Raw genomic sequence first — 284,844 nt, forward strand, 5'->3', positions numbered from 1 at the left:
AATCGACCCATCGGGTTCCATTAAATTTCGAAACATAAACCGTCGAAGAGCACTTAGGAAGGCAGACTTGTAATTACCAAGTTTTCTGATTTGTACTTTGCTAGAATCTTGAAGTGGTTTTGTGAACTCAGTCGGTAGAGAAGAGAGAACGTTGTCTGCTTGCAGCTCTTCGATTAGCAGATAAACGTTAATAACGTGCTTTACGCAAACCTGTTTCTTGGTTTGCTCATTGACAAGCAATGCCTGAGGAGTATGATCTTTCAACCAAAACTGAAAGTAATATTGAAGAGTATCATTTTTATCAACGCTTTCAGCTCTTTTTACATGACAGAACAAAAGTTCAAGCGAAGCGAGAATTTTTCCGTATGTTGAGGGATCGACAGTTAGTTTTATTGTTTCTGTAAGTTCCTGTGAAAGCTCGATTTGTTCACTAGACTTTTCTTCGACTTCCGCAAGTATTCGAGAAAAATTTCGACACAATTCTCCTGCGTAAGGAAATGGTTCTATGCTGTCGCCATCAAAGCACAAATACGATTTTCCGGTAAGTTGCAAACTTGTGACCAGATTCTTTTCAATGGAAAAGAAGTCGTAATCTACTTCGTCGCCTTTGCCATACTCGCAGCAGATGGTAGACCTATAAAGAAGGTGTTCGGGCCATTCAAATTCGAGTATGTCGGGTGCTGATAAAGGATTGCATTTCTGAAGCGCGACACGCGGAAACACATGTCCAATAGAGGTGTGGTGACAACGAAGATATGTCAACGATGTGCACTCGGGGGTTGTCTCGAGTAATGTCTCTACCTCAGATAGAAAACGATTTTGAATATCAACTAAGAATGACAAAATTGTAAACAAATAGCAGCCATTGCCGGAAGTTCCCAGACAGCTGTAGCCTATTTCTCTTCCAGGATTGATCTCTGATAGATTTTGATCTAGCGGAAAACCCTCGACAGGAATTAGTTCTAGCTTTGCTACTGCTCTCCATGCCGAGCAGAAGTCTTCGAACTTTGTGCGAATGTTTGCTTGATCTGACTCATGTTCATAAAACACTTTAATAAAATTTTGTGGAAGTTTCATAGCGTTTCGTCGAGACAACTGAAACGAACTCACTTTGTAAACCTCATTAACCCAAGCTAGCAATGGTCTCATCAGTTTAATGAGTTTTAGGTAAGGAGCCGAACAGATTACCAGCCAAAGAAAAGCATGTTTTTTCTTCAACCGGTCGTTTGCGGTTAACGTGGCGTACATGTCATCAATGGAAGGAGAAGCGCAGTGTCTGAAAAAATTTTTTCCACACCGCAGATTACCGCATTTCCGTAAGAGTGGAACAGAAGACTCTTCGACAGCTTCTTGTGCAGGAGTGTGAAACTTTTGGGCAGAGATGTTAAGAGATCGACGGTGCTCTTTTACCGTTCTCTTTACATTTTTCAGTAACGGCTGAATAAGCTGTGCAAAATGTTTTTCCCAACGGGCTCTGGCCTTTGGCGAAGTCAATCGCGAGACGCGGAGCTCAGTCATTTTGCACATTTCAAGTTTCTGTAAAATCGAATGAAATAGAAGAGCGAGATTTTCGTCTGTAATTGCTAAAGCTGTTCTCAAAGTTTGCCAATCCGTTTCAACTGTACTATCTAGGAATCGCAATATTTCTTCAAGCGGAACATTACCATTTTTAAATAGAAAGATTGAAGCAGCTTCCCTGTCATAAAATTTGGCCGACAGCCCCACCATGACGGTCATGTGAAGTAGACACCGCAATACAAAGAACGATACCGGACTCGTAAATTGTAAGCTGTCCTGATCCCAACTAATTACACTAGAATAGCCAGCTTCGTAATTAACAATTTTTTGCTGCACAGTAGGGCAATCACCGCATACATTGTTCGGTAGTTTCTTGCCACATGACGGCAATGGACATTTGCTACACCTTGCAGCAAATCCGCTACTGTAAGACATCGTTCTATATTGACAAACGCAAAATGCTGTAACAGCGTCAGAAATGCCTCCTGAACCTTGCCTACTGGTAAGTGATATTTGCGCTTCTCGATAACAAGTGATCACAAATTGCTTTTGGGCAGCAACCAAATCTGTCAAATAGGTATAGAAAGGCAACTGTCTGTCGGGCTTAGGCAACAGTAAAACTAGTAATCGTACCATGACAGACGTCCTGTAAACAACATTTTGTTGCCCATCTATATGTTCGCTATAAAACGGCGAAAACGGATAAGGAGACAAAAGAGAGCGAACAACAGTTGAGAGTAACATGTTGCTGCCAGCGTCAGGCTGCGTTAGCCAATCGATAAAACTATTCTCTTCGCTACTCAAACGTGACTTGCTACCTTGAAGTGTCAAATAGCTAGCGATATTTGCAGTAACAGAACGAAATAATTCAGCGGACTTCGTGGATTCAACCAAAAGTTTTCTAAACTCCTCTCGGGCTCCTCGTCTGATAGCCGCTTTCATTACTCCGTCGACATGCCAGTAACTGTGCAAATAGCTGAATGGATTGAATCCGCAAGGCTCATCAAACGGAACATCTCTCAAGTCGACTTGTCGCGTCCATGAGTACGATTCCGAGTATTTACTTTCAACAGACAATTTTTCAGCTATGTTATTGAGGGCAACGCATCTTCTGGCCGGTCTTAGCATTAGATACCGCATTTCTTCGTGAAGGCCCAGTTCATCAGATTGCTCAAGAAGTTTGTTTGTAGTCTCTATCAAATGTTTGTGAGATAGACCCGGATTTTGCATTTCATCAGCAAGGAGATGACCACAGCGACTCAAGATTGCGCGGATGACAGCAATCGCGTTGACAAAGGTAACGGTAGGAGCTGGATTGGCGATTATTCCTCCGGCATGTCGCAGCAGGCTACTCATTTTATCTGTATTAATGCTTTCTACCAAAGACCTATAAAATTTGTTCTCAAATATGCTGCAGCACAATACTGAAAACCAGCCATCCAAGAGATAAACGGTTTTGGCTTCATTAACAGTACCCGTTGTCAGTGGTTGCTGTGCAGCAATTTCTGTACTAGAAACATCATTCTTTACTGCTGTAGACTTGATGCAATCGTCTAGAGCTTGAAAAAAAGAATTCTGCTTTACAATATTAATAGCGTCGTTAGTTAGAAGACTGGTTAAATCTAGTTTTTTCTCAGCAACGTACACCTCCATACACTGACTTAAAAGTAAAGCAGCTCCAGGAGAAGTGTAGGAGTTTGCCAATGCCAACAATATAACTCTGTAATTATTGTCATCGAGAAGACGAAACAACGCATTATTGAGAAATCCTGCAACAGCCGTCTTGGCATCGGATTCAGATGCTCTTCCATATACTTCACTGTCTAGTAGAACTATTTGAAGCTGCTGAATAAAATTCGTAGAATGTAATTCATCGGGCAGAGCTAATTGTACAGTATTTGCCAGCATAAAGACCGTATCATTCGCAACGTGAAACGGAATCGCAACAGATGACACAAATTCTGACAATATAATCAGAGCCAAGACTTCAGAGGAAACAGCAATGTCGTCCATTTCGTAAATTACAGACAAGACATATCTTGCTAAGTTGTCCCAATTTACTAAGCAACCACATTTGACAACAGATTTGTCCATACACACAAGGTTTTTGCAAACTATTTCTACCATTTTTTCAACTCCTGTTGAGCATTCACTGAACTCATTTATGTTCAGCACCAGACTTGCTTTGTATAGCGCAGTCAATCCTCGAATAGTAGTTTCTTGATTCTCAAGAAGCCAGTGAAGATCTGCTGGTTGTATCAGACGCTCCAAGTCGGCTACTTTGCTCTTTGTACCAATAGTTGGTAAATGTAACAACTTGCCATAAACCCACCGCAAAGAGTCGGGTGACAATCCAAGTTCATAACTGCATATTGTATAAAAGTCATCTTCGTAGTGTTGCCATGCAGGTCTTACGTATGCAGCAACTACTTCTGAGAAAACTGTCTTTTGGACTTCCTTTGCAGCAAATGTTGGATCTTGTGTATCATCAGAATCATTATCATCAATGACACTAAAAATATTGTCTCTCATCTTCTTGTAGAGAATGAAACTAAATGGAAACTTAAGACACAATGGCATCATAGATAAACTATAACACTCGATTCCAGAAGGATTGGGAAGCTTTCTCATTTGCGAAGAGATCATCTTTTCTAGTAGCCTTTCAAAAACCTTGTGTGACTCTGCATTGTCGTGAGTTGCTTCATCAAACCAATTTAGGAGAGTATCTAAAAGACATTCTTTTAAAACAACGTACAGAAACTTTGCCATTGCATTGCGAAACTGTTCCACGACGTATGTTTCGGCTGCTCTTTGAAGACTTCCGTAAAGCGCCAGTTGCTGCTTGTTAAATGCCAGCTTGACCAACCACTGTGTGTCATTAGAAATAATTTCAGTTGTCAGATAATTACAAACAAAGATGCGAATCTTGTTCATCATGATTTCGGAAGACAAAATTTTGTTCTGAACTTGTTGCACATCCTTGAAAGAACAGTTTTTAGGCCATCTCATGCACCATAAGCACCAGCCAAGATTTTCTTTTGCTATCTTGCGTGAATCTACCAAATTTTCAGCATACAGTTCCGGAATACTCTTAGATAACGCAGCTTTAGCACAAAAGTTCGGTTGTTCTAATTGATCAATAAATATCAAATCCCAACCACAAAGAAAGTTGAACTGCCACTTATCAGGGCGCCGAGAGAATGAGTCCACGTAGTTGGTACTATTAGGATCAAGATTTTCCATAATGTTTCTATCAACGTGCATAATAATGCAGATGTGCTTTGCGCTGATGTTTGGTACGTTAGACATGCGAAGTCTTTCTTTTCTCATTTGATCAAGGACAAACTTCGCATACAACACATGATTGCTGTCTGCGCCAGGAATACACTGGACAGCCAATACGTGGGCCGTGGAATTCCAAAATGGTCTAATCAATTCTAAAAACTGCTCTTCTGACTTTACGGAACTTAGACGAACAACTAGTGGCTTTAGTGGATCAATGATGGCTTCAATGTTTGTGTGGACGTTTGAGTATGTCATAATAATTGCACTCAGCGGTTGATCACAACAGCGATTGTTAATGCAAGCTTTTAGTCCACTAAGTTGAGGCATTTCAAAATATTCATGTTGAAGATCGTCTAACCATTCTCCGTGTTCTTCGCCTAGTTTTGACATGCTCAGTCTCAAAGCGAAATCCATTGTAGAAATTCGAAGAAGTGATTTTAGACAATACACAATGATTTTATCAGTTGCGAAAGAGAATCCAATTTCCATTTGAGATTTTTTTCCGGTTAGCTTATAAACCAAGGACGGAAGTAGATCACAATGCATGCCAGCAATAGCGTCTTGAATAGTAAACTCTGTTGAATTCGTCTTACTAGATTTAGATTCAGAACTGTATTTGTAGTTTACCGACATGATAAGATATTCTTGCATTCGCTTGACGAGAATAACTTGATGGTCGTTTAGGACATCGTCAAACCTCAAAAGCTGCTTTTCAAACCGATTAAGAAATGGTGGATCCGCCTTTGCGACGTCAGCTATATCTTGTAACACGATGCAACGAAAATGATCGTGAACAGGACAAAGAGGACTAGAATATGGTCCGTGAGCAATGCGACAATTCTTTTTCCCCATGACTTCTGTGTAGCTTTGATTAAGCAGATCATATAAACTACCGTAAATGCTTTCTAGATCTTTCAACACCAGAGTTTTTCCTGTTTCCATGTATAATATAATTCTGCTCAATATTCTGTAATTGTACTGTTCCGATTGCTCGTCGGTGTCATAGTCAAACTTGCTTCCGTAAATAACAACCGGTTCAAAGCCTGTCCCTTCTAGGGTATATTGTAAGAGATCAATAGCAGAGTCTCCGTTTGAAATGAGTAGAAGATGTCTAGCAGACAAGTCTTCCAAGTTCTCTTTGATCAAATCAAGTGCAGCTGGTATTTCAGGAAAGTCGACCTGACAAGTTTTCCCAATGATTTGACAAGGATCAACATTCGATGTCGTTTCCAAGCCACCAAAATTTCTAAAAATTGCTTTTAGCTTTCGAAGCCTTCTATCACTCGTGGTCGATTGACTTGCATAAGCCCCGCTGGTCTGTTTTACTAAACAGTAGTAATCGCGAAGACCGTGGAAGTTGACGAACTGTTGACTTTTCATGTAATCGGCGTATCCTGTGGCAAGTTGACTAATGTATTGCCTAGGAACTGCAGCAGTTTTTCCAGTCAATTCTTTACTAATTTCTAAACCAGTTTTAGTGAGATCGTCTAAGTCAGGTTCAGGACGAGACAACTGAATAGCACGGTTCATCTTCGAAGCATCTAGTTCCCAGTTGGAAATACCGACTACTCCTACATTCAGTTTCTGCTCGTTTATTCCATCTATGCGACCGTCTTTCGTGTGTGCTTCGAGTCTGCTGTGCAAAACTTTCAAAGGCTTGGACTTGGATAACTCAGCTAAACCAACTTCATCTAGTAGAACAACTGGAATCGAGTTGGTGTGAACAAGAGATTCTGCTTTCTTAAATATCATGTTTATTCCTTCTGACGTAGAGGATTCCGATCCTTGATAAGAAACTACAATAACCTGTGGTAGTTTCTTGAAGTAAACGATGGGACTGTCTCCTCCCCGCAAGTTACTGCGAATAATCTGCATTGAAAGAGACTTGCTACACCCCGGCTTGCCAACGAGAAAGACAGGCATTCGATTCAATATGCAAACCGTCAAGACAAATACGTTTTCCAAAAGAGCGCCATTGGCAGCAATTCCTTTCGGAAGCCGCATTTTGTTTAGATATGCCTGTTCTTCGCTAGTTAAAATGTCAAGAAAGTCACTTTTCTTCATTTTGTAATTTCTAAAATATTGCAATACATTGTCAAGATAACCATCACGAAGAGCAGTAGAAGCAAGACGACACAAATAGCAGACTGAAAGTCCCAAAACAGTGCAGTAGATTTTACGCGGCATGTCGGTTCGCTTCCTGCTTACACTAAAGTCAAAGTGAAGACAGTTTTCTATAAACCAATGAATGAGATCTCTGCAACGTTTCACATCTCTGAGACTGCATGCACTTCTACCAAACTTTTGACGAACAAACTCTTGCGATGTTTGAATAAGGGTAGCAGTAAGATCATTGTCGCCATCCAGGTTACCAAGTATCTTTCTAATGTAATGCAGTTCTTCGTCCGCCGTCAGAGCACCGTAATCCCATACGTAGTCTACCATACATTCTGGAAGTGGATTGACTAGATAGACTAATTTGTATGTTCCAGTGGTGACACCTGCTCTCAGAGCAAGACTTAGTCCTGACGTGGCTTCTAATTTCTGCTGAAATCGGTATGGATTGCAGGCAGCTAAAAATACAATGTTTGTTGGAAGTAGCTGTCCTTGGCATGTTCTGTGGACAATGATATCAGATAGAAGACCAAGATGATTGCAAGTGTTGATTTCATCGAGGAGAACCCAAACCTGAAGGGTTACGTCTTCATTAGCCTGAATGATAACATTTTTAATAAATTTCCAGATTTCGATCTTTTCAACCCCTGCATGAAAGTTCTTAGCAAAAAGCTTTGCTTCTACAACAGTTGAAAGAAAATGAACTAAACTTGTTTTCCCGCAACCTGTTTCTCCCATAATAATGACCGGAACGTGAGCTTGAATTCGTAACATAATCATGACAGCTTTTAGCATATTGTCTCGAGTAAGAGAGTAGTTCGGATACTTTCCTGACGCTAATGATTTTCGAAAAACTCTTTCTAGCTTTATCACCAAATCACTGTGCCCTCTATTTGACAAGTCTTCTGGAGTCCAATTCTTTCCTCCTTGTGTTCTTAGAACGTTTTCCACTTCTGGCAGCAAATCTTCCTTGTGCAAGTAGAGTGCGCTAACGTTTTCTTTATCCCGTTCATGAAATGTTACAACCAGATGATTGCTTTGTTCCCACTGTCTCATTCCACTAAATCTTTCTACTGCTTGTTTATCAATATTTCCAGCTCGAACTTCAAAAGCCGCCATTTGACCTTTTCTCGAAATTGCAACAGATCTTCTAGCAAATTCTTTTGATACCTCTAAAAACGACCCAAATAATTGCGATCGCACTGCAGTAGTTCCAACAGTTGTTTGTAATGTTTCTGTCGAAAAGAAACTACTGGCTGAAAATCGAACAAGCTGCTGCGCCAATACGTTAAGAAACGTACGAACAATGTAATAAGTAACATCGCCTTCAGGAAACACGTTTTTGAGAAGACTGCGGCATTTTGATGCTGGTAGAGACTCACAATTCGATTGAGGATGGAACGAAATATCGACTGAGTCAAGTGTGCCTTTAGAATAGTAATCTAGGTAGTTGCAAACAATCTGAGTCGAACTGTTGACATCTGCGCTGACATTTAACTCATTCATGTCCCACATGAGTTTGCAACTAGGCAATAACTGACAGAAATGTAATCGATTTGCCAACCCATTGGCCAGAAAGTTTGCTATTTCTACGTATACAATGTTATGAGGCAACTGACAAAATAGATTTTTTGAAGAAACACCTCCGACAACCAAAAGTTCAAATATCCAGTTGTCTAATAACTCTGGGCTATCAACGTTGGCAATGTCAATGTGCAGAGCATGAAAGTCATCTAGCTGTAATTCATACAAAGATTTTGTTAATTCGTCATGACTGATAGAACCTTCTACAGCAAGAACGCGAACAAGCTTATTGCAACTAAAAGCATTTTGCTTAATAGACTCGGTCTTTCCTTGTCCCGCCAATAAAGACGTCACCACCAACGTAGAATCGCACGAACTAGCTAATAACTTTTTTGAATCGTCTATGGAAAAGCCCGTTAGATTTCTTCTGTACTTTTGAAGATTTTCTAAAATGTGTTGAGGCTCTGGCAAAGAACAAATAATAGCCAACATAAAATTTCGGTTGCAAAATCTAGTTATTCCTGCTAGTTTGTTATGACTTTCTAGAGCTCGCAAAAGAAAGTCAATTAACTTGTGTTGCACATCTGATAACAAGTGGTCTGCGTTCACTACGCAAAATAGTTGCTTCTGAAGGTAGCTATTTGTAGAGCTAAAACATCTCCACAGTATATTTTCTACTTGAGCCCATGACGTGCTGCTGTGGCAAAATAGTAGCTGATGTGGCTGAGGATATTGATTTTGACTTTGAAGAAAGAGAGAAAGAACTCCTCTGCACATTTTTTCTTCTGTCACATGAGCAACTACAAGTTCTCCACTACTTACACAATCGCTGGCAATTTGCGGAAAATAGATATCTTCACTCACAGTTCTCTGCACCGGATTTAAATGTCGGCATATCTCGTCAAGCACCTCTCCCATTCTATTTAGATCGGATTGTATTGATTCTCCTAAAAGAATCGTTTCTTCTGCAACGAATGGTAAACTTATCGATGAATTAACAAACTTCAACAAGTTTTGGGCTCTGCCGATCAACTCGTTCGTACGCTTGCCAAACAAATATTTGTGCAATATTCGGATTTGGTCAGAATGGAAGTAATTCAAAAAATAATGCGATTGCCTTGCAGTAGGCAATAGAGCATGCCAATCTTGAAGCTGTGTTTGAAATAATTTTAAGTTGTGGCATAGTATCTGTAATCCATCAAAATTGAATACCTTTTCTCCGTAGTTAAAGTGTCCGCTGGCAAAGAGTTCTGTTAGAAGAGTAGCTATTCTTTCAACAAGATCTACCTCTTCAATAAAAATTTTGCAAAGCTGAGAATCTCTAACGCCTTCGTCGACATCGTCTTTGTTTAGTTCAGAATTCACTATCAAGTGTGCTCGACATTGCAAGTCTCTCATGTCTTCCAATGATTTCTTTAATCCACCAGCAGTTTCATGTCCACAGTCTGACTTGAAGGAATACTGCAAATGAACCATACAATTGCCAGACTCGGTTAGCGTAAATGTAAACCGTCCGTCCTTTGCTGCATTTCTAATAATTTGCTTTGTCATCTCTCTTCTGTCTTTCAAGCTATGGTAGATTTGTCGAATAGCTACCGCATAACCCTTGCAAGTGTCAATGCTTTTGACAACATCAACACTTAATTCTACATTAGAAAAGACTTCTCTCAATCTTTGAAAGAAATCGTCGACAGTGAGACTTGATGATGTAAAACGACAGAGAACCTTTTGCGTTTGCAATAGACATTTTATGGTAGACGTATTAACAAGGCTACCGTCAGAATGCTCTTCCACCGCATCTACAAGTTTCCTCAAGTCATTTTCTTGATTCTCTTGCAGCTCAAGAAAGAAGTTAACCAATTCAACGGCATCCGCCAATGATTCAAGCATTTTGATGCAATCTGCCGAAAGCGTCGGTTTATGCTTTTTGTAAGACAGATAATGTTCATTAAACTCATGTATTGTCATCTGACTCCGAGTTTCAAAACTCTTCAAAAACTTGCGAAAAGCATCAACAACAAAATGATTCATATCGATACGAAACGTACTTAGACTATGGAGCAGAAGTTGAGCAACTTTCACTTCTTGGCAACTCTCCAAATACGTAGAAAACAATTCCCGCACTTTCATAGGAATTTTGTTTTTCAAAACACTTTCAAATGAGACAAATTCTTTATTAAAGTCGCAATTTGGATCGGAAAGCACACTCAAAATGTCTTCGCTATCTGCAAACTTTTGTCTAACGAATTTCTCTTCAGAAAAGAATGGAGAAATGGAATCACGAAATATTTCCATAGAAGACGGTATTATTTGCTCAACAAGTACTTCTGCCGTAATATGAGTGTTCAATTCATCTGGCTCTTTCCATTCTTTGCATGTTCTTGATAGAATAAAGCGAAAGTACTGACGCGACAAAACAATTCCTAAGATGCTGCAGCCACGGTCTAGCACTTCCACTTTACGCCAATAACAAGAATTTTGAAACTCTCTAAATGGTTTACTCCTATAATACTCCTCAAGAACCTCGAGGTCTGCTCTCAATTCATCGACATTTTCTGCTTCAAATGCTGCCACAATGTCATCTAAAAAGTCGTGCATGGCGTTCAGCAGTTCTCCAGTTCTTACTACTTCTTGATTGGTACTTTCCAGAATTTGTTGAACTTTTCGTTTGCTAATACCTTTGCAAGAAGCAATTGCTAAAGTAAAAATACTTCGTGCTCGCTCTTCTCTAAATAGCTGATTAATTTGTCTTGCAGAAACTTCGCCAGATATAATGTTTCCGTAGCATTTCTCGACAATTTTGGTAGCTTTCTGTAGCCACGGCATAACTCGTACGCGAGAACATGTATTCGCGTTAAGAACAGCGACAAGCAATTGAAGACGTTCTGTGTCTAAGATGTTGTCCAACGTAAATTCTTCCTTTAGTTTACTCACTGCCAAATTTAACAGCTCTCCTGAAACTCTATACAACATAAAAATTGATAATTAACGACAGCAGCAATAACTTCTAAGTATGTTGCATGTACCTGGTAGTCAAGTTGTACGAGAAAAATTCAACTGTGGCTGATGTTACATCTAGAAGCGGTCTGCTTATCTCTTGCAATTGCTGTACGCTCAAGCTGTCTGGGATAGAAATTTTAGCAGCTTCGATAAGCATCTCTTCCACTTTCCCATTCAGCAGTGTGCCATTAGCTGCAGATTTGAAAAACGACAAAGGCTTGAATTGGACTGCTTTCTCTAGAGTGACAGACTTTACAGATTTCTTAAATTCGGTTGCATTAGCTGGTTTTTCAAGAATCAAGTTGCTGGCATTTAGCAATGAACTGAGTTTGTCTTTATCAGATGACCAATTTGACGACAGCTCTATCCATTCCTGAGAAAGTACACAAACTGACGTGTCCACTTTATCATCTTGCGCAGCAGAACAGCAACGTGACATAACCTCAACAAAAACGGTTCTTTGTATTAGCTTGTCGTTACAACTTAATATTTTCCTTAGTACAGAATTTTGACCTGTGGATAAGTCAGACACTGAAAACAGCTTAGGCAGACTGAGCAAAAATATCAATGCTTGGCACTCATTACTGTCCGTCGATCCCTTTTGCAACAAAGTAAAAATTCGACCGTGAATGAGCGGAACAATCCAAGAGTTCGCTTCTGCAAATTTTGAGCTATTTTTCCAAAATAATTGAATGGAAGAGAAACAATCCAAGACTTTTTCAAAAAGTTGCTTGAACACATCCTTAAGTCCACCGTGCTGGTCATCGTTCCAAAAGTGGTGACCTCCGAGAACAGAACTTGCCAGACTCAAACTTTCAATCAGGCAAGATAACGACGACGTGCATTTCCAAACAAGTGTGCATAGCTTGCGGTATTGTGAAGAGGACACTATTGGAACAAGTTGTGTTGCGATGACCGTACATATCTTTTTAAGTAATTTTTGATCTATGAGTTTGCAACTGACTACTTCTTCTAACTCAAGTTCAGGATCAAGAACAAGAAACGACGGCAACAACCTAATCCAATCCGAACGATAACGCATTTCTCTGATGAAGTTTACTGTAAGATTCTTTAGAATTGGAACAGCCTCAGACAAAATGTCTTTGCTCGTATAACTTTCTAAGTCACAAAAATTCTCAAGTTTTAGTCTTGGTCCTTTCTTTTTGTCTGGTAAGAGCATTTGTCGCGTAGTGGTAGCCAGTCCAATCGAATAGAGAAGAAGTAAACGTTGAGATCCTGTCACGTGTGGCGAGTTAATATAATTTACTGAAATCTTTGCCAATGACGTAAAGTCAGCATCGAAAAACTTTTCGTTCATGATGTAACTAAGTTCGCTCATTCCCATCTTCAACGCCGTTCTTTCAGTACGCCATAACAAATAGTCTAGATAACAATGTACGGTGCAAGTGTATAAAACGGGGATTTCCACGTCGCCAAATACAACAGTATCCCACTGATGTTGTCGATCTTGCAACTTTTGACATGGAAGTTCCAATACGTTGCGTGATTGCTTTGATAAACCAATATAGTTTAGCACATTACGAAGGCCCATCTGAAATGTTAGGCGATATCGGTACAATACTTCTATCTTGTTGCTTACTGGCAAATCAATCATTGAAGACCTCCAGTGTTTAGAAGAGCTCACTTGTTGCAACGAAAAAGAAATAAATGCCTGATCTCTCCAAATGTCAACCGCGACATCAGTTACGTCCGTACGATTTACAAACACATGAAACTATGCAATAAAATGCAACACAATTTACTGATACGATCATGTTTCAATATGCATTTCTATTTTACAATTTTGATATATATAAATAAAGTTGAAATTGTAGAACAGTAGAGATGTAGCGATAACATAAAGTGTAATAACACTAACCCTAACAAAGAAAAACTATGTGGCTCTATATGTAGAGAGAAACAGAAAACCACCCCCGCAACAATGTCCGACCACACTACCACACAAGAGGTTGCCAACTAATAAAAACTATGTGGACCTATATACAGCGAGAAACAAAACACTTTCGCAACCATGTCCAACGACGCACCCCAGAATGTGTCCAAGAATCCGATCCCATCCATATTCGCCGATATAGGTTTTCGTGCCAAGAAGGGTCTTGCCGAGCATCGTCTCGTGGAGAGCGCCTACGAGAAAATTCTTCTCTCCGACATATCAAAGGTCGAATACCTTAATGGAAACCAAGGCGTACGCATCTTTGCCCCCTCGTAGAGTTACCTGTGTTTGTGGACGATATGTACGTATTCGGGTACCTAAGTTAGTAGGACACGGTCCGAGTCCGAGGATGCACGACTGGCGAGAGTGGATGCGCACAGAACGTCGTGGGAAAGATACGCACAGCACTTCGAGACACCAGGGTACCAAATGAAACAAATGAGTGCATATCCTACACACGGTACACCTCGACAAGGAGGCAGGCTCTACCATACAAAGCACTCTCTCCAAGATCAAAAAGTATACGAACGCGGTCGCTCGCAGAACATAGAAAAAATTGTATGGTGGCATCAAAACCTACGGGTGGTCGTGGCAAAGATCGATGTCTCCGATATATCGATGTGAGAACTCCAAGAGGCATTGCTCCAGATAGAACAGAGTTTGTTTGCCTCTGGTTACGAGCTCTACAGTATCGACTACACCCAGGAATTCTTTGGGTCCTCGATCGCAAGGACCCGGTGCAATACCTATGCAAAGTCCGCGAGTTCCGCGAGCAAGACGAAGTCTACAGCGCTTTAGAGGACGACACACAGACCATCCTGGCCAACACCCGTACAGTCGGGGAACACGTATGCATGTGGCTACAAGTAGTGTTGTAAGAGTTTCTTGGCAAAAATAAGCCCTCTTGGCCGTAGATATTCCTAAAACACCATTCTTGGTATTGCGATACGAACGGAAGTAGTCGGCCTCCTCCTTTCTCCCGCCTCGGGTCTGCACCTCCCTAGGCCCCGAGACGGTGGAAGATACTAGAGAGAAACATTGCGCCCTATTAGACAAATAACTCCTACAGTATATAGCCACAGAATTGTGTGGCGTGCTCTATAAAGGAAAATTACGCCCTATTAGACAAATAGCTCCTACACTATATAGCCACAGAATTGTGTGTCTCGGCTGTAGAAAAAAATTGAGCTCTGTTAGAGAAATATAATCTATAGTATATGAATCAACGATTCAATGCGAACGGGGGTCCAACCCCCAAACCCGTTGTCTTAACAACGAAAGTCCTGCAAGAGCAGGCCAAGAATATCTGACTCAAGGGATACTCTCGCCTGCGAAAAGCAGAACTCTTAGCGCGTATCTCTGAAGGCCAAAACCCAGTAGGTCTAACCCAATTGTTTTAACAACGAACGAAGTCCTGCGGCAGCCGGCCAAGAACATCGGACTCAAGGGATACTCTCGCTTACGAAAAGTAGAGCTTTCAGAGTTCATTTCTGAAACCCGAGACCACAGATGGTGCAACAGATACAACGTGCCACTCAAACTAGACGCTACTCAGCTCTGTGTGGTGTCGTGGAAAACCCAGAGCAATATCGCGCCTAACTACAAAAAAATCGACGCTTCCCTGCGATCCAAGAAGGTTGTAAAAGAGCTCCAAAATCCTCAGTATCGTCTAGCCACTCTCGAGAGATTTGAAGGAAGATTTATCGTGAACCCCTGGCTACACGCATCGTGAAGGAAAGTGCCGCCATATTTGAGCAGCAGAACAGCGAACTGGAAGGAACGATCAAAAGACGAAGTATGCTGATATTCACATTCCGTCGTAAGGTAGGAGATGCCCTCACTGACAGGATGATGGAAAGTTGGCAGACCGCGTGCAAACGTCATCCTACCTTAGGTATCTCTACACCTACAAGCTTAGAAATATCGAGACCGGGTAAATAAAGGATTTCCGCACATATCTACCAGGTAACCCAACAATGGTTGGTATGTCAAAAGATCGTGCCTGGACAACCAAGCAAGAAGAAATCCTCCTCTCCCGGGACAACCTAGACCGCCCCAGCACCAAGTGAGAATTCGTACGGTTTATCGAGGTCCAGTTGACTGCCATCCTGAGCAGAGATAATCTATTAGGCACTGGACCCCTACCCGACGGGCTACGCCGTAAGAGGAGACTCATTGCTCTGGACACTTTCAACGACACCCTATGTCTATTCCGTTGTCTTGCCATTCACCGAGGCACACGAGCAGATCGTAACACCACCAAAGATAGACAGCGTTCTACGATATCCACGTTCAGGACATACCCAAGACCAATCTGGATAAGATCGCTGAAATCGAGAAACGATTTAAACTGGGTATCCGTTTATAAAAGCCAGCCAAATATGACAAGGGATTTGATACCAGAAATAGAGCTGTCTGGAGTTTGATTCGACAACCTACCCAGTATCCCAATATCATAACCATTGATATGTTCGAAAAGCACGCCTTCTATATCAAAGATATCAAGGCCTCCAACCTCTGCTTCTGTGGGCATTGTTCCTAATCCGTCAGCAAAGCATGTAACCTTCAACGTCATGCCACTCTGTGCACCCAAGGCGTCACCCAAGTTATGTGTTCGGGTGACTCAGTAGAAGCACCACAATCGGCTTACGAGAAGGCATTCTACCCACGCTGCAAAACGAGCAACGTCGCTATTCCCTGGATGGAATACGAAATCCAGCAGCGTGGCGTTCACATCCAACACGCTAAATGCGGACACGGTGGTGAGCATTGGATCAAGGGAGCGCCCGTCGACAGTATGGCCGATCGAACTGTATTTCAGTTTACGTCACTGGCACTGGTATCCAAAGCATAAACTGGTATCCAACTGCTGTCACTGGCACTGGTATCCAAAGCATAAACCCAACACAAACAACCTATACAAAGCAACCCTCGAGCGAAATCAGACTATCCGAGACGCTGGATTCGATCTCGTGGTCATGTGGAAGTGCGACTCATATAGGCAAGCCCCGCCCAGAACTCAAAACCGAAGCCGATCCACACACCATTGTGTACGACTTCAAAGCCTATCTCGACAAGGGAAAGGCCCTCTCCCCCACAACCTTCCTCACCTTCGAGATTGAGCACACCCAATCTCGGTCTCCCTTGGTGACACACTAAAACCCTCCACACACCTATGCAACGGCGATCCCAAGCAACTCGTTGCAGACTTTGTCGTCGAGCTGCGCAGACGAGGAAATCTAACGTGAAAATTCGTTCATCAACGATATCTTACAGATGATCCGGAGTTTCACCCCACCAAGCTAAAGAATCGGATCCATGAGTGGTGTGACCAAGTACCAGTGCTGGGATTCAATTCGAGTAAGTACGACTTGAACCTTATCAATACACACTTTGTGGACAAGATCACAGACAGCGCAAAGAAAATCAAAGTAGCAAAGAAGGCCAACCAGACCATGTTCCTACTACCACCTCATTTCTGATTCCTGGATGTCACGAACTCTCTGGGACCAGGCAACAGCTACGATAAATGGGTCAAAGCATGTATGGATGCAAATTGCAGAAGAGCTGGTTCCCCTACGAGTGGTTCGACAATCACGAAAAACTACAACACCCTAGTCTACCTGACTACCCGGCTTGGTATTCCAAACCTGAAAGGTCAAACACCACTCTCCTCAAAGAGTGGCAATCATGAAAACGTACATTCCGAGAGCTACGCATGACCACCTTTTCCGATTGGCTGCGGTACTACAATGACCTCGATGTCGATTCATTCCTAGAAGCACTTACCAAGACGAGAAACTTCTATCATTGGTATAGAGTCGACATTCTAAAAAACGCAGTCTCACTCCCTGGTGTATCGCTCCTGTTCCTACTTCGAGGCACCCACCAACAAAACAAAGAACCCAACCTCGTGGCTTCAAACGGGAGACATACGACATACTGAAGGGTGCAGTCGTAGGAGGGCCAAGTCTCGTCTTCACAAAGTATCACGAAGCTGGAGTTACACGCATTTGATCACACCAATACGACAATGCCCACCTCTGTCAAAAGATTCTGGGCTACGACGCCAACGGTCTATACCTTTCCACAATGGCCAAGCACATGCCCTGCAGACCAGGACTTGTTCGAGACTACAACAGCCCACAAGCCACCGCTCAAGCCCTTGCCTAAACCCTCGTCCAAAACCTTTGTCAAACCAATGATCAAACCACCAACAAGTGGTTCGGGTATGCAGAGGTCGACATCCGAGTCACTCCCATTCTCCGAGATAAGTTCGTGGAGATGTGCCCACTATTCAACAATCGAGAGGTGGACGAGGTCGACGTCCCCAAGAGATGATGGACTACCTACAACACACTGACAGGAAACGTGTCAGCACTAGGCAGCTGCTTGGCACCCTGTCTGCCAACAAGATCCTCCTATATGCTCCGCTACTCCAATGGTATATCGACAACGGTTTGGAGGTCACAGCCGTATACCGCACGATTGACTATGAATCCAAAAAGTCTTCGAGTTGTTCGTCGAGCAAGTTACAGCCGCAAGACGCAAAGAAAATGAGGAAAATTCCCAGGCCCTATTGGCGGATGTATTCAAACTGCTGGCACAGCGCAACTCATCGAAGCGCTGGAGCGTCAAACCAACGCCACCTACACCAAAGACAAAAATATCGTCGACCAAGCCACGAGAAGTGCGTGGTTTGATGCCAATAGATATGATGAGATTGGTGATGCCTACGAAATACACTTAAGAAAGCCACAGATCACCATCAGGAGAGCCTTCTAATTGGCCAACAGTCTATCAATTGGCCCAACTACGCTTGAGTTCTACTATAACTGCCTCGACAAGTACGCGTGGACCGTCGACTTCGACCTGATTCAGACAGAGACCTACAGAATGTAGAGTTGATCGAGATGAACACCGACAGTATGTACATGGCTCTATCTACAAAGACCCTAGACGAAGCGGTACATCCAGAGAGCTTCCAGAACCATTATCACGAATGGTTGTCCTGCAACAACTGGAGCAACCGCACACCCTGTCTCTTCAAACTAGACTTCGAAAGATCGCGAGCCATCGCCCTATGCAGCAAATGCTACTATGTAGACGATGAAGCGGGGCAGAGAAGTAAAGCTTTCGCTAAAGAATGAGCAAGAAGCACAGCGAAATCACCTTATGACTCTTCAAGGTCGAACCGAACATCTAAAAACAGAGGCTTCCGAATTGTGGACGGTTGCATGAATATTCAACTGCAAGACAAACTAAGTCTCAGAGCATACTATGTTAAACGCCGAGTCATGCCCAATGATATTCACACAGAACCCATATACAAAAATATCAAGCCAAAGATATTTGATATCCCCGACGAGCCATCCTCCACGCCCCATTTCATAAGATGGTGTTGGAGCCAGAGGGAAGGCATTATGTAATACTTTCTCTATATCAGAAACGGTCATAACGACCATCTTTCTGTGAGATAGCGACAGATGGATCAGCATATCATCGACCGCTTGGAGCAGTAGTTTGATGGAGAGTCAAACGATATCGACCCAACTCCAACAACTCTTTGGCGAGTTTATCGTTTATCTTTGAATACACAGACTCTAGAAACATCTCTAATCATTACTACCATCTGGAACATTCATCTGCCACGATCGAAGATAGCCCTCCCACACCCACGCGGCAGGTCTCCAAACCAACGGGTGCACATTCTCATATATGGGAACCAGTATTTTAGCCATGACTGGTATACTATGTATACTGTTATACTGAGGTCTCATGCACGACTCCAGCGACAGTGTCATATGACGGCGGGATAGCTTGCCTCATATCCGAGCAAGGTCCTGAAAAGGTAATCTTGAATCTTATATAATAATTTTCTACTTAGTTTATATCGAATGGTAGGACACATATCGGTGACAAGGTTATCCAATCAGTTGAATTCGAAGAGCAGAATATCGTCGTAAAACTCTTTTCCTCAAAGACATCCCCTCAATGTGTTCAACTTTTTCTGATAGCTGGTGTAAACAAATGGACACGTCTTCACCTCCATGAGATAACTCTTATTCATGGTCATTGCGTGTAGAATCACACCAATGGGATTCACACAAACACCCACCACGGTACCCACAGCCCACAGCACAGCCGCGGTCATATGGAGCGCCAAGTCTTTGTGTTTGAAGGATGTAAACAATTCCTATAACACCAACATCGGTGGTGGTAGGTGAGGTACAGCTGGGTGAGCATACGGATGTCACTCTCCGACAGATCACCGTCGATGTGATTGAAGTTGATTGCTGGAATCTTTTACATATATATATATATATATATATATATATATATATATATGAGGTTACATCTTCCTTATTAAAACTTCACGATTTCCTCAACCCTGCCACCATCTCTACAGCAGTCACACGTCCCTCAAGAGTCTTCACCTTACTACCAGGTGATTTATACTCTCCCATCATGAAGTTTACATCACTACCAAGCTTACGCACGGTGTCATTAAACACCCCAAAGCTCGCCAAAATTCGGCGAGCGAGCTTTGGTTGCTCGCTCAAGCCAGAGTATTCTGACTGACTGCTTTCAGAAATTTATCGATATTCTGATGGTTATCTTCCATTGTAGACAATCTCGTTGTAACTGAGTCCAATTCCTCCAAAAATTTATCAATATTCTGATGGTCACCCGTTATCAACTGTTTATTTTCTCTTGCAAACTCGGCCCCCTCTAAATCAGACGCAGCGTTTAACAACTTGACGTCTCCAATGATTCGCAGCAAGTCGTGGAGCTCCCTGTTCGTTCCAAACTTGTTTACTGACATTATATAGTCACTATATATATATATAGATTATATAAAATAGATCTCAGCAATTTCGATGACGAACATCGAGGTACACCGAGAGACAATTGGCCTTTCCTACTCCCCGATTTTCATTATATCATGGTTGGACCGGCGGAATGAGGAAAGACAACATTGCTGTGTAATATGTTGACGAGGACGACGATTTGATCATCTATACTATCAATCCCGATCCAGAAAAATATCAATTGTTACAGTACTACGATTTCTTGGAGACCGAGGGGGCGGGGTGGGTAGAACATTCCAAATACTCACACCGGAAGAGGTGACACCCATCGAGGAACTAGACGGTGATACGGGCAAGCTGGTAGTCTTTGACAAACTCAAAACAGACAGCAGGCATATGAAACTCATCAAGGAGTACCTTTTACTGTCTAGAAACCGCAATTGTAATTGTATCTACCTCACTCACAGCTACTACGACGTTCCTAAATACATCCGTCGAAATACCAAAGCCTTCTGTCTCTTCCATGGTCCGGAAAACAAGGATATTCGACAGACAGCAGACGATCACAGCAACGGCATAAACAATAAAGAGTTTGCCGATATCTATAGGAAGGCATCCTGCGAACCCTACTCATTCATGCTTCTCGACAAGACGAGCAATCATATACCCGAGATGTATCGTTGTGGATTCGATAAATTCTATCTCTAATTTCATAAATGTTCGGTGATCTAAATTTTCGGTAAAATTAGATTGCCGCTTTATGGCATATATTAATTTTCGGCGTAAGGTGGTTTGCAGGAACCTTCCCATACTAAATAAAGTACTAGACGCATATCATATCATTCGGCGCATGCTAAACTACTATACGTAAGTAGCCTCGCGTAGTCAGCCCCTCCCCATTTTTGATTAGCGCGACATGCGGTGTGTAAGTTCGAATTCTTGGTTTTAGGTGTCAAAGTCCCATGATACTTATATTGCGCTCTGAAGCCAGCTCAGTTCAAAGCGTTTGTACTACTAGTACATCAAGGTACGTGGTGAATAAGCACAGATATCTTATACAGTATGTCGGCATTACTCACTTGGTTCGGCAAAACAATCCTTCCCTGCAAGGTCACTTTTAAGAACCAAAAGTTCTGGGCTTGCCCAATCCAAATCAGGACAAAACTCACGACGATGGTGCTGTCTGTGCTGCTGTGAACAGCGAGATTGAGAAAGATTTGATATGAAATCAGTCTGAAAAGAGGAAGCGTAGATCTTACCATCGGTATTCACCTGACTACGAGCGAAGATTGCCCGTTATGCCAATGAGCACGGATTGAAGGCAGCGACCAAGCACTTCGCAGTTGAATTGGGTCATGAGATTAGACATTCGACGTTTCAACGAATGCAGAATCAATTCAATCAAGAACTGACGAAGGTTGTCGATCCGGCGAAAATCTTTGCTCTACCGCATTGCTGCGTGGCCGCACGCTAATGCTTGGCAAAGGACTTGACGGCATGATACGTTGACACCTCTTAGTCATCCGCTCGTCAAAAGGCATTGCCAATCGCAGAATTACGTTGGCAACGACGTTGGGCATAGTTCACGCACGGAAGCCCTCTCTTTTGGTCGAAAACTGAGGTGTTGTTCATCTCAACAAGTTTTGGGCAAACTCCATTCTGAGAAGAATGCATTTCTGCAAGAGAAGGGGAACCAAGGCCGCCAAAAAGTTACCAGACGATTTTCAGACGTTGAAAGCCAAGTACTTCAAGCGAACCGCTGCTAAGGTGAAACAATTTAACATTCATCCGCAGCTCATTATCAACAATGATGAAACTGGTGTCCCTATTGTGCCAGTGTCGCAGTGGACTCTTGAAGAAACAGGCTCAACATCTGTTCCCATTACTGGCCTAGATGACAAAAAAATCACTGTTCTTCTGCTCTGTACTGTATGTGAAGATTTGCTTAACCCTCAACTCTTATATCAAGGCACAACAGAACGCTGCCATCCTCCACGATATGTGAACTTTCCGGAAGGCTGGGACATCTGGCATTCTTCGTCACATTGGTCTTCCCACGACTGTTAGAAGATACGTCTTGAAGGTTTTTGAAACCATGGGTCACAGCAGTGAAAGAAAAGCCCAAACTCCCTCAAGTTCAACGTAGTTTAGTGATGCTAGATGTTTACAAGGCACACCGTACAGCAAATGTTCAGGATGAGTTTAGAGAAACTAGTTTTGAGTTGGAGTATGTACCAGGTAACTGCACCAGTGAGCTCCAGCCCCTCGACCTCGGTGTCAACGGGCTAAGGATCAGTTGAAGGACGTGTTTACCAACTGATATGAAAACCTTGTTGCATCTGGTATTCAAGAGTTTCGTGATACTAACACAAGTCAAGCAGAGGCTGCAGTTCAACCAGATCTCCGTTTATGAAATCTGAAACCAATCCATGCAAGAGGGATGATTGACGTGATTGCTACGTTGAAAACATCATTAGCACACGTTTGTCAAGGATGGGAGGCCGCCGGCATACTTGCAGCCCTGCAAAGATGTTAAAGGATCCTACACAACCTAATAACCATGAGCATTACAGCATACAGAAACGGCTACTAAACTTGCACCTGCTGCGTCAAGTAAAATCCAACAAGTTTCAAAACAAAATACCTGTCCATGAACATTATCTGTCAAGGGAGCTTTTCCAACAACAAATTGATGGTCGACAAGGCAGTAATGCACGTACGGTAATATCATGCCTGGTAGCTAAGGAAGTGCTCTCTGCTAATGTGGACTTGCCTAGGTATGATCACGAGCTAGCATCCCAACCTGTGGCTAACCAATATTTTGACATAATTCGCCCGGGGATGTATTTATATGATCTTCATGCAGCGCCTCTTGGCAATCCCTTCCTCAGAACATTTGATGCGTTGAAGTTGTGCCCTTGTCTGCAACTAACTTGTACTACCAGCAGTGAGAGCTGCCTCACAAAGGCGTCTCAATTGTTGACAAGTAGGCGACAGAAGTACTTGAATACCACTGCTTCTGTTTTCGTTGCAAAAGGGAGATCAGTGGCACTGGTTGTCACCGAGAACGCAACAGTTGTGATCTTTGACAATCACTCGCACGGCCAGAAAGGTGCTCTCATTGCAGTTTCACTGGAATTGCACCTGCAATTCGCTTTCTGTGCAATCGTCTCGACGGAGGCATAGACAATAGGAGAGAAGCTGATGTTTCCTTTCTAGAGAAAGTGCAAGAAGTCGTAATGTAGTAGCAATTTCACAATATTATTTGTTTGGTCAAAGTGCTGACAGTTACCCAGTTTTTGGCAAACATATGAATGTACTTACAGTACATATGCTAATAGAACTAGTAACGTCTGCTTTGAATGTTTCAGAAGAAACTGATTCAACAGTTGAATAGGCATTAAACTTGGGTGGACATTTAATTTGGGCATGGCAGACCCTTCGCCGAAATTGACGAAACTAAATGTATGCCGAACATTTACGAAATTGGAGTACCACAATAACTAGTTGCTGTTACGGTAACTCTGTTACCATACAATTTTAATGTAACCTATAGTATACTATGGCATTTGCGCAATTGAAGAGCAAAAAGATCCTAGAGCGTTGATCGATAAATTTCTCAACAATAGGGAGATTCTCAAAAAGTGCATCATCGATGAGAAAAATCGGCAAGCAGTGTTTCCAGGAAGATGTGGCTCAACCCTTGCACCAACCCATCAAACCAGAGTTGGATAAACAGCAAGATAATCTGATAGAGAGATTACAAGCGCGTCAAGATGCTTTGACACTCACACAGGCCGACATCGTCAAGGCCATCAGGACCATTTCGGGTGCTCCAACATTACCAGCACCGGCAGTGCTACCAGCCATGGCAGAGGCAACCGCATTTCCAGCCATAGCCAAGGCAGCCACGTCACCTAAAGCCACTCCGAAGAATTTAGAGACATCAACATCACCAATGCAATTTCTGAAAACCATGGAGGCATCCATGCCACCCACACCAACAACACCCGAGGCAGGGCCAATAGTAGAGACGCCCGTGGATATGAGAATAGCAAAAAAATTGACCTACCTTCACCTGATAAATTAAAGAAATTGCCTAATAGTGCTGTCGCTGCATATAAAAATCAGATTACTACTTAGTTGCAAAGGCGAGGTGGTAGAAAGACATCAAGGGCTTGCAAGGTTATTTGCATCATGTAGAGACAATCCATCAATGGACAGCACCCAAGGGTAAGAAAGGCAAAAGACACCCCAAAACAACCCTACAAACTCACAACCGACTCCACCTTTGGTGACCTGTACATCGATCCTATGCAAATGAAAAACATAAGACTCGAAGACTACAAGGGTGATGAGAAGGTCATATCAAGAAAGATAGACGCAGACCTGTTGGAGTTGTTGACTAAACGATTCAAAGCAAACAAGGCGAACAATGGTGGAGCCCTCAAGGCCTGCAACAAACTGGTCGAAATGTCTGGCCTTCCTGTCAACAAATGATCCAAGAAGTACCGGACGCAAGTCCCCGAAATCAAAAATATTACAAGTCCTCAGATGAGCTCCGTCGTCGCTTGGAAGTGCTCATAACTAGCAAAAAAGCCGGTAGCAAGAGTTTCGCTCTCTACAAAGAGATCGTTGAGATCCTAGATAGGTTATTGGTGGATGTTATTATCTCCAGAAAAGAATACAAAAAGATTCACGATGATTTTATCTAATTCTCTATATAGTGACATGGGTGAGACGGTTCTAGTATTAGACAGCGTGGCGGCCACTGAAGTTTGAGGTTCTGATTTTACCATAGAACTACACCCACCTCTTCTCCTCGGCAAGAGTGTCAATTATAAATTGGCATTGATCTCCAGTGATATATGGTACTCGTAGTACAATATCAAGGCTAAAAACAATCTGTTCAGGCACCACCACAACGGTACAGATTGGGGAAGTCATCATAACATGAAGTGCGTATAACATCACCCATTTGGACTTAGAAATCAAACGACTGATGAAATTGAAAGGTAATGATGGTAATAAGATTACCATACATCCCAATTACAATACCCCGAAATCGCGAGTTATCATTGGCAGTCGTCAAAAGTCGGTTTCACACTCGAGCGCGGATTGCACGATCTACTTGGATTCGACAGCACAACCCTCGATGAAAGAACACACGACAGCAACAGACAAGTCAACGTCACCAATATCCACTCGATATTGATACGATGCTCTCTTGCATCCTCTATCTACATCAACGGTAGTCCCAGCGATGTCATCTACAGCTTCTCTCCCGACATACCACAGGGATCTCTCCTTTTCATCACACCGAGCAATTTTATCTACAGCCAAATGGGTAAAACAGAGACATTCTCCCACATTAACATACGTGTGACCGACCAGGATGGTAGACTCATCAATTTCAATGGCAAGAGAACAACGTTCTTACTACACATCAAAACTATGTAACCTATAGGTACAGTGACAACCATGTTGTACAGTCACAATCAGTTGCATGGTAAGAAAATGATTGGGAGATTTTTCCTGGGAAACCTGTGGGATGTTGCCAAAGGTGTTGTGAAATCGGGATCCAAGATGTTTCTGAACAAAGGCAAGGATTTACTCAAATTAGGGACCCAAGAGACTCTTACCGCAGAAAACACTTTAGCCATTAAAGGTAAAGATTTGGCTATATCCAAGGCGACAGATCTCGTGACTAAGGGTAAAGACTTGGCTGTCAAGAAGGCTCAGGACCTGACACAAAAGGGGCTCGCCAACTTTCAGAAGCTCTGAAAGCCCAGCACAATCGTAGTGATACCACCGCCAACAGTGTTCACAACCCACCCAATCTTCTTGCCTCTCATTGCTGTCGTTGTCGAACAATCCTCCGCATCCCTGGCACTTGTTTTCATCTCTTTCTTCTGTTACTGCAGTTTTTCGTTTGCCTTGGCGTGCAGGTTGCTTTCCTTTTTTTGCTTTTGCCAGTCTTTGCTGTTTTCTTTCATCTTGTGCTTTTATTCTAGAGTACGCCTCATGACTTGTTATGACTTCTCCATAGTATGCCAAGTCTACACGAGCAGATGGCTTTGGCCGTGGTGGTGGAATAGGCGTTCTTGTTTTCTGGAACAACTTGGAGAAGTGGTGTCTAAGCTGAAGTTTGATTGCAGGAGTGGTAGCTGCTGTCGGAGAACGAGGGCTCTTGCATGGTGTTCGTGTAGTAACAGCATCTGCTGGACTAATTTTTGCTTGAGGAATGGCTGCAGCTGATGGCTTTGGATATAAACCAGCTCCTCGAAATGCACCTTGAAATTGGTGTGGTTTCATGGATGTGTCTGTCAGCTGTTTTAGTAATTTGGGAAAAATTGTTTTACGGACACCTTGTCCCCTTGTTCTTCGTTTATAGTCGGTCAGAATTTTCTGCCAATTTTTCTTCATGGGAGCAAACACGCCTACATCCAGAGGTTGTAATGCGTGCGTGGTATTTGGAGGCAGGGTTACGAGAATGATGTTGTATTTTCTTGCCACATTGATGACATCCAAGTTGATGTGTGAATAGTGTCCATCGAAAAACAAGATCACGCTGGGGCTAGTATCATCTGTGAAGTCTGAGTCATCACTACGGTCACTGACAAGACTTGGTTCTGTTGTCGTCAGTGTAGTAGATGGCTCTTCATTTTCTGCAATCAGTTTCATCTTCTTGAGCACTGGTATGAAGCCTTTTACAAACCAGCTGTAAAAGTTTTGTTTTTCCATCCACCCGCTGGCTGATACTCCATACATTGCTTCAGTAGGGCCACTAAGGGTCCAGGTATGATGCAAGTGCTGAGCTTTATATAGAATATAGGGAGGGATTTTGTCTCCATTGGCATTTCCACCCCAATGGACAGTAATGTATTCACGTCCACTCCCTGCCATGGTCTCATATACAGACTTAGTTCCTCTCCTAGCTAGGACCATTCTAGATGAGGAGGCTGTAGCAAAAGCGGTTTCATCGCAGTTCCAAATTCTTTTGGACAGCTCTCTCTTACTCAGTTTAAACAACCCAGCCTTCCTGTAGATCTTCTCGACAAATTCCATCCAACCCTCAATTCTCTCTTTGGTCAATGCCTTAGCACGTTTCTTTGACAGATGTTGTGGTTTCCTTTGACTCAGTGCACTCTTCCATCGCTTAAAGAAGCCAACAAACCAGTCAGGACCAGGTAAATCATCAGGAAAAGGATTTTCTCTAGCATTTGCTCTAAGGTAATCTGAGATGACGTTGCTGAGACTTGATCTATCAAGGGGAAACCCCATCTCTTGCAGCACAATGCAACATTGCACTATTTCTCTCTCTTCCTGGTAAGTCAAGACTGTTGGCCGTCCACCGTATCGCGTTTTACTGACTCCCTTGTGATGATCGCGAAGGGTTGAGTAGGGAATGCCGTACACAGCTGCCGTCTTCCTTATGCTGTCCTGGTTTTCAGCAAGATCTTGCAGTGCCTTTCTCAGGGCTTCGTCAGAGAACTTGTTCTTAATTCCTTTAGGTTGATAATGTCGTACCATTATTGCAAAGTAAACGAATAAAGCAGATCAGAACGCAAGCGAAGTAAGTCTACGACTGTGACAATGTGATCGAATTTTGGACTCTAAAGGAAGGGCAACGGTGCGTTTTGTCTGCATCAACGTATTTAGTGGTAGAGTGGGTTGCACAAAATAGCATTTAGTCTTTTGGATTGTCTCTAACAAGAAAGTTTTTGGACCGCAAGTTCCGCTACCTAGGTCGTTCTCACAACAAACAAGCCGTTTGAGACACAACGGCAAGGACTTAGTGGTTATGTCACTGCCTGCTAAAACCACGAAGGGTCGTCTACTTACGTGCTGTAATGGGAAAGGCGTACGGTTTTCTCATCAACAACGCTGAGCGGTTTACTGTCACGTGATCGGAGTTACCCCGTGATCGGAGTTACCCCGTATTACCTTAGCTCTAGGCAAATTCAACATCGAGAATTTGTCAGTGTGGATGCCTAAGGTTCGACCATCGCTCTCCGTGCAAACGCAATTGGAGGCGTTGATGTTGACCGGCGTGCGGCGTAGTCTCTACTTTGAGCAAAAGAGTGTATAGAGCTCAGTTTGGAGCTACCAAATTGAGTCCCACTTGAATGGTCACCAGCGTTGTTAACGAGCAATTAAATTATCTCGACACGCCTTGGTCGCGTTTACGTCCATCGAGCGGGATGAGGGATGAGACTCAGAAACAGAAAATGAACAACCAGATCTTCGACAATGCTCTGCTGACACGATTGAGCGTGCGCGTCAACAGCAGACAGTACCTAGACAGGAAGATCGAAACAAACTTTGCCGAACGCTCTGAAAATTACTCGAGGACGTACACATTATTGCAGGAAGCGGTCAAGAAGTATTCAGACACGGATTCTGGTAGCCAAATGTCTGTCAAAGACTTCGCAGCACTCTACCCGATCATACATGTCGACGTGTCCAAGCACAGAGAAAGGGTGAAGATGGGCACAACCGACCTCGAATACGATAGCAGTTGGCAAAAAATTTCAACAAATTAGCAGACCCAACTGCCGATGGTCCTTATCACGTCTACTGTGTGGCATTGAGTGATCGATACATAGCGTTGGAGGCGGTGAGCGGTAAGATGAACGTAATCGTTTAGTGTAATACAGATACGAGTTACGTCAGTTTGGGTTCACTCTGACGGATAGTCAGAAAAAAGCGTTACGAAGTGCCCTTCAGTAGCACACGGGCTACACCCTACGATTATCTCACTGCCATTATCAGAAACAAGATCACAAAGACAAAGGCCCAGAAACGGAACATTGATTTGAAACTCTCCACGTCACATATCGCTAAAATGGTGGATCGATCGGCTCGATATTGGCTAAATATATACCTAAAATTCTCAAATTTGCCCCGCAGTGCTCGGTACACTAGGATTGTTACTCTTGTGGTAAAAGAAAGCCCAATTAGACAAATGGCTAGTCTAAGTATGTAAACGTGTAGGCTAGCATACACGTCTGTATATTTGTACACCGGCTATTTGTCTAATAGGGTGCAATTCGGTAAAAACTAGTAAGCTTGTATGGCTTACAGGGTTTAAAGAAAGGAAATACTCACAAAAGTTTCCAAATATATTTTGAGCCCTTTCTCGGCGATCCGCTAGTGTGTCTATAGCGTCACACATTTCCATCTGATCTGGCGACGCATTTTAATTAACAGATTTGCATACATGAAGAGGATGAATGCGAATCTTTATAACGAGTAAAATGTAGCGGTGGGTCAGATAGTAAAAACTTTGACGCCGGGTTCCCTACTTTTGCAGAATGTTGAATCATTGGCGACGACCACGACCGCCGCTGCGACGATGGCAAAGACGAAAACGCGGGCAACAAAGACAAAGTCGAATCGAAAACGGAGACCAAGATGGAAACAGAAAACAATACCCGATAATGGCAAGTTAGCAAGGTTTTTCTTGTTACAACATTTGTGATAAGCTTATTTAAATAGAAACATTGCGGGGTAGCTAAACGCGTAAACTATGACAGTGACGAAGAAAGTTGTTTACGAGGGGAGGGAGACTGTGCCGTGGATGTCATCATGAGTAAGCAAAACTACATCGCTTGCCAGACTGTAAACAGATTATCAAAAGTCACTGGCACAGAAAAATTCAATTCCTACACTGAGCGAGGGGGATTTAGCCCCATATTCCCCCCCCCCCCCCCCGCTTCCTGAGCCGATGTATTTCGTTGACTATTCTTACATAAAGAGTTTTCCGTACTCTGTGACATCAGATAATAATCCGTTTTCGTCCAAGCAGATTCGAATCCGTGTATAAGTAAAATAATCAACATTCCGTTAATTTGCCTCTCTATCCGTCCAGTCTAAAGCACTACAGATTGCGACACTTAGATTTTGTATTTATGCCAAAATACAACAATAAAGGGCGTAACTGCAAGGGTCAGGCATTCAACTGTCTAAAAGTACCTTGACGTCGGTACTGTGGCAATGCATCGTTGCTTTAGTGTTAGAACTGACCACTGGCGACGTAAAATTTGATCTGGAAATGAAAACTGTATTGTTAAAACGGAAATATTACTTAAATTAGGTTAAAGTTCGATGACCACCTTGAGTTTCGTTCAATTTCCTCGGTACTAGAACCATTGTCTTTCAATAACGCATCTTCTCCTTTTCTTCTTGAATCATTCAAAGTTGACTAAAAATTTAATGTACATTTCTTATTATTATCAAATTTTACCTCGTGTCGCTTATATGGTGTTCGCTGAAAGTTTGATCGCCCAATGTTCTTTCAACCACTAACCTGTTTTCGGTTACGTTGGATGCGAACGACGTGTTACTTGAGCGATTCTCATTAGTCTGCAACAAGCAATTATATAAGCATTAATTGATTAATTAATGTGATAAAAAACTACGTTTTGATTAAAGTACAAATGCTGCCAACAATACAAAGTATATTTTACTTGTTTGAAATATCTAATTTAAGACAAGAGTTAATAGGAGCCCTCTTGCCTGTTCTATTTTAAAACGTTAATAGCAATGTTAGAATTTCACGGCTATACCAAATCAATCTCACGTCATAAAAGCCACTTTCTCAAGTAAGGAAAGAGGAAAGGAGAAGATGGTAAGAAGAAAATCTGGAGAGCAAGGGAAGAGAGAAGACACAAAAGAAAAAACCAAAAAGGAAATGGGAAAATGGGAGAGCGAGGAAACCGGAGCAGAAAAAAGGAACGACAGAGATGCTAAGAGGAAAGCAAAAGCAAGAACAAAAAACTGAAAGCAGAAAATACAAAAGGGGAGAAATCAAAACTAAAATAAATAGAATGGAGTAAATATGGAAAAAAAAGAAAATGAGAGAGAGAAAAGAGGAAAAGAGGGGGAATGGTGGGAGAAAAAGTAGAAAGAGAAAAAGGAGAGAGAAAGAAAAGACCAAAAGAAGAAAAAGAGAAAGTGAGAAAGTACAAAGAAAAGTACGAAGATCACAGAAAGAGAAAGAGACGGATTGAGAAACAGTGAAGAGAGAAAGATCAGTGAGAAAGAGGAAATAGAGTGTCGGGAGAGAGAAAGAGAGAAAGAGAGAAAGAAAGACAGAAAGAAAGAGAGAAAGAAAGAGAGAAAGAGAGAAAGAAAGGAAGAGAGAAAGAGAGGAAGAGATATGGAGTTTGGGCCTTACGTTTCGACTGGGGATGCTGCAGTTATCAATAACTCCCCGTCCTGCATCTTTAATTAAGTTAAGGAGAGTGTTTGTTCGGTTTTGATCGTCCTCATCATCAAAGCATTGCTCATCACAATTTGTAACAGATAGCACTAGTAGTATATAGACTGCCGGTTCTGGACCACTTGGATATCTACAATACAAATGCCTATTTTTGTGGTCTATTATTCCACTTAGATCTCTCCAACACCAATACCCATTCTTGCAGTCTAGTATTTCACCAGTACAGTATCTCTCCAATACAAATAACCATTTCTATGATCCTACGTATATGCCCATCTATTTGACTCCTCCACCCCCTGTTTCCCATCCGTGAGTCTAAGGTATGGTTTCCATTTGTTTATCTAGTATCTTCCCTCGTCTCGAACGCGCATCCCCACTCAGCGTCAGAGACGTGGAAGCTCCTCTTATTAGACGCATGTGATATATAGTATATAGCACACTGGTACAGTCTATACTTAGTCATTTGTCTAATAGCGCGCACATCTGCTATAATAGTCTATATCTGTGAAAGTCATTTGTCTAATAGGGCGCACATATGATGTAACAAGATATACTCCGAAGTACACAAGGAAAACACCAAAAGTACACCGAAAATTACACTGAGAATATAATAAACAGAAAATACACCGGAAGTGATAGTTCTGTTACCGGGAGGAAACAGGAAGTTTACCGAAAATATACCGAAAGTATGTTAAAAGCTTAAGACGTCATAGTAAATCGGTCAAAACCAGCCAGATCCGGTCAAAACCGGTCATGGGAAACTCTGGGAAAATCTGGGGGAACCGGGAAATTTGGGAAATCCAACGTGCTCATCACGTGTACGGGTCAACTATAAAAGCAGTGCACCGCGTAGATAGCGTCATTCTGTCCTTGGTGATGCAAGTTTGCGCTCTGAGCACGTTTGTGTGATATTCTCTGTCAAAACCGCTAACAAATTGTACTCTATTAAACAAACAATATAACCTATTTATAAGCACGTTTGTGTAGCAGTCTCTTGAAGTGGCAAGAAATTGCGCCCTATTAGACAAATAACTATTCTATAATATAGCAGAGCGATTAATCGTGTTATTTCAAAACTGGCAAGTTTGTTTCACCAAGGACATATATCCTTGGAAACGTATATGAATGCTATCCCCTCCACAGAGGAAACAGCTCTACCAGTGGTTGTAACCACTCTACGTGTGAAGCCTACTCCAGCTCCACGTGTAAAACCTATCCCCGCTCCAGGTATGAAGCCCAGTCCAGCTCCAGGTATGAAGCCCAGTCCAACTCCACGTGTGATATCCATCTCCTCTCCACGTGTAAAGCCCAATACAGCTCCACGTGTGAAACCCACCCTTACTTTACGTGTGAAGCCAATCCAGCTCTATGTGTAAAACCCACCCCCACTCCAAGTGTGAAGCCCACTATGGCTCCGCGTGTGAACCTCACCCCACCCGCATTGCAGTGAAAGAAGATGCCTCACGCTGTAAGTAGTTTCTCCAAGGTTGGCAGATGAATGTCCCAGAGGATCAACACGATCCGCAAACCTTTCTGGTCAATGCGCGCTTAAAAATTCGTCACAAGGTCGTCGAAGAAATCCTATCACTAAACGGTGTAAAATTCTAACTGCTTCTGGAAGTTCGTCTTTACAAACAGACAACCGAAGGACTCGAAAAATAGAATGAACCCACAGTTAGAAGTAGAATTGAACCTCTTCTTACAGCTGTCAAGATCTCACAATCGTTAGACAGAGGATTGCAACACATGCTGGAAACACTGAAACAGTTCACGAACGAAGGAAGCGGATGGGCAATGGATGGCATCACACGATTTCAACTCCACATTGCACGATACAAACCGATCCGCGGTGGCTCTTATCTCCCACTCCCAAAAGAAGAGCAAAACAAAAAGGCTGTCATCAACGTCAAAAACAAAGACAACAGCTGTCTAAGATGGGCTCTGCGATCAGCACTCTTCCCAGCACGCGACCACACCGATCGACCTAGCAAATACCCGACAAGCGATGAAATGTGTTGAAATGTTATTCAAGAACCAACTTTCATCAAACAGATTGATCTCGTGGAGAAGCAAAACCCTACACTCGTTGTGAACGTCTTCGGATGGGGCAAAGGTATCATCTATCCACTCAGATTATCAAAGTCAGAGTCATCCCAACCCCTATTCATCGGCAAAGGACTCAAGCAACATTACACTTGTATCAAAAACCTCAACCGCCTAGTCAACGATCAAAGCAAACACGATCATCGAATATTCCTTCTCGAACAATATAAACCCAACGGTGGAGGTGTCGGACATCACGCCGTTTGAGTAGAGATGCCTGAAAAAGGTAAGAACAAACTCACCTTCCAGAATTACCAAAGCCAACTCAAAGTCCCTTACGTCGTCTAAGCAGACTTTGAGTCTCTCATCAACAAGATCGAAGCACCCACACGTGATCTCAAAAATGTAACACTCAGAAGACGGTTCATCACGAAGTTGTGGTTTTTCTTATATCGTCGTACGGTGCGACAGACAAACTCAACAACCCATCGTCTACCGAGGACCCAATGCTACTAATCAAAGATACCATCAAAGATATCAAACCTATCGAGATGACGCCACAAGATTGGCTAGACCACAAGAATGAAAAAATGTCACATCTGCGACAAACCCCTAGTCGTACCCCTCTTGCGAGATGCCATCGACGAGTATGATCCAAACACAGGTGAGTACGTAGGCGCCTCACACAAAAGGTGTCACATCCAAACCTTTAAACAAATTCACCGACAAGTTTGAACAGAGCATTTGTAAGTTTGAAGAATTCAAATCCAGCATCATAGAGGAAAGCAAGAGGAAAGAAGAAAGGAAAAAGAAAGAAGAGAGAAGTTATGTCGTTCCTCAAGAGAAACTATCGCGATTGTGTCAAAGACCACTGCAACATCACAGGGCAATATCGAGGTGCAGCCCACAACCAATGCATTCCCAAACTTAGACTGTCTACAACCATTCCCGTGGTCTTCCAAATGTTCGTGGATACGACAGTCATCTATTGATGCAAGCCATGTCTAAGGTACAAGGCAACGTCAGCTGCATTCCCAAAAACACGGAGAAATATATCTCATTCTCCCTCGGACAGCTACGCTTCATCGACAGCGTTCAGTTCCTGTTGGCCTCACTCGACAGATAGTCAAAGCACAAGATCTCGCTACTACGCAGATAACCAAAGAATACGAGCCCGACGACCGAAGTACATCCTACTGTTGAGAAAAGGTGTCTATCAGTACGAGTGCATGGCCGATTGAGCAGGACTCCACAAACCCAAAATACAACCTCGAGATGCCTTCTACAGCACATTGAGCGATAAAGGGATCACCGATGGAGATTACGATCACGCGCAGAAGATTTAGTCGACATCAGATGTAAGACCATGAGCGACTATCACGATTTGTATTTGCGTTCGGATGTACTGCTCTTGGCCGACGTATTCGAGAACTTTAGAAAGACCTCTATAGAGAAAGACCTACTTACTTGATCCAGCTTACTCAATTGCAGGGCTTTCGTGGGATGCGTTTTTAAAGCACTCGGGAGTAGAGCTCATACTTTGACCGACTGCGACGTCCACCTATTCTTTGAAAAAGGTATGCGATGTGGTATATCGATGGTCTCTCGACGATACGCCAAAGACAACAATCCTCACGTCAAAGGCCACAATCCCGACAAGCCCACCATCTACATCCAGTATCTAGACGTGAACAATCTATACGGATGGGCGATTTCACAACCCCTACCCACGGGAGGATTTGAGTGGGTGGATCCACCGAGCATACAAACGATACTAGATCATCCAGACAAACAAGCAAGGGATATATCCTAGAAGTCGACTTAGAGTATCCATCGAATTTACATTACGAACACAACGCCTACACACTAGCGCCCAAACGTCTGGAGGTTCCCAAAGAATGGCTGTCGGAATACCAACGAAACCTACTTAAGGGTATTTATGGGAGTGAATCGAAAAAAGGAGAGAAGTTGGTACACATTCTTTGAAAAAAGACCAAGTACGTTCTCCACTATAGAAACCTATAACTGTACTTGTCTCTAGTTATGGAGCTGACTAAGATCCAGCGTATGCTTCAAATCGATCAATCTCCTTGGACGGCCTGCTACATCCACAAGAACACCGAGCTTCGTAAACGAGCCATCTTCGACTTTGAAAAAAGATCTGTTCAAAATCCTCAGCAACTCGGTCTTTAGCAAGACAATGGAAAATATAAGAAAACGTCAAGACGTCAAACTCGTACGATCGTGAGAAGAGAACAGATATCGCAAGCTGATCGCCGACCCCTCCTTTGAACGCAGCGTTATCTTCGACCACGGGCTCGGCGCACTCTACATAAATAAGAAAAGGATCTTGTCGCGTTGTGCGTTGCGTATCGGTGGAGAAGTCGACAGGGCAGACAAGGGATTGACGTTACCAGGTTCGGTAGGTGGTGGAAAAATGAGAAGGCGTGGGAACCTCTAACCAATTAACAGATCGACGAGATACTCGAGAATCGTGGGGTAGCCAACTATGGAGAAGCCTCAAGTAAAGACACGCTACTCCACACGCCCAAAGCCATTGAGTTTCTAGTCATCAACCTTGAAGATTACTTTCTTGATGATGGACCCATTGGGTGGCCATCTACAATGATGGAGGACGAGATGTGGAATATTTTTGATAGCTTCGGGATGCGCCCTCTGGAGAACGTCTACCGGTATATGCAAAAGATAAGAAATGGCATCCTGTTCAATTCGAGTATACTGCAAGATATTAATAGCGTGCTGTGTGGCTACTATTGCCTATACGTTATCGCGAATCGGTGGAAAGGGCATTCCATGCAAGATATTCTTCTTGATTTCACGCAAGTCCCGTTGTTTGGAAATGAACGCCGTGTAGTAGAGAATTTTTAATGTAGGCGTATATATAGCACCTTTGTGTCGTACTGTGTGAGCTGTGAAAGAAAGACTCCGGTATCAAATCCGACTCCTATGCGAACATCAAACGGTAGGATAGTGCTGAGATCGACGTGCCCGGTGTGTGCAACCAATAAATCCGGATTTATGTCGAGGAAAAAACCGAAGGTCGCGGATTGGATAGAATTATATCTCAAATACCTCTCATTGGGTCGTTACTCAAAGGAATATTTGGTAGTGGAGCCGGAAAAGGATTGCGTCTAGCGGGCACGATGGGTGGAGGTATGAATGGTAGGGTGGAGGTATGAATGGTAGTGTGGATGGACCAACACGCCGAAGAACTGAATAAACCCGCAAAACAACATTTTACGACGAGACGTGTCAGGGTGGAAGGTAGACGACACATGGTCCGCGGATCTCGTCGACATGCAGTCTTTCTCGAAATACAACGACTGAGTCAAGTATCTTCTCAAAATCATCGACGTGTTCAGCAAGTACGCGTGGTCGGTTCTTCTACGCGACAAAACGGGTAAAGCTATCGTAGGAGCTTTAGATTCGATCATACCTTCCAAACCCAGGAACTAATCGTGGTGGTTAGTTTTACAATAGGACTATTTATCGTTTAGAAGAAAATAATATTCACAGGTATGCAACCTACAATGAAGGTAAAGCGGTGGTGGCAGAAAGATTTAATCGGACTCTGAAAACGAGGATGTGGAAGTATTTCTCGGCCAACAATACCTATAGGTATATCCACGTTTTGGATTCCCTGCTGAAACAATATAATACCTCCTATCACAGATCTATACGAATGACAAAAGCCAGAAAAACGAACTTCTTGTTAGAAATCATCTGTACAGTAATAAAGTATCTGTAAAAGATCAAAGTTCAAAGTCGGTGATCGTGTTCGAATCGCTAAAAGAAAGGCGACTTTCAAAAAGGATACACACTCATTTCGACAAAAGAAGTCTTTGAGATCGTGGAAATACAGAACACCAACCCAGTCACCTAGAAACTCAAAGACTGGAACGGAGAGAGTATAGAAGACTCCGTCTACGAAACAGAATTACAAAGAACGTCCCAAGACGTATTTGGGATCGAGGTGATACGAAAAAAGGGTCAAAATAGTAAGGATACCCCAATACGTTCAACAGTTGGGTGCCCATAAACGCCCTCAAAACCTTTGGATGAGATCTTCGATAGTGTTCTATGGTTGCTCGTATTTGATTAGAGACTTCTCGAGTGTGGGGCACAGCGTTGGGCTTGCTCTGGAAGACCCGTTCGCGTGAATATCTTAGATAGAATAAAACCCAATTTGATAATTTTTCTTTGGTGGAAAATAGACCATATTTTCTATCTGTCGAATTCTCATCGCGACCGTCTTCTTCTCATCCTCGTTGAATCATTATTATTCTCATTCGCACCCTTTTTAAGTTCGCAACACGCACACATTTTATTAAGTATAGGATCAATCCATTTCAATTTTGGAGGAGGATGGACGGCGCAGTACCAACACTCGTCATTATAGGGATAATGGTCCTACAATGAAGACATTGGATAACCCCTCGATGTTGGCGGCATGTCCCGATACCGTATCAATCGTCTGCTTTGCAAGTATTCAACATCTTATACTTATAGGTTATATGTTTCTCTAATAGGGGCAAAATTTTATATAGCCGTTTGTACAGCTATTGAGCAACTCGAGTATCTCTTGCATTTGTACGACGAAAGTCATATCATTGCGGTAGCGTTCGATAGCGCATTGCGCGTTTTGAATCCGTCCACTATAGAGCTCACATACCTTTTACAACTATACAACCAGGAGTACATCAGTGGCACGGCACTTGAAAGTGCATTGCACGTTCCATCTATGAAAGAGTTCAAATGTCTTAGAACTACACAAGCGTGATAAAATCGGTGATGAGGCGTTCAACTCGGCATTGCGTGTTGAAACCTCCCTCTAAAGATATGAACGTGGAAGAAACGCGTATAAAACCAAGCGCGAAGAGGAGTCGTATAGCGAACCCTGGTCTATGCGGGGTTAGAGACCATCTCCCGAAGCGACATCCGACAAACCAAGACACCTTTAAAATATCCTTTCTATAGTATTGATGGTGATGATGTGAGTAAGTCTACTCAATCTGAGTTGATAACGGCCCAGTTGTAACACAATTGCACGATTTATTCGTGATCCCCTCTTCGGCATATGTAATGGCTCATTCGAGGTCGGTGGCGCCCCCTCTATGACATAGAAGCACGATCCTAATGTGACCGTACTTGGCGGCGTGATCCATGGAGCGTTGAACTCATCAGCACCCAAATCGTGACACAAGAGTTTCGTAAGCGTTGCTTGCAGCACACACCATGGCCGCCAGGTCGATGTCTGTAGCTTCTAAATCACGATATTGTCGCACGGTAGATTCAAGGCCTTCTTCTGCGGCATACGTCATGGCCATTCGATCTCGTGGGCGCCCAATCGCGGCACAGGTGAAGAAGAGATGACTGACTCTTACATGCAGGACACACGATAGCCTTGTCGACGTCGGTGGCTCCCCATTAGTGACATAGTTGCACTATATTTTCATGGCCACTGTCTGCTGCCCAGGCCATGGATTGATCAAAATTGGTGACACCCCAATCACGACACAGACGCATAATGTTCTCTTGACCGCAACTTGCAGCCCATAGCATAGCCGAGTCGAGATGGGTCGCTCCCAATTCTCGACATAAACGGACGACTTCTTCGTGACCACCTGCAGCCCATCCCATATCTTCGTCGAGGCTGACCTTGTCATAGTTGTGACACAATCGCACGACGTGCGCATGACCTCCGTATGCAACCATATTCATAGCCTCTTGGACGTGAATGGCGCCCGAGTCTTCAAGCCAAGTGCACTATAACGGTATGGCCGCAAGTGACAGCTAGGGTCATAACTTTATTGGAAGAAAGGATATACTGGTCTGTAATAAAGTCTTTCCCTATGGGATACACTCGACCACTCTACCAGTAGACTCCTAGAACTTTCTGTCTATGTATAGGAAATTCGGTAAGAGTCGATCCGTGATAACGCACCGCTTGAGCAGCGGCAAGAATTTGTAAAGATAGTATCGCCGTTGTATACACTATAGATTACATGTGTCTAATAGGACTTTCAACACGAGCTTCCACGTCTCGGGCGCCGAGTGGGAGTGCTCGCTCAAGACGAGAGAAGATACCAGATAGAGAAATTTAAACCACACTTGATGAGAGACAGGGGGTGGAGAGGTAAAATAGATGGAGTAGGATCATAAGAATAGTTATTTGTATTGAAAGGTACTAGTAAATTACTATAAACCACAAAGAATAGGCTTTTGTATTTGAGAGATCTAAGTGAAATACTAGACCACAAGTAATAGGCATTTGTATTGGAGAGATCTAAGTGAAATACTTGTCTGTCTGGTATCTTCTCTTGTCGAGGGCGCGCATCCCCACTCGGCGCACGAGACACGGACGCTAGTGTTGAACGTCCCATCACAGGGTACGGTATAAACATAACGACATACGGACAGACATACGGAAAGTCAATTCAGCCCGTTTAGAGAAAGCTTCTCGCGAAGCAGTCCACCACTCACTGTGATATCCTTCTTTTACACTCGTAGCTAACTACGCGAGGATGATAGAATCGGTGATGAGGCGGTCGACTCGGTATTGCGTGTTCTGATATCTCCAGACGAGGAGGAAATGTCACCCAAGCAAGAGGAGATCAAGGAGGAGCCGTACGACAAACCTGGGTGTATCCCGAGTTGGATATCTCCTGAACCGACATCTGATGAACCAAAACATTAAAAAGATATCCTTTCTATAGGATTGATGGTGATGATGTGAGCAAGCCTGCTCAACTGAATCGATAGCAGCCCAGATGTAACACAATTGCACGATTTCTTCGTGATTCCCTTTTTGGCACATGTCATGGCCCATTTGAGGTCTATGGCATAAAAGCACGATCCCAATGCGACCGTACCTGGCGGCGTGACAACCTTTCTTTTACCACCTCTCCAACACAAAACACTTTTTTCCAAACCTGGCGCACTCCCAATCTCTCCAATACAAAGAACAATTCTTCAAAAGCTAGCGCAAAAGGAGGTATTAGGATTGCCCTAGAGATGGTAAGGTAAAGTGTAGCGTTCTGGCGAACTTACGGGATGCGCTAAGAGTGTAGCGAGTAGCACAGACCGGAAGTGCGCCAGAACCGGTACTCTACTCTACTAATGTCACACTGTAATTTCTCATGATATAGCTTTCTATACCTGATATTCGATGTCGCTAACAAGACGCATTATAAGTGAATCAATTTTTATGTCTTAGAGTCGGATTCGGCTCCTCACTTCGTTGTGCGGTTCTACATTTTCTGATTTTTGGTTAGATTTATCGGATTACTTGAGTTTTAATGGTCATCGGATGCAAAGAGGGTTGCTCTCCATGGAACTTTTCTCTCTTTCAGAACATGTAATGTGGAGTCTAGATCCCCTCTACTGATCTGATAATATTTGTGAAAGTCAATATAATGTTAAGGACTGTATTCTCTTTAGAATTCCAAATACGTAATGCAGAATCAGAAGCTGTCCAACTGATTTGACCGTGTTTATGTAAGTGTGAGAGATATTGCGGTATTCTTCATTTTTACATTAAAATTCAGCATAAAAATTCTGTTGGCATCACCACTCACAAAAACATACGATGTAGTAGTAACCACTCAATTTGGCGGCATTCGCAGTTCCAAATATATTCTACGCTTCCTACAGAAATCATATGCGTTTGAAGTCAAATGGCTTCTGTGGGCTGCCCGATCATGGCCTCATTGATCTTACACCCCATTCACACAAGTACAGCTCCAAACTAAGTAGAGCCAAGTCAGCCTGGGTTAATGAAGCGAGCCAAACGTTGTTCACAAGGCATTCGACAAAGCAAACCAGGCGAGTTTTATTAAGCGCGTCTGTTGGTGCGCGCGCTAGCTACAAGACATCGTCATAGAGCAAGCTGCCAGCGCTTACTTCTCGTAGGCGCTAGAACAGTCTAATGCGGACATATCTGGGAGAAGTAAGTGAGTAGAAGTCCTAAGTATCCAGCCTCCTTAATTTGTTCCGCTAAGCTTGCATACACTTTTACATTTTTTGCGCAATCTTATAATTTGAAACTGCTTGCTTTCTTCACCTCACGAAGAAATAATACACAAGGTTTCGTGTTCGGACCACGTCATCTTGGTAGCTAGTAAGCATGCGCGGCCTTCAGCCTGACTTGGCTCACATTCACAAGACCATTTGAAGCTGAGCTGACCCTGGCCAGCACTTGCCTCGGCCTCCCAGACACAAGTAACGCCAATTAAAATCGGCCGTGAAATAGGTCAGGCCAAACGGGTTGGCACGGCAAGTTGTGGTAGGCCAGGCCAGCAACGCTCAGCCTGGATCAACCCGGCTCGGCCCGCGCTCACACGATAATTCATTCAGCATTGATTCGTACCAGCTCGAGCTGGCCCAGTTACAAGTGTCCATGTGAATGGGGTATTAGTGGCGCCCTGAGCATGGCATGCTTGTAAAATTGCTGTTAAAATGTGCAGTATTGATCACAGAGCTGTCGATTTCGGTATCACCCCATTCGTACATAGCCATACGATCTGCTCGTGGTCTCCACGGCGGCCGCAGTCATGGCTTCATCGAGACTGGTAGTACCCCGCTCATGGAGCAACCGATGCGTTCATAACTTGGGTCCAGTCGAGGCATAGCCACACCATATATATATGCTCGTTTGACAGCGACCACCCGCTTTGTTATGTAGTCAGCATCAGCACCCATCGTTGACGCGACCGCATGCATCCCGTAGATCTCGGTCCGTTGGCTTCCAGCTCGTATGCCAAACGCACCAGGGTTTCACAACTGTGCTACGCAGCCTGCCATATAGCCGAGTCAAATTCAGTGGAACCTAAAGGACACCCTGCGATGGCCAGGGCCATGGCTCAGTTGAGGTCGACGTTGGCCCAATGGCGGCACAAGTAAAGAATTGATTCTTAACGTTTCGTGCGGCGCTCGCCATGGCCCAGTTAATATGAGTGACTCCTAGTTAATGCAAAGGCGCAGGACGGGTTCTGGACCGTCACACGAAGCCATGACCATGCATGCATGGCGTCGTCAGATCCAATGGTCTCCTATGTACTCAATTTAATACTTAACAAGTACATCCTAGCATCTTTGGGTTTTCATATATCGGAAACGTTTAGGTAGTTTATCCGTAGTAGTAAATTGCTTCTACAGCGGCAAGCGCTTGTAAAGATGATAAGGCTGTCATCTTCTGTCATATCATAAAAATGATTTGCACTCAAAATACTTTGTCTATCTATAGAACCTCTTTCTTTAATTGGGAGTAAGTTACTACCGCGCCAACGTTGCTGTCTTAACATTTATAATTTAAATATATCAATTCGAGATATAGCTGATTCCTTTAAATTGTCGGTAAGAACTCATTTTTTGAATGGGCGTCTCCCATATGATGATAGGCATCTGCCTACGACATTGTCTTATAATACTCATAGCAAACGATAAAGTTGTTGCTAGGTATTTCATAAATGTATCCTTACCATCTTCCATTTCCGCCAAGAATAGATATACGGTAAACCTATATTCAATTTTCTCAAGCTGGAAGACCTCGTTATCGAAAATTTGTTGATCGCCTTCATGCATGGTTGCGCGATTACAAAAATCAAAGATTTAGGATCATTCTTTATTTGGCACTTTCATTCTCGATATCAGCAGTACTCTCTTGCTGGAATTATTTATTATCATGAAGTTCCACCCCCTAGACAGAATTTGGCAGTTATAGATAGCCAGCGTCGTCGGTCATAAGCTGTCTTTACTGCATTTGCGATTCTTGGTCTTGCCCAATCCGCGTGTGACGCTGCTGTCCTCTGCTGCTCTTGTCATTGATCTTAAATTCTCAAAACCTAAATCTCAGTCGATTGCTAAAAGGAGATGTCAATGGTATCTTACGTGCTGGCATGCACGGTCAGCCTCTTATGGGGAAGAGCAGCATGCCAAAGCGTAGTCCACGATGCGTCAAACCCAACTGCCCTTCTTATAAAAAAAAGCTCAGGCTAACCTATAGTTCGATCTAGACCAAGTAAATTTCTAGAAAATCTGTAATTGTAAACCATCTCTAGAGTTCTAGACGACCTGTAATGCTGAAACACTAATTGAGGACAGTCTGTAATTTTAGACCACTCTAGACATGGTGGAGAGTTCTGGATAGTGAGCGCCGAATTAATTGCTTAGAGCAATAAACAGTGCGCCCTGCCCTTCTACACAAACTTTAAACAAGTTAAAATTCTACATTAACAGGGTTGTAACAACACTTAATAAAGAACAAGAATGTCTTCTACAATTGCAAAAACTAAATGTATTACAGTAGTTTGGTGCGAAATAGATCACTACTCTCTACAGAGGTTACCTTGCTGGATGTGTTTTGACCAACGTGAACAAGCGATGATTCAACAGGGCGAAGAGCCGCACCTTGCTTGGAAATCCTAATCACAAAATTCACAATTTATCGTGAATACGTGCTTTTAGAAGGATTAGCATTGTGCAACTAAATATTATAACTAGCGAGCACAAATTTTAGGTGAAATGGTAACATGCCATCAAAAATACGTTTGCGTCAACTATTAAAGGTTACAGCCAGAGTAAATGGCAGTTGCAGCACATTGTTTTAACAACGATTTTCGTAAAATTATAACTGACTCATCATTGAGTGCCATATCGCTTTGCTGTTTGCTGTCCCGTTTTTCTTGATTACGTTGATGAGATGCCTCTTGAGCTTCCTCAGTCTTGGTGAGTTCATGTTTTCTGTCTATATGGTCAGTGTTACTTGCTAATGTTGGAAATAGACGGTTTTCAGACTTCAGAGCTCCACGTTCGTTATCTTAAAATTAATAGATGTTAGGAAAATCATAAACATAAATTTCACGAAAGCACCTTTCACATCCTTAGAAAAATCGTCGTCACCCATTGAGACACTTGAAGCATTACATGTTCTAGAGCTTGCACTTAGTAGATGTTGGGAGTGCATCGACGGTGTTGTTGTTGTTGTTGCTTCATTGGCTTGTTCTTTCGAAGAACTTGCAGAGTAAACGCTTTCCTATAAACAAAATCAAACAACGCCAATTCAGAAGTTAATAGATTAAACCCCAACACTTTTCTTACTATTAGGACACTATTGTCTTGCTGCTGCAACTGCTGCTGCTGCTGGTGCTGCTGGTGCTGGTGCTGCTGCTGCTGCTGCTGCTGCTGCTGCTGCTGGTGCTGGTGCTGCTGCTGCTGGTGCTGGTGCTGCTGCTGCTGCTGGTGCTGGTGCTGCTGCTGCTGCTGCTGCTGCTGCTGCTGCTGCTGCTGCTGTAGCTGCTGCTGTAGCTGCTGTTGCTGTGCCATTTGCTGCATCACCGGGGAACTGATTGGCTGATTCATTTGCGAAGTCGTTTGAGAAAGACTCTGTAGCTGTTGCTGCTGTGGAGGCTGTTGATGAGTCATTTGCTGCATTACCGGCGAATATATTGGTTGATTCATTTGTGAAGTCATTTGAGAATTCTGTCGCTTTTGTTGCTGTGGCTGCTGTTGCTGAGCCGTTTGCTGCATCACCGGAGAAATCATTGACTGCTGTGTTTGCTGTTGCTGAGCCACTTGCTCCATCATTTGCATCATTTGTTGCATCAGTTGCGGAGCCACTTGCTGCATCATTTGTTGCATCAGTTGCGGAGCCACTTGCTGCATCATTTGCTGCATCATTTGCTGCATCATTTGCTCCATCATTATTGGCGGTTGGTTCATTTGCGAAGCCGTTTGAGACAACGTTCGATGCCCCATTTGTGAATTCAGCTGTGGGTCCGTTTGCGAAACTACTTGCTCATTCATTTTCGAATCAATTTGCTAGACAATTAAAACAGCCACTTAAACATGCTTCATTATCATGGGCAAGAATTCCGTTTATGTTAATTAATACATGCAACACCAAAACAATAATATAAAGTCAAAAAATCATCCTAGTTTATGTTTAGTTTCTAATTCACATTAAGATTGATGTGCAAACTATGTAGGTGGAAATGTATGTCTATATTTCGAGATAATACAATATGCGAAACTAGTATGTTATATGTTACAGTAATGAGTCCTAAGGTGGGATAATAACACCTAACTTGCCCCACATTTTTGTTTCGTGGATTTCCCTATCTCCCCTCGTCGAAGGTGCGCACCTGCCACTTAATGCCCAAGACGCGAAGATATGGATAGAGTGTAATATTTTGCACCCATTTTGGCTACCACATTTCCCCAAACCCTATCGGTCACCCTGGTCTACCACCAACTACTAAATTGCGTTCAATTAGATAAATGCCTAGTATAGATATAAACCCGTGAATGCTGATCTGAGAAGTACCAAATTGCGCTCTATTAAAAATGTAATATATAACATATAACCGCACAATTGTGTGCCTCAGTCGTAAGCAAAGAAATTTGAGCTCTCTTAAACAAATATAATCTACAGTATACAGCAGCAGAATTGTCTTTGCGATATGTCTGAGCTATTCAATATGAACAGAGAGCTAACTTCCAAACCCGTCGGTTTATCGATAAAAGGACTGCGACAACAGCCCAAGAACATCGGGCTCGAGATATTCTCTCGCCTGCAAAAGGCAGAGCTTGCACAACTCATCTCGAAGCCAAAGACCGAAATATGGCACAATAAATTTAAGGCACCAGTCAAACTTGGGATATACGGCTCTGCGCCGTGTCGTATAGATAGACAACCCAAGTAGCGCCGCGTCGAATTTTTTAAATAATCCCCAAAGAAGCCAATCTATCATTGCGAGCCAAAAAGATGATAGAAAAAGGATCTTCAAAATCCTCACTATCGCCTAACCATGCACTTTCAAAGGGTTAAAAAATGCTTCGTCCACCATTAGCTTCACGCATTGCACTCGAAGGGACCGGTATATTAAATGAGTTGTACAACAAACAAGAACGAGTGACCCAAGGACGCAGAATGTTAACATTCCAATTCCTTCGTATACGGTAGAGGTGCATGTCCGCACCGAAAGGATAAGGGAAAGTTGATAGTCCGAGTCCAGACGTCAGTCGATCTCGTGTACTTCTATATAAACAAGCACCTATAGACTTGGGCATATCGAAAGCGGCCAAGTAAAGCTTTTTCACAAGACCCCACCTAGCAGTCAAAAATATTTCGGTTAGAACAAGTGCGCGCCTGGCTTACAATATAGACCGTCCCGACATCAAGTGAAAGTTCGTCTGATTCATCGAAGTCCAGCTGGCCGTCGCCCTAGATCGAGATGCCCTGTTAATTAAGCATAGGGTCTCTACCTGATAGTGACTGGCTACGCTACAAGAAAAGACACGTTGCTTTGGCCACATAAAATGACAACTTGTATATTTCTTTGTCTTGCCGTACACCAAGGCATGGTAGCACATCGCAAAACCACCAAAGCCAGGGAGCTCACCAAAGCCAGGAAACTCACCAAAGCCAGGGAGCTCGCCACATCCTTCTACAATGTGCAAATACCCTTGCAAGATGTTGCAAGACAAACTTAGACAAGCTCAAAAAATCGAAAAACTGTTTGGAGTAGGGTATTCGAATGTACGAGCCCATCAAACAAGTCTGGCGTCTAACACGACAACCCGCCCACTACCCAAATAGCATGACAATCGGTATGTTTGAGCAACATTCCCTCTATATAAAGATTTCAAGGTCTCCAACCTCTACCTCTGCGGACATTGCCAACAAGCTTTCACCAATTAAGTCCTCGAAATCTCCAACGGCACGCCTACCAGTGCACCCAAGGTGTCACACAACTCATTTGTCTAGGTGTTACGGCAGACGCACCGCAGTCGGCTTACGAGAAAGCGTTTTACCCAACCTCCAATGTCATAAACATCGCCACTTGTTGGCTAAAATAAGGAGGCCAGCAACGGGACGTTTATATCTACCACGCCACATGCGAACACAGCGGTGACCGGTGGATCGAGGGCGGTCCTGTCGACGGAATGGCCGGCCAAACATTATTTCAATTTTACGGCTGTCGCTGGCACGGTGTCTAAAACACTTTGAGAACCCAAAGTAAATATCCTGTATAAAAGAACTCTCCCGCGAGATCAAACTACTTGAAATGCCGGATTTGATCTCGTGGTCATGTGACAGTGCGAACTAACCCATCAGCAATCCCCAATCCAAGAACAGACAAACGAAGCCTATCCATGCACATGCCATGGTGTGACGACTTTAATGCCTATCTCGACAAGGGACAGCCAGCTCACTCACAACAAACCAAATCCGCGAGACTGAACACATACCCATTTCCGTGTCCTTATATACACAACACACTAAACCCACACACGCATCTTTGCAACGCCGATCCCAAGCAACTTGTCGTAGGCTTTGTTGACGAGCTTCAGAGACAAGGAGATCAGATACGAGAAGTCGTTCGTCAGCAATATCTTTCAGATAATCTCCAGTTTGTCCCCGCCAAGCAAAAGAACGGATACAAAAGTAGAGCGACCAAGTGCCAGTGCTAGGATTCAGTTCTGAATAGTACGACTTAAACATCATCAAAGAACACTGTGAGAAAAACCACCAACTCTGTCAAAAGACCAAAAAGCAAAAAGGGCCAACCAAACCGTGTTTCTACTGACAAGTCACTTCTGATGTCTAAATTTCATAAACTATCTAGGACCAAGCACCACCTGCGACAAATGGGTCAAGCTCACAACTGTCAACTGCAAAAATATATTTCAAGCTAAGAAACTGTCAATACCCGCTCACCTTCAAAGAATGGAAATCGTATAAACACGCATTCCGAAAGCGAGAGATGTCAACCTTTTCCGACTGGCTGCGATATTACAACGACGTCGACTTTAGTTCTTTTCTAGAGAGCTCACCAAAGATAAAAAATTTACCACGAGTACAGAATCGACATCCTGATAAACGAAGTATCGTTTCGGGGTGTATCACTACAGTTCTCACTCCGAGACACACACCACCAACAAAAAAGCACCAGACATCGTTGCCCTAAGAGGCCAGCCTACAAAATGCTGAAAAGGCGCAGTCATCGGAGGCCGTAGTCTCGTCTTCACACGGTATCACGAAGCCGGAGTCACACGTATCCGAGCCCATCAATATACGACAACGCTTGTCTCTCTCAACCATTGCGGGATTCGATACCAATGACCTATACCTCTCGACATTGGCCAAGAACATGCTCTGCGGTCCAGGAAAATTTCGGCACTACTAGAATCCCTAAGACACTGAGAAAAAGACTCATCCCAAACCTTCTCGTAAGTAAGTGCTTTAGTTACACCGAGGTCAACATTCGAGTCCCGTTCCACATCCACGATACATTTGCAGATATGTATCCTGTTCGTCAATCGAAAATGTGGTCGACGCCAACGTTCTCCAAGAGATGCTAGACTGCATACACAAATACCGGCAATACGAATGCCTCCACGCTCCAATGGTACGTCAAACAAGATCTAGAGCTAGAGGTCACTGCCCTGTATCGCAAGATCGACGAAAAACCACAAAAATGTTTGAGCGGTTTGTCGATCAAGGTACAGGTGAATGACGCACAGAAGACGAGGACAAATTCAAGGCTCTATTGGCAGATGCATTTCAACTTTTCGGCAACAATGCCTATGGTAAACTTATGGAAGAGTTAGAGCAACAAACCAACTCCATCTACGCCAAAGACAAAGACGTCGTCAACCGATCCATGCGAGGCGATAGATTCGAGACTAAATATATGAAAATCAAAGATGTCTACGAGCTGCATTCGAGGAAACGTCAGATCGCGATCAGACGTGTCTTTCGAGTAGGTATCGCGCCAAACTAGAAATGCTCGAGTTGTACTACGACTTCTTCGACAAGCACGTGATCGGCGCAACTTTACGGTGATCCAGATGAGCACAGACAGCCTGTACATGGCTTTATCCACCAAGACCTTAGACGAAGCGCTGCGGCCAGAGCTGCTGCAAAACTTTCAAACTCATTGTCCACAATTGTTGGCTTGGAACCGATGGAGAAACCGCTCTCCATGTCTCTTCAAACTAGAGTTTGAAGAGTTGCAAGCCATCGCCGGTCAAAGAAACAAAGCCTCTGCTAAAGGAATGAGCAAAATGAACCACGATATTACATAGTGGCGATACGTCTCGACCCTCCAAAGTCGAAATGATCATGCACAAAATCGAGGTTTACAAACGGTGGGAGGATATATAGAAACGTACCTGCAAGATAAACTCGGTCACAGTGCATATAACGAAAAATGCCGAGTCTTACCCGATGGTATTCACACAGAAACTACGCATCTATTAATTACCTAACCCATATGATTAGCCAACCAATATCCAGCCAAACATATTTGCTATACTTGCCCATTTTAGAAACAGTGTTGGAGTTGAGGTAAAATATTATGTAGAGCTTTATGAATATCAGAAATAGTAACGGCAATCGTCCGTCTGTGAAATAGCGACAAATAGATTAGAATATCGTCGACCGTTCTGAGCTGTAGTTTGACGGTGAGTCGGAACGACAACGCTGTACCTATAGTCTGCATAGATTCTTGGCGAGTTTATCGTGTATCTTTAAATACACCCCCTCTAGAAACATCTCTATATCATTACTATCTGAAATATCCATCTGCCACAACCAAAGAAAGTTTTCATTACTAAGCGGCAGAACCAACGGTTGCACATCCTGATAGGGAGAAGATGGTTCCGATATCTCCAACATGAATATTGAGGTCTTACCCGCGACTCCAGTGACGGGTTGATAGGACGGTGGTGTAGCAACATACCCATTCGAACAAGACAGTGGAAAGTCAGCCTTAAAAACTTTTTACAGTATTTTCTACTTAGGTTATCTGGAATGAGAGGACACATATCGGTGACGAGGTCATCCAATCGGTTGAGTTCAAAGAGCAGAATATCCTCGTGAAACTCTTTTTCTCAAAGACATTCTCTCAATGTGTTCAACTCTTTCTGGTAACTGGTGAAAGCAATTGGACAGGCCTCTACCTTCTTGTAATTCGTCTTCAAGTCAGTGACTGTAGAACCACATCCAACGGAGTCACAGCAAACGCGATGGAATTCACATAGGCACTCACCGTGGCACCTCAACCTCCAACCCGACCGAGGTCACGTAGCGCCAAGTCTTTGCGTTTGAAAGATCTAAACTGTTTTTACTCCTTAGAACATCGACATCGTTGGTATAGGTGAGGTAAAACTGGATAAGCATCTGGATGTCACTATCTGATAGATAGTCATCGATGTGATTGAAGTTTATAGCAAGAATCATATCATTTACATATGAGTTTAGACAATTTACACCTTTTCCAGCTCATTCAAGAATATTTCAACTTTGGCTAGTGCTGCAGACATACCTTCAATGCTTTGACCGTTGCGTTAAATGTCTGTAAGTAGTCGCTCGTTCTGTCTAGTGTTTCTGAGACACCTTGTACAACATTACCTACCCTGGTTCCGACCCCGTTCACAACGGTTTGAATATCACTAATCTTGGTTTGAAGCGTATCCACCTTCGTTTCAAATCCATCCACTTTGGTTTGAATACCATCTACGGTAGTTTTGAGTGCAATTTGCTGGCCAAAGATAACGTTTACATAGATTTTCAGCCCACTCACAGTCTTATTCAAGGACAGAAATCAAAAGAAGGAAGACGGTTGGCATTTCCTTCTTCACAATTGACGTTACCTGATGGTAGATCGGGTGGAGTTAGGAGAAACAAAGTGTTGTGTAACATGCTGATGAAGAGGATGAATCCGGATAAGTCGATCTCTACACCGTCAATCCTGACCAACCAAAATATCGACTGCTAAAAACTTTTACGGTTTCTTGGAGACCAAGTGGGTGGATACAAAATATAAATACTTGAACCGAATTGGTGATAACTGTAGAGAAACTGGATATCAAAATTAAATAGACATCAAACACATGCATAGAACCCATCAAGAAATACTTTTTACTGTCCAGAAACCGTAACTGCAATTATATCTATCTCAGGAAGAGCTATAACGTGGAGAAAACGTCGTATTAACCCAAGAAGAAAAAGAAGATCAATGAAGAGTCAAACGACGAACTCTGGTGTATGCCAGGTTTTCATGAAATGACATTTCCCATCAAAGAACCGACGCCTAATGAACCTTTGCCCAACAAGCCCAAACATATTAATAAATATCCTTTCTACAATAGGTTTCGATATAAAGCGTTGATGATAATGACAGTGAAGGTCTATAGCAAAAAGTATTTTTTAGAAATAAGTTTGTTATTAAGCTCTTGTAAAGATCATTTGAGGACGCCCAAATGGAGCCCAACTGCACATTTCTCCTGGATCACCTTTCATAGGACACACTATGGCCAATTCGAGGTCAGTGACACCGTACCTGTGGCATAAAACTGCGATGTACTTGTGAACATTCTTGACAGCGTGCGCCGTGACCGCGTCAAAGTCGGTGGCGCCCCAGCCGCACGATGGATTTGTGACGGCTGCTTGCGGACCATATCATAACCTCGTCGACTTCAGTGGCTCCCCATCCGTGACATAAACGCACGATGTTTTGGCGACTACCATCTGAGGCCTACACCATGGCCTCGTCGAATTCGATGACTCCCCCATTATGACACAGACGCGCTATGGATTGTGGTCGCCACTTGCGGCCCATATCATAGAATTGTCGATGCGAGCGGCACTTCATTCGTTACACAGGCGCAAGATGTTATCGTAACCACCATCCGTGCCCAGGCCATGGATAGATCAAAATCGGTAACACCTCTATCGCGACACAGGCGCGCGATGTTTGCGTTTCCGATACTTGCAGCTCAAAACAAAGCCCGGTCGATTTTCGGTGGCTCTCAAATCGCGGCATACATGTAGACGCACGATTTTCTCGTGACCACTGTTTGCGGCCCATTTCACAACTTCGCCGGGATCGACCTTGTCATAGGCTAGTTAGCTCCATATACAGCCACGTTCCTAGCCTCTTGGACGTAGATGCCACCGAGTTCTCGAGCTAGATGCACTATAAAGCTATGACCGCAAGTAGCGGCCATGGTAATTGATTTGTTAATTAAGAGAAAAGCTGCTCTGGACTATGATGAAATCTATTCCGTTGCCACTTGGATGCACTTGAACACCCATCCAATAGAGTACTAGAACTTTCTGCGTATGCATAGGAAATTCGACTACAGTCGCACCGTCATAACGCACCACTTGAGATGCTGAAAGAATTTTTAGAGATATCGCCATTTTAATACTGTGGAGATTAAATTTGTCCCAAAAGGGCTCACTTTGGTAGTCGGTGGTAGGCCAGCGTTGCCCCTAGGGTTCGGGAGAAGGGGCAGTCAAAATGGTTGCCAAATGTCACGTTCTCAGACTCTCTACACCTTTGAGTTTCGAGCACCAAGTAGGGTGTGCACCCTCGACAAGAGGAGGTAGCAAAGACCACGACGAGACAAATAGTTTGAGGTGGGTATATCATTCCTCCTCCGGCATTACTATACTTGTTAGATGGTAAGTTGACTTCATTAACTCGCAGCGCGCATGCGCTTGGGTTACAGCAATGCTTCTGTAGACAAACCAAGGCAAGGCCGGACAATTGAAATTCAAATTTATGCACTCATTGTTATCGTCGGTGTTAGTCAATGCGATGTGTCGCTGAGGCAAATTAGAAGCTCACTGTATACCTCTCAGTCTAGTCGCGCGTATCGTGTTAGATTGGGCGTGACCCCTAGTGTCGGGGTGGTGCTACTTCGCGAAATTTACAGATGCTTGTGATACGTACTTGCTTATGCCAATACGTGTGCAGCAGCTGTTTTGTAACCTAAAATAGCAGCTGAGAGGTTAGCACTTTACCGCTTCTTCATTCATCAAGTTTTCTATTTATCATGCAGTAATAGTTTTGACAACAATTTGCTTGATGTATATCATAGCATAAAAAGGAAATTGACGTTTAGTTGCATGTCTAGTTCCGGACGAACTACTGTTTACCTGTTCTGTAACTTCTATATTGCTTTTCTATTACTAATCGACTTGTAATCAAACTGTATTGATTAATTAATTATTTAAGTAAGTAAGTAAGTAAGTAAGTAAGAACAGCTTACATTCTGAGTCAGCTGCTGTTTGTCGTGTTGTGAGGAAAATTGCTGTGATGCGTCAATTTGGCTAGCTGTAGCATCATCTCTTTTCGGCCAGTCTTCATCACAAGCTTGCGGTGCTGACTGCAATTCATTTGGCAACAACTCTGACTCTGCCGGTTGCCTAGACATTGTAAGAAAAATTGTGTAATTTTTTAAAGATACGTAACCAATAAGCGTTAGTTTAACCTAGTGGTGCTTTCTTTCCCACCGCTTTCACGTGGCAAATGTGATAAGGTCTCTTGGTCTCGCTCGCCATTTGTAGATACGGGGGAATTTGTCGACTGCTGATCAAAAACAACACTTTGTTGACAGTTACTGGTCAAGTTAGAAGTTTCAGGACTGTGTCCAAATGATGGGGATGCCCCACAGTCAAAACCTCTAGTCTCCACGTTCTCCGTCTGTTCCGTATTCTATAAACAAGAGACAGGTACCAAACAATAATTGTCAGTCATTGTAAGTTATTCCTCCCAAGCGATCTATTCTGTAAGTAGATATCCCACCAAACACTTGCTACCTAAACAAACAATCTATAATACGACGAATCAACTTAATTAAAAACATCCAGTTTTACATAAATTAGACCAATTTTCCAAAGTTCAGAATGCACCTATGCCCTCCTTTGTCTACTCTTGCCTTCGCGTGTTATTGCGAAAATGCTTTTGTCTCATATATATTCATATATACACGAGTTTACGAGTCCGAGTAAACTTCTATCAATGCCATATAATGTAATTAAACTGATGTACAATCTTCCTCGTCAGTAGAAACGTGCATGAGGATTCTTTACTTAAAGCAGCACGGTCCAGGTTATGCGCATGCTTTTGCCTTGGGTAGAAAGGACGTATTGCGCGCAGGCTGCCGGCTACGCCGAGAATAAAATGACTTCACCGAGAAACGATTATGCCTACAGTGTCGAGCCACACTCAAATTATGCCGATCCAAAAGCCGACAAAGTATAGGTTTAGCTACCATTATAATCTTTTGTCGTATTATGAACACGTTGTGCGTCTTGGTTGTAGCATACAAGAGAAGAGTGCATGCATCGCGTGACGTCTGAATGTAAAAATTTGTTCACAAGAGAAAGACGTGGTCTACGAGGATGTGAACGCAAAGCTGCTGCTGTTGCTTGTGTGCAGTTTTATGACTGTGTGATTAAGTTTCAAGAATCGAAGAGCTGTGGTCAATGTCGGCTAACTAGTCGACGTGCAAGTATCATTTAGGGCTTCACTTCTATGCTGGTGACATAGAATGTGCTGTAGAACAGGAAATGATTCATCTAGAGAACGGTTTCCTACAGATGCAGAAATATAATGAAAACAACGACACAACGTACCCAACGTCATGCAGCTAGTAGCAACGGCAGTCAGCGGTCAAAGTGGTGACACATTTAGGATGGCGAGGCACCTAAACTGCACTTGTCTTAATACGCTGCTTTCTGCACGATCAGCGGCTGTTGGTTTCAACCAATGTTCTGAGAGTCCTGCTGTCATATTATTGTCTGAAGTGACGTTGCTCTTCCTTTATAATTTGCTTTTCCTAATCTCATGTGTTCATCCTAACTCTCTTTACAGTCAATTGGTGAAAAGTTTTGCTATACTTGCGGTGAAATCTCTGTTCTATGGCCTTTTGCCTGTTCCAGAGATGGCTGCTTGTAATAATTCATGCTTGCTAGTAATAGGACTTGAATGCTGCATGCCTACAACACCTAGATTTTTAATCACAGATTGACTGGAGATGTGAATTCACTCACAGAAATAAAATTTAGAATGCAACTGTGGTAATTTTTAAGTGTGTTTGTTTTCTGTAGTAAACGTATTACAAAATCAAACTAGGCACCAGCTATACTAACGGATTGGTCGCAAATAGAACAACCCTTCCATTTAGCAGTAGGCAATATCCATAGATACATACCTTTGCAGTATCGATAGATACTACGAGCTATAGTATAGTCTCCCACTTCCAAGAAGTTTCTAATTCCACACATATAGATATCCAAAACCTCGATCCATGCAACATACCTTGTACATTGAAAGAGACAGATCCAAGAGATATATGGATCTTGTCCGAGATATTTGGAACACATTATACCATCCTCGCTTTCAGATATGCGTCCTTTGTCTGTGTTCGAAGAATAGCCACAAGCTCTTTGTCTGTTTCTGTAGAGCAAATGCCACTAGTCTTGATCCTACATATCCGATCCAATCTACCAATTATTGTGGCTACAGGATCGCAGTATCCACCATCGCCCACAATCTTGTGTGACAAAGTCTTGCAGCATTTGTGCTATCAACCGCATTCGTTGCATATGCGACGAAAATGCATCTATTCCGTTTCTAGCTTGTACAGACTCAATTGGATCTCTATTTCTACATTTCCCACCAAGTCGTATATCCAATCTAACCTTTCGCAAAATACTTTTGATATTGTCCATGTCTACTCCTGCTCTGTCTGGAAGTGGATAGCCATAGTTTTCTATAGTCGGTATATCCACTCTGGTGTCTAGCATCTCTTGCAGACTAGGGATTATTTTTGGTCGTGCCGGCGGCATTCCATCGTCAGCCAGATTGTAGACGCTTGCGAAGAGTATTTAGAAACATTTTTCGAAAGCCATAAATATTCTGGTCGTCGTACCACCTGTGTGTGTCGATATGGAACCGACGCGTATATTCCAAATTAACAAATGGTAAAGATATAGCTAGGAATCCGATAGCTGTTATACAAGCATCAGATCCGACACAATAACAACCTCCAGAAACTAGCCGACATGACCGAGAGGGCGGCAATTGGAAGAATAAGAAACTCTTTGAATGGTGGAAGCTGCGATTCTATAGCAGAGACACTGCACCAAAGCGATCGAGTTGTCCGAAGGAGTATACGCGTGCCAACGCTACGCACAGACAACATTTCGAGATTCTCCCAGAACTATTCTATTCCTATAACCAATCGACATCAAAGACGAACGTCATAGATATATAAAGGGCAGTGTTTGGAGTATTTATTGAAAAGGCCGTCGAATATTTAAGAGCGATAGAAGCTAAAATGCTCTCGTATCCACTCGATGTCATATTGCAAGAATGTAAACCAACCACACCGGTAGAGCGGATCGACTAGCTACACTTCTTCTAGTGCCAGACAAAGTGGTAATCCAAACCACACCATAATCTCCAAAATTGGACATTACAGAGGAAAGCGAAGAGGACACCGAGAACAGCGAAGACGACACCGAGGAAGCCGAAGAGAACACCGAGTTAAGGCTGTGGTTCCTGCACACACTGAAAACAAGAATTGCAGAAAATAGAGACACTAGCTCCCGACAGCGAGCTTTTTGGAGCAGCCTATGGTAGATACATATATCGCTCAGAAACTTGCTCTCGAAATCGAAGAAAAGTTGTGTACTTCCAACGAGTTTGTACAAAAACAAATACAGACCAACGCAACGTTGCTGGAGTAGCTATGGTACTACGCACTCTACAGTTAGGGGCCGCCTCCGCATGGCATGAGGCCATGCGCGTCCCACTTGCAGAGGCTGACGACAAGCAAGTTCCTCTAAAGAACAACAAGAATGGACAAAACAAAAGACCCACATCTCCTCTCCAGAAGACTACCCTCAATAGAGAAATGCGACTTCTACCAAACCCAAACATCAAGAAGTGCCCTGATTTTGACACTGTATAGAACCTATAGGAGGTGAAGAGAAGGAGAGGTTGGAGGTACGTATTTGAGATCCAAGGCAATCTCTACGTCTACTAGTCAGATAGAGATCTAGAAAAACTACTAGAAAGAAATCAAACACTATTGGAGAAACCCATAAATTTGCATATCCTCGACCCCAACTCCTACAGCAAGAAAAATGACAAGAATATGTTCTATAGCCTCTCCGAGTCAAAACGACCACGCACACAAAACTAAATGCACAAAACAACAAAGAGACAAAAACGAAGACACCGTGGAAATCCAAAAATACAAGGAGCCAGACAGCGAGGGGAGAGGTGGAGCGATCGAAAAGACGGTAGAACCGCCCTAGATAGACAAAAAAACACAACGAGGTATACGTAGGTACAAGGAGAACGATAGACAAACAGAAACCATAGAAAATCTATAGATACAGGTAGACAGATATATCCACACCAACAAAACTTTCCGGATGCGCATACTACCCATATACACCGTTTACAAGAACACTTTTAAGAGGACCAGCCCGTGCTGGCTCCGTTTCTGTTGTACGTGTAAACGCGGGCCGAGCAAGGCCGAGCCCTGCCAGCTCAGCTGCGTATTTCTAGTCGGACCAGCGCGCGCCAGCCCGGGCTGCTTGGGTCAAGTACATTGTGTAAACGCATAGCGCGCTGGAAAACGGGCCGTGCATGCTCATTTGGTAGGCTCGCGTAGCCAGACCCCTTCCCACCGCGTCATAATTCCGCTCGAAAATAGCACAAATATCACAGAGCGAGACGGAGACTCTGCGTCTTATCCAATTATGGAGCGACCAAGATGAGCAAAAAGGTTTAGCTTTTAACCTCCGTTGCTGCATGTGCGCAACAGTCGCCTGGCGACAAACCTACGACGTATCGTGTATGTCCTACGCATTCTTGATATGACTGCCGTAAAGCCATAGCGAGCAGCTGGGCTTCCGTCCATTGCAAACGTGAGCTAGCGTGAGCTATGTCAAGCTCAAGCAACTAACGCGCGTAAGTATGCATTGGCTTAGTGTGTCGTGTAAACGCGGACTGGAATACTGGGCTGGCACGGGCTGGCGCGGATCGGCTCGACTTGGCACGCTTTGCGTGCTTGTGTAAACGAGGTTTTGACGTGTCTACAGAATATCGTCATACAAGTCTACCCACCCTTGGAGACAAACATGTTGTACCATTTCAGACGTGAATTGGCAGAATTAAAGATTGCGAACCGTCTGCCATAGATTGTCAATCTTGGGATTGCACTGTTGAAGACAATCTTGTTTGCGTTCGATAGCTATGTGGTACACTTCCATAGTCAAGAAATGTACCCGAACACAGATTTGCCAAACAAATCTACGGTATGTGCGTCGAGAGTCTCCTCGAAAAATATCGCGTTGCCTGTTTCGTCGGCAAACCAAGTTTCCAGATCTTCGACCCAATAGACACCTCGGACGATGCAATCCATAGTGCTGTGGAATACATCGATTGCGACATCTCCAAAGTCTATGGCAACGTCTTCAGCCTCTCTGAATACGACCATCTATTCCCAAGCTATGGGAGCGGTCCAAGAATGGTTTGCATCTCCGTGGTACTCTGTATTGTAGAATGGTGTCAAACCGAGTCGGTCCAAGGTGCAAAGCCGATAGACGATTTCCAAATACAGACAAAAGCTTCCGATAGGCGAGAGATCCAGTCCCATTCATATCTGGGGTCGGCAGTACCAAGGTACACGCCCGTTAGGACACCTTCGATATGGAGCCTTGTACTCGAGCAGCGCAATGTCTCGAGAGACCTTCAATGATGGTTCCTCCTGTGTGGTATAAATGCGTCTACCTTTGCCACATTTGCCGACTATACGACACAGTATCCATCGGGCCTATAGCCAAAATTTCTCGCACGAATGTAGATCTGCCCATCCATACACACGGTTCCACAATCTATTTCGACCAATCGCCCCGACACGGAAACGAAGACCGTTTTCCACTAACAAGCCATGTCCACGGGAAGTCTCGGTTCAAAGCAGCTCTTTCTTTTAGCAATTGTCGGAAGAAGCAATAGGGAATCTAACCCAATAGAGCAGCCATTTCGGATCCCCCGCCGTATTTCTACGCAGTGCACTAGCGGAGAGAGCCGTGTTGTTCGAAAAACAGACGAAATCTTGCTATCGAGGAATTCCATTTCCACATGTCTTTATATAAGGGTAGGTTAGATTCGATGAAGGCTGTTTGGATCGACAAGGTTCCATCAAAATCTATGTATCCCTATCCATACCCCACTCGTATTTCGAAAGCGCAATGTCCACTGGAGAAAAGACATCGACCGATAGCAAGCCAGAAGCCATAACCAGCATACTGCAAATGTTGGGTGACGGGGTGGATATACCAGCCATAGAAAACCATGGCTATGCACCACCACAAGGGCTACTAGAGCTGGACAAGGCAAGTCTCAAAAATATTCTAAAGAAGGTGCTACCGCATCTTTCGCGTATCGAATGCAAAACAGAAAGCAGATACCTGTCTTGTCTTTGCAATATTGGAACGAGATAGAAGTACTAACGCAGTATCGACACAGAGTTCGTGGATTGTAGACTGGGGCAAGAGGCTTTGCGAAAATACAGTCGACCAGACTTGCCGGCAGATGTCGATGCAAGACTAGAGCAAACAGATCGAATAGGACATGCACGAGCAAAACACGAGACTCTTTTTCTGCGGAAGACCGACAGTTTGTGTGTATTCTTCGAAGAGTACACAGCCGTGGGTTTGTTTCAAAAAGGAGGTGGAAATGGTAGACGCCAAAATTATTGGCACACCTCTTGGAGCTACCTCTCGGAGCCTACCAGTAACAGGTCGAGGAAGAAGACCCAGACATTGGGTCGACAAGATATGTGGGTGGCAAACAGAGGACATCGGACAATATTTTCTATCAAAAAATATGTAGCCATATACATAGCTTACTCCTACTTCGAAAAGTGCAACTTTGAAATGTCTTTTGGTGAATCAATAGCAGCTAATACACAAGTAATGAGCGACGACGGTATTTCGGTAGGTAGTACATGTCCAATACCTATCCCCAAGTCGTTTAGAGCAGCAAATACACAAGTAGTGTCCGACGATAGGATGCCGGTGGGCAGTAGAGGTCCAACCCATGTTCCTATGTCCTCTAGACCAGGAAATACACAGTGGTCGCGGATGAGGAGATGCCGACGGGACGTGCAAAAACAATCACTAGTCTGCAAGAGATGCTAGATACGGGAGTAGAAATGTCGACTATAGAAAACTGTGGCTATCTACCCCAGATAGTCTAGTAGGACTAGATATGGCTAGTCTCGACAATGCTCTACGAAGTGTTGGATCACATACAAAGTCTTGGCGGAGAATCTAGAAGTAGAGATCCAGTTGTATCTCTAAAACCAAAAACGGGAATAGATGCATTGTCGTCGTATAGGCAACGAGTTTAGTAGATAGCACAATGGTGCAAGACCTTGTCGTAGAAAGATTGCCGGCGATGGTAGATACAGCGAGCTTGTAGACACGAGCCTGTAGCCACAAGCCTGTAGACACAAGTATTGGTAGATTGCTTTGGATATGTACGAGAAGGATTGTGGTATTTGTTCTAAAGATAAAGGCAAAAAGCTTGTGTCTATTCTTCAAACACTTAGAAGACAAAGGATGCATATCTGAAAGCGAGGTTGGTATAGTGTGTTCCAAATATCTCAGGTAAGATCCATATATCTCTTGGATCCGTCTCTTTCGATCTACAAGGCATGTTGCATGCGTCGATATGTAGCATACCTATATGTGTGGAAGTAGAAAAACCGTAGAAGTGGGATACTACACTCTAGATCGTATCGGTAGTATCTATCAATACTACAAAGGCATGTAGTTATGGATATTGCTTACTTCTAGACGAAAGGGTTCTTTTATTTGCAACATATCCATTGGTATAGCCGGTACCTAGTTCAATATTTTCTCTCATCTGCAACATTATCATCTGAAATTGGTGCTATATCATCTAAAATCCATCATCTAACAGAATGGGTCGTTGAGGATATCTAATATATTTGGCTTGATCTTGGTTAGTAACTTATTATGGCTTCTAAGTGAACAACATCGCACAAGAATTGGGGTATTTCATAATACGAGCTGAGATAGAGTTTATCTTGCAGTTAGCTCTTCTTACATCCTCCCACCATTCGCACGCATCAATTTTGTTTGGTCGTTCGACCCTGAAGAGTCGAGAGGTAGCGCCACCAGGTAATATCATTGTGCCTCTTGCTCATTCCTTTGGCGGAGGTTTTGCTTCTCTCGTCTACTCCATCGTCTACATAGCAGCATTTCCTGCTTAGGGAGATTCCTTGCAGCCTCTCCAACACTAGTTTGAAGAGACCTGGTGTGCGATTGGTCCATCGGTTTCAAGTCAGCCATGGTTGACCAATATGTCAGCCATGATTGATCAATGAGTTTGCAAGTCTTGCAACAGCTCTATTGAATGTCTGTAAGTAGTCGCTCGTTCTGTCTAGTATTTCTGAGACACCTTGTACAACATTTCTACCCTCGTTCCGACCCTGTTCACAACGGTTTGAATATCACTAATCATGGTTTTAATCCTATCCACCTTGGTTTCAACTCCATCCACTTTAGTTTGAATACTATAAAACCGCAGTTTTGAGTGCAATTTGCTGGCCAGCGATGGTGTTTACATAGATTTTTAGCTTACTCACATTCTTATACAGGTCAGAAATCAAAAGGAGGAAGACGGTTGGCATTTCCTTCTTCCAGATTGCCGTTACGTCATGGTAGACCGGACGGAATTAGAAAACCCAAAGTGTTGTGTAACATGCTGATGAAGAGGATGAATCCGGATGAGTCGATCTTCTACACCATCAATCCCGTCCAGCCAAGGTATCGACTGCTACAAACTAAACGGTTTCTTGAAGACCACGTGGCTGGATACAAAATATAAATACTTGAACAGAATTGGCAATAACTGTAGAGAAACTGAATATCAAAATTAAATAGACATCAAACACATGCATGGAACTCATCACGAAATACTTTTCACGGTTCAGAAACCGTAACTGCAATTATATCTATCTCACCCAGAGCTGTAACGTGGAGGAATCATCGCATTAACCCAAAAAGAAAAAAGGAGATCAATGAAGAGTCAAACGACGAACTCTGGTGTGTATAACATTTTCCATCAAAGAACTGACGCCTAACGAACCTACATTCAATGAACCCAAACATATTAGGAGATATCCTTTCTAAAATAGGTTTCGATATTAAAGTGTTGATGATAATGACCGTAAAGGTTTATAGCAAAATTATTCCTTTAGAAATAAGTTTGTTATTAAGCTCTTGTGAAGATAATTCGAGGACGGACCAATGGAGCCAACTGAACAATTTTCTCAGATCACATTCCATAGGACACGCTATGGCCCATTTAAGATCAGTGGCACCGCACCTGTGGCATAATAGCACAATGTACGTGTGACCATTCCTGGCAACGTGCGCCGTGAGCTCGTCAATATCGGTGGCGCCCCAGTCGCATGATGGGTTACTGACAGCTGCTTGCGGCCGATATCATAGCCTCATCGACTTCAGTGGCTCCCCATTCGTGACATAAACGCACGATGTTTTGGTGACTACCATGTGAGGACTAGGCCATGGCATGCCTTCGTCAAATTCGATTGCTCCCCAATCATGACACGGACGCGCTATGGATTGTGGCCACCACTTGCGGCCCATATCATAGAATTTTTTATCTAAGAGGCACTTCATTCGTGACCCAGACGCATGGTGCTATCGTGACCACCATCCGTGCCCAGGCCATAGATACATCGAAATCGGTGACACCTTTATCGCAACACAGGCGCGCGATGTTTGCGTGTCCGCAACTTACAGCTCAAAACAAAGCCTGGTCGATAATCGGTGGCTCTCAAAGTGCGGCATACATACCACGTTCATAGCCTCTTGGACATAGATGCCACCGAGTTCTCCAGTTAGATGCACCATAAAGCTATGACTGCAAGTGGCGGCCATGGTAATAAATTTATTAATTAAGAGAAAGGTGCATGTACTGATCTATGATAAAATCTATGCCTTTGCCACTTGGATGCACTGGACCACCCATCCAATAAACTCATAGAAATTTCTGTGTATGCATAGGAAATTCGACAGCAGTCGCACCGTCATAACGCACCACTTGAGATGCGGAAAGACTTTTTAGAGGTATCGCCATTTTATATGCTGTAGAGATTACATTTGTCCAAAAGGGCGCAGTTTTGGTAAGCGGTGGTACACCAGCGTTGACCCTAGGGTTCGGGAGAAGGGGGTAGTCAAAATGGTTACCAAATGTCAACGCTCTCTCGTTACCTTCGCGTCTGGGGCACCAAGTGAGGTGCGCACCCTCGACAAAAGGAGATAGCAGAGACCACGAGACAAAATGTTCAAGGCGGGGTATATCCTTCCGCCTCCTGCATTACTATGCTTGTTAGATGGTAAGTTGACTTCATTACCTCGGAGCACGCATGCGCTTGGGTTACAGTAATGCTTCTGTAGACAAACCAAGGCAAGGCCGGACAACTAAAATTCATATTTATGCGCTCATTGTTATTGTTGGTGTTAGTCAATGTGATGTGTCGCTGGGGTAAATTAGCAGCTCACTGTATACCCCTCAGTCTAGTCGCGCGTTTCGTGTTAGATTGAGCGTGACCCGTACAGTGTCGGGGTGCTGCTACTTTGCGTCATTTACAGATGCTTGTGATACGTACTTGCTTAGGCCAGTACGTGTGCAGCAGCTGTTTTGTAACCTAAGGTAGCAATGCAGTAATAGTTTTGACAACAATTTGCTTGATGTATATCATAACAATAAAGAAGAAATTGACTTTTAGTTGCACGTCTAGTTCCGGGCGAACTACCGTTTGCCTGTTCTGTAATTTCTTTATTGCTTCCCTATTACTAATCAAACTGTATTGATTAATTAATTAATTATTTAATTAAGAACAGCTTACATTCTGAGTCAGCCGCTGTTTGTCCTGTTGTGAAGAAAATTGCTGCGAGGCGTCAATTTGGCTAGCTGTAGCATCATCTCTTTTCAGCCAGTCTTTATCACAATCTTGGGACGCTGACTGCAATTCATTTGGCAACAACCCTGACTTTGTCGGTTGCCTAGACATTGTAAGAAAATTGTGTAATTTTTAAGATACGTAACCAATAACCGTTAGTTTAACCTAGTGGTGCTTTCTTTCCCACCGCTTTCACGTGGCAAGTGTGATAAGGTCCCTTGGTCTCGCTCCTCACTTGTAGATACGGTAGATTTTGTCGACTGCTGATCAATAACAACACTTTGTTGGCTGTTACTAGTCAAGTTAGCAGTTTCAGGATTGTGTCCAAATGATGAGGAAGCACCACAGTCAACACCACTAGTCTCCACGTTCTCCGTTTGTTCCGTATTCTATAAACAAGAGACGGGAACCAAACAATAATTGTCAGTCATTGTGAGTTATTCTTCCCAAGCGATCTATTCTGTGAAGAGCTACCCAACCAAACACATGCTACCTAAACAAGCAATCTAAAATACGACGAACCAATTTAACTGAAAAAATCCAGTTGTACATCAATTAGACCAGTTTTTACACTTCAGAATGCACCTATGCCCTTCTTTGTCTAATCGTGCCATCGCGTGTTATTGCGAAAATGCTTTGGTCTTACCGAGAGTTTGACCTCAATATATATTTAAACGAGCTTTACGAGACCGATAAACTTCTATCAATGCCATACAATTTAAACTGATCTACAATCTTCCTTGTCGGTAGAAATCTGCATGAGCGTTCTTCAATTAAAGTAGCACGGTCCAGGTTTATGCGTATGCTTTCGCCTTGGGTAGAGACGGCGTTGCGCGCAGGCTTCCGGCCACACCGAGGATAAAATGGCTTCATCGCGAGACGATTATGCGTACTGTGTCGAGCCACACTCAGATCATGCCGATCCAAAGCCGACAAAGTATAGGTTTAGTTACCATTATAATCTTTTGTCGTATTATGACCTCGTTGTGCGTCTTTGTTGTAGCCTACCGAAGGAACAGTGTATGCATCGCGTGACTTCTGAGTGCAAAAATATGTTCACAAGAGAAAGACGTGGTCTACGAAGATGTGAACGCAAAGCTGCTGCTGTTGCTTTTGCGCAGTTTTATGACTGTGTGATTAACGCCCGGTTCACAGTACGACGCTGGCACGAGCGTCGTGCGAGCGTCGTGCGAGCGTCGTGCGAGCGTCCTAGACGCTGACGATGAGCGAGCGTCAGCATAACACTGTGAACATGTCAGCGGTCGTGACGCTCGCACGACGCTAGGCGAGCGTCTACGAAGTTGGAATAGAGAAAAGTTCTAATGGAGCGTCCTAGCCGGAAGTGACCCAGCGTCCGATGACATCACGTGCTCCGTTTCAACCAATCGAAATTCAATCACTGGACGTATCAGGGATATTCTATTTGTTAACATGGCATCGATCATTGTTTCGTTCCTTGAGTGAGTGCGTGGTTTTGCCTGCGTTTGGCAAGTTCTGTCATAGGACTACAAGGACATAAGGATGAAAGAAAACGCTTGATCGAGACCACGACGCAGCAGCGCAACAAAAGCAAAACGTCGTCGTCCATGTCTGTCGCAAGCACATTGTACACACGTGGTTATTTTGCTGCGCCAGACCACTGTCGCAAGTGTGTTCTTTGTGCGATGGACGCTCGTCAGACGCAATACTGTGAGTGGTACAGCGCCAGTGTCTTTGCTGACGCTCTTGTGAGCGTCCTTGTCAGCGGCCAGGACGCTCGCACGACGCTGTGCCGGGGTCGTACTGTGAACCGGACAAAGTTTCAAGAATCGAACAGCTGTGGTCAATGTCGGCTAACTAGTCGACGTGCAAGTATCATTTAGGGCTTCACTTCTAGGCTGGTGACAGAAAATGTGCTGTAGAATAGGAAATGCTTCATCTCTTAAACATGCACAAGTATAATGACAGCAGCAACACAATGCACATATCATCATGCAGCTAGTAGCAATGGCAGTCAGCGGTCAAAGTGGTAACACATTTAGGACGGTGAGGCACCCTAAACTGCACTTGTCTAAATACACTGCTCTCTGCACGATCAGCAGCTGTTGTTTTCCACCAATGTTCTAAGAGTGCTGCTGTCATATTATTGCCTTACAGTGACGTTACCCTTTCTTTTCAATTTTCTTTTCCTGATCTCGTGTGTTTAAAAGTAGATGTATGATGGTACTGTCTGCTTTCATTCACTCTCTTTACAGTACATTGGTAAAACGACTTGTCATACTTGCGGCAAAATCTCTGTTCTATGACTTTTGTTGACTGCTCCAGAAATGGCTGCTTGTCATAATTTATGCTTTGCTAGTGAGCAATAGGGCTTGAATGCCGCATGCCTACAACACCTACAGTTTTAATGATAGACTGACTGGAGATGTGAAATCCCTCATTAATTGTGGTAATTTTCAAGTGCACTTGTTTGGCTGCAGTGGTAAATGCACGCGTACTAAAAAATCGAACAAAGCACCGGCTATACCAATGGATATGTTGCAAATAGAAGAACCCTTCAATATAGCAGTAGGCAATATCCATAGATACATACCTTTGTAGTATCGATGCTATACTACAAACTATAGTATAGTCTCCCACTTCCATGGCTTTTCTACTTCCACACATATAGATATCCAAAACCTCGACCCATGCAACATACCTTGTACATCGAAAGAGACAGATTCAAGAGATATATGGGTCTTATCTGAGATATTTGGAACACATTATACCATCCTCGCTTTTGGATCTGCGTCCTTTGTCAGTGTTTGGAGAATAGCCACAAGCTCTTTGTCTGTTTCTGTAGAGCAAATACCACTAGTCTTGATCCTACATATTCGATCCAATCTACCAATAATTGTAGCTACAGGATCGCAGTATCCACCATCGCCGGCAATCTCAAGCGACAAAGTCTTGCAGCATTGCGCTATCAACCGAATTCGTTGCCTATGCGACGACAATGCATCTATTCCGTTTCTAGCTTGTACAGACCCAATTTGAACTCTATTTCTTCATTTCCCACCAAGACGTCGTTTATCCGATCCAACCTTTTGCAAAATACTTTCAATAGTGTCGGTGCTAGTTCTACTTTGTGTGGGGTGGATAGCCATAGTTTTCTAAGGTCGATATATCCACTCTGGTGTCTAGCATCTATTGCAGGCTAGGGATTGGTTTTGGTCATGCCGGCGGCATTCCATCGTCGACCAGATTGTAGAAGCTTGCGAAGAGTATTTAGAAACATGTTTCGGTGGCCATAGAAATTCTGTCTATTGGCTCTGCAGACTGACGTACTAACTGTATGTCAATATAGAACCAATGTGTATACTCCAAATTAACAAATGGTAAAGATATAGCTATGAATACGATAGCTGTTATACAAGCATCAGATCCGACACTATAAGCAACCTCCAGAAACTAGCCGACATGACCGAGAGGGTGCGGCAATTGGAAGAATAAGAAACTCTTCGAATGGTGGAAGCTACGATTCCACAGCAGAGACACTGCACCAAAGCGATCGATTTGTCCGAAGGAGTATACGCGTGCAAACGCTACGCACAGACAACATTTCGAGATTCTCCCAGAACTAGTCTATTCCTATAACCAATCGACATCAAAGACGAACGTCATAGATACATAAAGGGCAGCGTTTGAAGTATTTATAGAGGAGGCCGTCGAATCTGTAAGAGCGATAGAAGCTAAAATGCTCTCGTATCCACTCGATGTCATATTGAAAGAATACGAACCAACCACACCGGTAGAGCGAATCGACTAGCTACACTTTTTCTAGTGCCAGACGAAGAGGTAATCCAAACCACACCACAATCTCCAAAATTGGACATTACAAAGGAAAGCGAAGAGGACACCAAGGAAAGCAAAGACGACACCGAGAAAGCCGAAGAGAACACCGAGCTCAGGCTGCGGTTCCTGCACACAATGAAAACAAGAATTGCAAGAAATAGAGACACTAGCTCCCGACAGCGAGTTTCTTGGAGCAGCCTATAGTAGATGAATCCATCGCAATACTCAGAAACTTGCTCTCGAAATCGAAAGTTGTATACTTCCAACGAGTTTGTAGAAAACAAATACAGACCAACGCAACTTTGCTGGAGTAGCTATGGTACTACGCTCTCTACAGTTAGGGGCCGCCTCCGCATGGCATGAGACAATGCGCGTCCCACTTACAGAGGCTGACGACGACAAGCAAGTTCCTCTAAAGAACACCAAGAATGGACAAGAAAAAGAACCCACATCTCCTCTCCAGAAGACTACCCACAATAGAAAAATGCAACTTATACCAAACCCAAACATCAAGCAGTGCCCCGACTTCAACACTGTATAGAACCTATGGGAGGTGGAGAAGAGAGGTATGGAGGTACGTATTCGAGAACCAAGGCAATCTCTATGTCTAGAAAAAACTAGAAAGAAATCAAACACTATTGGAGAAACCCGTAGATTTGCATATCCTCGACCCCAACTCCTACAGCAGGAAAAATTAAACTAAATGTTCTATAGCCTGTCCATGTCGAAACGACCGCGCCCACAAAAGAAGATGCACTGAGCAACAAAGAGACAAAGACGAAGAGACCATGGAAAATCCAAAAATACAGGCAGACAAACAAAGAGGGAAGAAGGAGTGCGATTGAAAAGACGGTAAACCGCCATAGATAGACGAAAAACACAACGAGGTAGATACAAAGAGAACGCTGGAGAAACAGAGACCATAGAAAATGCAAAAATACATGTAAACAGATACACATACCAACAAATTTTTCCGAATGCGCATACTACCCATATGCCCCGTTTAAACAAGCACTTGTAAGACGAACAGCCCGTGCTGGCTCGATTTCAATGGTACGTGTAAACGCGAGCCGAGCCGTGCCGAGCCGTGCCGAACCGTGCCAACTCGGCTCGGTATTTCTAGTCGGGCCAGCGCGCGCCAGCCCGGGCTGGTACGGGTCAAGTACATCGTGTAAACGCATAGCGTCATGGAAAATGGGCCACGCATGCTCATTTGGTAGGCTCGCGTAGCCAGACCCTTCCCGCCGCGTCATACTTTCGCACGAAGATGGCAAAAACAGCGTAGAGCGAGACGGAGACTTTATGTCTTATCCAATTATGGAGCGACCAAGATGAGTAAGAAGTGTAGCTATTAAACTCCGTTGTTGCATGTGCGTAAAAGTCGCCTGGCGATAGACCTACGGCGTCTCGTATATGTGCTAGACATTCTCGATATGACTGTTGTAAAGCCATAGCGAGCAGCTTGGTTTCTGTCCGTTGCAAACGTGAGCTAACGCGAGCTATGTCAAGCTCAAGCAACTAACGCACGTTAGTGACACGCATTGGCTTAGAGTGTCGTGTAAACGCGGGCTGGAATACTGGGCTGGCATGGGCTGGCACGGATGGGATCGGCTTGGCTTGCTTTGCGTGCTTGTGTAAACGGGATATTAGACGTGTCTACAGGCTATCTCCATACAAATCTTCGCAAGTCTACCCACCCTTGGAGACAAACATGTACCATTTGAGACGTGAATTGACAGAATTAAAGATTGCGAACCGTCTGCCATAAATTGTCGATCTTGGGTTGGCACTCTTGAAGAAAATCTTGCTTGCGTTCGATGGGTATATAGTAAACTTCCATGGCCTTCCAAGAAATGTACCCAAACACAGATTTGCCACACAAATCTACGGTATGTGCGTCGAGAGTCTCCTCGAAAGATATCGCGTTGCCTGTTTCCACGGCAAACCAAGTTTCCAGATCTTCGACCCAGTAGACACCTTGGACGATGCGATCCATAGTGCTGTGGAATACATCGATTGCGACATCTCCAAAGTCTATGGCAACGTCTGCAGCCTTTCCGAATACGACCATATATTCCCAAGCTACGAAAGTGGTCCAAGAATGGTTTACATCTCCGTGGTACTCCGTATTGTAGAATGGTGTCGGACCGAGTCGAGTCGGTCCAAGGTGCAAAGCCGATAGGCGACTTCCACATACAGACAAAAGCTTGTGATGGGCGAGAAATCCAGTCCCATATAGATCTGGGTCGATAGGACCGAGTTATACGCCCGTTGGGACACCTTCGATATGGAGCCTTGTACTCGAGCAGGACAATGTCTTGAAAGACCTTCGATGGTGGGTCCCCCTGTGTGGTATAGATGCCTTTGCCTTTGCTACATTTTGCCGAATATACGACACAGTATCCATCTGAGCTATAGCCAACATTTCCCGCTCGAATGTAGACCTGCCCAGCCATACACACGGTTCCACAATCTATTTCGACCAATTGCTCCGACATGGAAACGAAGACCGTTTTCCACTAACAAGCCATGTCCACGGGAAGTCCCGGTTCGAAGCAGCTCTTTTCTCCGAGCAATTTGTCGGAAAAAGTAATAGGGATTCTAACCCAATAGAGCAGCCATTTCGGATCTCCCACCGTATTTCTACGCAGTGCGCTAGCAGAGAGAGCCGTGTTGTTTGACAAACAGACTAAATCTTGCTATCGAGGGATTCCATTTCCACACGTCTTTATACAAGAGTAGATTGGATTCAATGAAGACTATTTGGATCAACAAGGTTTACTAAAAAATATGTAGCCCTGCACATACCCCACTCGTATTTCGCAAAGCGCAATGTCCACTGGAGGAGAGACATCAACCGATACCAAGGCAGAAGCCATACCCAGCATACTGCACATGTTGGAAAACGGGGTGGATATACTGGCAATAGAAAACCATGGCTATCCACCACCACAAGGGCTATTAGAGCTGGACAAGACAAGTCTAAAAAATATTCTACAAAATGAGGTATCGCATCTTTCCCGTGTCGTATGCAAAACAGTAGAAAACAGATACCTGTCTTGTCTTTGCGATATTGGAACGAGATAGAAGTACTATCATAGTATCAACACCGAGTTCGGTAGATTGTGGACTGGGCACGATGCTTTGAGGAAAATACAGTCGACCAGACTTGCCTGCAGATGTAGGCGCAAGCCTAGAGCAAACAAATCGGATCGGACTTGCACGAGCAAGACACGAGACCCTTCTTCTGCAAAAGACCAACAGTTTGCGTCTATTCTTCGGAAAGTACAAATCCGTGGGTGTGTTTCAAAAACGAGATAAGAGTTGTAAACGCCAACTATCTCGGCACATCTCTCGGATCTACCTCCTGGACCCTACCAGTCACAGGCCGAGGGAAACGACCCAGATATTGGGTCGAAAAGACATTTGGGTGGCAAACAGAGGACATCGGACAATATGTTCTATCGAGAAATATGTAGCCATACACATAGTTTGCTCCTACTTCGAAAAGTGCAACTTTGAAATGTCTTTTGGTAAATCAATAGCAGCAAATACACAATTAGTGGTCGACGATGGTATTTCGGTAGATATTACAAGTCCAATACCTATCCCTAGGTCATCTAGAGCAGCAAATACACAAGTGGTGCTCAACGATGGAATGCCGGTGGGCAGTAGAGGTCCAACACATATTCCTATGTCCTCTAGACCAGAAAATACAATACACAAGTGGTGGCGAACGAGGAGATACTAGCGAGACCTCCAAAAACCAATCACTAGTCCGCAAGAGATGCTAGACACAAGAGTAGTTATATCGGCTATAGAAAACTGTGGATATCTACCCCAGATAGTCTAGTAGGGCTAGATATGGCTAGTCTCGACAATGCTCTACGAAGTGTTGAATCAAATACGAAGTCTTGGCGGAAAATCTATAAGTAGAGATCCAATTGTATCTCTAAAAAATAAAACGGGAACAGATGCATTGTCGTCGTATAGGCAACGAGTTCGGTTGATAGCACAAATGGTGCAAGACTTTGTCGCACAAGATTGCCGGCGATGATAGATACAGCAAGCCTGTAGACACAAGCCTGTAGACACGAGCCTGTAGACACGAGCCTGTAGACACGATCCTGTAGACACGAGCCTGTAGACACAAGTATTGGTATATTAATTTGGATATGTAGGAGCAAGACTAGTGGTACTTGCTCTAAAGATAAAGGCAAAAGCTAGTGTGTATTCTTCAAACACTAGAAGACAAAGGATGCATATCTGAAAGCGAGGTTGGTATAGTGTGTTCCAAATATCTCGGGTAAGATCCATATCTCTTGAATCTGTCTCTTTTGATCTACAACGGATGTTGCATGGGTCAATATGTTGCATGCCTACATGTGTGAAAGTAGAAAAACCGCAAGAGTGGGATACTACACTCTAGATCGGACATGTAGTATCGATCGATTCTACAAAGGCATGTGGTTATGGATATAGCTTACTTCTAGATAGAAGAGTTCTTCTACCTGTAAAATATCCATTGGTATAGCCAGTGCCTAGTTCTATATTTTTCTCACCAGCAACATTATCTTTTGAAATGGGTGCTTAAAGGATGGGTCGTTGAGAGTATTAAATATATATTGGCTTGGTATGGTTAGTAACTTATTATGGCTTCTAAGTGAACCATCGTGCAAGACTCGGAGCTTGTCATAATACGAGCTGAAACAGAGTTTATCTTGCAGTTAGGACTTATTACATCCTCCCACCATTCGTAAGCATCAATTTTGTATAATTGTTCAACCCAGAAGAGACGAGAGGTAGCACCACCAGATGATATCGTTGTGCTTCGTGCTCATTCCTTTGGCGGGGGCTTTGCTTCTCTCGTCTGCTACATCGTCTACATAGTAGCATTTCCTGCCTAGGGCGATGGCTTGCAAACCCTCAAACTCGATATTGAATAGACCTGGTGTGCGATTGGTCCATCGGTTTCAAGTCAGCTATAGTTAATCAATAGGTCAGCTATGGTTGACCAATAGGTCAGCTATGGTAGACCAATGAGTTTGCAGGTCTTGCAGCCGCTCTATTCGCACCGCTATCTCTGTCTATCTGGATCAACTCAAACTCTCGCCAATCCATGTACTTATCAGGAAAGTCGTAGTAGAACTGAGCATTCTTAGTTGGGCAAGTTGGTATACCGAAATACCTACTTGGAAGGGAAGTCTGATCGTAATCCGAGGTTTGATGCAATCTAGCTCGCAAGTTTCTCCGAGTTCATCGTATCGTCAGAGCTCGAACCAAGCACTTCACTTGGCTCCGTCGACGGGATTTTGTCTTTGATGTAGGTGGCATTGGTTTGACGCTCTAGCGCTTCGATGAGTCTACCATGAATAGACACTGTTGCCGAGAAGTATGAATAGATCTGCCAGTAGAGCTTTGGATTTGTCCTCATCTCCGGTACTTCTTGCATCCGTCTCTTGCTCGACAAAACACTCAAATATTTTTGTCGTTTGTAGTCGTCGTTGGCTACAAGGCGGTAAGCTCCAGCTCGTTTTACAATTACCATTAGAGCATGGCGCATACAGGAAGATCTTTTTGACGGTCATGGTACAGTGTAAAGACTAGTTTTTGGTTTTGATGCGTTTCCTGCTGATGCTTTGGAGATATTTTAGCATCTCTTGGAGGACGTCGGCTTCGACCACCTCTCGATAAAAAAGAGAACAAATCTCTGCGAATGTATCGTGGAAGAGTGTTTGGACTCTAGTATCAACATCCGCATACCCAAACAACTTCTTCGCGAGAAGGTTTAGATGACTCTTCTGTGTCGCGTTGGGAACTGTTGTAGTACCGCAGCCTCCTGAGCCGTACGGCATGTCCTGGCCATCGATATCGTCGTATTGATGGGATCGGATGCGTGTGGCTACGACTTCGTGCAAACGAGTGAAGACGAGACTGGGGCCACCGGTGAGAGCACTTTTCAGCATATCATAAGCCACTTCTTAGGGGCCACAAGGTCTGGTGCTTTTAGTTGTCGATGGGTGCCTCGGAGTAGAAACTGGAGGGATACACCGGGAAGTAAAACGGCGTCTTTATAGCGACTGCGTGCCTGGGGTTAAAAATATTCTTTCTATACAATAGGGTTTGGTACGAAATAGTTGGTGGCGACTGCAGCTAGGTGTATAGTGGAACTGTTTGTCCAGAGATAAGTCTTTGCTAAGCTCTCAAAAAAACACCATTCGAAATTGATGGCATCCCAGACGAAGCACAACTGCATGATTTCTTCTCTACCGCATCCTTTCGTCTATTCTAACGCCTATTCAAAGTCGGTGGCCCACAGTCACATAGGCGCATCAAAAACATTATCTTTTTCTTAAGATGGTGAGCCCACTGCAGTGGGTATGTATTCAAATCATATTCATTGGTTAATTATATCTATGTTTAAGTAGAAAATTCGTTTAAATTCTCTGTAGATATTTATATGTTGGAGCTCCTTTTACCAATCACGAATCTCTTAGATTATGAATGTATCACTAGGTATGCCAAAAATAGCATCCACCATAGTCTTCCAACTAGGTCAATACTAAAGATGACAAAATACAACACACAGACACACATATACATATTTATATATATATATATATATATATTTTCAAACTCAAACAATCCCCCCAACCATCGCCAAACCAACAAGTCTTACATCACACTAGGTATATCGCAACTATCATCGTCCTGTACTTCAAGCTGATTTCTCTTATGAATCATTCTCGAGTTATGTTTCCATAATTGAATAGAAAGTTGCTGCATTACATTTTGGAAAGCCTGGTAAAATTTAAGGCCACTGACTGCTAAGGTTTGGGAAGCAACAGCTTTCAGAGTTTTGATGCTGAATAATGACCAGAGCCCCAAGATCTCAACCACTAAGGCGTAAAAGAGACCACAAGCTGTACGAACTGTCTTCATGGCGAATATCCTTTTGTTCTTCACCTCCCTCTGTTGCGGCTCCAGTCCTTACATCTGATTTTGTCACATATAACGGCTGCAAAGAGTTTCTAACTGTTACGTCAAAATAGGCAGGTCGACCCTCCAAGAACTCAAGGTGAAAACATCACCAGGACGGCTTTCAGTAGAACCGTTGCACCTCATCTTCCTCATAGCATCTCTGTTCTCAACCAATAAGAACTGAAAAATAACTTCTGCCAATGCACTGTGTCTACGTGTGCGCTCTGGACCAAAACCACAACCAAGAACGTGATTTCCAAAAGTGTTAATGTGCTGACAACAACTGCACAATTAAGACAGATGCCGGAAGAGAAGGAAACACCTTGATTCCCACAAGAGCCGTACTGCAATAACAAACTCATGAAGAGACATGGAAAGGCCGAGATTAGAGTTGGGTACTGCCCACAACCAAGCTCCTGCATGAGATGTACTGATTGAATTTACACGTGCTCTGTCTCCTAAGCTAGCAGTGTTCAACAAATACTTGACTAAATCAGAGTCAACTTCTGGTTGGATTTGTCGTTGAGTAGCAGTGCTAAAATCTAAAGTCGAAGAACAGTGTTTGTTTTTCAAATGGTGACAAATCTATAGATGACTTTCGGAGTCTCCTGATAGTAAAGACCTTGAGAAATGTAAATTTGCAATATTCAGTGAATTACAAGCCTATTTGAGGAAGTCCCGTACCATCTTACGAGTAGAATTACAACTCCCTACGTAAGCAGCTGGTGAAGACTCGACTGCCTCTCTCAGACCAAGTCCACCAAGTCTAATAGGTAATTTCGCTTGCAGCCGTGCCATATCTGTAACAGAAGAACGACAAATTAGTTCTAAAGATCGACGTAACCCTTGATCAAAGCGATGTAATTGATCCAACAAACAAGGCAGGTGTCATAGGGAATTTGGCATCCCCGAGCCATATTCACTAGGAAATTTGGTATCCCTTCGGGACATTTTGCATCCCCGAACCGTATATCCTAGGGAATTTGAAATCCCAGGAAATTTGGCATCTCCCGAGCCGCATTTCCTAGGGAATTTGGCATGTCCGAGCGGTAGTTTCTAGAGAATTTGTCATTCCAAGCCGTATTTCCTAGGGAGTTTGGCATCCCCGAGCCATATTTCCTAGGAAATTTGGCATCTTTCGAGCCGTATTTTTTTAGAGAATTTGAGATTCCTGCGCCGTACTTATTATGAGAATTTCGCACATCTAAAAATGTGACACTCTAAAGTCTATTTTACAGTCTGCGTTTTGTGCTAAATTTCTAACAAATTGAGATGTTACAAATTGCGTGTTTGATGTCTAATTAAATTTGCGACTGAGAAAATCTATTTTAGTTAACTTCGTTACAGCAATTGACTTTATATTGTCTACTGTAGGTACAGCGTTCTTACAAACAGTTGTCACAGCGCCATTTGTCACTTTGTTGTGGTAGATCATGTTGAAGACAAGCAACGTGAAACCAGTCCTTACAATTTTGACACCGCGCGGTATCATCGCATTCTTCTGGCATCAAACAGTTACGGCAAACTTCTATGTACGTACCGCGAAGTCTAGGAGTGCGTCTAGCAGTTGCTTGGGCGCATTGCGGAAAACCTGTCATTTTCTTCTGATGCAAGCATTTGTACAGATGCTCCCTCATTCGTGGTTGGTCGAATTTCAGGCTTGCTACATCATCTCCTAGAGCTAAATGTACAGCAAATGCAATAGCAAACACACCACAGTCAACGCCTCCTCCCTGCTGTTGAACATAACATCGTGTGTTCAGAGCTACAATTGATTAGCCGTCCAGGGCTATGCATGGCTATATATATATATATATATATATATATATATATATATATATAGCCATGATACAAAATTTTGTCAACACGTTTAGCTGTGGAAGACTTACAAAATTCGACAGATCCGGGGACTGGTGATTCTAGTAATTCGATACCTTCTGATAAGCGTCTGACTTCTGAAGGAAATTCAGAAAAATTTTGGTCTCCAGAAGGCCAATATAGTTCACATTTGTTTTTAAGTTGATGTGCAAGCCAAAAATGGGACCCTTTGCCAGTACACTTTGTAATAGAGACGATATTGATTCTCTATTACAACGAAAGAGCCATCGTCGATCTAGGTACTACAGCTGAAAGTGTAAACCAGAGTAAGAATCTAAAGAGTCTAGTAATTTTAGAATCACAAGAGAAATACAACAGATGTGTGTGTGTATATATATGTATATATATATATGTATATATATATATATTTTTTTTTTCATTTTTTTTTTTTATTTTTTTTTTTTTTATTTTAATACATCATGCTGGGATATCCCAGCCATGACAATCAATTCCATAGTCTAAATAACTACAAATCATTTTACTATTGAACTGCCACAAACGTACTGATAACTGTTGCATTAGGTTGGCAAATACTGTGCTAAAAGATTGAGTAGATCTTGTCGTCATTTTACTCGCGATCACCCTCAATGTTATCAGACTGTCATCTGACCAAATGCCAAAGCTCTCTACAACCAGAGGGAAAAAGGAGCCACCAGCAGCATTCACTTCTTCTTCGTGATGGAAATCTTTCTCCTCTTCTCCTGCCCGAGCAGCTGCTCCTCCGGTGATTGCTGAGTGTTGAATGAATTTTGGTTGAAAGGAATTCCGAACCGACACATCGAAGTATATATATATATATATATATATATATATATATATATATATATATATAGATATATATAGATATACTTATATATCCTCAACAGGGAGATTCCTTTAAGTCCTCTGTTGTTTTCTCTTGTGGTTCTGGAATTACTAGACTCTTTGGATTCTTATTCTGGCTGACATTTTCAACTGTGGTACTTAGATGATGGCTCTTTCGTTGGTAATAGAGAATCAATATCGTCTCTAGTACAAAGTTTACTGGCAAAAGGTCTCAGTTTTGTCTTGCACATCAACTTAAACAAATGTGAACTATATTGGCCTTCTGGAGACCAAACATTTCCTGAATTTCCTTTAGAAGTCAGATGCTTATCAGAAGGTATCGAGTTACCAGAATCACCAGTCCACGGATCTGTCAAATGTTTTAAGTCTTCCACAGCTAAACGTGTTGACAAAATCTTGGAGTCCCAGTCGAATCTTGATATTTCATCTTGATAATCCACAGGTTGAATTGCAGTTGCTTAGCAGCTGTCAGAGTGTTTGCAAAGTCAATCATATTTTGCGAACTGCCATGTTGTTGGAACAATTACATATCTTTGATCAAGGGTTACGTCGATCTTTAGAAATTATTGTCGTTCTTCTGTTACAGATATGACATGGCTGCAAGGGACATTACCTACTAGACTTGGTCGACATGGTCTGAGAGAAACAGTCCAGTCTTCACCAGCTGCTTACGTAGGGAGTTGCAATTCTAATCGTAAGATGGTACAAGACTTCCTTAGAAAAACTTGCAATTCACTGGATGTTGCATATTTACATTTCTCAAGACCGTTACTATCACAAGACACCAAAAGTCATCTTCAGATTTGTCATTATCTGGAAAAACACGCGGTTCTTCGACTTTAGATTTTAGCACTGCTACTCAACGACTAATCCAATCAGATGTTGACTTTGATTTTGTCAAGTATTTGTTGAACACTGCTAGCTTACGAGACAGAACACGTTTAAATTCAATCAGTTCATCTCATGCAGGAGCTTGGTTGCGGGCAATACCCAACTCTAATATCGGCCTTTTCACGTCTCCTCATGAGTTTGTTATCGCAGTACGGCTCTGGTGGGAATCAAGATGGTTCCTTCTTCTCCGGCATCTGTCTTGTGCAGTTGTAGTCAGCACATGATACTTTTGGAAATCACCTTAGTTGTAGTTTCGGTCCAGAGCGCACACGTAGACACAACGCATTGGCAGAAGCTATTTTCCAGGCCTTAGTGGTTGAGAACAGAAAAGTTATGAGGAAGATGAGGTGCAATGGTTCTACTGAAAGCCGTCCTGGTGATTTTTTCACCTTGAGTTCTTGGAGGGTCGACCTGCCTAATTTGACGCAGCCGTTAGAAACTATTTGCAGCCGTTATCTGTAACAAAATCAGCTGTAATGGTTGGAGCCGCAGCAGAGGCAGCTGAAGAACAAAAGTATATTCGCCATGAAGACAGTTCGTGCAGCTGGTGGTCTCTTTTACCCCTTAATTAGTGGTTGAGACTTTGGGGCTCTGGTCATTAGTCAGCATCAAAACTCTAAAAGATATTGCTTCTAAAACTTCAGCAGTCAGTGGCCTTAATTTCGCCAGGCTTTTCAAAATATGATGCAGAAACTTTCTATTCAATTGTGGAAACATAATGCGAGACTAATCCATAAGCAAATTCAGCTTGAAGTACGGGACGTTGATAGTTGGGATACACCTAGTGTAATAACTCTTAGCACTCACTCGATGTTAGCCTTACTGTTGTAGTGTACTGTGAGCTATTGATATAATTTATACGTTGTATTGCAATGTAGAAATGTGTGTGTGTGTGTGTGTGTGTGTGTGTGTGTGTGTGTGTGTGTGTGTGTGTGTGTGTGTGTGTGTGTGTGTGTGTGTGTGTGTGTGTGTGTGATTGTCCACTGATTTCAGTGATGACACCAGTCAATATCCGTTTGCTCTCCTGCGTGATGTAAGGCTTGCACTTGAATGCCAATTCTCCCATATGAACGACAAGTAAATGTGTTCGTAACATTAGAAACCGGCGCATAACGTACATGTTCTTTTTTTCTATTCTGACGTTTAATTAAGTGATATTCCTTCAACTCTTTTCTCTTCACAATTTTCTAGTAAAGAATAACATACATTTCTCCAAGTTGCTCTCTCTCTCTCTCTGATGTTATCTTTTCCAAGTTGTTTGGATCAATTGAACACCTTTTCAAGTTCGTCCTTAGTGAGTCTCTGAGCCGTAGCCTTGTCTTTGACTGAGGACGCCATATATATTTACACACAGTACCCAACACCGAGGGTACACTCAAAACTAATTACTCACAGACAGGAAAGTCCCAACTCAAAACATCATCCACTTCTAGCATGCGGCTATAAATCATTTTATCGTTAAAAAGCCATAATTTTATAAAGCTGCTCTAACAAGTTCTTGAGAGTCTTCCAGAAAGGAATAGCTAGCACAGCACATACTTTCGAAGCTATTGATTTCAACGTTCCTAATTAGCTAACCTCTCTGCCGACCAAAGTACAAGCATTTCCACTACCAAGAAGTAAAAACCGCCGACAGAAGTCACTCTTGCGTCGTGACGATCATCCGTGTCCATCTCAGCCGCTTCTGCCACAATTCCTGATGTTTCAGCAACTCGAGGAATGTATGATGGTTGCAACGTGTTTCTTACTGTGATGGCAAAGTATCCAGGTCGTCCAGTAAAGTAACTTGAATGCAAAAAATTGCCTGGCGGGTATTTGGTTTCACCCAAGTTTCTCCGTTCTTTTACAACTTGTTTTGCAATAAGAAGTGATTGCCAAATAGTCTCACACAAGCGTTGACGATTCAAACGATGTAGACCATGGCCACATCCAACAAAGAGATCTCCATATGGGTCTGATACGTGGCTGACCACACAAACTCTAATGTTGTTTGGTAGGAAAGGAAACAAAGGCAGACCCAGCCAATATCTAGAAGCTACAACAAACTCATAAGGTGACATGGTGAGGCCAAGGTTACGGTTTGGAGTTGTCCACAACCATGACCTACATGAGAACATGATATAGTCTTCAGGGGGGCTCTATCTCTGAGACTCGCCAAATCTAGCAGGTTAGAGAAAGAAATGTTATCTTAATTCACTTTGAATCTGGTGTTGTGTAGCTGTCATCAAATCTAAAGAAATTGATTTGCTTTAGAAATTAGGTTACGTACGATTCCTCAGGTTTCCTCTTCTCCTGTAAGGGTTTGGCTAAAGTGGACAGAGAAGGTAGATTGTGTTTCAGTAGATAGTTAACCGACTTTTGATTTGAGTTACAGCTTTCAAAAATAGCCGCGGGCGAAGTAGATAAACCTTCCCTAATGCGCATACTTTCGTTTCCAAATGGTAGCACTGCTTGTGACCATGCAAGGTCAGAAACAGAAGATCTTGTGATCCGGCCAAGTGATCGTCGTAGATCATCAAAAGTAACAATGGGCCACAATACCAGGTCTCATTATACGTAGCAAATTGTTAATTTTACATACAGGCAACACCTGAAGTTCTACTTGTGGATTTTCAAGATATGGAAGATGGGAATGGGCCTCAGCCACTTGATCAATTCGCTTCTTGAAACAAGAAGAGAAGAGTTCAGATGTTCCAGACACGGCCGGGCGAACCAAGTAATTCTATTCAACCGGTGTACTTCTGGTGGACATTTAGAATGTGTTTGATCATCCGAAGGTCAAAACATTTCACACTTTGATAAATTAACATGAATGCCAAGGAAGGGACTTTCTCCGTGATAAGACTTACCACCTTTGAGACAGATTTTCTTGTACCAGTAAAGTTTCCATCATCAAGGTACCACAAATTCAAGTCCAAACCTAGTACTCTCCAACTTCATCTGTTAACTCTAGAATGACGAAGAGAACAGTAGTGGTCCCAGAGGATCCCCTTGTTGCACTCCTGTTGTAGACTTAATTAAGGTGGTGATAGCTAAACCGCAACTCAGCTGCACAGTGATAGCACCACTGTACCTATGCTACCAATTTAACAAATTCTTTGTCAAGTTTCTTCAGAAAAAACTGCAATGACATTAATTTATTAAAGGCATTCTTCATGTCCAGCTTGAAGCAACATCAACCCCAGCTGTCTTTCACCATTTTCTTCAATGTATGACCCCAAAGAATGGACACTCGAGTCTAAACCTTCTCGTATTCCAACACCTACCTGAGCACGAGGTAACAAGGCGTCTGGTAAACTAGGCTTAATGGCAGAACAGCAAAGCCGACTAGCCACGGCGCAACACTTCCCCGACAGCAATAGGTCGAATTCCACCTGACTTCTTTTGGAGCTACAGCAGTCAGTGGGGCACTAGACAAAATGAGAGAAATGTTGCGATCAAGTTTCCCAGACAACAAAGACACATCAATCGTGTTATAAGTCTTTTCTTTAATCAATTAAACCCACTTACCAGTTCTATTGCACTTACTCCAGTGGCCACTAATACTAATACACCGACTCACTAATGCTAATGAGCTCACTCATTCTAATGCATTAGCCCTGAAGGAGCGAGCAAAAAGTGTAATAAAAGCCCTATTGTACACGGTGAATAGGCAATGTCGTCAGTAATCCCCTTTATAAATACTGCTGTTATCAACCTGTGTTAAAGTCAACTTACATTCTGTGTAAGCTCTTGTTTGTTAGAATTATCTTGCTGTGCAGTAAACTGCTGCTGTACGTTAATTGGAGTAGTTGCGGCAGCACGTCTTTGCGACTAGTCTTGATCACAAGCTTAAGCCTCTGCTTGTAATTATTGTGGCAATACCCTTGACTCTGCTTGTATCCATACATTGCAAGAAATATATATATATATATATATATATATATATATATATATATATATATATGTATGTATGTATGTATAATTTAAGATATACAACTAATACGTGTTAACTTAGCTTAAGATTAACGCTGTCTTTGTCACCACTTTCATGTGATAAATGTGACAAAGTTTTCTATCTCGCTCAATATCTGAAGACACAGTTAGACTGGTTGACTGTTGATTACAAAAAAACAGTTTGCTGTTTGTTGTCGGTTAATTGAGCAGTTTCAGAATTGCACTCATATGATAATGATGCAACAGAGTTAACACCTCAAGGATTTACGTACACTCCGTCTGGTACGTATTAGATAAGAGAGACAAAGTTATCATACATATTAAATTCAAAACTATTGTTATCCTTTAATCTCCACTAAATATATACTGTTATCAACAAGTACTAATATCAACTTACACTTCGAGTCATCTCCTGTTTGCTTGAATTATTTTGCTGTGCAGTAAATTTTTGCGGTGCGTTAATTGAGTTAGCTGCAGCAGCATGTCTTTGCGACCCATCTTTATCGCAAGCTTCTGCTTGTGACCCATCTTTATCACAAGATTGGGCTTCTGCTTGTAATTGTTGTGACCATACCCTTGACTCTGCCGATTGTCTATACATTGTAAGTACTATACAATTTAAATTACATAGCCAGTAAACGTAAACTTAACCTAGTGAAGATTTCCTTGCCATCGTTTTCACATGATAACTGTGATATATCTTGCTCTACATCTAAAGATACTGTTGGCTTTGTTGACTGCTGATCAAAAACAACATTTTGCTGTTTTTTGTTGGTTAATTGAACAGTTTCAGGATTGTGTTCAGATGATGATGATGCAACAGAGTCAAAACCTGTGGTGTTCATGTTTTCCGCCTGGTCCTTATTCTAAAAAAAGACGAAGTTACCATACAGATTGAATTAATAGCCACTATTATTCATTGCAAATTACCCTTTCCGGGCCGTCCATTCTGGTAGGAAAAATTCCACCAACCACGTGGACCCTAAAACAGTCAGTCGATCTTGGCAATTAAAGGAGAACAGGTTAATTTTAATATGTCCAATTTTAAATAAATTATACCAGTTTCTCGATCTTTATGTTGCATGCAGGCTGTCACGTTGTGCTAGTCAATGCGACGATAAATAATGTTGTTGTTCTAGCGCGTAATTCACCTCATTTCATGATTACAGTTTTCAAAACCATGTAAAATTATATCAATGCTAACTACTCGTAAACAGATCTACTCTCTTTCGTCAGTAAGACGATCAGCAATTTTTAAAGAAATTAAGAGTTTACTGGTATATGATAAGCCAAATTTTCTAGGGCAGTCGCTTCTGGACTACTTTTACTCTGAATTCTCTACGACATCTCTCTAAGCGATCATGCGTGTTTCATTTCTTCCGATCGCGTTGGTCCTAGTTGCTATTTTTGGTAATCCTTGTGTTATCGTATCTCACTCCCACTCGGCGCCCAAGACTGTAGATGTAGGCGTGCATTATTTACCGCCAGAGCACTTGCTACCAGAGCACAGCAAGTGCTCTGCCTGTGGCAACGTGTCAAATTGCATCATATGAGAGAAATAAGGTTTTATACGTAGATATAAGCGATACTCTAGATGAGTCTTACCTTCTAATTATAAGGCATGCAGTTACCACGTTTTTGATACGTTCTTTAAAATTCTTTGCAATACCATTCTAAGTTCTATAGCTATAGAAGATGACATCGTTACTATCTTGGCAACGCTTGCAGCTGCAGAAGTGCTCTCCACAGTAGTATATTTAATGCCGATTTTGGCGCTTGCACTGGGCGCGCCTATATGCTTCCTCCCGGTTCTGCGCACCGTCAGGCAGTGCATGGACTCACCCGTATTGCACTTTAATCCCGGTCGGTTCTGACCCTCATTTTTCTCTCCCTTTTTTGACGCAATAGCTGCCAGACATGCAGTAGGCACGTTGTCGGCATTCCCATGCATTGCACGTGTCCATGGTCGCTATTGGTTTGCTAATCCGTAAAAGCTAAACACTCGATCGGCTCCCGAGACGCTAGATAGACGCGTTCAAGCTATAGATATATAACTGCGGCTGCGTCGACTGTTCAAACCCACAAAAATTCGATTCCCGCAACGACACTTCGCACGTGTTTATCATGCATGTCTCATCTACTGTCGCTGATGATATTCTATAGCTGTCGTACAGGTCCAATAAACATTCACAAATTGAACATTGTTAATTTATAATTAAATTCGTTCCTTTTGATTCAAAAGACGCGTAAACGTTATTATTATAATATTACATGGGTAATTGGAAGTTCTTGATCCACGAGCCTCGAAGAGACGAGTGGTCCCCGAATCCCCATCTCCCTTAGATTAAACTGTCTCCGTTAGACTAAGAAAGCAAACGAAGAGTTTTAATTAATGCACATTTAACTTGGACCCCTTCCTAAAACATCGATGGTGTGCGATAGGCGTGGCTACTCTAAAAGACCATGGGTGCTCGGGCCATACCGCGAAATCCTGGATCTGCACCTTGCAGTACATCTACATAGTACGAGCGATAAACTAGTTGCTTTAAGTGCGCTCTTACCGACGGGACACTAAGTTTCAAAAGGCACATATTTTGCATAGATTTCGAAAGACGAGCAGCAACAGGTTACGAAACGCGTACAATAACATTTCTATTAGAAGCAGCTTACTGTTCCAAAGCTTGTCGAGATGGTGGGCTCGCGACTCGTTCTTCAGAATTCTTCAGAAAGCACTCAATATAAATGGATGTAGAAGCTGCACGATTATCAACGCAGATGTAACAAAACTACAGTCACTCCGAACTTGAGTACAGCGTACTTAACCTCAAAGAACGACTGTACGCGCAACCTCTCACCTACTCACTCTTTCTTTTAATTAATCACGTGATTTGTCCTTAATTTGTTTACGAGTTACTCAACCAATTCTATCAGTTCTGGGTCGTTCTTAGAGTTCTGCGTCAGCGAAACGTAACACTGCTATGAAGTGCTGCCAGTGCGATGTCGACAAGCTGTCGGAGGAGTTCCCACCAGAACCTCTGTCCAAGACGTGCAAGCATCCTCCCTACCGTTGTCTCAGAGTAAGACCTAAATATCATGAGTAGAAACATACATGCTTAAGTTTGAAGGTCAGAAAACTACACCCAACAGCAAGCCATAGGTAGCAATGCTGAGTAGAGTACATCCCCCGAAAACGCCAGACTCCATCTAACTTAACAAGACATGCATGTTCAATGCCCACAACTTCTAATATCCAAGTTTAGTGCAAATGGGAGAAGGAACATGCATGCTACGTAGCTTGCAACGTGGAAGCGTTTTAACCCCTGTAATATAGGGCGCGACCTCACATAGCAGACATTGAAGTTCTACATGAAGTTCGATTTACTTGATTTCTCAATAGCTACACAAGGTATACAACATACTATACACAACTAGGTCAACACGAGGACTTTCCAGTTTAACTGCAGTTAGAATGTGGTGCACATTTGGTCAGTGGTCCATTTTACTTCTTCTAACCGACAGGGCAGTGTCCAACAAAGCTGGATAACAATTTTCTAATATGCCGAAATAGCACAAATAGTACAGCAATAGATTTTTGCATAAGGTGGCTGGTTGCAACTGCGACAACCCAGGACTTTAGTTGACTTGCATGCTACTGAGCAAGAGTAGATGACTAGGAATTTTTCTCAGTTCTCGCCTTTATATTCCACATTAGTGATCACGTTAAAATTTTCTGTAAATTGCTAAATAACGCAAAAACTAGATTTATACGTCTGCTGAAAGGAACAAGAATAACTAAACGTCAGGTTTCTGGGCACAAAATGCAATAAAAAGAGCAGCTTTCTTGATGAATTGATACAGAGTATTTGGAGATCGAGTTTTGGTATTCTGCTCAAATACAATTCAAACAGCTAGGTTGACCCATTATATCGTTTGCTACCGTTATGCCGACTTTCTAAAGTCAGTTCTAACTTGGAGGAACGTGGGAGTTCTCATTAGTAATGAGAGAGGAGAAGCCATGCACTAGTGAGTAAGATGCTAGACGGTACGTCTGCCCTAAGTACGTCCACGAATTTCGAGCACCGTTCGAACAAGGGTTTGGTGATAACTGTAGGGATGTTCAAGTAGCAGGAAGAGAAGTTTTGTACGGTGTCGTCAACATTTATAAACGTACTAGTAGCACGACAAAGTGCATTACTCTGACCTTCAACGTTTTGCTTACTGCGCCCGAACTTAGGCTACAGTAGGCATAATGTAGTTAGCCCATAGTCCCGGCGGGCTCTATGATCCTAGCTGGTGGGGTAGATAAATTATGTAAATCGATTAGTCAGAACTAATGAAGAGAGTGAGAAAGAGCTGGGATTCCACTTCTAATAGCTATTTGATACCTCGTAAAAAGCATGACATAATCACATCACGACTGGCATGCTAATTAACACCAGCCATTACAATGAATGCAAGCGCTGAATTTCAATTGTCCGTCCGTTAGTGCGTTTAATCAATCAATCGACCGTTGGCCAGAATGGTCTGTCTAGTCAAATCCCTCGCATACTAAAATTTTACTGTAGCCCTAACGCATGCGTGCCTCGGGTTAACAAGCTATACCAAAACCATACTCTAAATTTTCCATTGCATTTGTTGTCCAGGTATGCAGAAACGTGGGCATTTACGTATTGTGTTTGTTTGCAAACCCAGCAATTTTAGCTAATTCTACTAAAATAAACCTTTTCGTTTTGTTTGAAAACGCAGGCTTGCTTACTTAATTAACTAAATACTTGCAGCTACACAAGAACAAGAGCCCAGAAACATCGCTACAGCGGGCATAAAGTCTTGAAATGTATGGATCGATCGTCAGCTATTGCCAGAACCCTTCAGCCTAATCATGGTGTACCAAAGAGAATTGGGGGAAGGCTTAATCATCTACCTAAACTTTCAGTTGTTTAGCAGCCTGCAAAGCGGCCAAAGTTTCCGACGTCATAGTTGTAACCTTAAGTTGAGATCAGTATTAAATCAATTTTGATGATATTTTGTGTTATTCCAGTTCTTAACTAAAATTGGTTCACCAACCAATTGCCTTAGAAACTGTCCAGCAGCCACTGATCAAATGAATACACCACATCTTTAGTGTATATCTGGCGTCAAACTGATAACACCTACCCCTCTCCATATTTTCGCATCCTCTTCTGCGCTGCTCAGCCCCTCGAGTCTGCAAAAATATGGGGAGTGTCGGGTGGTATCATTTGTGACGCCAGATATACTACTAGAACTCGAACAACCCATTCCGTTGCACCCATCCACGGGTACCCTATGTTAAAAGTTGCATCCTATTAGGCAAATAACATCTTTAGTATAGAGCCACGGAATTGTGCCCAATGACAGCTGTGACTGAATTTGATGCGATAACTAGGGAAGTATCTGGTCACCCCTACCTCATGTTTGATGTATTAACGGGGTGGTCGATTACGTGGCTAGACTCAAAACGATTCACTGTTGTATCCCCACGAGTATCCTAGGGTATGAGCTGTTATTATATCATGGATGTATACCCAAATTGGAAACCGGGCTTTAAGTATGTTGCTATGTGGCACTGCTGCATGGTTGTCGATCTACGGCAAAAACATCGATCTCGGTAAGACGATCACCCAGCCAGTGGCCAAAGAGGTTGAAGGTAGGTTGTTGCCTATGAGACATCTCGTGAAGTTAGATGCTCCCTATGTCGGTATGTTCAAACGAGCAGATCTCACCACCAAAAGAATATACGAATAGAGGGTGAAAACATCCGACAGATTTATTGAGATAGTGAAGAAACCCGTCGGAATCTGCAAAGATGTCATAACCCATGCAGATCCTGGACCGCTTCAATTTCATAGAGTCAGAAAGCAAGTGATCAAGTGTTTCACTGAATTTTGGTAACTAAGAAGTGGGGAAAGTGACACGGAGGGTATCAAACTCTGGACCGAGAAGATACGTCCCGACCTTATTAAAAAAACGCTGGTCTCAGATCTATTCGAGCATTGTCGCATACGTCTTACAAAAGTGACTCAGCGTAATCTATTGCAACAGAAGCTGAGAAACGTAAAATGTCATCAGTAGGTCATAACCTTTGCTCCGGTCCACCCACTGTCAAGGTTATAAAACATACCGAAATTACGTCCTATTAGACAAATGTAATCTATAGTCTAGACAATAACGATACTACTTTTAGAAATTCTTGCCGGTGTTCAAGAGGTGCGCTATCACGGTTCGACTCTTGGCGAATTTCCTGTGCGTACTGGTTGCGTTGTCGAATGTATCCCAATTGGAAAGATTTCATTGCAGACCAGTATATCCTTTCTCCCAATAAAGTCATGACCATGGCTGCCACTTGCGGCCATACCGTTATGGTGCACCTAGCTCGACAACTCTGCCCCACTCAGGTCTAAGAAGCTATAAACATGACTGCATACGGTGGTCATACACAAGTCGAGCGATTGTGTCACAACTATGACAAGGTCGATATCAACGAAGTCATGGTATGGGCCGCAGAAGATGGTCATCAAACCCTCCTATACAAAGATTATATGCCATGGTAAAAATTATGGATTTGAAACTTTGCATAAAAAACTGCTTGCAGTGTAGCCTAAAACATTTGAATCGGAAGTTGTTCTGTTCCATGCAAACTTAGATAGGCAGGGTTTTCTAAATGTTCTCCTCACGTAGTAGATAAAGCTCTGTCGCAAATTATGGCGCGTTATGTGTGTCATAATTCCGTCGGCTGGGCTGCGCTAACTCGTCGGCTGGGCTGAGATATCATGTTACCACAACTAAGACTATAAAACTAAGGGGTAGAAGCGTACCACGTTTGTAGTCTGTACAATTATGTCAACAGATATTGACATTTGCATTGTTTAATTGTTTGCATGAGGAGTAACAAGCCTAAGCAATTGTATTTATCTGTGTGCTACTCTGTAGTGTACACTGAAAAAGCTGAAAGAACAAGCTGCTGAATGCAAAGATACACTAGTCAGCACTTCAACGTCATTCGCTTTCTAACCCGTGTATACTCTTCATATGTGTATGTCGACTTTTTCTAGGAGTGTCCAGACTGCCATGAGCCAGTTTCTTCTGATCTCATTTCTCAACTTCGCAGACTCCTGGAGTTCGTCTTTCCTGCAGAAACTGTATTTGCCGACAGTACATCTGCGCAAGAATTTGAAGAAGACGCAAAACTTGCAACTGGTGGAGTATTCCATGTCAACATGCTAGACGGAAAGTTCTGTGAGATACCGTACAACCCATCGCAAAAGATAAGAGACCTAAAGCAACTTTTACAGAAGCAGTTGGATGTCCCAGTAGAAAAACAAAGGCTAGTCTTTAAATCACGTCTTATAAAGGTAAGTATATAAAGTAAAGATTGTAGACATTCATGTGATTGTCAACCTAAGTGCAAACAGATATTTCACATCGTACTATATTGTATCTCCATGCCTGCACTATGTATGCATGATGATCCGTTTCCTACCGTACAGCAACACCACGTTTAGCGACTTGATATGACCACCCTGTATTCTATGTCACTATATCGTTCTGCCTTGGCGTCGTTGTATTGAAATACAGTAGTACTAACGCCCGTGGCGTTGTCCTCAAGTTTGGGAATAAATAAATTCAACTTCTAAGCAAGTCCATTTCTCGCAAAGCCACGGCCATTTTCTACTTTCTGCTTTCCTCGCTCACAGTTTCTAGACATGTATTATTATTAAAGCAAATGTAGTATCGATTTTAGGTTACAAATAAAATTGCAGCACTAAGCGCCGTCAGTGTTCGTAAAGAAGTGGAAACAGTCCCTGCCAAAAAGGGTTTCAAGGCTCTCTACAATCTCAAATTAAATTGGCATCTCGATGACAACAAAACCCTATGTAAAATACTAGATCAGTGCAAAGAATAAGTGGAAAAAGTGGGGAGTGCATGCAAATCGTAGGCAGCGGAGCCGTTGAAGATTCCATTCTCCAGTCAATCAGGTTGTCGAACTTAGACTTAATTAATTAAAAAATAATTGATGGATAGGCTTCTGCCTTTTTGATGCGGTCTTCTTTGACTCTGCCATTGCCGGATAGCGTAGCAAGCGGCTTTTAAAAGTGATGGGCATCCGTATTGCACGTGTCCACGACACTGGATTTATCATACTGAAATGGTATGATGTGTACTAGCAAAGAGATAGTCAACGTCGTCGTCAACAAACTACACTATGATTAACATAGGCGGACTGTCTATAGTAACTTGATTGTTATAGTTCTGCTTGAGGCGGAGTGACACGCCTAAAATGTTTGGAGAGCTATAACCTCCCGATCCCCTCCCGATCCCCTCCCGATCCCCTCCCGATCCCCTCCCCTCCCCTCCCCTCCCCTCCCCTCCCCTCCCCTCCCCTCCCCTCCCCTCCCCTCCCCTCCCCTCCCCTCCCCTCCCCTCCCCTCCCCAGATGCTATGCCGGTTACTGTCTGTCACTACTATATACTACTATTGTTTGGCGACGTGACGTTGTCGACACCATGCATGCACGGCTGCAATGTGCATCAGCCGATTCCTTTGTCCGTTAGTTTCAGTTGCCGTTCCTAGCACAGGGTGGGTAGTACCCTAAAGTGATTGTCCAGGTTTATGAAACGTTCTTTGTTTGCTTACAGTCGTTTTCAGATGATCGTAAAATGACATGTGTGAGTGATTATGAAATCAAGCCTGGAGATCAGCTCTACCTTATGCAACTTATGTACGCTATTAAAGAAGGCTCAAATCTCAAGCACGTCATTATGAAACTGCAGTGGAACTGGGTAGGTGGAATAGATTATTTGGATGGAAGTGCTCTTGTGTTTAACGGAGATCAGCACATCGGTATCATTGACTATAATAATCGAAACAGTGCTGCCTTTATTGGAGTCTCCGCACTCACACATTCTGGAGACGTTTTGGAACGAGATCAACAGCTGGGGCAGCATACAATAAATGTGTTTCTTGACAAGATACCAGATTCAGTGACGAATGTCTTTTTTACGTTGTCAGCTTGGGATGCGCCAAGTATGGGAGCGTTTCGCAATCAAGCTGTTGCACTAGTTGATAGTTCAAACCCAGACAAGACTGAGCCTCTTGGTGACAAAGTGGTTTTTTCAAATATAGCCTCTTCACAAGCTCTTGTCATGAGTCGACTTTATCGAATGGAAGGAGGCTGGGACGTTGTTGCTGTTGGAAAGACATCAAGAGGAAATGCAAAAAACTATGATCCTCTAGTAGCAACTATAAGAAATTTACCAAGCCTGTAGACTAGTTTTCTATGGGTAACATGTTGTTACTTACCTCTAACTACTGTCATTTGTTTAGTAAAACTATAATATTCTTGTGTGTTCTAGAGAATACTTTTTGAGTCATTGTATTAGACAAGCATTCAATTGAAATCTAGGAATTGCTTATAGTTTGTAGAAAATGCAATGTTTGGAGAGTACCGAACGACAGAAAACTAATTAGGCATGCAATTACAGTGTACATGGATAACTTGTGAAACTAAATGTTTAGCATTACATGACTCTCATGAATTGATTCTAACGTGTGGCCTGAGAGCGGTATGATTCACGTGACTTGATCAGACCTCTGATGATCTCGGATTCCCAAAAGTCAGAGACATCGTCTAATATCCGCTCACTTGCTTTAATGTCACTGTTTACCAGTATTGCACTGGTTTTACAAGTGTACTACACATAAAGAAACCTTAAAAGCACACTACTGACTCATCTTGTAATGTGTATCTAGTCACTGCAAGCTACGTCACTACTAGTAGACGTCATCTAGCGTACATTCACTCTCTCAACAAGGCCAAATAGCAATTCTGCCTCCAGTATTAAGAAAATGAGACGTCACGGACGGTCACATACGACTACTTCCAAAGACGTAGCCGTCGGTCCGGTTGGTCCAGTACCAGAGCGCTTTCCAATACTTCTACTTTCACCAACAGACCATTCCCGGCAACTTCCAAAATAGGGCATGATTATCCGAGGCCCAAATATCTGGGCTAAGGACATAGTAGTCGTCTGGCCGACAACCGTCGTACAACCGTACGACTGTATTTATACTCGATTAGCGCAGATGCAAATTAAGCTATTCCGACCAATAGACGAGAAGTGGTGTCATTACCGACCAATAGACGAACGTGATGTCATCATGAGGCTCCACCTTTCTTTGTTTGGTAGCTGCTACGAGAATTCGGTCATCTGGCGTCCATCCTGTACGTCCTTAATTTGCTTTACATAAGGGTTTAGCACATAGAAACAACGCCTAGTTTAAACATTTGCAAGTGCATGTTTTCCCACCAATAAACAAGCGTCTAGAGAGCGAAGGCGCAAAATTCAGGTGCCATGTGATACGTGCACCACTGCTAGAACACAGAAGTGTATTCTAAGCACTAAAATTGGTGTAAAGAGCTTGCAACAATAGTGATGCTTGATGCAGTGCAGAATAGCATGTAGCTGTACCTGACTTGTAACATTTTGCTTGTTCCACAGTGTTTCTGCATAGTGGTTCTGCAGTCTGACAGCTTGAATTTTCGGAGTGCAAATCACTAGTGTCGTCTTCAACAAAAAATTTGGCACTCCACAGGAATTTGCGAAGGGGAACGTGCATTGTCCATGACAGCGCGTCTGTTTATCGGACGAAGCGACTGACCTGTACGCAAGTATGGAGATGCTTTGCACCTTTGTTTAGCTGAGACGAGTGGGTTGGGCTAAAACCTCAGGATGCAAAGCATTATCACGTGACGAGTTATGTGATTACATACACTGGCGGAGGGCATAGCACTGTAATGTGCTTCTCTATTCATTAGATAAGATTTATTTAATCACTCTGAGACAGCCTCATATCAAGTGCCTACAGTCCCGCGGATCGGAACGCATACAGCTCGTACTAAAACTGTTCATTCTGATTGTAGAATAACAGAAGTGAAACCAGATGGTGTTGCGCATGCTTCTTTCACCTCCCTCTAATGCCTCATCACCCTATGAAATTATTGTTTCCTATGAGATCAACCCTTCTGGGAGTCTAAGAACAAACCGTGTGCTGCATATCATACTCTGCACAGACCCAATACATGAACTTTTTGTTTCCTAAGAGATCCTTCTGGAAGTATAGAATTAACCGTGTGGTGCATCATACTCTGCACAAATCCAATGCATAGTTTTTTACCTGGCCGCCTTTTCACTACGATGTCGCTCAAGACGTGGCACTCTGTCAATAAAAACATTACGTAACAGGAGAAAATATTGTCTCTTGTGTCTGTCTGCACATGTGCGTCTGTGGGTGCTTGCTGATTTTCAACCGGACCACTTCCAAACTGCCGGTTGTAACACGCTGCTATACCTCTGTGTAAACCACTGCTTACGAGAACGCTTACTAACCCGCCAACTCACTACGTACATGCGCACTAGTCCATATCCAACGTTATACATGTCCCGTATACATGTCTACACACTATCTACTCTCTACATCTCCTCCTCTTTGTCTAAGCGCCAGACATCTGTTTACTCATAGCTATTGGCCTGGTCACAGGCACAACACACGTAGTTATTAAGGTACGCAGATTTCTTGAGCTGCCGACCATAAGAGCTGCTGCACGTGCTAAAAGTCGCTGCCTCGTCGTTTAATAGATGTATTTTGTGGAGGTTTGGGTCCCATCCGCTCCTCCTGAGGTGGTGTTTTGAGCCGGCGCTGGCTGCTGTTCTTGTGTTTCAGACGGGCTCTGTGCTAGCTACTACGTGGTTCCTGCAATGAAATCTCCACATCAGTAGACCCTCCACTGCATATGCTTTCTCGGTTTTGGGCAGGGCTTGCCGATTCCATCGATAACATGGAGTTGGAAGTTAAACTGCAACGCGAACGACGTAAGAGCGAGGTGCAGCCAAATTGACCACAGTGGCCTTGGTCCACGTTTTGGAGTCCTTAGAGGTTGGTTGTAACCACGTCCCCGGGCAATAAAGACGGAAGGTCCTTTGCGTCGCTGTTGAATATTCTGCTTGCTTGTGCTTTGCGCTTGAAAACGGCTGGTCATTGCTGCAACTGCATGGGCTTCAGCTGGTCCTTGTGGATAGGGAGGAGGGTTTGTGTACAACGACTCATTAAGCGTTGTGCTGGACTGCTGGCCAAGCCTTGGGATGGTGTGTTACGTCAGTCAAATAGTGATAGCCAGAGGTCATGTGCTGTCGTCTTGGCTTTTGCCATGAGCTGCCTAACCGTTTTGACCGCATTTTTGGCCTTGCCGTTGCTTTTTGGTGGTAAGGGTTGCTTGTGACGTGGCTGATACTCCATACTTTTGCGAACTGGGTGAATTCAGCGGACGTGAACTAAGTTCATTGTCCGTAATTAGCATTTTGCGGAATTCCTTGCTTAGCAAAGTGTTGCTTCAGCTTGTAAATGACGGCAGCACTCGTAGTGGTTTCTAGGCAGTCGACTTCGAGGAAGTTGCTGAAATAGTCTACCGTCATTAGATAGCCGTTATCGTTGAGAGTCATTTGGTCAGTTCCAATGTTATAGCCCAGGGGCAAGTAGGAGTGTCGTGGTGGAGAAGTATCTCTTTCTGTTTCCGGTTTTGGTGCGTTTGGCAGACATCTCATTTGCTTACCTAATACCGAATGCCATTCGCCATGCCAGGCCAGAAGACGCATTCTTTGACTCTTCGAATGCAGCCTTCTGTTCCTCTATGTATGACTAGTAAATGCGGCCCAATGTGTATGAGCGGAAAGACTGTGGAATCACACACTGCCTGCCCCGGTAGATCACGCCTTGCTCGACAACTAGCTGATTTCGGAAGGGATAGCATGGACGAAGACACGGAGGTAACAGCTGTTTTGAGTCGGGCCATCCTTAAGATATGGCTGTGCACGGTGACTGGGATGTCTCATCTTGGGTGGTAGCAAGCGCTATATCCTGGAGTTTGCCTGAAGTAACGAAGAAAGACGTGACTGTTTCCAATAGCTCTAGATTCTTCTCAAACTGAGAGCGGGTGTGAAATACCTCTGCGGGACAGTCATTGTCCACGTTCCAGTGTGGAAGAGATGTGCGGGATAGCATGTCTGCAATCAAGAGTTCTCTGTCTTGTTTGCAGATGACACGCGCGTGGTATCGCTGTAAGTGCATGAGCATCCGTTGGAGTCTTTGCGGTGTCTCCTGCAAGGGCTTGAGAAAAATCATCTCCGGCAGCTTGTGGTCCGTATAAACTTCAATGAGGCCTCCATATGTGTACACGTATTGGTAAAACCGCTCCATGCCGTACACTATAACAGAGCTCGTGCTCAATTTGTGCATAGCGCGTTTCTGCATCCGTGAGAGCTCTGCTAGCATACAAGACTGGCTGACGCTGTTACAGTAACACTGTGCCCAAGCCCATGCTAGAGGCGTCGCATTGGAGGACGGTAGGCTCTGTTGGGTCAAAGAAAATGAGTATGGGAGCGCTGGTTATGGCCGTTTTGAAGGTCTGTAGCGCGTGGTGCGCATTGGTGGTCCACTGCCAGGCAGTGCCTGGTCTTGTGAGAAGCCTCAACGGTCTCATTTCTGTCAGCCGTGGTAGGTAATGGGCCAGGTAATAGACAGGACCCAAAAAACGTTGAAGCTCTTCCACGTTTGCTGGTTGTGGCATATCGATGATTGCTTGGACTTTGGCTGGATCCATCTTGAGGCCTTGAGCTGTAAGAATATGGCCCATGTATGTGACTTCCTGCTGTCGTAGGCGGAGTCTTGCCTTGTTTAGCTTGATGCTCTGCCCTTGTGTCTGCAGCGCCCTATGAGACTTCTGAGATTCCTGTCATAATCCTTGATCACAGTCTCGTGGTCTGGGCCCTTGCTGTGATCAAGATATCGTCAGCAATAACGTGTACTCCCCGCACACATTCCAGCACTTGATTGACTGCTCGCTGAAATATTTCTGTCGCTGGCGAATGCCAAACGGCAGTCTCAGTCATTCTATATCGACCCCAAGGGGTTCCAAACGTGGAGAGTAGACTAGAGTCCCGGATCTAATCTCGGTCGTTTTCCTAATCTCAGTCACTCGTTCTCTGCCAAATAGCTGCAGCCAGACCTAGCTGCTACGCCAGCGTCATAGTCCTACTGGATAGCAACTAGGTAGAGCGGGTCACGTCAGTATCCGTCCTAACGTTGTTGCTGTAGAACTTGAAAACTGATCGCATCTATTCTCGGTCACAGAGTATCATATCTCGGTCAGTGCTTGCCATCTCGTTTCTACAAATCCGTTTGAGACGCAAGTCATCTCTGTCGATAGGCTCCTTATATGACTTCCTTTCGCCAAATTGTCGGTTTTGTCTTGTCAACCTCTACTCTCGCAGACAACGAAGAAGACGGATGACTCACGGGACATGATCTCGGTCACCTGATCTCGAGTGATTTTCTCTCTTCAGACGCAAATCTTGGGCGTTCTTTGGCTAATGTTATAGTCATCACCGCTGGCTACTAGACCTACGGGGTGATGTTAGTGGTCATCGTACTGTTGTTACGGCAGAACGTGAAATGTGAGAGACAAATACTCGGACATCTGGGATCATATCTCGATCAGTCGCTTTCATCGCGTTTCTACAAGACGAATTGAGACGTTAGTCATGTCTGTTGAAAGGTTCGCTTTGGATGTTTATGCCACTGAATAGACGGTTTTGTCTCTTCCGTTTTTCTGTTGCAGGGCGGTGGGAAAGGTGGTCGACCTACGGGACCTAATCTCGGTCACGGTATGAGCGCACTTCTGGGGTTCTACACCTTTCAGGTAAGTGGTCTTACCTTCATTGGGCATTGTACATACGGTCACAGTCGACTAAGGCTGATTGAAAGTGTTTTGTAGTGAATTTGTAGAACTATAGCAGATTCTAGTAACTAGACTGTGTTGGCAAACGTTAGTTGTCCTGTCTAAACTATGTTTTTGAATAATAGTTAAGATAACCTTTATTTAGTACATGTGGTTTAGTGCTAATTAGCAAATTTTGTGAGTGATATATTGATCATCATGGAGATAAACATTGAATCTATTCTGGCACAAGTTGAATGTCACAAGAGTATGTCAGGACTCTGCATACTTGTAAACTGTGTACGTACTACGATCTTGTTGATTGTAAGATTTTAGCTACATTAGTTATTATCAACAACATGCACTGCTTAGCTAATTAGCTAATTCTATACACAGAAGGTTAGTTGGATATCTTTACTGGACTAATTATCATAACTGTCTCAGAATCAGAACTGTGTCATGAGAAAGATTGTTTTCTCTTTGGCAACATGTCACCATTTTCATAAGTTCTCAGCATAACTCTCCTAGGGATAAAAGTAAAAAGCAGTTTGTGTGCAATTCTACTTGATAAAATCATCAATCATCCCATCCAAAATAAAGAATCATTATATCTGCCAGTCAAGAATGTAGAAACAAGTAGGAATACTCTCTGGTTAACTGCCAACAAAATGTGAAAATTCAGAGTCATCACGTTGCAAGTTTGAAGTGCTAAAAATAGTAAGTTAAACACACAAATTCGTGACAATATAGCTTTAGAACAACAGTACACTAAAAATCACACAATACAACCTACTCAGGAACCCGTCTTGATCAAAATCGCGTGACCGAGATTATGTCCGGTACGCCATCACCTTTCTCACCGCCCTGCAACAGTAGAAACTGAAGAGACAAAAAACCGGCTATTCAGTGGCATAAACATCCAAAGCGAACCTTTCAACAGACATGACTAACGTCTCAATTCGTCTTGTAGAAATGCGATGAAAGCGACTGACCGAGATATGATCCCAGATGTCCGAGTATTTGTCTCTCACATTTCACGTTCTGCCGTACCAATAGTACCATTAGCACTAACATCACCCCGTAGATATATTAGCCAGCGGTGATGACTATAACATTAGCCAAAAGAACGCCCCAGATCTGCGTCTGAAGAGAGAAAATCACTCGAGATCAGGTGACCGAGATTACGTCCCGTGAGTCATCCGTCTTCTTCGTTGTCCGCGAGAGTAGAGGTTGACAAGACAAAACCGACAATTTGGCGAAAGGAAGTCATATAAGGAGCCTATCGACAGAGATGAATTGCGTCTCAAACGGATTTGTAGAAACGAGATGGCAAGCACTGACCGAGATATGATACTCTGAGACCGAGAATAGATGCGATCAGTTTTCAAGTTCTACAGCAGCAACGTTAGGACGGATGCTGACGTGACCCGCTCTACCTAGTTGCTATCCAGTAGGACTATGACGCTGGCGTAGTAGCTAGGTCTGGCTGCAGCTATTTGGCAGAGAACGAGTGACCGAGATTAGGAAATGTCCGAGATTAGATCCAGAACTCTACTATCCGTATCCAGAGCAAAGTGCCAGAATCCGTTTAGCACACTGCAGACTGAAAACACCTTGGCACGTGACAGTTGTGGTAGTAGCTCATCAATGATCATTGTAGAGTAGTGTTGTCGTTTGAGAGCTGTGTTCAATTGCTTGGGGTCTACACATATGCGAAAGGAGCCATTAGGTCTCTTTAACACCACCATCGCAGAGACCCAGTCGAGTTGGTTGATCCACTTGTGCAAGAACGCCAGCCTCCACGAGTCGCTGAAGTTCTGCGAGCAGTGGCTGCTGTAGAGCTATGGAGATTCGACGTACCAGTAGCTGGTTTGGCTGAACGGTTCAATCAATCTCGAGATGAACAGTTCCTGGAAGACGACCAAATTTCCCGTCGAAAATATCTGGATACTGCGTCACAACATGTTGAGATGTGGCCAGTGCTGCAAGACAGCTTGGTAATATGTGCTGGATATTTTCATCGCATAAGATTCATCATTTAGATTGATGGGGCCCCAGAATTGACATACCAGGTAGTCTGTGTGTCCATGACAACAAAGTCGTCTTGATAGGTTGTTCCCGTCTTCGAATTGGTGACTGTAGCGATGGCCCTTCCGAAAGGGTTCAATGACAGATATATCATACAGTGTCAATCGTTGCCTTGAGGACTGGATCTGTAGCTTTTGTGGTATGTCTTGCTTTCAAATGATATTGCATGTAGCACCTGTGTCCACTTGAAATTTTACTCTCTGTCCTCCACTCCTGACACCATGTAACACGCTGCTATACCTCTGTGTAAACCACTGCTTACTATCCCGCCAACTCACTACGTACATGCGCATTAGTCCATATCCAACGTCAATTACACATGTCCCCTATACATGTCTACACACTATCTACTCTCTACACTGGCCACGGCCGAAGAATTCCATTTCCGGGAATGACGAAAGCGCTGCGAGCACAACGGTCCGTCAAATTAGCCTCGGCTTCCCACACCCGTGTAGCGCCGATTCAAAATCGGCCATGGCCATGGGTCTGGGATGGTACCGCCTCTTCTCATTAGATTGCGGTTGGTCCTAGGACCAGCATTAGTGTTCAGTTTCATAAATGCATACCTTTCCAATTACAGCTGTAATCCTATCTGCGTCCACCAAAGACACTCTAGCTAGACAACGATGACTTGTAGTCCACTCTTCACGCAAACTCACGTCCCTACACGTCGTGGTTTGTATTCTGCGCCTGTTACCGGCTTAGCGACACCTTCTCTATAGCTAGTACAGCCGTTTGTTCTAATTTACGAACCGATGCTTTCGACATCTACACCAGCTGCATGCTCAACGACTTCATGATCACGTCTACTAAAATTTTTTTAGACAAACTCTCGCGGTGAATTCACGGCGAATTTTGTCGCGATTTCGCAGCAAGTCACATCGATTCCAAACGAGTCACAGCGGATGTGCGCATTGCAAATTTTCATCGCGAATTCGCGAATACTAGCATGCAGCGACTCGCAGCGGATTCACGGCGCTATCAGACATGCCCAACGCGTCCACGGCACCATTAGTACAAGAAAGTGTTTTCTAACGTCTCGTTCGCGTTCCCTACTAACACACAAATGATAAAACCGTAGCTACAGTAAACACAAAGGTAGTGTGTACAAGTAGTAGTCTCGCGTGCCAGACCTTCAACGTACGCGCGAGGGGACACGCGTCGGCGCGGCCAGACGTGTCTCCCACGCGCGGAAGGTCTGGTGAGTGAGTACACATGCGAGTGCGGGATGCGACACGATGTTCTAGCGCGACATGTCTTGTATTAAAGCCTTAATTGGAAAGGTATGCATTTATGAACACTGAACACTAATGATGGTCTTACCGCAATATGAAGAGGCGGTACCATCCCATTTTGAATCGGCGCTACACACACACGAGTCTGGGAGGCCGAGGCTACCGTCAAACAGGGTGTATGCTGAATGCAGCTGATCTGAACTACACTCAATTTCAATGTTCTCAAAACTTGCGTATGTGTTATCTTACCCAATTACATAGTTGAAGCAGAATCCTGTCACTTGCTGAGCAGACCAAGTTCTTGTCTACGATAGCTCTAGGGCCCGGATAACCTTGCCTCTAGGCATCTAGAGCCTCTCTATGTTTGAAGAAAAGCAGTGTAAGAAATACAAACACTTACAACAAGCTAGGATTTACATCTGGATTTTTACTACGCTCTGTCCATCTGGATCCAGCGAAAGCTCAAATCTGCAATCCAGCCTAACGCGCTTTAGCGTTCGTAGTCCATGTCAAGTAGATCACTCGTGTTGTTTGTAGATGAAGCGAGGACCAGCCAGATCGTCCCCTAAACGCTACAAGAGACCTCATCACTCAAGTCTAGATGGACAAGACGACCTTCATTACGGCAACATGACCATGCCGTCCGACGGGAGGGCAGTTGGGCGCCGTCTACCAACCAACAATCACAGACGCATAGATTCACGAGATTTAGGCCATCCAACGGAGGATGCTCACGACATGTCAGAGTTGGCGCCCCCTTCGGGGGGTCGTCAGGCGCAAGCTCAACTCAAGATAACGAACCTGTCGCCCGACGTCGAACACCGCCGCCTCAGGGACGCCGTATTTCATCGCTTCAAGCACTACGGACGCATCATGGTCGTCCTCGAAGGCCGTGGAACGCAGCGAGAGTGCTACGTCGACTTCGACTTCGAAGGTGACGCGTTGACGGCGAAACGCGCCGAGCAGGGAAAGAGCTTGTTCGACTACTCGATGCAGATAACGTACATGAAGCTGACGAGCTACAGTCGCCCGTCGGTCGACGCAACGGAGTCGCGTGAGGACGGACGGGCCTCGACGGGCGAGCAACCGCCGACGAGGACGCTGTTTGTCGGCAATTTGGAGTTGGACGTCGCAGATCGCGAGTTGCGGCGCGTTTTCTCCGAGTTCGGTAAGGTCGAGAACGTAGACATAAAGCGTGCGTCTCAGGGGTCGCAGGCGACGTATGCTTTCGTGCGTTTCTCGAGTCTGGAGGCCGCCATGAGAGCAAGGGACAGAATGCAGGTGCGTGGAGTGGCATGTCACGTGCGTTGAATGTGTAGCTCCGCCCTCGCTGCAGGAATTGGTTGCGCTGAACGTCACTTTCTTCGTTGCTTTCCAGGGATATCAGCTTGGGCGCAATCATATGCGCATTGGGTATGGAAGAGGAACTCCGACGACACTCCTGTGGGTAGGGGGATTGGGATACTGGGTGTCGAAGGCCGAGCTGGAGCAGGAGTTCGACCGTTTTGGAATGATCCGATGGATTGACTACCGGCCGGATGAAAGCTATTCCTACATTCAGTACGACAGTCTCGATGCCGCCATTGCAGCTTGCAACGAGATGAGAGGCTCTCGTTTGGGCGGTCACAAGTTGCAGGTTGATTTTGCAGATCCTCATCTTACTCACTCACAGTCAAGAGATAGGAAGGTCACGTACACACCACCTTTTGTTTCATTTCGGACTTCACAAGGATACAAAGCTGCTCCACGTAGGTATGATCAACAGAGAGGAAATCTTGATCATCACAGCGAGCCGAGGACGACTGGACATCGGCAGCAGTTGGATCAATATGAAGACATAAATGACTTTGAGTTGCCACCCTATGAACCGATCAGGAGAGATTCACGTAATTCGTATGGAGATGATGTAAGGTACGACAGTGAGCCTGTTACTCGCCGGAGACCAACCGTTGAATATGAACGATATCAGAATGTTGGGCATCAAAATGCAACTCGTCCGAATGCAGCTCGTATGGGTTTTCACAGCCGTCATGCAGACAATGGGCAACCGCCTTCTAAGAGGCCACGGCTAAACTCTGAGACCAGACCGGTGACTCGACCTCATCAGCCCAGACCGGTTCCTCGACCTTCTCTGCAGCAGCGAATTGAAAATGCAAAGTCGGCACGACGAACGTCTTCAATTTCACAGGCTGTAAGACGATTCTCAACTTCTGGTCATCAACGGACGCGACATGCATCTGTGCATGAGCAGCTACAACACAAATCCAAAGACAACAGTTTACGTCCTGTCAGCCGATCTAGGGCTTACTCTGACAGCAAATCATACAGTAAACCAAGAGTAAAGACCAAGGGATCATTGCTGACTCGTTCTCAGTCGGCTAGGGATTCAAAGCCAGACAAGACGGAGAGGAAAGAAAAGGAGGCAAAACCAGAAGACAAAAAATCATCAAAAACGACTACAGTAACTACTACGAAGACAGCAGAGTCACTGAGTGATCTTGCCAAGCGCTTTGCTGTCGCATGGAAGGGGCAACTGCAGTTAAAGACGGCTGCTTTTACTGTGAGAATGCATCTTATTGCCGGTGACCCCAGTCTGGCAGACCAGTTGCTTCGAGGTGCTCGGGGGCAGACAATTGCTAACACTTCGTTCTCAGTAACACAAAGACTGCGTCTTGAGCAGACGAAACTGGAGGAGGTAAGCTAGTGATGTCAACTGCTGAGAGAATTGCTTGTACTGTTTCCAAATTGTATCATACTATGTTAATTTGATGCTGCTGATGTAGGTGAACCGAAAGGTGAACACTGCAGGACCAAGTGGACATTGCATGTTGCTTGCTCTGCCTGGCCCAACTCCTACCGTCAAAGATCAAAAGCAACAGGACGTCGATCCCGAAGAGTCAGACAGTCAATCTATGAAGCACCTTCCTGTTAGAAACTTCATTACATATCTGAGAGGACGCGAGGCTGCCGGAATTGTGATGCTGTCGGCTCCGGTCAGTGCTAGTGGTGCCACAACGACAGGCAACTCATCTGGGGTGATGTACATCTTCCCTCCGTGTATATTCAGCCAGCAGCACCTGACAAGAATTGCTCCAAGTTTGCCAGCTGAGCCGTCCAAAGAAGATCATCTTTTGGTAATCGTTGTGAGGAACACGAGCTGAAGGATTATTGGTGATTTCACATTGGTAAGTAGTTGATTATGTCTTTGTGTGTCTGTGGTATGTAGTAGGATGAAACATGTTGTTAGTAATACATCACATAGCTCAAAGTGACTTCAGCAGACTGAGAGAAGAAACTCCAGTTACCTGCATCTTTTTAGCATTGCTGTTGATCGTATTGCTAGTCTCACGTATGATAATTACTGCTTTTAATACACAAGTGTGAAAGTGCCAGCACATTCCTGCTGATTCACTTTTGCTGTTACCCTAATTTCGTTTTGAGGTAGCTGAAGTGAACCAGTTGTGTTGTGTTGTTGCTATAGAGTACGTATTGAAAGGTACTATACCTATGATTCTCTATTGACTTGTAAGACTCGTGTTACCCTGTACACATATGCTGATTTGTCACTCTCTCCTTCAGTTTTGCGTATCTGTGGACGGCTAGTCCTGTCCTGGTCTTCAGTTTGCATTTCTGATAACGTATTGTGCCAGCGATTGCTATTACGGTGCTTATGGAAATAACACCTGAGTAACACCAGTTCTAATATAGTTCAGCTACCTGGTCCATTGTGTTGCTGTCCTCTGCTTGGAAAATGGAGGTTATGCGGGCAATTGTGATGTGCTTTATGTTTACGGTGTGTTGAATGGCAACAAAGGCTTTGCAAAGTGTAGGGTGATGTGTGTTCGGGCATGTAATAGTGTATGTGAAAATGGAAGTGGGTTTTCTATCTCTATTGTGCAAGCCACGGCTGCTGCCAGTGGGCAGTCTATTGCAGTGGGTTTTCTATCTCTATTGTGCAAGCCACAGCTGCTGCAAGTGGGCAGTCTGTTGTCAGCTCAAATGGCCTTGAATCATGGCTGCTGCTTGGGTGGAAAATGTGTCAGCAGTTCTCAGTAGACCCAGCAAGCGTCTCTGATGGCAACTTCTTGTGTCTCTTGAGAAGCACGTGAAATGGCGATGCTGCAGAGCTGTGCAAGTTTGCTCGATTAGCCAAAGAAGCACAAGAGCTGCTCTAGTTTGTTATTCCTCAAGGAAAAGTTGTTGCATGAGTAAAGTTGTTTGGAAAATATCACCAGTCATGTCAGAAAAGGTGATCAATCGGTCAAGTTGAGGAATAAACTGTTCCCAATCCACTGGAATGCTGTGAAGTTGTAGCGCATATGAACTGTCAGCATCGTGCAAGAGATGTCATTTCATATCATCGGAGATTGCCATTCCATCTAATCAGTGGCTTGCATAGTGTTGCATCGTAGTTTTAATTAAACTACCTTTTCATCAATTTTATAAGTTGGGAGGGTTTCGTTATTAGCATTGTACGGTAGTGCTGTAGTTATAACATGACATTTGGCTAATCAGTTCACGTGTCTATCTCTGCATCTGCTTAATGTTATGCTTCTTGTTTTAAAATATTCTAACACTACTGGCCGCTAGCAAAATGTACATTAGGAAAGTATATCAATACCTACAGCTGCATCAGCCTGCAGTAACAAGTGTCCCATATATAATTAAATGTATATCTAAGGAGTAACCCTTACCAAAGAATCCAAATACCTAAACGCTTACAAAGAAACAATACTGAAAACAAGTAATACAAACTAGCTAAATCCTATGCCCTTATGTCGGTTGGTTTATGCTCAGTGATTGAGATGGACTGTCTTCAGTTACCCAAATTTTATATGCAAGTTTCCTTATGAACATGTGAAACAGTACCAGAAGCCTTGTCATCAGTTCTTGACTTCTCATCAGATGATGGATTAGAATCTGATTTTGTGCCTAGTGCTGCCTTCTTTGTATCACTTGATGTTCCAGAATCATCTGACAATACCCTAGCTCTACTAGATGTACTTTCAAGTCGATCACTCCCAACAGTTTCAATGTTACCATACAGGTCCAATTCCTCTGTGACTCGTTCAATAGTTGCATCAGTAATATTTCGCTAAGATTGAAATTGGTGTACTTCATATGAAACTGCACGCAAACACACACACACACACACACACACACACACACACACACACACACACACACACACACACACACACACACACACACACACACACACACCATGATTACCTCTTCTATTAGAGTTGTTATTAATTCAAGTTGGTGTTCACTTCGCTTCCGAAGTTGATTAATGTCATGTGAAGATGCAATAGTGTGTTCACTCATTGATGCTTTTTCTACAGCACGAGCCGGCCCAATACCACCAACAGACTTGTCAGGATGAAATTTCAACACATAGATCTAATTGGCAATAGCAGAGTCAGTAATGAGTCAGTTACAGCAACATGCATTATACTCTGCACAGGTCACGTGATGTAAAACCCCTACTAGTATCACATCCTAGGTCGCTGTTTTCATGGTGGTGGTGCAACCTGTGGCCCAAACTAAAAAAATGTGGCCCAGAAAGAGAATGATAATCAAGTATTAGACATACGTATAATAGTTATCAGCCTGACTACACGGTTTTTCTAAGCTTGACTGTTTTGTTGAATTATCATGCACTTATAATGGATCCTATTAGCAGAAGAATTTGAAAGGCTGCAAGCTCTTGCAACTGGAAATGAGCAAACTTGGCACTGTTGCTTACTGTGACAATCTTGCTCCACACTTTGTAAAGGCAGACAGTAGTTTAAACCTAATGAAATAGATATATACTGCTATTTTACAGACACAGCAATGCATCTTCTGGACAGAAAGATGTTAATGCTATTTGTCCATCACCTCTGCAAAAAGACAAACAGAAACAATTTTTGAACGACTGCCTATAAGATCATTTATTCACCTGAAGCAGCCTAGTGCCATACACCGTCGACGGATTTGGCTATACTGTATTCTATACAGCTCTTTAGTACAAGTTTACCTTGTTTGATATCAATAATTTATAAATAATATCAGCATTGACAGCTGTGGCTGCAAAGTGCCACTAGGAGCTACAACTTGAGCCCCTTTGTAAAATTCAAGGCAACTGTTGCCTTGAATATCACTACCACTCACTAATTTGTACAAGTCAAACAGACTTGTAACCAGTTCTCTTCTCGCCCATATACTCACATGCTGGCGTTACACTCTTGCGAGAAGAGGAAACTCTTCTTGCAAGAGTGTAGTCTCCTCGGGCTCTTCTCGTGAGAGTGAAACGCCAGCACATGGGCGAGCACGAGAAGAGGACTGAGTATGAGTCTACAAGCCAAAGCAACATCTTTACATTCCTCTAAATAGCTCAATGGTTACTGGTTGTGTTCAATAAACAAATAACTGTTCACAAAAATTTTCAGCATGTGCCTTGCCTCATACCAGACCCTCTCCTCCTGCTGTGGTGCCCACATTGTCGCGTCATAGCATGTGGCCAAGTTGGTGCCTTTAAGAATTCTATACCATTTTAGCTATTATAAACTATGTGCCTAGAACAGAAAGTACTCTAACACATGTATAGAAAAAATAAGGTCATCTTTCAAACAAATGGGGAATACAGTCCCCCACTAATGATTACCATTCATAACAGCAAAAATTAAAACAACTTTATCTTTTTGACATCTACTTGCTTATAACTTTAATAAAACTCAACAACATGCAACAACTTAACAAATACACATTATACAAATGTACATGTTGCAGACTAGACCAAGAAACCAATTGTACAAATTTTAACACTATCAACCTCCCATAGCTTAACTGACACCTAGCTACTAGTACAAACAAGTGACAAATTGCAATTTCTCATATGCCAAGTGCTAAAAGCAACACAATAGATAAGTATATAATTTATGCAAAACACCGTATTTCCACTAATATGGGTACTATTTTTTCGTAGTTCTAGAAAGGGGCATTATTTGAGCATGGGACACAATTTGAGCATGGGGTATTATTATTTCGCAAATATACCATCACACTACACAAATAAATTACCTAATCGCACTTTCAGTTACACTCCCTGGCTACTTTCACTATCACTTGAGTCGTATTCCTGGTCTGTTGCATACTTGAATCTTCATTATCACTCAATGATTCTATCCGGGTGTTCATTTCATCACAACCATACATATTGACAGACATGCATTCGCATAACTGGGTTTGAATACTACCCCAGTGGGCAATAATCTAGCATGGAGCATTCTATTTTGTATAGGTTCACCACAGCACATTATTTGAGAATGGAGCAAAATTTAAGCATGGGTCACTACTCGCGGAAATACGGTACCTGTGCCAAATCATTGCGTGGACAACTTACCTTTGGTGCATACAAAAGAAGGAGAAGAACAGAAATGATGATTAACATCATAAATGACGTAAGAGCATAGTATATATCAGGATCTGTTACTTCCACATGAAGAAATGCAAAAAGCATAACACAGAACACAACCGTTGTGTAGACTGCAAATGCCATAAACCGGCTATCACTCAGAAGTGCTACTTTGATTTGCCTTATGTCAAATGCCAGATAAATTCCAAACATCAGAAGTAGACCTTTATACCCTGAAAACACATATGTCCACACCCAAAAATTGTTGCACACACATTTGTCTTGCTCAAATTCATAAATGTCACCACTCTGCATACAATAACTCACAAATCGCAAAGAATCCATATGTTCAAATGAAACAAACAATACCTCTAACGGTCTGGTCCCTGTAGTCCATGGATCAACACTAAACCAGATAATGACAACGACAACATCAATGGCCAAAAATACGCCAATCAAAACAAGCAAACTTCCTTCTGTCTGTAAAGCAGCAAAGGACTACATGGCATACGTTTTATATTAAATACAATAATATATAAAAAACATACTAGATCAACTGCAAACGTAGAAGGTCGACGCTTAGTTCGACTTTGCTTGACACCGAGAGACACACGCCACATCTGAACCAATACAACACCAAACATACAACTGAATGCTACAGCATACAGAAGCACCTTGATCTATAAATACTATCACAGTAAAAATCCATCATAGAAAAGTAAGTACAGTACCACATTACTCACATAGCAAGACCACAACTGCAGTGCAAAGAACTGGCCATTTAGTCCATCCAATAGCACAGACATATATCCAAGAAAACACCCAACAGCTACAACAGCATTTAATCGTGGTCCTGACAAACGAAAAATCCTTGAAAATAACAAATTAGTATAAGTAAGACTGAAGCACAACAAGAAAGATGATTACCTCATATTCCGATTAAATAAACCATAAACAAGGCAGAAGAAGGTCACAATAATGCCAATGCACACAGTAAAGGTGACCACACCAAATGCAACAGGGGAGACAAATCGCTGCTCGGGAAAGTCAGTTGGTCGTTTCCCACCTGTAGAAAAAATGAACAAATTACATGACGTACACATGCAGCACAATGCAATGTGTCATGCAATGTACCTGGCCATTTAGGTTCCTCTAGCAGATAACCAGTGTCATTACCACTGTCATTGTTGTACTTCCAAACAAACCTCCAAGTGTTATCTGTTATGCTCAACATTTAATAAAAATACTAGAATAAGACAAAATCTCATACTTATATTATATCGAGCTATTACTCGACCCCAGTTAGGGTTGCTTTGACACCTGTGATTGAAGAACTGAATTCTTCCCTAGAAAACACATATATGGGGTTGAAATCGTTGTAATAACTCAAAAAGTCTTACAGTAATGCCATGAAAATGAAATGACCTGTTCCTCACAATCTCATTCAACTTTGTACTAACATCAGAATTGTCGTAGGTAAAGTCTTCAAGTGGTATATTTGGGTTGGGTTTCATGTAAGACTTCAGAAGCATTGCCACTGCAACCACAGTATCATAGCCAAATCCCCAGTGTCCTTCAAAAGCATATGTCAGATTATTGTTAGGTGGACAAGGAATATCATGTGACTGCATGCAAAAGTTATAAATTTCCTTGGCAACTTCTGAGATAGTCTAAAAAACAAGTAACAAGACGATAATACTTGATCTATACCATATCAAGATGTATACAAGTAGCCAGATGCACCTTTTTTGTTGGAAGAACAACGCTTCCATTGTCAGCACCATAATGAGCATAGTCTAATGAGAAGTGCCCATCAAATGCTTCACGTAACTCTCTCATTGAACATCCACTCTCGTTATGCTGTTTCAAGTACCACTCTGGTTCAGTAATACCACCAACATAGACCCACGTGTATGTTGTAGAACGAATGCCATTCTTATATGCCTGCATTACAACAGAACAGTGTTTACTTGTTAAGACTGTCAGCTACCTAACCACAAACAACTAGCTCAATAATGCAACTGGTAAAATTGTTCTTTCTCATCAACTGCATACAACTTCAGATCCACATGAAAGCTCAGCAAATGCTTTGCTTGTCAAGCTGTCACATGAAATTTCTCTCTATAGTTCTTCTGACAATAAATGTGTATCTTGTGTTTGCATGATGTAGCAGGATATTAAAGTGTGAGTGCACACAAACCAAGAATAAATGCACTGTGTACATGTCAGCGTCAAAGTAGCATACTAACACATTTTTCAAGAGTCCTTGCTGCATCCAATTGTTTCAGTCTACTGCTGCAGGATGTGGGCACAGATATTACAAAACAAATGCTGATTTTCATACTTTTCATGTAGATTATGACACTGTCTGGTGCAATAGTAACAGTAAATACGAAGATCATGCCATGAAGGTACAAGCGTTGGTCATTTCCAAATACGCGTACATTCCAGTGTCAGCACCTCTAACTAGTTCAGAATAAACAAAGATAGTGTGTGGACACTTTAGGCAAACAATTTTGTCGGCTGAAATCTCTTCTTAGTGATATTAATAAAAATTAAACATTAAGAGCATGCACTTCCATTGTTTCTACTAGGTTTGATTATGGATTTAAACAATTAGTTCAACAAACAGACACAATTGCAGTAGTCTATATAGCTAGTTCTCCATTTTCCTTCTTGTACATACACCTAACACATGCATCAATTCTAACACTAACGTGATGAGTTGCCAGCAACAAGACACAGTATCAACTGTCAGCAAAATTTTCATTTCAGCTAGTCAACCCACATTCAACTTCTGTGAGTCTCACGAAAAATGCTTCACGTCACACACTTACACACAAGAAGATCAGATCTCATGCAGCTTTTGCTGAAGGCAGAATGCTTGTCAGAAAGACATTGAAACTATGACAAACACTGGATTACAGAACTACATTTCTTGTGCCGATAGAAACTAATCTACCCTTACTGCAGTGACTGATTAATGACCAACTCACAGTCTCCCAAGGTTGTGATACTCTAGAAATCAAAGAAGGGTAAGGAATGATCTGTATACAAACTATCTGCTGCAATATGAAAAAGTCTCTTCTGTGTTAAGATGGCTGGGATATTACAGAAAGCACTCTTACAAAAACAACCACTGACAAACACTCAGGTAGAGAATGAAGGTGACAATTAATGTCCCTTCATCAAGGAAATATACTTGAAACAAGATATCCAGGATGTCTCCTACTTCATTGAGCATTAATTTCCAGGATTACCAGACTAAAGAGCAAAGACCAGGCCCAAGTGCACTTTGTCACCTTGTTTAACATCAGCTGTTGACCTAAAACAGCAAGAACAAAAATGAAGTTCGCCAGGGAAATGATACATGTATGTCTAGTGAACTCACTCAAAGAGGTAAAAGGTAAGGCAATTCCTTCTAAAGATGACAAAGAAAACACAGACGACTACATTGTTGAAGGCATTAATTAAACATGTTGACTTTCAAACAACATAAATCTTCTCTTGACGAAAGATGAGCAACTAATGTACGATAGTGTGTACAGCAGCCTTGACACCCCTTTATTCCAACTCCAACCTGGCCATATGGCAGCAGGTGTCTTGTAAGCATGGATCTGTGACTGTGCAGCACAAGAGGCAACTGACAAGTTGTCTAAGAACTCCTACAGCAATTGGTCTAAAACCTCCAGATTTTCTACAGTGATGTGCCTCAACAAACTAAGGAGAAGCTGTGCGGATGGGCAGTTTTCCAGCAATCACAGTAGACATCAGCTTTGTACAACTGTCAAGAATAGTTGAGCTGCAGGAACTATAGTACCACAGACAGTGTCATGGATATGCTGTAAGCAAAGTCGGGAACCACCAGAGCTTGGCCCTTCGAAAAGGCTCGAAGAGCAAAAAGAACTGCTGCAGATTTGACAGAGAGAGGAGTAGCAATGTCCTAAGACCATGTGGGCAAATCACAAACTTGATGACAAGAGCAGAGATCATGAATGCACTGCCACTGCTGTGGTCAACAACCATTAAAGCTCAAAGCAAGCAGAGCATCCCTATACGAACTTTCTTTAGCAAGTCTCAAAGCACATAACTTGTTTGATCAGAAGTCTGTTAAAAGCTGATCCATTAGCTTCCAGCCTGGTTCCTCCCACAACTGCTCAATATCAATTTCTTACCACTGCTGAGACAAGATAGCAAAAGAGATTTAATGTCATACTGTTTCTTCCTGCTGCCTCTGACAGGAACCCAAAGAACAAACTTGGTAAAAGTAAACAACCTGACAAAGCCCAAATACCATCACACTGAGCATGCTGAAATTTGGAGAACAGCACCTCAGCTAGCAAAGGACGAACAAATCTTGGAACATCAGTATCAGTGTGGACAGGCAGAGAGCGTAGCTCCTTCAATCACAGCATTGAATACTGAAGATCCAAACCTTTTGGAGGTGCATGATGACAAGTCAGCAGCCGCTGCTAGACCCACCCATTAACGAGATCATTGGTATCAGGCAATCTTGATCTTGCGATTCAGCACACACGAAAGAAGATATAAGTTGCTTAATGTATTACCCCACTTAGAAGGACATGCCTCTATAGCTCGAGGTTTAGCAGACTTTTAGGTGAGGGAATGACTGAACATTGCAGCCAATGTATGCACAGCTCCATGTCAACGTATTCAAACATACACTACCCACTAACACAGATCTACTAAGTCACAACATCTACTCACTAAACTGCATGCATAGCTTTTCACGTGCTACAGATTTCCACTCTACATCTAATCACTGTTTCTCCTTCATTCTCGTCTATCTCTGTCTTTCCCATCTATGATGCCTGTGTAAATGCCTTCTTCTGGTTCTGTCAGTTTGCAAACTCCTCCCTTTTCTTCACCCAGTTCGGAGTACAATGTCAGTTCGTGACGCCCTTGCTCTGTTACCACTGCACTCGTCGTGCTTCTAGATGACAACATGATTCCTGTTCACTGTGTACAATCTGGCAGTTTTCTATTCTTGTCAGAATTGGATGACGGTGACAGTTCTTCGAATTCCACTATTAGACACTCCAACTTCTGCAGACGCCGCCATGTTGCAAGGTGCAGATTGTGCAAGCGCTAACTTGCTGATAGTCTGGATAATCGAGGCTACCTCGCCTATTCTACAGTTGCAAGATTCCTTGGTCTTACTTTCTGCTAAACTTCGCTTATAAGGGCATGCCCTTCTATGCAGGGTTGTGTAGGTTGCCGGGAGTTGCTCTCAAGGATCTTCCATAAACCCTCTACATCAAAAACGCCCACATCCCAACGAACAACGGCAAAGAGTACAATGCTCCTTGTAAGCAAAACCGCATTCTAGGCACAGTTAGCGATTGTGCAAGCAAAGAAAGTACACTTAGAAAATTTCAACAAGAAGCCGATATCTCTTATCATAAAGGACAACAAGAGCCCTCCTGGGAAGAGTTGTGCTGCAGCTTCTCTACAGAATCAGTACAACTGTACCTCATTTGAGAAAAGCAAAGGTTCAAGTATGAGTCCAGAAGATCGTTCTCATCTTGTTTCCTGTGAATCAGCTTCAGATAACGCTGAAAGTGATGAGGTCACTTGTGTTTCTAGAACTTGACCAAAAGACAAACACAAGTCAGAAACCCACAACAATAGACAAGTTCAGCAAACCAAAATGCCTGTAAAGAGAGTTGAAGACCAAACAACTTTACTGTTGTGACGACCCAATCAGATGATGGCACCTCAGTTGGGCAATGGCAAATATGAAACATTGCAGATAAACCAAAGAAATATCAGATCAAGAAACTCAGTACTTAATGACAATGACAATGAGCAATAGCATTGACGTCAGAGATAACGAGAATAAACGAAACAGACTAAATTGGAGACTAAACATCCAAATCAATTCAAACTTGAAACCATACGTTGCAATGATGCAGAAACGGCAACAGGAATGCCACACAAACCGAGTCCTAGTGCTTAACAAGTTGAGTGAGACCAAAGTCTACCAAATCTCACAAAAACTGACGAAAGCGGAGCTCATCTACTAGTGAGCACCACCATATATACAAAATGTTAACCCTAAAACTGAAATTACCCAGAAAAACTAGACATCCAGATTAGTCCATATCCACGCTTTGTCTGTTGTGTCCTTCTTGTTGTGTCTACTTCTGGTTTGACTTCTCCTTAACCCAACATCACACATCCGAGGGTTGAACTCCACGAGAGACCTTGTGTCCCCAACCCATCAAACAATATATATATATATATATATATATATATATGGACAACTGCAATGTACGTTGAAAACAACGCTGTTCCTCTCATTCTATAACAAGACCAGGTGGCGTTTTCCATCCCGACTTTTCCCTAGGCAAGGCTGCTTATTTTGACATTTCCGTGAGGAATTCGTTCACTCCCTCTCACCTTATTAATGCTGCCATAAAAGCTGGTGCTGCTGCTGAGGCTGGGGAAGTGGACAAAGATAAACGCCATCGTGCTAACGTTTCAACTTATGGCTGTTTGTTCTACCCTCTTGTGGTGGAATCATACGGAGTATGGGCTGCACATAGTCTGGAGGTGTTGAGATCAATTGTAAAGAAGTCTCTTCTATCATCTGGCTTGTCTCTGGGCCAAGCTACCAGGCAATTTCATGAACAGTTATCTGTTCGTTTATGGCAGTGTAACTCAAGACTGATTAGTGACTATCTACCTAATTATTATGACTTAGACTCTTTGTGCTACCGTCCATAGAGCGGATATGTGTTATTTGTGTTATCTGTATATTATATCCAAATATATACTCACATACAAAAAGTCCCAACTCAAAACATCATCCATTTCTGCAAGCATGCGGCTAGAAATCATTCTAGCATTATAAGAGCATAATTTTGTAGAAAGCTGCTCTAACAAGTTCTTGAAAGCCTTCCAGAAAGGAACAGCTAGCACAGCACATAGTTTCAAAGATATTGATTTCAGTGTTTCTAGGCTATCTGGCGACCAAAGTCTAAGCATTTCTACTACCAAGGGGTAAAAACACCGTCAGAAGAAGTCACTCTTGCGTCGTGACAATCATCCTTGTCGATCTCAGCCACTTCTGCCACGATTCCTGATGTTTTAGCAACTCAAGAGATGTATGATGGTTGCAATGTGTTTCTTACCGTGAATTACACAGGTCGCCCATTCAAGAAATTTGAATGGAAAACATCCCCTGGCCGGTATTTTTCACCCGAGCTTCTCTGTTCTTTTACAAATTGTTCTGAATCAATAAGATGTAATTGCAAAACAGTCTCACACAAAGCGTTATGATGATTCAAACAATGTGGACAATGACCACATCCAACAAGGTAATTTCCATATGGGTCTAGTGGCTAACCACACAAACATCTACTGTTGTTTGGTAGAAAAGGAAACAAACGCAGACCCAGCCAATATCTTAGAGCTACAACAAACTCATGGGATGATACGGTGGGCCACGGTTACAGTTTAAAGCTACCCACAACCATGCACCTGCATGAGGAGATGATGTAGTCTAAAGGAGGGCTCTATCTCTGAGACTCACAGAATGTAGTAGGTTAGAGAAAGAAATATCATCTAGTTGACTTTGAATCTGGTGTTGAGTAGCTGCTGTCAAATCTAAAGAAGTTGATTCGCTTTTAGAAAGAGAAAGTAGGCTACGTATGATTCCTTGTTTCCTCTTCTCAGGGTAAGGTTTGACTAACGTAGACAGAGAAGGTACAATGCGTTTCAGTAGACAGTCAACCAACTTCCAACTTGAGTTACAGCCTCCAAGAAAATCAGAAGGTGAAGCAGATGAAGCTTCCCTAATGCCCATACCTCCTTTTCAATTGGTAGCACTGCTTGTGACCATGCAAAGTCAGGAGTAGAGAATCTTGTGATCAGGCTAAGGAATCGTCATAAACCTTCATCAAAAGTCAACAATGGGCCGTTAGCAATACCAGGTCTCACTGAATGTAGCAAATGGTTAATTTTACAGATGGACAGGCAACTTCTCAACAACTGAAGTTCCACTTGTAAATTTTCAAGATCTGGAAGATGGGAATGGGCCTCAGCCACTTGATCAACTCCCTTCTTGAAACCAAGTAGATAAGAATTCAGATGTTCTAAACACAGGCGAACCAAGTCATTCTATTCCATCTGACAACCAGTGTACTTCTGGTGGAAATTCAGGTTGTGTTTGATCACCCAAAGGCCAAATCACTTCACACTTTGATATATTGACATGAAGGAACACGAAAAGGCATTTCTCCATGATAAGACTCAACACCTTTAAGACAGATTTTCTTATACCAGCAGAGGTTCCATCATCCACAAATTCAAGTCGAAACCTGGTACTTCTCCAACTTCATCCATTAGTTCTAGAATGACCAAAAAGAACAGTAGTGGTCCCAGGAAATCCCTTGCTGTACTCCTGCTGTAGACTTAAAGTGGTGATAGCCAAACCGCAGCTCAGCTGCACAGTAATAGCACCACTGTACCTATGTTACAAATTCAGGAAATTCTTGTCAAGTCTCTTCAAATTAACAAGAACTGTGATGACATTTGTTAAAGGCATTATTCATGTCCAGCTTGATGCAACATCGATATTGTCTATCGCCATTCTCTTAAATGTATGACTGCAAAGAATGAACACCTGCTCCTAAACTTCCTCGTATTCCAATACTCACCTGACCACAAGGTAATAAGACAACTGGTAAAGAGGCTTAATGGCAGAACAGCAAGCCGACTAGCCAAGCGGCGTAACACTTCCCCGACAGCAATGGGTCGAATACCACCTGACTTATTTTGGAGAGCAGTCATTCAGGTGCCAGACAAAGGGAGAAATGTTGCGATCAAGTTTCCCCAGACAACAAAGACACATCAATCATGTTAGATTCTCCAAACATGGCTGTGCTTCTGCAACATTGCAACCCTGTACAACAACTAGTAAATGTTGTGCTCAAAGATGAGAATAACTAGAACTCAAACCTTTGGAAAATGCTTCCAACGCAGAAACAACCTCCTGAGAGTCCACAACTAGTGAAGGTAGAACTTCCACTAGCCAAACAGGTACATAGCTAGTTAGATGACGACTTACTAAATCCTCCAAGCTTCACAGTTAGGTATGTTTCAAAGACATTGCTGCTGTTGTAGAGAACAAGTATAGCAAACAAAGCAGCTATTCGAAATGTATACACATTGAAACAAAGGTAGCCGTATTTTAAAGGCCCAGATATACTTCAAAATGTCTTGCTGTTAGCAACATCGCTGGTAATAAACATAACAAGCTGTGCATACCGTCTCGGGTCTTGCATAAGCATTCAAAATTGGGTGGAGATCTGATGCACCATTCTGGAGATATTCGCACGCAAGTGGAGGTGGGTTTGAACTGCAAGAAATTGCATTGTCCCAGTAGAACTCCGGAAGACGATGACACCCTCTCTGTTGATCTCAATCAATTCAGCATGCACGAGTCAAATGTGGCAGCGCTGTGACTCACCATTGTTGAGACACTCTTACATATGAACACACACGCATGCACACATGCACGCATGCATGCACGCACGCACGCATGCACACACACACACACACACACACACACACACACACACACACACACACACACACACACACACACACACACACACACAACCTACTGTTTCTCTAACTGATAATCAATATATACCAGTAACTAAAGCTGTGTTTTCACCGTTTCTTCCCCAGCTATAAGCCCTCTAAAAATTGACTAGTTTCATAAATATTACAATACAAATTTAGGAGCCATTTGGTTTCAGTTTCAACGGGCTACTTGAAAAATCATACAAAGTAATCACTGACCACAAAGTCCATAACACAAGCTAAAATTCTCTGCCATCATCAAATGGTGATAATTGAGACACAGGAGACGTGACAGTTGCTCCTGAACAGACAGGAAAGAATACCACATTTCTAAAGGTGTGACACATTCCAAACAGACAAAGTCAGGCAAATTCATAGCCACTCTGCCAGAAGTACTGAACCCCACTAAGTAGTCATGTGACATGTACTACAAAGACCTTTTCCTTTATGGCTCATGCTGAAATTATTCTTTCAACATAATTCAAATAACCAAAATAACAAAAACAAAATACTCGAAATAAACTACCTGACACATAAGCTTCTTTGCAACATCTTCGTATGACAAAATAAACCAAATTCTGATCTTCGTTTTCTAATCAACACAACAAGTCAAATCTTAAACTAACAGTTTACTCTTCCTAACATGAAAAAGAAAGAAGGAGAAGAAGAGATATGTTTACCCAAGAAAGCCAACTTACCACTGCCCGTTTCACTGCAAGTTCAATGTCAGCCACATCAGACACTGGAAGCATCTCAGCTGTGAAGCCTGCCTTTCCAAAAGCTTCATGCAGTTTTTCAGCAGTCTGTAAAACATTTCCAATTCTATAGTCAATCCATTATCTAACAAATACACATACCAAAGACCACAGATCGATTGGCTGATGGAATATAATAGCTCTTGTCCAATTGAACGTTTTCATTAGCGCAACTCTTGCAGGAACTAGACCATACTCAGACGGTAGTATCGTATACAAATTTGGCAGTTTATCACATTTTAGCAGTGATGGTGATGTAGAAAGAAAATTAAACTGCACAGTCATGGCCACAGCAATGACAACTATCAATAAATCTCTATAACCCACATATCTCACTGATTATCACCTGCAAAAGATTCCAATAATGAGATGATTCAGCAAGTGGCTCTGTAACTGTCGAGCATCCTGCAGCTATCAGTGCCACAACCTTTTCCTTCTGTTCAAACATCTTTAACATCTCAACATTACCCGTTGTCCTATCACACTGAAATTACATAAAACATATTTGCACAATGTCCGCGCCAGAAGACCAGATCAACTAGCTGTCTTAGAAACATCATTTTCAATTGACTTTTCCAAAAAAGACTACACACAAGCAAGAACTACTAAAATATTTACTATATCCCATTTTCTCAATGCACAAAGTGGCTGCCTGCTATAGTTTGGTACATTCTTATAAACATTAGTTGTTCAATCATACATCAAAGTAAAACATAATACTCTACCCGTGTGTGTATGCTGCTGTAGCCCATCTTTTTGACAAATCACAGTTGAAGAACGCTTCTAGCTACTGTATGACCTTCTCATAAATTCTGACAAACTCCAAAGGTAGACATCAACACAGTAAATGCTAACTATAGCAATGAGGTAAATCACTGTCCTATTGTCATTCTTCCATCCAGGATTTGAAATAGGCAAGGCAATGATTTACCAAAGAGATGGGTTAATTATCATGAGCACTTTGGCTTGCAACTATACCCAAAATAGAATACTATACAGGCTCAAGCTGATGTTGGTTTGCATCTTTATACTGCATGTCAAGAAGAGCTGTGGTGTGTGTGTGTGTGTGTATGCATGTGTGTGAGTGTGCATGTGTGTGACTGGTGTGTGTGTGTGTGTGTGTGTGTGTGTGTGTGTGTGGTGTGTGTGTGTGTGTGTGTGTGTGTGTGTGTGTGTGTGTGTGTGTGTGTGTGTGTGTGTGTATGTGGTGTGAGTGTGTGTGTGTGTGTGTGTGTGTGTGTGTGTGTGTGTGTGTGTGTGTGTGTGTGTGTGTGTGTGTGTGTGTCGGAAATGCTATGTCACACTGGCCTTTATCGCAAGAAGTACATAGAAAACACAAAATAAAACTGTCTAATACAATTTTTAGGGGCTGCAACGCTACACTAAACTGGCATCAAGCAGTGCGAATAAGCCAATTTACCAAAGAATATACGCAGAATTATGATAAAATGCACTGATTATTGCTTGATGAAACTGTCTAGCACAAATGTTTAGGTTGTAACAATTTCACTACGAAAACGGATATACACAGATGTTGTACACTGGCCTGTAGATGGTACACGGGCCTCTATATAGCAAGTGGTTGTCAAGCTAGCCCATACATAGTACACTGGCCCAAAAACATACGCAGAATTATGATAGAATTAAATGCACTGATTTTTGCTTCATGAAACTGTCTACCACAGATGTTTTAGGTTATAACAATGTCACTATGGAAATGGATATGCATAGATGTTGTAAAATGGCTTCTATCACAGCGCATGGCAGTACCTGTATGTAGGAATTGCCCAGGTTTGGGGCGTGGCAAAGATGTTTAAACCAACAGCTACTACCAACGAACCATCAGCTAGTTTCTGCCAAAGCATCGCTGGACCTCCAAAGTTGAGGAGACCAGCTGCTTGGATTTACTTTTATGAGACCTTGTGTAGCATCTAAGAGGCCACAGTTAGCTAGTAATACTGGGGAGACCATGGCCTTCCCAGGTGACGTCCATGCATAGTGACATCACTGCAGAATCAGAAATTATACTCACAATACAGGCGTGAGTGACACTGTGTAGAATCAAAATAATGTACGTTTATACATGCAAGGGCAACAAACCGAGGGGCGGCAATATCGGGATTGGGGGCACCACCCCTCCAATACTGTATGCTATGCAATGGGACTTCGTTTCAGCAAACAATGATCAAAGAAATACTCTGGAAGTGTTGTTGCTTAATTGCAAGTACAGTAGAAATAACATTTGGTGTTGCAGTTAACATGATTAATACACATTGTCGTGATCATTTGGGTGCATGCTGCTCTGGCTACTTCTGTCACAGAAGAATCAATCAATGGCAAACCACCCATACTCAGTTAAAATCAAAATGGTGCCAATCTGTTACAAATTTTCTTGCCCCCCCCCAATCCAAAAGAGCTTCCATCGCCCCTGGTGTAATTCTCATTATGACTGAAAACAAGATCATGCCATCACATGCACTTGCCTTCAGTGCTCAAGTATGTTCATAACTGCTTTTTCTAGAATGCAGGAGTATGTCACTATTCTAGATTGGGCCACTATTCTAGATTGGGCCTCCTCTTTAAGTAAATCCTGGATCCACTAGTGGTGACTAAATGTGAACACAGGAACTCAGTCTCTTGACTAAAAAAAGCTCATGTAGCCACCTCCATGCACTAGTACTGCATTCACATTCGCAAGATTTTATATACAGAAACTTGGATTGAAGTAAAACTTCAATGTAGGGGAAGCTGGTCAAACCATGCAGTCTTTAATCACCACTACCGTGCACTCTGTCTTACTTGACCTGAAGTCTTTCACCTTTCAATAACTATTTGTGCATGCTATAGGGCTGGACTGGAAACTCTACCAAATTTTACATTTGTAAAAACACTTAATGTGCACAAAAAGGTTAATTGACTTACGCAAGAAGGGGACCCTGATTCGATCATCATGGGAGTTTGATCAAACCCACAGACTGGCCTCAGCCTAGGGCAGGTTGCATACCATATAAAGTACCACTACCAAATACCACCAGCCCATTCTATGGATTCCCAGTTTGGTACACAAACAAACTTGGAAAGGCAAGAAACATCAAATCTATCATGGCTTCAACAACTTTGCAATTGTCACAGCAATAGGTTAATGTGTGGACATGATAGGGAAGACATGCTAGGAGTAATGTTACTCTCCACATATTAAAAGGTGCTAATGATATGTTCCCAGCACAAAGATTAGGTAAATGAAAAACATACTGCAATCAGTCATGCACATACGCCAAGCCAGTGTTATTTATTCATGAGCAAGACACCAAAAGCTACAGGATCATGCAATGCATTGCACACAAACTCTTTCAGAGCTAATACGCAACCGATCTTGTACATGCGTTTCCCAATATTTTAAACGTTAATTAATTAAGTTAATTAATTAACGAATGAACTAGCTCAATTATCCATACCATCGAGTCTCCAAACACGAACTCCAAATGATACCCATTCAAAAATGTAGGATCATTGTTGATATGATCCAAAGCCAAGTCACACCCGTTTCTCGCAGTAGGAAGATTCCAGGCATTGTTATGGCGTACAGGCAGCAGAAGACCGATGTACAGTGTTTTACTTACGTTTCCGTTAGCAACATAGCCTAGAATAGCGAAAGGAAGTCAATTAACGTCCTATTCACATCAAAGACGACCTTTTCAATTCCAACAAGAAACCAGACCACAACCAGTCGTCATCCGTTCAACACATCAAGAAGTGACGCCCACAACGAAGGTCGTCACGCAAAGTTGTAACATACATATTTGCATGCCGCTTTCAAGCGACGGTCCTGCTTTCGCTGGCGTCTCGGTACGATGTAAATTACTTTCCTCATCTGACTATCTACCTTGTATTGCGAAAATTATGATTTAACACTTACCAGTGACAACAGGCCATCGAAAAATTGTTATCAGAACGACGAACGGAAGCAAGACTCGAACCCAACCGGCCATACAAACAAAGGCGTCAAGACTTTCAATCACGACAACAGCAATTGATCACGAAAAGATGGTTCAACCCTGAGCTGTAGATTACAAATACAAGTCTGCCCCCCACGCTCAGAACCCGGATTTCCGCTAGTTCTACTCTGATGATATTGACGTGGAATGTACACAAACAGTGAAATACACCATGGTGTGGTTCTGGTATGGTTCTAACAGTGTTAGCCCCGAGGCGTATGGGTGCGTATTTGACTTCACATCACCGACCATGTTTGGTACAGTCTAGCTATATAGGGTGCTGATCGTATGGATGTCTAGAGCATCGATCCAGTAAGACGTACTGTACTCTAGGGCCAGCATTTACTAGCTACAAGTACACCACGTTTGTCTCTTATCTGGTACTCAGAGACAACGGAAGCCAGGCAGATACAGGACCTCTGCTACTACGTGCGTGGGCGGAAACCACAGCCTATTATTTTAGAGAGGATATCTATTCTAATCGCGTATACTTGTAAACTAACCCTAACCCCTAGCTTTGCTTAATTAATTAATTAATTAATTGATAAACTTAATTAATTAACAGATTTTATTTACTAAATTTTTTATGCATTTTTAAAAATATTGCACTTAATTAATTATTTGTGGTTGAGTTATTATTTCGCAAAAATGCCCAGGCGAAATTTACAAGCAGTAGTATATATATATATATATATATATATATATATATATATATATATATATATATAGACGCAATGCCACGTGACTATTTTGCAACATGAACCTGCCAGTTTGTTTAGTTCATATTTATCAAATCATAGGCAGGGCCGGATCCAGAGGGGGTAAGGGGGTTAAAACCCCTCTTTTCCAATAGGCTGCTCCAATTATTTCATATAATTTCATCAGAAAAGAAAATTAGTAATGCTGTATAAATAACTACTAACGGTGAACCCCTCTTTCAAAAATTCCTGGATCCGGCGCTGCATAGGCGAATGGAACCACATTTCTTGTCCGCTGAAGTTCTGAAATATGTTAATTATCTACTGTCTAAATTGTTCTCCAGTCCAACGCAATCAACTACTAGTGAATACTGAACTGTAGTTCTGGAAGCAAGAAATCGATCTTTGTCGAAAGGATTCAGGTCACCACAACTGTACATTGAACATGCCTGCATGTATGACTCTCAAATGCAAAAACGTACGTAGTTTTCTTTTCAGTAATCATTATCTCCGTTTTCCGGGACCATTTGAGCAGCATGGCTTTTAGTGAGCACCTAGCAAATAGGAACACATGACATCATTTTCCGAATTTTTCTCCCAAACTGATCTCAGCTAAAACCGCATGTCCTTTCACATCATTGAAGACTGCCACTCCATCTATATATATACTTTTTCATATAATTTACGAGTTGTGCAGTAATGCTGCATGTATTTAATAACATGGCATTTGACTACGTGTATTCAGTTCATGTATCCATCTCTGCATCTGCTCAGTGGGTATGCTTCTTGATTTCAAAATACTCTAATGCTATTGGCTGCTAGCAAAATGTACGTTACGAAAGTACAGCAATACATGCACCTGCATCAACCTACAGAACAAGTCTCCAATGTAAAGAGTAACTGACATTACCAGAAGTCAAGTGGATGGACTGCTTTCAGTCTAATTACCCAAAATTTCATACATAAGCTTTCTTACAATCAGGTACATCTACAGATGAGACAGTACCAGAATTAAGCTTTGTCATTGCTTCTTGACTTCTCATCAGATGATGGATTAGAGTCTGATTTTATGCCTGTTGCTGCCTTCTTTGTATTACTTGGTGTACCAGAATCATCTGACAATACCCTAGCTGTGCTAGATGTACTTTCAAGTCGATCACTCCCAACAGTTTCAATGTTACTGTGCAAGTCCACTAAATCTGTGACTCGTTCAATAGTTGCATCGGTAATGTTTCGCTAAGATTAAAATTGGTGTACTTCATATGAAACTGAACACAGACAGACAGACAGACAGACAGACAGACAGACAGACAGATACACACACACACACACACACACACACATGCACACACACACACACCATTGACAACACTATGATTACCTCTTCTATTAGAGTTGTTATTATTTCAAGTTGGTGTGCACTTCGCCTCCTAAGTAGATTGATGTGATGTGTAGATGCAATAGTGTGGTCACTCATTGAGCCTTTTTCTACAGCACGAGCTGGCCCAATACCACCAACAAACTTGTCAGGATGAAATTTCAACACATAAATCTACATATGGCAATAGCAAATTCAGTTATGACTCAACTACAGCAACAACACTTATACTTTTAAGCATAGGTCATGTGATGTAAAACCACTACATATCACTACCACTCATTAAATTGTACAAGCCAAAAGCCATATCTTCACATTTCTATAAACAGCTCAGCGGTAATTGATTGTGTTAAAAAATTACTAACTGTTCACAAACAATTTCAGCATGTGGCCAAGTTGGTGCCCCAGAAACATATCATTTCAGCTATTATAAAATAAGTGCCCAAAACAGAAAAGGCTTCTAATGTATATGCCATGCACAAAGCATAGATATGGACAAACAGTGGATGTCTAGTTTTTCCAGGCAATTTGAGAGTTAGGGTTAGGATTAGGGTTACAGGTTAGGCTTATAGGGTTAGAGTTAGAGTTAGATAAGCATGGTATAATTGTATTAGTGATCCACGGTTTGTACAGGCAATCCATGGATTTTGTACAGACCAACAAACATGTTGCAAACTTTCGACCAAGGACCCAACATTACCAGCTTCAAGTTCTTGTCCAAGAACTTGGCCAAGGCAAGTCCTTACAAGAACCTGCCAAGACCTAGACAAGAATTTTCAAGACTTGATAATTTCATACCGATATGCATGATACTAATATCCATATAATATAATCAAGTCTTGGAAATCCTTGTCTGCGCAGATGTTGTGCAGGTCCTTGCAAGGACTTGTCTAGGTCAAGAACTTCAACCCGGGATTTCTACAAATTTAACACTCTCAATCTCCCTGATGCCTACCTACTAGCACAAACACAAGTGACAAATTGCAATTTCTCTTAAGCCAAGTGCTAAAAGTTACAGAATAGATAAATGTAGTCAGATCCAGCAGACAATTTACGCCATACACACCTGTGCCAAATCATTGTGTGCACAACTTACCTTTGGTACATACAAAAGAAGGAGAAGAACAGAGATGATAATCAACATCATAAATGATGTAAGAGCATAGTATACATCAGGATCTGTTACTTCCACGTGTAGAAATGCAAAAAGCATAATACAGAATACAACTGTTGTGTAGACTGCAAATGCCATAAACCGGCTATCACTCAGAAGTGCTACTTTGATCTGCCGTATGTCAAATGCCAGATAAATTCCAAACGTCAGAAGTAGACCTTTGTATCCTGAAAACACATATGTCCACACCCAAAAATTGTTGCACACACATTTGTCTTGCTCAAATTGATAAATGTCACCACTCTGCATACAATAACTCACTAGTTGCATAGAATCCATATGTTAAAATAAAAGAAACGATACCTCTAACGGTCTGGTCCCTGTAGTCCATGGATCAACACTAAACCAGATGATGACAAGGACAACATCGATAACCAAAAATATGCCAATAAAAACAAGCAACTTGTTTTCTGTCTGCAAAGCAGCAATAGAATACATGGCACATGTACCAGTAAATACAACATGAAAAACATACTAGATCAACTGCAAACGTAGAAGGTCGACGCTTAGTTCGATTTTGTTTGACATCATTTTGCTTGATACCAAGAGATACACGCCACATCTGAACCAATACAACACCAAACATACAACTGAACGCAACAGCATACAGAAACACCTTGACCTATAAGAAATAATACCATTGCAGTAAAACTCCATCATAAAATAAGAACTACAGTACACCATATTACTTACATAGCAAGACCACAACTGCAGAGCAAAGAATTGGCCATTTAGTCCATCCAATAGCACAGACATATAGCCAAGCAAACACCCAATAGCTACAACAGCATTTAATCGTGGCCCTGACAAACGAAAAATCCTTGAAAACAAAAAATAAGTACAAGTGACACTGGTGCACAACAACAAAATAATTGCCTCATATTCCGATTAAGTAAACCATAGACAAAGCAGCCAAAGGTCAAAATCACGCCGATGCATACAAAAAAAGTCACCACACCAAATGCAATGGAGGAGACAAACCGCTGCTCAGGAAAGTCGGTTGGTTGTTTCCCACCTGTAGAAGAACTGAACAAATTACATGAACTTGCAAAGCACAATGTAATGTGTCATGTAATGTACCTGGCCATTCTGGTTCATCTAGCAGGTGACCAGTGTCACTATCGTTGTCATTGTTGTACTCCCATACAAAACTCCAATTGTTATCTATTATGCTCAAGATTTCATACAAGTACTTGAATATGACAAAAACTCATACTTATATTATATCGAGCTATTACTCGACCCCAGGAAGAGTTGCTTTGGCACTTGCGATCAAAGAACTTAATTTTTCCCTGGAAACCACATATTTGTGTTGGTTTCTCAACAATAACTCAAAACTCTTACAGTAATGCCATCAAATTGAAATGAACTGTCCATCACAATCTCATTCAACTTTGTAATAACATTAGAATCCTTGTAGGTAAAGTCTTCCAGTGGTATATTTGAATTGTATCGCATGTACTCCTTCAGCAGCAATGCCGTTGCAACCACAGCATCATAGCCAAATCCCAAGTGTCCTTCAAAAACATATCTTATGTTGTTCTTTCGACAAGAAATACCAGGTGATTGCGCCGGATAGTTACGAATTTCATTGGCAACCTCCAAGACAGTCTAAAAACAGGTAATGAAATGGTAATACTTCTTATAACACCCCAAAATGTATACAAGTAGCCAGATGCACCTTGTCTGTTGGAAGAACAAGGCTTTCATTGTCAGCACCATAATGAGCATAGTCTACTGAGAAGTGCCCATCAAATGCTTCACGTAACTCTCTCTTTGAACATCCACTCTCGTTATGCTGTTTCAAGTACCACTCTGGTTCACAAATGCCACCAACATAAACCCACGTGTATGTTGTAGAACGAATGCCATGTTTAGATGCCTGCATTAGAAACAGAAGAGTTTATAAATTGTATAAGACTGGCAGCTAGCTACCTAAATTAAAACAATTATCTGAAAGGAAAGTAATGCAACATTAAGTAACTCTCTCCTTTCATGTTTCTCATCATGCACTTGCATGCAACTACAACTTCATATGAAAGAAGTTCAGTGGATGTCTGCTGTCAAACTGCATGTCACACTGAATTTCTATAGCTCATTTTGACACTAACATGTGTATCTGTGTCTGATGTAACAGGAATACTAAAACCATATAAATGCAAAGCAAGAATAAATGCACTGTGCAGTTGTCAGTAATAAGGTAGCATACTGACAAATTTTCCTAGTGTCCTTGCTGCAGCCAATTGTTTCGGCCAACTGCTCTGTGATGTGAACACAGTGTAACACAAATGAATTTATGGCTCATTCTGAAATTATTCTTTCAACATAATTCAAACAACCAAAATAGCAAACCCTAAAATAGAATACTAGAAATAAACTACCTGACAGATAAGTTTCTTTGCAACATTTTCATATGATAAAATAATCCAAATCCTGATCTTTGTTTTCTAATCAACACAACAAGTGAAATCTTAAATTAACATTTTGCTTTTCCTAATATAGACAACTTACCACTGCATGTTGCACTGCAGGTACAATGTCAGCATCACCAGACACTGAAAGCATCTCAGATGTGAAATTTGCCTCTACAAAAGCTTCATGCAGCTTTTCAGCAGTCTACAAAACATTGCTAGTTCTGCCAATGCATATTATCCAACAAAATACACATACCAAAGACCACAGATCGATTGGCTGATGAAATATAACAGCCTTTGTCCACTTAAATGTTTTCAATAGTGCAACTCTTGCAGGAACTAGACCATACTCAGACGGTTGTAAAGTATACAAATTTGGAAGTTTATCACACTCTTGCAGTGATGGTGATGTAGAAAGAAAATTAAACTGCACAGCGACGGCCGCATACAGCAATGACAATTATTAGTAAATCTCTATAACTCACGTATCTCCCTAATAATCACCTGCAAAAGATTCCAATAGTGAGATGACTCAGCAAGTGGCTCTGTAACTGTAGAGCATCCTGCAGCTATCAGTGCCACAACCTTTTTCTTCTGTTCAAACATCTTTAACATCTCAACATTACCTGTAGTCCTATCACACTAAAAATAACATAAAACTTATTGGCACAATGTGACATGCAGAAGACTAGATCAACTAAAACTAACCATATCACAATCCAATCAAGCAAGAATATAACATAGACCAGACAATTCTTGGCAACAATATTTGTCAAAATGGTCCAAAATGTCTATTTTTAAATTTTGGAGATATACACATTCCGTCTACATATGATGTTACCAGATGTACACTGTGTGTTCCTTTTGTGCTGTAGGTCTAGCATTTCAATACAAATACTGCACACACGTGAAGACAGATGCAGCACATCTAAGTGGGAGTCCAAGAAAACCTTCACCAATAAGGGCTCCATATGTTGCAGTAAAGATGATGACTCCAAATGCAGCTTTGAAGTTTGTAGAGCTATCATGTAAGAAAGAGACTAGTAATGGCCATGATCCATGATTGATATATGCTGTGGCAGTGAGGAGTGGATCAGTTTATGACAAATTTTTGTGCAATAAGTGTGCACAAGCACAGTGGGACAGCTAAAAAATATTGATAAATTTTAATTTTGGCAATTATCTAATCAATCACCAAAAATCGCCAAATTATTTTATTAAAACGTTGCCAAAAATTTCTGTGTCTACGGTATTCTCACTGCACAGTGTAGCTTCTTGCTAGTTTGGTAAAACATTATATAAAAATTAGTTTTCAGTAATATCAAACATAATACGCTACCCACCTGTGTATGCTACTGTAGCCCATCTTTTTTACAATGCAAAGTACAGTCGTACATTACATGAAGGCTTCTAGTTAATGCATGACAATCTCATTGTAACAAAGTTTTAATGATAAACGTCAACTCAATAAATGCTAACAATGAGACACATCACATGTAATTCGTCTTGACCAAGCCTACTTCCATTAAGTATTTGAACCAAGCAAAGCAATGGGTTACCAAGTAGAGCATCTTGGCTTGCAACGTACTATATCCATGCAAGCTTTAACAGTTGAACATTGTCTGTTCCCATCAAGTAAAAGTTATGAAAATAATAGTAGTAGAAAAATAATAAAACGATCAATACAAGAAACTTCACAAATTAACAACCAAAAACTAAGCTGTTTAAGGTTCTACATATTGAAGGAGCTATGTGCTGCAGCAGAATGGATGTGGTGTTACAAACGTGAGAGTGTTTTCATTTATGTTGAGAAGATAAATTTTTATAATATCTTGTGAAAGTTTGTGTAACTAACCCTAGCGCGCGCACACACACACACACACACACACACACACACACACACACACACAAACACACACTCACAAACAAACAAACAAACAAACACCTCTCCTATATATAAATTTTTTTCATCGTGCATGTGTTATTTCTCTCTCATCACTTCTTTGGTGGACATCATGGTCAGTCAGGAGTCTCAAGTTTGCCTCACTTTTACCCCGCTCTTCGAGCATCTAGTGCTCTACAAATTTTGTCGTCTGTCTGTGGTGTTCCTACAGTCTCTTTCATCATACTCAGTGTTCTAACCAGGACTTTTTGCCAACCGTCAATATGACATCATTAAATAGAATGACGTCATCAAATATTTGATGTTGACATATTTGGTAATGACATCATAAAATTACTTTATCTGTTCTCTAGTTGTATTAGAATCAAATGCAACATAACAGACGGACAGACAGAGAACACGGTAGATTATTACAATGACAAGTGGACATAAAAACTGGAATTATGAGCTGCCCTAAAAAAGTAAAGGTGTACAGTAGAAAATATGAGATTGAAGATCAACAGTAATTAGTAGAACACCACAGCCACTCATTAGCACTTCTTGTGTGAAAGGTCAACAGGAATTCACCTCAAACACCAACAAGGAGACCATGCACTCCCTAAGATTACCAGATGTCTGACATGAGAATATGTATTGTTCTGTAGCAATGTTGGGACCATCAAGACCACTAATGTCTTTAGATCCGTGACCAGTGCTATTCAGGTTACTTCGTCAGTCTGTGGTGTTCTTCAGGACTTACGTGTGTCATGGCATCTTCATTCTTCTTGTCACTTGTCTGGTGGATAGTGTGGTCAAGCCATTTCATTTTTACCTCTTCAGAACTGCAGTGTACTTGTTTTGACATATCCAGTATATATGACATTATTATAAATGTGTACAGTGTCCCTGTATGTAGGTATAAATAAATAAATAAAGTATCACATTTGATCAAGCACTGAATAACTATATATAATTCTCTTAATTCTTTATATTAATAAGATATGCTATTTTCCCAGCCAAAAGATTAGGTATGAAAACCATGCTGCAATCAGAAATGCTAATGAAAAATCAATGCTATTTATTCGTGCTATTTATTCAAACAAGAGATGCATATGCATGACACCACTAGGAGCAAACAAACTCTTGAGCAAATATCTATAACATATAGATAGTAACTTAGATCTTCTGCATTGTAACCCAATATATGAAGTCTGCCTGATTAATTAAGACCAAACCTTGACTAGAGGCAATTATTCATACCATAGAGTCTCCAAACACGAACTCCAAACGATAACCATTCAAAAACGTAGGATGATTGTTGATATGTTCCAGAGCCAAGTCACAGCCGTTTCTTGCAGTAGGAAGATTCCAGGCATCATTATGGCTGACAGGCAGCAGAAGACCAATGTACAGTGTTCTATTTGCATCTCCGTTAGCAACATTGCCTATAAATATTAATGGAAGGAAGTTAGCGTAAGATGCCTTTTTCAGATTCCAACAAGAAACCGGACACAACTAAATAGAACGACGGCCGGTAATCCGTTCAACACATCAAGAAAGTGAGGACCACACCAAATCATCAAGACAAACGCGAAGTTCTAGTATCATACAGATAGGCATGCCGCTTTCAAGTGACTGTCCTCCTTTCTTTGGCGCCTCAGTAGGATATAAATTTCTTCCTCACCCTGACTGTCTAGATGTTGTATAACGAAAAATCATGATTTATCTACAGGCTTACCAGTAACTACCGGCCATTGAAAAATTGTCACGACGAACGGAAGCACTCGAAACCAACCAGCCATGTAAACAAAGGCGTCAAGACTTTCAAGCACGACAACAGCGATTGACCGCGAACAGATAGTTCAATCCAAAGCTGTAGAGTACACCCAACCCCTAGAAGTGACAAGTATAGTCGCAGTCAAGCCCAGAACCCGGATTACCGCAAGTTTCACTTTGGTGTATGATGTGATGATATGTGGAATGTAAGAAGACTTAAGGGTTAGTGGCTTTGCAATGGGGATCGAGTGACATAGGAGTGGCCACCTAGCTACCTCCGCTGTAACGACCGGATGCAATGTTATCAGTTTACTACCTTCCAGGTAACCAACACAGCTAGATTATAATTGAACCGAGGATATCTAAATCTTTGGCTACTAATTATAATTTGAGTACTAGACGTGCTGCGCAACATGTGATCGGCATTTACACTGTCAAATTGCACTGTGGCTTCTACGCGCGTATTGTTGTACGCCTACGGTACGCTACCCTCTGACAATGCGACTGTCTGATGAGCAAAAGCACTGTTACAGTACCACTGTTACAGTCTGCTGCCAATTACAGATCAAACTGATACATACCAGAGGCGAAAATGAAAGCAGGACAATTCCTCAAATGCAACTTTCTACGCAGTAATGATTTGTACACTAGTGGGCTGTAGACTGCCTCCTGGTCGACATTCTAGCTAGTTGAGCAATTAAAATAAGACACGCTGGAGAAAGCGATAGCGAAAGTGTGAGGTTGTGTGAGAGTGTTCAGACATGATTCAGGTAGGAGTGTCAATTAGTTACAAAACTGATTGCCATAATTAAACTCCACTTTTCGAAAGTATGCATTGCTGGACACGAGAGTATCTCCTCTCTAATACGTATCCCTAGGAACCAGACGCTGTGTAGAGTTAGTAGTGCACACGGCTGCCGCTGCAGCTGAGCAAGAGGTTTTGAATGATACCCGTATATACGAGTTCTGCACGTCTCAAAATGGCCCCTCTGAGACCTTTATAAGTTGCTCATTTTCGGCACGAGAGAAGCATAGCACTTCAACAGAGTTTACACAAACACACAAACGCTATGGTTCCTACAGCACTAGACCCGTCGTTTGGATGTCCTATATCTACCTTCGTATTGATATCACGGACCATCTTGGTCGACAATTCTGGAATCGCTTCCAATTGTTTTGATGATCGCATGGATGTCTGTAGCAGATCCACTGAGACTGTAATCTCTAGATATGACCACACCCGCATTTAGACGCCGGTAATTAATCTTCCCTACTTAATTAATTACTCATTTGTCAATTGACAGATGCTACGCCTCCTGCATGACAAAAGAAATTGAACCTAGGAAAAACCAACCGTCTTCGATACATACTTAAGTTAACAGTCATCCAGAGTTCATAGTTCAGCAACTATCTAGTTCTTGTAGCGTTCCGTCCCAAAACAGAACTATCTTGTCTATTGTACTGTAGACCTGTCTAGCAAATGACCGTCTACATTACTACTGGCACTGCAGTAGACACGGGTGGTTATAAACTGTATGGGCGGTTTCATAACTGTGAGAAATCTAAACAGCAATACACACCATGGTATTGGCACATTCACCTCTACATGCAACAGTCAGCTCTCCTATCTAGATTAGACAGGCTACTAACTCATTCAACGATTAGTCAATGTTGAGCGTTATGTATACTAAAACAGAGGGTAACTTAGAGGAAAACGCCTTAACAGCCACTGTCGCCTGTTTTGAATACAGTGATCCCATTCTAGCTTGCCTAGTAGCTACAATACAAGAATCATCAGGATACAATTCGCATGAACATTACTGCATATACAGACTAGGAACCTCAATAATTTGCACTTCTGCATCCTTTGTCAGGTTTCCCTCTTCTTGTAAAAGCAGTTTAATGGCTTGAGCATAGTACCCATGTAATCTGGCATGCTCTACAGCCACAGAAACTACCTAGAAACATTGGAAATAAAGTATTGAATAAACATTCAATAAACACTCAAAGACAAGAAATGTTCTATTAGCAACTTTCGGTTCTTTCAATTCTGTCCACTTCTGCAGCTCGACCATCACATCATCAAAATCAGAAACTGTTAAGAAAAACAAACATCATCAAAAGTACATAGTCAGCAACACTTGATATAACGTATGTTAACTTTTAGGTTCGGAATAGTCAGCTAAAGCTCTGGCCTATAAGAATTCCATTATTTCGTGAAATACAAACCATTTAATTGACCACTAGCACCTTGGTCCCTAAAGCTTCAATCACAGCTGCTTTCTTCTTGTCCATGTCACTATTAATTAATAGCAATCCATACCTTGTCAATATCAACATACATTCAATACAGTCAATGCTTCATAGTCAAACCACCATTTCACAGTGTCAGCATCGCTGCTAAGATCTGCCTTCATTCCACAGTAAGCAGCCAACTGAACAATGTCAATCTAAACAACAAATATCAATAGACTATAACAGTGGGTTAAAGCAAGTGAAAGCACAGCCTACACAATCCAAAACAGCATTGGCAGTAGCAACAATAGCATCTAAGTGTGACAAACGTTCCTTAACACAAAACACTGGTGGCAATCAGGTTAAATAGAATACACAAAACAATCAACCTTTTCCTCAAGAATTCGAAGCCTGGTCAACCGAGCTTCTAATGGATCCACAGCTTGTTTTTCTACTTCATCAACCTGCTGAAGATCCTTCAACCTACAATCATATAATGTACAGTGCGTGATTGCATCAATCAATCCAGTTCATTATACTTGCAAGCCCAAGTCAGCTGAAAGCTTCTTAGTGCCTCCTCATACTGCCAATAAAAAAGTTACTTTATTAGTAACTATATATTAACTAATACCAAAACAGAATCAACTTACCTGATCAGATAGAGACAAAGTAGTTTTTTGTGCTTTGTCCTGTTTGCTTTTGACTCGTTTTAGAGGTGGCTCAGAAATAACATAACTGAAAAGGCAACTGTCCTATTGAAGAACAAGCGAGACTCATCAACATCCATTTCAATTCAAACAACAAACTGACCACTTTCTTCACTTCAGAATCCTTAGCAAATGACATCGTACCTTGAAGGATGTGGCCAGGTTTCACTGCCTTTGGAATTCTACAGCAAACAAAGTACAAAAAATGGCATATGTATAAGAAACACAACTGTTCACTTGTCTTCAGCAGGAGGCATGATATAGAGAGGTATGCAATTGCCAGGACCAAGCTTGAGTGACTTGCATTTACTTCCACTCGCTCTCATTGCTTGAGTTAGACTGCCATAAACATCAACAGATACTGGTGATGGCAGTTTGTGCTTGATTACAATAATCATGTCTTTCAGTCGTTCCAGCTGTTCACGCCTGCTGTGACACACCTACAAATCCAATACATGAATGCTAATTCCTAGACATGGCCAACAAAACTTTGTCTGTCTATTGGTAATATGGAAAGCACCATACAGACAATGTATGTATCTATGTCGTGGCTACATTTTGGTTAAAAAGTGACTAACCATGTTCTACATTTAAATGTCTACTATCAGTATGAGTACAAAACATGATTGTAAAGGCTCCAGTTCATCATTGCCAATTATTTTAAAATACCTAAAAATACCTGCAATGTTATCAGCAGACACCTGCACATATTGTTCTTGTCATATAGTCTCTAGCAACCTACGTAGCATATACATGTACTAGTAGTGGTCTGTACATCTGCACCACCAAAAATTACATCGGAAGCAAACTCCTTGTACATAAAGTACTGAAGAATTGCAGAGTCACTTTAGAACTACAGTATATATACTGCATGTGTCCAATTGTACACATATTTAAAAAGGAGCAACTTTAAAAATATAATATTTACAATTGCTCTTCTCTTCTGTGTCATATCTTAGATATTTGCAAAGAAAAAAGCATAGAAAACAGATAGAAGTAAAGAAAAGAATGAGTACAAAAGGGCAGATAAAAAGACAAGACAGAAAAAGAGAAGAGAAAAAAAGAGAAAGAAAAGAAACAGAGGAGAAGAACAAGAGAAGACAAGAGAAGAGAAGAAAAACAAGAGCAAGGAAAGGAGAGAAAGAAGAAGAGTTAAAGCTAGTAACAGAAAACTCAAGTTACAACCTGAAGACGAAGAGTGTAGTCTCCTTTATCAATTGTTACTGCATACTACATAACACAGGCACAAAGGATGATCAAACAACATTTTACCGTACATAAGGTATGACAATATATTCACCTTATGTGGAAATGCATCTCCGCAGGTAATAAGTTGTTTATTTGAGTCAAACAACATCCAGAGCTGAGATTCATATTCTGACTCATAAAGCAGATTCGAAAGATATGATGCAGCAGGAACAACTTCACCTTTCTTAGCTTTTGAGAAGGTGTAAGTTAATATCAACTGATACACATGGCAACCGCTTGGCAAAACATCTTGTTCACCCATACAACGAATAGCACTGTCAACAGGGCTAGAACAACACAACTCTACAGTTGCACAGAAACTTAGTCACCTGAAGCATGACTAAATAAAACACATTAGATAGCTAGATTTAGTGTTCCATCTGCAAAGCTATATATAAATATTCCAATTCCAAATTCAAGTTCCATACAAAGTTCTGATGTCTCAATATGAGAACACACCATTGAGAGTGTGGCATCCGGGAGCTCCAGCAGTTGGTTTGACTGGAGTTCAGGACCCGGATCCGGCTTTGGGTTGACTGTTAGCACAAGTATGCATGTTTCTTGAGTTTGCACTAAAAAAGGCTACAACTGGCGCTGTGAACATGAGTTCGAAACAGGCAAAAAAACTATACGATCAGTGAAAGAACAAAGAGGAGTTTGTTTGTCAAGAGTCTAGATGAGGTAATATGTATGCGCTTAGAAATTCTGTACTTCTGAGCGTCGAAGACTTGTCGGTTAAACAGCTACTTGAAAATGTTCAAACATTTTTGGCAGAAGCACAATGCAATTGTAAAACGAGTGCATTTACATCGTAGAAGTCAACAAGAACATGAGACAGTGCAAGAATATGCTGATACATTAAAACAACTTGCAACGAATTGCGGTTCTGCCATAACTGAGTACAAGGATAGAATGAAAGACATTCTTGCTGCGGGAATTTGAGACAATGCAATGTTGCATAAACTATATGAGAGAGAAGACTTGCTGACCCAATCATGTGACAAAGTGGTTCTGATAGCTAGAACTATGGAAAGCGCGAAAAACAGTGTAGCTGCTACATGTAAAACACCAGCAGAAAGTCAGGATGTTGACAAATGGAAAAAACACCTTGCTATAAAAGACATTGTTAAGTCGCCAGACAAAGAGTGATATGTTTTCAATGCAATAAAGAAGGACACTATCGATGGGAATGTCCTAGGAAGATAAGAAACCAGGAAATTGCACCAGAATCTCGTTTTTCTTTTAGGAAAGACAAGCAACTTGTTCAAAAGTACAAAACTAAGAAAGTCCATAAAGTACAACACTCAGACTCTGAAGCATCTGTAGCCAATTCCTCATTAGAAAATGAATGTCCTAGATATTCTGTCGAGTCTGTCACGTGTGTTTACTGTCACGAAACAGTTTACAATACATTGAAAAACTTTTGGTTGATGCTTGCTCAACTAAATGATTGTTTAGTGACTTTTTCTGTGGATACAAGAGCTCATGTCTCTTTGTTGGACAAGGTGACATGGAATAGGATTGGTAGACCAGAACTGATAAACGAACAAGAGAAATTAAGAAATGCTTCGAATAGAATTATGACTTTCAAAAAAGCATGACGAAAATCAAGGTTTGCTATTGCAACAAAATTTTGTTCCAATTCAATGTGAGACAAGGTCAGGGTTGCAATCTCTTCGGTGTGGATTAGGCCAAAAACTTGGTCTTCCTACTGTGTTTATTGACTATCCCAAGTCGGTAGAAAGCAGATCTAGTGCAATGTTGTCTGAAGTGACTAAAAGAGAGACACAAGTAAAGAAATTGTTAGAAAGGTTTTCAGTCTTGTTTGAAGATAAATTGGGTTGTTGCAGGTACACCATTGGAATTTGCGAATGTCCTGAAACTGAGTTAAAAGTTTTTTTTTCCGTTCAAGAGACCGAAATTACATCTTAGAGCACAAATGAGAGACTAAAGTGGTGTGAAACACTAAGAATGACATTGTACAGCTGGTCAACATGGCTCATTATGCGTTTCCCCAAAGTGAACATTCCTAAAGTCACTGAAGCTATCAGAATATGTGGTGACTTCAAACCACTCAATTGTTTCTAGTCACTGATCAATATCTAATTTCTATACCAACAGGGCTGTTTAGCTTACTAGCATGGAGAGAGCTTTTCTCCAAAATCTATTTGAAGGACACCTACACTCAATTACAAAATTGATGAAGAGAGTCAGAAAGATTTCATCATTAATTAGCACGCATATTGGATTGTTCAAGTAGAGACGTCTACTGTTCGGCATCAGTTGACCCCTGCCATTTTCCAGAGAGTCATGGCCAAAGTCTTAAAAGGTTTGAAAAATTTGTGTTGACATGGATGATATTTTGGTTACTGGAAAAGATGACAATGCCAACATAGAAAATCTGTCTGCTGTTTTTCAAAGATTGCAACAAAATGGGTTGCACATAAAAAGAAGTGCTCTTTCTGCCAACAGTCCATTCAATACTTGGGACATATTGTGGATAGTGCAGGGAATAAGAGTATCTGAAGAAAGAATCAATGCAATTCAGATGATGAGAGCACCAAGAGATCAGTCTGAATTGAGATCGTTCTTATATAGGCATGGTCAACTATTTGGTCATTCTTGTCCACACATGTCCAGATATACGGAGCCCTTAAACTTTGAACTGGTCGGCAAAAGAAGAGTCTGCTTTTCAAGAAGTGAAGCAAACTTATGTCTCTCCCAGTTGTCACAAAGTATGATATGTCCCATCCTCTTGGTGTGTCATGTGATGCTAGTGAAAACAATTTAGGAGTATGTCTGTTTCTGTATAGAAGATCGTCCGAACATGGTAATATTCCAATTGGTCCAGATAAAGAGTTTAATCAGATTAATGACTATGAAGACAAGTCAGAACGGTATATTGCTGCTATGAAATGTCAAATCATTATTAAAATAGGCCAATTCTCTATCATCAGCTTCAGAAGTCTGCAAAGAATGATGACACTCTGCACCTTTTTATGAAATACATTAAAGGGTGGCCTTCAGCAGTCAAAAACAAAACACTTTCAGCTTTCACAGCATGTCAGCACCAGTTGTCCATATATAATGGATGTATACTAAAACATGCAGAAGAGCCTTGAATTGTAGTTCTAACCAAAGTGAGGTGCCAGCTTCTAACGGAACTAGACAAATCTCATGTTGGTATAGAACAAATAAAAAACTAGGTCATTGTTTCATATGGTGGCCAAACATTGTTAAAGACATTGAAGCAATGGCCCATAGTTGTGAGGCTTGTGCTAGTCACAGTCACATGCCACCAGAAGTACCTCTCCGCCCATGGGAGTTTCCCGAATGTCCATGGATAAGGATTCAAATCAAATTGGCAGGAACCATTTTTCAACAAGATGTGGTTTGTTGTTGTGGATGCCTTCTCAAAATGGCCGGAGGTGATTCAATTGCTCATGGGATCAACTTCAGCTAGTCAAACTATACTCAACTCTATCACATCTTTGCAGGTTTCTGTATTCCAAAACACACAGTATCAGACAATGGTCCTCAATTTGTATCTGGTGACTTTGAAAATTTCTGCAAAAACCAGTGCATCTTGCATACCCTAACCCCTCTGTACCATCCCCAAAGCAATGGGCAGTTTCAAACATTGAAGTCAGTAATCAAGAAGAGAATGGAGAAGGCAAGACAGAATTTGGAAGAAAGTTGTAACAGACTTTTGTCTGTCTATAGAAATACTAATCACAGCACTACCAGCATCTCTCCTGCAAGATTATTGATGAATCAAGGTTTGAGATGTCAGACCTCCACGTAAAGCTTCAAAGATCAATAGAAAACTACATAGAGCAGTGGATAAAGTTCAAGAACAACATTATGAAGGTTAAATGGCTTCTCTCATTAGCAGTCCGATCGTGACTCATTTTTGTTTAGCTTGAGCATAATATAAATAAGCAAAGGTGGAAAAAAGTAAAGGTCATCTGTATGTTGAGGAATAGGTACTACACAGTACTATACGTGGACAACTCGGTTGGAGAAATCTTCATATAGGTCATCTAATCCCCAGTCCCAAGGCTGAAGAACTATATACACGTTGGCTCAAGATCAAGCGTATGATAGCAATTTGTCTAGCAATTCTTCTGTTGGTGACATATCCGAATGACAAAGTTTCACCCAGTCTTTCTGCTAGAAGAAGTCCTTGCACAACAAAGGGTACACCTCCTACACGATATGGAGACTGGACTTTGTAAAATGACATTCCTTATTGCATTTAGTCTACAGCAGTTATATATATATATATATATATATATATATATATATATATATATATATATACATACATACATACATACATACATACATATATTGGTAATGTTCTCTTTTTCTTTAGTTTTGTACACAAGGAGATGATGTGGCATCCGGGAGCTCCAGCAGTTGGTTTGACTGGAGTTCAGGACTCGGATCTGGCGTTGGGTTGACGTATGTTTTGTTGAGTTTGTACTAAAGAAAAGACCACAGAGAACTTGACATGCACATTGTAAAACCACTGCACCTGGACAGTTCTAATTGCATTACTCTACTATTACAGATTATGTCACAACTAGAGTGTCTAATGTCAATTGATTTGACCCCTAAAAAGATTTACAAACTTGTTGGATTCTGGAGTGACTAGAAGGTACATTTATGTTATGTCAGACAGCAAAAACTGTTCCCCTTACAAAAGTTGAATAATGCAGGGGATCCAAAACTGCCTTCACAGTTACAGGCGTTCAATTAGATAAAAGCATACCAAACCTGAATAAAGGCTAGCAGCAGCCACAAGTGCTTTCTATTTAGACAGGGGTGTTCAACCTACAAAAGTGTTCCATGTTCAAAGCATTTCATTACAAAACAACATAGTGCACAATGTGCAGCCAATGTCCTTCGAACAATCCTGCCTTCTGTAAATGTGCAATGCTGTTTGCCATATTCTTGTTCTTTTCACTGCTGCTGAAGTTTAGCTTCTCAGCAGTTACTTGTGCTGAAATTGTAAGCAACTTACTAGACTATTTCAACAAGTTAATTAATGAGTCTCATCACATATTATAGGAATCTCGTGTTTCCTACATTTCTATATCTAGTCCAGTTTCATTAATTAACTTGTTGAAAATGTAGTAAGTTACTTGAACAATTTCAGCACAAGCAACAGCAGAAAAGCTAAACTTCAGGAGCAGTGAGGCAAACAGCATCGTTTCAAAAGCTTCACATTTACAGAAGGCAGCAGTGCCGGAAGGGCATTGGCTGCACAGCCATAGCCATACCACTTTCGAAATAATGAACTTTACGCAGTTGCCCATCAGCATGTACTTCAGGTTTATGGGTAAGTGGTATGGATAGCGATAGCTAATATATGTTTTACTACATCATGCTGCATACAAAATACTGTTAATCAATAAATTTTGTAAGCTATTTAATTTTGTAAATTTTGTAAATTGTTAAATCGCTTACTAAATTTGTAGCACAAATATTCGTGAAGATGCACATCCAACACTGTCTGAATGATCGTCTTCATTGTTTGGGTAGGACAGAAATGGCTTTCTAAGCTCATGCAGGGTAGTGTCCTGCATGCACTAGCTGTCAACGAATCGCTTTTGCAACAAAAGACATTGACAATGAAGTACTTGCACCCGGATGTTGATTGAGCCACCACGTCACTTCCACGCACATGATGTTCAAGACGCATGAGGAAAGTTTACGAGCATTTATTTATTACAAAATAGAGTTTGCTGCAGTTTTACAAACACTGTGGTTATGAACATGTATTCATTTCCAGTATTCAAGGTTATCAAGTAGTTCTGAGCCTCAATATTCAAAGGTATGTTTTCAGAGTCATAGGTGTTAGTAAAAAGCAGCAAAGATCATTTGGCAAGTTTCCAGTTTGAAACAAGACATTGTTAGCATGAGCAAGTTTTGTATGATGAGGCCTACCTAGTACACACTAGACTGGACAAATCTACATTTGCTACCTGGAAGTAATCATTTTAGACAAGAGAAAAACTGCAGACACATAATAAACCATGACGTAACATTGGCACTAACAAGTTATAGCCCAGCAAAACAGCACTCAAATTCTATAACCATACTGTACACATAAAAACTTGTTTGGCAACTTGTGCATCCAAAGTGCCTTCGTAAATTCCAGAAAACAATGCTCAAGTAAGTGGTAAGAATTTGCCTCTCAATGCTCAGCAATTTCGTCCATCCATTTTATGCATGATGAAGTATGGCAAGATTAACCTATTTTATGCATTTCAAGTGTTGTCCATTTCTTGAAAAAAAAGAGAAGAAAGGTCTAGCAAACATATGGGCAATGCGTGCCGGTATTTTGGCAAATACAAAAACATATGCTTACAGACATGTAACATGTTATGTACGTAGACCGTTCACTGATTCTGCAAATATTTTGCAATGGTAAGTAATTAGCATCCAGTTCAGCATGATTAACATTCAATAAGTCCAGTTTAGCATGCCAACATACAATGCCTAGTCACCCATTAGTAGTACAATATACAGTGCACATCCAGAGATCTAAAAAAACAAGAAAGTGCCCTGTAATAACACAAAAAGCCACATTCGTTAGCTCTGCCTTCTCTGTCTCTTTGTACTACTATCTAAATGTCCATTCACCACCCACAACAGTCAAACAAAAAATCTGGCTAAAATTAAAATGACAAGAAGACAACTTCACCGGTATAATTATCCATCACTTAATTAAACTAAGCTTCACAACCACAATTTAGAACACCGACAGACTCAAAAAGCTAGCGAATTCTTGAATGACTACTTACCGGAGAGGTTCAATGTGAGTCTTCAGAGAGCCAGAGGGTTGAATTTCCTCTTGCCTGAAAGAGGCAGTTACATCTACTCGTGTATAAGCCTTGGAACTATGCTGAAAATTATAATGAGCAGCAGTAGCATACACAATTTCAACTGTAACATACATACAAAAGTAATTTCTGATGGGTTTGACATTATTCCATGAACTGTGATGGTTCGAGTCACTTCTGAATCTCCGAGACTTGCCCAATACTGAGCCACTGACAGCTCCAGTGTCACTCCACCCTTTACAATAAACGATAAATACAAACGTTAACTTTGCAGATTGCCTTAATTAATAGATCAGAGACAAGTTACCATAGATATATGTATTGTTCTAATAAAATGCCCTTAAACATAACAAAAAAAAGGAACTCTAATTACACTAAAGTCCAAAACCTAACCACTAAGTTATGACTCACTTTAATAGACTTTAACCACAAAAGATGCTAGGTGAAACTAGCTGACAGTAATGACAGTTTCAAGAGACATAGGGCCTTACAGCACAATTAAAACACAACTGAGCCCATTTCAACAGTTCAGAACCCTATGATTTCAAAGCACCCCAAACGTAGTCACAGTAAGACTACATCATTTTAAACTAAATTTTCTTTCTGTGTGGGTATCTGTGTGTGTGTGTGTGTGTGTGTGTGTGTGTGTGTGTGTGTGTGTGTGTGTGTGTGTGTGTGTGTGTGTGTGTGTGTGTGTGTGTGCATGTCACACTACACTCAGTATCTACGCTAGTATGCTGCCAAAACGCATAATCAAGGCTTGAGGTGTAGGCGTTCATGATTCAGTTGCTAGAGTTACATCCAAGCTAACACATTTAGCAACTGTAAGTTATAGATTTGTGCTGGACGAAGATGTACTTAACCACTTCTTTGACTCAAAAGTACGTAAAGCTTTTGAATATCCACAACTCAATAGCATCACACAACAGAGCTTCTGTAATGCCCAAATCCAGAAAGCTGAAACCAACCAAAAGCCCTTCTGAAAAGTGCATAAAGTTCCCTATAGTAGCTAGGAGTGTGATATCATCACAAGCAGCTCCTTTGTTTATTGCATGTGTGTGATCTCATCACAAGCAGCTCCTCTGTTGATTGCATCTGTCACATAGTATAAATACACATACGATCAAACTACTATGTATGATCACTACTACAAATCCACAAATGTTTGATCAAACATTGCAATCCTTAGCCAAATACAGTTAGTTCAATAATTGATCCAACTACAGCATATAAATCCAGGTAGATGCTCTATGAGATAAGTACCATAGACATAAGCAATAATCATGGTTTCAGCACTTTGATGCAAAAGAAGAATCACATTACAGTAAACGTCCAATTTACCAACCTCAGGTTCAATGACACTCTGGTTTTAACAACATGGTCTTTGTACAAATAAAAAGTTTCATGGTTCTCTCTGTGTACTAACTTCTATTTTACAACCTCAAATCTAACAACTTACTTATAACTACCATTTTCAAACTTGTCAATCTGTGGTAACCAAACTGAGGGATTTCATTCACAGAAATGCAGGAGACCATTTAAGGCAACGCCCATTTATTAATATCAACTAAATTAAAGATCTTCGATGTGAACAGAAGGGAAGCTTGACACGTGCAAGTTAACGGGAACATGGGTTCAACAAACGTGATTTACTATTTAGCTTTGCACCCTATTACCCTCGTGCTCATTAATTAAAGTGTACGAGATACTGGATTCGTAACCTTAGTAACTTCTAATTTCTATGCCCTGGCTTCAAAGTAATACCAGAATATTGAGGACGACAAAACAAGCGAGAGATTTGGGGTCAAATGTGGACAAGTGGGAGAAGGGTCCTAAATGTGGGAGTCTCCCGAGCAATGCGGGAGAGTTGACAACTCTGCATTTTGTTGTGGCAGAAGTGTTGTGGAGAAGTGTCGTGGGTTGTCAGTTGCCTTTTTCATTCCTGGACCATTTCAATACTATTCATTGGTTACTAGTTTGTGATCCAGCTGCTTCCTGGAAAGTGACATTACCATATTTGACTGAAAAGGGCCTCTCTATTCAAACCCCGCCACACCCCTGGGGTAAAACAGTCAAACCACAGCCTAGTTAAACTAAAAATTACTAAATTACCAAAATTTACCTATCCGAAAAAGTGCATCACGGCTGCAAATCTAATATTCAGTCTGTACGACTAGTAGAAAACTATAGTGTGTAGTTAATATCAAAATTTTCCGAGTGGCGGGCTAGCTACCGTAGAACTGCTTATTTCTGCGGAGTTAAATTACTGTGATTTGAGAATTTAGACAAGTTTTAATTACTTTGAATTAACTTTCTGCGTTCCAACCAGGAAACACAGTGACTAGTACACACATGTACATGTGTTGGAACAGTGACGTATTTGGAACTGAGGATAGACTTAAATATTGACGAATTTTATTTGTGCGTTCTGTGATTTCTTCGCATAATTACAGAAATATCATAATCGCAGAAATAACCGGTTATACCATAATTATTTTTGCTAATGGTAATAATTCTATAAAAAGGCAAGATGATTAACTGTCCAGTTGATCATGAGGCGTTAGATTTATTTAGTTGGATGATCACTGGTGTTGATAGGCATCAAAAATTTGCCATGGATGTGTTGCTGTAGCATTGTTATCCATGTGTACACGACCATGGGCAGAAGAGAGGACGAGCAAGTGATACGCATGAAGGAAATCCAGACAAGATGACTTGAAGTCTTGTTAGTTTAGTCTATTATAAATACTAATTTCTACTAGACTAAACTAGTTAGTTTAGTCTTGTAATCACCTATTTAACAAGAGGTGTGAAATAGATGATTACTGTAACATGTTACAAGTCTCAACTCATCCTACTAGGACGTCCTGCTTTAGTACTACAAAGGAAAGGAAAGAATAAGTTATATAAATATCAAAGACATTTTAACATACAATGAGTGGAATGTGAAACCAAGAAATACTTGTGTAAACTATTAGGTAAGTAAAGTTGCCAAATGGAACTATTTAATTTAATTGTGTAGCATAACTACAAATCTACACGGGGGTCTATGCCATCAAACCTAGCATGACTCCTGCTCATTACTCACTTCCAAGGCTAGCCTGTATTTAGTATAAGAAAGCATGAACCATTTTGTGTCTAGGATTAGTTCAAACTGAATAGTGCTAATCATAATAAAAATCAATTAATTTCTTAGTTAATATAAATAGTGCCCTGCTCATATTTTCTGGTGAAAACACTACCAGCACTAATATCATAATAGTACCGCAATTAAATTGATTGCATCAAAACAATACAAGCAAAAAATATAACCAACCATCATTAGGACCCTTATAAACTGGCAATCAGTTTGCCATTTAAATGCAAAGTCAAAAATATTTGCAATTTAAAGGTGGCTCATTACAACTGACCTAAGACCTCATGTTCACATCAGAAACTTACGTAACATTTTCAAGATCATAACTGTCAATCAGTACACATTATAAACCACGACAAACGAGATAAGATCCAGAGGACTCTGAGAAGACTCAAAAAACGACTGAGCCATTAATTGCACTTCTTAGATAAATTGAAAGTTTGAAGCCAATATAATGTAGGTAGTCAAGCTTCTACTACAACATATAGGTTTGTACACAAGCAACACTGTTCAAACTGAATAAAATTATCCGTTCTAGAATCACTATTAATTTGATTCTTCAGATTGCTTGCCTGTTATTAACCCAAGGCGTGTATGCACTAGGGTTACAGAAATGCCTCTGTAGACCAACGTTAGGCCGGACAATTGGAATGCAGGGAATGCGCTCCTTGTTATCGCTGGTGTTAAGTAAAAGAAATTGCAAAACTGACCAATTTGAAGTTCGCTCCGCTTTGAACTGCAGTCTCTCAATTATTCAAACTGCAATTATCCAACTACCAATATATTTGAAGGTCTGCCAAAGCATAAATGACATGCACGTGCATGTATGTGTACTATACAAGGTAACAGTATCAGACTACATTGCTTAAAGATTGTGATTACACTACACATCTACTATAGCTGATATTTCTTGGCAGCATGCATAGTGCAATGTATTGTACAAATTTTGGGAGTGCAGCCAAAAATGTGTTCATAGCATTCATTGACACTAGGTTCAGAAGAAGCTCATCATTTACATAAAACAAGCTAAAGTGGTTAGACAAACTTCAAGGCTTCAAATAAGGAAACAAACATTGACATAACATATCCAAATGCCTCATTCTTTGACAAAAACAAAAAACTCAAACATGCAATTTGGTCTCACAGATGTTCAAACTACTTAGAATCAGCACTAAGATCAGTTTAAAGTGAGATAGTTTTACAAGATCAGAGTATTTCTAAATTCTAAAATGTGTCCTGCATTAGAACATTAAGAAATTGAAACTCTATTTCAATAATGGTTGATAAAATGAGATGAAAAATTTTCAATGAAATAGTAATCCAGTAACAAGAGAAGAAAGAAATAACACATCAATTAAGATCACCAACCAGAACTTTGAACTGTTGCAGCCAATGAGATCCATCACTTAGAACTGCTCTTTTGTCAAACTCATGACTACGATAATCACAGTCATTCTGAAGTTGAATCGCATGAACAAAAAATGTTGCTGAACCAGTTGAAACTTTAGCAACCAAAGATACTTCTGACAAATCGCAAATGTACCAAATGTAGAGAAACAACACAACAAACAGACAATAGCAAACTACCTGCCCAAGTAGCACCGTGAGGAATTTCTAAAAACATCCTGTGTACTTGACCAGGCTTAAACTGTAGCTTGTCGGAACGACAATAGCCGGCTTCCAAACCTATCCTGAAGATGAGCAAGCTGTTACTACAGCAATATCATAAAAACAACTCAAGCATGAAAGCCTGTTACTTCTCTGGTATAATAACAGTAACCGGCACTCTGAACAATGGCCCTTGAGAGGGAAAATCTGCATTGTATGCACACACCTACAACAAGCATACTGAATTTATACAGACAGTATTCTATTACAAGAAAATTTTACTGTCTTACTTCACTGAAGTGATAGCCACTATTCAACCCACGAGGATCAACTCGAACACTAAACTGCCTGGCTGCAACAGCACCACATGTCATTCAGTCAGTAACTAAAGTATGTTAAGAATGAATTAAAGGCTAAAGAGTTTTATGTTACCATATTGCATTTGAAAGGTAAAACAGGGCCAGAACATGCTGTACAAAGACAACACCAAACACTCTAGCACAGCACAATCATGATGTAAATCTCAACCATACAAAAAACTGGCACTTTTTTCCCTCGTCTTTGCTTGAACACTCATAAATACAACTCCAAATACAGATGTTGGACGAATTCAGTGTACCAGTACACGTTCTAGAGTTTGATCAACATGTCTCACTTATAGCTGATCACTAATGTAATTTACCAACATATTGGCAACCACAGCTATAGGTTGTAACTTAAATCCAGAAAGAGTTTAATGATGTTTTCGTAAACCACCATTTCCAACATATTCTATGCCAACTCAGTCTGAACAAATTTCAACACAAAGTGTCGTAGCTTACCAGTGTTCATAAGCACCAGATGACTGGGGGCTGATACCCAACTAGCATCACAAGCTACATTTAATTTCAATTGAAGCTTGATTCTATCTGCTCGCTCTATAACAAGAAACAACCAAAATGAAAGAACTAACCTCAATGTAGAGTTACATAATAGTTAGTATGCCTCTTGCAATAACTTAATTAACTAGTAATTAAAGCTGCCTTTCACCCTCGATGCCACAGCTATGAGCCCTCTAAAGAAAAGATTGACTTGTCACAAAGTATCACAAATTTAAAGGCCATTTTTCAAGTGCGCTACTTGAAACTCTATCTAAAATTGTTACTTGAAACAACTATTCTACTAAGCAACTGTTGTTTCAACTAATCACAAATACCATAACACCGCTATAACTATTAAAAGGCGAGGTTCAAGACATATGATAACTTTGGTGAGTCAAGGGACACTTGCTTTTGTGTTAGCCATTAAAAATGGATATGTTTAATTGTGCATTCCAATATGTGATTGTGGTTTGTACTGGCTGTCCATCCACCATCTGTAGTTTTCAGGTATAACCAAAATGTAAATACTGCTCTGTGTACATCCGGAACCTTGTAAGCTTGCAGGTTTAATCACAGTGATGGCAAGATATGGCATAATTTCCTTGGGCAAGAAACTTACACACACAATTGCTTTTGACTGAGGGACTTGACTGGGGGACTAAGCGACCATTGGCTGTAACGTGACATCAGCCACTGGGGTCCAGGTGAGACTTGCTCACACCACAGTTGGTTTCACAAGCTGATACTCCTGTAAGTACCTGGCCCGGCTCCAGAAGATTGCTAGCGCAAGCCCAGAGTTCTCCTGAGTAGAGCACAGGAGCCCAGCTGTTAGTTGGGGGCGTGACCAGCATCTGGCTGCTCCTAACATTTAGTTGTTTTTAAAAGTAAGTACCATACAAACATAGCCACACATTCCAGAAGTTCTTGTACTCCCTTTGAGTATGCTACTCACTCAGTGTTGTGTCTTTTACAAAGTACTGTTTCTTATGTTCTACCAAACTGCTAATACAACATGACACAGTTCTGAAGTTTTACTTCAGAAAACATCAAGACTCTTTCTAACAGCACTACAGCAACTACACAAAATACCTCATACTAATATGTGTATATAATATGTGTATATACCAGAAAAAATACTACAATAAACAGCACAATCTTAAACTGAATTCGGAAACTGCTTGCTTTCACTTCTTCAAATTCTTAGAATGACACATTACATTAATGATTTTGTGCAAGATCACTGACAGCTGTCAGACAATAGCCTTGTTATCTCTATTATCCAAGCCTGTTTATTATCCAATGCTTGAGAAGTGTTTCAGCTTCCTGACCCAAAATGTTCAATGACTTACGAAATGCAATCATGTCTTAAACTCAAAGTAGAAGCACGATCTTTTTGCATATTTTCTAATAGAACAGCTTTAGATTTGTTCTAGGAATACGCTACAAACTTGTCTAGTTCAGAACATGCATATTTTAGCAAATCTTTCTAGCTATCTATACAACTGTAAACTTTTAACTTACCATATTTTGTCGTGGTAAGTTAAAAGTGCCACCGTTGAAAAAACCCCACGGGTAAAACAAACTAAATGAATAAGCGCTTGCACCTTTGAAAGAATGCTGTCGCAAGACGCAGTCACTTGTCTAGCATGCTTCTTGCATCTGATCACTTGCAGAAAGTTTCCTGCTGTGAGATACCGCGTGCAACTTACATAGGTATAAAAAGACTTCCAAGCTATACTGCTTCCTTTAAGTAGTATCGTACGCAGAGAAGCAGAGGGAATCGAGAAGCAGAAAGATACTATGGCATGAATGAGAAGAGTGCAAAGAATGGAAAGGAAAAAATTAATTTGCAGCACTTCCAAATTAATAAGCAAAAGAGGGCCGCCTTCAAAAGAGAGCTGTGTGTAGAACAAACTGAAATGAATAAAACGCAGCGGCGCTTAGACAAGGAAATACAGTACACATAAGGAAATTATGCCATAACCTACAGACAAAAAAAGAAATTGTATCCCTAAGTCCCAAATGTTTCCACTCATGCAAGCCTGACATTCTATCAACTGAGCTATGATGCCCTAAAAAAAGCATTCAAAATATAAAATGTGACTGCAGTGCCAAAGTCTAGCTGTAAGGTGCAATAAAAGCAACAAACTGTGCAGAGTTTACTAAAGTTATTCGTTGTGGAAGTTAGGTCACTACAGGTTTTATGTAATAAGCACAACAACAAATACACCCAGCATTAGATCAGAAATGAGAATTACTCCACTCGCTCATTACAAATGTAATAATGCTCCCATCCAATGATAGACAAAATTACCTCAATCTATTACAAACAAATACAGTAACATTCCTCATTTCTTACCTACACGTGCTTTAATTAGTAGTTTCCAAATAACAAAACATAACAGACAAACCCAAGAAAAACATTTTGCTTACCTGCATCGTCATTATACTTGGGCTCAACCTTCACAGAAGCTACAATTGGTTTTTGTAAACTGCAAGATTCTCTCAAGTAAATTCCACGTCTTGAGCCATCAACACTCACCTAGAAAAAAGCAAATGTGACAAACTACCCAACAACCAAAAATCATTAGCCAACTTCAAAAGTAACATCTCTAGCCAAGTTGATTCCATGCTCTTTGATATACTCAAATGCTTTATCAACCTGCAACAACATTCAAGCATGAGAGAATCTGAATACCAACAGTAAAACAAATCAACACTAGATTTATTGTACACAAGAAACCATAAACACAATTGTATACCTAATCAAATGCATATCAGTAATGAATATGTATAACAATAGGGTATAAATAGGGTATAATATTGATGTTTGTCTTTCACCACCAAATCACTTCAAAAATTGTTTTTAAGATTGTCAAATTACACAAAAAGTAAATAACACACAGCACTTGAGAGAGCGCAGACTTCCACCAAGGCAGCTCAGTTGCAGAAGCTGACCCCTCGATCCGGATTATTAATAATAATAATAATAACAATAATAATAATAATAAACCAGACTGATCTGGTTGAGCACGACATAATAATCACCGCCGTGGCTTAGTGGTTAGCGACAATGGCTACCACTCCATGGTTTGGGGGTTCAAACCCCAGTGACGACAGTAAATTATGAAACTTGTCTGTCTTTCTCTCTCATGTTTCTCTAGCTTTATCCATGAGACTATGACTCATTTCAGTCGTTGGGGAGTTTCTGTGGTCTGACGAACGGTCCGTTGACGATGACGTTCAGTGCTTTCCTGGTGGCCATTGATATCCACTAGGCGTGCTGTCCCGATGTTCGCGGTCACCGTAATGCCTGCAATCTGTATCGAATTGGCTAGTCATTAATCGCCATGTGGACTACACAGAAACATGTACCCTGCTGGGCTCACCTGCCGGGTTGGTGGGCGCCCAGATGGGGGTAAAGACCCCACTTGCCCATCATGGAGGGGCATTGCGACACAAAAATAATCTGTATGGCTCTCAATCCTCTGAGTAAGGAGCTGAACAGAACCGGTTACGGCTACCGGATGACCACTGGGCATGGTGAGACTGCCAAACGTCAGCTGATCAGTCATCTACTTTACATGGATGATCTGAAGCTGTATGGCAGAAACTCTGATCAGTTGGATAGGTTGTTGCACACGGTTCGTACCTTCTCTGATGACATCCAGATGAAGTTTGGTCTGGACAAATGTGCTGTTGCACACTTTGTCAACGGCAGGTTATCTGGACACAACTCTGGAGTGACGGTAGGAAAAACGAACACTATCAACTGTCTGGAACCGGATCAAGTCTACAAGTAGTTTGGGTGTAGATGAGAGTAGCGGTATTCAGCACAGCATGATGCGGGAGAGATTCCGTCGTGAGTACTTCCGCAGAGTGAAGGTGGGTCTCCGGACTGAGTTGCATGGTCGGAACAAGATTCTAGCCATCAATGGGTTTGCACTACCGGTTCTCACTTACGGTTTTGGCGTCACTCATTGGGGTGCACGGACCTGCAGCAGCTCGATCAACGGACCAGAAAGCTCCTCTCTATGCACGTTGTCCACCATCCTGCTGCAGATGTTGACCGACTGTACGCTCCTTGCAGTGATGGGGGTAGGGGGTTACAACAGATTGAGTCGACATATCAATCTTGTATTGTGAGGCTGAACTGTTACCTTGCTGACAGTTCTGATCCTTTCATGCAGATGATATGGGAGCGTGACTCCAGAAAATCTTCACACTTGATCAAGCGCATGGCTTGTCGCTTTACTGCACAGCTGCAGAGGAGTTTTGCTTCGGACAACAAGTCGCAGAACTTACACAGAAATGCATCCATCTCGGTTGAAGGTGGCTTCGAGCAAACGCCCGAAACAGATGCGAGACATTACCGCATGTGTTGCAGTTCTCTTCGTGTGCGGTCCTGGAGCGGGAAGCCTATGCACAGGCAGTATCGCTGTCTCACTGAGCAACCACCTGTGGACATGAAAGAGACCTACGAATGGCTCAAGGCAGCGAATCTTCCTGCTGCAACTGAGGGACTGATTGTTGCTGCTCAATACTAAGCTCTTCGGACTCAGGTACTATGAGCGCAAGATTCTACATCATAATGTCAGTCCTACTTGCCGCATGTGCAGTGTAGGCCTGGAAACAGTTGACCACATTGTGGCAAGCTGTAGTGCTTTGGCATCGATGGACTACACTGATCAACACAATCAGGTGGCCTCCATCATTCACTGGGATGTTTGTCGCCATTTTGGGGTTCCAGTGGAGAGCAGATGGTACCGGCATCATCCTGATAGGCTTGTGGAGATGGATGACATTACTATGATATGGGATACCACCATCCCCACTGCCAGAGAGATCAAAGCCAATCGTCCAGACATCTGTCTCAGAAATAGGAAGATAAACACTTGTCTTCTTATTGATATCAGCTGTCCTGCTGATGGCAACATTGGCAAGAAACATGCTGAGAAGTTGGCGAAGTACAGTGACTTGCGAGTGGAGATAAGCCGCATGTGGCATTGTCGAACACTGGTGGTTCTGGTGGTCTTGGGAGCTTTGGGCACAGTGCACGCAGATATTGCACGGTGGCTGGACATTATTCCAGGTCATCACAACCTGCAGCACTTACAGAAAACAGTGCTTCTGGGATCTACTCAGATCCTTCATAAAGTCATGTCTTCTTTCTAGACAGCCATGATGGTCTAAGTACTTCTGAAGCAGGGTTTGCTTCTGGTATTTGTAATAGACTTTACAAACCAGACTGATCTGGTTGAGCACGACACACATAATAATAATGTCGAAAGTCACCACTGTGGCTTAGTGGTTAGCGCCAATGGCTACCACTCCATAGTTTGGCAGTTCAAACCCCAGTGACGACAGTAAATTATGAAACTTGTCTGTCTTTCTTTCTCATGTTTCTCTAGCTTTATCCATGAGACTATGACTCGTTTCAGTCGTTGGGGAGTTTCTGTGGTCTGGTGAACGGTCCATTGACGATGACATTCAGTGCTTTCCTGGTAGTCATTGATATCCACTAGACATGCTGTCCCAATGTTCACGGTCACCGTAATGCCTGCAATCTATATCAAATTGGCTAGTCATTGATCGCCGTGTGGACTACACAGAAACATGTACCCTGATGGGCTCACCTGCCGGGTTGGTGGAGCATAGTGACACAATAATAAAAAGTCACCACCGTGGCTTAGTGGTTAGCGACAATGGCTACCACTCCATCATTTGGGGGTTCAAACCCCAGTGCCGACAGTAAATTATGAAACTTGTCTGTCTTTCTGTCTCATGTTTCTCTAGCTTTCTTTATCCATGAGACTATGACTCGTTTCAGTCGTTCGGAAGTTTCTGTGGTCTGGCGAATGGTCCGTTGACGATGACGTTCAGTGCTTTACTAGTGGTCATTTATATCCACTAGGCGTGCTGTACCGATGTTCGTGGTTACCGTAATGCCTGCAATCTATATCGAATTGGCTAGTCATTGATCGCCGTGTGGACTACACAGAAACATCAGCCCCACTGGGCTCACCTGCCGGGTTGGTGGGCGCCCAGATGGGGGTAAAGACCCCACCTGCCCATTATGGAGGGGCATAGCGACACATAAAAGAACTTTAATGTCGACCATTCTCTCACTTGCCCAACAGGAGGTTCCCTACACTAAGACACAACAAACTTCATGACATCTTTGCAAACTTCATGTCTGACGTTTGTCACGATGTAGAGACTGAGCCAACTCTACAGCCAGTCACAGGAGAAAAGCTCCCCTTAAAAAGCAATAGCAGGGATGATGAAGCTACGCTTGGCATATCAGCATACGGTTTTTGGGGAAATCGTTTTCAGAAAACGTATTTCAGACGTACGTGTTTCCAATGCCAATGCCCAGTCACAGATCTTTGAGGAAACCTTCATGTTACAAGAGACAGTAACAAGAAAAAAGACAAAGTACGCAGTACGTCTTACAAGTATTGAACAAGCATCCTTCACACCTCTCGTTTTATCCTGTACTGGTGGTGCAAGCCCCTTGACAAAAACCTTCTTGAAGAGATTGGCTAGCCTCATCTCAGATAAACACGCATCTGCTTACAGTACCACATGTGTTGTGTTAAATTCAGTCGCTGTTAAATAAAGTATCCATGTTAAATTCAGTCGGACGTTAAAAAGACTCTGTTAAATTTAGTCTGGTGTTGAAAGAACAATGTATAATAGTGTCCTCAATCACTTGGTTAGGTCTAGACTTTTTAACCAAGGCTCGCCCCAATAAACTATTTCTAAACCTAAAACACTCACTGCATTGCAGCCATAGTAGTAAGCCTAATCAAATAGCATATATAAAACATGCAAGCAACAAATTTAATGAAGAAGCACTATAGTGCTAAATCCTTGGCTGATAGGTGTACAAAGATACAGATACATCATGAGATACAAGGTAACGTGGAGGTCACTAGACACATATGTCAAGACATATGTCTAATTAGCTAAACAACTTGTGTTGTTGATAGCAACTCTAATCATCAGTGCATCATTGCAACACTTAGGTGGCATGCGTCCTGTGGCACATTTGTGAAGGCGTGGTGAGTTGTCACGTCGATTGTCTATGGCTGGAGTTACTGCACCCTAGCACTTCCATGCCTCGGGTAATAAGCCAAGATAGAAATTAACAAATAAGCATTATATCAACAAGCATTATTCATATGTCTGACAGTCACATGTACAAGAATGTACCTACAACGCAGTTGACTAAACCGTTCAATTTATTGCCTCAAACATTTCAGCAGCTAACAATAACAATGTTATTTTGAATGCATGTAAAAATAATCCCAAAACGTTTGCAATAATTTCCAGAATTAAGACAGCACGTGACACTCTACAAAGTTTCACTGCGTCACATCAATCAACAGATGCTAAACTTCTCACAAGTAAATCAACATTTCTAATATCACAATTCTGCACCATGTATTTTAATGACAAATGTCAAACTAAATAAGAACCATACTTCTACAACTATAACATGTAAGTACGTGTACCTGTAATAGTCCATGACCAACAGTTAACTTGTCCAGGCCTACAAAAGAAAACTGATAATATTGTTAGGAATTTCTCACACATGACAGTAAAATACCTTCCACTGGTGACGCTGTGTTCTCAATTCCTTGCTTCACACTATAATTAGTAATCATTACACAAAGCTCAAGCTGAATAAATGCCTTAATAACGCAAACCTTGAAGGAGAGTAGGTTATGCCACTTGCTTTCAAACCTGACATGATCAAAGCTAAACAAATTACACACGTGACATAATACATACTAATAACTGTGCCCAAACTGCAAAGACTCGTTTCAACCTATTCCACCACATGCATTTGGTGATGACATAGAAGTGCCATTCATCAGTTGAGAGCCCTTCAGTGTCCAGTTGGGTACAGAAGCTATAGCTCCACCTGGAGCACTCACACTAACTCCTAGTGCGCCATCAATTCTACAGATGACACAAATTTCATTACAAACCCTACAAAGCTACATGACGAATATTGTTAATATACGTAGGTCCACGTGAAGACCATGTGTACTGATTGATAGGTAATCGTTCTCTCATCGAATATTCAACATCCATCATATCTGGTGTGACAAGAGCACCAATTCCTTTCAATCAAATCTTAATAAACAAACAATTAAACAAAAACATCTCAACTATAAGAACCTATGACAGAACTTTCTGTGCCTCCTGGACAACCAACAGTACTGAGAGCAGGACCATTGTTTCCTGCACTGCTTACAAAAATGATGCCATACTTCTGAGTCAATTCTGCCATTGCTTCAACGACACATCTACAACAAGTTTCACGATTAGATATCATGCAGTGACTAAACAATTTGTCTATTGTACCCTGCATTATGCCAATGTGCACCTTCTCCAAAACTTAGGTTGGCAATATCACATTTGTGAGCAACAATAGCAGATACCTACATGGTTTGCAAAGCCATTTTACTGTAGATACGTATAGATACTATAAAACTAGTAACTGAAGCTGTGTTTACACTGTCGCTTCCACAACTATGAGCTTTCTGAAACCAACATAGGATTGCCACAAAAAATTATAAATTTAAATGCCATTTTCCTTTTTAAGTGCGCTGTTTGTAAAAATTTATCTAAAATCCTACAAAGCAACTGTCGTTTCATGTGACCGCAAAGTCCGTAAGTAGTTTGTAGTCAAAAAAGTACAGTAACGAGAGTTATCACATACGTGGCATAAATATTGCTCATAATTACACTATGTTAAGTTCCCATATAAATGTCGTAGGCAACGAAAGTAATTGATTTCGTTTTCAGAGTTGCAGACAGGTAAGTTCTGTTGTCTATTTCTGACATGACCAGGCAATCATAACCATGAATTACACACTGTACTGGTAAATAATGATTTATAAACATTATACGGATCTGACTGGAGGGTTTGTCCATTGTCTTTGGTTGCCATGTATAATAAATCACACATACTGCCCGTTGACTGGACCGTACTAAAGACGCACCACATTCCTGAGTGTGACAGACACAGCCAGCCAGCTAGCCAGCCAGCCAGCCAATCATGCACCTAGTTCGCTGACCGAAGTCAGTTAACCCCTATACATATCGAGTACACTACTCGCTAAGTCTTGCAAATTTTACAAAGTCCCATTTCTTTTGGCTCATACCTGAAATCATTAACACTAGTAATTGACACTGTATTTACATCCTCGCTTCCACAGCTATGCACCTTCTGAAAACCACAATAGAATTTTCACAAAGAATTATGAATTCAAACACTATTTTCCTTCTAAGTCGCAGACTGCAAGTCAGTTCACCCCTATGCATTTTGAGTACACTATACTGTACTAAATGATGTCATAATGCAATTAATAGTGCTCATTGGAAAAAACTTGGCAAGAGCATTCCCACTCACAAAAATTGTCAACCACACATGTGAATGTTTCTAGTACAACATAACGACTACAACTACCTCTCTTTCTGTGTCTCTAATTATAACCACCAGCCAACTTCCCTTGTGTTAGTGCCTATGCATGTCTGTTCATACTCTCACTTATACTCAGCTTTGTCTCGGGTGATAACCCCGCCCTTCGCACTAGTAAAAGCCACATAGAACGCTAATTATACGATTACACAACTCTTTTCCTTATATTTTCTGTTTCACTGTTTCACAACAACAAACACTTTAATATGACAATTGGGTCTGTCTGTCTACCTTTACTCTGTTTGCCCGACCTCTAAGTATGCCTAAAACCTGTTTCCATACGCCACTGTGGTTCGCTAAACTTCAGTACACTGTGACAGTGCACATATCATTACCCAGTAACTACACTTAGCAACAAGTTCACCAAACTAATTGTTAAGTCAAATATGTGAAAGCAACATCCTTACCCCATTTACCAAAGCTCTACCCGTTTCCATAGAGTCAAGTCTTGAGTCTCCAATCTTTACAGAAACAATCTAACAAACCAGCACTTAATCAATTTTGAAAAAATAAATACACTACGTGTCTACAACTAAATATAGTGTTGCACTGCAACATACAAACCTGAGCTCCTGGCGCTACACCATTCAAAGCTGGTTCATCTGGAAAGTTACCAGCAGCAATACTTGCAACATGAGTACCATGAGACCCTACAAAATAGTCGATACCATACAAATTGCACAAGAGAACAAGATAAAATGTACACACCACAAGTGGTCACAACGCTGAGCACACGACCATTGTCATACACATTGATTGAGTAGTTCATCAAGTCTGCACACAACAAACACTGTGATGTCCTTAACATAACACCTCTCTTCATAATTACTGTTTAATTGAGAATTATTTAGCAGTCAAGACCATTGCCACAAAATCAGTTGCTACAATTTAAGCAAAATAACTCCAAAACAGTCTAATCTTCCCACTGCTCACTAAAAGCTTACTTGAACACTTACAAAAATGTCCACCGATCACTGTTTTTAAAGTCATTCTCATCGAACAAACCCTGATTTTCAGCTTACAGTTCATTTTTTCTTGAATATGAAAAACACAGGCAAACAGCTAAACATCTTTCCTCATGCAAAATAAACACCTAAGTTGCACAGGTCCCAGTTGTCAAACTTGCTTGCGACTATCTTACAAAAATGCCCAAACATTATTCTGTGTTTTTCCAAACATTCAATGCCTAACGTCACCTGTTAAACACCATTACAAGCTTCTTCCTTCTTTCAGTGCTACTCAAGAGCTCATGACTCTTGTCCACTTATTCTATCTCTTCTTTGCATACCGTATAAGATGAAATATTGGCGGGGAATTTATTGGCAGGTTGCCGAATTTTGCAGCAACCACCACTATAAAGTCCGCCATTAATTTGGCCACCTGGATATGTTGACATCATCACCCACGTGGATCGGCTATCTAATGGCGAAGTGGCATTACATCACGTGGATGAGGCCACAAAAATAAGTAATCCCTGTTTGCCATCTGTTGTGCCCATGAATGAGGCAGTGAGGCTATGGATGAAGCTGGACTGTCATGTTCACGCGGGTCACATTCTTTGACACAGCAGTTCTTCACCACTAGCTATAGGCAGTAGTTGGAGACCAGTAAGTTAGGGAAATGTAAGCCACGAGCACAACTGTCAATCACGAACTCCTCTACGACCACTTATGGTAAGACCTATATCAGTTATCAAACAACGATGTCCAACCACCAAATTAGAATCCGCCAATATGCTTTGTCCGTCAATTTCTTAGCAAACCGCCAAAATAAACTCCCGCCAATGTTTCATCTTATATGGTATGTGTCCTACGTGTAAGGAAGAATCAAGCTGAAAAACCACAAGTGCAACTACAGACAGGACAACTCAGCAGTTGTTTGCAACCCACTATGATGTTGCTTTCACACTCATGAGCAAGAAAGCCAATGTGTAAGTGACAATCTTGTTAATAAAAACCATAGATATCAACTAGTCATTATTAAATGTTGCAATTCATTCTCTTCCATCTTCTTCACACATTCTTTTCTCAAAATCTGCAAGACCAGGCTTAAGTTCACTTTCTGAATACAATGCTAGTACTTGGCAGTTGTCTTGGTTGATGGTAACATTCTACCAACATGCCCACATAAAGGCAAGCAAACATCCAATGGAGAAACAACACACAAACTAAAGGAGCACTTCACCGATTGACACACTTGCAGTAGACATTAACCTACGTTAAGGCCTTAAGCTGCGGACCGAATGCTTGCTGTGTTGCGCAGCGCATTGTTTGGTCTTGCTTCCCAAGGCCAACTACTAGTGCACACAAGAGACGGGTCTAAACGCTTCAGGCGACTCTAACAGTGAAAGAGAACAAGTTACAGTTCATAAGCGACTCAGACGTTCGCACGTTGTAGACTCCACATAGATCGTCTTGAGCGACTTGCAATAGCTCGGTCTTTCCCACTTTCCTCCGTGTTTCTTTCTACAAATGGAGGCCATACTACAGTACAAAAGGGCTTGAGTGATGCAAAAAAAACAAACGGAAACGTGCGTCACCGCACATAATCACATGACACAAAGTGCCTTCATTCTACAGCCAAATTATCGACGTATGTGTGCTTTTTGCCGTCGATTGAAGGTGACTTAGTGATGCGAAAGCACATTTTACTTCCGCCTACGCAAATATCAAAGTTTACACGAAGTGGTAAAACGAAACCTACACATAATGGACGTTATTTGAACGAAACGTCTCGTATGATTTTGTTTTTTGAGTTATCATAATGCTCAGCTGTAAGGTTTGCTCTGACATAGGGCCAAATTTCCCAACTTGAAAAAAGACCAGAAACGATTAGCTAATGCGCGTGCATCAATCGGTGAAGTGCTCCTTTAGGTACAGAAGATGGTCCATATCACAGAAACAGGTATTATGTACAATTGGAGAACTGAGACTAGTGCTGACCAACTTGGCCAGATACTCATTAGACCATATAATAACGAGCACGTGCACACACACACACACACACACACACACACACACACACACACAGACAAACAAACAAACACACGCACACTTCATTATTGACAAAATCAGACAAAAATAAGACAGATTCAAGTATCACCCACATTTTGTACCCAACACTTTGGCTTTAACAAAGATCATAGTTACGTATGAGTTTACTGTGTTTTCGATTTAACAACATCAAATGACAATAACTTGCATTTAATAGGCTACCTATTTTTGTCTGTGAGGTACATATTCTGTCAACTATAATGGCTTTGTAGCAAAAGAGAGGTCATGCGGGTTGCACACGTTAACAAAAGATTGCCCTCACTTTAGTGTTTTCATTTTTTGGCCTCTTTCTTACTCCTGGACAAGTGCTGTTATCATGTAAAGATGTCAGATTTATAAGAAACTTATTTTAGACATCAACTCAAGTACAAAACGTCAAAAACAAAAAAAATTTATGCTTTTTTTCTGAATAAATTAGTTTCCTGATTCAATGGATGGATGGATACCTTAGACTTAATTAATGAACAAAACATTGTATTTAATTAACAACACTGTAGATATAAATGTTGTTAAATCCAAGATTAACTTTATAAATGACAACCCAAAGAAGACGTTAATTGGCATATCACATACACCTTTGTCAAAAAGTAATACTCTTCACCTTGGCCTCCAAATGTGGCATATTGCCCAGATTCACGAAAACTGCTTAGTACAGATGCTGATAATAAATCGCCATTTTCATTAGAATCAATTACAGCTCTATTCAAGAAAAAGCACACAAATGTTTACTAATTTATACGTTACAGCACAACTAGAGATGTCATGAAGCACCTCCATGTATTCCCATCATGAAACACAATGCAGTCGTAAACTGGACCTGCAATATCCTGTTCTTTGTCAAACTTTGTTAGAAGCTCAACACGATATTCCAGCTCTTCCTTCATTAATTTCTCATTCTACAACAAATCAATTAGACATAATAGCTAACACAGTCAATTACTCAGATACTTCATTTGTCACATAATATATGTAGCTTTAATTTAATATAACCAAAGGATTTTGAGAAAACAGGCTATGATGGGGTAAATGGGCTGGACTAACAAACAATACACATACAATCCTTCACACTACATATAAGCAACCTGGACATCTTAATTTTATCTGGAAATTTTAAAAGTGCTTCTACAACCTTTAATTAATACAGCTATCACTTCACAGATAAGACTATGGACTGACTGTCCTATTGCCTATACGCAGTTTCAAAGAGCAATACTTGTGATTGCATATACTATATTATCGTGACATGCTATACATTACTCGCTCGATTATTACCTAAGGGATCAAGTAGGCCCCAGCCCCGACTGGCTTTGGCCGAGACTCACGGTTTTCACACCTCTTAAAGCCATGCTTTCACTAGCACTTGAATCAGTTTAACAAGTGGTTTAAGCTAAACTGGTTTAAGGATTGACCTGTTCCCATCAGCACTAACCAGTTATACTCTACACCTAAAAAACTTTCTTAAATCTAGTTTGTAGTAGGTTTAACAAGTGGTAGAATTAACTGTCAAGGAAACAGTCGCCTCATTGAACTGGTTTAGTTTATGAGTTCATTTAAGCTAAACTAGTTTACTTAACGTTAAGCTAGTGCAAACACGCCCTAGTCCTTTAATTAATTAGTGCTAACTGGTGCTTTCCAAAGTGATTATGCTAGATTTGTGGCTGTAGAAATGCTATTATTCTTCATCCATGCCTGTCGATAGCATGTTTTCCAGTAACAGTAGTATAGCAGTGGTATAGAAGATTAAAGATATGTCACCACTTACTCCAATCTAAACTAGCTTAGAATTAAAGATGTTTAGGAAAGAAGAATCTCCACTTATGTTTGGTAGTCCAAAAAACTTTGCACTCTTGTCTGGAACTTGTCGACTTGGTATTATGACAAAATCATGGATGGCAGCGTCTGAAAGTGCATTGGTGTGGAGTGCTGCAATTGAAGAATGAATAAACCAAAAAGATAGTGAACTGGTTCAGGATCCATCTTTACTCTGACACATGTAACCATCACATGACAGATAAAACCTGTTTAATTGAGCTAAACTACCTCTGAACCATGTTTAGCAAAACCTGTTCAAGTTTAGGGTTAAACAAGTTTAACACTCCTGGAGACATGCCAAATTGTAAACCTGTTTAGGCTTAAACATGTTTAGCCGCTAGTGGAGACATGGTCTAGATTTAATTTTACACAGTGGCAATGGTTTGTAGCTCTAGTCTACAAGTTAGTTATTTGATCAATCACTTCTGCCAATTAACACCCTTAGGTGTCAATTTTTTAGAAAAGCAACATCTCATACTTCACCTTTGCTGGCCAACCATGGGGTGGGGTAGTAATCTGGTGATTACAGTATATCAGGCCAGTCCGCTGTAGACAGGCCAGGCCAGTTTACAAGTAAGTCTATAGGTTTAAGAACCAGTCTCTAATACATGGATTAGTTATGATCATCACAGATATAACACCAAAGAGTACAATGAACAAATAAAAGTTGGCTTAATAAATAAATAGAAGTAAAAAATTGCAATTGATTTAGACAAAACTATTAAGATGTAGAAAGGTACAGTACACTACCAATGCACCATCTAGATCCAGGCCTGATCTAGTTCCCATTCTAGTTCTATTATAAAATCATGTCCATTTACAGTCCTTTTAGAACATACCCTAAATTTTACTGCCTGAATAGTTGCAGAAGTCAGTCGTTCCAAACCAAAAAAGTGGAGAAATACAACTTATCATGGTTTCGTAATTGTCCAATTACGGTAAACAACTAGAGGTCTTTCATTACAACCAGAATGAACGCATCTCTAGCCGATACCAATGAAACACATATGTGAGCACTAAGTATCTTCCTGAGCCAAATGATCTCTACTTCTCTGTGATCGTCATGCAGTCAATGCAATACAACATGATCTCTCACTTGTGTATCTCAACTGCTTGTTTTCATATTTGCAAATGACAAACAGCCAAACAAGCTGCATAAAATGTACAAATGAGTTGACCAATACATATTACGTATATAATAACATTGTGTGAATTGCCTTAATTAAATTCTTAATAATTTTAATAGAAACGATCACTCCTTTCACTCACATAACTAGTTTGATATAATACGACCAGAACATTTGCGTATCTTGTGTCACTATTTCAACGACAACACGTAAGTTCATTGCACAAACTTGACAAGTTAATTAAACATGAAATAAAGCAAATTTGATGTGACAATGAAACAATGATATGAAATAGTGCATTCCAAAAAGAACATGCCAGGCTCAATAGTGAACAGTAGTCAATTCAATGTCAGTGCAGGCCGCATGAAGTATTGCCACCACTTATAATCTTTTCAGATATGATAACGTTGTTACTACTGGTTCGCAAAAAATTCATGACTTATGACACACCGCATTTAATTATAGAAGTTTACAAGTAATAAAGCACTATGTAGCCACAAATGCAGCCATTAGTAAACTGACCCGTGTCAAAGTAGCAGTCTTGTCACTGTGCTCATCATTCCAATGGTCTAATTCCTGAGCTGCAACAGCCAAGGATCGTTCATGTGCAGGATCCCAGAGTTTCTTCTTTATCTCTGTCTAAATAACAAAGCAACATATATAAAAACACAAATCAGAAATTGCATTCCAACAAATTGAATGTACAGACATTCAGCCTCGTCCGAAGAAGTTTCGGAAATAACTCATATGCCGATTTCACTCCAACATGCCAACGCCCAGACGGATTTTGCCAATCTGAAGGAATCTAGACCAGTACACAAGATCTTTAATTGACTAGAAGATCCACCTTCTATCTGCCATATAACATTTTAACCAAGGTTGTCTATCAACTAAACTCAAATTCATTACTATCTATGGTTTGCATTGAATTTATAAACAACTAAAGTTCATTCATTTTAATACTGTTTGCGCTAATAAGCATAATTATCAAATCTATGCTTGTGGTTCTAATCTACTTGATCAAGTCTAATTATTGTACTCACATATACAATTGGTGAACACGTCCAGGAAGCGCAAATATGGAAGACGGTACTGAGGAAGACTGTGGTGATGGTGATCATTTTGAATATCTGTCTGAGAGAGAGAGGCTGCCGTCTGCTACGCCGACTTAGGGACTTTGCAAGTCAAATGTACACCTCTAGAGCAGTCACGTGCACCTATGGGAGAGACCACCTCCATTTTACAACCAAGTTTGACAGGCTTTTGGGGTGGTTGCAATGAGATGAACCACTGTACCAGCTGTAGTCTAGCATAGCTAGACCTCTTTCCGTCGTGTCATACTTCTGGGCAAAAATGAGACTGCTGAACAGCCTTTGATATCACTGTACTGTGTAGCCAGAAATCAGCTATCTAAAAACCAGATTTGGTTTCTTAAATGCTTCACTAAAGACCAGATTGGTATGCACGCAGTGCAATCCTATCTCAAGTAGCTTCTCTTGTTTTGTAGAGAACAACTCAAAGACTACAGCTAAAGTCGTTCCTGTTTGTGAAATCTGCATTTCTACAGCAGCAATTAAATGCGGCCACAGGAACGTTGACATCGACAGGCTTCCACCTCATGGAAAGGGATCTGGCTACGCGAGACTATAGCAGCTGTTGCATGATAGTTACATACTGTCCATCTGCTGTAGTTATATTCAGACCCTGATGCAGACATACATGCAGTTATCCATATGTAAATGATGCTAATGACATAGCAAATGCAACTCTCGAGGGTGATTTCTACCTGGTACAACGTAAGCAGTCCTGAATAATTGCAAAGTCTGATAATTGCATGAGGACATTTGCATAAATACTAGAATGACAGAATGCCTATTGCAAATGCCATGGTACCTATCCTGTCTTATAATATACTTAAAATGCAAGTATTGCTAACCAAAGGTATTGCACTGGTATTTCTGAATTCCTAATTTCTCATTTATGATAATGAACTCTTTGCTCATACCTCATGCATGACTGATCAAACCTGGGTTGTTAAATAGACCAATTTGATTCCTATGCTTTGTGGTGGCTTCTCATTATCTATACCATTGAAACATGTTAAGTAGACCATGGAGGTGCATTTCCAATAACATGATAATTAACGTCCCACCACATCATTATATTATCAGCAAATTTTATGAAAACTATCAAACCAAGTTTAGGTCTCTATCCTAAAGAAAGAGTGCCTCTAATCTCAGCTACAGCACAACTCAAATATTCATTCCTATATCCCAACTGAACATATCCTGTAAATCATTGATAGCCTATGTGACTATAGCCCTGTCCACACTGGCAACTGGATCGCGATCCGACTGCAACGCTGTCCACACTTGCAACTAGATCACGATCCAATCGCGATAAATCCAATCTACATCGAGAGGCGGATTCGATCATGATCGGATCACAAACAGTTGAATCCAATTAGAAATAGTGGGTGTTACCTTTACGCACACTACAAGTGTAGTTGGAACATCTATCCCTCCTCTCTCATCTTTGTTCTTGCCTACCTTACGTCGCTGTATCAACGCTTTCCACAAGCAAAATCCCACAGGTACACATCGGTAATCAGCCACATGATACTCAAAAAAGTGAAAGTATCGTTTTCAAAGTGCAATGTGGATGCTCACTATCCCAATTGGATCATGATCCATTCTAGTCTAGTGTGAACACGGCTATGACTACCATACAATGACAAAATTTGGCCTACTTACTAGCATACTGCAGGGTTCTCAGGGATCATAAAGTGTAGCGGGCCGCTATGCCTTCAGCATCGCTATGCCATCCATCTTAGCGGCTAAGCCACTAAATCTGTATACTTGTTAGTCTAGCCAGTCTGTTCTTTCCAAAGGCATCATATATTGGGACAATAGACTTTGATGTAAAGTCTTGTTCATTTGTGTTCAATGGAAATTGTGGCTACATGTAGTTGACAGCTAGGACTGCCCAGAAAAGATGTTTAATAGTAAGTTTAACTAATTTGATTAGCAAAGTACAGATGTGCATGATGGTGGCATCACTTCTACCACTTACTGCTATAATGCAATTGGTGCAATGATGCAGCACAACATTTAGTACTTCATATACACAATTGCAGGAATCAAGAAACTTGCAACTGTAGCAATCCAACCCCTAAAGTCTCATACAGCCAGCCCTTCCCTCTTTATTGCTGGACGGCAAAGATGAGAAGGAACTGCTATAATTAGAATACTCATACACAGAAAATCCATCACTCAAAACCTATGGGTGAAAAGTCCACTGGCATGTCTCCAGCTTCCTAAGGGGCCTCGAAATGCAGGTCTCCAAGGCAGATAATAATTCGTGGTTGATGCTGAAAAACTTACGTATCACATTGTATTAGGTAAGTGGGTTGTTGCAGTGTATGTGAAGCATTGCAAGTCTTGTCAACCTGTCTCATTCTTCTGCAAATGTAAGTCTTCAGGCAACTTAGAGCTGATACAGATCTCTTGCAAGATGAAATGGTTACCGGCCAAGTGCACACAAGTTAGTGTGCGTTTATTAAGGCACATAAGAAAGGTTCCACTCTTTGCCGCTAACTTTAATGCACTGCCAGCAGTGTTGTACTGAGAAACCTCTTCTCACAAAACCGAAGAGAGTCATACTAGTACAAAAGTACGATCCCAGTACACATGCTTGTCTGGTATGACAACAACAAGAACCCTAAAAGTTAGCATTACAGTACGCACAGCATGCACTGTTGTGTCCATTTTGATAAACAAGTCAACACCCTTTTTACCCCACAGCAATGAGGTGAGATAATGAGAGAAACAGAACATCAAAGACTTGCCTTCAAACCTTTTCTACCAAAAGTAGACAGAGAAGGAGCTGGCTACAGCAGACTACATAATTGCTGCCGTGTCTTGGTAGTTTCTACTTTCTCCATGATCAGAGAGTTATAAGAGCAAAATGTACTACCGCAAGATTTAACAACCGGAACCGAGATGCAAAGAGAAGAAAGTAATTAGGATACCACACCCCAAACTGCAAAAGGCCACACCCTCCCTGGTATGCCTTGCCACAAACCTGGCTAGAACACTGCACTGCATTTGTTAGATCTAATCAAGACAAATTTGTGTTTAGTTGTAGGCTTCCTCATGCTTTAGTACCCTTTTCTAGCTCATGTTCATGCAAGCACCTGCAGCACCCAGAAGTGAAGGCAGACAACCAAGATCTCCTACAATCCATTTGAGAGTAGAATCTCGTCATTGAACTCTTGAACTCTCCTGATAACATTTAGATTCTCAACCTGTCCTCATTAATTCATAATGCTGCTGAATTCTTCATTTGCTCTTTCTTATCATAATAAATCAACTAGTGTTTTCAGTAAACCTTTTAGAGCCAGAGCCAGCATGAGACTAGCTACATGCATCATAACTTCTCACTAGTCGAATACAGATGATCCCATTTCTCTAGATTGGTCAGAGTCAATGACACTCCAGGGCCTGATTTTAACGAAGGCAAAGGGCAAAATTGCACCCGAGAGGGATTGGTTTGCTTCTGTTGTTGCCGGAAAGATGCCATATATATATTGGGTGCAAAGCATTGCCTCCGGAACAACTAGTAACTCATGTGTCAAATCAAATTTTCAGGGTTGTCTAGTCGGTGAAGTTCCCGGCAAGCTTGACCAACAAGAAGCTGTAAGTTAGACATCAGGTAGCAACAAAGCGCCGAGTAACTGTACTTCTAGGCTCATGATTGGATTCCAAACATGCATGTGTTATGCACGCAGTCGGCTGTTAGTCACGCATTGTTCACATGTCATTCAATAGTGGCGTGGCGTCAGCTCAACCTTTTGAATTGCTGTGGACATAATGTTGTTTCCTGAAACAACACTGTAAGTCAGTCTGAAGCAATGGACTCTGCTGACAGTGCAACAACAGAAGAACATTGAGCAGCTGCTCGAGTACATTTAGATAAGCACTGTAAGCACTGTCACTGGCAGGCAAGCAACATCCTCTGTCTGAATTGAATTGGAAGAGGAGGGTGGCGTAGTCGCAAAGTCTTCTGAAAGTACTACAAACAAAGCCAGATCTCATCTGTGCCACATCTAAAGCGGTTGGTATTAATGAAATTAAACAGTTTTATTGTAGAAGCAATGTTGCTACTGTATCAAAGGAAAAATGGTGCAAGGAGGCAAAGACCACCGTCCAATTAAAATGTATTTTTTTAAATCAACACTTACACTCATGTTGAACTGACTTCACTGCATCATTAGCTGCAGAAAAATGACATGTTGTTGTGTTATCACTGTGGACCTCTCATGCAGCCTTGACTGCAGCATGCATACTGTACGTCTGAGGATTTGTCGCCATCAAAGTTCCCCCACTCCCCAGCACTCTAGAAGAACGCTTTGCTTTGATATCTCACCAGAGAAACCATTAAATATTCTCAGTGTAAAATAACCAAAAACCTTAATTATGACTATCTCTATATATTCTATATAGTAGTTTCCCTTTCCATGCAGCTTTGAAGACAAATTGAATCCAATCCAAACAGAACACACAACTGTCCAGGTACAAACAAAAATTGTAGTGATACATATTTAGAACTATCCCAAATACTGTACCTACTTTCAAATCTCTGCCAGTGAACGGAGACTTGATGCTTCTTTCCTCGACCTCTTCAGTAGTCAGCACAGTGCTTGTATCTACGTCCCCACTGCCTGTAGCGTCAATCAAATCCAAAATCTTCTGTCTTCCATCTGTTGTAACCTAGAAGCCACACGTGCTACAGATTGTTCGAACACGTTTCCTATGTGACAAGCACTGACTTGAAGTCCTGGAGCTCCAGGATCAACTCCAGTGTCAAGTATAGCTATGGTTATTCCTCGTCCATCAAAATCAGGGTTGCGAGCCAGGAAACTTTCTGCACCGGTTTCTTTCTTAGGCAGCAACGCTTTTAGTGGGAAGTCTCCGTCCATGTGTAGAGAATCGAGAATCAGCCCTCGCGCATGCGCTGTAGGACAAAATTTGTGATCGATTGCTACGAAATCGCTTGTAACTCTTTCGCATTGACTGCCGTACTTATAGCTGCTGGAAGTTGGGTGCTGTTAGTGTGAGTGTCTTACACGTAAGGCTAGGTAGAGGTCTAGAGAACTACGGCGTTGCCAGGGCCTGTAATTGCGCAAGATTGTAGACGTAAGTAATGTTTGGTCAATGCATGCACCTGTATTTAAAGTGTTCGAAAAAGTGGTCGTCAGGTTGTCATTTGACAACTAACTGAGTTGATCATGTGACGACGTCCATCGAGGTTGCATGCCATCCTGACGATCAAGTTATGGTAAACCCAATAATTTTTGTTTTATGCTGTAGAGTACAATAGTAAAATTACTCAGGTCGGGACACCTGTAAAGTCCTAGCTGGGCACAAGCTAAATTAGCTACACCTCTTCACTAAAGTTTAGTAAGGATCTAGTTAATTAATTAATGATTAATTCTGACTCTCCCCAAAACGTCTTTTCTATGGCTACTTAAAAGTTTGAAGAGCGATTCCTTCAACAGCTTCTTACAGCTGAGCTCTGAAAGATAATTTGAAGGAAGACCAGACTTTAGGTTCTACTGTGCCTTGTACTAATAACTGCTCATAGGCACCTAACGTTAACAAGAACGCATTTTGGCTCTAGTAGTTAGCTCTAGCTGGTGTCGTTTTACCAGGAATATCACAGGTGTAGGCATATAGACGCTGTAGTGAATGCATGGGAACCAATCTGCAGCTGTGTTGTGAACTCCAAAGATGACTTGCGCCTTGTACGTTGCAGAAGGACCGAGAATCTTTCCGATATATCCTCTAACTCTGCCTCATTCTTTCTGGGACATTCTACATTTTCTAGGCCTCAGCTCCTACCTGCATTGGAACGATATATGCTTCATGTTTAATAATTAAAATTTGAGAATATGCAAGTTAATTAAATGCATTCCGGTGATGTTGCTTGTGCAGGCATTGGAGAGAATTTCTCCTGACTTTCCAACAAAGCATTTCATTTACTTGCCAGAACAATCAGTCTCTAGCTAATTATTTGATATTATGAAATAGGTATTTAAAAAGTCACACACTCCTAGACGGCTGAAAATTTTGTGAAGTTGCCAAGATGACATCTACGTCTGCCATGATTAGCTTGTGAGTGGGGAGAGTAATAAAGTATGTGGGAGAGGGTCTTGGCTACGCTAGACTATTGAGCTCCCACGTACATTATTTCACCTTTCTACAGGTGACAGTGTGAATCCTGCAGTCTGCATCACTTCAGTCTTATCATGGCGTACCATAAAGGCAACTGAAAATGCATCAAGGCACACAGCATAATTCTAATCCGTGTAATCAAACATGTTAATGTTCTTTCATCTGAATCTCTTCTGTTTTAACTATCAGTCTATCTATCAGTTCCTCTCAATAATTTACATGTAATTAAACAATCTCACTCGAAAATCAACCGTACTGTACTGATATATGTATAAAATAACAATTATGTACTACTTGGAACAAATGTTGACATCATCGAATGCTTTTAGATGCTGCCTGTCGACCAATTTGCTTAATGCACAACTGCCACAAAATGGGAGCCATAGCCAAGCTAAGTGTTGTAATGCTCAATATAAGCAAGTATGCCTGAAAACAATAACTAGTTCAGAGCATATATACAAACAAGAAAAAGAATAGAAATGATACCTCTCGTGACAGCATCTTGAGTCTTCGTGCTCGACTACTCAGCACAAATGAGAACTCACTAACTTGTGCCAAGCCAGCTGCTACAACCCAAGCAGCTCTATTCTGTCGACCCATCAGAAAAGACAGAACCCCAAAGCTAACAACCCACTAAGTGCAACACACTCCATGACTATTTCATTGCTAAATAAACAGCACATAAATACCTTAAATGTTATCACACAGTATGTCAAAACAAATAGCATTAGCCATTCTTCTTGCAGAAACGTAGGAAATATGTGAAATCCTAATCAAACATTAAATGCCTACAATTACAGAACACCTGAAATAAACTTACTCACCAATAGATGCAAAAAAGACTGCAGAAAACATGTCTTTCACAGGTTCCATCACATTGAAGATCTACACATTAGTTACCAAACATAACCTCAATCGCTGGTTACATGCACTGTCTACCTTCTCACAGAATTCTTTACTTTGTGAACTAACAACAAGGCCAGCAAGAAAGCACCCCAACTCCATACACATGTTTGCCCTGTCAGTGATCTGATCAAAACAACACATCTTTCAGTGACAAATTGCATATCTTAATGAAGTTAAACTAACAGCAAGTAAATAAATGCAGGTCAGGTATAGAACACCTTTGAATTTGGAACTATAACATATTTGATCCTATAATAAACAACTGATAGGTAATTTGTTAGCACTGTTTCAGGTTTCATGAAGACAGGCTTGTAAGGTCTGTTTATGTCTTGTATGGTACAATTCTGCATTAAAGTAGATCCAGTATGTTAGCCAAATGGGCATGTACAAAAACGCAAGAAAGTTGCACATTACACTAGCTGTTCAGTTGTTGTTCAATAATTAATTTACTTGCAAACTCAGAAGCTATGCTAATGCTCATATAATCCTATTTAGAACCCGACAAGTTCCACTCATATGTTATGCGCAAAGTGTGGATATGGACAAACCATAGATTTTTAGTTTTTACGGGTAATATGAGAGTTAGAGTTAGGTTTAGGGTTAGCTAGGTTTAGTACTAAATTTAGGGTTACCGGTTAGGATTAGGGTTATTGTTATGGTTAGGTATAAATGGTTTGTATTGGCGATCCTTGGTTTATACAAGCAATCCATAGATTGTACAAGGGAATCCATGGATTGTCCAAATCTGCGCTTTGCACACAACATATACTAACATATGTTTCAGTTACAAGTCATGCACAATGCACACATCAAGTTGAATTCATACACTTACCACCAGTGCCAGCAGACATGACAGCAGTGCAAACAACAAACAGATTTCCCTGTTCTCTAATCTAAATGCCTGCCTACAAATCAAACAGTTGTCTCTTAGCTATATATTGGCGCATACATATAGACAGATGTGCACAGTCTCTTACCGTGTAATTGCAATCATTAGCAACTTCGACAAGATGAAAGAGCTGAGTACAAGGCCAACCAATGACAACAACGTAAACATTACAGCAGTAGATATAGTATTTTCTGTAGATGGACTGCTTGTGTGAATATCAGAGTCGGTACCAACAACATTTGTAGCAAGAGATGGAAGAATAGCAATAATGAGAGCTAACTGGGTATCCTGCATGACAAGAAGCCCAACTAAAGTGCTTCCAACCTCCGAGGTATCAGAATTGTGACCTGATAAATAAAAAGAAACCGTAATACACAATGTGATATGTAAATAACATACTGTGTGTAAGCTAACTAAAAGCCGTCAAACATAAACTGACAGTCTGCCAAAAGGAATAAACAGAAAAAGAGACAGACAGACAGACAGACAAGTTAGTTTTTTGTTGAACAGGGACATCTATGTCCCTTTACTTTCCTTAATTTGCGTGTTGTTAGCAGTTGGACAAAGTGAACTGTACTTAGCCTTTGCTTGCTATTGTATCTAACTTCATTTATGAAAATATACTACCATTGACAGACAGACAGACAGATGGACAGACAACAGACAGACAGACAGACTGACAAAAGATAATTACTGGAGGAAAAGATTTGCTATTCAATTGCAAGATGCAACGCTAGTGTTCTGTTGAGAAAAGTTTCGTCTAGTATGCAGACACAAGTGGCTGTTTCTAAATGACTCATAGTCATTTAGAAGACAGGGGATCGTATGATCCCTTTAGTTTAGTTATAATAGTTAGTTGTTACAGTTGTTAAAAGGACGCAAGTATTACTATTAGCAATTTGCTATTGTAACATAGGTCATATTTAAAACTATATGATAACAGACAGACAGACAGATAAACATAGCAAATATTCTAAAGAGCAGTTACCTGGAGGATACACTCCAGACCATATTACATTAGTTTTCGAGTACTTTAGTGGGTGGAGAGAAGTACTAATGTTCCTCACTAAATTTTCCAAACTACATGGAGATGAAGAAAGAAGAAACAATCGCTCAGACTTTAAGACTCATTGGACAAGATGCTTGTCAGTCCAACTTCAGCTTTGCAATGCCTCGGTATTGGCTAGAAAGATAATCAGAGTAACACATGGACAAAAAGCTATCCAGAGTCTAGATGTTGTTCATTTTCAATTCAGTAAACTAAGTTTTGGTTTGTAGGCTCCATAAAAGAGCTTTTTATTTCTACTTGTTATGTAGTTGTGTAATCGTAGTTGTAGTTGTGACACTTACTGCTCATTAACCGTTACTTTTAGTTTCACCTGTATTAGCTTTGATGTATAAAATATATGAAGATTGATGACAGATAGATAGACAGATAGACAGACAGACAGACAGACAGACAGACAGACAGACAGACAGACAGACAGACAGACTGATAGACAGTATTAAGTGTAATTTTGAAAGCTTCAGGACAGTCCTGGTCCTGTTGTATTAGTGTTGCTGTGGACTTTTCTTGGTAGTTGTTCATGGTGTCAATGCTTGCTTTAAATGGAAAATATATGTATTGACAGACAGACCAACAGATGCATATGTGTACATGTATTTGGTGCGTAACTAGTGCGCATTGTAGTTTTTAACAGTTTTCATGTATGTACCAGATGTAATGGGCACATAGATTAGCTATTGCTTTGGTGCTATAGTTCATTTATGAAAAACATATGTAATGACAAAGACAGATTGTTTATTGATTTTAAACTTCCCTTAAAATACAACAAGTAATCTTCAAAAGTATACAAATCCACCTCAGTCCATTACTCTGTTCATCACTTCAAACCTAATAAATTAAAAACTGAATACTCATCTCTAAATTTGTCTATCTCTACTTGACAATGTGACAAGCAAGATATTTTTGGTAAGATCACTTGGCTGTTACACACATGTCTGTAATAGAACAGAAAGGCGTCGCTTCCAGTCAGTGAGAAATTCAACTGCTGTTTGGGTATCTCCAATTCTTGCAGAAACAACTCTGCCGACTCACCTCAGCGACCAAAAGTTCAAAGACTTCAGGGATGATTGTCGGTGTTGAGCCACTCAGCAAAACTTCCTGTTGGTATTTTAATATTTTTTCTCCCCTCTCTTCAGTGCTGGATAGCCGATCTACCTGCCCTGATTGTTTTTACAGTATCAAAACTCCATGGATGTGCCAAAGAAATATCCAGTTCAATCTTTCCCAGATTCCAAATAAATAACACAACATCTGCATGATTTTGTGACTCTGCATACCTTGTTTCATGGTTCTTTGTGGTGAAATATTCAATTCACTCCAACATGACAAAATAGTGGTGTGCTCCCAAACCTCTCTACGTTTGCAGGTAAGCAGGTGATAGCTTTCTTTATCCTAATATCTACATCTTTGCCACACTCACATTGGGCAATCCAATTGCTAATTTGCATTTGCATACCCAACCTCAAATGTGACACTAAGCAAAATTCGTTAAGATTCATTGCGTACGTGTGTGACGTCAGAATTGCTTCCAGACAGACAGACAGACAGACAGACAGACAGACACACAAACAGACAGACAGACAGACAGACAAACACACAAACAGACAGACTATTTGTTGATCTTGAACTTCAAAAAGTACAGCAAGCAAATCCATATCAGTCCATTACACTGTTCATGTGGTCAACACATATGTATTGTACTATTATCACTGAAAAAGATAAATAGTATGGGAGAACTGAGTAACAATAGATTTTGTCAGATTTCATGTTGGCTTTCAACAATACCTGTTGATGTCTAGAAGACTATTAGTAGTTCACATATTAGTTTGTAGTCTTATAGGTCTGCTTAGAACCTTAAGATGTTTAGATTTCCACTTTTTGCATACAGCTCAATTACAATAAATATTTGTGGGTTACATAGCCATATTTGGAACTCTTATTAATAACTGTCATGTACATTAAAAATCAAACTATGCTGACAAGAAGACAAGCAAAACTACTAAAACATAAAATCAGAAGACAAAGACACAAACAAACAGACAAGTTTACTATGAAAACAAACAGAAAGACATGACACCATTACAAAAATGCAACACACACTAAATGCGCTTCTTCACACCAGAGTTTCCAATTTTGTTTGCAATCAATGAAACAGTCTGCTATTTGGCAAAAAACTGTGTCTTGCATACAGCACATAACATTTGTTATGTATGAAAGTAGGTGCATTGCCAGACACAGACGTATTAATCACCTGTAGTAATGACATCCAGACAAACACAGTGCTGCATCAAAGTAAGAAAGAGCAGTTTAAAATAAAGCATATACAAACAGGCAAACATGATATAATCAACATCAGCAACACGTAGCTAATTCAACTCATCTGCTGTCATAATGCAGAAAGTAGACAGTTATTGTCAGACACAAAAAGCTAGACATACTCTAAATTAACTTATTGGCAGATAGATACAATTCTAAACGAGATACTAGTAACTTGACAAACTGTAACACCTTTTGTAGGTAAAATCAAATGGGTACTACTCTGTTGCATAAATTTCACCACAAGAGGTGTACTTGATAGAGACAAACAAGCAGCAACAAAGGAACTTTGTAATTGATGAATGCCAACGAGGTAGCCAACAATCAGGCCTCCACAAATCATCAGGATCACAATAGCAATACTCCCTGTTACGGCAATAATCAACACCTGCAAGTACAATCTTGAGAAGTGCTTAGCAGTAAATAGTGTCATTTTGATCACCTTCCTAAGCTTGCCCGGGGAAAACTCCAAACCAACAACAAACAACATAAAATAAACTCCAAATTCACCAATTGTTTCAACCTGTACAACAGCCTGCACCAAAACAATACAATAAAATATTTCTGACATACAAATGTATTCACGTAGTGGAGAGATGTTTCTACGACAACCATTAATTACTGTCATTGTAACGAAAGCTCTTGAAATGGATAAATTTGCTTTCCTGCTAATGTAGTTGTGTGCATGCATATGCACATGCATGATCTGTGTGCATGTGTGGCTGTCTAAATGCAAGACTGAGCACCCTCCTTGCACATGTATGTGCCTGTCTTTACATAACAATATTACAGCAAAACAATAAAACACAGATTGTCAGTATGATTATTGTGCCTAAGACACTCTAATGCAGAACAACAAACCAAAACCATCAGCTACTGAATCTCTGCCTAAGATATAATTGATTCAATGGTTCAATGGCACTATAAAGGTATACTAGCTGCAAATACCCAAAAGCCAGTAGTGAGCTTAATGGATGTTGTTAACATGGGCAATTAGAAAATATGTTTGCTGATGACTGTGCACTGACTGCACGAACATTTGAAGACATACAGTTTATAGTGGAACAACTTGACTTCAATAGCATGCAAGCGTTTTGGCCTGCCCATCAATCTAAAGAAGACAGAAGTGCTCTTCAACCAAAACCTCGATCTCCCTTAGTTCCTCCACCTATATGGTTGACAATCAACCACTTGTTTATGTGGATACATTCAGTATCTTGGTAGCTCGCTGTCAACTGACGCAACCATTGATGCTGAAATATCTTGTACACTCTTCAAGGCAGGCACTGCTTTTGGCAAACAGGAATCAAGATTGAGGAAACGACATGATATCAAATTGCAAAAAAGTCTGTCTACAAGGCAGTTGTTCTTCCAATCCTCCTATATGAATGCAAGAGTTAGACGCCACTGAAACAGAACATAAATAAACTTGACAGCATCCACATGTGATGCCTTCGTCAAATTTGTAAAATTCAATAGAAAGACAGAGTTCCAAATACGAAAGTGCTTTCACGATCTGATATGTGTAGCATAGAATTTTACATCATGAAGTCTGGTGGGCTGGGCATGTCTGGTGGGCTGGGCATGTAGCATGCATGCCAGATGACAAGATACCGAAGCAGTTGCTGTTTAGAGAGCTCAAACAAGGAAAGCGACGTCAGGAAAGACGACTACAATTCAAAGATTCGCTGTAAGACACCTCAAATGCAGTTCGATCAATCCTGATAATGTTGATCATTTCACTGAAGACAGAAGGCTATGGCAAAAAATTTGAGGATCAAAGAAGGAAATTGCTGGCATAATTTGAGTGATCAAGGATCAGTGCTATTCAAACAAAACGACAGAAGCGTAATAATCATGATGTATCTACCATTAGAACTCTTCCACCTTTGAGTCAAACTTGCCATACATGTAACAAAGTGTGTCTTTCAAAAGCTAGATTACTATCGCATCAAAGAAGCAAGAGACATTTAACCATCATCACTTACTCAGTGGACATATAGTACATATATATTTAAGAAAATGCTCACTGATATGTTTCGTCATAGTTCAAATAATTTTATCAAGTTATCTCAATACAATGATTGGCACAATCCCTGTGAGGTGTCGGGTCAATAAATACCATACATATGTGCTATTGTCTAATAATTAATATACAACATCCTTATGTAAACCTGCAAAACTATTTACTTAGGGGCCGTCTATATTAAAAGACATTTTACAAAAAAATTTTGTTTGGGAGTGGGGCTAAATAGCCTTTTCATTCTTTAAATTGGAAGTAAAAAATTGCGTTATGGACAACTTTGACAGGTGCTTGCAAATACTCCTGAAGGAACAATAGTGTACAATGACTGGTTGGAGAAACACTCGATAATTGACCACAGACATGACTTCGACATGTACAGGTCATATTTGCAAGGTGGCGGTAAAGCGGTAACTGTCTCTTCTCAGCAGAGAAGGCACTGTCTCTTGGCCTGCCATATATGTAAGACCCACGAATGATTATGAGAAGATTGTGGAAGCGTTGTAACAGATGGCGGACCTCCAGACAACGGACTCATTGTGCCAATTAAGGACGGACATCGTATATAGATACCTATCGTCTCTAAGATTCTATATAGGTGACATCACACAGATTGAAAAGTGCAGGTATCGACCGTTTCATTATTGGGGTGGGGTAGGGGGTCTGAGTAAAAACAAAGAGTTTTCGTTTTTTGAAAAATGTCGGTAAATACCGACAGCCTTTACTTCTTACCTATTTATTTTGAATATATATAAAGTTTGAAACATGCTTCATTCTTCTTATTCTACCAAGTTTAAAGGCTAAGTGTATAGCAGAATCAACTAATAGAACAAATACAAATAGTTTCAAAATAAAGAACTGTATAACATGAAATATTGGCAAGAAATCTACTTTGGAAGATTGGCAAATATTTCAGCAAGCGCCAATATAAATCCGCCATTAGTTTGGCCACCAGGATAACTTGACGTCATCACCTACGTAGATCAGATATCAAATGGTGAGGTGGCGGTTTACAGGACATTACGCAGATGAGGCCACAGGATGGTAAGTCCTGCTTGCCGTCTGTTGCGCCTATAGCTGTCTAGCAGGGAGGTTAAACATGAGCATAAGGCTGTGAAGCTTTGATGAAGCAGGAGTCATGCGAGTCACGCTCTTTGCGCTGACACAGCAATTCTTCTTCAATACATTGGAGACGAGTAAGTTAGGAAAATGTAATGGCCACAAACACAGCTGTCAATCACAACCTCCTCCATGAAGTACCCACTTTACTATAATGGGTGGGAAATATCAAGTTGTACATATAGCAATTATCAAACGATGTCCAACCACCAAAATAAAATCCACCAATATGCTTTTTCCATCAATTTCTTAGCAAACCGCCAAAATAAATTCCCACCAATGTTTCATCTATTAAACGTGTCTCATATTAGGTTTCCACCATTAGAACAAATGGCATTACAGTACATGCAACTAGTCCAGTCCTGTTTACAATCCCCAAATGTAATCCTCTCAGCCCTGTCAAGCCGTGCCACATGGTTCCTTGACTACTGAGAAGAAACAAGGATAGACAAACAGAGAGATTAGATTGAGTCTACATTATAGTACAGTACCGTAATTGCTCCCAATCCTGAAGGTCCAAACAGCACTCCACTGAGAACATATCCAAACATAGTTGGGATGCCAAGCTTCGAGCACAATAGTCCCAACACACAACATGTCAACAGTAAGTAAATAAGATCGTGAATAAAATAGTGGTCTTCATGAGGTACAGTACTATCTTTGGCTTTAGTCAATATGTACTGATTGCTTTGAGAATCAACAAGACGAATAACTTCATCATCCTCTCCTTCATGATGGTCATGATAAGTCTCATTTCCCCGTTGGACTAAGTGCTCTGGAATCTTCACAACTGTCTCCAGTTCCACATCCTTCGACTTTGCTACAGATTCAAACACATTCTCCTGTAAACTGAGCTCCAGTTTATCCGCAGCTTCAGCTACTTCTGCCAACATCTCATCAAGAAATTTCTCTGCAACGCTTGAGTGATTCAAATGTTGGTTTTTCAATTTAGCGTTTTTCAATTCAAATCCGTGTTTTTCTGCTTCAAGAATTGCATTGAACCTTTCTTCTTCTTGAACTGCAGCGGCTTTCAGTGCGTCCAGTCTCCTAGTACTGCTCCGTTTTAACTCGTCCAATGAGCGGAAGTTCCCTTTTAGCGCTGCTCTCAACGCCATCAGCGAACTAAAGATAGAACTCTCAGACGCGTCCAGTTCATCAGAAAAGATGTTTAGAACAGACAAACGCGTCTTCTTCTCTTCTTCCGATAGTTTGAGACTCTTCTGTATCTCTACAACATTCTTTTTAAGTTTCTGCAACACTCCACTCTTCGTCCGTAGGAGAGTGGTCACTTGCTGGCAGGAACTTGCCGTCCAGATGTTGAATGCTTGGTTTTTCTTTTCTGGCAACGTTGATACAACACAAAAACCAATCAAAAAACATAGCAAAAGAATACTATGCATTTTGCAAGTATAGCACGACGACTGTCTGAGAAATCATCCAAAATGTCAGTAAAATACATCCGGGGTCTGAAACTCGATCCGGGGTTCTGGCAGGGACTGCATGGCTAAGTCCGGGTTGCAGTTTCCTCCTCCTTGCAGTGTCTTACAGTTGGGGTATGCGCCTGGTGTCTACCAACAATCGATTCTCGGACCACCGCCGTGTCCAGCGCCTGCTCCTACGTTCGAGAGACCACAGTCTGCAAGACGACGTGCACGCCACGTAGTCTACTTTCCTTCTAACAGAAACGCAAGCATTTTGTAACTGTTGGAATTGTAAATCTAGGAGATATGGAACAGTCCTTACGCGCAATATCTGCTTGACACTCCAACACAAGGTCAGCCACGTGTTCCTCATCGAACATACCATCGACCGCCAAAGAACAATCAATTTCAACTCGAGAAACGAATGCGACAGCAACGAAGTCGAGAGCAAGAGTTCAAGGGACAGAGACGTTTTACGAGAGGACATCACAAGATTGATGTAGGACAAATTGGTCTTTTTCAGAAGCAAATTTGGTTTTCTTAACTTTGATTTTCTTTCTTAGCCATTGTTATGGAAACCGGCAGTACCTAAGATAGAGACCTCAGATCAAATTGAAAAATGGAGACAAGATAGAAGAAGGTATTTTTTCTTTTCATGACAGGATGCACTGCAGCAGAGTTTTTCCTAGGCAACCCTTGACTTTCGACCCTGTACGTAGTTTACAATTTGACCGGTCACGTGACAATTAAGCGGGTTTTCATACAATTATGTATTCTACTGATATGATATCTTGTAACAAACAACTTGAGCGGCGGCGGTCCCATTCAAATCAAAGTCTCCTCACTGTGAGTCTTCCTGGCAACTAAAGGCACTGATTCCATGTAACTATTTGCCAAAAATATGCTGTTTTTTGTTGCTTTTGTTGCTTTTTCACAATTCAAAGCCTTTTTGAAGTCAAACATTGCCAGCCAGAGGAGGGCCCTCTATTGATAGTCGTGATATAAACTGATTGTGAAACTGAACTGTTCGCAAATGGTTTAAGCAAATGGTTTAAACCATTTGCGAATTCGCACTTGGTTTGATCGTTTGTGAATCGGTTAGACAATATGCGAACACTAGATAACCCGATCGAGAATCTAAACCAATTCGCGAATGGTCTAGACCATTTGCGAATTGCTTAGCACTCTTAGAGTTTAATACACAACAATAGCTAATATTGTTACACGAATGTTAAATTAAAGTAGCATCAGTTAAAAAACTTAGAAAAAATTGATGATGAAGATGTCACTGATGCCAAAAGTTTGTCAAGTATCATAAACTCCAACAACAACGATTGCTGATTAAGGAGCAAATGAAGAAGAGTCTGCATTCTCAGTGTTATGTAACAATTGTCTCCAGAGCCAATGACAACATGATTGTGACACTGCCTGGTCATTTAAATGGCTGTTGTCCAACACGCTGAAGGCAGAATCAGATGGTTTATGATAGCTTTACAAAGACCACGTCGTATACATATATAGCCACTAGATCTCACACTGCATTGTACATTGTAAATTCTTGGAAATCAAAATCCTACAGTCTGTAGAAATGAAGCTTGTTCACAGAAACAGTTCTTCATGTTGTGTCGGGATGTTCGAGTCTTGCTCCGAACCAGTATATGCGTCACGTAACAAAAGTACTGGTCTTGTTCTATCATCTTTGCTAGACCACTTCAGACTGCATTCGGAACATAAAACATGGTTCAGGGCTTCCTTTGATTCAAACTTGACACAGAAACACAAGGAAAAGATTCTGAAATACAACTCACCTCAGGTTGAACTCAAATGAAGGCATCCACAATGGAATGTCAAGCTATGTCCTCTGAGTTTTTTTATTGGATTTTTGGTGTATCTGATTGAAGCACACCGCCACAGTAGATACGTCCAAAATCTGTATTAATTCAACCCAAAAAATTTCTGACTCTTGCTTCCACAGAGACTAGAGATTGTCGGAATGAATCCATTATTATTCCTTAGTGATTTATAGACGTTTGCAACACTTCATTCAATGTCAGTTTCGGATCTACCAATAACGAACGTCTATTCTTAAAAATGTACATATATTTTTTCTACAGTTGAAAACCAGACCATTTTCCTCGGCAAATATGGAGCATGTGAAATCAAATAAAAATACCATGTGCATGCAAGGCTTTCCATGGTTCATGGAATCGATGGTTTCCATGATCATGTGAACGCTTTCCCAGTTATGAACGAAGACACAATCATGAATCTCTGCTATAAGTTTATGTTCAAGTAAGAAATAATTGCTTTAATGAAACAAGCTTGCACAAATAGTACAATTGATTACGACTCGAATAATAGTCACTATGGCTTGTTTGTCGTTGGTTCTTCTGCCACACATTGGTCTATTGACTGGCTTTACTATTTGGAAAATATTTTTTGACCAGTGCTAAACAAAACTAGATCTTGAGCATCAGCCAATGAATTTGTCATTTGATCATTTTCTTCCCTTTTAGTCTGGGATCTGGAAACGATTTTACCAAAATGTTGACCCAGTGTGGCAATTTCCATCTCCCCATACTCATAGAGCACTTTGGTGTCTGGTTGAGGGGGTTTTGAGGGTCAAAGATTGACAGAGCATTTACCAAGTTCACAACTGGAAATGGCGCTGAAAGATTGTCACAGAGTGCTTGTAGGAACTACTTCCTGGCACAATGGAACTGTTGCAGGCAACGATCAGAGATAGTTGTTGCTACTGTATCTTCATTTAGTGATTAGCAGTCCTTTGTACAGTACCTTCATCATCTATGCGCATTGGTTCTCTAAGGCATCTTGAGTTGACTATACCATAGATCGAACCTGACTAATATTCAGCTTACATTGCTGGGAAAACTAACACATAAGTGGTAAAACACCCCTCAGAAAATTAGTCAGCATCAAAAACCACCTAGAAGAGCGAGCTCTTGACAACCAGTTGCAGCTGTTGTGTGTGTGTTTCACCCAAATTGGACAGTGTCATCAACAGTGAAATATAGCACTTATGTAGAGCCTCTACTACACCACAATAGGATAGTCAGTTAGTACTGTAGGTGTCATTTAATGTGACTTTGTGATCCTCTTATAAAGGCGTGAAAAAGTTGTCTAAGTTTGGATGTCCTTGTGGCCGAGTGTTGGAAAATTGTAGACTGAGTTGACAGGAGATGAGTTTACTTGAGAAAGTACTTCAGACTGTACAACTTCATTCAGAGCCATCTATAAGTCAGTAACAGAGTGACTGGAGGTATAGGAAAGTTGGACGCCACAACAAGTAGGATCCTCTGTCCTCAAGTGACGAATTTCATCTACTCCTACTGATAAAAGGAGATTATGAAGTGAGCTTATCTTATGGCTGGCAATTTCCTCTTTTGCAAGCCATTATGATGATTTCAGAGCAACGATCACTGCGTGCTCTTCTGTGCTTATGGCATTCTCTGCACTGGCCTTCAACACTTTTCTCTACTGAACGTCCTGAACTGCCATTGATGATCAGAGCAATATGAGGGCTCAACATGATGAGTAAGTCTGCTCCTGTGCATATCAGAACATCCACGAATGAAAATTGTTAGCCTTGCCACTTGCTTTGCAAAAACTACAAATCATGGCACCATCTTTATACACTAACCAATCCGAAAAGGGGAATCTGATAGCCAAGCTTTCTCAAAGTGAACAGGGTCTCTTTGTTCTCCTGTTAGAAGTGGACGTTCCCGAAAAACGTGTAGGATTTCTGGCAATGTCTGGATCTGCGTCTTACACTAGTGAATCTAGTAAATCATGCGAAGCCATTTTATGTTCAGGGTACAATTTTGATCAAACATTTGCCAAAATTACCTTTTTGTGTTGCATTGTTGCTTGTCGAACTGTTTGACTCATCCTTTGCAGGTAGAAAGCTCTCGGATTTCCTTGGAATCCAGCTAACACTCTTCTAGACATGTCGCGACTTCGCGGTACTACCAAGCTCTGTAGTGTACCTAGTAGTGATAGTAACAAGTTTTTGCCTAAGCCTGTCAGAAAAAGCAAACAAGAAGGCAAAGTTGGGTGCATGTTTCATCAGCGGCACCATCTTGGATGATGACGTAGAAGTGTGCTAGACATCGCAGCAGCGTCACTTTTGCATCCACTAGTGACCAAAACTTCTGGCTTGCGACCAGATCTTCGAACTTGCAACCAGGGACGCATAAATTGTATTATAAGAAAAACCCTGAGGATGAGAGTTGCCTAACTGTACATTCATACATACTATTTAATTATCCATTGCAATCAAAATGAACTACCATGAACATTTATAACAACGCAGTAACGCTTCTTAATAAACCGAATATATGTTTCTTACATATGTATAAATTACTACGGTAGTATGTAGCTATTTTGTAAGTTTGTAGTGGCCAAAGGTTCGTTCAATAATTGTACCAACTAGATTGCCTTTATTGTAGGAATTACCCAACTGCAGAAAATGTACGTCATAAGATTGAGGGAGAAATGAAGAGGCACACAATGGGTGCTGTAGCACAAGCATTGGATTTAAAACGTGGAAGAAGGTTGTTGTTCTGTTATAAATTATTTTGTACTTATCATATGCTTTTTAGGCACAAGCAATGGAATCAGAGAAGACAGCATTGTACAAACAGTGCTTTTGTTACCCAGGCTATCAGCAACCAGGAAAGTACGAGCAAACGTGTCTCCACAGAACAAGGTAATGAGTAAATTTGCAAGCTAGCTTTGTTAACGGCACTAAATTTATGTATGATCAGTCAATGTCGATGCTGCTCATCAGCAGTGTACTGCATCGGCATTGCAGGCGTTAGCAGGTTATGGAAGTAACTCAGATTCAGAAGAGGTCACATCTGATTTAGCTAATGAGAGGAAGGCGAGCAGTGTTATTTGTGCAGTCACAACAGACAAAGTTGAGAAGCCTAGTTTGCAAGACATACAACAGCCACCTCAAAGACAGAAACAGGTCAATCAATTTGGTAGAGCAAAGAACTTAAAATGTAGAAAGAAGGGACGTAAATCAGATTCTGTGCAAGAGATCGGTAGATTTCGACGGCCATCGCTTTTGCAAAAGGTATGAAATTTAAAGATTTTGCATATGACAGTGTACTATCTTGCAACTGTTTGCAGCTCTTGGCTAGAGAAATACAACAAGAAAGGAATATATTGTTGCAATGCATTAGATACATTGTACGGAATGACTTCTTCAGGACGTGATAGATCAAGATTGTGTTATCAATTATTAAATATAATCATTATTTACCATTGTGCGGAATAAACAGTAGACACAATGTGCTCATAGTCCATGCTTTTTAGTAACACTGTAACACGTTAGTTTGTAACTCTACTGGTCTTCGACTCAATGAGTGTTGTCTGGTCAACTAAAGATGAGTTAACTTAAGTAGTCTAGTCATCAAGGCAAAATTTATGGTGGTGTAGTCTACATGTGCAACTTTCCAGGTATAGTAAGCCGAAATGTTACAGGGGAGAACTTTGTAACATGTGACGTATGCATTGCAATGTATAACATTACTAAATCTATATACGATTGTATGATACAGGTACAGTTTGAAGTGTCACTTTGTGCAACTAATATGGTAACGGTAATAATACAGTGATTATAATTAGGAAGGGTAGATATAGTTTAGAGTTGATGCAAAAGGCGATCACATACAGATAGTAGAGTGTCTGATGGTGTGTGGGGCTGATAATATTCAATCGTTTACATCCTAAGGGTCTGGTGAGGTTCCTTTGAAGTTGCTGTGTTGCGACTTGAGCGTTAAACGGCGAACTATATACCACAACGCCTTGTCACCCTTTTGATGCAATTTCGGTTAGGTTCATTAACGTGCGTTATCAATTAAATATTAATATCCGGGCAGTTTTGCCTTAAATTGTCAACAGCCGTTGCTTTTGGCAGTAATGGAGATGGGCAAACAAGTTGTTTTACAGGAAGAGTATAATGAAAATTATGAACCTACCACAGAAGGTTAGGTCTACGTGTGCAGTAACTAGCGTTTGTCGCACTTTGTACTGGTTGCTGTCTTCAGAGCTGCTGGAGTACTGTAAACAGATTGGACTCGACCCCAAAGAGGATCCAGATTTAATGTGGATAGCAAGGGAAGGTCTCAAAGCTCCTCTTCCATCAAACTGGAAACCAGTGTAAGGTTTACTTATTATCCGGGATCTAGATCGATGGGCAGGAATTTCGGTAATGATATATTGATAGCAAAGACAGCGATACTGAAGACGTTTATTACTTCAACTTCACGAGCGGGGCTAGTACATGGGATCATCCTTGCGACGAATATTATCAAAAGCTGCTGGAAAAAGAAAAAGGAAAGAAGCAAAAGAAGCAAAAACCAAAACAAGTAAACAACTTGCACAACAATTCTCCTGCTTCCCGTTTCGGGTTACAGCCTTTGAAGGTCAGCGCTGTTCGTTGCAGCTGTGTTGTGTAAGTAAGTACAGAGTGGTAGCTCGTAACTGAAGTTAATAACTAAGTTATAAGGCCACACCAAATATATTTTGTTTCGTGACGGTCGGTCGGTTTAAAAAATTTTTACTTTATTTTTTCAAGTACAGCATGATACAAGGCATGCTTGATCAACAAATGCTGGCGTATTTAATTTCAAAGTCATCTTTGCGTGTCATCTTGATTAATTAATACAGTCAGGTTTTTAATTAGTCTTCTTTGCGAACAACAACAATGAACAACAGGGTTTTTGCATGTGCAATCAGCACATACAGGCAAAACCACCTTGTACTTTTTGAGCAAATCCTGGTTCTGCATTGCATCTGGTGCACCAGGATGGGCAGCATACCTGTGGCTGCTTCCTCTTACAAGCATAGTATGAGAATACTATGTGGCTAAAGCATGTCAGATTGAGGGGGTGTACAGCTTGAGGTGCAAAGCAGAACCTTTCGTCATGATTGGAGATCCACAGATGTCCTCCACTGCCTCCTTGAGACATTCCAGCCTGCGGAGCTCTACCTTGGTCAGTTTCTTCTGTGAGTATAAACCTCAGAGTTGGCTATATCCTGCACAAATAACTGTAGAATACAAACGCTGAGCTGCATTACTAAGTAGAGTGTCAAAGACTGAATGAACAAAGGCCCGCTTGGCATGCGGCTCAGCAACAATGGAATTTGTGTACAACTCAAACTTGATATACCGGCAGCCAAATGAAAGGCACAAGCACTGTAGGAGATCCAACGTGACTTTCAAGTTCACGACCACGCCTCTCAAAGACTTTGGGTGTGACGATTTCATCATATAGTCTTTGTAAGGTGTGTTGTTCTTGCACTTTGTGGAGCTCCTGAGGCAAGGCACAGGTCAAACCCAACCAGCACTCAACGTAAACACCAGCCGTTGGCATGTAACGCACGTGTACAGCACATGCGCATGTCATGCATGCGTAGGTGTGAGCACATAGAGGGTGCTGCACACTTCAGCTTGTTACTGTCGAACTCCTGTGCTACAGTACAGGCAAGATAAGTGACGTAGAGAACCTGTACTCGTACATGAGCATTGCAGGGACATGAGACAGACATATACATATGTCTAGCACTGTGGCTAATAAATATTAATGAAGCAAACTAAATTGTGTTATATTCACCAAAAAATCAGGTCAGTCGCCGACACGAAACACAAGATATTTTTGATGTGGTCTAATGCAACACTTTCTCCAAAGTTCATCATTGTAGAAGATCAGGCATGCACAGCTGTTGCTGCTGCTGCTGCTGCTGTGCAGTGTTCTCTCCAGGCAGAGTGGGATACTTCGTGAAGTGGGCGTTACCCCAATGCCATGCCCAATATGGCTTCTTCAAAAGCTCTAGAAATTCCGCCGCCGTTTCCCAACGGTGCGCGTGTTGATTCTTTACAGACAGCTGATTCATGGCACGAGCTTCTTTCCTGCTCTAGTAGACTTTGGGGAGTGAGCGTTTTACATGGGATATGGATCCAAACTAGTACACGTCGTTTAGGCTTAGATTGTGTCTTTCAACAAAGAGAGCACAGCAGTGATTGTGTCTCGTTTTTTGCCTTACTAACTAGAAGCCATGGGAAATTGTTTAGCCCCTGGCGATCTACTCCAGTCGTCCTGTGCTTGGAAGATCTGCTAGGAGCTTCATCAGTTGCCGCTTGTCAAGAAAGACTCAATAGTTCTCTGCGACACCGACATGACACGTGCACTTTGCTGACATGTATACCTACTTGCACGTGAACACCAGCTGCAAAAGCATGGGTAAGGGCTGCATTTGTGGTTGTAAAGTGGTAAATGTTCCGCACTATTAGATGCAACCTGCTTTCTTAGTTAATGGGTAACTGCAATGCAAGAATCAAAATTCTTTTATGTTGGAAATCAATAGTTCTAGTTGCATACATGACAGGAAGAATACTTTTAGATTTTAATAAGTTAAGTCTTTGCTGAGAAATAGCAAGTCAAAGTTGCTTCCAGTTCTTCAAGTTCTGGTAATGGATGTGGTGTAGTGTCACATTACAGAGGGGAGACGCGTGTGCGTCTGGCTAGTCAGCGGCTTGTAAGAGTGACTACATCTTCATATCCAAGGCAACGCTGCTAGGGTAGAGGCGACGGCAGCAACATTTATTCTTCTGAAGAGCCTTTGGAGGTTTTACATGATGATAATGTTCCGTCATCGCATGAATCGCAGGATGAAGAAGATCTGCTGAGAGCCATTCTAGTGACTAGACCACACAGGTTCGAGCTCAGCGACAGTGTCTCCGAAGCTTTGTGTGGAGTGCGTGTGCTGTCAAAACGTATTTGAGGTTGTCTCAAATAATGAAGAATAATAATGTCGAATACTAGCAGCAATAGTGGCAGTGTACTGGTGAGTTCGTGCAAACTCTAGCTGTTGCTGTGAGAAAGAGAACAAAATGAGTTGAAGTTCATACGTTGAATTCACATTGACACAAGGGCTGACTTCACGTTGACACAAGGGTTGACTTGACTGTACAGTATACTGTAATGCATACAACTGCATTCACTACACATGACGTTCAAGCACCTAGATGCAAGTCTATCTATAGTCATCAAGAGTTTGACCTCTTCTAGCCATTTACAGTACGGTTAGTCTTGCACGAGAGTCTTCCTTACCCTCATTTTGCCCGCTTCTCAAATGTGGCTCTCTTTTGCAAAGGTTCCAGAGTGCTGCGATCTTGAAGTGTGGAGGCAGGTAGATGGAAAATGGTGGCCTCAATTTTGCTCTTTGACAACCCAGACCAAGTTCTTGAATAGACTTGGTTGTACATATCTTGAAGCAATCAGGCTAAAAGTGGCTACTACAGACTCTTGTCCACTCAGTAGGACGCGTCGTACTTTTAGTAGTAGTAGCCTGGACAGCACAAGCGTCTCTGCAATTGTCTTCCTTATTTGCGATTCCCACTCTTTTCTTTAGCTTGGGGATCTTTGGGAATCGAAACATGCTTGCGTCTGACTTGCACAAATTGGTCCCTACTGCAGCCACGCAAAACCGAACCATTCTTTCGCCACCGATTCCTTTGTTGACAGTACACGCTAGCGTGGAGTCTCACCGCTGTAACATGTACACACTACACCATGCCTGTTACCGGAACTTGAAGAACCGGAAGCAACTTTGACTTGCTATATCTCCACAAAGACGTAACTTAGAAATCTAAAACTATTTATCCTGTCATGTATGCGACTAAAACTATCAATTTCCAACATAAAAGATTTTTGATTTTTGCGTTGCAGTTACCCTTTAATTAATTAATAAACTTACTTTGAGATCCTCAAGTCTTGGCATCTGGATGATCCACTTTACCTAAAAGCTTAATTGCTTAGAATAAGGCAGAGCGGGATCCTGGGGAGAACACTGTCAGACAATGTGTGTGTGTGTGTGTGTGTGTGTGTGTGTGTGTGTGTGTGCATGTTTGTGTGTGTGTGTGTGTGTGTGTGTGTGTGTGTGTGTGTGTGTGTGTGTGTGTGTGTGTGTAGCTAAGGAATGGTTTGTCCATTGTGTTTAATTAACCCGAGGACAGCCGATCGGCTCAATTGAGGACTAGCTGGATGTGAGCGTGTCAATAGACAGATGTGGACGGTATTATCTACTTCACGTAGGTCTCCTGTTAAGGTTATAAAGTATATGTTAAATTGTCACGAGAGTGGATTCCCCCTACTATCTAAGGTGCATAGCAGTCGAGTGTTTATCACTTTTAGTGCTTCTTTATTTTATTTACTATTTTCCAAAATTAAAGGCAGCTATGAATATTTGCATAGTGTGTCAATAGGCATGTTACTGACCAATATTTCTATGATCATTTCACAAATGCTTTATCAACTTTAGTATCTCCATTTTTCTATATTCTGTTTACAGTGAGGTCACTTGTACTTCATTGAAAGTGAAGAGGAGGAGGAATCAACTACAGACAATGACTGCTAGCTAACAAGTTTTACAAGCTGTTTGCTTGCACACGAGCATGTTTTTCCGCATTAACTTTCTGTATCGGTTCTGGTCCAGTCATGTGTCATGGTGTCAGCCTAGAACCTTCCCATGGTAGCTCATTACAGCAACATGTAGGCTAAATAATACCATTGCAGGTAGACCTTGATGCTATAGTACCATAGGCGAAACCGGCACATGATACAGTTTCCAATGGGGTGTACTTCGTGAGTGTACTTGCCTCCTGGTATGATCTATCCAAGCAAAACCTCAGCTGCCTTTAATTCTGGAACGAACTATAGTCTCATTCCCAGAGACTGAGGTCCTCATACCCTTGTACTAACCCTTTACTTCACTATGTGTATGCAGTTGCACTTGTCAAAATTGATCGGTATGCGAGTCATACTTGCAACACAAAGGCATGTGTTGACATATCCTGTCAGATGTGTTTATCCACTGCAGTGTTCTAACCAGGACCGTCTTTACCGTTATTTTGATGGTTGGGGGCATTCTTAGACCTATGGAGAGGTCCCAACTGTCATTGTCCTAATGAGGAGCAGTGAGGTGGAGTGTTGTTTGCTGCCTAAGCTGCATGCTTACATAGGAATGCGACAGCTGTCACTATAGAAACAGTGTAACAGTTGCCATATGAAAGGAAACACCTCGTTTATGGGGTTAGGTTGTACAAATACATTGCAGTATATTTGTGTAAAAAGCACTTAACGACACGTACACACTAAATAGGTGAGTCTTCCCATCAGTCACCAGTAAATATCCAATTAATTCTAACCCAGGAGGAGTCAGTGACAACTGCTTCACGGGCAAGCCTCAGCCTGAATCATCATGAATTGTTTGCAAATTATCTCTCTACTAGAGAGACTACAACGAGGCGAGTAATTAAGTAAAGACGTATACAGAAATCTTTCTGACCAGACGTTCTATCCTCGTTACAAAGCAGGAAATAAGTGTAAGTAATGTATTTGAATTGTTAGATTTTGAATGCAGCATAATGTCTGCGAATTTGGCATCAAGAGCAACTGTGGGCGTGCCCACAAAAGTATATGTGGGCGTGGTACTAAAGTGGTATTTATTAGTGTGGTTGTTATTAAAACTGGTGACTGTTGGCGTAAAGTCCTGGCCAGAACCCTGGCACTGACTTGTAATTGTGGATTAATTACCATATTTCCGTGCATTTAGCTGCATGCCGGTATAAGTGAGGATTACCAGAAACTTGCTTGTTGGATTCTGGTAACGATACCAGCATGCCGGTATAGCACGAGGGAGTGCCGGTAATGGCGATGAAGCAACTACACACATGCGTGGTAATTGTACTTCACATGTGCTGTAATTTAATTCGGTAGCAGACGTTGACCTAAAAATGCAGCTTCTCCTGTAGCCCAGCTAGAAGAGAGACAAGTCAAACAGCCAGAAGGTATCGAGAATGAATCTCTGCAGTGTTGCAGAAAGTCTTAGACAATCGATAAAAAATATAGAGTTAGCAGTACTACGCAAGTACAACGGCTCAGTGTAAAAAAAGTCGCCAGGGGAATGTGGAGTGTCTTGTCAGTGCGCACAGGATTGGCTTTGAACTAGCAGAAGGACACAAGAGTTGACAGATGAGGAAGAGAGGAAAACGATGAAGAAGGGGAGGATGAAGACGGAGAAACATTATAGTGTTGATTATATACGACATCTAGATGAGAAAAGTATATGTCTTAGTGTTTAGTTCAATCAATATCTAAGAATGGATGCAACATATACATAGGGATGGGTCAATCGCCTCTCTTTCTCCGGCATGCTGGTAAGTCTATTTTGTAAAACATAGGGCACGGAAGGAAGACTACCAGTTGGGTTACATAACCCAAGTTGCACCAAACTCCACTTTTACAGTGAGATTACAGTCGTAGCATTGACTATGGTCGGTTCCTATATCAAGCTTTGCTTGTAGCACTGCTCAGGATTCTATCTTGAATACATAGCTTTGAGTTTGCAGGGACACAACCAAGCTTAAACTTTACAGTTTGTTGGTTTGCTTAAAATCTAATAGTGTCAAAGTCACATACTCAGGATTTTAGCTTGTGCATTTGTGAATGACATAGCCACAGCAGTCGTGTGCCGTATCTCTCGTATTGTTACTGTTTATTAAAGTCATTCTTGCTCACTATCAGTTACAGTCTGTGACAATGTGGCCACGGCATAACTTATCTAGGTGAACAGAATTATCTAACATAGCTATACAAGAAAGAGAAGTACAGTGATATCTCATTCAAGAGCTCTTTTCTATGTTTATCAGCTGAGTCTCATACATCCAGTGGTTGCCTGATACAAATTGTTTGTACTGTGACCCAAGAACAACATGACAGCCATTGTTTATTTTAAACAGCAGGTTTGACATAAGAATTGTATTCTGAAATTGTCAGCGACTTTTGATTCAATCTTAGGGTGTGTTTGATTTGCATTTCTGGCAGTTTTGATAGTCTCAAAACATCCAGTGTACTGTGCTTGCCTGCAATTTATAGATTTTCTTACATCATTTTGACGATTGAAATAATTGTCTCTTTCTCACTTCCAGTCAAAACTGGATCTTTCTTCTAGTTCTGCCTTGACATCAGGAGGGAATGAAAACCAAAGCAAATAGTGGTCAACTTGCAGAAGTTTCAAAGTAAATGAAAATGAACTTTAGAAAATGAACGTACAGTTGTGACAGTATTTGTCACTACTGCATAGCTAATTATTACCTGTAATTAGAGCTTCTGTGCCATTCCAGCAATATGACAATGCACACTGTCACAGAATAGGTCTTCTTATAACAGATTATATGAACAGTCTAATCAGTGTTTAGCGAGTTATGTGGCAGGAAGATAGTTACCAAGCACTTGACTGTACTTATTTCTTTGGACAGATTTGAATCTAACTGGGAAGAGTAGCAATCATGGAACCAAGCCACACCGGCACATGGCACAATGTGCACATTTCAGTTATACATGTGACAGATTTTGGGAGTTACAATGACCTTTTAGGCAGTCCAGTGAAAGCGGTACTGTACCTAAACATTGACACCAGTGCAGAATCATGGTCAAATCTCCATAGGGTGTTGCCCGCTACGACAGATGCAGCAATGCAGAAGGTCTCCATAACTCGCTTATTTTCTCAACTTGTCGTATCTACTTACCTTGGAGACTAGGGTACGACAATAGTAAAACAGATATATTTGTCTTTGTACAGATTTATTGGAGCACGCTGCTGTTTTGCAACACTTATCATTGCAGTTGACATTTTATCAGTCAAGTCTTCGGCATCCCAATGTAACCTAAGGTCTACCAATTGCTCTGCTGATCAACTTAATGACTAGAACTGATTCTAAACCAAGAATAGGGGCACGTTTCTTTATTCTCTTCTGCCCCTTTTGAAGAGACAGAAGAGATTCTGCTTCGTTTCTCTATTTTTGGTGGAGGGGTGTCAGAAGAGTGGTCAGAGGTGTTGGAAGACTCTTCAGGAGAGGAGCAGAAGAGCTGGAAGAGAAGTGATGGAATAAACTCTGCTGTGGTTTTTTTGTTGTCGTTAAGTTAGCGAGTGTGTAGTTTGGGTTGCAGACACGTGACATTCCGCGGGGAATTCGTTAGTAGGCTGTAAACACGTACCATGACATTCAACTTTGCAAATTCTACGTTATCAACTGCTTCCAGCGACGTCTAACCCTTTCAACATACCCAAGTATGCGAGTTCTGGCTATGCGCTCTTCACCCAATGGGGGCCACAACTTCTTCAAGCTCTCTCGATGAAAAAAATTCATTTCGTTATCAGAAAGAAGCAACAACACTTCTGCTACCACTTCTGCCAGTTTGACACGAAAATCGTCCATTGCCAAAGAATTGACACGAGCGCATGTGCCACGTCTTTCGTATCGTTTCTTTATTTGAACCTCTTTCGTCTCTGCTTACTCTTCCAGGCAACTCTTTTGGAAGAGGTGGAAGACTTTCAGAAGAGGCAGAAGAGAATATAGAAACGTGCCCTAAGTAATAAATTCCAGTGGCTTGCTTTCTGGTCTGAAGGGATTGTGAGCTTTATCTGCTACTTACTTCTGTCTGGTAACCACCACAACAATCTGTATACGCTATGTCTCATATTCCATGATATAGACAAAGCAGTCTTGTCACAGGGCTAGAACTTGAAGCAGGCTTTTTGGATTATGTAATGTACTGAAGTTGTTTATTGTGGCTGTTTTTCTCTAAATTGACAAAAAATTCTTTTTTCTGTTCTCCCTCTGACGTAGGGTACAAACTGGCAAATGAGACCCAGTTTTGACCAGAATCAGAAAAGACCAGAGAGATCTCCTCTCATCAGCAAACCAGGGAGGGGATTAAAGCTTTGTGTCTAATGTATCAATTGCTGTCTTTACTGCAACTAGCAAATCTAACACACACACACACACACACACACACACACACACACACACACACACACACACACACACACACACACACACACCACACACACACACAGTACATTGCACTATACCACACCACATCGCATCACACTACACATCATCATAGAGGGATGTATCATGAGGTGTGTGATACTTCTGTGGGCATGCACGATAATGCTAAACTATAGACAGCCACTTTATAATTTGAGTGACGTCCATTATTTCAAGTTGTTTAAATATAGAATGGTTGATTGTGAAATATATGTATTAGTACAGAAGCTGACTGTTTGAACAGGTTGGTGTTGGTCTTGCTCCTGGTGGCCTTCCTCCTGCGGGTCTTGCTCCTCTCAAGCTTCCAGGTTCAGAGAGTGTCATTAAGCCACCATTAGGGCCACTCAGAGGCATTCCTCCTCTTAAGAAAAGCATTGAAAGCTCTCTGACAGGGTCAAGTTCAGGAAGTGCACTGAATGTAAGGTGGATGTTCTTGCGGCTTGTAATTATGTTTTTATTTCTGGTTGCTGCATAGCCATTGGTAGGCAAAGCTATGACTGGGAAGCCGGCCATGAATGTGGGTGAGATGCAGCTGAGTCGTGAAGAAGAATCTGATGATGATGTTGTAAGCCTGGTATTGTGTATTACTTGTTTAAGTACTTTACTGCTTTGTTATAGAGTTTTGAAATTGCTGGCAAGTTGTCTCAGCATGACATTGCTGCTCTTGGTTATGTGGTTAGTGTTGGCTTCTGTGTATTAATCTGTCTATTGTAGGTGATGACATTTGTGTGCTTTGTTAAGGAATCGGGATCAGAACATATGTCAGATCCTGTTTCTAATCGACCAGATGTTAACCCAATGATGCAGAGTGAGAGTTTTCTGGATAGTGAAAGTGAACCAGTAAGAATGTATATGATTATTATACATGTTACTCATATGTTGTATAAATTGCAAACTGGTAATCATATTGTGTTCTCTTGAATAATCAGAAATTCAGTTCATAGTCTTGCCTAAGTAGGTCTGATATTTACTACATTGTTTAAGAGAAGTAATGCAAGAGTTCTTTAAGATCGTGGAACAAGAATAGTTTGTTAGGCATCCTATGAACTCATTAGGGGAACATTAGTTTGACCTACTAGTAATTGCTATAAGCAATTGTTGCAATAATTGCAGCACGCAGTGCAGTCCATACAACTGAGCAATATTTAATTGGCTAATGTTTGAATTTATCATTACCAGGAGCTGAAAAAGTGCTTCTGGCTCAACAAAATTCTCTTATGCTGTGTAAAACATGTAATATTAGACTTTGAGTCTTACGTGTTCAATTAGTTTGACATTTATTGCGAGAAAACCTGTTTCAGATGGTACATTTTTATACCAGTATTTGAACATTGAGTTCTCGGTCATGCCAAGAAAACGTGCTCTTTTATAGTGGGAAATGCGTCATCATAGAATGGCATCATCAACATGGCTCAGGGACAGCAGCCGGATGTATCATATCTGCGAGTAAGGCATCGGTTCAACATCCCCCATAACTTCTTGATCAGTGCTTCTAAAAGTGGCTGGATGACACATGAAACCATAGTGCACTGGATGAGCAAGTTTTGGAGCAATACGGAAGATGATGTGCACCACCTACTTGTTCTTGATGAGTAGAGTTCACAAATGTGGTGAAATCTGAGCAGACGCTGCAAGTAAGAACACTGACCTTGCGTATATTCTTGGTGGATGTACCAGCCTTGCACAGCCACTTGATGTTTTGGCAAATAAATTGTTCAATGATCATGTGCATCATTTATGGGAACAATTTGTCTTTGAAAATGTGTGTGCTTTGGCAACTGTTCCCAGTTGTGACAAACGCACTGAATTGGACATTGAGTCATGGACAGCTGTCAGAGATGACACAATCATGAAGATGTTTCTCCGTTGTGTTATTTCAAATGCGGTGGACTGCTCACAAGATGGCGAGTTCTTTGACCATTGTCCTTTGAACAAAAGTGAACTGAAACAAGTTGCAGGCTTGTTGTTTAGTGACTGACTCTGACACAGAATTTGTAGGCTTTAGTGAATCTGAGATAACAGAGGGTTAGTAGATGGTACCAGTAATAGCGAAGGTTGTTTTAGCAAACTTGAGTTGTAGTAATTAGTCAAACACTTCCACCAATTAGCACTTAAAGGTGTCATATCTTCCAGCAAGACCCCATCCCATACACATACACACAGACTAAGCTGTAGTTGTTTTTGTATCTTTTATAGGAGTTTGGGCTGGCAAATCATTTGGTTGGTCTCAGTCCTGATCTTCTTAAACCAGCAGCACAGCAGACAGACACTTCCACAGAAAAGCAGCATCAGAAGCCAACTACTGATCTAAAGAACTCTGCATTTACTAGTCAGGTTGCAGCATTGAATACAACAACAGCAACAAACACAAAAGTGGCTGCGCTAAACGTAGTTGGAAATATGCGATATGAGGAAGAAGATGAAGAAGACAGTGATGACATCAGTGACAATTCAGAAGAGAGGAATGTAGAAGAGGCAAGACTAAAGGCAGTGTCTGCTGCTGTTGGTAGAGCATCTATACATGCAGAGATTGCAAAGCAGGAGGAGCTGCAAAAGGCAGAACTTGAAAAGTAAGCTTTAGTTATGAAATGTTGTAATATTGTGTGGGGGGTGGAGCAGATGGTAGAGTGTTGGTGATGACATCTGGGATCTTGTATTTCGTGATGAGGGTTGAAGGTTTGATCCTGGTGGAGGCGACACTGTTGCAGTTTCCTTGAGCAAGGAACTCACCCACACTTGCTTCTCTTGACTCAGGAGTATCATTGAGTACCTGTTCATTGACTGGGGTGGACAAGACCGCTGGCTTGGCAGCAACATCATGCAGCAAACGGGTACGTTTGGGCCTTGGTGTCTAGTCCCAGAGCTGCGCCATTGTCAGTGCCCCTGGATGAATCTGGCCAAGCTCCAGGTGGATTGTAGCGCTTGCCTCATGACTCCACGTAGCACATGGAGGCCCTGTCTCTAGAGGCAGGGGGAGCTATCTCCGCAACTGACCTCAAGGTCGACGTCGAAAGACGTGGAGGGCTTAACATTTGTCCATTTTTTGTTTGTGTGTGCGTGTGTGTGTGTGTGTGTGTGTGTGTGTGTGTGTGTGTGTGTGTGTGTGTGTGTGTGTGTGTGTGTGTGTGTGTGTGTGTGTGTGAAGGGTCACAAGTTCAAGTCACAGTGATGGTGAGCTATGGCATAATTTCGTTAAGCAAGAAACTAACACTCATTTGCTTCTCTTGACTCCGGAGTATAAATGAGTACTTGGTCATTGACTAGGGTCCTGGTGAGACTTCGGGTGCTCACACCACAGTTGACTTCACAAGTTGGTGCTCCTGTGAGTGCCTGGCCCGGCTCCAGGAGTTTGCTAGCGCAGGCCCAGAGTTCTCTGAGTAGCTCACAGGGGCCAGCTTAACAGCTGGGGGTGTGATCTCTGAGAGGCAGCTCCTGACATTTAGGATTTTAGGATGTTAGGTGTGTGTGTGTGTGTGTGTGTGTGTGTGTGTGTGTGTGTGTGTGTGTGTGTGTTTGTGTTTGTGTTGGTTAGAGAGTCATCCGATAGAGTGTGTACATCCGGGATCTTGCAGGGTTGCAAGTTCAAGTCACAGTGATGTGGCAAGCTAGGGCAAGAAACTTACACACAATTGCCTCTCTCAGCTCAGGAGTATAAATGAGTACCTGGTCTTTGACTGGGAACTAAGTGGCCCTCGGCTGTGACATGACATCAATCACTAGTGTCCAGGTGAGACTTCAGGTGCTCACACCACAGCTGGCTTCACAAGCTGGTGCTCTTGTGAGTACTGGGCCCGGCTCCAGGAGATTGCTAGCACAGGCCCAGAGTCCTCCTGAGTAGCGCACAGGAGAGCAGCTGTTGGCTGGGGGCATGACCAGTGTCTAGCAGCTCGTAATTTGTAGTTTAGTTTTAGTGTGTGTTTGTGTCCCTTTCCAATAGTGCTTTTTGCTTTGACTTCTGGCTAGATTGCTGACGTTGTGTATGTGACGTTTTAGGAAGATTTATAGTTGGTATTGATTCTGTGTACAGAGTGGCTGAACAGCATCATAAGGAACTAGAAGAGTTAAGAGGCAAGTTTCAAGGTGAGCTGACTCGTGAAAAGATGCGATTGGAGCAAGAGAAGGAAACCGAATTGAACAAGCTTCGAGCACGTCTCAATCAAGAGAAAATTGCTGAAGAGGCTAAACTGAAACAGAACAACAAAAACGCTTTGGAGAAGATGAAGAAGACAATGGGGGAAGAAAAAGATGATGAGGAAGCCAGAATGGCAGAGCAAAAGCAAGAGGCTGTGAGAAAGATAAATTTGGAAGTGTGTTGGATTACAGATTTTTAAGTAAATTGGGGTACAGTGATATTTGTTCTCTTAATTTAGCTGAAGAACAGTAAAGAGCAAGCTGAAGCTGAGGTAAAAGACAAGCACAAGAGAGAGCTTGATGTCTTAAGAGTGAAATTAGAAAATGAGAGGGTTATTGAAGAGAGGAGGATTAAAGAAGAGAGTGAGACAGCTTTGCAAGAGCTGGAAATTGAACTAAAAAATAGAAAAGATAGTAGGCAAGCTGAATTAGCATCAACATGTGAGCATGAACTTGACAATATTAGGAAACAGTTTGACGAGAGGTGTAGAAAGGTGGGTATAGACTAATTTTGATTGATGTAGTTCAGCAGGCTATGCATTTTTAGGATGTAGTCTCGTGCTGACTGTTATATGTGTTATCTATTTAGGTAAGAGATGAGCTAGAACAGCAACATGACAATGAAGTAGCACTGTTACGAGAAACAATGACCAAAGAACATTCCCAGGTAAGAGGTCATCCATAATTGTCGACATTTACTCAAGCATACAAAGTGTGCAGGGGGTAAGAGTAGTTGTTGTACACTTTTGGGGTGGACTATAAAATGTTGATGATCTCTTTTTGTCCAGAAGTAGATAGAAAGTGATACTGAAGTCGGGATAAAGCATTTACAACTATGTGTGTTGTATATGTGTGTAAATTACTGTAAACCATCCGTCGCAAGCGTATCATGCATATACTAATAGTCTAGCATGCGCTAGCTGTTTCTCACATGTGTTTAAAGTATATTGCAAGGGGCGGTAGGTACTCTGCGGTGCTGACAGACCTGTCTAAGAGACCTTGTGCTGTTTATAAAACACCGGCGAACAGTACCAGCAGTTTGTGAGCGCTTTTGTCTTTGTCTCTCAAGGAAGCTGTGCAGAAAGTGCAACAACAATGGAGGACTGTTTGCCGAAACGATGAAATGTGCATCTCAATCTTTGAATGGGCTTCTAATTTTCTAATTGTAATACCATGGTACACTAGAAATAGCTTCACATGACCTACATTTATTATGTACGCTTAGGGGAGGGGAAGGGTATGCAGAAAAGAGTACACTTTGTATGCTTGAGTAAATGTCACCAATTATGGATTACTCTTAAGTTAGATATTTAAGGTGGCAGTATTTAGTGATGGATAGTGGTAGTGATTGTGTCCATGTGAGGACTGAGCAATAACTATTGGTATTACTGAGAGTGTCATAGTGATGCTGACTTTGTACATTTGATATTTTAGATAGAATAGCAGCCTCTTCACTAAAACTTCTGTTTATGCTAAATTAGTCTTTCTTAATTTAAGTTGTACTGATATCGAAGGAAGGTATGATCAAGAGAATTTTAGGGTATTCATAGAAAAGTCATCATGTGAGCAACTCACTCGAACTGCCGTAACTGAGTTGTTGTACATATTTATGTGCATATATTATGTATGAAAATATGTATGTTGGTAGTGCTTTCATACTGCAGGAAAGTATGGCATGCAGTGATTGCCTAATGTAAAGAAGAACTAGCCTTTACGTTGCATGTGGCAACAAACGACAATAGTGAGACATCCAATCAAAGCCAATAGAGATTAGTGTGGGACATTAAAAATTATTGGGTGTCAGACACCTCAGTTTAGCTTTCATATTTGCGCTGCATTTCTCAACAAAAGACAGTAGCTAGATGGACACTTGTAAGCTACTGTTGTTATCAGAGAATTTCTTGCAGATGAGTTCATCGTAAGTTACAAACCACAAAATTCTGAGAGAAACATTGTAGGAGACTTTGAAAAACTGTAACTCTAACCTGTATGATTGCTTCTTGCTTAAACAGTTTACAACAAACAAAGACTTGTGTCGCTGTGAGGTTTCGAAAGTTGTTATGTGGTTTACGATATGTACAGTGTAGAACAATGATGGGCTTATGTTGCCATTTTGGACTGAGGAACAAGCCTGTGTTCATAGAGCTTGTAGGCATTGTTGACTTAGCCTAACTCAGTGTCAGCAACAACTACACATACATAACATACATAAGAGCTTAGAAATTTGGCAAGACATTCACAGACAGTTGTGCTTATGTAGATTAAACAGTTTGTAGCTTTAGAAACAATATGTACAGAGCTTTTCAGTTACTAGTAGGAAAGGGAAATTGCGTTTTCAGAAGAATGCTGTAAATGGCAAATATTTTGGTAGACAGCAGCATTGTTTTAGTCTTCAAAAGGCACTTGGTCAGCTGAGCTGCTACAGTAGTACAAGTTTTGCACTGTATAATCATAGTTCTATAGTATACAGTACATCGTTGCATGCTCATGTGTGACAGGCACCTGGTACTCCAGCGTTCTTTTGCTCCAGCTAGAGATATATAGTTTGTATCAATGTTATGATGAATGGACATTTTGCAAAATGCATGCTTGTAGTATGTAGATTAATATTGTACGGTAGCATGTTTAGCTTGGAATTTAGTGCAGCTTATAGTGCTAATATTAGCTGTTGTTATGCATATTATTGTATCAAAAATCTTCTTGATGAAATAATGAAAATATATGCTTTGCCAGACTATTGTTATTTTGATTATTCTGTCTTGTATCAGGGGCAGATACAGTGGTACCTCAGTGGAGGCACAGTCATACTCGTTTTATACACTGCTATGGATAAGTCTACCAATAATTTGCTAGTCATGCTAACAGCCACTAAAGTTACGTATCTGTCTTCATTTTTCAATACGAACAATGGAAAGCAGTGAGTCCTCATAGTTGTCTAATCATCACTTAAGTCGGGTCACAGTACAACGCCGACGTTGACGCTGACGCTGGAATAGAAATGAATCCTATTCCAGCGTTAGCGTCACCATCAACATCAAAGGATGCCGCCTGTGTCAGCTGAGCATCAGCATCAATACTGTGAACCGGGCTTAGTGGGCACAGACATTTTGTGGTTTTTTGCTTGCAACAACATCTGTCACTTTCACCATAGTTTTCGATGACTGTAGTACATCACAGCTACAGTAACAACTTCCTTTGTAAGTTCACCTAACTCTGACTTTGTCTACTACCTAACTCTGACTTTTGTCTACAACATAATATGGGAATTTGAAATAACAAAGCAAGTATGTAATGCAAGAGTTTGTGCTTGGGTATGATCCTATCTTAGTAATCGAAAGTGAAAATGTAATTAGAATGTGATAGATGTCTGTTATCAACAACACCCTTAGTTATATTGATGTATTACATTTTAATACATGAAGTAAGTCAGGCTACAGTTGAAGATTTGCATTCTTGGGAATGTATAGACATTATAACACGCATAAGCTTGGGTTAGGCTATTGCAACATTACGTGTTCAACTGGACGATACTAGCAGAAAGGAAAAGGATAGACTAACTGAGCAGCTGGAGCAACTTCGAGGAGATGTTGCAAAAAATGAAACAGCTGCCAGAGATCAGGTGCAGTGTTTTCTCTTGTAAACACTGAAGTGTTAGTATCAACATTTGGTTTTTTCAGATGCAGAAAGAATTTGAAATGAAGAAAGTAAAACTTGAGGAGGAACACAAGGGCCAAATTGTAGTGTGATTTAGGTCTTTCTGTATGCAACTGTTATGCAGTGTGTCTCATTAATGTGTAGGCAGCTTGTATTACTGCTCATCAAGAGAAAATAGATGCTATGCAGAAGGAGTTTGCCTCTCAAGTGTGTAACTATGGAGACATGTTGTTTTGACATGGCAGCATATTGTATTGTTTTAGGAGGCAGAAGAGAGAACAAAGCTTGACAATGCTTTGGAAGGAATAAAAAGAGACGGACAGCAGGTAACATTTATGTGGAGAGCTGTGTGATATTGTAATATATTATATATGATATTTTGTGTAATTGTCAGGCCATTGGAGACAGTAGAATGCAGCTAGAAGAAGAAAGACAGACACTGTTGGTTGACACAGAACAGCAGGTGCAGCATGACAAATACGTATAATGAATGCTTTGTGATGTGAATATGAGGATAATTTTATTAACTGTGCATGCGTTTGGCTTCTGTGTCAGTGACTTGTTTTATTAATCTACAACAAAGTGAGAGATGACACTCTGCACTTAACTAATGTTGTAATATTATATACTGTATTTGCATACTTTGGTTTCTGCAATAGATACCATATGTCTAGCCTTGGCGCTAGGCCATCTTTACCTTAGGTGGTTGAGTAACACACACGATTATACTTGCTACTATATATATATACTGCAGATGAAGATCTGAAGAGGACTTTGATTTAGTTTTAGTGCAACTGACACTGAAGAAGATTGAGATTTACAGTACATCAAATGTGTTTGCAGTTACTGGTAATTATGTTTCTATTATGGCTTACCTGAAATATGACTGCAGGACAAATTATTATTGGAGCCCCATGCTTGAGTAGTACTCAAATAATGCACCACTGTCCAGATGATAAAAAATAGTACCTCATGTTGGGCTCTATTTGTGGGAATGCAGTAGATACTGGATATGAATGAATGTTTCTGATAGTTATCATGTTCTGCTTACATTAGCTGTACATCCTGTTGCATCTGCATTGGATGATAGTTTTTTTTGTGTTCTTTGTGATTCAATGATGTCTGTAACAAGGAAGTAAATTTTGTTGTTTCTAGAAGGAAGAGATTCTGCTCTTGAGGAAGTCATTAGAAGAACAGCAAGAGCAGCTCAAAATGTGGAAGCGTGAAATGGAAGTTGAGGTAAGCTTCTGTGCGGTACTTTCTGTTTAGGGGCACTGATCAACTTTTTGTGTCTTACAGGAAGAGAGAATTGCAGAAACTCGTAATCACTTACAGGAAGAGCGCAAGATTATATTGGCGGAGGAAAAGGTAATGCCACCTCTCAAACAAGCTTTTTGTATGTACGTACTTGAGGAAATATTTTTTAAGGCTGTTGGGGAGAGGCAAACTCAACTGAACATGGAGAAGCAAAAAATGCTGGAGGAGAGAAGCAGTCTTCAAGCAAGTTTAGAATCACTACACCAGGAGGTGTTGCAGCTCACTAGGTTAACTCTAGACTTGTGTGTATTATCATTACGATTATGAAAGCAACCTTGGCTCACGTCACTTCTGTAGCAGTAAGGAGTCTCTGAAAGCTGAACTTGAACAATTAAGTGCATCACGAGCTGTGTTATTGGAACAACAAGCAAAGCAGACAGAGGAGCAAATGGCCACTGTTAGTAGCATGTAGCTCTGAGAATATGTGTGCTATCATTGATTTTGTAGGAGACCATTGGACTTCGGCCTCGTACATCAACGCCAGCACATCACAATGAAAACCACGATGGTGAAACAAACACTGAATTAGGCAGTAGTGAAGATGAAGTTCTTCACCATCATAACTTACATAGTCAAGAAGAAACAATGCATTTAACAGAGTTAGCTGCTCCTGTGGCTCGAGATACACTCTCTAGCTATGAAGTAGTTGGAGTTAGCACTGTGCTAGCAGAACAAGTAGGAGAGAAAGCAGGACAGGAAAAGCATGAACCACAGACATCAAGAAAACAGCAGAAACTACAAGGGCTGTCAACTAGCCGACATCAGAAGAGTAATTATTGTGTAGTCATTATGCTACAGTGGTTATATGCTAAGAACCATTTTGTCTTAGGACAAAAGACATCAGAAAAGAGACGAAGCAGAAGGCGTACTGAAGTAGTGCAAAGGGTGGATGAGCCAATACGGGTATTGTACTATCATAGTGAATTTGGCATGTGTGTATATATTGTTTGTTTGTTTGAGGTTTGTCTGTCTGTCTGTCTGTTTGTTTGTTTGTTTGTTTGTTTGATTTAGTGGTGAAGTGTTGACTTAACATTGTAACGAATTTGTAAAGTCATCAATAAGTTGTACCACACTAAAAGAACTGTGTTATGGGTGCAACCTGAGTTGTTTTTCTTCTTGCATATGATGAGATGCTCTTCAGAATGATCTATAGGGTGGTATGCTTTTCAGAATCATATAAGGTGGAGGTGCAATTTGTGATCAATCTATATAGAGGGCACACAGGTTACATTCAGCTCTAATGACAACAACAATACATATTACATAACAGCACTACTAATAGAATGAAAGCTAAAATCCAAAGTTTCCAATACTCTAAGCGTTCAGCAGACTCTGTTTTGTTAATAAGCTAAAACAAAAAAAATTGTGAATTGCGTATCCCTTCTGCCTGCATTTCAAAGACCACTACTAGTTTTTCTTGGTTTTTCTTGAGCATGCGCATTTGTTATGCAATGTAATGAATAGATCTATTGTTTTTTGCATATCAGTTAGGGTTCAAGCTTTCTAACAAGGATGGAACGTTTTTCTTGTTTGTGTCTGTGTAGAGTCTTGCAGCAAGTTGGATATGAGCTACTAATTGGCAGATCCAAGAATTTTTAATTACTATATTTCTTTGATTGAACACTGCACCTTCTATATTTCAGCTACAGCTCTAACTGCAGCATTTAAACGAGGGTGGTGTTTATTTAAGCTTTTTGTCCGTACTTTAGGAGTGTCACACTGTGAGTTTGACACTTCTTCAAGAGAACAACACTTACCTTACTGGTACGTATTTCACGCGTTGAGATGTTATGTGGTGAAAAGTATCCCAGTAGTCTAAAGAAACGTTTGCCTCACTTGTGCCTCCAAAAAAGTCGTACGATTTTTCTTCAAAATTTGAGCAGTACAGTATATGCAGTTATTTGAGGCTGGCGTTTATATTTATCTGTACTCTCAGATGTGGCAATTAGCATGCAAAACAAGTGGAGGTCCTGTACACAAACAGAATTCCATTGCAGCTGTGTGGTCTGACTATGTAAGACATCTACACCAACATGAGACTTAGTTCAAGTACTGGGATTCAAACTATCAGCCAGACATAACCTAGGCTTGAGGGTCTAGCCGGTCATCTCCCCCCCCCCCCACGGAGTAGAAAGACCGGCTGGAGACATTTGCCACTCAAAGAAAACCGCTGCCTGTCTATCCTCCAATCAGGGTATTACACTTTTGGTTAGTGTTTGTGCATGCACGTGTATTATGTTACGATAATTGCTGATAGCAATGCCCGTCGCTATTGGCTCTCTACTAATGCATTTGTTACTGAGTAGTCAATTGCTTTTGCTGTCTGATATCCATTTTGTTAGTGTGTGAGCTACACCGGCCTGCATGTCGTCTTCTCCTTTATTGTCTTCCTTTTCGTACTTGGAGGAATAGGCAGCGCATGCAAAACAACTTCTAGTTGCTCAGGGTGTTGTACGTTGCATGCATTGAACAAGTAGACCATCTATAAAGCGTGGTATTTGCACTCAATGCAGGGCAATGCGCAGAGCTATGATTTGCATACATTGCGGTTGACCTTTGGTTGGTCTCTGTGGTAAACTTTGAGTCTAACTCTCTTAGAACTAGAGGCAGACAACAAGAAGAGCTGGAAAGAGTCAACCTGTTGTTTGTAGACTTGGATGGCACATGCCGAGACTACACGCACTTGCGTCAGAGCAAAATTACATTAGCAAAGAGCCAATAGCGACGTGCATCCCTATCGGAGATGCACAAACATTGAATGGCACTCGAATTGGAGGATAGAGAGTCGGCGGTTTGTTTGAGTGGCGAATGTCTCCAGCTGGTCTTTCTCCACCACGAGGGGAGATGACTGGCTGGACTATTGAGCCTAGACATAACCTTGTTTGATGATCAGTTTGGTACAACTTTCAACATAAATATTTCTTATTCATACTTGGTGTCCTACATTCCTAACATCTTGAATAGAGCAGTAAGGGAGGATGGTGCAGCTGATGTGACAAGACAAAGAATCAATACTAAGACTGTAAATCAAGAAATGTTTGTAGGCTATTTAATTTTGTAAATTTCACAAATTGCAAAGAATTTACTAACTTAAACTGCTCTAATACTAACGTTACAGCCAAAATATCCATGCATGTATTTGTAGCCCAAATATTCATGAGCGGACGCATATGCACATACAATGCTGTCTGAATGATGTCTTCATTGTTTGGCTCAGAGTAGTGTCCTGCATGCACTAGCTGTCAACGAATTGGCTTTGCAAGCCAAGAAATCAGAGACATATTGAGAATGAAGTAGGTACGTCAGCAGACCTACCCGAATGTTGATTTAGCCTTGTCACTTTCACACATGTATTCAAGACGGAAGAGGGAAGTTTACAAACATCAGATCTATTATGAAACAAAGTTTGTGGCAGTTTACGAACATTAGTAGTTCCCGACATTTATTGATTTACAGCAACTAGCTATCACTGCGGTAGTTACCTCATGCAAAACCCTTGTTCTAGATGTTTCTGGCAGTCCGGATGGCTGGCACAAATTACTTGTGCCATCTTAATCAGTATGACTAGAACAACCCAATAAGTTTAAGATGTGGAAGAACAGACTTTCTATTGCATTGCAAAAATCAAGAACATTAATTAAGGGAAACACCAAAAAATTGTTGGATTGAGGTCATTCCAGATAAGGAAACAAGTGTGCAGACATTTTTCCTTTCTGTTTTCATACATTTATTACCAACCATACATCACAGTGTCTTAGCACATTTATACCTGATGCTTTAGTCAATTTTTAGCACTCCTCCAATGCGTAGTATGTATTTCTTCGATTTAAGTACTGCCCTCGAATAAATGCTACCATTGTTTAATAAACAATAGGTTTCGATGTCAATGTCAACTGAATAACCACAGTCACACTTGTCCAGCAGACTCTGAGAACGATACAACATCTAAATCTTACTTGAAAAGCCAAACAGAATTTGGTGGGTTTAAGTGCTAAATTTGGTAAAGATGGAATTGTGTCTAACCAGGAGCCTGCTCCTTTGCCTCAAAGAGATCTAAGTCTTGCAGAATCTTTCTTTATTGGTAGTAAAGTCAACATATCTATTATTTTAGTATTCATGCATCTCCTGGTGAGAGTCTGCTGCAGCTTCTTGTGTCTGAATGGCACGTCATGCTGCAACAAACCAGGACGTAACACTCTTTAAAGTTTGTCACTAACGCAGTACCTGAATACTTGCCAAAGACAACACTGTCTGTCAATGGCTGAATTTGAGAAGTTTGTGGGTAATGCTTGTACTGTAATGAGGGAGCCCAGCCTGACACAAAAGCAAAGGAAGATACTGACAGAAGAGGTTTCATGCAAAACCCTTTAATCTGGTTGGTAAACATGCTTCTCTCCTTTCTCTTTGGTAATGTTTTTGTGACCTTGTATGTGGATGAATATTGACTGAATTTGGGCATCTTGAATTAAAGCAGCTTTTCCAAAGCATGATGTTATCATCTATTTCATCATGTGTGTTATTTAGACCCTTCAAGGTTTGAGGTAGTTGATTTCCTGTCTTGGCAACTTCAGTGCATGGTTTAGATGCAAATGAGGCACAACAGGCTGGTGAGCGAAGAACCATGATCTCAGACTACTGAAATGGAATGCTAGCTGTGAGACAGACTACAGATGCTGGAACCGGCATTGTAGATTTTACATTTGTGATCAGCTGTTTGTATTCCTGTTACACTGATTGCTGACTTTAGGAGTCAAATTTCAAGAGAAAAAAACTTTGAAAAATCGGTATGAATAGCTGCTGCTAAGATGACAGGCTCTAAAGGTCATCTTGGTGAACTCTTGTCTGTCCGTTTACATATGTGATTGTAGAGCAGAGTCTTTACAAACATGGTTGCTATCGTTTGTCTTGAAAATATGATGGATGGTCTGTTTGAGAACTCAATACAAATTTAATTTTAAACAAGAAATAGGTATGCTGACTTTAAAAGCCATCCAGATATTGTGCCATATGATTTCAATGATTGTACACTATGTTGAATGATATTGCAATTAAATGGCTTGTTCTCATTCTTGTGGTAGCCTAAAATATGCTGTTTTAAAGTTAGGGTACACAGCTGAGACGACAGAGGAGAGGATATAAGATGTCTAGCCAGTCCCAATCACAAGTGGGAGATCATGTGCAGTGCACACCTGTGGTGTTTGAACATTTGGTTTCTTGGGTTTATAGGCAGACAAATCTTTGCAATCATATATTAAAGGTGCAGGGTCACAGTCGGACATGAGCACTTGAGCCGATCTCAAGTGAGGTAGCTTTTGCATCGTAGCTATTGTACGTAACATATGTTCAAGTGTCCTGGCAAGAAAATCAGTTTCGATCGCCAGTAAGCCCTTCAAATGCTGTTTGTATTTTGCGCATGCGCAAAGGTCACTAGACGAAACTACTGCAAAACTGGCTATTTAGGTGCTGATTGATGGGCACGGCAGCAGTGTAAGCTTTAAACAATACAATTTTTTATGCTTACTGTGAACTGAGTGTGTTTGGTTACTCTGAGAGGAAGACGTGACTAGGCAGATACAATATACGGGAATGTGACCTGTGCGTTCTGGTCACATGCAGAGCGTAAGGAACTCCGATCTGGCTTGAAGTACGAGGGTGCTTGTTGAATTTACAGAAACTGCAGTGTAGCAACCTCAGTTGGAGGTTTAGAAGAAATATTCTGAGAACTGCATCTAAAAAGCCAAGAATTTAGCTACCAGGGTCACGGTCTAACGCAATCTCATACTGCAACGTCTTGATCATTCCAATTCAGGCTATAGAGAGACTTCAGTCAGCTTTGCCTTCAGTGCAAAATGGAGCGTCTAAGTCCTTGCGGTTACTGAGTGTTTGAAAAAGTGCACCCTTCTCAAACGGATGCAGTTCGCATGTCTAAGCGTGATCCTGCACCTTTAAAAATCAAGGAATATCAATGTCAGTAATATTGAAGCTGACTATAGAAACTGACATTGAACAGTTGTCAGTCATTGTTCAATCATACAACTTTTCATCATCCATAAGAGGCTGTCTGAGTTATCTAAACGCAATTGTACTGATTATTGCATGATACAATAGATCATGTTGATTCAACATATTGTTCACTGACTTGATTTGTTTTCTGTAAAGTTGGCAATTGTTAGTCATAATTGTGTAGTGTTGGTGCTACATTATAACTGTCTGTCTGTCTGTCTGTTTGTTTGTCTGTCTGTTTGTCTGTCTGTCGGTCTGTGTAATTGTTTGTTTGTTTTGGCTTTTTGTCAATAACATATAGGTGAATAAGGAATTCTGTGTAAGTGCCTTGGCCTTGAACATTAAGCAAATTGTGTTGCAGGACTTGGCAGCACGTCTTGCTGTTCTCACTAGCAGGGCAACAACGAGTGGGAGACACGTAAAGAGCGTTCGTCAACCATTACGTAGTGTAAGGGCTGCTTTACAGTTTTTCTGTTGTTGACTATGTTGGCGATGTGATATTGTAGGATTTGCATAAGGGTGAGGTGGAGAGTACTGTTGATTCTTATGTATCAAGTCTTTCAAGTTTGCCAACTAGAGCCATTATTTCTGGAAGCCTTGAAGACAATGTTGAAGAAGAGATACATCTACGTCATGCCAGACAAACAAACATTTTAGATCTAAACGGTGTTGCAACCGAAAGCTCAGGAACTGATCCGGATACAGAAGGCTCTGACGTCTCTGCGTTGCATCACATTAGAGACATGCCTGAGGATTACTATCGGTTTTCATCTTCTGAGAAAGGACATCATGAGAGTAAAAGTATTGTATCGTTACTGCATCGTGTCAATCATGAATTGTCATCAGTGTTGGCTCGGTTACATTCAGCAGATGCTGCAAATGTACCTCCACAAACAAGAACAGCCTGGACTGATGATTCGGATTTACCACAAAACAGGTAGTTTGTCATATTAGTTGCAACAGTTGGTGTGTGTGATAAAAGGATTTGACAACAGACATGTGAGTTTAACTTCTGCTGGCCAAGTTGACATCGACAGTCGGTGGCAGAGATACTTTGGTATTATTGATGTTGCTTTGATTATTTGACAACTGCTATTAGAATTGTTTGCTTCTTCTTTGTGAAGGTGACAGAGGTAAATATGTAATGCCAACAGCTTATGAGAAGACTACTTCCAAGTAGTATATCTTGACTAAGTAAAATACGGTAGAATTGTGAGTGTTTTCTGTAATGGGCTATACAGATGGACCGATGGTAGTCTACAGAGAACATTACTTATGCTTGAAGAACAAAAACAGTGGCTTGAGCAGTACCGACAGAGTATCAGTCCACAAAGAGTTTTGTCATCAGTAAGACCACTTGCAAGACAAGGTCTCCCTGAATTCATGTAAGTTTTGCCATGTGAAGTTAAATCGCGCACTGTTCAATTGCCTTCTCTATTATGGTAGACCAGCAACAACTAGTAGTCTCAGGTCATCTGCAATTTCTCATCTTGCAACAGGGAGGGCCTTAAGGTATGGATCAAGCAGGTTAGAATTGGGAGAGAGAGAACTACAGCGAGTACCTGGAGTATCCAGATCATCATATAGATGGAGCTAAAGAATGTAGCTGGGTGCTAAATTAGTGGCCAGTGATTGTGACGTGGGCATCAGAACGAATGCGTGAGTAGGCGTTTGTGTATATTGATGGAGTATGTGTGTGAAGAACTCTCTTGCACACGCAATTCGTGCAGAAACGTTTGTAAATAGAAATTGTATAGGAATGACATGTATACTTGAACCTCGAATCGTTTTTTTTTGTTATAATATGCAAGCAACATTATTTTGGCAATGAATCTTACAACTTTACAGTGACTCGGTTGTCATTTGTCTTGATATTTATTCAACATTGCCAAATTAATTAAGCAGAACATTTCCATGGGTGAAACACAATTTGTAGAGAATTGTGATTTCTTACTATTCTTGTTTATAGTTAATCAACGACGTAATTTGGGGCTCACACTCTGTGCAGTGAGCGTATGTTGTTGTTGTTATTTGTGTGCAATGAGAGCATATCTGTAGGTTTGCTGTTGTTTTATCTAGAATACATCAAGTTTTGAATAGGATACAAAAACAGTACTTTGGATTCACTTGATTATGCTGTCTAAGTATTCCATAATGCTTGATATTTCAATTTCTATTTGAGCGTGCTTGGAATGGACAGCATCATGGGAAGTGCATTTCCACCGACGTAGGAAGCGGGGTCCCTGCTCTCAGTGGCAATATATCGTGTAACTCTTTAATTGCCAAGCGGTATGTGGTCCATAACAGCGAGGGTACCACCTGATCTGCATGCGTAACGTTATACATTTTCGCTGACTTGGACCAGTCACCTTGATGATCTTGGCCGGTATGCCTATAGAAAACCGCGTGGCCGTGAATTTTCGTTATCAGGTTGTCTAACCACTGGTCTAGGAAGCGAGTTTAACTGTTGGCTGCAGAGACTGCATTGCTCTGGAGGAATTGTGCCTTGACACTCGGCCTCTCCCTTTCGGCGGTCCTTCTCTAAACCTTCTGTAGATATACATAAACATAAATATAAATATAGCAACGGGGTTTTGCCAGGCAGTATGAGGTCCGGAGAAATGAGATGTTCAGCTAGTATTAGTATATTCCGGAAATATCCACGCGTCGATATGTTAAAGACAGATTATCAAATTTTTGACATCCATTATCTATATGTAACACTTTGACTATCATAGGTAACATGACCACTTTGCAATTGACTGCGATTTCTTCAACATCTATTAGATCACATCTAGAGTAGGTGGCTGCGAGACCAGAATTTTCTGTACACTTGTACGGTCAAATTCTAAATCGACTCACTATGATTTAACGTTTTGTTTACGGGTTGCGTTTTTTACGGCAACAATGTTTAACCAGCTCTCATGCAACAAAGCAACGACGGTCCGCATGCAAGGATACGGTGTGCAGTGGCGTATAACTTCACCTCTTGTATACATGACTGCCAAGTGTACAATTATATATACTAGTTATCATATGTGCACGTCGAGGATACCGAGGCAAAGCCGAGGTAATTATCGAGACAATTAACTGCCACTCACCCGAGGCAGAATAACACGATATCCGAGATTCGTCCATACGATAAGTGATTTGTATCATGCAAGGCCATTGGTTGGTTTGAATTACCGTTCATTCTGAGCTGTGAGTACGTAAATCTTACTTCTTACTTGTCAGTGACCATTCTGTAACTAATTAGAGGTGCTTGGCCGTTTAAAGGCATATCAAATCATCTGCGCGTTATTCAATTCTAATTGAAACCAGTTGTGTTGTGCTGTTGATAGCAACGGTAGGGTGTACACGTTTCCCTTGACTGTGATAGGGTATCAGCGTACAAACGATTTGTATTGTACCCGCTGTATCGACCAATCAGAGTTGGCAAAACCCACGTGACATGATACAATGACTGGTCTACTCGAGTATTTAATAGAACGTAAGTGATGATCCATTCTTCAAGCAATCGGCATGTGACGCTTGATATACGCGATTCCTGTGGCCGGAACGCAAAGGGAAAGCTAGCCGGTTTAGGAACGGCCATGCAGAGGTCTGGAATCAGCTTGTCCGTAACATATATGCATACAGCGTTCGTGCACAGTTCAACTTTCCTGCTTTCAGAAACACCTTGCTGTGCTTCTGATCTCGTATAGTGCATGCATGCAATACTCATGAAGCTGAGCACTAGAATAATGATATATGGCGCTATTCTAAACACGAATGCCTGAGTGCATATGTATGTTATAGCGGCTCGGTGCCGCAATCAATACAGGTTGCTCACTGTTGTAGTGTATATACTGTGTACGCTTATTGGTGACACACTGCAACTAATGGATCATGCAGTTAGTTAGTAAAAGTGATCACGCTTTCTTCAAAACGATCTCTAGTGTCTTTCACGCAGTCAAATCACAGTTGTTCTTCACAACGATTGGAGGTCTCGCAATTTAGAAGACGAATTGTACGGTTGTCCAATTGGTTCACTCTTACTACCGAGCAATCACCTCTCTTACTGCAGCTGTTATATATTGGAAGAAATTATGCACTTTGACGGACCTACTACAGAAATTACTGCCTGCATGGTCAAGCCTGCATGTGCGAAGAATTTTTGTACGGGAAAGTTGGTTTGTGACATAAGTAGACGTTTAAAAATTAAGTTATTTATTAAGGAAAGTTAGGCACGGCTTGCACAATCGTTTCCGCAAGGAAAAAACAGGCTCTATAATTTATAAACCTTGACACTCTGGGTTCTCTTCACTGTCCACAAGTTCTTCGCCATTCCTCATCCACGTTGTCACGCATCTGTTTGAGATGCGGCATCATGCACATTGCTAGTAATCTTGCTCACGACATGGACAACGTCAGTTTGGCTAGTATAGGGCGTACCAGTAGGTGGGCCACTGCCGATCTGATCGTGGCTTATGTTAATTAAGTTAATTAAGTTGTGACAATGAAGATTTAATCAATAATTGAAAAATTTTTCAACCATCCTTGTTATAATTAGTATTGGTTTTTCTTTGCTCAACTAGCTAAAACGTAATTGCAGATGTCAGGAGTCGTCAATCACTGAAAGTCTACACGAGACGTCTGCACGATCTAGCCGACACAGGCGTTCACTGACAAGTCAGGGATACCATACATGGTCGCACTGGGAGGAGTTCGCCTTGGAACAAACTTTGCGCAACAAATTATCAGTTGCAGATCCACTTACGTCATGGCAACTATATGAGTTGCCATCAAATGTACAGCAGCCGGCATAGTAGCGCGAGTCATTCTACCGTCTGCCACAGTCAGAGACACAACACCGAACTCCGAACGCAATGGCCTCGGTCAGTACAGAAACTGTCTTATCAAATGCCTCGAGTTTACATTTCTTTTCGCTAGTCTGACACAAGTGGAACAATTTTTCCTTCGCCGTCCTTCAATGCGGAGGTGGAAGCGGAAAGGCTTCGAGAAGCGATGAAAGGGATCGGTATGGATGCGCGACGTGTTTGACACATCGTGGCATGAACGCTAACTTCCATCCAGTCACGCCATTGTCTCGGTCTAGAAATGACGTCTTTCTCCTGCTAGGCACCGACGAAGCTCCCATCGTCGACATTCTAACGGGCATTTCTAACGGGCAGCGGCAAGAGTTGAAAGTGCAATACAAGACTATGTTCGGCAAGGTAACCGATTTCGTGCCTGCATACGACAGTGTGGTGCACATGCTTGCAGTAGCGCGTGACCGGACGTTGTGCAGACGAACAACGTCCGGCCATTGTGACGTGATGACGTTTTGACATGCCTTCGGTCATTAACATTTTTGTGTAATCATGGTTTGACGCTCGATTCTCTAGGATCTTACAGAAGACATGGAGTCAGAATTAACGGGTAACTTCGAAAACTCCATTCTTGCATTACTGGACCAATCCGTCGTCTACCTGGCTAGACAACTGCGACGTGCTATGAAGGTAATTAGAGCGACCATGCAGGAATACACGGTGTTAGTCGAAATAGGAACAAAATAACGGACGAGATGTTAGATGGAATGGTCAATTAATTAATGCAATATTCATATGAGGTCATTGTTTGCGTATGCTATTGTAACTACTATAGTGTACATGTACATGTAGAAGCCGTTTACTGGTTTTGTTTTGATTTGTTCTGTTACCAATGCCTGATGTACGTTGAATGACATTACATCAGCATTTTCCGGTAATAATACTCTGCTGGGACGTGCTGTGTACATGATAGCGAAGATCAGTAATTTATTTGATTAGTGTGAGTCCCGGACTGATTGTGATGATTGCTGTAATAATAATAGACTGCCCGTAGAAACCCTCTACGCTTCTGTGTAGTTGCGTAGTACATTATCTTCCAAGAGCAGAGAGTAAGGTGCAGGTTTCCTGAACAGCGCAAGCACGGTTTGCTAGTAGTTGTACATATAGTAGGTATATAGATGACACCAATACACCAATACCGTAGCACGTGCAAACTAACGTGATGGAATAGTTTACAAGTATGTTTGCATTGCCAGGGACTTGGAACCGATGAATCTGTTCTAGTGGAGATCATTTGTACGAGGAACAATTTGGTAAGAACGGATTTTGATGTAGATACCCATTGATTGTTTTGCATGCGTGCTTGTAATTATACTAATTATCCTAATCATTTCCTAACTCCTGTTTATTTGCACTTGTTTGCGTAACAGGAACTACTAGAGTTGAAGGAAACGTACAACAAGGAGTTCAAACGAGATTTGGAAAAAGACGTCCGATCCGAAACTTCCGGCCACTTCCAAAGGCTTCTCATCTCTTTGCTGCAAGTAATTAGCTAGATAGAGCTCCAGAGGACGAATGAGTCTGTCTCTAACTTGTAATTGTCTATGTCTCTAGTGTAACAGAGATGATTCTGAGACCGTTGACCAGGATCTGGCCATGAAAGAAGCTGATGATTTGATGAAAGTAATAACCACAACTCTAGTCTCGCGTAGCGAGACCGCTCCCGCCTCGCGGATATTGACTGGCACGTGCACGCATCGCGTACTGTGGGGGTGTCTGGCAACGCGAACTAAAACACAATTTGTTGCCTAACCTCTTGTTTATCTTGTCGCTTAGGCAGGTGTCCAGCAATGGGGAACAGACGAGTCGGTCTTCAACAAGATCTTTGCTACAAGAAGCCCGCCACAACTACGTGCTACGTTCGAAGCCTACAAGGAGGTAACAAACAAGCTCGCCTCATGCATCACACTTGTCGCAACCGGCCACCTACCCAACAGTGCTCACTTTGCGCATTTATTATTTATAACCCGAGCGCGCATGCGCTAAAGTTAAAAAGTATTTTGAGGTTTGACGTCATAGCGCACGTGATGTCTTGCCCTCTTACATGCTACTTGTTCTAACGCGCGCACGTTTGTGAAGCAGGGTGTACTATTTTAGTAAAGGATCTTTGGGTGGTCATTGTTGACAGGTTTTACTGTGTCAAGTTACATCAAATATAATAGATTATTTTACCTAATACAGCTTTCCGGCAAAGACATTATCTCCGCTATTAAATCTGAGATGTCTGGGGATCTCAAAAGCGGATACGTCGCCGTTGGTGAGTGAGCGTGGTACCCGCTGGTGTACTGTATAGACAGTAGAGTGACGTTTTCTTGTGACAGCCGAGAGTATCATGGACCGCCCGTCGTACTACGCTGGACGTCTATACAAATCGATGAAAGGACTCGGAACAGATGATGATACCTTGATACGTATCATAGTTTCAAGAAGTGAGGTAAGCGTAGCTACACAGCAAATGTTGTAATGAGAGTGCTCGCTACCAGTTAGTTACGTGTGTTTGTGTGATTCTGTTGTTAGATTGATTTGGCTGACATCAAAGAAAGGTTCTTGATTATCTACTCTCAGACTTTGGCTGATTTCGTCAAAGACGACACTAGCGGCGATTACCAACGCGTTATGCTGGCTATTGTCAAGTAGTCATGTCAACCGACCAGGACTTGAACTCGAACTCTTGACTAGAATTGATTTGCTTAGTTGTAGTGCGTGATTGCTTGCTTTTCCTTGAAGTTTTCGATAGTGCAGTTGGTCGTGTTTAGCGGTACTTGTAGGTGTACGTGTAGGTATAGAAGTGTTGCAGAGATGGAAACGTGTTCTAGGACTGGAATTACAGTACCCCGATTGTGTCAATAAAAGTTGTTGACAGTGGCATCAAGACGATGGGCTACTCTAGTTACGGATTCTCTAGCAGTGTTAGTCATGATATAGTAGCTGACTGGCTCTCCATCTAGTTATTAGAGATAACTCACAAAGGCGATAATTGCTTGACTCAATGTTACTAAACAAACTAGATTCTTTTAAAGTAATTATCCAAATTTCGCAAAATTACAAATTCTAAATCTACAATAATTGTCTGAGCAGATAAAAGCTACTTGCGGCTCATTAGTCTAACTAGGCACAGGATCGTTAGAAGCGAAGTGCAATCTATAGCATTTTTGCAAGCAATCAATGTAACTTACAGTCCTTTTTTCTTTTGACACTTCCTAACTAGGCGTGATCGAGTTTGACCGTTCATGTCACCCACGTAACGTTTGAATCGTACGTACCTAGTGTTCACAATCTTGAGATAGCAGAGGCTGCAGCCAACTTTTTCAACCCTAGCACACATGCGTGACTATGCACGTCTAGTCTATGTACTGATTACGTCAGTTACACAGGGCGTAGCGTGACCTGTAGAAATAGGGGGGACTTAACCCTTCACGGTGCTAAGGGGCACGCCCACTTTTATAACACACTTACTTGTCTAGACACTCTATTGGCTCCCATAATTGACTGATACGGTAGAATCAGTGGCGTAGAGCCAGACTGGAGAAAGGGTTGTGTAAATACTATATAGTATAATACAGCTTTGGTCCTCACACGTATTTAGAGCCCACAATTTTTATGACCACGCCTACAAATACAGGGCATAAGTACCACGCTACGCCCCGCCCTATACTAATACGTAGCTACGTATGTAGTATATCTACTCTACTAGTCTAGTAACCAATAGTACCTCCATCGAGAGGAGTAAGAAATGTCTGCAGAACTGTATATGTCGTTGTTCACATTTCGGTAGTTTAATTAATTAAAGAGGTGGCTGATTGGGCTTTGATGGGTTACTCGCGAGGTAATGAACGCCCAGCGTGAGACACAAATTGCTTAATCCGGGTCTTAATTGTCTAATCAGTCATACACAGTTTCGCGGAACCGAGACAGCATGGCCACGGTGAGATGCGAATTGTGACGATCTTACTGAATATCTTGCTACATATTATTTCATTAATTATTATGGCAGCCTGTTACACATGGAACTATTACCGCTGCTCAAAATTTCAACGCAGAGGCAGAAGCCGAGAAATTGCGCAAAGCCATGAAAGGGATTGGTGAGTGACTGTAGCCTCTGTTGCTCTGCGAGGATAATTTGCAAAATTACGTTGCAGGAACGGACGAAGACGCTATTATTCGCGTGTTGACCTCCTGTTCTAACGAGCAGCGTCAGAAGATAAAGCTGCAGTTCAAAACCATGTATGGAAAGGTACAGCAATTGCTGTGTGGCACGTTCATCACCAGAGCAGGTGTAGCACGGACTCTCACCTGCGTGAGAGGGAAGTCATCCCTCTCACGCTGATGTAAAGTCCGTCCCAGCTAACTTCAACCCCAGAAAAATTGCAATAACTCCTGCTAGGAAAGTCGCAGCAACGTGCTACGATCATCATTTTGAAGGTGCCGTCCCTAGCAGATAGATATCACTGTAATTTCCTGTATATTCATTATCGTATCAAGGAGCTGACCAATGAACAGTCAGTACATGATTAGCACCTTGAAACATAGGGGTAACTACTGTAAACCTAGTTGGTACAGTGATGTTACTGCTAATAGTCTAAACGGGTCCATAGCTTTGGGAAACCTTTCTCTACAGAGTAAAACTCCCCAATTCTTTGACTTTAGACCATCAGTGTGTCATGTAGTCAATGCTGGTGGTGGTTTCTACATCCATGTAGTCTCTAAAAATGTAGTCATGCTATTGGCATGTTAAACTGTTTGTTGATAACGCTCTTAGTTTACTATGATGTAATCTAGTTACAAATGCCCTCCCCCAAGTGACTTGAGGGGGTGAAGTTAGCTGGATGGACTTAGCTGGACAGACTTTACATAGAGTCATATAGTACGTGCTTCATGTTTTCTCTGGTCTGGAAGTTTGAGGCTAAAGTCATACATCAATTATCGGACACTCCCCAATATCAGACACTGGTGTAGTGGAAACCAGACAAAGATTTCTTGTATTTAAGGAATGAGTGTAGAGAGTAGTAACACGACGTGCTAGATTCAGCTTGATTACTTGGTGTATTGCTGTTCACAGTGACAAAATAGAACTTCCGCTGCTTTTTTCGTATATCGGGCACGCCCATCAAATATCAGAAAGTCGCGGTTTTTGCTTTTGATGGGACTACAGTTCACTGTCTGCACCTTGAAATAATAGGTACTTGTCTCTTCTACTTGCAGTGATAACAACAGATCGTCAGCTTTGCACGTTGCTCTTCAGGAAGCTGAAGAAGAGGGGCGGGTCTTGTTCTATAATATTGGACACCCGATTTGCTTGATGCGAGTGCAATGTAGGCAAGAACCGTGAAGAATTATGTTAATGTTGACTGAAGACATCTACAAATGCCCACCGAGCATGGAAGGTCTTTGACTCGTCTCCATATTATACAAAAGAGTATTTGGAGAGAAAATTAGATCTTCAAATGACTCCTATGATGTATGTATGCTCAGTATAGACGCAGGATAGACGATTGCAGAAAGCCGTGTTCTGTCAAGACGAAGTGTGTATAACACAGCAGTAGCGTCTGGCTATGCGAGGCTGTACTGATCATGATCAAGCCCATTAGCTACCACCTTCTCTAGATTCATTTGTTCACATACGATGGTGATGTTCAGGACGTGCTAGATTAGGGAGGGCTATAAATGTTCTCAGTTTAACATCTGTAGATTCATTCATTTGGTTGTGGACGGCCATATAGCTAATTCTTTGAATACAGAGACGAGTCAAAGGCTCTTTATGCTTGTCGGGCATTTACAAAACGTCTGCAGTCAGTATTAACACAATTCATCGCGGTTTTGCCTATTTGCACTCGCATCAAGCAAACTCAGGTGTTCGATATTAGAGAACAAGACCCTCCTCTCTTGTCTAGCTTTCTGAAGAGCAATGTACAAAGCTGCCGATCTGTTGTTATCACTGCGAGTAGAAGAGACATGTACCTATTATTTCTAGGTGCAGACAGGGAACTGTAGTACCGTCGGTGTGTCCAATATACGGGAAAAGCAGCAAAAGTTCTATTTTGTCACCGTGAACAGCAATATGCCAAATGATCAAGCTGAATCTAGCACGTTGTGTTACCGTGTGACTACTCTCTACATTCATGCCATAGATACAAGAAACTTTTGTCTGGTTTATGTCAGTGTTCGATATTGGGGAGTGTCCGATAATTGATGTATGACTCAACAGAAAATTCAAATGTTGTTTTGATAGTGACCAGGTCTAGTATTGTAAAACTTTAAACAGACTTTGTACTAGTGCTGTACTGTACTGCTGATGCTGCAGTCTGTCGTAGATGCTCTTTCTTTTACTTGAAAGCGGGGCCGGGATACTCACAGTCATACCCCTACCACCTTGCTTGGGTATTCTACAGAGTAGTGAAAACGAGGTTAGATGAATTAGTGGCAAGATCGAGAAGCAAGCCTGTGTCAATTGAATGTAGTGCAGAAGTAACCAGCCAACACTATTTACAGCTTGTCGTGGATTCTCGTCGATGTTCTCCTCTCTTAATTAAAGATTCTGCCAGTATAGCTAGACTGAATCAGATTGCTGCTCAGCACGTCGCTGGTGCATGGCTGCATGCAGGCAATACCCAACAATAATCGATCTTGGCCTTGCTATGCCTGCCAGAGCTTTCAGTGTTGCATTTCGAATTTGGCTTGGTCTTCAGGTTCTTTCCTCCCTTTCTAACACAAAACATTATGCTTGTGGCACTATTATTGACAAGTGTGGTGATCATGTCCTGGTTTATTATTTTTAGTAATTATCATCTCTATTCATTTCTGTTGTTTCTGCACCTTGATCCACTTCATCATCTTCGGTAGTAGGTTCTGCATTTGGAGCATAAAGTGGGGTGTGTGTGTTCTCACATTAATACAGGTACATTGCCCAGAGGCAGTAAAGAAAAGATGTACAAAAGAGAGAAAAGATCAGAGCACAACTAGACTATCCTTTCAAGTCGCTGTACTTCAATGTACACAAAGAAAATGTAGTATACGTCCTTATGGATTTCGATATACATGATATACAAGCAATGTTACAAACTATCTCATTTGTGCTATACAGGAACTGATGAAGGGACATCATTTGTTCTCGTTTTAGCCTTTCACTAGCTTCCACGAACTAAGGTGCACATCTTTCTATCATTGAGTCACAACCACTCATTCTGAGCCCCTTCCAGATCACTTTTCTCCAGGCATTGTGCAAAGTATGTCAGTTAGATTTCTTGTTGAGGTTGCACAGGTGACTGCCGTCTGCTAAGACAGGAAAAAGTTGTCTATACAGAATTGTCCTCCAAATTTTCTCTTCTGCCTAAGACAGCATTGGTATTAGCAAATAGTTTGTGTTGGGAGCACACAACAATGACTTCGTAAGCAAAAAAGGTTGCTGAAGGCGTGGCATACATACAGAATGGAATGCAGACAATTACTGTGCGCCTAGGGTTTAGCACTTTAGTGCTTTAGTTTTTACAGTTCTACTACTAGTCATATTTATTTGTAGTGACTCATATGATCAAGTTGCTGTTTTGAACTGTCAACCTTGTTTACTTTGTTATCTTACCAGCTTGTTTGAAATTTAGGATCTGATAAGTGATCTCAAATCAGAATTAGGAGGTCACTTGGAAGATGGAGTGTTGGCACTGTTGGATACACCTTTGGTATTTGATGCCAAGGAGTTGCGAAAAGCCATGAAGGTATACTGTAGCACATCAATGGTGTTTACAAAAAGTTTTACATGCAAACGTCTTTGTAGGGAGCTGGCACGGATGAAAGTGTTTTGTTGGAAATTTTGTGCACTCGTTCATCAGATGTTAGCAATTTCTTTGTAAAGTATTTTTATAGGCATGTGTTTATCTTGACAATTTTTTGTAGGAAATTAAAGAATTAAAGAAAGCGTATCATCAGGAGTTGAAGCGTGACTTGGAGAAGGATGTCGTGTCGGAGACAGGTGGCCATTTCAAACGATTACTTGTCTCGTTGTTGCAGGTATGGTATACTTAGTTTGACAGACCGTATACTCAAATTAGATCGTTCGTCAAGAGTTGGTGTTTAGGCTAACAGAGATTGTTCTACTACTGTGGACAAGGATTTGGCTATGAAGGATGCTCGTGATCTATACGATGTAACCATATTTGACTAATCTAGTTTGTTCGTGATCTGTAGTTGTCTTTTACCTCTTTGTGGGCTTAGGCAGGGGTTGGCCAGTGGGGCACAGATGAGTCAGTCTTTAACAAGGTGTTTGTGTCACGAAACTATGCTCAGCTGAGAGCAACATTTGTTGAATACAGAGAAGTATTAAATCTCTTTTGCATGCAATTTGGACATGTTTACATGTGTTGCTTGGAAAATTGTGTCCATCAGCTTGCCGGTCATGACATCATCAAAGCCATAAATAAAGAAATGTCTGGTGAACTGGAGGAAGGTTTTCTATCTATTGGTATGACTACTAGCTCATAAACGCTTTGATTTAGTTTGTTTTGTATAAGTTTTGGTTGTGTTTAGCCCAATCTGCTCTTGATTCTCAAGCCTACTTTGCTGAACGTCTGTATCGATCAATGAAGGGTGCTGGAACTAACGACAGTCAGCTGATTCGGGTTCTGGTGTCACGGAGTGAAGTAGGATGGATATTGGCAGATACATTGTTATGTTAAGAGTTTGAATCAAAGTCGCATTTATTAGATTGATTTGGCTGATATCAAACTTCGCTTCCAAGCCATCTATGGTAAGCCTTTGGGTTCATGGATCAAAGGAGACACCAGGGGTGATTATAAGAAACTACTCCTGGCAATTGCTAAAGAATAAGTGTGTTTGGTGTCATTTTCTGAAACTCGAATTGCAGATTGAGCTGTAGCCAAGTATTTTCTTGATTGATGGACCAATTTATTACTCAATGTTTTGTATTTCAGTTTGCAAATCTAGCAATTGTGCATGACAGTGCACAATTGTTTCATTGTCTTGTTTGTTGCTTTCTGTACTGCTGAGAATGAATTGTGTTTTTGGGAGAGAATTGTTGAGTTTCCATTTGCTACCAATTGTTAAATTAGATTGTGTGAGACTCAGACTATAGAGAAGTAGGCGTGACGGTTTGCAAGGGACTTAAATAATTAATAATATTTATTATAAAGACTACTCAGTGCGTCAGAATTACTAATATTGCTATAATTATTGAGTTACTTGCATTAAGTTTGTTTCAATTCAGTAGTCACTGGCTGTACCAGGCTCAAAACTGACTGACTGGCTATATAACGTGCGTTAAGTCCCTTAGAATTTTCTAACGGGTGCCTTGGCTTCCGGCGTGGGTTAGCTCACTAGCTTAGAAGGAGGTCACCGCGTTATGCTAGAAGTAATAGTATTGCCGCTTTTATACTTTTTTTTTGCAACGTGTCAAGGCAGTCTTCTTGCGCTGGAACGGAGCGACGTAGTGCCTCTCAGTCTTCAATTTTCGCGCTTGTCTGTCTCAAATTCAGACAACTACGTTACCAGCAAGACAATCTCTGAGCTGGACGGTGATGTATACCCTCTACTCGGCTATCATTTTGTTAGAAGAGAAGGATACATAGTCAAGACTCAACATGAAGGTTAGTTAATTAATTAATATAACAAATTTGTACTAATTACTAAATAAAATAACTTTAGGCAACAGGTTTTGTTAATAAACAGGATTTGTACAGAATAGTTAAGTTTTTGATTTTATGAAAATTGTGTGTATTTTAAACATATTGTAGCATACACTAATTTACAAACCGAGTTTCTGTGTAATGATCGTACTGTATGGTATGTGTTGTTACAGTCTGTGTTGTTGCAGGAACGGTACCTGTGTATGTATTCTATCATCCACAATTAAACGATCACGTTCTCGCCAATTCATCATTTGCAGAGAATGGATATCAAAAACTGTACCTCGTGGGCTATCTTTTTGTGCAGCAGTCTAATCACACTACTCCTCTGTATCAATACTATAGCCACAAGTTTAATGATCATTTTGCCTGTGCAACGTCAGTTGGAGTGAAGGACGCTACAGCAGCTGGTTATGATTGTTTAGGTATCATTGGGTATGTTCTGATTTCAGAGCCAATTTCTAAATTTGTAACACTTACTCAAGACATGAATGGGATATGGTGGCTTGCACAGGGAGAAAATCGTTTCATGACTGTTGGAGTTAATCATGTTAATAATGGTGGAATGGATGATGGTGTAGGTGGGAGGGAAAGCGTTGAGTGTCAGAAGCAATATTTGAATTGTGGAGACACGTTGTCTTTTGCTCAAGCTCTTGGATATTCTCCATACTACAACTCAACTATGGCAAGGTATGGCAGTGGAGAAAAGTGGGCTAATAATACACGTCAGCGACTACTGCAGTGGAATTTTAATACAATTAGTGGCTGGAGTGCTACAGTGATGGAACAGCAGCCAGGACTGCTTTACTGCCATTTATTAGATATTGGAACTACGTGGCTAAATCATAGCAGTATGGGAGATGTATTCAGTCAGGACATGCGTGACCAAATGTACGGCATTGCTGCCAAACAGGTGGCACCTCGAGCTAATGACACAAACTTGATCGGTTGGCAATTTGACAACGAATTCAATGTAAACCAGGACTTTCTTTCGCAGTACCTTTCAATGAAGATGTCCTCTGCAGGAGAGCAACGTGCTGTGAAATTTCTTCAAGATCTTTATGGCACAATCCAAGATCTAAATAAGGCGTGGAATATCAATGCTACAAGCTTTGATGATGTAGTCAATCATCTTCATGACCATAGTCTCAATATGACAGAATACTCCATGAGTATGAACAAGTTTACTTTTATTTGGGCTACTCAATACTTTAATTTGTCTTCGGCTGCCATATGGCACTATGATTCCAACCACCTCCTCTTAGGCATGAGGTCGTCTTCACAGAACCCACAAGCCATTCGAGCTATGTTACCATATGTTGATTGGGTAGATCAACATATGTATTCTGATCTTCCTCAGATGAATGTACTTGAAGAAATCCATCAAGCAACCGGCAAACCGGTTATTGTTGGAGAGTTTTCGTTTACAGCGGTTGACTCAAATCTTCCGAATACAAAAGGAGCCCGAGCTCACAATCCAGCTACAACACAAGATGAAAGAGCTTCTCTGTTCACAAAATTTGTCACTGAGTTAGCAAAAGCCAAATTTATTGTGGGATATCACTGGTGGCAGTGGGCTGATGAGCCAGCAACTGGACGATGGCCTGATGGAGAAAATTCAAACTGTGAGTTGATGCAATAGATATCAATTCTTGTATAACTAATGCAGTATGTTGCTCTAACGACAGTGCAATACATGTAACATTACTGTGCTCTAGATGGTCTTGTTCATATTGATGATGATGAATATCATGTGCTTACTAACGAGATGACCAGAACAAACAAAGCTGTCCAAGACCTGCACAAGTCAGTGCATTGATTCCTATTTATTATACAGACATACTCTTTTCGTAGCAGTTGGTCTGAGCCTGTTTCCATTTTTTGGTTTGTATGTCTTGCCAGTTTAGGATGTGTATGCACTGTTTATCAAAGTAAGTGAACACCAAATAGCATTTTTCATAATGATTTTACCTGAAAATTGGTAGTCAGCAGACACAAATGGTGCTTGAGAGTACAGTATGTACAGAGTTGTGCTCTGATTAGGTGTGTGTGTGTGGGTTGTGTGTGTGGGTTGTGTGTGTGTGCATGTGTGTGTGTGTGTGTGTGTGTGTGTGTGTGTGTGTGTGTGTTGGTCGTGTGACTTTCAGGAATCTACTGTTTGCAGACAACTGTGCTCTTGTTGCTCACTCAGCAGATGACATATAACACATGGTCAATTGTTTTCATGATGCCTTGAAGATGTCCTCCTTTTTCTTATCTTGGAAGTGTTCTTTCAGACAATTGCACTGCTGAAAAAGACATAACAGCTCGGTTACAAAAAGCAGGTGGGGCTTATGGTGCTTTACAGAAGAGACTTTGGAGTTAACGAGGAATACAAATGAGTACGAAAGTACAGATTTACAAAGCAGATGTGCTTTCAACTTTCATGTATGGGTCCCAGATGGACCTTATACCAGAAGACATTGAAGAACTGGAAAATTTATCTCAGCTGTCTTCGGCCGTATTTTGAGAATACATTGGACAGAGAGGGTATCCAATATTGAAGTCCTGAGAAGTGCTGGTATGAGTGGGGTAGAATGTATGCTGATGAAGCAGAAGTTGAAATGGATTGACCACATAGTCAGAATGGATGACAGAAGACTGCCAAAGCAATTAAGTTCTTTAGGTCAACTGCTCCATGCACCAAGACCAAAGTTAGGTACAAAGACAAGATTTGGCATCATTTGCGAAAAGTCAACATCTCTCCAACAAACTCGGAATTCGTAGCTTCTGAGCATTCTACTTGGATAGACAAAATCATGTGTGGTCTAAGAAGTTTTGAAACAGAGAGCGTGAAGAAAATTAGAAAATTGAGAGTCAATGCGTCATGAAATCCTTACTGGATTCACCACAAGTCAACATATACATGTATGTCATTCTCTGTCAGTCTGTTTGTCTGCCAATACATACCTTTCCAACATTAGAACAGCAATGACACGTTTCTAAATCACAAATTCTTTATCAACTGACAACAGGCTATTCCACAAGACTGTGACTGTAATTCCTTGCTTGATGAAAGATACAACAGTCTTGGACAGCAGCTGTCCTCCATTTCACATCACATGGCATTTCCAATATTTTACAGGTTTGCCCAAATATTTGCTCTACTGCTCTGACTCATGCCAGCTGAACCACCATGTTATCATTGCTCTAATGCTGCCTTACTCTTTAGTTAAGGTCAGAGATAAACTTCACAGGACTATGGGATTCATTAATCAACTGTAGTTGGCGCTGATTAAACACATGTTGTATGAGTTGTGTGTGGAATCGATTTGTTACCTTGGAATTTTACATTTCTGAGTAAATTGGTAAAACTTGTACACTCTGTATCCAACATGACTGAACTGAACAAACCTGTAGTAGCCTGCCACAGTTCCTGTAAATTAGATGTGAAAGCACATACGATATTGTATAAATATTTGGATGTGCAGTACGAGTCAATTCAGCTAAATGAATGATTGTGGTGGAACACAGGTACGCTTGCAAACCAAACTGAACGTATATTGTGCTGTTGTCATCTCACCATTGCTATATGGTTTCGGAACATGGACGTTATATCACAGGCATGTCAAAAGTTGAGACTGTTTTCACATGAAGTGTCTGCACAAGGTTGCTGGTATCAGATGGCAAGACTTGATTCCTAATACGGAAGTTCCTAGAATCTGCAACATGAATGCTAACGAGACATTCCTTCTATGAGCACGATTTCATTGGTCAGGGCACTTGGTTTGTTCGAATGATGACAGAATACTGAAGGCTGTGTTCTACGGACAACTGAAAGAGGGAGCACGTTTACAGGGAGGTCAAAAGAAAAGATTCGAATCTTGCAACTACCATTGCAGCACCCAATATACCTGTCGCATCTATGGTTGTGTATGTGAATTACCATAGGGGTATTTCGACACGGACAAAGCCATAAATTATATTTGTCAAAATCGAGAACTTAGTCCGTCATCACAATCATCATCTGAAGTATGAAATGGAATGTGACTTGGTTTGTTAGTCCACTGTTGCAAAACATGCACACGCCTGTCACAATGTCATTGTCTCATCTCATTGTCTAATTGGCTCTGTCTGATCATATGTAGGATGAGGTCCTACCACATTATCAACTGCTCATTTACTACTGTAACATTAAATGTACATTGTGCTTGCAATGCGTCATCTTCTGAACTTTTCCAAAACCATCATGAACTGAGACATCACTGAGTTCATAATCTGTCTTGTAGCTCATCTTTCCTCTTTCCTTTAATTAAGTAGCAGCTGCACCATCTACTTTGGGTAATCCAGATCAGTGGAACAGTCTATAGGTTGGCAAAGTAAGTATCATACTCACTCAAGCAATCTCCATATTTGAGAATGGCTAACACCTATGGTAAAGCATAAAATGGAACTTTACTCATTGACACCTTGAGGTGACAATGAGCGGAAGTGATTCACCAAGTAACATTCCATGCTGCTGCACTATCCAACTCTTTAGAATTTGATACCATGAACCTAATTATGGCCAACATGTGGTGTAAAGGCAGAAGGGAACAAAAACAAATCATTCCTAGAGACACAAAATCTGGCAGAAGGTCTGTTTTACCAGAACCAATTAGAACATCAAAGTGTGAAAATGTAGAGACTTGCACAGAAAGTTAAGGATAAGACATTACTTGATCTCTGTGGCTTACTCAAGTACATAAGTACAGCACTCAAGCATACAATCTCTTCAGACGATAGACATTGAGTATAGACATTTGAATTTTATTTAATTAATCCAGTATTCCAACCAAAGTACATTCCTAGTAGATTATGTAGGACATCTACATCATGTCCATGGATAAAATGTGGAATGCATGAGAGTGCCCACTACAGAGAAAGTCACAAAGTACAAACCAACCAAGCAGCGACATAGTTGAGAGTGAGTAAATTCCTTCCCATCCAAATCCATTACATGACCAGCAAACCAGTAGAAGCCTGGAGTAGAAGAACAGATAAGTCGAGTGATAACCTAAATAAAAAATTATCACATGACCCACAAAAATTGTTAACAAAATAGTACAAAGTAACCTGCACGTGCATCGATGTGGTTCCAACTAATAGCAAAAATGCAAGATGAACCACAAATGGAAGAGCAGTCACTGACCATACACCCCTGAAACGGACCACCATCACGCTCAGACAATGTGTTGTGATTAATATAAACATGAATACCCATTATAACATTTCTTTCTGATGTGAAAATCAGGATTAAACTGTCTCTCTAGTGCTGACTTGAAGTAAACAACGACATAAATAGTTGACAGTACAACAACTGGACTTGCCAAGAAAAAATTAGGTAACTGCTTCAGTTCATAGTATCGAAACAGTCCCACATTCCAGTATTGTTTTTGTATAAATGAGTACATAAGTGGAATATAGTCATAACACCATGGTCTGTCACTTCCACGGGTGCAGAACTGAAAATATCCATAAACTTGAAATGCGAGGAATGGTAATAACGTAATAAAACATTGAATAGCACATACAAGTATGTGCAAAATCGTATTCTTCAGACATTGTCGTTGATTCCATAGCCGGGAAATACATGAATACGCAATAAAGCCACAATTGACAATCCCGTTTGAACGAGCAGCACTGGAGAGTGCAAAACACAGTGATGATAGCCAAAGTCTTCCAGTCAACAACAGCCACAAACCAACGAATGTGCAGAACGAAAACAAAATTTCAGAGTACATGACAGACATAAATACAGATGCTGGACTGACACAAAACAAAATGCTCGATATCATTGCCACTCTTTTCGTTCCACAAACGATATAGACAACGTGATAGAGTGCAACCACAGTCAGAACAAACAGACAGAGATTGAGAAGAAACGCTGAAAATAGAATAGACACTCTCAAATTAAAATTGCACAATCGACGGACAGGAAGCGAAACTGACTCTTCCAGTACTCGACACAATCCGGGAAGCAACGGGAAAAAAGCCATCGTCTGTTCGTACTGATAGCCTTCTTCGGCAATTGATATAAAATACTCTCCATCCCACTTCAAGTTGGCACACAACACAAAAGTGAGAGTGTTGCATACTTTGTAGCTTTCTGAAGTTTGTGTCAGGCATCTTTCAGTTGATGTGTCGTAATCAGACAATATAGAGCGACCAACAATCTGATAATTAGTGAAAGAAATGTAAATTATGCCTGTTTTAGTGTAGATTGAAATAGACGAGAGACAATTTGTTATACCTGAATTAAAATTACGACGAACCTGCTAAGCAAAGATATGAACACAAGCTGAGTTTCATCTCGAAAAGTACTAGCCATGTCCCGGATAAACTCGTGTATCCGGATCTCCCGGTGCGCAAACAAAAATGAGAGTTGTACAGTACAGTACATGTATTCGCGTTGTAGAATAAGAAAAGGGATGCTTTACTACTGGGCATTAGAAAGACATACTCGTTGCGACGTTAGCGAAGGTTTACAAGAATAGCAATACATTTCTATTAAATGATTAATTAAAATTTTAAAAGAAATTTTAGAAATGCGCAAGATTGCTTTGCTTTGTAATTAATTAAGTGCATGTGCTGTAGAAATTTCAAAGTATAGAAGATGTCATGAACACATTTAATCAAATCCAATAGTTAATTTTGGGTAACCAGGGGCGTATGTAAGCATGTTTCCGCGTTTCCCGGAAACCCCCTCTTAGATAGGTGTGTTCGATAATTTTGGGGCTAACTACGTTAATTGTGAGAGATCCTTCTAAGCAAAAGCCATTGATCAAGGATCTTGTACAGTCTATAAGGGTGACTTACTTGGCAGCAACAAAGACACAGAACTAAGACCTTGGGAGTGCATGCATTCTCAAATGAAAAACTACCAGACACTCCACAAGTAACGCTTCTTCTTGCAAGAAAATATGCCAGTTTCCAAATACTCACTGATCCTCAGCTGCTGTGTAGACTACTTGGGACAACATGTGAGTGCGAAAGAAGCTCTTTAATTAATAAGCCGACACAAGAGGTACATGCGGTCGGTAGACCATTCAGTCGGTCGAACAATCAAAGGTATATGCTAGGCGCAATTTACTAGCGCATGTGGCCGAAATGTTTCTTTAAGAACATGGCAATTGGCACTAATTATTCATTGCGATCGAAAATAGACGTAGATGAGGTTGTTGATATTTTTACTCGTAAGCAATGCAAACAACTTGCTCTTACACTTTGAGGTACAAAAGGAAGGTTAAGGTTTGTTACCCGGTCCTGTCTAAAAAGTGATAAATGTATAATAATAACGTAAGATATGGTACCATGACCACTTAAAGTACTGAAAGGTATAATAGACTTATTGTTCAAAAGCAGAATTGTTTTGGTAGTGTCCTGATAGCCACGCTGCCAGTTTCTTGATTTAATTACATATATACAGTGTGTGTGTGTGTGTGTGTGTGTGTGTGTGTGTGTGTGTGTGTGTGTGTGTGTGTGTGTGTGTGTGTGTGTGTGTGTGTGTGTGTGTGTGTGTGTGTGTGTGTGTGTGTGTGTGTGTGTGTGTACTCATAGTGATAGGTGTAATTGTGTGGACAGTGGGTATCTATAATTATTACTTGGAATCCCCTCTGACTGAGTGTCTATTTACGCCCCTGGTAACGTAGCTTGTTTCGTCTTATGCTTTAGTACTCTTGAAAGATCTCAACAGTAGACCCCGCTCTACTTAGCACCGCATAGAACGACAGCTGGTTACTGGCAATGTGCACCTAATTAATTACTAAGCTCGTAGTTATACTGTAGTGTATGACACTTAATTAGATTAGACATAGCACTATTTGGTTAGTACGTTAGTGAGCGTTTAGAGTGTGTAATAACAAGTGAGTCTCTAACTAATCGAGCCTGTGTCCACCGAGCAAACATAAAATTGGCGACGAGGATGGCGCAGAGCCACACAAAGTATGGACATTTGGAACCACTCCAACCAAGTGACAAGATTGATGAATATCACCAACGCTTTCTGCTCTATTGTACCGCCAACATCGTCGACGCGGACAAAATGAAATCAATATTCCTCACGACAGTCGGAGGAACAAAGTACTCAATATTATCGAACCTCGTCAGTCCGGCTAAACCACAAGATAAGACCCTCGACGAACTCATCACATTGCTGAAGAATCAGTACGAACCGAGGAAGATAGTCATTGCCGAAAGGTTCAAATTTTATAAGAGACAGCAGAAAGAGGGCGAATCAATTGCAAATTACCTTGCAGAATTGCGCCGCTTAGCAAAAGATTGCGAATTCGCAGACAGCCTGAACACAGCGTTAAGCGATCAATTGGTGTGCGGTCTCCGACATGGAGCGGTTTCACACTGGTGGTTAGACCGTGGTAAAGTTCGGTTAAGTTAGGTTACTAAGGTCAGTGTGAAACCAAGTATGGTTAAGTTTGGTTAACTTCGGTTAGATCGTGGTTAGAGCGTGGTTAGCGTAACCAACCTCCAGACCATGGTTAGCGTTGGGTTAGACTCGGTTAAGAGATCGCGCTTGCGCAATAGGTCATAGTACTGTGTACTAGCTAGAAGCCTTGAGAATGCCAACTTCGTTTCGTGGCAATGCGGCTACCTTCTTTCTGCTAATGGTTTCGCGGTTAGACGTTAGGGCTCAGAAAAGGAGGCGTCAGAGGAGGCTCGTTCGCCGTCGGCAACGAGGGGTCCTTCTCGTTTTACTCTGTTTACTCCAGTGTGTTCTAAAAGTGGTAGCTAGAATGCGTCCCACCGGTCGAACATTATGGATCAAACCGAGAGAATCAAGGTGGTGGGACAGAATGCTTGCGGAAGCATCAGATACTGATTGGAGAGAGAATTTCAGGATGTCAAGAGGAACTTTCATGAGGTTTGGATATTGTTCTAGAATAGCTAGTTAACTGATAACCTCAATTTCTTCTATTGTGTGTAGTCTGTGCAATGATATACGACATCTGATCACGAAGAAGTCCACCCACTTGAGAGTCCCTATATCGCCAGAGAAGAGACTAGCCTTGACTTTATACAGGTTGGCTGGCAGTGAATATTATAGGACTGTCTCAAACTTGTTTGGCGTTGGTGTGTCAACTGCTAGCACTATTTCCAATGAAGTATGTCAGGCAATCGTTTCCCACTTGAGTGGTCAGTATGTCCAGATGCCACAAGGAGATCGCTTGAAGAAAGTCATTGAACGGTTCAGAAATATTGGTCATGGGTTCCCTCAAATTGGTGGAGCAGTAGATGGGTCACACATACCTATTAAAAGTCCACCTCTCAATCCAGCCTGTTATATCAATCGTAAAGGGTTTCACTCAATTATACTTCAAGCTGTGGTAGATTCATTTCTTTACTTCAACGATATCTGTATTGGCTGGCCAGGACGAGTCCACGATGCTCGTGTTCTTGCTAACAGTCACCTCTTTGCAGTTGCTGAACGTGCTGGAACAGCCTTTCCTGGAAGTGAGACTGTTGTCTGTAATGGTGCTCGAATACCTGTTTTAATTCTGGGAGATCCAGCCTACCCTTTGAAAAGTTGGCTAATGAAAGCATATCCCGAGAGCGCCAATATGAGGGAGTCTGAAAAAAGTTTCAACTACAAACTGAGTTGTGCTCGAATCGCAGTGGAAAGGGCATTTGGGCTACTCAAAGGTAGGTGGCGAATTCTGTTAAATCAGCAAGAGACTGACATCAACAACGTTCAAGTAGTCGTTATTGCTTGCTGTACCTTACATAACTATTGTTTGGCACACAATGAAATCAACGATGACTACAGTGAAACTGAAACAATATGTGATCTTGAATCAGGATTGGCAGCTATTGGAAGGAGAGATATGGCGGCACCAGCAATCCGAGATAATATCAGAGACTATTTAGATATATAGAGTTAATTAACAAGAGGGCTGTAGTAGTAGTCTCACGTTTGAGAGTTCTGTGGGGGAAGGGAGGGGAGAACATGGATGCGTGTCCAGATGTTCGAGAATGCTGAAGGGTGGATGGTTGGGAGAACAAACTCTCTCTTCCCCACCCCATGGCACTCTCAAATGTCAGGCCACGAATCCATGTGCTTCCCTCTTCTCTCCCCTCCCCCACAGAACTCTCAAACATCTGGTACACAGGAGACTACTGCAATCAGAACATGGTTACATTGTGTTATTAAAACAATCTGTTAATTAACATAGTGTTGTTAAAACAATGTGATAAAAATATTGTTAGAACAGTATTAACTAAAACAGTGTTGACCAATGTTAAAATATTGCTAGAACAGTATTAATAAGAACATTGTGTTGTTAAGAACTGTGTGTTAACAATATAGTTAGAACTAAAACTTTGTGTTGTTAGAACAGTGTGTTGAAACAGTGTGCTTTAATTTTTTTGGGAATTTTGTGCTACTGGTTTGCATTGTCAGGTTCTTCCATTTGTTGTCCTGTAAGAATTCGTAATGCATTGAGCAAGAATGCATCTCTTCGTTCAGCCTCTCTTCTCTCTCGCTCTTCTCTCTCTCTGTCAGCATCTTCCATCCTTGACATCAAATCCACGATCTTTTCCCCAAATTGAGTAAGTTCATTCACAACTCTATCAAGGCCACTGCTTTCTTGTCTTTTTCGTATTTTGGGTGCACTAGGAGGTGCACTAGGAGGTGCACTAGGAGGGGTATGGTGCCTACTAGAACTGGCAGGTGTTTCAGAGAAGCATGGGCTTTGGTCACTGCAATCTGGAGGTGTACCACTGCTATTTCCGGATACACATTCAGCTCCTGTTTGAGTAGAGTCGTACGGAGAGGCAACTAAGGAAGAGGACAATAATGTACAGATACCATCAGAAGACTCGTATACATTAGTAGGTGACACAGATGGACAGTCACCTAACACCATGTCCATAGCATCATAGTACGCAAAATCACTTGTTGTATTTCCTTCTCCACTTCTTCTTACTCGATCCTTGACCAGTCTGTAATCTTTTTTTAGATTATTTATTTTTTCTTTGCACTGCTCTGGTGTTCTGATGAACTTATGTTTGGCTAGATCTTGTGATATTTCCTGCCATATTTTGCTCTTGCTACCAGGCTTTGAGCGGTTTCACACTGGTGGTTAGACCGTGGTAAAGTTCGGTTAAGTTAGGTTAGCTAACTCAAGTTAACCAAGATAGGTTGCGGCAACCAACGTGGTTTCACACTGTCTCGGAAATGGTCATGCGCGCTACTGCATCACTATGCATTACTAGGCACTTATAATACCTTGTACCTAACCCGGATAATGGCGGGAAGCTACCGAACTGGCGATACGTTTCGGCACTATCAAGCCTTGGGTCAACTCACCGTTGATAGCCAGGAGCCTCTACAAACTGCAGAGACAACTGATCAGTATCCCCTAGGCTGGAATCCGTCTGGAGCCAGTCAAGAAACCAGTCAAGAACAGGAAGCCAGTCAAGAGCAAACTGACCATCAAATTGATCAACGTGTAGAAAATTCTGGAAGACAAGGAAGAAAGAGAAAGTCTCGTCAATTTTCTTATGAAGAAACGACGTGCCTCATCAACCTGTGGTCACACTCGCGAATACAGAATCTCCTGACAAGGCCTACAGCAGAAGGTCCTAGCAGAACGAGACCTGACACTGGAAAAGGCACTGTCGCTAACTCAAGCGCACGAAACCGCGAGACATGAACTGAAATTGTTGCGAGGAGAACCGCAATCAAGTCGACAAACATACCAAGCAGCGGAGACAACGTTTACCGTGCAAGCATCCGGAGGTAGGCGGTTCACTCCCAGGGATAGCACAGCTAGAGAGCGTGTTTGCCATCGTTGTGACGGACGCAATCACGACTCTGAAAAGTGTTGGTACAAGAGCGCCACTTGCCGGGTTTGCAACGTTAGAGGTCATATCGCCAAAGCTTGCAGGAAACGGAAGCAATCTGGCCAGAAGTATCGAGCGAGTTACGTCTCGGAATTTCAGAACCGCAAGCAAGCCACGAAGTCGACGAAATCCAGACACCAACCGAACCAAGTCGAAGAAGACGACGAGGTGAGTATGATATATACTCTGACAGACAAACAGAACGCACCTAAAGTCACCGTGGAAATTGCGGGGGCGTTAGTGACAATGGAAGTCGATACCGGGGCATCTATGACTGTGATACCTGCGTACATATACAAACGTTTTCTGACTCACGTGAAGTTACAGAAGAGTAGAGTCAAACTTCAGACATACTCCGGAGAACCACTGACGGTAAGGGGGGAAGCTTACGTTCCAATCCGTTACGGCAACCAGACCGCACGTGAGAAAATGGTAGTTGTTGAAGTTCAAAACAAACCGGCAGTCTTGGAGCGAGACTGGCTTTCACAGATCCGACTGGATTGGCACATGTTATTTAGGGTTGACAGACCGACTAGCCCGCGGAAAACGCTGGGTACCGATTATACTAAGAGATACCCCCAATTGTTTGACAAGGGAATTGGAACACTGAACGGATTCGAAGCACGCATTACACTAAGAAAGGATGCAGTGCCGAAGTTCCATAGACCGCGACCGGTACCCCACGCCCTACACAGTAAAGTAGACGAAGAACTGGACCGTTTGCAACAGGAGGGAATAATTCGACAAATTAACAGAAGCGAGTGGGCATCACCTATTGTAATTGTAAGGAAGGCTGACGGGTCAATACGGGTATGTGCTGACTACAAAGTTAGTGTGAACCCTTACCTAGAGACGGAATGCTACCCAATGCCTAATCCGCAAGACCTGTTTTCAACCCTAGCAGGGGGAAGAGTCTTCACTCGTTTGGACATGAAACAGGCATACCAACAAATGAAGATTAGCCCAGACTCTCAGGCATACTTGACAATCAATGCTAGCAAGGGACTCTTTGTGTATACAAGGATGCCGTTTGAGATCACATCTGCACCTGCTATTTGGCAAAAGGCCATGGATGAAATTTTAGCAGGCATTCCAGGATGCATATGCTACTTAGATGACATACTGGTAGTAGGAGGTAGCCAGGAGGAACATGACCAGCGGTTAGACATTGTGTTGGACTGACTGAATAAGAGAGGTATTCGACTAAAAGAAGAGAAGTGCACATTCAACACTTCGGAAGTGGAGTATTTGGGACACCTAATTAGCGAGAAGGGGCTCAGACCATTGGAGAGTAAGTATGGAGCAATTAGAGAGGCTCCCCAACCACAGAATGTAACTCAATTAAAGTCATACTTGGGTTTACTCAACTACTATGGTCGATTTTTACCGCATATCTCAACTACCCTCCAACCTTTGTACAAACTACTCCAGAAGTCTACGCCATGGATTTGGAAGAAATCACAACAAAAAGCTTTTGAAAAAAGCAAAGAGAAACTATTGAATTCGAGCTGCCTAACGCATTACGATATGGCAAAACCATTATGACTCAAGTGTGACGCCTCGCCAGAAGGAATTGGGGCTTGTTTGACGCACGTTATGCCAGATGGAACTGAACAACCGATTGTATTCACATCCAGAACATTGTCTTCAACTGAAAGAGGTTATGCACAGTTGGAAAGGGAAGCCTTAGCTCTTATCAACGGTGTACGACAGTTCCACAAGTATTTGATCGGACGTAAACTTACACTAGTGACAGACCATAGACCTTTACTTAAAATATTAGGACCGAAACAAGGGATCCCGACTTTGGCAGCTGCTAGATTGCAGCGTTGGGCAATAGTACTGAGTGCGTATGATTACGATTTAGAGTTTACTCCCGGAATACACAATCAAGAAGCGGACATGCTGTCCAGACTTCCACTGCCTGTGGAAGCGATCGATCCTAACAAAATTACGTACCATATAAATTACTTGGACACTTTGCCAGTTACAGCAGACCAAGTGAAACAAGGGATGGCTAACCAATGGGTCGCCTGAACTACACAGTTATGCCAAGAGGTCAACCGAGTTATCTATTACCGAGGGATGTCTAATATATGGAGGAAGAGTAGTGATTCCATATTCACTACAAAAACAAGTATTGTCTGAACTACACACAGGACATATAGGAATGGTGCGAATGAAGGCGACGGCTAGAAGTTTTGTGTGGTGGCCTGTCTTGGACAGGGATGTTGAGAGTATAGTCAGATCATGTTCCACGTGTCAGGAACAACGGAATAAACCTGCAAGTTCAACCCAACTCATCCTTGGATATACCGGGAAGGTCCTTGGGAATGTGTCCACGCAGACTTTGCGGAGTACGGAGGAAGACACTACTTATTGTTAGTAGATGCGTTTTCAAAGTGGCCAGAGGTCCATGAATTACGCAAGAATACTACTGCTTGCCAGACAGTAGAATGTATGAGAAGAACATTTGCAACTCATGGAATACCATATTGTATGGTAACTGACAATGGACCTCAATTCCTATCAGAGGAGTTTAGTAATTCATGTGCTCAAATGGCATCCACCATCAACGTACCCCACCATATCATCCATCCACGAATGGACAGGTGGAGAGGATGGTACAGGAATTAAAGAAGAGCTTGAAGCCTAAGCCATCAGAGTGAACATGGAGTCACCAAGTGTCATTGTTCTTACTTCATTATCGGACTACCCCACACGGGACGAGTGGAAAGACTCCAGCTGAGTTGCTGATGAAACGTTCTCTTAGGACGAGACTGAGCCTGTTGAAACTCGGAAGCTGGAAAAAGATACGAGATCATCAAAGAGAAGAATTTAACCAGGCTACAACCAATGTAAGAGAAATGGGTCCAGGAGGCACTGTTTCTGTCTGGAATCCAAGAAGGGATGGTCGAAGTAAATGGATCGCAGGAAGAGTGACACAACAACTGGGACCAACATCTTAATTGGTAAATGTAGACGGACACATAAGATACGTGCATATTGATCACTTGATAACAAGAGATGCGACCAAGACACAAGTGATTCTGCCAGAAGAACCGGATATCTTGCCAGCTACAGTTGTACCAGATTCATCAGGACCCGTGTTAGAAGATCCTACACTTCCAGCAAGTACACTTACACCTACGGAGACTACAGATGAGGAGCATGTCATGAGGAAATCCACTGAGACTAAAATCCAGTCACAGACAATGGAGCAACTGAACCTCAGAAGGAAATCAGTCAAAGGAGATATCCAACTCGAGAGAACAGACAGCTACCTCTCAGGTATCGAAAAAACTAAAAGGAGAGGAGTGTAGTGTATGACACTTAATTAGATTAGACCTAGCTGGTATGGTATGTAGTAATTAGACATAGCACTATTTGGTTAGTACGTTAGTGAGCGTTGTAGAGTGTGTAATAACAAGTGAGTCTAACTAATCGAGCCTGTGTCCACCGAACAAACACAAAATATACCAGATTATCTAAAACGATGACGTAGTTACACATAATTCCTGCCCTTTCTATATGTTGGAAAGTCAATAAACTGGTCAACGTCGATCTACTGGAGCAAGGAAGACCCTGGCCAACTTCATAGGAATCTGATCAAAAATAGTAGACTGCATGAGGCTCACAATATGTTGACTATTCAAATCAAGGAGTCCCTATACGTCTCTGCATGTAGTGCGAGCTCACACTTAAGCGGATGGCGATCAAATGACTTAGACCGTAAATGTTATCACCATGCAGACAGATCGCTATCCACTTGAAGTTTCATGCTTACACGACACCAAGGACCGCTTTGCAGGTTAGTGATAGTACTCCAGACTTGAACGATCGATCTGCGTAGTAGGTATATGCGTATTGAGTAATAGCAAACCTTATTTACCACTAAAAGTGACAAAGAGAATTTGAGAAAGCCGTACAGTACCAATTAATATACAGAAGTTTTAACGTCTGTGTATTGCTTCTGCAACGTTTTAGCAAACAATTAATGTAAGTAATTGCAAAGTATACGGGATGATCTCAAATGACAGACTTTTTATCTTGTCCAGCGTTTAGTATGTGTTCTCTAGCTCTATAGAAACTCTTTCAAGCCTTTGCGTGGTTCTCATATCTCAAAAATTTGAAAAGAACTACGTGAAAGATTGAAAGAGTTTCTGGAGACCTCGGTGACATGCAGCCATTGGCTGCTGCGTTTTAGACACGCCTTGAGGACTCTATACTGCGAAGTCTCCGGCCATTTTCCTTGGCAGAGATGTCTGCGCTGCTTGCAGTCATCATCCTTCACGGTCAGATAGAAATTTATAGTATTCATGCTGATGCGACATGAAATATATCTGACTGGTACTTCACTGTGCATAGTAAGATGAGGAAAACTTACAATTGAGAGGGCTGGAGTATACTATAGCGCTAGCTCATACAGGATCGAAAACTATTATAGCAAGATCAAGCACGACGATGTCCAATAAGAATTGGTGACTTGGTTCTATTGTACGATCTGCGAAGAAAACAAGTCTATATGCATAGTAGAACTACGTCAAAGGCGAAGAAACCTCTTTTGAAGGGGGTTTTGTATTTTGATTGTATTTGCATTTTAATTGTACTTGGACTTTGATTGGATTTGGATTTTGATTGGATTTGGATTTTGATTGTATTTGTATTTTGATTATATTTGGATTTTGATTGTATTTGGATTTTGATTGTATTTGGATTTTGATTGTATTTGGATTTTAATTGTATTTGGATTTTGATTGTATTTGGATTTTGATTATATTTGGATTTTGATTGTATTTGTATTTTTGATTGTATTTGCATTTTGATTATATTTGGATTTGGATTGGATTTTGATTGTATTTGGATTTTAATTGTATTTGTATTTTGATTGTATTTTGATTGTATTTGTATTTTGATTATATTTGGATTTTGATTGGATTTTGATTGTATTTGGATTTTAATTGTATTTGCATTTTGATTGTATTTTGATTGTATTTGTATTTTGATTGGATTTGGATTTTGATTGGATTTGTATTTTGATTGGATTTGTATTTTGATTATATTTGGATTTTGATTGTATTTGGATTTTGATTGGATTTGGATTTTAATTGTATTTGTATTTTGATTGTATTTGTATTTTGATTGTATTTGGATTTTGATTGTATTTGGATTTTGATTGTATTTGGATTTTGATTGTATTTGGATTTTGATTGTATTTGGATTTTGATTGGATTTTGATTGTATTTGGATTTTGATTGTATTTGTATTTTGATTGTATTGGGATTTTGATTGTATTTGGATTTTGATTGTATTTTGATTGTATTTGGATTTTGATTGTATTTGTATTTTGATTGTATTTGATTGTATTTGGATTGTATTTGGATTTTAATTGTATTTGTATTTTGATTGTATTTGTATTTTGATTGTATTTGTATTTTGATTATATTTGGATTTTGATTGTATTTGTATTTTGATTGTATTTGTATTTTGATTGTATTTGTATTTTGATTGTATTTGGATTTTAATTGTATTTGGATTTTGATTGTATTTGGATTTTGATTATATTTGTATTTTGATTGTATTTGTATTTTGATTGTATTTGGATTTTAATTGTATTTGGATTTTGATTGTATTTGGATTTTGATTGTATTTGTATTTTGATTGTATTTGTATTTTGATTGTATTTGTATTTTAATTGTATTTGTATTTTGATTGTATTTGGATTTTGATTGTATTTGGATTTTGATTGTATTTGGATTTTGATTGTATTTGGATTTTGATTGGATTTTGATTGTATTTGGATTTTGATTGTATTTGTATTTTGATTGTATTGGGATTTTGATTGTATTTGGATTTTGATTGTATTTTGATTGTATTTGGATTTTGATTGTATTTGTATTTGGATTGTATTTGGATTTTAATTGTATTTGTATTTTGATTGTATTTGTATTTTGATTATATTTGGATTTTGATTGTATTTGGATTTTGATTGTATTTGGATTTTGATTGTATTTGGATTTTGATTGTATTTGGATTTTGATTGTATTTGGATTTTGATTGGATTTTGATTGTATTTGGATTTTGATTGTATTTGTATTTTGATTGTATTTGGATTTTGATTGTATTTGGATTTTGATTGTATTTTGATTGTATTTGGATTTTGATTGTATTTGTATTTTGATTGTATTTGGATTTTGATTGTATTTGGATTGTATTTGGATTGTATTTGGATTTTAATTGTATTTGTATTTTGATTGTATTTGTATTTTGATTGTATTTGTATTTTGATTATATTTGGATTTTGATTGTATTTGTATTTTGATTGTATTTGTATTTTGATTGTATTTGTATTTTGATTGTATTTGGATTTTAATTGTATTTGGATTTTGATTGTATTTGGATTTTGATTATATTTGTATTTTGATTGTATTTGTATTTTGATTGTATTTGGATTTTAATTGTATTTGGATTTTGATTGTATTTGGATTTTGATTGTATTTGTATTTTGATTGTATTTGTATTTTGATTGTATTTGTATTTTAATTGTATTTGTATTTTGATTGTATTTGGATTTTGATTGTATTTGGATTTTGATTGTATTTGGATTTTGATTGTATTTGGATTTTGATTGGATTTTGATTGTATTTGGATTTTGATTGTATTTGTATTTTGATTGTATTGGGATTTTGATTGTATTTGGATTTTGATTGTATTTTGATTGTATTTGGATTTTGATTGTATTTGTATTTGGATTGTATTTGGATTTTAATTGTATTTGTATTTTGATTGTATTTGTATTTTGATTGTATTTGTATTTTGATTATATTTGGATTTTGATTGTATTTGGATTTTGATTGTATTTGTATTTGGATTGTATTTGGATTTTAATTGTATTTGTATTTTGATTGTATTTGTATTTTGATTGTATTTGTATTTTGATTATATTTGGATTTTGATTGTATTTGTATTTTGATTGTATTTGTATTTTGATTGTATTTGTATTTTGATTATATTTGGATTTTGATTGTATTTGTATTTTGATTGTATTTGTATTTTGATTGTATTTGTATTTTAATTGTATTTGGATTTTGATTGTATTTGGATTTTGATTGTAACTGAAAGTGGTTGGTTTGTATTGAATAAATTAATCTGTAACAGAAGTAGCCAGAGCAGCTATCATGCACACAAATGATCACGACAATGTGTATCAAGCGAGTCAACTGCAACACCATCAAACAATATTTCTACTTTTAAGCAACAAACTTCCAAAGCATTTTCTTCGATCATCGTCCTCTGAAACGAAGTCCCATTACATAGCATCCAGTGTTGGAGGGGCGTGCTCCCAATAAGGACATTGAAGGGGCATCGAACGCTCCCCAGTTCCGCCACCCCTGTGTAACGTAGAGTACATGTACATCTAACAAGATTTTATGATCACGTCGGTCGTCCGTAGGGTCATTCGTTCGTCCCTAGAGACTAGACCTTTCCACAGATTCTCACAAAAGACATTAAATTAACTAATTGACTAGATAGGGAGATAATGAGAGGTCACGCGCGTGAGTAAAGGCTGCGTTCGATGGAAATCGGAGTATACACGTACAATACTGTAGTGCACTACTTGCAGTTCTTACCAAGCCCTCTCGCGCTGTCGTGCCTTCTTTCCTCAGTATAGGATGGCGACGACGCTTAATTAATTTTAAAATGGTTGCAATAACTATTGTGACTCTTTTTTGCGAATGCAGTAGACAGGCACTAAACTAGAAGAGAGGCTTAACAGGCACGCGTGACCCCCTTCCTGTTGCCATCAAGTCGAAATTTCGACGACACCGCGCAAAGGAGATCAGACCTTCGAGGCTGATGCTGCAATAGTGTGGGAAATTTCATAAAATGGATTCTTAGGGACTCACATAGATATTTGAGTCTAAATTGACGATATAAATACGTAAAAATGCAGCTCCAGGTTATCATTAATATTAATATTAATTAATTTCCAGTAAACATGAATTAGTAGTCAAACAACAACAAACACGCTGATGGCAGACAAACTCTAGTTACACATACCGATAGCTTAGTTATGATTAGTGCTTACCAAACAGTATACAGTGTATTCGCCAAGCAACAAATTATTGTAAGTCTAGATATTCGCAACAGCCAAGAGTGAGACTCAATTTCAAAAATCTTGCGGCCTAATTAATCTAAACATATGTTTCATAGTAGATCGCCGTCCGAATGTCGTCTTTGGTAGCAACAGCAGCAGCATCTGCTTCGGCCGTTCCAGTCGTTTTTTCAATCGAATATTTACCTTTCCTACCACATTTTTTCTTCAAGTACTCATCTAGAAAGAGAATCACGGACACTACGACAGAGATAGAACCAGACAGAAGAAATCCAGGCGTATAGCTGCCCACTAGATCGTGCAATCCTCCTTCAATAACAAAAGGTATACGTAGTTACTCGATGCTGGATATAGATTCTGATATACAAGTACGTCTCACCGCCTATAGCCGTTCCAAGCGACCCAAAGGCCATTGCAAAGGACTGCAATCCGAATGCGTCGCATGCGTCGTTTACATCGATCATTTGCGACGTCAGTGGAACAAGATATACTAGAGACACGTAGCCGAAACAGACTCCTTGTATGATCATGTAAACGATGAGATGCTGATAGGATTGATAGAAGGGAAACAGCAATGAAGAAAGGCCACCGACCGCAATGAGAAGTTGAACCAAAAACATCTTACGCTTTATTCGCAGACCTATCAAGCCAGTGGCAATGCTAGAAAAAGCGGCCGTTACCGCCATGGCGGTGAGAAGAAATCCAGATTGCTCCTCATCAACTTCCACAGTTTCTTCAGCATATTCGACCTATACATATTTGTTATGTTGTACATTGACGGTCGGTATTGATTGGCATTAGCAATTGACGACAGTACGCACTTACAATGTAAGTCATGGGAATAGTGATGGCAGTGCACTGCAGAGCTCCTATCCAACAGTAGAACGTTAGTCTCACGTTCCTCTGTAGTTTGCAGCAGTTGCCCACGCGTCTCATCGCATCTATTTTTCTACGTCGACTACCGGCAGAAGGACGAAACAGGGCAGCACAAGCGCACATGGGAACGCCGATGAGAGTAAAGAATTGCAGCATTCGACGCCAACCGTAACTTTTCATCAAAATACGAGATATTGGAGTTATGATAGCCATGCCAAGAAACCGGCCCGTCATCGCGACGGACGACGCAACAGTAAGCCATCTTTCGAAATAATGAGGTAATAACGAAAGTGACGTTGTCCACACGAATGAACAACCCACTCCGACCGGTACGCTGTACGTCAGAAAGAGCTGCCAAATGCTGTCTGAAAAGGAAGAGAGGAGAAAACCGGCAACCACAAGCGCTGTACCAACAAGCAGAACACGCTGCGGACCAAACTTTTCGATCAGACCGTTCATAATAGGACCGATAAAACAGACCAGAGACACTGACAAGGATCCAACGCATGCTGAAAGAACATGCATGCAAAACACAGTTATAGTCATAAACATCTCTGTATATTACTGTCTAGACGTGCATGCTGCACCAACAGAAAGCACAGCCACGATACTCTATTGTAAATCCATGCACGGCATTTAAAGATGGTGTACGCGTTACCGCAATACCTATCACAACTTTAGCGTTGTCGTGATCACGCGAGACGGTGGTGGTGGAGTTTAACAACATTGAACTGTTTGTCAAAGAACTGGAAGAACTCTGCGAGTAATAATCGTTGATCCCAACATAGAGAACCCCGAAGGAAGCCAGCGTCCCTCCCACGAAGAAAAGCAAGAGAGAACTTGCGCCGAGTATAATCCATGCCCACCCACCATCGACCGAATTGGTTGAAGAGAAGACGACGCAGCAGTCCATGATGTCTCCAAACTGCGCAACAAGTCACCGGACAATCTGGCTAGACGGGTTTTGTTTCTGTTTTCATTCTAGAATATGGCCACTGCCCGGATGAGAGATGAAGATCTGTTGCATACATATATATTGTAAAAATAAAAAAATGAAATTAAAAAAATTTAAGAAAATATATATATATGTACATCGTTCTAGAACGATTACTGTATACTACATTTACAATATTTGTTGTCTAGTAGTTTGATAACAACTCACCACACACAGTGCTCTATTCTAGCTGTACACACTGCGGACTTTGTCTCGCTTGTTTGTCACTGTATTACACTTACAATCAAACAAGACGGAAATACTAATCAGAGCAAAACTTCATACCTCTCCACTTCTGTCACAAGTTTGAAGTTACTATTTACTCTGTAGTCCCACTTGCTTTGATGATAGAGAATCGTTAGTTATCTGTCGATCTATACTACAACAGTAACTTGCTAGAGCTGCTGATGCCTTCAAGCAGAAGCTGATGACTTCCTGGAGTAAAATACACAGTATCTTAGCGCGATTTTTGCTAGCTACGTTGTTCCGCTTCTTCTCGAAAAATCCATCGTTTAGAAATATATAATATAGTAACATTCAAAGCGTAAACTAAAAACGACAGAGATATCGTTCTGCTGAGTGATAGTCTCATCAGACCATGCAATTTACTGCACAATAAATACTGGAAAGTCCGGTTGGTACCGGTTGCTAGATAGCTGGACTTGCTAGGTCTTGTAGTCAGGAGTGTTGTTACCGGGGGCAGCGAAGCCAAACTAGGCTCCAGACACGGATTCTATGACTCCAGAAGACTCCAAGTTAACAATGAAACTAAAAATTTAATGTGTTCCTTTCCCGGAGTCAATGATATCGTTAGAGTCTGGACTCTGTGTCACGCCAAGTACTGTACACTGTACAGGAAATATGCTATCAACGGTCTGTCTATACGAGGCTACACGGATCTGCGGAAGACCAGAGCCGTATATACAGAGACGGTCCTGGGCTCTAGGTACAGGGCAGTAGCACCCAAATTTGGCTCCAAAATTGACGACCGCCTGCAACCCTGATAGTAGCAGCATAGTGTCCGGAGCTTGTTGAGCTACGTATGTCAGTTGATGACTCGTATGTTAGCGAACACGTGGAGAATATAGCAAATCTGAATCCGTGTACTGACGCGACATCAGAGATGCTACCTACAGACGCTACATAGTGACAGAAGTGGAATCGCTAGTGATAATGGAAACACCTACGTTTCCGCCTCCGGCCGCTTTGAATTCGCGAGACTAGGAAAATGGCAACGCTGGAAAAAAGATTCCTTCACTACTGTGAAGCAACAGGTCTACACGCGAAAGACGGCGGAATTAAAGGTTCCACGTTTGTTTACTCTATGAGATAGCTAGAGCAGAGGATATACTAACGTCTCTACGACTGCCAGAAGACGAGAGGAAGAACTTCAACACTGTTATTTCCAAGTTGTAAGCGCAACGTGATTTACGAGCGTTTACAACGCTTCCATCAACGCGTCCAACAAGGTGAGTCGGTCGAGAGCTTCATCACTTCACTATATCGTCTTGCAGAACATTGTGAGTTCAAGACTCTGCATGATGAACTGGTACGTGATAGAAATTGTCGTTGGTCTCAGAGATGCAAAGCTTTCTGAATACTTCAGTTAGATGCTGCACTCACACTAGAAAAAGCAATAACAGCAGCGCGCCAAAGTGAATTAGTGAAAGCACAACAGAAATCAATGAGAACCTCGATCGTTGGCAGGAATAGCCCCAGTCCAGACTAAGAATAAACCACTGAAGAAACAAGATAGTCCAAGTACAGCAGCCTACACCTATGTGGAACAAACAATTCACGGATAAGAAACTCTAAGCAAGGGAACCTTGTGGTCGCTGTGGCAGACACCCTTCCCACAGTAGACAGACTTGCCCAGCTAGAGACGTGAAGTGCTTCAGATGTCAGAGAGTAGGAGACTTCAGATCAGTATGTAGAGCCAAGGCTGTCAGTAATATCACCTCGGAAGATATGAGGAGTCCAACTCAAGATGTTGTGTATCTCGACACCCTTTCAGAAGTGAAGAGTAAACCATGGATGGTAGAGATACTTATAGACGGCAACCCTGTTACTTTCAAATTAGACACAGGTGCAGATGTCACTGTAGTTCCGGAGAGCTCCGCAAGATACCTAAGGAAAAAATTATTGCCTTCACAGAAGCACTTGCGAGGACCAAATAATACTGCTCTTCGTGTATCAGGCCAATTCCAATGCAGTTTACGCAGAAGGGATACGGTTATCCAAGAGACCGTGTATGCAATCAAGTACCTCGATCAGCCTCTAGCTACTAGGAAGACCAGCGATTGAGAAACTCTAACTGTTGGCCAGAATCGACTGTTGATATCAAGTCATCGGATACTGACAGGGTATGAGGAAGTATTCAAGGGATTGGGCAAACTAGGAATAGCCCACCACATCGAGTTAAAAGAAGGCGCGAAACCCTGTGTTTTGTCAACACCATGATGTGTTGCAATTTCTCTTTTGCCTCGAGTGAAGAAAGAACTATGACGCATGGAAGAAATGGGAGTCATTTCTCGGATAGATACACCAACCGACTGGTGTGCAGGAATGGTCGTTTTTCCAAAGAGCAATGGAAAAATTAAAGTCTGCATCGATCTTACGAAACTAAACGAAAGTGTGAAGAGAAGTCGATATATTCTACCAGCAGTAGAGAAGCTTTGGCAAAACTAAGCAATGCAAAGATTTTTCGAAACTTGACTCAAACTCGGGTTTCTGGCAGATACCTTTGACTGAAGAGAGCGCTCCTCTAACCACGTTCATCACACCTTTCGCGTGATACCTTTTTTATCGCCTACCGTTTGGCATAGCATCAGCGCCAGAGTATTTCCAAAACATCATGTCAAAGATATCGGAGGGCCAAGACGGAACGCTATGCATGACGGACGATATCCTGGCTTAAAGTCAATGTTTGCTAGACACGGACTTCCTGAGACAATAGTATCAAATAATGGACCAAAGTATGCGTGAGATCTCTTTGCAGATTTTGCGAAACAGTATCAGTTCAGGCATATAACATCCAGCCCGAGATACTCGCAAGCTAACGGAGAGGCTGAAAGAGCAGTTGCCTATAATGACGAAGTCAATACTACAGAAGCGGACGGATCCATACTGAGCTCTCTTAGCATACAGATCAACATCACTTCGTAACGGTTATAGTTCAGCCGAACTCTTGATGAGCAGGAAGTTGAGAACCACAGTGCCAATCATCACTAAACAGTTGAAGCCAAAGTCATAGCCGAGAACTGCTATATACAAACAGAAAATGAAAGCAGACTTCGACAGACACCACAATGCTCGTGAGTTGAGTACTTTGGCTGTTGGATCACAAGTCTGGATTCCTGACTAGAAACGATACGGTACGGTGGTAGAGACAACAAACTCTCGATCATAATACCTACAAGACAACTTCGACAAAACCGCATCTGATTCCCAAAAGTGTGGATCGCCCGGTTGACACAAACTCGGAAGACTTCCAAGAACCGAGCGGACAGACGGAATCTAACGAGCAGATTTGGACAAGACTTCTGTGAAACCATCAGACACTTCTGTGAAACAAGAAACAGTTTTGCGTTCAGGACGAGTTAGTCGTTTCCCTGTTAGATTGGATCTCTAGAAGGGGAGATGTAGTAGTAGCATAGTGTCCGGTGACATGTAATGTAATTAGATTGCGGATCCCGTATGTGTAATCGGAAATAGACCAGAACGATTCTGACTGTCACGAAGTGCACAGCTGTAACCGTTATCTTACATGGTGTCAGGAGGAAAGAACCGACAACAGCATGGCAGAAGGACTGAAACCGCCTCAAGCATTCACAACCACACTGGAAGCAGCCAAAGAATGGCCACAGTGGCGGGACCATTTTACATTCTACATGACAGCAACAAAGAAGGACAAAGAAGACGAGAAAACGAAAGTCGCAATACTACTCACGGCGATGGGAGGGGAAGCCATCTCCGTCTACCGAACATTCACTTGGGCCGCAGACGGCGACGAGGACAAACTGGACTGCGTCATTAGAGCGTTCAACAACTACTCCAAGCCTAAAAGTAATGAAATCTACGAAAGATTCCTGTTCCTGCAGAGGAAACAACAACCGAATGAGCCCTTCGACAGCTTCTACACAGATTTGCTGCGCCTGGTGGAAACCTGCGGATATCACCAAGAGGAGAAAACGAAGATCATCCGGGACCAGATTGTAATCAATATCACCGCAGACAACGTCCGCGAGAAACTGTTGGCAGAATCTGACCTAACCCTAACCAAAGCTGTAGACATGTGCAGGTCAATGGAAGCGACAACCCGTTACATTGCCAGTATGACATCAACCGCCACAGCCTTGAAAGAATGCGTCACCGACGCGGCGGCGGTACACATGGTGAAAGCCATGAAGCAGCGCCCTTGCCACTACTGCGCGACAAACCACAAACCAAAAAACTGCCCAGCATGGGGAAAACAATGCAAATATTGCGGCATTATGAATCACACGGCGGAAGCATGCAAAAAGGCAGAAAAGGACAGACTAGCCCGACGACAAACAACAAAGGAGACGGCCAATGCGATATCGCCACAACGAACCACACCAGACACACCAGAGAACGAGGAGAGAGACCATTTCGCTTACTGCACCGGTACCACGACACAAACCAGTAAAACAAAGGCTAAAGTCTGGAACATAATACTGGACATAGGAGGGAGAGGTTTGAAAGCCAAAATCGACACAGGTGCAACGTGCAACATACTGCCATTCACTGCTTACCGCGTCCTCTGTGCTAGCCCTCCCACGCCAACAGAAGTTCAGCTAACAGCATACGGAGGAACAAAATTAGATGTCTGTGGGAAAACAACCATGGAGGCAACATTTCAAGGAGCCACCCACAGGATGGAATTCATCATAGTACGAGAGAACGTGGAGACGCTCATAGGATTGCCTTCCATCACTGACTTGGGACTAATACAACAGACCCTAGCAGTGGATGCAACAGGGGACACACCCACAGCTATATCAGAGTTCAAAGATGTCTTTAAAGGACTGGGACGACTACCAGGAGAGTACAGCATCAAACTAAAGACAAATGCACAACCAGTCATCCAACCAGCTAGAAGAGTTCCATTTAGGTACAGGCTGGAACTGAAGTCACAACTGGATGAAATGGAGAAACAAGGCATCATAGCCAAAGTAACAGAGGCTACTAATTGGGTCAGTCCCATAGTCCTTGTAACAAAGCCAGGTAAAGACAAACTAAGGATATGCATTGATCCAGGAGCGTTGAACAAGGCTATACAAAGGGAGCACTACCAATTGAAAACACCCGAAGAGATATTCGGCACGTTGGCAGGCTCACAATATTTCTCAACCCTAGATGCTACATCTGGTTTTCTACAGATTGCCCTAGACAAGGAAAGTAGCTACTTGACAACAGTGGCAACTCCCTTTGGGCGCTACCGGTATTGCCGACTACCTTTCGGAATCAGCTCTGCCCCAGAAGTGTTTCACAGAATAGTGACAGAATCCTTTGCAGACATACCTGGGGTACACACCTATGTGGATGACATCCTTGTATCAGGCTGTAGCGTAGAGGAGCACGACAAACGCCTTCAGATGGTCCTCGAAAGGTGTAGGGAGCTGAACCTTAGACTCAACCGATCCAAATGCCAGTTCAGAAAGACTGAATTAAAGTATCTGGGACATGTGCTTACATCAGAAGGGATAAAACCTGACCCAGAAAAAGTCGAGGCCATTGAGCAATTCCCAAAGCCACAGTCCAAGACAGATGTTTCAAGACTCCTGGGCCTGGTTACATATTTGTCGAAATTTTGTCCTACTTTGGCTGAGACAGCCAGCCCACTGCGACAGCTAACACAGCAGGAGACTGCATGGGTGTGGGACTCCGTTCACGACCGCACCCTACAGCATGTGAAAGATCTAGTGACAAAGGCCCCAGTACTACGACTTTTTGATCCAGCATTACCAGTGAGATTAACTGTGGACGCATCACAACATGGCTTGGGAGCAGCTGTTATTCAAGAGGGGCACCCAGTAGAATACGCGTCAAGAACAATGTCCAGCATACAACAGAAATATGCACAAATAGAGAAGGAAATGCTTGCCATCCAGTTTGGACTAACAAGATTCCATCAGTATGTGTATGGACAAGATGTCATAGTGGAGACTGACCACAAGCCACTACTTGGAATACTGAAAAAGCCCCTTGCTGAAGTCAGTCCTAGGCTTCAGAGAATGCGCCTACGATGTCTCAAATACAACTACACGCTAGAGCACCATTCCGGGAAAGAAATGGTCCTGGCCGATTCTCTGAGCAGAATGCCATCTACAACACCCTATACAGACTATGATGAACTAACAGAAGAGCAAATCGACTCCGTCACAGAGCAAATCATTCCCACACCACTTGGACGTGAAAGATGTACGGAAGCGACCAGACAAGACCCTACAATGCAGGCACTCATCACTTACATACACACAGGATGGCCACCTACAAGGAGGAGTGTCCCGGGTCCAATCAAACCGTACTGGAATGTGAGACACGACCTAACAGAGAAAGACGGCATTGTCCTCAAAGGAAGCCAAGCTGTCGTCCCTGTGACAATGCGCAAAACGGTGATGAACAGTATACATGAGGGACACTATGGAATAGTGAAGTGTATAGAAAGGGCCAAGACGTCAGTGTACTGGCCTGGCTACACCAATGAAATACATGACATGGTAGCGAGTTGCAGCAAATGCCAAGAAAATCGAAGCCAGAACCCAAAGCCAGACACTAAACCTCATGATGTTCCACACTACCCCTACCAGAAAGTGGGAACAGACTTGTTTGAACTACAAGGGGAACATTACCTACTTACCATCGATTACTACAGCAAATGGGTGACCATAGATCACCTCCAGTCAACGAAAGCAGCTGATGTGATAACTATCCTAGACAAGCATTTTGCCAATTTTGGAATACCAGAAACAATATTCTCGGACAACGGGCCACAATACGCCAACGAAGAATTTCGCAAGTTCTCCAGGAAGCTGGGATTTCAACACACCACATCCAGTCCAGGCTACCCAGCCAGCAATGGCCAAGCGGAAAGAGGTGTCCAAACAGTCAAGAAAATGATGGCCAAGATGTTGGAGGAGGGCCGTACAATCAATGACGCTCTAAGAGTCCTTAGGAACACACCAATAGGAGGAGACCTGCCTACTCCTGCCATCCTGCTACAGGGGAGACACCTCCGAACCCAACTAACAATAAATACTGAGACTCTGGTTCCACATAACATGGATGCAGACAAGACCAGACAAAAACTAATCGCCCACCAATCCCAATATGCGTTCTATGGAGCCACAGGAAACACAACGAACTCACCTCTGCTTCCTGATGAAAGCGTAAGGACAATGAGAGGAAAAAAATGGGTACCAGCAAAAGTCATTGGACACCACACAGAGCCCCAATCCTACATCCTCAGACTAGCAAATGGACGGACAGTGAGAAGAACTAGAACACACATAAACAGGACAACAGAAGTGTGGGATGACAACACAATGTTCGCTAAGTACACTCCGACGGGACAACAAACAAACACCAGCCTGTCAGAAGGACAACCACCAAATCAACCTGAAGAGACAAACGTACTGCCAGACACGGAGATCAGATCTCCGAATACAGAAAGCCCTCCAAAATCTGCCAAGTCCCCAACTGCACCTGCAAGTCAACCTGCAGTCAAAACAACAAGGCTGGGGAGGATCTCAAGACCACCACGACGCCTACTGGAGGACTACACTACGTAATTAGCAACCATTGCTTGACACTGCACTTTTGAGTTGAAGTCACCCAGAGACAGATAGATGACATGTAATGTAATTAGATTGCGGATCCCGTATGTGTAATCGGAAATAGACCAGAACGATTCTGACTGTCACGAAGTGCACAGCTGTAACCGTTATCTTACATCCGGGACTTGTTGAGTTATCATTAATGACCCGTATGTTAGCAAACACGTGAAGGTTCTAGTAAATCTGAATCCGTGTACTGACGCGACATTAGAGACGCTACCTAGAGACGCTACGGGCCTAGTAGAGATGGCGTTTCTTACGCAACTCCTCTCCCGTACTCTTAGTAGCTTGACCGCGCGGTGGCATATCGTTTGGCAATTGCAGAAGTGCACGCTCGTTGTGCTTTCCTGCTGTCAATAGTTTACAGCAACTGAGTGTAACTGCAGTCACACACAAAGATGACCAAATCATTACTAGGTGAGCCTTTCTATAGAGATGACGAAATTATTACTACGTGAGCCTTTCTTTAAACCAGATGACGAAATTATTACTAGGTGAGCCTTTTTTACTTAATTAAGATAATACCCCTGTCCGGCGTTAGGCAGTGCCTTCATGCGTTACGAAGGATTCTACTGACTATTCGCCAAGAGATTGCTAGAGATGTAACGAGAAACAGGCACTCAATGCAGGGCAGCTTTGGGACTGGACACCTAGGTCTCGTGCCAGCCTTCCTTGCATTGGAAGTCGAAAGGGAGAGGGACTGGCTGCGTGAGACTTCCAGTGTGTGAGTTCCTTGAAGAGGGAACTTGAACCTGAAGGTCGCGCATGTTTTGGATCCAAGAATTTGTCTCAAATCTTCAGACTAATATCGAAAACAAGGTTATTAGAATTGAGTTAACTGTACCTCTTTGTTTGTCGTTCACAATTTATGTACAGATCAGAACGCTTCGAGCAGCGGCGGCGTAGCTAAGGGGAGACATTGTCAATACCAACATAAACTTGTAATACAATTACGATTGCTCGGGTGTAGGCTGTCACTCGATCGATGTTTATGTGGTAACAGTGGTTGCGGTTGGATCTAGACGGGATGCTAATGACAGCGGCCCTTGGATAGTTGCTTTATTGGGTTGGAACTCCTACTGTTCCTTTCGACAATTGCTCAGAGATAAGAGTGTTGTCGAGGCGAGATCCCTGGTGGGCATTGACTGTTGGTAGGGGACGGTATTCGAACCCGTATCTGAACGATTGGTCGAGATAGATTGTGGAACCACATGCATGGGTGGACAGATATATTCGAGCTGGAAATGTAGGCTATATGTAGTCCAGACGGATACTGTGTCGTATCGTCTGCAAAAAGGGTAAAAATAAGAGACACATTCACACTACACGAGAAGATAGCTTGACCTATGGTATGGCCAAGAGTCTACCCAAGGGTTTAAGCCCATCCAAGGTCTCCAGAGATAGTGTATTACTCGAGTATAAGGCTTCGTATCGAAGATACCCAAATGGTCGTATACCTAGGTACTATTTACCCAAATATGGATGGGACTGGACCTATCTCCCATTGCTAACTTCGGTCTGTGTGTAGAGGTTGTATATCGTCCCTGTAACTTAAAAAACAGCTAAGACCTACACCGAACTACAATAAATCCTACCAAAAGATCCAAACCATGGTTGGCTCTACGCTATGGCTTGGGGTTGTATAGTTGTCCTAGAGGATAATGATAAGAGAACCGACAATAGGGCCTCCTCACCCTCACCTGTGATCAGACCTATAGACTTTGGCGCCGTACCCAATGATGTGCTATATGCAATTATGGAAGCTATCGCTCGCGGTACTCGTCGAGTTAAGTATCTAGAACCTTGGTTTGCAGATGGAAAATGAGGTAACACAGGATCGCTCTAGAAGACCCTAGATACCTGTTCGACCAAAGATCATCGTATACTAGGATATGTACCTTGGAAAGCTATGGAGGTGCACTAAGAACAACAGAACGCAAACAAGATTTTCTACGAGATAGTAAACAAGAGATAGAGGAACTGTGAAAGATGGTGCATACAAACCAATCCTCGGATAATCCACGTAGGACCCTGCACGATATGTATGAACCACCTGTTGGGTTGAATAAGATGTATGTCCACCACCAGGTGGGTATACATGCAAAGATCTAAATAAGGATAACGTATAGAACCTTGGTCTAATAAGACGCCCTATTAGAGAAACACGACCGTATAATATATGCTATGAAAATCTTGCTGGCGCGAGAGATAATGTAAACCCATAAAAGGATCCAAAAAGAAAAAAGTTTTATAATAATAATTAAGGCGTTGCTGGTGCATGACCAATTTTTTTATGTTCTCCACAATATCTTCAACCCGTCTGGGGGCCTCGGGAGGTGCAGCCCGAGACGAGAGGAAGATACTAGAGACCGCAAAATATTTGACTATCCTTGTTTGCGCCCAATCCCAAGCGAGAGCGAGGGATGTGTTTCTAGATCTCTGCAATACAAAAAGGTAGTTTTAAAAACGGTATTTGAGAACTCCTCACTCTACTACTTTTCTTTCCAACCACGGACGCCAGCGTCCACTTGATAGTCGAATCTCTGTTGATCGGAGGTCTTGTCCAGATTTCCCACAAAACAATTCCAAATACAAAATTCTGATATTATCCGGGCTTTTCGACATGCAGGCATCCTTCTGCTAAGGAATTTTTCCCTCTAGGATTTGGACTACAATTATACGTACCTAGAAATATCGATAGCAATAATACTGCAATAAATGGCATTCTAGAGACGGAAAGGGATAAGTATACACAATGTCAGACTCACTGCTTGGTCACTAACGTGCTCAGCTAGACTATTCATGTAACCCCTGTTTACAAGTTCAGTTTTCTGGCTTTAGCATATAACACACGAATCAATAACGCTATTTACTCTATTGTCAAAATTGGCTACTTCGGGACCTTCTATTGCTATTCTCATGAGCTAGATGCTTCAGGTTTCCTTCAGTCATATGACTCCAAAGTCTTGTCTTTATGACTTCCATTTTGTGAAAGATCTTTTGAATGTAGCTGTGCATGCTTAAGAAGGGCAATAAATAAAACTTAGAACAGAAGGAAAAAGTTCTTATTTAATCATAAAAAATCACTTGTAATAATTTCGATTAGGTGGGAGAAGTTTAATTCTACTACCACTTTTTCAGATTTTGTCTCTGCATATTTAAAATCTTTAGAGTTTACTTCAGGCTGAATGTCTCTGACATACATTGCTAGTTTTTCCACTGTTTTTTTCTTTTCTATTTCATTTCTTCTGCCTGCGTCCCCTTTCGCCTGACCTAACACTTTATTTCATTTACCATGTCATCACGTTTTAACATACTTTTGAAGCATTTCCATTCAGTAAGAACATTAGCGACATCAATTCGTGAAGAAGTGTGTAAACACTTCCATCAAATCGAATGCTGCATAGTCGACCATAATAATCAAAAATCTTTGTATTTCATTCTTGCCATATGCTCTCATTAGATCAGAAAATGTATTTGGTAGATTTCCCAATTAGTAACAATTCAAAGAATGGACGTTGTCGTACCATTGTAAACATTCCCCACCAATCTAAAATTTCTGAATATAAATAACCCTGTTATATAATTATCTATCCTATAGCCATGCACATTTAAGTAAATTTGTTCGCGTCATAATACTTGCACGCACGACCTTATCAGTGTTATGTTTGTACAAGGACAAGAAGCTACTATACATGCAGGGGCGTCAGAGCGTTGCATACTACGTCTAGTGCGTGGCAGCCACGCCCACTAGAACGCATGCAAGAGAGCGTGCCTTCTACAATATCCTTGTATATGGAGATCGGAGTAGAACCATTGTATCGTCTAGATTATAATTACAGCTCCGAATACGTCAAGTAGTTTGCGAAAACAACTTGACTACAGCAATACCGCATGCAGCATTTGTGTCAAACGCAACTGCTAGCTCGCCAAAAGGTGGTACAGTACCGGTACCACCATGGTTATGCGCCCGATTTGTGGAGTGATCGAGTTGCGTAGACACATGCATTATTCTAGTTTTAGTCCCTCATATATGTAATACAACAGACAAACGTATACAGCTGAGAAATTATATTATGTCAACTAGATCTATTCAAACGTTTCAGTGCCAAATTACCCAAATTGTCATCCCACACATTGCGCATGCGCTACCAACATGTCAACTACACCTACTACATAATTTATGTCACGAGACAGCAACTGCCTAACGCAACATCTTTGACAGAGCTACACATACGTTTCGTAATAATACACGGTCCGAATGTGATCGCCCGCTACACAGTCAGTTTGCATGCAAGAGTGATGGTCCTTTTCCAAGGGCGAGCAGTTGTTTTTGACACTTTCTTTTTGCAAGCATACGTCAAGAAAGAGAAAAATGGATGCAAAGATCGCAATAAACCCAGAGAGAAGAAAGCCTGGAGTGTAGCTGCCCATTCTATCATACATCCACCCTTAAACAACAAATCCATTAGAATTACCAGTTTGATAGTTTTCGTTTGCATAGTTCCCTACCTCCCACGGGCGTTCCCAAGATCCCGATAGCTATCGTAAGCGACTGCAGTGCGAATACGTCTTTGGCATCGTGCACGCACACCATCCGTGACGTCTGTGGAATGACGAAGACCAACGACAAAGAACCAGAGGCCACTCCTTGTACGATCATATACACGACGAGATGCAAATACGAACGATAAAATGGAAAGAATAAGGAAGAAAAACCACCGACTGCAATAAGAAATTGAAGCAGAATCATTTTACGCGCTACTCGCCGTCCAATCAAACCCGTAAGAATGTTGGAGAGAGCAGCAGCTAGAGCCATGGCTGTAAGCAACAGTCCCGATACACTTTTGTCAACACCCAACGTTTGTTCGGCATATTCGACCTTACGCAAAATACCATATGTTAGAGATCACCAGGAGAGATATTTTGTTAAGAGATATACTTACGATGTAAGTGGCGGGAATAGTAATAGCAGTCACGTGAACTGCTGTTGCCCACACGTAGACCATTAGTCTAACATTTTTCTGTAGCTTACAGCAGTTGACAACGTGTCGAATCGTATTTGCCTTGGCAGCTCGCAAACTAACAGAAGGACGAAACAGAGCAGTACAAGCGAGCATGGGAATTCCCACTAGAGCAGACATCTGCAACATGCGACGCCACCCATAGCTTTTCATCAAAATACTACATATCGGAGTCAAGCTGGCCACACCAACAAAACGGCCGGTCACGGCGACAGATGTTGCAACGACCAATTTTGTTTGAAAATAATAAGGTAATAACGAAAGTGACGTCGTCCGAACAAGTGCGCTACCGACTCCGATCGGTACGCTGTATGTCAGAAAAAGTTGCCAAACGGTGTCTGTTAAGGAGGTCAGAAGAAGACCAGAAACCAGGAACATCGTGCCAGCAAGCAGAGCGCGCTGTGGACCAACCTTGTCTACCAGACCGGTCAAAACGGGACCTCCCGCACACATCAGAAACACCGACAAAGATCCAACCCAGGCTATAAAGTCATGCAAGGGAAGCACAGTTATTAGACTGAAACAAATGCCTTCTCTTAGTTAATTTATGTACAGACACAAGCACGCGGTCATTATGTATACAATAGATCATTCAGAGTACCTAGCAAACCTCTCGGGCCGTCACACGCAGAGGAAGTGAGATTGGACGTCGTCATATTGTTGTCACTAAAAGAACTACAAGAGCTGGTTGAGTAATGCTCGATGAATCCAATGTATACAACAGCGAACGAAGAAATCGTCCCGTCCACACAGAACATCAGCAGAAAGCTTGCACCGCTAACTATCCATGCCCACCCACCGTCAACTGCATCTATGGGAGAGAAGAGATTGAGGCGGCTTTCCATGACCACTTCTGACTACGCAATGAGGTATACTAGACAATCTTGTTCGACTGGTTTACTTGGTTACAACTTACTACCCGGATATATGAGTCTTACAGCTGTGTACGATATATTAGAGTAGAATCATAGCCTCAATTAGTTTTCGCTACCCTCCATCAGCTGATTAAAGTATGAAAGTCTTACGTACTACGGATATCCTTTAAACTAAAGTCTATAAATTATAATATATACGTAATTTGTCATAAAACCCCAAACTTGCAAAATCACATTTCACTACTGTACCAACAGCAAACTGGCATAGATAGGCAATAGCATAACACTAACTACAGATAAACTGCACACGAAGCTGCAGAAAATTTAATTAAATGTCTAGACACTAAACTAGCTTCTGCACACCTATACTAATTAACATGAAGAGTAGGAGAGGAGGCTGAACACATTCACTACCACCTGGGATTGTACATTCAATACCTCTTTGAAAGCATGGGGAAGACATCATCACATCTACTGGCATGCCAACTAACACCAAGGATAACTATGAGCTGGTGCACTGCACTCCATTTGGCCACCTGTTCAACGAGTGAAATGAATGAATCGCTGGTCACTCGCCACTGATCACAACTACTGTACGTTACCCCTACAGCATGCACACTCTCATAATAATGACAATAATAAAATACTCATAGCCTTATTACATTTCTCTTCCAGAACTCTTAAACCAACCTAAAACGTCATAAAAATTCTATCAATAATCTTCATGCTGCAAATAAATTAATTAAACGTGCGAGTATTCTGATAGCTGCTCTCGTAACATTTAGGCCTGAGAAACCCACAGCTTGGGCAGCAGACTGCAGCCTAATTCATTACCGTTGTGAACAAAAGCAGCAGTTTACTAGCTCTGAGCATGCACTCTGCATTCAATCTGCACAGTCTTTCTGGTCTAACAGTCGCGTTTCCCTTCCCTCAGACCTTCCTTTGAGCAACTCATCTAGCATAACAGCAAATTTCTCCCAACCAGGACCAAAGTGCCTAGTGGAACGCATCCCCTGCATAGCCCAGAGGTTGCAACAAGACTGACTGGTAGAGAACAGTTGCCCACTGTTTGTCATACATCTTTCAACATAATATTATTTTGCCTATAACCCACACATCAACTATAAAACATTCAGACAAACATGCATAAAGGAAGACCTCATACCTTGCCTGATCAAGCTAATTCCCACTGCTTCCCCGAACGGTTTGCGTGCAGAAACGTCTACAGTCGTTGTCATTGATCCTACATGTAGCTCCGGACATTGTATGAAGTAATGAAGTGATCAGCAGAACCAATATATCAGGACAGAACGTGCACAATCAAGCGCTTAACCAGCGGCACCATCACACAGTCACGTGGACTATTCCATAACGTCTAAAGTCACAGGAAAAGTTATCAGTTTAGTATGCAAAATGCCACAGTCTCAAGATCGTACTCGAGACCGTACAAACCGACACTATACTAACAGCCTACTCATACCATTTGATCTTGAGATAGTAAAATTATCAAAACACTATATATCTTCACTAGAGAAGCAGGCACCTTGTCTAGCTAGATATGATGCAGCAAAGTCTGCAATCCGAACTGCATGTGAGCCACTACAGGGCGTCACTAGACATCTACATACAAAGCCGATAGTGCAGTATGGTCATACCATGACACATCGGACGATGATCATGCACGATCATGCGGCTCTAGGCATGCATTTGCAATACGAGTCGGCGACTCACCTCTAGAGATCACTGCACGACACTGTCAAACATCAAGTGTTTTGCACTACGCTTCGATCGGGCGTTGGCTGATCATTGCAGATCTCGCAGCTTTCCTCACCGGTCTTCGAAATCGTACGTCCTTGGGTTTCACACCCAAATAGAAAAGGTTTTCTAAGCTAGACAAACAAAGAACTTCGAGCCCTGCGGCCGGAGCCAACGAACATTGATGCGCCACAACTACCGGACAGTCCGGCTGAGGCCAGTTCCAGCTTGTTCCAAATCACGTGGTAGAACCGACACCCTAGAGCTATTAATAACTTTAGTTGTATGGTATCCGCTCTGTCCGTGGCAGAGCTTGGTCCGGGGTGTAGCGCCTCGCTAGCCTGGTCCCCAGGCTCTCTCGCGCTAGTCTTGTCCAGTGCCCGTATAACATTGTGAGTAACACGTCGCTACGGAGTTTCTGACCGTGTATCTACGTAGCTACTGAAACGCCGCGCCCTATAGCTAGACAATATCTAGTTGCTAAAAAACCCTGTCATGAAAATAGACATGGAAACTTCCTAGTAGACTAGGTATCCAACTAGGCCTGGTCTAGTCGTCGATCGTTTCGCGATCGTGATTCTAACTAGCTACCGGTATGTCACTTGTCCTTTAGTCTACTGATCTGTAGTCGGACACAGAAACGATTTTTGAAGTTGGTTGTAGAAACAACAAGAAAGGCCTACAGTAGCAAGAAATTTACAACGACTTATATAACTTAACTAGTACAAGTCGTAAATTTAACTGGTTGTACGGTATCTGTAGGCGCCTCGCGTTTGTGAGTAACACGTTCAACGGAGTTTTCAGACCGTCTACTGAAACGCCGAGTCCTAGAGATGTGTGACTTTCGTTTCTGTGAGTTCTTTCTACGAATTTATAGAGATTGTTCAATTTGTGATTATGGGTTGCAGTCTGGGTGACACGTACGTGATTCTGACTCGATCCTACCTAGGCCCGACGCGGACATACAACTAGTAATACGTGAACCTCCGTCGAGCGTCGCTTCAAATGAGCCATAACGGAGAGTAGCCAGCTACAAAGCGCCTAAGTGATTTACGGTTTGATTATTAGACTGCCTGTCCTTCTCAGCCACCTGTATAACAAGTGTTTAGTGTGACTCAGCCATCTGTCTAGACAAGTTTTGAGATGCTTGTGTCTACCTGTAGTGACGAGCCCATTGTGTTAATTAATTTGTGCATGCTTGCAAGTACAGTAGGTGCTTGCCAGCACACGTGCAGTAACTGTTTGGTGTTGTTATATGATGAAGTATCCAGGCTATCTAAGTATAGGAAGCATTGAATGGAATTGTAGAGGAAGTTCAAAGTGATAGGCACAATTATGAGTTATGTTTAGAGGAAGTGAAGTCTGAGATTAATAAGGAGATTTTTGAAGCTGTGAGGAGCTTAGCAGAAGAATCAGAAGTTCTCAGGTCCAGGTCAAGTTATCTGATTTACGACAGTCAGTGAAAGAATTGTATGTGAAGAGAAGTGATCGAGAGCAGTGACAAACGTGTTGCTAGTCCTAACTATGAAATTCAGTACCTTCACCTACGTATGCCTTGGACATGGACAATGGATCTAAACCGAAACAAACAAGATATGGTAAGGTTGTAAAATTGAGTGGAGTAGATTAGACCAAAGGTGAGAGTTGTAAAACCGGTGAAAGGAATAAAGAGGGAGAATGGATGGTAGTGGAAAGACTGAAGAAGCGGGGCATTGAACGAGCCTCTCGGGTGTAGAAGTAAAAAGGCGATATTTCTAGGACATTTATGTTGGGAAGTTACAGGAAGATGTGTTAGAATCGCAGATTATCAGTTACTTGAGCAATAACGGAGAGGAGAGTAAGAAGTGCGTCATATTGCCTTCCAAAGTCAATGGTACCAAGAGTGCCAAGGTCAGAATCTCACTGGAAGATAAAGATAGGTACTAGATTCTAACTTTTGGCCTGAACACGTTAGGGTAAGGTCATGGGTGATGAAGCCTTGATGGGGTGACCCTAATAGAAGGGGAAGTAGTCAAGAAGGTGATGCGTTTTCACGACCAAATGGAGATGATAGATAATACTATAAAATTTACTAGTCTCAATTGTAGAGGGTTAGAGTCTGCACAGCACAGTGTTTCGGAGTTATTTAATAAAGTAGATATTTTAACTATACAGAAACAGTGGCTGCTACCTGTGTTTAAACCTGTGGACTACGGGGAAATTCAATCACATGCAGATGAGTGGTTGAGTGAGCTAGGATATTTGGAAGGCGTTTTGCATTCAAATACGTATGATAGAGTGATTACACTTGGAGGTTTCAATACTGGTCTACGTATGAAGAATAAACGTTTTTCAAAACTGTTGACTTCGTTCATTGAGAACTGGGACTTAACTGTAGTTGGGTTAAATGAGACCATTATATTGAGATTTGGTCTCATTTAATGAGCACAAATGAGCACAGATGGTCTCATAAATGAGCAGAGCTCAGATTTCTGTTACCAGTCTTGGTTAGATTACGCGCTTGTATCTGGGCACGTAAAGGAAATGATTGTTGACTTTAGGACAAGAGAAGATGGTGAAAGAATATCAGATCATTGGCATATCGTTTGTCCACTACTGCTAGTATTGACAAAGGAGACGTGACAGATGAGGAGGCTCTACCTGACAAGGACAAGTCGTGTCTTTAAGAAAAACTTATGTGGAGAGAAGTGTCAGATTTAGATCTTAAAAATACCAGGAGTCTTTAGAGGAGGAATTACAGTATGTGGACATTCCTGTGGAAGAAGCGGTATGTAATGATCCGGAAAGATGCTCTCACAGGACTTTGATTCAAGAGTGTTATGATGATTTAGAAAGTGCCATGAAGAAAGCATCGAAGAGGAGTATTCCAAAATGAAAAGTTTCTAAGAGTGGCAAAGTAAGGTGGGACAATTAATTAATTAAAGACGTTGAAGAGTAGAGCTCAACATTGTTTCTATTGTTGGCAAATGTCGGGCAAACCTGTTGACTGCGAAATATATGATAATATGCGGAAGTCAAGAAAGAATTTAGACGTACATTAGAGCTCAAGAAACGCAGAGAGATGAAACTATTTTGTGAAAAATTGGGTGATGAGTTGTTGGTGAAAAACACGACAAATTTCTGGCGTAAAGTTAAGGAAGGCGTTAGTCTTACACCCTGTGAGAAAGCTCCTCATTTGATTGGTGAAGCAACGTCGGATGAAGAAGTTCTGTGTCTATGGAAACAGCACTTTGGTGCCATCATTAGTAGTGAGCCTCGAGAATACTTGAAAAGTGAAAAAGGAATTTGATAAGTCCCTCGAAACTAGTAAGTCAAGTTTTTGAAATTGTCTTTGTGGATTATTGACATAACACCATCAAGTGTAGAGAAATGGATCAATCGCTTAATATTGAACAAATCCGCATGCTGGGCCGGATGGCATTGAAACGGAACATTTAAGATTTGGTGGGTATGAGCTGGTAATTCACTTGAGTGTAGCCTTTACTGCGTCTCTAAGACATTTCTTCGTGCCACGACAGTTTCTTAACTCATACATTATGAAGGATAGGCGTGGGGATATTGCAAATCCTGACAATTAATTACAGGGGCATAACAATTTCGTCCATTGTTTCCAAAGCAATGGAACATGTTATTTTGATTAATGTAGATCCTTACTGTCAACTTCTATTCAACAGTTCGGCTTTAAGCGAAATCACGGCTGCTTGGACTGTTTGTTTACTCTAGGAGAGTCAGTAGATCACTATTTGAAGAACGGAAACAAGGTAAATCTCAGCTAGAAAAACCGACCGTCTCTACAAAAGATGAGAAAAAGAATCATCAGATGCTGCCGTAATGTGTTAGCTGATGCTGGCTTTGGAATAACAAGAGCAACTGTTATTATTAACCAGGTCTACATAGTCCTCAGGGCCTGTTTATTAAACTCGCAAGACAGTTGTGTTTATTCAAGTCGCATGCAGAGGCTAGACCCCGGCCTTTAAAGACCTGTGTCCAGAAAAGAACTGGTAGGTATGTAGTTTTATGAAATGCATGCTGTCACTAAATTGAGCAAAAAGAAAACTGAAACATCTTTTCAAGACAGAGCTCAAGCAGCAACACTGCATAAAGAAATCCACGTATCTTTAAAAGGGAAAATATAGTATGCGACTCTGGAACTATAATGAATCTGAGTGCGGTACTATCAGCTGTTTTGCAAGTTACTAGAATTGGGAGTTCCAGTAGGAGTTGTGAAACTGTTACATACGCAGTACTCGTCCCAGACAATGCAGATTCGATGTAAAAGCTTTACTGAAGCGTTTGGAGTCACTAGCTAATGTCGTTCGTCAGGGGAGCGTGCTGTCGCCGTGTTTATTCAACATTTATATAGATGACTCCTTGAAAGAATTGTGTACCTCTGGATGTGGTTCGAAAGTGACTAATGCATACGTGGGATGTTTAGCATATGCAGATGACATTTTGTTGTTATCTCCAACTGTGATATATTTGCAAAGAATGATCAACATTTGTAAGACCTATAGACGTGGACAAGTATGGTTTACTTTTCAACGCGAAGAACAGTGCTGTGATAACGTTTGTTAATTAAGTCAAAATTTGTGGCTAATACTGATCCTCAACTAATGCTGAATGACCATATTCTGGGAGTCTAGATTGACTCATCTGGGTGTAGTTCTAGACAAGTTACGTAGTGACTCTGCTTCTGTGGAGAGTAGAATCAAGAAGTACTTTGCTGCTGTCAATTCTGTTGTGTCACGTTTTGAAGGAGATACACCTGCTAAAATAGTTATTGTTTCTCTGCCTGATCCATCTTAAAATCGTACAATGTTCAAGCTCCTTTTTTGTCAGAATCTTTTTGGCAGCAACTGACGTTGCTAAACCAGATTCATCACAGTTCCAGAGTCGACATGCTATATTTTCCCTTCCAAAAGGTACGTGGCTTTCTTTTATGCAATGTTGCTGCTTGAGCTCTGTCTTGAAAAGATGTTCTGGTTTTCTTTGTGCAAGTTAGTGAGAGCATGCATTTCATAAAACTGCATGCCTACCAGTTCTTTCTGAACACCGGTCTTTAGATGGGTCTAGCCTCTACATGCGACTTGAATAAACAAAGCTGTCTCGTGAGTTTAATAAAACAGGCCCTGAGGGCTATGTAAATCTATAGTTAATTATAACAGTTGCTCTGGTTATTCCAAAGCCAGCATCAGCTAACACATCATGGCAGCATCTGATTCATTTTCTCATCTTTTGTAGAGACGGTCAGTTTTTCTAGCTGAGATTTCCTTACAGCGTCCTGTGAAATGATTGTTGACAGTGCTTTTTGTCAGTCTGCGGCTCCCCATCGTTACAGCTGCTCTAGCTTCGAATTTCGTCAAGTCTCTCTCACGTAGACGCGCAAAACTCGTTGCAATTGCAACGGCAAGTTACAAAAAGTGAGAGACGCTACGTAGTTTATTATTATTAACTAAGGAAGTGCTAGCAACAAGACAAATTCCCAGTCTGCCCACTGCGGATGGAACCAAAGGGCCAATTAATTAGGGCTATACACTGCTATGTAACGAATTATTTCTCTACATGGACAACCCAGATGCACTAGCTACTACCGCACCTCTAGTAAGCTCTATATCCAGTCTCTAGCCTAGTGTGCACGTTGAATAGTTGAACTAGGTGTGCACGAGCTAGTAGAACATGCAGGCCGGTTTGTGTTTTACTCGCTCAACTCTAAAACGGTGAGCCATTGTCGTATAGTGCTTGCTAGTGGCAACGTTTAGTTTAGTTTGTTTGATCGCTTCTGCATGTATTTGCAAGTTTGGGTGGATACCGTTGACTACAGTAGAAGGGAGCGACTACCATTGTAGCGCGCGTTATTTCTTACCAATTAGCTTCCGCCCAGTTCAACCGGTGTAGTAGAGGTCCGGCCGGTCAAATAGGTCCGTTTGTTAGCGCACTTGTACCGGAAGACATTCTGCGCTAGCGCACCGCGTCTACCTCGGATCTCTGGAATCATTTCTCTTCGAGGATTAGGTCCTAGCGCTTCAGCGGATTAGGTCCGTAGGCGATATTTTTGGTCCGCGCGTTAGAGCGCGCTCTTATTGTTCGCGACTAAAATGTAAGCGTAGTTTAGTCTGCTCGTCTGTTTGTCTGTGTAGATAGTGTCGAATATGATATTTTAGGGCGAAAGACTCAGGCAAGAGTGGAGTTAATCAACGAGCTGATGCACAGGTCAATGATGGCTGTCAAATATCAAGTCTTGAACTCTCCAATGTTTCCATTTCTTGTCCAAAACCGTATACTACTAGTAGGTGTACTGTCAATATAAGGTAGAATGGCTGAACGGATAGCTGATGCAAGTGAATTAATTAGAGCGTAAATATCATGTGATCACGTTTATGTACATGTAGTATCAAGGCAAATAGAGTGTAGTGGTAAGTCTACCCTGCTAGAACAAGTTTTAGTTTTCCTCAGGACATGTACATGTTGTGTAGAGTGGTTGCATGTGTCACATGTCACATCTTTTCATTACAGTATCTACTTCACCACCATAGCTACATTGACTCACACCGTTGTCAGTCTACCACACAAAGCATTGTCTGTCATGGTTGATTTTAGGGATGACTCAGTTTCAATTTGGCTGCAATGTCATCTGTCGCCCAAGTGCCTAGATGATGGTAGGCCAAGACATGGAAGACAGCATGTCTTGATTTGACACAATAAATCCAGTCTCCTGGTTCCCCATAAATTCATTGAAATTGTCAATGTCTTTTGGGTCCATGTACCTTGCACTACTGGGGTTTGAAAAGTACCGTTTTAAAAAATAATTTAGTACTTTTTTAATAATAGGCCATGAAAACTTTGCTCCACTATTGAAGTGCCACCACTGCCTTGTGCTCTCCTCGATGGTCACTCTTCGAGAAATGTTGGGTGGTTGTTGGGTGGGGCACACGTCCAACAATGTCTGGATGACACCTGTTGACTCCAATTTTTTCAGTGTTGTCTCCATTTCCTTTGTAGTGCAATTAATAGCTGCAAGAACAGTTTATTGAGATGTGTTTACAAATAAAGAGTGTACACTTTAGATCTCTTTGCGACAACAATATTCGAACATCCACACATGAACACACAGTGCCTCTGCTCTACTTACTATATAATTCCTTTTCTGACTGTGACTCTTCTTCCTCCTTACTGTCAGTTTGTATGGCAGTATGTATTTCATGACTATATTGGCAGAGCAAATAATACAGTTAGCAGTTCAATCACTTCTACTTTATGAATGATGTTGCACCTTCGGCTATAGGTATCAGTATCTTTGAGAGCACTTGTACGTTCCTCAACTATTTCTACATCATCTAAAGTACAAAATACGTTTTCTATTTCAAATTTATTTATTAATTAAATGACATCCAAAATGTTTTATATCTGATTGGATGTCATTTCATTTCTGCCCCTTATATTAAAGTACAAATAACATCTATGTAAAAGTCTTTAGTGCATTATGCGTACATCTTCCTGCACATCATTGTACTTACTGTCATTAGCACAGGTATAATCACTGTCATCAGTTGTAGTGACTAGATGTTTCTGTGGCCTAAAAAATTGATCCAATGTTAGCTATATTACAATGTACTTGAATATTCTTGATCAGTCTCTTATCTTACATTTTCTTGTTCTTGCAAAATGTCAAGGCAATCCATGCTCTGGCTGATGCCATCTGTGACTATAAGGAGCAAATTATTTAAGCTTGCCATGAGAACGAACTATATATACTGTACTTGGGTGTAGTTGTACGGTAATTTTAGCATTTCATATAGAGCATGCTGCAGTAACAGAGCGATGATGAAAAGCACCAGTAGCTACCATCATGTCATACCAAGCAAATAGACACTCCACAGTCTGACCCATTAGTTTGTCGAGGAAAATTCTGTCCAAAGGCACAAGTAAAATCAGCAATTGTTACAAATTCATTTTCTAATTAAGTCACCATACCAGTATGTCACTTCCAACAATACAAGGCCAGTTTTCTGTCGCTTTCACACAAAATCTCTGACCTTCATGTTTGATAAACTTTCTGTAAATCAATAGGCTTGTCAGTGATAGCAATTTCATTTTAAAATTGACAATATTTTACTTAATATGAGCTGCAACACATATATCCCTTTCACTTGGATTCAGAGAATCTAGGTATCTCATTTCCTTGTGAACTGTGTCCAAAACCTTTCCGAATAAAAGAAATGTACAGTTACATTTGATTGCATTGTTGCAGTCAGGAACACGGCTACCATAACAGTCCAATGGCCTGGAAGATGGATAGGTATTACCACTGTGTGATATTGAAATAAGTTGACATTCTAGAAAAAAGAAAGGTTCAGTAGGGATACAAAAATTTGCCATCTAATTATTCCATTATCTGCTCATCATGTTACACTCAATTCCAAGTAAAATACCTTCTTCCATTTCCATGTGTGATCCAGTGGCTTTTGTCCATACGTAACCAGTTTCGTGTACAGGAAGGAATTGTATGCAAATACGTTATGCCCCTAAACTCAATCAGCTCTAACCTAACTCATTTTTGATTAGTTTACTAACTATACTTGATTGTTCAATTCCATTGCAATGTTTTGCATGAATGAATTGACAACCTGATAACAAAGAAACTTTACTATACATAACTATGTGTATATTCAACTGATTTAAAGCACACACCTGACTATTGAGCCAATTACTGTCTTTTAGAGTGCTCAAGTCACGTACAGTCAGTTCTTGACCATCACAACAATATCCCACTACCATATCTGGGCTTTCACTTGTACATACTTCATTCACCTACAGTAGTCAACTATTCTACTCAACTGCAATCATGTCTTGATTATTTAAGTATGTACCAGGAATTCATCTTCTCTACTCAAAAAAAAGCCACTCTGGTCCTTCTCCACTCTCTTGCAGAGGGATTTGTTTCTTGAAAATTGCAACTGACCAATATTCAGTTGACACAGATGCACCTGCTGCACAGTATGAATGGTCTAAAAATAGATCAAACGGAGCTGCTATGGAGTATGAATGGTCCATGACAAGAGGCAAGGGCAATGGGCCTGCAAGAATTTAGAAGACAAATATGCCTGAGAATCAAAACGATAAAAAATCTATCAACATCTGCCAGCCTACTGGGAATAGAATGTTGTGGTTCACACCCGTTGGGTTCCTGAAAGATCTAAGATTGATCCAATTTCTGTGTTATAAGGCCATACCTAATATATACCTGAGTCGGTACTACTGATATGTAGTGCTTTTCTGCGAGGTGGCCAAGATATATGTCACCTGTTGTTGGAAGTTCTCTTTGGGGAGCCACCATCGCGCATTCATATTGGGATGCAGATTCAATGCACCATATTCTTACGTTATAGACATTTGCTATGGAGTCAAGTGTTAGGTGGTCTCCCCAAGCAGTTGCAGCCATCTCTTTCACATAATTGCTGTAAGGCACTGTCATAAACGGTTCATATCTAAAAATTATTTTGTGTGCAATTGAGATTGCTATCTCACAGCAGCTAGTATTTTAAATCATATGGTACCTGCCATGACACTTTGCTATAAAGTCAACTGCTTGTTTTCTGACAGCAGTGTGGTATTTGTCATTGCTATAGATCTGGTGTGCAACAGCCGTGAACTGACAGTTGCCATCTCCAAGAACATCGTATACTCTGAATCCCAGGGAGGCCAAGCGACACTGCAATCGTTCTTTGTCCAACAGGTCCTCAGAAGGATGGCTCCATTGAAGATTGCAGCCTAACGTGACTTTAACGTAGCTCTTTGGTGCTTTTGCTTTATGATCATCTGAAACACATGTAAGGTACAAAGCTAAAATTCTAACTGCAGCAACATAAGTAGAAGAATTGTAATCTAATAGAAATCTGATAGAAGAATCATTGTGAGATATTGTCTAATGTACCTTTTCCACAAGGTAGCGGTGGAGCCTTATCTAAGGATTCTGTTGCATTCGATGTTTGTAGCAAAACTGGAATAGGCCTGTCAACTGACTGAAGTGCTTGAATTAAGATCAAAATCACAACCAGACAAGTGTAAACAAACTTACCGAGTCTTGGTGTCGGTCTTCTGTTTTAACACTCCTTCTACCTGATTGCTGTCGTACATTATATGGTTTGAGTCTTGTAGAGCTGTAGAGGGTCTTGTTGGCATTAACATCACCACTCCGTTTCAAATAATAGGTATGGTTGCCAGCCTTCTCAGTGATTTCGTATGGTCCCAACCATGCTTCTTCTGCTTTGCTTCCTTGGCGAGAGAGTTTCTTCATATTTCTTAGAAGTACCATGTCTCCAACCTTACATACATATATCCACAACAAAACTTGGTGGGATTGCATAGTTTTGAAAGAGTAAAAACATTTACTTTGTATTCACCTTTTCTGTGTCTGGCATCATACTGAGCTTTCTGACGTTGTTGTGCCACTGATATGTTTTTCTTGACGTCTATATCTATTGTCTTTCTCAGCTGGACCATTTCCTCAATTGCTGCATCAAGATCCTCGGCGGATAGAGAAGTTGTATGGGTATCATCAGTCAAATTTTCTAGACAATAAATCTACCATAGTGTGTGTGTGTGTGTGTGTGTGTGTGTGTGTGTGTGAGAGAGAGAGAGAGAGAGAGAGAGAGAGAGGGAGGGAGGGAGGGAGGGAGGGAGGGAGGGAGGGAGGGAGGGAGGGAGGGAGGGGAGAGGAGGCAGACAAACAAACACACTAACATAACAAATTTTTTATAAATACAACAAAACTGTATTCCCAAGTTATACTAGTAATCTTCCAAAAGCATTTTCTTGTAGCAAGATAGTAGGGAAAACACGTATATAGTAGAAAGAGTGTGCACCTAACCTTCTGTCTCTGTAAGTACATCAACTGGCAGTCTTGGCTCTCGCCCATAGAGCAAAAAGAATGGGGAGTACTTAGTTGAGGCTTGTTTACTCGTACTGTAGGCAAAAACAACTTGTTCCAAATACTTGCACCAGTCGCCTTGATTCTCTCTAACAATTTTCAGAAGTGACCTCTGAAGGGTTTCATTTAACTTTTCAACAAGGCCATTTGTTTGTGGATGATAGGCTGTAGATATAATGTGATTTACTCGAGTCAGCTTGAACAACTCTCCATTCAGACTGTTTACAAGCTCTCTTCCTTGGTCAGACATTATGTGAACAGGCAGTCCGTGCCGACAGAACAATGTAGTAAGAAATTGAGCTACTCCAGATGCAGATTTAGTACACAGAGCACCAGCCTCTGCCCATTTGGTGTAGTAGTCAATGCAAGTCAGAATATACCTAATGCAAAAATAGGTGTACAAATCTACTGAGTATCACATTTCAATACTTTTGTTATATAGAACTAGTTGTATAAGACAAGCATGCTTAAAGTAAGATATTTAATGATATTGGTTTATACTCAACAGAACAAAATCCATATTAATTTGTTCCTACTTTCTACATGAGCTTTATGATAACCAATATTTATCAGTTAATATATCTGTCTGTGTCTGTCTGTCTGTCTGTCTGTCTGTCTGTCTGCCTGTCTGTCAAAGGTATTTCGCTATTGATAAAGAACTTTAACTCTACATGACATTGAAATGAAAACAACTATGCTAGTATCCGACATGAGTGAGTCTGATATCTGTCTGCCTGCCTGCCTGCCTGCCTGCCTGTCTGTCTGTGTGTCTGTCTGTCTGTCTGCGTGTCTGTCTGTCTGTCTGCATGTCTGTCCGTATTGTTTGATAGTCTCTATTTATGTATGTCTGTATAAGTATGCGTGTTATAATGCGGTATGTATTAATTCATGTAATTTTGTATGTACTGCATATACTATCTTTAGATATGGATAGACAAGTGTGTATTGTCATTGGGTACAATTGCAACCTGTATGCACAAATGCTGAATTCATAAAAGCTCACTTGTGACCAAAAGTAGTAACAGGCAGTGGACCAACAAGGTCAATCCCAATTCTATGCCATGGTCTCTGCACTTTGATTGGTTTGAGTTCTGACAACGTCTTCTTAAAATTCATATTTGCCTAGATCACACGTCTCAATTACAAACAATCAAAACGAGTACAGTAACAGTCATTTCTATTTTGTCAAATTATTATAAATTCCACGCTATAGCCATTGAATATTCTACAATCCTTATAATTGATCAACTAATTAATTCAAGCGCTATGCATTATAATAATTTCCTAGATTTAGATTTATTTCTACTTTATTTCTATGTCATCTTAATATAATTAAACGCCATACCTTTTGACACGTTGCACATGTTTTGAGGAATCCACGTCCTCTCCCAAACCATGCCAAAAATACCTTTTTGATATGAGTCTTGTCTCTTCCAAGGTGACAGCCGCCTAGAGTGTCATCATGGATTGACTGCAGGATCTGTTGTTGTCTTTCAAAGTTTGCAATCCATTGTCGTTTACTGTCTTCTTTCTCTTCGTTGTACCACAGGATACCGTGCTGCCTAGATATCCGAGATTGTGTAAACCTTCTAATGACCCTCTTCCTGCTTTCTGTCACTCCTTCTGCGTACCTCCCATCTTCAGGGTCTGTCAAATAGCGAACGGCTTCTTCGTAACTCACAGGATTCCTGCAACCGGACATCGTTTCGCGTGTAAATACGTCCGGGAATAGAGAGGGAACAGAACCATAACCGCTGGCCCAACTATGGAATCACTCAATCAATCAATAGTCGATCTGCCTGGTGTTCTTGGTGAGCGCAAGTCTCTTATAGACATTCAAACTTGTATATCAACATTTTCTAAATTAACCTTGACCTGCATGTTTGTTTATTTTAGTAACATTTGTCTATCATGTATACTAATTAGAGTACTTAGTCAAGAGCATAATTTGCATTAGTGTGTTTTAGTATACGTGTTATGGATATAGTAGAACAGGGCTCAGTGAAAGGTCAGTACCTGTACAAATACAATCATCATTTATTTCAATTTCACACACATAATATAGCTATAACAGCTAATCAATCAATTCAAGGGAACCAATTGTGTTCCTGTGTAACCTACTGGATGGTCATGCAACTTAGATGGAGTAGCTATGTTTTTTAGCAGCAGTCAGCATAGTTTCTAAAACATTTGAGTCATGTTTAAACATTTGAGTCATGAAGAACAGAAATCTCAATAAATCATGCTTTCTTCTCTTGTTTGCTCAATACAATGATATCTGGTCTGTTGAATTCTACTTTTCGTTGTTTGTATTGGAAAATCCCACAATATCTGCACTTTGTCCTTCTCTTGGACTTTCTCTCTACTGCTAAATCATACCATGAATGATCAAACTGTGGACCAAAATGACGAGCAACATGGAGGTAGAATAATTCTGCAACACCATGCACACGGTGACACACACACACATTGCTATGACGTCGACTCCATCCTGAATAGAAAACACCTGCGTTCACGTTCCATGTCTCAGGCAATCAACAGACGCATCCCCAGCACAGTCCATGTGATCCAAATCTAGTTCGTCGTCGTCGTCGTCGTCGTCGTCGTGATCACTAATGATTGCAGGGAATCCGAGGAAGAGACTGTGCGTTAGCGCTAAATCCGGGGATTTGTGCACCCAGTGATTTGTGTACCCTCGCGCTTTGCTCGCGATTCCAGACCGTCGACTCGATGCTCCAGACCTCATGTCGGGTACACATATCACCGGCCATGATGCAGCTGGTGATTTCGGACCCCTGTGATTTGTGTACCCTTGTGCTTTCCTCGCCGTCCCAAACCGTGACAACGTTTTCAAGCAATTGATATTACTGAATACTCGTCTCTAGGCGTCGTTTTGTGAGTGAGGTCTAGTACGTAACCAAGCAATCTGTTGACCAGCCTGACGTTGTTGATGTACGAAGGAGATTCACTCCAACATTAGTTGGAGACGATTGCAGACTCAGCTGCAAGCATAGATGGGTCTACGAGCTTGCAGTTCTCAACTTGCAACTGGAGATCGCTGTAGGAGCATTGATGTGCACGCGTGTATGCCAACTAGAGACTTATGGACGACCTGGTCATGTGTACACACGGACGGACGGAAATCTTAACACAGCTGGCAATTTAAGGTAAGTCTAGAGAAGATATCGTTGTCAAATGTTTAATTAACTTAAGGTTCTAGATTCTGACTTAGTTCACAGTTTCAACTTTGTATATTTAAAGTTGATGTATTAATTGAACAAATTAATACTGAAGCTGTGTATAGCAAGACATTTATCTACATTTAGCGCAAATCCAAGGCTCACTACCTGACATTGTGACACATCTGTCATGATACAAGTTTTCACAGACGTAACACTCTACCATCTTGCCATGTGTCTTTGGCAACAAACAAGTGCGGTGCAAAGAAATAAAAAAGTGACTTCTGTCACATGTTTCCAACAGCTTGTCTTCTTCCATTAGAAAAGGTGAGAGCTCCTCTCGATCCAAACAGTAAATCAGATGTTGTCGCATTTTGGAAATATCAAAATGCATGATGGTTACATCATCTCCTAGAGCTGCATGAAATGCATATGCTATTGAAAATAGCCCGCAATCTTTACCATTTTGTTGCTGTTGCACTGGCATTTGTTCTACCATGAGAATGTTGTCTTTGTGAGCCAATTGATAGATTTGCGCCAGCTGTGTTTCCATACAAGGAGACAAGTGTAGGCCAGCATTGCTGTCGTGTAGTCGTACTTGTTTGCCAAAGCAGGTTGAAGTCACCCAATGATGACTTCCTGTAAAATGAATCTGAATAGCTGTACAAAAATGCATTTGTTATTATTACAAACCACATGAATGCTTATAATATTATTTTGATGATATTACACTATTAGTGTAGTGTGGTGTAGTGTGGTGTTGTGTGTGTGGCGTTGTGTGGTGTTGTGTGTGTGGTGTTGTGTGTGTGTGTGTGTGTGTGTGTGTGTGTGTGTGTGTGTGCGTGTGTGTGTGTGTGTGTGCGTGTGTGTGTGTGTGCGTGCGTGTGTGTGTGTGCGTGTGTGTGTGCATGTGTGTGTGTGTGTGTGTGTGTGTGTGTGTGTGTGTGTGTGTGTGTGTGTCATGTCAGTGAGAGGGGTATTTATTTCATACCATCACTTGTTACATGAGCGAATCCGTAAGTCTGGCAAAGGAGTGTTGACTCTAGTCCACTGATGTAGGGAAACTGCTTTAATAGAATCTGATGAGCAGCATGCATGTGCTTGTCAGTTAGAAAGCCGTTGGCACACTTGCCTTGTATAATACATTTATCAGTTTCATTGAGATCCAGACCATGTACCCACTGCAGAAGAAAATTTTATAACAAATCTTCTGGTTATTGTGGCAAATTTAGTTGACATACTCTTTGTGAACTCTCAGCAGCTGATGTTAGACTAGACAATGTTTGAGGCATACTTGCTCTCTTATTAACTACCTCAAACAAACTTCTTCCTTTACTGTTATACAGCTTTCTGATATCATATACCCACAGGCATAGGTCATCAAGTTGAGAGCTGCTGATGTTGACATACACGTTTTGATATCAAGACACCCTTGGCAATGAGAGTGCTTTGTCAGTTACCCAGACCTTAATCAAGTCCACGTCTAGTAGTAATTGCAATTCTTGAGTTATTTCAGCTTTTGCAAAATCATTGAACTCTTGATGAACAACAGGATTTACTAGCACAAAATCACTAACTCGTTTTAATGTTGGCTTTTTCTCATACGTTTGACAGTCTAGCCACAGAGCCACGTCTACGTTGACACTAAGCCAACATTCTTCAACAGAGCTTGTAGGTTCAGCAAGCTGCAAAACACAAAGTACTCGCAGTAACCATAACATAACTAATCAATTTGTGCCAGTAGCTAGATGTAAGCATACCTCTCTCTCGTCGTCTTCTTCAACTTTCCAAGCCTCCCATATTGGCCATGTGCGCCACAGCCGTAACAGACTTTGATCAAATAGCTGACGTTCTAAATCTGAGAAATTTGGCTTGCTGTTGCCCTTAATTCTAGTAGCAGCTGATTCATCATCTTTGCTTGTCGCATTTGCCAATTCAGAAGACTTCTGTGGTGTATTGTAGATCTTCAGCTGACTAATATTAACTTTGCGCTTCATTGTTGAATTAGTTTTGATGCAACGAAGGACACAGCCACCAGATGCAGTCATTTCTATAACTCTGTATGGTCCAAGCCAGGTGTCTTCCATCTTATGACCTTTCGTTGTCCTTTTTAGCATATTTAATCGCAAAACAGTCTGTCCAACCTGGATAGAGTTACTACAGCTCCTTTTCTTTTTCTGTATTGTTGTTTCTGTCTTTCCTGATTGTTTTCAATGTTTTCTTTCACTTGAGGGAAAACTTTTTTTCTCATTTCCTTTAGATGATGTACTGCTTGCTGCACATCACCCAACTGACTGACAGAAGTGATCTCACTGTTTTCAGCTTCTAAAGGAAACCTAGCTTCTCGCCCATGCATTAAAAAGAAAGGAGTGAACTTGGTGGACTCTTGAACACTGGTTTCGAATAGCAAAGAGAACTGGGTCAAGGAGTTCATCCCAGTCTTCTTCATGCTCTATTACCAATTTTTCAAGGCATCTATGTAGGCATAATACTCTAATTGCAATAGAACTACACTTATCTTCTTATATTGTTTATCTTACTTTCTAATTGTTTGATTTGTTCTTTCATCTAGTCCGTTAGACTGAGGATAATAAGCAGCTGTTATTCTTTGCCTGACATTGAATTGACAATGGAGTACCTTGCACACCTGTTGAAGAAAACACAGTATAAACATCCAACTAGTGGTACATACACCTACAGGTGAAGCAAAGTTTACATTGGACATACATGATTTAATTAACAAGCACATAGGACATATCTCATACAACCTGGTTGACAAACTCTCTGCCTTGATCAGTGATAATATCATTTGGTGCTCCATGCCTACAGTAGGCAGTGTACAAAGCCCTGGCCACTGTAACAGCAGTTTTGTCTGATATGGGGAAAACTTCAACCCATTTACTGAAATAGCATGTCATTGTTAGTATGTATTGGTTTCCTTGACTTGTCATTGTTAGCGGTCCCATGAGATCAATTCCAACTAGACTCCACACTTCTGAACGAACAGGAATAGGGTGGAGTTCGTTTGACTGCAATTTGAGAACAGAATTCGTCCTCTGGCACCTATCACATTTTCTTATCTAGACAACATTAATTGTGCTAGTTAAATTATTTTACAAGATTAGTAACAAGAAAATTTCTACCTGATTTGCGATATCAATGTACTGGTTTGGCCAGTAGTATCTGCTCCTTATTTTGTCAGTGGTTTTAGTTCTTCCCAGATGACCGCCAGTTGGATTTACGTGACACTCCTGCATCAATCAATAGAGTGATTCTTCACTCATATACATAGCTAGATTTCAAGTAACTGCAACTAATTTTTATTATGATGCACTAGCCTGAAAGGCACGATCTTGCTCATTTTTGCTACCAAGTGCCAGTCTGAGTAAACGTGGAGTCTTTGTGTAGTACAACCTTCCATCTTGAACTGTAGAATCTTTTGCTCTTCTTCTGATGACTTCGTTTCCTGCTTGGAATATCAGTGTAGTTTGTCCCTCCAGAGACTAGGAACTCTTTGTATGAGTTCACAATGTTTTCCGACCATTGTTCTGCTGAAGTTACAGTATCTACTTCCTACCACATCATTAAAGTAATTGTAACGTTGCAATTGTTTAGAGCATTTCTCCAATACTAATGCATGCAGATGTCAATGCTATCTTGCTGTAGCTTCTACGTCTGACTCTGCATCCGTCAACTCTGGATTGCCATATGCCTCTATCACGCGCGTCCAGACTGAGACAACTTATTACAAGCCAAATAGAAGCATATTAGTACGAAATCGTAGATACAGCTACAACTCTAGAGTAGATCAACTGTAGCTAACCAAAGAATCAATTCTACGTGCTATGATACACAACTGCTCGCGACTGTAGACACTCAACTGCACAACTGCAACAACCTGCATCTGAATCCAGCGCTAAAGCTGTGTCTCTAAATATATAGCGTACCCTCGGCATGCCGCAGTCATTATCCGATTGAGTCACATGTGACTATAATCACAGTCATCCGGTTGAGTCACAGTCACCATCCGGCAGTTCTAGGAGTCAGTCATCATCCGCTTGAGTCACAGTCATCATACATCCGGCCTCTTCGATTCAGTCATCATCCGGCTTCTTTAGGGTCATCTTCCGGCCACGGGTGCAACTGTCACGAGATATTCATTCTCTAGCTAAATGCAGATGTACAATAGATGATCGGGAACAGAGAGTACTTCAATTTGCATTACGATCGCGAGTCGTGTAGCTTGAAAGCAGTCTGGGACGGCGAGGAAAGCACAAGGGTACACAAATCACCGGGGTCCGAAATCACCAGCAGCTTTGCATCATGGCCGGTGAGGCGAATTTTTTCTTTGGGCCCCGTTGGGTGTGGCTTTGGCTGTTCCCGTATGCACTTCCTCGCGGTTTTCAGTGGTCTGGTAGTACGAGGCTCGGCAGTCAATGGACATCTTGCAACCGCGATTTTGACATAAACGAAGTGCTGTCTTTTTGCGCACCTTTCGAGCAGTAACCTGCGCCGTTTATTGAAAGGGGGCCTCAGTTTTTGTCGTCTGCTGAACGTGGTTTTCTCGGCACAAATCAACTTCAATAAATTAGGCGACAGGTAAAGTCATTTATAATTACTATTCTTCGCAGTTAAGCAAATTTTCATTTTTCATAAAATCTTTTTTTGGGTGCGATTTATGCGTCAACATTGACACTGTTGCATTCACTGCATACATCAAATCATGTACTATTTATTGCAAATTTATTTCCTGTGTGCAATTAATTATATAATATGCAGAAAAGTGCAAAGTACTCAGGTAATTTAATTCTATTTCACAACTACTAAGTTACTAAAAAGATTTATTAACAGATAAACACTCTAATAGGGTAGTATACAATTAAAATAACAGCATAGGATATGTGTGTGTACACAATATTTACTAAGCATTACCTAGTTGGATAAACACGTACACAAAACATTGTACTCTAATAATCATTACTAAACGGATCATTTAATGTAAACAACATACTAATTACTAATGCATAGAATATGATGATGATGACGACGACATATTGATAACACTGCTGGTTGTCACACAGCTAGCTATTATTGAGGTAATCTATATTTAGAGCTAACATTGGTTTAAATTAAATTATGTTAATTAAGTTAAGTTAAGTTAATGACTTAGTTAAGTTGATGGTATCAGTCATTGTGTTGTGACACTTAAAGGTGTATACATTGGATATGCATTTTGGCAACTGGCATTATATTTCAAACTAGGCATTGGTTGTTATACAGTATATTATACAGTATATTATACAGTATATATACAGTATATATACAGTATATTATACAGTATATTATACAGTATATATACAGTATATTATACAGTATATATACAGTATATTATACAGTATATTATACACTATATTATACGCTATATTATACAGTATATACAGTATATATGCAGTATATTATACAGTATATTATACAGTATATTATACAGTATATTAGACAGTATATTATACAGTATATATACAGTATATTGTACAGTATATTATACAGTATATTATACAGTATATTATACAGTATATTATACACTATATTATACACTATATTATACAGTATATTATGCAGTATATTATACAGTATATTATACAGTATATATACAGTATATTATACAGTATATATACAGTATATTATACAGTATATTATACAGTATATTATACAGTATATTATACAGTATATTATACAGTATATTATACACTATATTATACACTATATTATACAGTATATTATGCAGTATATTATACAGTATATTATACAGTATATATACAGTATATATACAGTATATATACAGTATATTATGCAGTATATTATACAGTATATTATACAGTATATATACAGTATATATACAGTATATTATGCAGTATATTATACAGTATATATACAGTATATATACAGTATATTATACAGTATATTATACACTATATTATACAGTATATATACAGTATATTATACAGTATATATACAGTATATTATACAGTATATTATACAGTATATTATGCAGTATATTATGCAGTATATATACAGTATATATACAGTATATTATACAGTATATTATACAGTATATATACAGTATATATACAGTATATATACAGTATATTATACAGTATATATACAGTATATATACAGTATATATACAGTATATTATACAGTATATTTTACAGTATATTATACAGTATATATAGGGTATATATACAGTATATTATACAGTATATATACAGTGTATTATACATTATATATACAGTATATTATACAGTATATATACAGTATATTATACAGTATATATACAGTATATTATACAGTATATTATACAGTATATATACGGTATATATACAGTATATTATACAGTATATATACGGTATATATACAGTATATTATACAGTATATATACAGTGTATTATACAGTATATATACAGTATATTATACAGTATATATACAGTATATTATACAGTATATTATACAGTATATTATACAGTATATATACAGTATATTATACAGTATATTATACAGTATATATACAGTATATTATACAGTATATATACAGTATATTATACAGTATATATACAGTATATATACAGTATATTATACAGTATATTATACAGTATATTATACAGTATATTGTGTGTGTATGTGTGTGTGTGTGTGTGTGTGTGTGTGTGTGTGTGTGTGTGTGTGTGTGTGTGTGTCCGTGTGTCTGTGTGTGTGTGTGTGTGTGTCCGTGTGTCTGTGTGTCTGTGTGTGTGTGTGTGTGTGTGTCCGTGTGTGTGTGTGTGTGTGTGTGTGTGTGTGTCCGTGTGTGTGTGTGTGTGTGTGTGTGTGTGTGTGTGTGTGTGTCTGTGTGTGTGTCTGTGTGTGAATGTGTGAATGTGTGCATGTATTGTTTTCTTGTCATACTGAATCCTCTTTCCTGTGCAGAAGAGTCCACAAGCAGGCAAAGGAGATTCTATTCGTAATGTAATCTAACTTTTCACAGTAAAGACTTGGGCTACAGAACAGGATCAAGTCTGAAATAGCATCAGCAACAATTTTTAATTGCTATTAGTGAAGTACTCTCTACTAGTCATTAGTCAAGCATTTATCAATTGAATTTATAATGATGGAGCAACTGCGAAATCTGGCAAGGCAATGCCAAATTTATTTATTGCTGATAACACTGTTGTTAGAGATAGACAAATATTATTCATAGCTTGCATGTTGATGACTTGCATTTTTGACTTTTTGGTTGTGGAGTTGTGTGAAAACCATTTCAATATATTTCATTCACACTCAATTGCGCATGTTTATCAACGTGTGTTGTGCATATTATTATTAATACTATTTTTAGAATGTTGTATTGTTTATATTAATATTTGGTAACGTGCGTTATTCAGAATGGCGGGTAGACAATACAAGTCTGGAAGATCTCTTTGTTATCACCACCAAACAATGCAAAGGGGAGGAGAAAAAAGATCTTCCAGACTTGTCCACCCGCCATTCTGAATAACGCACGTTACCAAATATTAATATAAACAATAGTGAATTCTAAAAATAGTATAACTTGCATGCAATTCACATCCTAAATGAAGCATTGTAGGAATTGTAAAGTATATGTACAGTATATTTCTTACAACATTCATGAATATCGTTGATAACAAGTTGCTGCTGACACATTCAACAAACGCTTGTAAAATTGAAGAGTATAGACTAAACATATCCATATCACACAAAATAAACCATCTCAAGCAGTAAAAATAATCTACAAGCAGAATCAAAAACATGCAGTGCTTGAATAGAAATCCAGTCTGATTTGGTAGTCTTGATTGT

General features: G+C 41.3%; 23 protein-coding genes and 2 long non-coding RNA genes across 46 annotated transcripts in view; 9 read left to right on the forward strand and 16 right to left on the reverse strand.

Moving 5' to 3' along the window:
* The window catches only part of LOC134196430 (E3 ubiquitin-protein ligase RNF213-like), a 7,210-nt gene extending 496 nt beyond the window's left edge, over positions 1-6,714 (reverse strand). The window contains exon 1 of the mRNA XM_062665546.1: positions 1-6,714. This exon is cut by the window's left edge and continues 150 nt beyond it. Coding sequence (XP_062521530.1) covers positions 1-6,678 — 6,678 coding nt within the window. The 5' untranslated portion in view covers positions 6,679-6,714.
* Positions 6,692-15,971, reverse strand: LOC134196195 (E3 ubiquitin-protein ligase RNF213-like). Its single transcript, XM_062665271.1, has 6 exons — positions 15,836-15,971; positions 13,474-13,587; positions 13,375-13,397; positions 11,469-13,177; positions 6,777-11,404; positions 6,692-6,702 (listed from the first exon to the last, which is right to left on the reverse strand). The coding sequence occupies exons 1-6, from the start codon at positions 15,969-15,971 to the stop codon at positions 6,692-6,694; spliced, it is 6,621 nt and encodes a 2,206-aa protein (XP_062521255.1).
* Positions 15,972-21,876: 5,905 nt separating this feature from the next.
* LOC134196196 (uncharacterized) lies at positions 21,877-22,508 on the forward strand. The gene is made up of 2 exons (XM_062665272.1): positions 21,877-22,238; positions 22,292-22,508. The coding sequence occupies exons 1-2, from the start codon at positions 21,877-21,879 to the stop codon at positions 22,506-22,508; spliced, it is 579 nt and encodes a 192-aa protein (XP_062521256.1).
* A 3,355-nt stretch (positions 22,509-25,863) lies between these two features.
* On the reverse strand, positions 25,864-28,140 carry LOC134196197 (uncharacterized). Its single transcript, XM_062665273.1, has one exon. The coding sequence runs from the start codon at positions 27,739-27,741 to the stop codon at positions 25,864-25,866; it is 1,878 nt and encodes a 625-aa protein (XP_062521257.1). The 5' UTR covers positions 27,742-28,140.
* A 2,037-nt stretch (positions 28,141-30,177) lies between these two features.
* On the reverse strand, positions 30,178-30,578 carry LOC134196144 (uncharacterized). The gene is made up of 3 exons (XR_009972493.1): positions 30,458-30,578; positions 30,327-30,395; positions 30,178-30,259 (listed from the first exon to the last, which is right to left on the reverse strand). It is a non-coding gene; the product is annotated as an uncharacterized LOC134196144 (long non-coding RNA).
* Positions 30,579-38,926: 8,348 nt separating this feature from the next.
* Positions 38,927-56,147, reverse strand: LOC134196198 (putative uncharacterized protein DDB_G0271606). The gene is made up of 10 exons (XM_062665274.1): positions 55,840-56,147; positions 55,688-55,784; positions 53,786-54,009; positions 53,564-53,720; positions 44,683-45,316; positions 44,588-44,595; positions 44,369-44,531; positions 44,135-44,315; positions 43,845-43,920; positions 38,927-39,265 (listed from the first exon to the last, which is right to left on the reverse strand). The coding sequence occupies exons 1-10, from the start codon at positions 56,145-56,147 to the stop codon at positions 38,927-38,929; spliced, it is 2,187 nt and encodes a 728-aa protein (XP_062521258.1).
* Positions 56,148-74,872: 18,725 nt separating this feature from the next.
* Positions 74,873-85,503, reverse strand: LOC134196733 (uncharacterized). Of its 2 annotated transcripts, XR_009972562.1 has the most exons (6): positions 85,337-85,503; positions 83,597-83,648; positions 83,318-83,532; positions 83,064-83,259; positions 75,821-75,936; positions 74,873-75,758 (listed from the first exon to the last, which is right to left on the reverse strand). XR_009972562.1 is itself a non-coding variant. In XM_062665953.1 (5 exons), exons 2-5 carry the CDS (start codon positions 83,612-83,614, stop codon positions 75,883-75,885), a joined length of 483 nt encoding a protein of 160 aa, XP_062521937.1. In that variant the 5' UTR covers positions 83,615-83,648; positions 85,337-85,503; the 3' UTR covers positions 75,803-75,882. The 2 variants fall into 2 exon arrangements, 1 of the variants encoding a protein (XP_062521937.1); XM_062665953.1 differs by lacking the exon at positions 74,873-75,758 and having other exon boundaries at positions 75,803-75,936.
* Positions 85,504-85,583: 80 nt separating this feature from the next.
* Positions 85,584-92,207, forward strand: LOC134196414 (uncharacterized). Its single transcript, XM_062665528.1, has 4 exons — positions 85,584-85,743; positions 89,615-89,665; positions 89,737-90,036; positions 91,321-92,207. The coding sequence occupies exons 1-4, from the start codon at positions 85,645-85,647 to the stop codon at positions 91,948-91,950; spliced, it is 1,080 nt and encodes a 359-aa protein (XP_062521512.1). The 5' UTR covers positions 85,584-85,644; the 3' UTR covers positions 91,951-92,207.
* A 9,064-nt stretch (positions 92,208-101,271) lies between these two features.
* LOC134196594 (RNA-binding protein spenito-like) lies at positions 101,272-105,234 on the forward strand. 3 transcript variants are annotated; one of them, XM_062665774.1, is made up of 4 exons: positions 101,272-102,058; positions 102,156-103,472; positions 103,561-103,962; positions 104,357-105,234. In XM_062665774.1, the coding sequence occupies exons 1-3, from the start codon at positions 101,315-101,317 to the stop codon at positions 103,936-103,938; spliced, it is 2,439 nt and encodes an 812-aa protein (XP_062521758.1). In that variant the 5' UTR covers positions 101,272-101,314; the 3' UTR covers positions 103,939-103,962; positions 104,357-105,234. The 3 variants fall into 3 exon arrangements, with proteins under 3 accessions (XP_062521758.1, XP_062521757.1, XP_062521756.1); XM_062665773.1 differs by lacking the exon at positions 104,357-105,234 and adding an exon at positions 104,025-104,299; XM_062665772.1 differs by lacking the exon at positions 104,357-105,234 and having other exon boundaries at positions 103,561-104,299.
* An 83-nt stretch (positions 105,235-105,317) lies between these two features.
* Positions 105,318-122,625, reverse strand: LOC134196593 (gamma-aminobutyric acid type B receptor subunit 2-like). 2 transcript variants are annotated; one of them, XM_062665770.1, is made up of 17 exons: positions 122,463-122,625; positions 122,002-122,186; positions 118,893-119,030; positions 118,649-118,819; positions 118,490-118,594; positions 118,318-118,383; positions 109,920-110,120; positions 109,577-109,846; positions 109,447-109,522; positions 109,311-109,394; positions 109,104-109,242; positions 108,920-109,046; positions 108,725-108,856; positions 108,546-108,656; positions 108,165-108,485; positions 106,010-106,180; positions 105,318-105,872 (listed from the first exon to the last, which is right to left on the reverse strand). In XM_062665770.1, the coding sequence occupies exons 1-17, from the start codon at positions 122,533-122,535 to the stop codon at positions 105,609-105,611; spliced, it is 2,634 nt and encodes an 877-aa protein (XP_062521754.1). In that variant the 5' UTR covers positions 122,536-122,625; the 3' UTR covers positions 105,318-105,608. The 2 variants fall into 2 exon arrangements, with proteins under 2 accessions (XP_062521754.1, XP_062521755.1); XM_062665771.1 differs by lacking the exon at positions 122,463-122,625 and having other exon boundaries at positions 118,893-119,022; positions 122,002-122,162.
* Positions 122,626-123,998: 1,373 nt separating this feature from the next.
* On the reverse strand, positions 123,999-132,009 carry LOC134196944 (gamma-aminobutyric acid type B receptor subunit 1-like). Of its 2 annotated transcripts, XM_062666174.1 has the most exons (17): positions 131,826-132,009; positions 131,348-131,532; positions 128,710-128,847; positions 128,462-128,632; positions 128,303-128,407; positions 128,173-128,238; positions 127,473-127,673; positions 127,136-127,402; positions 127,008-127,083; positions 126,872-126,955; positions 126,668-126,806; positions 126,485-126,611; positions 126,267-126,413; positions 126,095-126,205; positions 125,714-126,034; positions 124,621-124,791; positions 123,999-124,475 (listed from the first exon to the last, which is right to left on the reverse strand). In XM_062666174.1, the coding sequence occupies exons 1-17, from the start codon at positions 131,887-131,889 to the stop codon at positions 124,251-124,253; spliced, it is 2,598 nt and encodes an 865-aa protein (XP_062522158.1). In that variant the 5' UTR covers positions 131,890-132,009; the 3' UTR covers positions 123,999-124,250. The 2 variants fall into 2 exon arrangements, with proteins under 2 accessions (XP_062522158.1, XP_062522159.1); XM_062666175.1 differs by lacking the exon at positions 131,826-132,009 and having other exon boundaries at positions 130,848-131,459.
* A 1,126-nt stretch (positions 132,010-133,135) lies between these two features.
* Positions 133,136-169,992, reverse strand: LOC134196943 (tripeptidyl-peptidase 2-like). 6 transcript variants are annotated; one of them, XM_062666170.1, is made up of 39 exons: positions 169,833-169,992; positions 169,633-169,773; positions 164,712-164,807; positions 164,525-164,641; positions 161,835-161,959; positions 161,665-161,762; positions 158,719-158,784; positions 158,575-158,660; positions 158,418-158,486; positions 156,891-156,967; positions 156,705-156,832; positions 156,547-156,646; positions 156,349-156,482; positions 156,227-156,278; positions 156,127-156,167; positions 156,032-156,069; positions 151,108-151,173; positions 150,945-151,053; positions 148,473-148,568; positions 147,942-148,003; positions 147,801-147,877; positions 147,631-147,734; positions 147,412-147,566; positions 143,026-143,142; positions 142,869-142,969; positions 136,106-136,340; positions 135,991-136,035; positions 135,043-135,245; positions 134,909-134,987; positions 134,749-134,850; positions 134,638-134,681; positions 134,488-134,581; positions 134,375-134,431; positions 134,240-134,313; positions 134,114-134,162; positions 134,025-134,058; positions 133,897-133,958; positions 133,705-133,821; positions 133,136-133,640 (listed from the first exon to the last, which is right to left on the reverse strand). In XM_062666170.1, exons 1-39 carry the CDS (start codon positions 169,980-169,982, stop codon positions 133,551-133,553), a joined length of 3,690 nt encoding a protein of 1,229 aa, XP_062522154.1. In that variant the 5' UTR covers positions 169,983-169,992; the 3' UTR covers positions 133,136-133,550. The 6 variants fall into 6 exon arrangements, 4 of the variants coding, with proteins under 4 accessions (XP_062522154.1, XP_062522155.1, XP_062522157.1 ...); XM_062666171.1 differs by lacking the exons at positions 169,633-169,773; positions 169,833-169,992 and adding an exon at positions 169,245-169,272 and having other exon boundaries at positions 134,237-134,313; XM_062666173.1 differs by lacking the exons at positions 169,633-169,773; positions 169,833-169,992 and having other exon boundaries at positions 134,237-134,313; positions 164,708-164,787.
* A 1,380-nt stretch (positions 169,993-171,372) lies between these two features.
* LOC134196292 (transmembrane and coiled-coil domain-containing protein 3-like) lies at positions 171,373-181,019 on the reverse strand. Of its 2 annotated transcripts, XM_062665388.1 has the most exons (10): positions 180,048-181,019; positions 176,857-176,949; positions 176,607-176,802; positions 173,121-173,379; positions 172,976-173,048; positions 172,177-172,266; positions 172,062-172,122; positions 171,927-172,006; positions 171,724-171,870; positions 171,373-171,663 (listed from the first exon to the last, which is right to left on the reverse strand). In XM_062665388.1, the coding sequence occupies exons 1-10, from the start codon at positions 180,954-180,956 to the stop codon at positions 171,550-171,552; spliced, it is 2,022 nt and encodes a 673-aa protein (XP_062521372.1). In that variant the 5' UTR covers positions 180,957-181,019; the 3' UTR covers positions 171,373-171,549. The 2 variants fall into 2 exon arrangements, with proteins under 2 accessions (XP_062521372.1, XP_062521373.1); XM_062665389.1 differs by lacking the exon at positions 171,373-171,663 and having other exon boundaries at positions 171,735-171,870; positions 172,185-172,266.
* A 5-nt stretch (positions 181,020-181,024) lies between these two features.
* LOC134196293 (FMR1-interacting protein NUFIP1-like) lies at positions 181,025-186,344 on the forward strand. 2 transcript variants are annotated; one of them, XM_062665391.1, is made up of 7 exons: positions 181,025-181,215; positions 181,279-181,476; positions 181,541-181,617; positions 185,447-185,551; positions 185,600-185,706; positions 185,765-186,078; positions 186,135-186,344. In XM_062665391.1, the coding sequence occupies exons 1-7, from the start codon at positions 181,057-181,059 to the stop codon at positions 186,219-186,221; spliced, it is 1,047 nt and encodes a 348-aa protein (XP_062521375.1). In that variant the 5' UTR covers positions 181,025-181,056; the 3' UTR covers positions 186,222-186,344. The 2 variants fall into 2 exon arrangements, with proteins under 2 accessions (XP_062521375.1, XP_062521374.1); XM_062665390.1 differs by having other exon boundaries at positions 185,447-185,706.
* Positions 186,345-186,891: 547 nt separating this feature from the next.
* On the forward strand, positions 186,892-212,859 carry LOC134196365 (centrosomal protein of 164 kDa-like). 2 transcript variants are annotated; one of them, XM_062665467.1, is made up of 28 exons: positions 186,892-186,993; positions 187,055-187,166; positions 187,234-187,432; positions 196,148-196,321; positions 196,379-196,468; positions 196,522-196,578; positions 196,645-196,743; positions 198,100-198,473; positions 199,931-200,210; positions 200,274-200,528; positions 200,624-200,701; positions 203,531-203,653; positions 203,712-203,771; positions 203,833-203,895; positions 203,952-204,014; positions 204,083-204,151; positions 204,844-204,927; positions 204,988-205,056; positions 205,117-205,232; positions 205,303-205,402; positions 205,453-205,774; positions 205,835-205,908; positions 211,370-211,456; positions 211,515-211,945; positions 212,004-212,065; positions 212,133-212,184; positions 212,250-212,393; positions 212,455-212,859. In XM_062665467.1, the coding sequence occupies exons 1-28, from the start codon at positions 186,927-186,929 to the stop codon at positions 212,603-212,605; spliced, it is 3,855 nt and encodes a 1,284-aa protein (XP_062521451.1). In that variant the 5' UTR covers positions 186,892-186,926; the 3' UTR covers positions 212,606-212,859. The 2 variants fall into 2 exon arrangements, with proteins under 2 accessions (XP_062521451.1, XP_062521452.1); XM_062665468.1 differs by having other exon boundaries at positions 205,306-205,402.
* Positions 212,860-215,742: 2,883 nt separating this feature from the next.
* On the forward strand, positions 215,743-218,753 carry LOC134196233 (annexin A7-like). Its single transcript, XM_062665315.1, has 11 exons — positions 215,743-215,885; positions 215,941-216,028; positions 216,130-216,224; positions 216,396-216,509; positions 217,076-217,132; positions 217,250-217,363; positions 217,434-217,502; positions 217,656-217,757; positions 218,061-218,136; positions 218,201-218,313; positions 218,397-218,753. Exons 1-11 carry the CDS (start codon positions 215,877-215,879, stop codon positions 218,514-218,516), a joined length of 957 nt encoding a protein of 318 aa, XP_062521299.1. The 5' UTR covers positions 215,743-215,876; the 3' UTR covers positions 218,517-218,753.
* A 988-nt stretch (positions 218,754-219,741) lies between these two features.
* LOC134196232 (annexin A7-like) lies at positions 219,742-224,901 on the forward strand. Its single transcript, XM_062665314.1, has 11 exons — positions 219,742-219,804; positions 219,874-219,961; positions 220,019-220,113; positions 223,475-223,588; positions 223,648-223,704; positions 223,767-223,880; positions 223,948-224,016; positions 224,085-224,186; positions 224,256-224,331; positions 224,397-224,509; positions 224,574-224,901. The coding sequence occupies exons 1-11, from the start codon at positions 219,796-219,798 to the stop codon at positions 224,694-224,696; spliced, it is 960 nt and encodes a 319-aa protein (XP_062521298.1). The 5' UTR covers positions 219,742-219,795; the 3' UTR covers positions 224,697-224,901.
* A 281-nt stretch (positions 224,902-225,182) lies between these two features.
* On the forward strand, positions 225,183-229,480 carry LOC134196362 (beta-agarase A-like). Its single transcript, XM_062665465.1, has 4 exons — positions 225,183-225,472; positions 225,700-227,136; positions 227,230-227,317; positions 227,676-229,480. The coding sequence occupies exons 1-4, from the start codon at positions 225,229-225,231 to the stop codon at positions 227,707-227,709; spliced, it is 1,803 nt and encodes a 600-aa protein (XP_062521449.1). The 5' UTR covers positions 225,183-225,228; the 3' UTR covers positions 227,710-229,480.
* Positions 229,481-230,284: 804 nt separating this feature from the next.
* On the reverse strand, positions 230,285-231,875 carry LOC134196481 (GPI mannosyltransferase 2-like). Of its 2 annotated transcripts, XM_062665624.1 has the most exons (5): positions 231,783-231,875; positions 231,482-231,705; positions 230,750-231,416; positions 230,606-230,690; positions 230,285-230,546 (listed from the first exon to the last, which is right to left on the reverse strand). In XM_062665624.1, exons 2-5 carry the CDS (start codon positions 231,579-231,581, stop codon positions 230,364-230,366), a joined length of 1,035 nt encoding a protein of 344 aa, XP_062521608.1. In that variant the 5' UTR covers positions 231,582-231,705; positions 231,783-231,875; the 3' UTR covers positions 230,285-230,363. The 2 variants fall into 2 exon arrangements, with proteins under 2 accessions (XP_062521608.1, XP_062521607.1); XM_062665623.1 differs by having other exon boundaries at positions 230,750-231,705; positions 231,783-231,869.
* A 2,187-nt stretch (positions 231,876-234,062) lies between these two features.
* On the forward strand, positions 234,063-240,832 carry LOC134196375 (uncharacterized). Of its 3 annotated transcripts, none has more exons than XR_009972516.1 (3): positions 234,063-234,407; positions 234,471-236,092; positions 236,160-240,832. XR_009972516.1 is itself a non-coding variant. In XM_062665482.1 (2 exons), exons 1-2 carry the CDS (start codon positions 234,106-234,108, stop codon positions 235,417-235,419), a joined length of 1,251 nt encoding a protein of 416 aa, XP_062521466.1. In that variant the 5' UTR covers positions 234,063-234,105; the 3' UTR covers positions 235,420-240,832. The 3 variants fall into 3 exon arrangements, 1 of the variants encoding a protein (XP_062521466.1); XR_009972517.1 differs by having other exon boundaries at positions 236,163-240,832; XM_062665482.1 differs by having other exon boundaries at positions 234,471-240,832.
* Positions 240,833-245,343: 4,511 nt separating this feature from the next.
* Positions 245,344-250,406, reverse strand: LOC134196595 (monocarboxylate transporter 13-like). 5 transcript variants are annotated; one of them, XM_062665776.1, is made up of 7 exons: positions 249,444-250,406; positions 249,067-249,381; positions 247,660-248,998; positions 247,543-247,601; positions 246,330-247,398; positions 245,884-246,253; positions 245,344-245,813 (listed from the first exon to the last, which is right to left on the reverse strand). In XM_062665776.1, exons 5-7 carry the CDS (start codon positions 246,930-246,932, stop codon positions 245,584-245,586), a joined length of 1,203 nt encoding a protein of 400 aa, XP_062521760.1. In that variant the 5' UTR covers positions 246,933-247,398; positions 247,543-247,601; positions 247,660-248,998; positions 249,067-249,381; positions 249,444-250,406; the 3' UTR covers positions 245,344-245,583. The 5 variants fall into 5 exon arrangements, with proteins under 5 accessions (XP_062521760.1, XP_062521763.1, XP_062521762.1 ...); XM_062665779.1 differs by having other exon boundaries at positions 245,884-246,049; positions 246,130-246,253; positions 249,067-250,406; XM_062665778.1 differs by having other exon boundaries at positions 246,330-246,889; positions 249,067-250,406.
* Positions 250,407-259,238: 8,832 nt separating this feature from the next.
* Positions 259,239-263,120, reverse strand: LOC134196601 (monocarboxylate transporter 13-like). Its single transcript, XM_062665787.1, has 6 exons — positions 262,864-263,120; positions 262,298-262,507; positions 260,859-262,235; positions 260,180-260,739; positions 259,746-260,115; positions 259,239-259,684 (listed from the first exon to the last, which is right to left on the reverse strand). Exons 3-6 carry the CDS (start codon positions 261,100-261,102, stop codon positions 259,461-259,463), a joined length of 1,398 nt encoding a protein of 465 aa, XP_062521771.1. The 5' UTR covers positions 261,103-262,235; positions 262,298-262,507; positions 262,864-263,120; the 3' UTR covers positions 259,239-259,460.
* A 6,221-nt stretch (positions 263,121-269,341) lies between these two features.
* On the reverse strand, positions 269,342-275,516 carry LOC134196199 (uncharacterized). The gene is made up of 22 exons (XM_062665275.1): positions 275,160-275,516; positions 274,818-274,936; positions 273,755-274,194; positions 273,277-273,455; positions 272,963-273,208; positions 272,819-272,906; positions 272,442-272,703; positions 272,267-272,372; positions 271,755-271,892; positions 271,576-271,695; positions 271,464-271,511; positions 271,317-271,409; positions 271,152-271,220; positions 271,001-271,086; positions 270,859-270,940; positions 270,743-270,793; positions 270,645-270,689; positions 270,531-270,589; positions 270,402-270,460; positions 270,158-270,221; positions 270,017-270,090; positions 269,342-269,898 (listed from the first exon to the last, which is right to left on the reverse strand). The coding sequence occupies exons 1-22, from the start codon at positions 275,514-275,516 to the stop codon at positions 269,534-269,536; spliced, it is 3,150 nt and encodes a 1,049-aa protein (XP_062521259.1). The 3' UTR covers positions 269,342-269,533.
* Positions 275,517-277,012: 1,496 nt separating this feature from the next.
* Positions 277,013-279,126, reverse strand: LOC134196562 (uncharacterized). Of its 2 annotated transcripts, XM_062665726.1 has the most exons (4): positions 278,599-278,634; positions 278,235-278,530; positions 277,985-278,174; positions 277,013-277,653 (listed from the first exon to the last, which is right to left on the reverse strand). In XM_062665726.1, exons 2-4 carry the CDS (start codon positions 278,283-278,285, stop codon positions 277,127-277,129), a joined length of 768 nt encoding a protein of 255 aa, XP_062521710.1. In that variant the 5' UTR covers positions 278,286-278,530; positions 278,599-278,634; the 3' UTR covers positions 277,013-277,126. The 2 variants fall into 2 exon arrangements, with proteins under 2 accessions (XP_062521710.1, XP_062521709.1); XM_062665725.1 differs by having other exon boundaries at positions 278,235-279,126.
* Positions 279,127-284,608: 5,482 nt separating this feature from the next.
* Positions 284,609-284,844, reverse strand: part of LOC134196477 (uncharacterized) — a 4,101-nt gene continuing 3,865 nt past the window's right edge. Inside the window, exon 2 of the long non-coding RNA XR_009972530.1 lies at positions 284,609-284,844. This exon is cut by the window's right edge and continues 567 nt beyond it. This is a non-coding gene — a long non-coding RNA (uncharacterized LOC134196477).

The sequence above is a fragment of the Corticium candelabrum genome, chromosome 21 (genome assembly GCF_963422355.1).
Source record: "Corticium candelabrum chromosome 21, ooCorCand1.1, whole genome shotgun sequence".
Classification (NCBI taxonomy): domain Eukaryota; kingdom Metazoa; phylum Porifera; class Homoscleromorpha; order Homosclerophorida; family Plakinidae; genus Corticium; species Corticium candelabrum.

Excerpts from the sequence above, each read along its gene's own strand:
- LOC134196195 (XM_062665271.1), bottom strand. The coding sequence starts at position 15,971 with ATGACGTTGAAGGTTACATGCTTTGCTGACGGATTAGGAACAATGCCC. Across the intron at positions 13,588-15,835 it reads TTATGATATTGGGATACTGG|GCGCTCTCCACGAGACGATG; the intron begins GTAGGTTGTCGA and ends ATTTTCTCGTAG. Across the intron at positions 13,178-13,374 it reads GGTCGGACATTGTTGCGGGG|TTTCATGTGTTTGTAAATCG; the intron begins GTGGTTTTCTGT and ends TTTATTGCATAG.
- LOC134196196 (XM_062665272.1), top strand. The coding sequence starts at position 21,877 with ATGCATTTCTGCAAGAGAAGGGGAACCAAGGCCGCCAAAAAGTTACCA. Across the intron at positions 22,239-22,291 it reads CCGGAAGGCTGGGACATCTG|GTTTTTGAAACCATGGGTCA; the intron begins GCATTCTTCGTC and ends TACGTCTTGAAG.
- LOC134196197 (XM_062665273.1), bottom strand. The coding sequence starts at position 27,741 with ATGGTACGACATTATCAACCTAAAGGAATTAAGAACAAGTTCTCTGAC.
- LOC134196198 (XM_062665274.1), bottom strand. The coding sequence starts at position 56,147 with ATGCCGCCGGCACGACCAAAAATAATCCCTAGTCTGCAAGAGATGCTA. Across the intron at positions 55,785-55,839 it reads ACACAAGATTGTGGGCGATG|GATCAAGACTAGTGGCATTT; the intron begins GTGGATACTGCG and ends TCGGATATGTAG. Across the intron at positions 43,921-44,134 it reads GATATGGCACTCAATGATGA|GATTTCCAAGCAAGGTGCGG; the intron begins GTCAGTTATAAT and ends TTTTGTGATTAG.
- LOC134196733 (XM_062665953.1), bottom strand. Across the intron at positions 83,260-83,317 it reads GGCAAGGAAATCTTCACTAG|ACAATCGGCAGAGTCAAGGG; the intron begins GTTAAGTTTACG and ends TACAATGTATAG. Across the intron at positions 75,937-83,063 it reads AACAGGAGATGACTCGAAGT|ATATGGCACGGCTGCAAGCG; the intron begins GTAAGTTGATAT and ends CTTCTGTTACAG.
- LOC134196414 (XM_062665528.1), top strand. The coding sequence starts at position 85,645 with ATGAAGTGCTGCCAGTGCGATGTCGACAAGCTGTCGGAGGAGTTCCCA. Across the intron at positions 85,744-89,614 it reads CTCCCTACCGTTGTCTCAGA|TGTACACTGAAAAAGCTGAA; the intron begins GTAAGACCTAAA and ends GCTACTCTGTAG. Across the intron at positions 90,037-91,320 it reads TTAAATCACGTCTTATAAAG|TCGTTTTCAGATGATCGTAA; the intron begins GTAAGTATATAA and ends GTTTGCTTACAG.
- LOC134196594 (XM_062665774.1), top strand. The coding sequence starts at position 101,315 with ATGAAGCGAGGACCAGCCAGATCGTCCCCTAAACGCTACAAGAGACCT. Across the intron at positions 102,059-102,155 it reads GAGCAAGGGACAGAATGCAG|GGATATCAGCTTGGGCGCAA; the intron begins GTGCGTGGAGTG and ends GTTGCTTTCCAG. Across the intron at positions 103,473-103,560 it reads AGCAGACGAAACTGGAGGAG|GTGAACCGAAAGGTGAACAC; the intron begins GTAAGCTAGTGA and ends CTGCTGATGTAG.
- LOC134196593 (XM_062665770.1), bottom strand. The coding sequence starts at position 122,535 with ATGGCCGGTTGGGTTCGAGTCTTGCTTCCGTTCGTCGTTCTGATAACA. Across the intron at positions 109,243-109,310 it reads AGAGGAACCTAAATGGCCAG|GTGGGAAACGACCAACTGAC; the intron begins GTACATTGCATG and ends TTTTTTCTACAG. Across the intron at positions 105,873-106,009 it reads TAACAACTCTAATAGAAGAG|CGAAATATTACTGATGCAAC; the intron begins GTAATCATGGTG and ends TTTCAATCTTAG.
- LOC134196944 (XM_062666174.1), bottom strand. The coding sequence starts at position 131,889 with ATGGCTGGTTGGTTTCGAGTGCTTCCGTTCGTCGTGACAATTTTTCAA. Across the intron at positions 128,848-131,347 it reads TCGTGTTTGGAGACTCTATG|TGTGATAGGACTACAGGTAA; the intron begins GTATGAATAATT and ends TGTTATTTTTAG. Across the intron at positions 126,807-126,871 it reads AGATGAACCAGAATGGCCAG|GTGGGAAACAACCAACCGAC; the intron begins GTACATTACATG and ends GTTCTTCTACAG.
- LOC134196943 (XM_062666170.1), bottom strand. The coding sequence starts at position 169,982 with ATGGACGGAGACTTCCCACTAAAAGCGTTGCTGCCTAAGAAAGAAACC. Across the intron at positions 164,642-164,711 it reads TTCTTCGGACGAGGCTGAAT|ACAGAGATAAAGAAGAAACT; the intron begins GTCTGTACATTC and ends TTTGTTATTTAG. Across the intron at positions 134,851-134,908 it reads ATTCTGAAGTGAAGAAAGTG|GACAGTTGCCTTTTCAGTTA; the intron begins GTCAGTTTGTTG and ends GTTCTTCAATAG.
- LOC134196292 (XM_062665388.1), bottom strand. The coding sequence starts at position 180,956 with ATGCATAGTATTCTTTTGCTATGTTTTTTGATTGGTTTTTGTGTTGTA. Across the intron at positions 176,803-176,856 it reads CCCCGGGCAAGCTTAGGAAG|GTGTTGATTATTGCCGTAAC; the intron begins GTGATCAAAATG and ends TTGTACTTGCAG. Across the intron at positions 172,267-172,975 it reads CATGTCTGCTGGCACTGGTG|ATCACTGACAGGGCAAACAT; the intron begins GTAAGTGTATGA and ends TGTTTTGATCAG.
- LOC134196293 (XM_062665390.1), top strand. The coding sequence starts at position 181,057 with ATGGCTAAGTCCGGGTTGCAGTTTCCTCCTCCTTGCAGTGTCTTACAG. Across the intron at positions 181,618-185,446 it reads TGGAGACAAGATAGAAGAAG|GAATTACCCAACTGCAGAAA; the intron begins GTATTTTTTCTT and ends CCTTTATTGTAG. Across the intron at positions 186,079-186,134 it reads GGCCATCGCTTTTGCAAAAG|CTCTTGGCTAGAGAAATACA; the intron begins GTATGAAATTTA and ends AACTGTTTGCAG.
- LOC134196365 (XM_062665467.1), top strand. The coding sequence starts at position 186,927 with ATGGAGATGGGCAAACAAGTTGTTTTACAGGAAGAGTATAATGAAAAT. Across the intron at positions 196,469-196,521 it reads AAGAATCTGATGATGATGTT|AGTTTTGAAATTGCTGGCAA; the intron begins GTAAGCCTGGTA and ends GCTTTGTTATAG. Across the intron at positions 204,152-204,843 it reads TGGTTGACACAGAACAGCAG|AAGGAAGAGATTCTGCTCTT; the intron begins GTGCAGCATGAC and ends TGTTGTTTCTAG.
- LOC134196233 (XM_062665315.1), top strand. Across the intron at positions 216,029-216,129 it reads AGAAGCGATGAAAGGGATCG|GCACCGACGAAGCTCCCATC; the intron begins GTATGGATGCGC and ends TTCTCCTGCTAG. Across the intron at positions 216,225-216,395 it reads ACAAGACTATGTTCGGCAAG|GATCTTACAGAAGACATGGA; the intron begins GTAACCGATTTC and ends TCGATTCTCTAG.
- LOC134196232 (XM_062665314.1), top strand. Across the intron at positions 224,187-224,255 it reads CATTTGTTGAATACAGAGAA|CTTGCCGGTCATGACATCAT; the intron begins GTATTAAATCTC and ends TGTGTCCATCAG. Across the intron at positions 224,332-224,396 it reads GGAAGGTTTTCTATCTATTG|CCCAATCTGCTCTTGATTCT; the intron begins GTATGACTACTA and ends GGTTGTGTTTAG.
- LOC134196362 (XM_062665465.1), top strand. The coding sequence starts at position 225,229 with ATGCTAGAAGTAATAGTATTGCCGCTTTTATACTTTTTTTTTGCAACG. Across the intron at positions 225,473-225,699 it reads AGTCAAGACTCAACATGAAG|GAACGGTACCTGTGTATGTA; the intron begins GTTAGTTAATTA and ends GTGTTGTTGCAG. Across the intron at positions 227,318-227,675 it reads GCTGTCCAAGACCTGCACAA|ACAACTGTGCTCTTGTTGCT; the intron begins GTCAGTGCATTG and ends TACTGTTTGCAG.
- LOC134196481 (XM_062665623.1), bottom strand. The coding sequence starts at position 231,860 with ATGGCTAGTACTTTTCGAGATGAAACTCAGCTTGTGTTCATATCTTTG. Across the intron at positions 230,691-230,749 it reads AGAAAGAAATGTTATAATGG|GGGTGTATGGTCAGTGACTG; the intron begins GTATTCATGTTT and ends GGTCCGTTTCAG. Across the intron at positions 230,547-230,605 it reads CCACATCGATGCACGTGCAG|GTTATCACTCGACTTATCTG; the intron begins GTTACTTTGTAC and ends TTTTTTATTTAG.
- LOC134196375 (XM_062665482.1), top strand. The coding sequence starts at position 234,106 with ATGCCAACTTCGTTTCGTGGCAATGCGGCTACCTTCTTTCTGCTAATG. Across the intron at positions 234,408-234,470 it reads TCAAGAGGAACTTTCATGAG|TCTGTGCAATGATATACGAC; the intron begins GTTTGGATATTG and ends TATTGTGTGTAG.
- LOC134196595 (XM_062665776.1), bottom strand. The coding sequence starts at position 246,932 with ATGTTTATGACTATAACTGTGTTTTGCATGCATGTTCTTTCAGCATGC. Across the intron at positions 246,254-246,329 it reads CTATTCCCATGACTTACATT|GTCGAATATGCTGAAGAAAC; the intron begins GTAAGTGCGTAC and ends AAATATGTATAG. Across the intron at positions 245,814-245,883 it reads GCTTGGAACGGCTATAGGCG|GAGGATTGCACGATCTAGTG; the intron begins GTGAGACGTACT and ends TTGTTATTGAAG.
- LOC134196601 (XM_062665787.1), bottom strand. The coding sequence starts at position 261,102 with ATGGAAAGCCGCCTCAATCTCTTCTCTCCCATAGATGCAGTTGACGGT. Across the intron at positions 260,740-260,858 it reads CGGCCCGAGAGGTTTGCTAG|CCTGGGTTGGATCTTTGTCG; the intron begins GTACTCTGAATG and ends ATGACTTTATAG. Across the intron at positions 260,116-260,179 it reads CTATTCCCGCCACTTACATC|GTCGAATATGCCGAACAAAC; the intron begins GTAAGTATATCT and ends ATTTTGCGTAAG.
- LOC134196199 (XM_062665275.1), bottom strand. The coding sequence starts at position 275,516 with ATGTCCGGTTGCAGGAATCCTGTGAGTTACGAAGAAGCCGTTCGCTAT. Across the intron at positions 272,704-272,818 it reads ACCGCTACCTTGTGGAAAAG|ATGATCATAAAGCAAAAGCA; the intron begins GTACATTAGACA and ends CATGTGTTTCAG. Across the intron at positions 271,696-271,754 it reads GTAGAGAAGATGAATTCCTG|GTGAATGAAGTATGTACAAG; the intron begins GTACATACTTAA and ends TGACTACTGTAG.
- LOC134196562 (XM_062665725.1), bottom strand. The coding sequence starts at position 278,285 with ATGCCTCAAACATTGTCTAGTCTAACATCAGCTGCTGAGAGTTCACAA. Across the intron at positions 278,175-278,234 it reads CTGCTGAGAGTTCACAAAGA|TGGGTACATGGTCTGGATCT; the intron begins GTATGTCAACTA and ends TTTCTTCTGCAG. Across the intron at positions 277,654-277,984 it reads CGCTCATGTAACAAGTGATG|CTATTCAGATTCATTTTACA; the intron begins GTATGAAATAAA and ends ATTTTTGTACAG.